The 239,228-nt window shown below is 40.3% G+C and overlaps 5 protein-coding genes and 1 pseudogene across 5 annotated transcripts; 3 read left to right on the top strand and 3 right to left on the bottom strand.

The window, feature by feature from the left end:
- Positions 1 to 9,319: 9,319 nt before the first annotated feature.
- Positions 9,320 to 14,994, bottom strand: Tm2d2 (TM2 domain containing 2). The gene is made up of 4 exons (XM_004668973.2): positions 14,686 to 14,994; positions 13,463 to 13,550; positions 11,539 to 11,654; positions 9,320 to 9,776 (listed from the first exon to the last, which is right to left on the bottom strand). The coding sequence occupies exons 1-4, from the start codon at positions 14,910 to 14,912 to the stop codon at positions 9,563 to 9,565; spliced, it is 645 nt and encodes a 214-aa protein (XP_004669030.1). The 5' UTR covers positions 14,913 to 14,994; the 3' UTR covers positions 9,320 to 9,562.
- A 430-nt stretch (positions 14,995 to 15,424) lies between these two features.
- On the top strand, positions 15,425 to 114,940 carry Adam9 (ADAM metallopeptidase domain 9). Its single transcript, XM_045131546.1, has 22 exons — positions 15,425 to 15,569; positions 27,748 to 27,845; positions 31,693 to 31,751; positions 34,354 to 34,432; positions 39,787 to 39,863; positions 40,725 to 40,920; positions 42,245 to 42,310; positions 44,705 to 44,776; positions 45,504 to 45,673; positions 46,614 to 46,695; positions 47,038 to 47,171; positions 58,499 to 58,670; positions 68,390 to 68,482; positions 70,087 to 70,282; positions 80,499 to 80,604; positions 84,433 to 84,616; positions 92,723 to 92,803; positions 93,062 to 93,167; positions 102,285 to 102,426; positions 103,390 to 103,477; positions 112,175 to 112,242; positions 114,249 to 114,940. Exons 1-22 carry the CDS (start codon positions 15,476 to 15,478, stop codon positions 114,340 to 114,342), a joined length of 2,457 nt encoding a protein of 818 aa, XP_044987481.1. The 5' UTR covers positions 15,425 to 15,475; the 3' UTR covers positions 114,343 to 114,940.
- Positions 87,068 to 87,362, bottom strand: LOC105944817 (small ubiquitin-related modifier 2-like). The gene is made up of 2 exons (XM_012951331.2): positions 87,209 to 87,362; positions 87,068 to 87,144 (listed from the first exon to the last, which is right to left on the bottom strand). The coding sequence occupies exons 1-2, from the start codon at positions 87,360 to 87,362 to the stop codon at positions 87,068 to 87,070; spliced, it is 231 nt and encodes a 76-aa protein (XP_012806785.2).
- A 12,409-nt stretch (positions 114,941 to 127,349) lies between the features above and the next one.
- Positions 127,350 to 128,144, bottom strand: LOC123453780 (annotated as a pseudogene).
- Positions 128,145 to 160,839: 32,695 nt separating this feature from the next.
- Positions 160,840 to 190,568, top strand: LOC101599324 (vomeronasal type-2 receptor 116-like). Its single transcript, XM_045130574.1, has 4 exons — positions 160,840 to 161,649; positions 162,534 to 162,761; positions 163,316 to 163,439; positions 189,664 to 190,568. Exons 1-4 carry the CDS (start codon positions 160,867 to 160,869, stop codon positions 190,566 to 190,568), a joined length of 2,040 nt encoding a protein of 679 aa, XP_044986509.1. The 5' UTR covers positions 160,840 to 160,866.
- Positions 190,569 to 195,595: 5,027 nt separating this feature from the next.
- On the top strand, positions 195,596 to 224,404 carry LOC105943610 (vomeronasal type-2 receptor 116-like). Its single transcript, XM_045130573.1, is given in 8 exon segments — positions 195,596 to 195,840; positions 197,473 to 197,602; positions 197,688 to 197,758; positions 197,942 to 198,788; positions 204,030 to 204,068; positions 206,056 to 206,262; positions 206,866 to 206,989; positions 223,500 to 224,404. Coding segments are annotated over 8 exon segments (2,568 nt in total).
- Positions 224,405 to 239,228: the final 14,824 nt, after the last annotated feature.

Below are 239,228 nucleotides of genomic sequence, written 5' to 3'. Positions count from 1 at the left end.
TTCTCTTGCGAATAAATAAATAAATAATACAGTATTTTTTTTTTTCCTTTTGTTAGAGCCTGCAAATATGTAGCAAGCTTAACAGACTGGCCCTTTTTATGTGAGAGAATGAGAATGGTGGCAAGCACCTATGTGCACATGAGAACTGGTGTCCCAGGACCTCCAACTACTGTAATCAAACTCCAGATGTGTATAGCCTTGTGTGCTTGCATCACTTTGTGTGTCTGACTTATGTGGAATCTGAAGAATTGAAGATGAGTCCTTAGGCTTCGCAGACAAGCACCTTAACTGCTAGGCTCTCTCTCCAGCCCCATAGGGGGATCTTTTTTTTTTTTTTTTTTTTTAAGTGAGATGAAGTATGACTTATGGTTTAAGGAACTATTTTATTCTGGGCAACATTTTAGTTCCAATGTCCCAGACTTTCTTTAGAAGTTTTTATGGTGGGACTGGGTTATTAGGGATTGGACATTGGGATCTGTGCATCCTAGACAAGCCCTCTATTACTCCCAGAATTAAGGTACGGCATTCTTGGAGGGCCTTAAATTCTATGCAAAACTTGGTGTATACAGGCATTTTTGAGAAAGACTAGTTTCTTTATGATCAATTTAAAAACACTGTCTTAGTGCATATATATTATTGAAAGTCTACCTATTATTTCTGTTATAAATAGGGTTCTAACTTGCTTATAACCTCTATGTGGCTCATAACTTATAAACAGAAAAAATAATTTATTTTCTTATATAGTTGCCACCTCTGGTAATGTAGTAACGGTGATCGTATGTGTAAAGATAAAGCAGAAACTTTTACTGTTTGAGTCCTAAAGCTCTATACCCACTCTCCTCTCTCCGTTTCTCCCGTACTACCAGGCCATGCTGAGCCTGGAACTCTGGGATCATCTCATGTGGTAACTGAGGAAACCTCTGGGGTAAGAAAAGGAAAGGCCACCTCCATCCCAGTCCATATCTCTGCACACCACCCAAAGTCTCTCCCTCGCAGGGTAATTTCTTTCCTCTCTCTGTAGCACTCTCTCCATAAAACCCTTTTCCTGGCTCTTTGCTTCAGCTTTCTGCTTCAGGTGGGTGCAACCCACCTTTCATCTCTCTTCCCTTCTTTCCTCTGTCTCTTCCCCTGGTGTGTGTACCCCTTTTCTTTCCTTTCTCTGTGCTTTTGTTTTAAAGATTTATTTTTGTTTATTTATAGAGAGAGGAAGAGAGAGATAAAGAATGAGAATGGGTGTGCCAGGGTCTCTAGCCACTACAAACGAACTCCAGATGCATGTGCCACCATGTGCATCTGACTTCCGTGGGACTTGGAGAATCTGATTTGAGTCCTTAGGTTTCACAGGCATGTGCTTTAACTGCTAAGCCATCTCTCCAACCCTGTGGCTTGTTTTAAAAGAAAAATCCTCATTTATTATTGCTGCAATGGTAGGCAGATATGTGAAGGGTGAACAGAAAACTGCATTTCAGTTCTGCTTTTAAATTGTCTTATATCTGTTAATGAAAATAATTAGTTTCTTTTTTTACAACTTAAATTTTTTTTTAAATTTATTTATTTGCAAGCAGAGAGAGAGAGAAAGAGAGACAGACAGACAGACAGAGAAGAGAGACAGACAGAGAATGAGTGCACCAGGGCCTCCAGCCACTGCAAACAAACTCCAGACACATGTGCCCCTTGTGCATCTGGATTATGTGGGTCCTGGGGAATTGAAACTGGGTCCTTTAGCTTCACAGGCAAACGCCTTAACTGCTAAGTCATCTCTCCAGCCCCACCTTTTTTTTTTACTTATGAAAGACAGAGAGAGAACTGGCCCAGCAGGGCCTTGGCCACGGCAAACAAACTCCAGATGCGTGCACCACCTTGTGTGCATGTGCCGCCCGTGTGCATGTGTCACTGTGCGCATCTGGCTTATGTGGGTTCTGGGGAGTGAACATGGGTCCTTAGGCTTTGCAGGCAAGTGCTTTAACTGCTAAGCCATCTCTCTAGCCCAATTATTTAGTTTCTTATACTTTCTACTTACCTGAGTCAAGTCTTAAAAATTACTTCTTCTTATCCAAATTGAGAATACCTTCTTCCCTTCCTTACCTGCTGCCCATATTAGTTATTATTTTAGTTCCAACCTTAGATATAATTCTCCAACAACTGAATTTACCAATTGTGGAGAGCTAGATGCTATAAGTCAAGAGCCAAAATTATTATGGGCTATAGGGCTATAGTAACTTTTTAAAATAGGCAGGTTAAATCCGGGTGTGGTGGCACATACCTTTAATCCCAGCACTCAGGAGGAAGCAGAGGTAGGAGGACTGCTGTGAGTTTGAGGCCACCCTGAGACTACATAGTGAATTCCAGGGCAGCCTGGGCTAGAGTAAAACCCTACATCAAATAAACCAAAAATAAAAATAAAATAAAATAGGCAAGTTATTATATTTTTCTGTGTATGACTTGGTATCTCTGACCAGCAGAGACACTTATCATTCTGGGTCGTAGTTCTAGACATATTTCCATAAAGCTGGACCTATACATGAGACAGATGGAGAGACAGGTTAAGGGATAGATGGCCAGGGCATAGGTTCAGGAGTTCAGCCAGAAATAAGAGGGAACACTAAGAAAGCAATCCCCTGCTCTGGGAATTACACAGAAACTAAGAAATTACAGAAATTGCATGGTTACGACTGAGGACAGGCTGAGGGTCTGGGAGTCCAGGGTCTGGGGATTTAGGCAGAAAACACTGCAGCTAGGAAAGTTCCGTTACAGTTGGCTGCTTCTAATGCTTCTCTGTGGTTAGTGTGCAGGTCAAGCTCACCTGTTCTTTCAACCCTTATTCTTTCAAGAGTTCTAGGCTGCTGTTACACTTTTAATAGATAATCTGTTTAGTGCACTTTCAATTCTTGATAGGGACAATCCCAACATACTTATATCCCAGGAATTTAGCTCCTCAAGATGAGTTCTCACCTTGGGGATCCCATCCATTCCTGACTAGGTCCTGTCTTGCTGGCTGCTATGTCTGCTTTGCTGTAATTCTGATTCCCATAAAATAAAGCTTGTTACCTTTACTGAGGTTCTTCTAACTTCCAACAGCATGAGTCAATCTGAACGCTTCTGGCCATGGCAATTCTGTCTTTATGTTAGCTTATACAATTCATTTCAGCAGACCCAGTTCCAACACTGTTTCAAAATTTTTCCTGGGAACATCTTGCACCATAACCCCATGACATATACCTCCATCTCCTTATTTTATAAAAGTATCCCTCTGTGGTGGTTTGATTCAGGTGTCCCCCACAAATTTAGGTGTTCTGAAGCTAGGTTCCCAGCTGAACGAAATTTGGGAATTAATGCTTCCTGGAGGCAGCATATTGTTGGGGGCGGGCTTATGGGTGTTATAGCCAGTTTCCTCAAGCCAGTGGTTGGTACACTCTCCTGTTGCTATGGTCCACCTTTTATTGGCCAGGGAATGATGCCCACCCTCTCTGCTCATGCCATCATTTTCCCATGCCATCGTGGACTTCTCCTCGAGTCTATAAGCCAAAATAAAGCTCTTTTTCCCAGAAGCTGCTCTTGGTTGAGTGATTTCTACCAGCAATGCGAACCTGACTACAATAATAAAGTGGTTATCAGGAGTGGGGTTGCTACTAAATACCTGACTCTGTGGCTTTTGCTTTTTGGAGCTGATTTTTAAGAGGAATGTGGAAGGATTTGAAACCTTGGCCTAAGAAATGCCCTGCAGTGCTGTAAGTACAGCTTGATGGACTATTCTGGTCAGAGTTGAAAGACCTGAATGCAGTAAGAACTATGGACTATGCGGTTTGGCTTATGAAGGTGAGAAACAGCTTTGCTTGGACTGGGCAAGTAGTTTGTGTGAAAAATTTGCTGTTATGCCTGTGTCCTGAGAAGTTGTGCAGGGTTGCTCTGAGTAGAAATGAACTGGTGTGAGCAGAGGGATATGGCACAGAAAAAAGTGAAATCTCTGGGCTTAAACTGCTGCCCCTTCACCTGCAAATTGTTTGAGAAATTACAACGTTTGAGATTGGGCCAGCTGACCTGCCCTGGGGCAATAGGAAGAATGTAGACTCTTTTGAAAGGGACCGAGTGCTCAAGGAATGTCTTGTTATTCGATGTCTGCTTTATTCCCCCCTGGATTAACAAACTGGCACCCTACCTGGTATTGTGGAGTATAAGAAATGTAGGAAAGAGAGGGTCATTGGGTTTGCAACATGGTCTTGTGTTTTGGAAATGGCCATGGACAGTGTGAGGCAGGTTTGCTGGTTGCCTGCATGGAGACCCTATGGGGCCATGAGGATGAACTGTGGATTGCAGCGGAGACCTAGTGGAGACCCAGTGGAGATGCCAGGACCATGAGATGGCTGCTAAGGAGAGCTGCTGGCCCTGATGAAGTTTTCCAGGAGTGTGAGTAGCCTCACTGGAAGGGCAGAATTGGAAATCCAGAGACTTGTTGCTGGTTAGAATTATCGGACTTGGAAATTTGTCACTGGCTAGAGTTGTTGGACTTGAAGCTACAGATTTGATGTTTGCCCTAGTTGTTTTAAATCTTGCATTGGTTGAATATTTCTTTGCTATGCCCAATGGCATGTTTTGCAGTATGAATGTTTATTCTGTGCCACTATGGATTTTTTGGGGATTTTTTTTGGTATTATGGCTCAGTTAAAAGACCTTAGACTATAGAGATGTTTGAACAGCATTGCGATTGATAAAAACTATAGGGACTTTTAAAGTTGGACTGAATGCATTGTATTTTACATCATGTATGGATATCAGTTTATGGGGGCCAGGGGCAGAATGTGGTGGAGTCCCCCATAAACTTAGGTGTTCTGAATGCTAGGTCCTCAACTGATGGAGATTTGGGAATTAATGCTTCCTGGAGGCAGAGTATTGTTGGGGGTGGGCTTATGGGTGTTATAGCCAGTGTTCCTTTGCAGTGTTTGGCACACTCTCCTGTTGCTATGGTCCACTTATGTAGGCCAGGGGGTGATGTCCACTCTCTCTGCTCATGCTGTTGTTTTCCCCTGCCATCGTGGAGCTTCCCCTTGAGCCTGTAAGCCAACATAAACCTCTTTTTCCCACATGCTGCTCTTGGTTGGGTGATTTCTACAAGCCATGTGAACTTGACTGTAAAAACCTCTTTCCTTTTCTTTTTTTTTTTTTTTTTAGGCAAGCCCAACAGACTGGCCTCCTTTTTTTTTAAATATTTTTTTTTGTTTTATGTTTATTTATTTATTTGAGAGTGAGAGGGAGAGAGAGAGAGAAGAGAGAGAGAGAGAGAATGGGCATGCCAGGGCTTCCAGCCACTGCAAACGCACTCCAGACACATGCGCCCCCTTGTGCCTCTGGCTAGCGTGGGTCCTGGGGAATTGAGCCTCAAACCAGGGTCCTTAGGCTTCACAGGCAAGCACTTAACCACTAAGCCATCTCTCCAGCCCTGGCCTCCTTTTTTTACGTAAGGCAACAAGAGTGAGAGAGAAAGAGACCTGGCACACTAGGGCCTCCAGCCACTGTAATTGAATTCCAGACATGATCTGAAGAATACAACATGGGTCCTTAGGCTTTGCAGGCAAGTGCCTTAAACACTAAGCCATCTCTCTAGCCCTATTCTTTTTTTTTTACATACACAAAGAGGCTAGAAATGTTAGATTTCAAGAAAAGCTACCTCCTTTGCCTACCCTTTCCCAACAGGTGTGCCTAGGACCAGGTAATCCCATTTACAACTGAGGAAACTGACTGAGCCTTATTGGCCCAGGTTTGGATGCAAAATGAGACCTCCTTCTAGCCACCATCTGTGGCCCTGGGTGGAGATGGGGGCCTAATGCAGTGTCTTAGACCACACTAGGCCACGCTGACTGGGATGTAGCAATCCAAACCTCACTTCCTTGAAGGTTTGTATTGGCACTCCAGAGAATCCTAAAAGACCCAGAAAAGGAATGCCTCCCAATGAAGGAAAAACAGGAGTAAGACAGCTTTTTATAGGTAGTTAGTTAGGGACAAAGCTCAAAGAGAGAACAAGGTTATGCCACTCTGCCCACCCTGGCAAAACTAGAACTCAGTATCCATCTAGTCTCACCCAAGATGACTACAGCAGTTCCTCAGCAACAATGCTCCCTATTTCTTCCCAATCTAGCACACCTGGGTGGGTTGTCCCCTCTGGCTCAACCCCAAGTCTATGAACCAATCAAGTCTCTCCTTACACACATAAGTCTCCTATCAAGACTCACCCTGATTAGATGTCTGACCTCTATAAAGGAGACTAACCACGTGGGCAAGCCCCCTTTCTTCCTGTGACTTCACCGGAACACTAGTGTGCAAGTCTGTCTCTCTCTCCCTTTCTGGGAAGGGGGAACATGTCCTTCTGCCTGGGTCTTTTTCTACTTCTCCATGTGTCTTGCTTTGGGGAGTATTCTTTGATCTTTTAAGTGAAGGGGATCTTTTGGTTCTTATGCCTTGCCTTCCACATGTGGGTGTGTGTGCCTACTCTAAAGTCCTCTTATCTCTGTGATGGAGATTTTGTCTTCTCCCCTCTCCTTTTCCATCTGGACAAGAATTCTCCTCTGGCTTTAACCTAGCCTCCTCTCTGGATGTTAATCACCCCTAAATAAACCTCATAATTCATAATTCTTCCCTAAATAGGTTTAATAATTCATAAATTAGTTCATTTCCTCAGTTCTTTGCTAAGATGGGCAAAAACTCAAAGGCCGGGATTCAGAGGCCTGAAGGACCCTTCCTGAGCCCCAAAATCCTGTATTTCCATCGCACATGCTTGATTTACTTGGAACCACAGGTGCTCAATGCACCTTCCCTTGCAGTGCAGTTCTCCCCTTTCCCTTCCTGAAAACCCTTAAAATCTCCTTCCTCGGGGTTCTGAGGCTTCCCTCTCTTAAGCTTTGAATCCATTGGGTCTCTCCTGGCATTAAACAAAACCTTGGACCCAGGAAACTGTGTGTCTCTGCCCTCTATTGTGAACCTCAAACCTGTATCAATACTGCCTTATTGTATAGAGATTATTGTCATTTCTTTTCTAAGTTCATTTGTCTTTTTTTTGTTTGTTTGTTTTTTGAGGCAAGCCCACAGACTGGCCTTTTTTGTGTGTGAGAGAGAATTTGTAGGCCTTAGACACGTAATTGAACTCTAGATGCTTGCACCACCTGGTGGGCCTGTGCGATCTTGCACTTGCATCACTGTGCGTCTGGCTTACATGGGAGCTGGAGAGTCAAACCTAAGTCCTTGGGCTTTGCAGGCAAGTGCCTTAACAGCTAAGCCATCTCACCAGCTCTTTTCTAAGTTATTCTGTTCTTGGGTGAAAGTCCATGTGGTCATAACTTTTAAACAGAAAAAAAAAACACTTTATTTTAATTTCTTATGCAGTTGCCACCTCTGGGAATATAAGAACAATGATCACGTTCATAAAGATAAAGCAGAAACTTTTAGGAAAAGTGTTACAAAATAGCAGGACATTTTCTGGGAAGTTATTTTACTTGCAATTCTTGGTCTGCAGGGCTATTTTTTCTTTTTTTCTTTTTTCTTTTTTTGGTTTTTCGAGGTAGGGTCTCACTCTGGCTCAGGCTGACCTGGAATTCACTATGTAGTCTCAGGGTGGCCTCGAACTCTCGACGATCCTCCTACCTCTGCCTCCCGAGTGCTGGGATTAAAGGCGTGTGCCACCACGCCTGGCTGCAGGGCTATTTTTATTAAGCTTTGAGCAGTTCTATCCTGTTTGTAGAATATGAAAATCACTCTGATAAACAGGATCATGGTTTGAGTTGTCCATAAAGTCTATTTTTATTTTATATTTACCAATACTTTCCAATGGATGGGAATTGAGTTTTGAAAATCCTTTACCACTCAAAACATTTCCTTTTATTCCCCGTGACTTGGGAATGTAAAAGCTTGATTGTCTTTCTAATTGCTGTGCCCCAGTGTGAGAGCTTTTACTCTCATGCTTTTATTGAATGTTCCTTTTCTTCTTGCTTGCATAAGCCACATCCTAATTCTGCCCTGATATTAGTACCTTTTAAGTAGGAATATGCTTTTCTTTCCAGAGTCTTGGGGCTCCCCATTTAATATCAACCAATTGTGACACGTTTTACAGTTGCTTGTATGAAATCTTATCAGCCTCAAATATGGGCTCTATAAGTGAGTAATTACTAATTTTTTAGGTAGGACAACTTTGTCAAGAGGAATAGCTAAATCCATACATGTCTGCTGTTGTTGGCTTTCAAAATGTACTTGGAATGAAATTCTTGAACTGAACATACTGCCTCAAGAACATAATGGTCCATAGTAAGGCTTATTAATATGGTAGCTATATGAGACTTTGTTTTGCTAGGACCAAATATCTGACAGAAACAACTCAAAGGCAGAAAGATTTCTTCTGACTTACAGTTTTAGAAGATTCTGTCTGCAGTTGCTTGTTCCCATGTGTTTGGGCAAGCACATCATGGTGGTAAGAATGTGTGATGGAGCAGACTTTTCACCTTTCAGTGGACAGGAAGCAAGCAAGAAAGGCTCATAGTAAGGGGATTGTACAAGGCATAGCCTCAAAGACCTTCTCCAACCCCAGTGACACAATTTCAACTCTTCATCTTCATCATCTCCTAATAATGACATATTATGAAGCCATTAAGGGTTTAATCTATTGATCATATTCATATATCCATTGTCAGAGCTCTCAGGATCCAATCACTTCCCAAAAGCCCATCAGCAGCTGAACAAGCCTGAGGCTGCAGCAGACATTTCATATTCAAACCATAACAGTGGTTCACTTAAAAAACCCAGCTTCCAGCAAACATAAATATAATTTTAAGTTTCACTCTCTATACTGAAAATACCCACATTCTAGGCTGGCAACATTTATACTCTAATTTAAATTTAATATATTTATTTATTTGACCAAGAAAGGAGGAGAGAGAGAGACAGAGAGAAAATGGGGGCACCAGGGCCTCCAACCACTGTAAAACAAACTCCAGAACATGTGCGCCCCCTTGTGCATCTGGCTAATGTGGGTCCTGGGGAATCGAATATGGGTCCTTTGGCTTTGCAGGCAAACACTTCAACTGCTAAGCCATCCCTCCAGCCCTGCAACTTAAATTTAAATTTCTAAAGAAAGTCAGAATTTTGATGTGCATTAAAATCTACATTCACATGGACATCCACTGAAAGGTTTCATTGGTTCAGCTTCTGGTCATCTCTGCACTGAGATTCAAGGTCATGAAAGGCTTAAGGATAAGCACATTCACTTGTTTATACTGTTGGGTCCCCTGGTCCACAAGACTAAGACACAGCAATGTACAGAAAAAGAGCCAGGAAAATGATCTGCAGGGCATTAGACACCATCTTTTCTAGTATGCACACAGGAAAAAGTTGGACTCCCACGATACTATTTGCTTGTTTAGTCTGCAAAGCAAGATTTGGGTTGAAAATCCAAAGTCCAAAGAATTTTTTTTTAAAGAAGCACTTTCCTTCCAGATACAACAGCGATGTTCCAAGCATTCTGCCCTCAGTGACTAGCTGAGCAGCCCAGTACTCACTCGCCCCTGGTGTACAACGGTCGCACTGTTTAGTAGAACGTGCACCAGTTGCTGCCGTCACTCGGCATCAGCCCTCCAGTGATGAGCAAAATGAGGTCAACAAACCACCAGATTCCAAGTCCTCCAAGTGTCAGCAGCTTCCCAACGGCTGTGCCAGTATGTCCCAAGCAGAAACGATCGACCCCAAAGCAGCCCAGGAAGAAGGAGTAGAGCAATGTGGTTATGAAGTAGTGTCCCGTGTACCTGCACAAAAGGGAGGAAGATGATACATGAGAACTAAACTCCAGAGATGGATGACAGTGACATGACTATTCTCTGGTACAGCTCAGTGGGCTCTTTCCTGATGGGTCAATCAGGTATTGCCACTAGGGAGACAAAAAAGACCCTCAGGAAAAACAAAACAACATGTTATACTTATGTGTCCTAGCTGGCCTGCAGGGGCACATGGGAAGGAGAAAAGGCTGGAGAGAAAACAATGAGGGGTATGTTCAAGCTGCTGCCTTCACTGGGGTTTCTGTAGGAAAACCACGGCAGGGTAGGTAAGTAAGCAGTTTAGGATTGGCCACTTGAATAATTCAGTGGTTTCTAAGCTATGGGGTGTTCTCTAGTGGCTGGCACCTAGCCCTGGCATGATAGAGGAAAAGGAAGAGCATCCTAAGTGTATGGGCCAGATATAGGAACATAGCTAAGAGTCAGTCTGCAAGTGCTAAGAATTTTCTAGCCTTAAGCCAGACAGTTTATCAACAAGAAAGATTTTTTTTAAATGTAAAAATATTTTAATTTACTTATATGAGAGAGACAGTGAAAGTGAGGGACAGACTAGGCATGTCAGGGCCTCTAGCCACTGCAAATGAACTTCAGATGCATGTGCCACCATGTGCATCTGGCTTGTGTGTGTTGTGGGGAATCAAATATGGGTCCTTAGGCTTTGCAGGCAAGCACCTTAACTGATGAGCCATCTCTCCAGCCCAGAAATATTTTTTAAGATGGCAGATATGTAAGATTTTTAAAAAACTTCTCTTTTTTTTTTTTTTTTTTTTTAGAGAGAGAGGGAGAATGGGTATACCAGGGCTTCAAGCCACTGCAAACAAACTCTAGATACATGCACCACCATGTGTATCTGGCTTACCTGGGTTCTGGGGAATTCAACCTGGGTCCTTAGGCTTCGCAAGCAAGTGCCTTAACTGCTAAGCCATCTCTCCAGCCCCTTAAAAGGTTTTATAATATACTCTCATAACTTCTTCCACCCTCCATTTCTACTTGGTTTGGGGTCTCATGAGTATTTTACTAAGGTACGAAGGGTCTCTAAGAACACCGACTTGGGCAGAAATGGCTAGGACCGGGTCTTATCAAGCACTCTGCATAGAAGCAGCGCCGGAGTCCGGGCTCTGTCCTTGTTGTGCAGCAGCTTCTTCTGCAGTTGGCTGGCTTTCTGTACACCCTTCCTAAGGAAATGCTCCTTCTGGAGGAAGTGCTCCTTCCAGAGGAAGTGCTCTTTCTGGAGGAAGTGCTCTTTCCGAAAGAAGTGCTCCTTCCAGAGGAAGTGCTCCTTCCTAAGGAAGTGCTCTCTTTCAGTAGCCAAGTGATGCATTTTCAAGCACTCTTTCTGAGGCTTCTGTCCCTACACACTGTAAACATATCTAAACCATAGCCAAAGACTATCATTAGCTAATAATGTAAGTAAATTCTGTACCTCTCAGCAGAATTGACAGAAATAATCCTATTCCTTTAAGAGCAAGAGCAAGTAATTGTCAGAATGAGGAACCCCTGTTTCCATTGGAAAGCCCTGTTCCAGAAACACAAAGGCAGTTTTCACAGGATGGCTGCTGGCTAGGAGTTTTGGAGCTATAGCACTAGGTCTAGCACTATCACACCGAGGAAGACGGGCAGGCAGTGCTCAGCTCAGCTTCTAGACCAGGCGGCAGAGTATGTGCTTAGGATGTTTGAGGACCTGGGTTCAAATTCCAGCACCGCTCACACGAACAACAACAAAAGCAACACTTACTTTATACAAGGTTTGTTCTCTCGTAGGAAGGTCCTAGGACCAGCACATTCTATTCCATCTAGGGCTCGGCACTGGACTGCAGTGTGCTCCACATCACGGTAGGCTTGACCCCCAAACTGGAATGGAATGACCACCAACAAAAACCAAAATTACCAAAGTAAGTCACACAAACATGTATGTTTATGTTCATTAACAAAAGCCAACTCTGGCTTAAAATCACTCTTAACAAGACTGAGGTGAAGGAAATTCCAAAGCACAGCATTCCACGATGGTTTTGACTTGGTAAATGTATCGTTCTTAAACTTTTTTCCCTTTTATGACTGGCCTTTTCAATACTGTGATGGTTTGAATGAGATACACCCTATAAGCTCAAGTACTTTCAATGTTTGGTCCCCAGCTGGTGGCAATTTGGGAAGTACAGTCTTGTTGGAGGAGGTGGGTCTAGGAGTGGTGTAGCTCAGATTCCCCTTTGCCAGAGCTCAGCTCACTCTTGCTTTTTGGCACCCACTGTGGCAAGACATGATGCCCAACATCTGCTCTGCCATCCTTTTTTTCCCCCATGATGGAGTTTCCCCTTGAGACTGAAAGCCAAAATAAACTCTGACATTCTACCAGCTGCTTTTGGTCAGATATTTTGTCCCAACAATGTGAAGATAATTATAACATATATATATATTTTTAAAACCCACACTCAATTTAATTGTCTTCTCAAAGATAGACACAATGCTTTAATTATCTTGTATTTACAGGAAAAGGAATATATCTATGTCAGATGTCTGATGAATATCTACTATAAATGAACAGACTTAGGAAATAATTCTGAGTGTGATGTGCCTCTGCACAGGTTATTCAGTGTCACCATCAGGCATCTACAGTCTACTCCAGCATGTTTAAATTCTGACCCTCTGGATACCTCAACACCAGCAGAGAAAGCAGAACTATACATTTTTCACTGGCACCTGGTTGGTGCTTTACTACCATTTTTGTTGGTAGCAGGGGATGGAGAGAGTAAGTGTGCTTTCTCCTCATTCCTCCAGAGTCCTGCCAGTCAGGTGAAGAAGACTGAGTATGGGGACAGGATAAACTCTGTTTTTAATTAAAATATGCAAAGGTGAGATCTCTATGCAAAGCTGAACCAACTTTTATCAATTTCCAACAGAAAAAAAACTTCACTGTATTTAAAATATTTCTCTCTATATAATACAGTTAGAGTTGCCCTTTTGGTCTTCTTACTGTCAAGTTTATTCTTCTGTGTCTAATTTGAAAAAAAAAAGTTTTTCCATAAGCCTTTTAACACCTGGTTATCCTGTATTCTAATTATTACAGTGAGAGTCCACGGTGCAAAGGGAGGTATATGAAGTTTCTTGGGCATGTGCTGGGCATGGTGGCCCACACCTGTAATCTTAGCACTTGGGAAGCAGAGGCAGGAGTATTATGAGTTGTACACTAGCTTGAGGCAAAAGGAAAGGCTATGCACTTTCTAAAAAAAAAAAAAAGTGATGTTGAATTAGGCAGTTTCTAGGCTACATATGCATTTGGAGCAAAGCTCCTCTTGCTGGTGATGTTTATTTTCACCAGGCAAACAGCTTACACCAGGATATGTCAGCAATATCTCTGGAGGGGGTTAAAGCAATGAAGGGCATGCCCTGAAGAACAGCTGACTAAATTTTAGCTTCAAATCTGCCAATCTCAATGATCAAAAGAACCAAATTCAGGTTGGTCATTGCAACTAGCTGGTTTGAGCTCTTTCCTGAGGAAACCCAATGTACTGTTCAGCTACTGACCCTGGTCATGCTGGAAATTTCCAAAATAGTCATCTGGATGGAGTTCTACCAATGTACTTCTGTATACCCTTATGCTCTTCTGCAACAGTCTGCCAGTCTTCTCTAAGGACAGTTTGTGTACACAACGAAATAAGACTCACCTTAAGGCAACCATAACCAAGTTCTTGGAATGCAGTCGCATTTCCCATGTGATCCACAGGCTCCTCACAGTCTATGAACTCATCAGGCCTGCCAACCAGGAAGATTACCATCATCAGCCTTTTCTTTGCAAATTGCTGTTTTCATACACATAATCCATTTTTTCCCCTTCCTGGACCAAGGATTGTACCTAAGGCCTTGTGCATGCCTTGTAATAAACTATATTCCCAGACCTTAACTTTTTTTAAAAAAAAAATTATTTTGAGCCAATTAACCAGGTTGGCTGGCCTTGAATCCATTCTGCAACCCAGGCAGCCCTTGAACTTGAATCACTCTGCCTCATCCTCCCCAGTAGCTAGAATTAAAGGCCTATGCTTCCAGATACAGTTAAAAAAAACAAAACAAAAACATTTCTTTTGGCTGAAGAGATGGCTTAGCAGTTAAGACACATGCCTGTGAAGCCTAAGGACTCAGGTTTGATTCTCCAGGTCCCACATAAGTCAGATGCACATGGTGGCATATGCATCTGGAGTTCCTCAGCAGTGGCTATAGACCCTGGCTTGCCCATTCTCTCTCTAATAAATAAATAAAAATAAATCTTAAAAAAATTATTCAAGTTTTCTGATGCGCAATTTTACTCTGTAGACACTTTTTGAAGCCAAATGGCACTGTTAATTAAAGTCCTGCAGGTTAAGTTGATGACTACCAGAGTGACCCTTTGGTTGAGGAGGTGTTTCTAGTTCAGTGTGTAACACAGGTCTACTTCTGCCCTAGTTTCATCTCTTCCCTAGGGAAAAACCACCATAAGGCTATGGGGCAAAATTTCAACCGAAGGAGTCTCAGGTCTCTGCATTTCCCAGACGCTTTATTTCGTCAAACAGATGTTGAAAATGGTTTAGTTCTGCAGCGGTAATTGGTTCCCCGTTGCAGGGACACGTTATGTTCCCTGTTTGTACCTCAGTGCCTGGGGATTCTCCTTTGGCAAAACGGTGCGGGAGGAAAATGGCTCGAACCTTCCATCGCAGCGTAGGCCACTTTTCCCTAGGGTCCCACAGACACACAGAATTTCCCCTGCGTGGGATTTGTGGGGAACGTGCCATGGCCACCCACCCCCTTCCACCCGGTCTTCACGGGGAAGACAGTCTGTTCCCTTTTCCAGCCTCCCCACAGCACCTCTCCCTGGCCCCATCCCCATTCGGCCTCCTCCCACGACGGGGTGGCTTACAGGTAGGAGCAGAGGATGACCGGAGAGTGGGGGTCGCCATATTCCCAGCTCCAGGTACCTGACGCGCTGTCAGGGTGAGAGGTGCCTGCGGAGGTGAGCTCCAGCTCGGCGGTGGCGTTGTAAGAATGGCTCCGGGAGACACAGTGCAGCAGCAGCAGGTTCCCCAGCAGCAGGGCTGCCTGGCCACAAAGCAGCAGGTAACTCACCGGGCATCCCCCCAGTACCATCTTCCCGGGGGGGCCGAGATGACCCGGCCTCAGATGCTACCCCAGGCCCGGGTCAGTCAGGCCTCTCCGCGGAGCCACGCCCCTTGATGTTACACAGCCAACGGGCGTGCAGCACTACGCTCCGCCTACCGTTCTCACCAATCACAAGCCGCCGTGGGAGGGCGGGGCTGCGCTCTTTTCCTCTTCTAGGTCTCGCGCTCCTCCCGCTTCGTCGCCTGGTGTGTCAGCCAATCAGAATCATTCACCCAGAAGGAGGCGGGGCTGAGGGCGGGGCTTAAGGTGACTGGGCGGGGCCTGTTGGTGGGCTGGCCACGGCGGGAACGAGGTCCCTCTCGCCGGCGGAGACTGGATTTTTTTCTGTTTCCCTACGTCAGCGAGGCGGGAGCAATGTCGGGAGCGAGCCGGGGCCGCGGTCCGGTTGCGTCAGTGCCGCGCGCGCGTGCGCGTGCAGGTCGCGGGCGCGCGCACTCTGGCCGGCTCCGGGGGCCCCCGCAGGGCTGGGAAATGACCGAGGAGGCGGAGGCGACGACGGGGTGCTGAGCGGAACGTGCCGGCTCTGCGCGATGGGGTCGCGCGTGCGCTCCCCTCTGGGGACCCTCGGCGTGCCCTGGCTGCTGCTGTGTGGCCTGCTGGGCCCGGCTCTCGGGGAGTGGTCAGGTGGGTGTCGGGGATGGCTGGTCACTCGGCTGGGACTGCCGCGGTGCCCGGGAAGGAGGACAGCGACCCGAGCCGAGAGCAGCCTGCCCCGGCGGGCGGAGACTCCGCCGAGGATCCGCTCCTCCGCTCTCTCGCGCGGTGCGCGGCACCCATCCCGCCCCCCACCTGCCCCCGGGCACCCGGACTCCCGGGACCACTCCCACGGAGCTGCCCAGGGTCCTCAGCTTCACGTGAGGCTTCGGACGTGGAGCGGCTCCTGCTCCGGGACTTGGTGTCCCTGGGATTCTGGCTGAGATGGAACTTTCGCCGCAGGTTGTCGGATTTGAGATTTTGACGTTCATGTTACGATTGGACTTGAGGTGGTGGGTTAAACAGGGCAGGTTTTCCTTGGGCCTTTTTTTTTTTTTTAATCTTCTTGCTGTTGTGTTAGTAGTAAGAATACTTTTTTGTTGTTGTTGTTTGAAACCAAGTACTACATTTCTATAGCCAGCCTTTTATTTGTATGCATTCTGGGTTTGGATGGTCTTAAATCCGGACAGATAATCCCTGCTGTGTTTAACTCACGTGACTGTTGGCAGGAATAAAATCACTTATGTGAAGTAGTTTTTGAATTGTGAAACTTCCTTAAATATGTATCATATTTATACTGGAAATGTCGAAACAGAGTGGAAACACGTCCATCATCAACATTCTACTTACGGGAAATAAGCTATTTATTTACTTTTAGCTTTTGCATTAAGTTATTGTTAGCAATTCTGTGTTGTCTCTTCCAGGGCTGGGGAATGGAGAATGGAAGGCTTTACTAAATAGTTGCCTTGAGAGTTGTTCAAAAGTGGCGGTGGAAGATTTCAGTGTAGGAACGAATTATTTTTCTTATCTTTGGCTTCTTTTTAAATTAAGCCAATTTACCCCTGTGTGGTGACCTTGGACTTCAAAACACTGATTTTCTTTTTTTATAGGGTGCTGCTAAGTCTTCTGGTTAACACTTCCTTTCCTGTGATGTTCTACATGGCCAACATGTACTAGCATTTAAGGTGAAATAGATTATATTTTGGTAGATTTCATAATCTTCCACTTGGTGCTTGTAAATATAAACCAGGCTCTATTTTTAGGTCATGTTATTGCACATGTGCATATAGATGGATGGAGTATTTCTTTAACTGTGGCTGCAATAGGTTATTGCCAGCTACTCACTTAAGCATGAGTATACACCTTGACAATTTATCACACATTTACCAAACCTTTATTAACACTACCCCTCATGCCTGTGGAGAGGCAAATAGTGACCTCATGTCCTAAGTGTATGTGGGGGATGTTGGGGCAAGTTTTACAGAGGAAGTGACTTTTGAACTGAGCTAAATGTGTGATTTCTTTAAGTAAAAAGGTAGGACTGGAGAAATGGCTTAGTGGTTAAGGCACTTGCCTGCCGAGCCTAAGGGCCCATGTTTTGTTTCCCAGTATCCATGTAAGCCATATGCACAAGGTGGCACATGTGTCTGGAGTTAATTTACAGTGGCTAGAGGCCCTGGCACACCTGTTCTCTCTATCTGTTGCTCTCTCTCAAATAAATAAATGAATAAACAAATAAAACATTTTTTTTAAAAAAGGATGAAAGAGTTTTTTGAGAGAGTATAGAGATGTGTGAGAGTATTTAAGTTGTTGGGAACAGTTGGTAACTTTAGGTAGCATATATGTAAGAGGGAGAGATGGGATAAGACAGCAAAGGTAAAAGCTGCTACCAAAGATAGGCAGGGTCCTGCGCCAAGCTACGGGGTTCTTGGGTAGTGAAAGTTTTTAAGTTGGTGTGTGACTTAATGGAAAAATCTGAAAACACAGTGAGGATTGGGTCTAGGAGGCTGAGAGGAGAGACTGTGAGGCCATTTGGGAGGTGTTGGCAATGAGTGCAGTGAGTCAATTTGTATTTCCTGAGGGGGATGATCTTTCAAAATCAGCTCAGGCTTTGGAATAGAGAATGTTTAAAATATGTACTGAAACATCTTTTGTTATTTTTATGAGGGAGAGAGGCAGGGTGGGGGTGGGTGGAGAAAATGGGAGTGCCAGGGCCTCTAGCCACTGCAAATGAACTCCAGAGGCAGTGCCACCATGTGCATCTGGCTTACATGGGTTCTGGGAAATTGAACCTAGGTCCTTAGGCTTTTCAGGCAAATACCTTAACCACTGAGCATCTCTGTAGTCCACATCTTCTTAAGGAAAGAGAACTCTGAGCCCTCATAAATACAGTCCACACAACAGTTACATTGTAGTTAAGCAGGTTTGGGTAGGATTTTTTTTTACTACAATTTACAACATTGTGTCAATGAGGATATGCAGTCAATTTCTGAGTAGCTGGACCAACAAAAGTAACATTATGAAGTATAACAAAGGCAATCCTGACTTTTCTCTTTGAAGGTAGTAAATAGGATGCACAGATTTATACATTTTCATTTAATAGATATGCTGGTATTATAAACAAAGTGAATTTGAAAGCTTACTCATGGTGAATCATATACGAAGAGCTTGGGTCCATATCAGCCTCATTTTCAGTCAGAAGATTAAAATTTTTTTTAAAAGATTTTATTTTAGTTATTCATTTATTACAGTCAGAGAGAGAGAGAGAGAGAGAGGGAGAGAGAGAGAGAGAAAATGAGAATGAGAATATGGCCACATCAGGGTTGTAAACGAACTCCAGACACATGTGCCACTGAGTGCATCTGGCTTATGTGGGGCCTGGAGAATCAAACCTGGGTCTTTAGGCTTTGCAGGTTAACCCCATCTCTTCAGCCCTGTTTTTCTTTTCTTTTTCTTTTCTTTCTTTTTTTTTTTTTTTTTTAAGAGAGAGCAAGAGAATTGGCACATCAGGGCCTCCACCACTATAATGGAACTCCAGACACTTGTGCCACCTAGTGGGCATGTGTGTCTGGCTAATGTAGATCTGGAGAGTAGAACATGGGTCCTTAGGCACCTTCACTGCTAAGCCAGTTCTCCAGCCCAGTGAGCAGATTTTTAATTAATTTTGTAAATTAGTGCACAAAATAATGGGTTTTGCTATGACATTTTCCTACTGTTTGTCATTGCTCGTATTCACCCTCCTCCATGACCCTCTTGTGTTCTTCTGTTCCCCTCCCACAAGTCCCCTTCCCTCGAAATAGCCGCTGCCTCCTTTTTTTTTTTTATAAAAAAAAGTTATTTATATATTTGAGAGGAAGAGGGAGGGAGGAAAAGGGACAGAGAGAGAATAGTTGCACCAGGTCCTCCAGCCACTGCACACAAACTCCAGATGTATGCACCACCATGTGCATCTGGCTTATGTGGATCCTGAGGAATTGAACCTGGGTCCTTTGGCTTTGCAGTCAAATGCATTAACTGCTAAGCCATCTCTTCAGCCCCACCTCCTACTTTTATGTCATATGTATTTAAATCTTGATTCCACATACGAGAAAAAGCATGTGACATTTGTCTTTCTGGCTTATTTTGCTTAACATGATGATCTCCAGGTCCACTCATTTTTTTGAAAAACTTGTATCTTATTCTTCTTTATGGCTGAATATAACTCCATTGTATATGGATTTTCTTCATTCATCTGTTATGGATATCTTAGCTGATTTCATATGTTAGATGCCAAAAAGTTAAATTTAATATGGCTGTGCTGTGTAGGAGAGTATAATCTTTTAAATTTAAAAGTGGTTTGGTTTTCAGATTTTAAATTTTTCTTAAAACTGTAATCTTTAAAAATATTATTTATTTATTTGCAAACAGAGATAGAAGAGAGACAGAATGGGCTTACCAGGGCCTCTAGGCATTACAAATGAACTCCAATCACATGTGCCACCTTGTGCATCTGGCGTATGTGGGTACTAGGGAATTGAACCTGGGTCCTTAGGCTCTGCAGACAAGCACCTAAAATGCTGAGCCATCTCAGCCCAGTTTTCAGATTTTTAAGTAAATGAATGTTCAAATTGGTTTATGTTCAACTGGTTTATGAGTTTTGAAAACTAGTTTTAAATTTTACTTTGCCAAATTTGGCTATTGATTGTTGTTAGTGGACATTTTGTTTTACTGCAGAAGGAACCAAAAGATTTGGTAAGCTGTGTGTAACTTGAAGCTTTCTCTTGTAATAGTGGCAAACTCTAACGTGATGTAGGTAGCCTCATGATGTTCCTTTTCTTCCTTGACACTTGGTACTGTGTGTGTAGTCTAGAGCCATGGAGTGGCTCTGGGGTGATTCCAGCCACTGAGTCTGTTCTTACACTGCCTCATGAGTGATCTAGCCTCCTTGCTTTCCCAGCCATGAATCCCATAATGTGAATGGGGGCAGTATGGACCCAACTAAAGTTAAATTATACTATGTTGTTTGTATGTTAGAGTTTATTTTCTATCTTTTCAATTTTGTGTGTGCATGCACATTTATATGTATTTGTGCGTGTGTGATTATGGGCACATATGTCCTACAACATGTGCATGAGGGTCAGAGGACAACTTTTGGGTTGGTCCTTGCCTTTCTACCTCATTTGAGGCAGTGTTTCTCTCTCTGGATCTCCTTCTGCTATTGTTCTTTGCTGGGAACTTCCAGGAAATTCTTCTGTCTCTATCTCCCATCTTGACATCTATCAGTCAATCAGTGTGCTGGGATTACAGAAGCCCCACATGGCTTCTGGCTTGCTTTCTTTCTTTCTTTCTTTTTTTTTTTTTTTTTGGTTTTTTGAGGTAAGGCCTCACTCTAGCTCAGGCTGACATGGAATGCATTATGTAGTCTCAGGGTGGCCTTGACCTCACAGTGATCCTTCTACCTTTGCCTCCCAAGTGCTGGGACTAAAGGTGTGCGGCACCACGCCTGCCTGGCTTCTGGCTTTTGAAGTGGACCTAGGGATCAAACCTGGGTACACCAGCCTGAGTGGCAAGAACATTAATTATCAAGCCATCTCCCAGTGCCTATTTTTCATTTTGTAATATTTTGAAATATGATGTTTTAATATGATAAATATTTCCACAGTGATCATGGAAGAAATAATGCTTGAGGGTAGGACCAATACCCTCACAAACCCTTTACTTTGAATATTCTCCTAAAAGTTAATGAAACAGAATGACTAAGTGAACCAGCCTGAGAAAGTAATTTAGTTTGGTCAGTTTTAAACTATGCACTTGTGTTTGAATTTGTTCACCTTTATCTTAACATAAGAATTTCGGTTCTACTAACTCTTATGATGAACATGTACAATGGGGCAAATCTGGTTCCCAATGTGACACATGGTTCTTATGCTGAAATTTTTTACAACTCACTTTAGCATGGTTTTTCCCTTTTCCTTTAGTATTTGGTTAGAACCTCTGGGCAAGGAGATCCTGATTAGTCTGTTGGGCATACTCACATCCATTTGTGAATAATTACCTAAGTCCCATCCCAGTTTAGAGAGGGGAATTTGTCATTGCTGATAAAGTAGCAAGTGTGAGAGCTCTGAGGATTTGTGCAAAAATTGACATGGAGGGCTGGAGAGATGGCTTAGCGGTTAAGCGCTTGCCTGTGAAGCCTAAGGACCCCGGTTCGAGGCTCGGTTCCCCAGGTCCCACGTTAGCCAGATGCACAAGGGGGTGCACGTGTCTGGAGTTCGTTTGCAGAGGCTGGAAGCCCTGGCGCGCCCATTCTCTCTCTCCCTCTATCTGTCTTTCTCTCTGTGTCTGTTGCTCTCAAATAAATAAATAAATAAAATTAAAAAAAAATTGACATGGAGTATATTAACAATAAAGAGGAGGCTCTCTTTAAGTAGTCTCTTATAATTACAACCAAGAAAACTGTGCATACAGCTGTGAATATCAAAAGAGGAAGTTTGTTGAATTTTATTGAATGCTTACTATACATGAGAAGGAAGTTCATGAAGACTAAGATGTTGGCCTGGGATTCAGCAACTTAAACTCCTTACTGGAGGAACTTAAGTTCTTAAAGAGAATTAAGTCTTATAAATGGCCAAAGATTTTCCCAAATGGGACACTTCAAGACAGAAAAGCATTGTTTTTAATTTGAGACAAGGACTCATTATGTAACCCAGGTAAAACATTTTTTTAAAATGTAAAGACAGGCAAATAAAAGAATGAAAATGCCCAACTTTCAAAGTATGCAACTGTACAGAACACAGTAATAGAAGTTGTATTTTAAAGTATGTGTACAAAATGAATGACAGCATAAATCAGTACCATAGAAACCTTCCTCCTAGAAAGCAAACAAAGATATAACCCTTAATAAGAGGTAGGGCGGATCACATGGGCTGAAGGGCCCTGTAGTACATGGAGAAAGCTTAATCCTAAAACCATGGGCACTTGTGGTAAATCCCAGTGTCAGAACTGGGTTACCCCCCACAGTGAACTGTTGGTCAGAGAGACCCAATGAGTTCCCCAAAGCAATGAAGGCCATTGCCAAAACAGTTGGTTACCCATCAGAGCTAGATGGTAAGATCATATTGCTGAAGATAACACAGGCCACCGACACAGAGAAAGTTATACTGGACCTTAGAAGGAAGCCAGCTCCCTGCTGGGTAGCCCTCACGGTGCTGGATAGCGCTATGCAAGCTGTTGGGGAATAATGACTACCAACAGTGTGAACAAGCAGGGGATCCTGCAAGCTATGAAATCAACCAGCCAGACAATATGTACACACCTGTGCAGTATTGGCATACAATCTATGAAGGTAATCAATGGCTCTCTGAATGGATGAGGCCCACTCAGTGGGAGAGAACATCAACTTGGTACTGAGAGCCAAGTCAGAATCCAATGGATAGGAAGGTCATATATTCCAGAGAGAAGATTCCAATGTTCTTTAGCTAAGAAGAGTGGCTATGTACATAAAAAGTCTTTTAAATGATTATATGCTTATCATCTTTAATCCACATGTAATATGTTCATGTGGTAAAGTACACATTTCATTAAATGTATATAAAGGAGGTTATTAGGTAAAGTCAGTTGGGATTGACCTTGTGAATAGAGTGAAAATATGTTATCCCCAATTTTTATGATCTAATTACAATAATTTCTCTTCAAGAAAGACAGAACTATCTTGTCCAACCTGAATGCAGAACCCAGATTTATCTTGCACAGTGAAAGTACTTAAAGGTGGCTATTTGTCTAGATAATAAGTAGGAAGGAAAGAAGAAAGGCTGCGGTGGTTTGGCATTCCCATCTGTCTACCTTACAATTAGCCAGAATTCTTTTACGTCCTTCTACTGTAGTTGTTCCTACTGAAGTGGAGGAGAGGGCAGGAAGCTATTCTTGGACTTCTGCTGCTGAAGTGAGGGATATGATAGGAGCCATGATTGGACTTCTACTACTGAAGAGTGGGGAGAGGACAGGAGCCATGCTTGACTTCCGAGATTGAGGGGGAGGGTGGGGAGCCATGCTTGGTTTCCTAGTTCTGAGCTTGGGGGAAACTGGGCATGGTAATGCATGCCTTTAATCCCAGCACTCAGAAGGCAGAGGTAAGAGGATTGCCATGACTTCAAGAACAGCCTGGGACTACAGAGTGAGTGCCAGGTCAGCTTGGGCTAGAGTGAGACTCTACCTCAAAACAACAACAAAAATCCCCCAAAAATGAGGTTGGGGAAGAGTGTGGCTAATCATGCTTGGACTTCTGCTACTGAGGTGGGGGAGAGGATAGGGGCCATGATTGGACTATTACCACTGAGGTGGGGGAGAGAATAGGGGCCATGATTGGACTATTACTAGTGAGATTGGATAGAGTATGGGGAACCATGCTTGCACTTCTACTTCTGAGGTGGGCATGAGAGTGAGGAATCATGTGCCGAAATATGGTACATAAAAAGTAAGACCTAAGAAGTTATAGGAAGCAAGTGCACCCTGTACCTTTTCATCTTCCTAATTTAGGACCCCAAGTTTCATAGTTTAACTTTAGCTACCTTCAGTCCACATTTTCTAATGATTTGAGTCTCGACATTATGCTTATTCTGTCAAATTCTAACACACTGGTTTGTGTGCCCCACAGCTTGGCAAGGCTTTTTGTCTTCTCATGATTTGGATCTTTTTACTAGTGGTTTTAACTGAAAGCACTTGGAAGACACTCTTTAGTTGGCAGAGCTGGCTGACATTGGCTGAGTGGAGTCAGGGGTTACTAAACACTCTATAATGCATAGGAGGGTTCCACAACAAAGAATTTTCCAGCTCAAAATATCATGTGTGAAAGTTAAACTTTTACACAAATGTTTATACACCTCCTTTGTAGTAACTTGAGAGAAATATTATTTTGGTTCCCATGACAAGGTGGAATTAAGGTAAATGGAATTTGGGGAAAATATATGCAGGTCATAAATAGGAGGTAAGAAAAAAAGCAAACAGAGGGATTTTGGAAAAAAAAATGAGTCGGGAAGTTTCTTCTACAGTGAGCATGCAGTATTTTTTAATTATTATTATTTTTTTTTGTGTGTGTTTGTGTGAGACAAAGTTTTATTGGGTAAAAAAAGATGGAAAAAGAAAGAAACTGGTGCATCCAAAGGTTGGGATTTCAGGATGCAGCCCCGAACTGTTCGGAGTGCCAGCTTTTATTGGAAATAACTACATGATGTTTATACTGTTAAACAAGGGGTCTGTTACAAGAAGTCACAAGGTTACATAGGTCACATAGGTGGAATGGAGTCAAGAAATATTCTATGCTATGTAATCACAAAGATACTTAGAAACAAAGATATACAGGAAGGTCATGGTACATTATACCGAGGGATTATCTCATTGCTTAGGTAACAGTAAACACCTATATTGCACAGAGGGATCATCCCATTCCTTTCACATTTCAATATCCATTTTCCCCTCTGATATGACACTAAGTCAAATCCTTGACTGTGAAGAACATTGTCTAGGTTATTTTCATCTAAGGGGGTGAATTGCATCCACAATATCATGAGTTTAACAGAATTTATTCTATTCTTTATATATCTACTTAGAGCATTAATTCAGGGTCCTATGGTAAGGCCTAAGGGCAGTAGTATCAGGGGGCCAGCAATAGAGGAGATAAGGGTGGTTATTCACAGAAATCAGCTAAACTTAGACTGCAACCAATTATTAGTGGATTGTTTCTGAAGTTCTCTTTGTCTGAGATTTTCTCTAACTAAAGCCAGTGTATTTTGGATTATTCCCAACTGATTGGCATGAAAGCAGCAAGTGTTACCTAAAGCCATACATAGGCCCCCTTGTTTCAGAACAAGTAAGTCTAATCCTCTTCTATTTTGTCCCCTCCACATTCACAGCTGTTGGAGTGGTTAGGATGGCCTGGTGGGGGCCCTTCCAATCTCCCAATATGGTGTCTCTTGATCTGAATTCTGTCACTGGGCTGGAAGGGATGGGGGCAAACAGGGTGTGTCTGAAAAGCAGCCTTGACTGCCAGAACAATGGACTCTTGGACTCTTTGTAAGACTTGGATAGGAAGAAGTCAGTTGTCTGTTCAAGACCCAACCATGGCAGGATGGGGGGTTCCATATATAATTTTAAAAGGAGTAACTCCTTTTACATAAGGGGTACACTGGGCCCTTAACAGGGCAAAGGAAGGAGTCCCACTCATCCTTCGCTGGTCTCTAGGGTTAATTTAGTTAAAGTCTCCTTCAAGGTCCGATTCATCCTTTCTACCTGTCCTGAACTTTGGGGATGATAGGTGCAATGTAATTATCAATTAATCCCCAACATCTTGGTCAATTCCTTAGTGTTTTTTGACAAAGGCAGGCACATTATCTGATCTTATCTTGAGGCACAACCCATGTGTGTGGGGGGGATTATCTTCTCTAACAATTCCTAAGTCACTCACTATTGGGCTGTCAATGATAAATCCTTCCTTGGGATGTTCAAGACCAGGTGTTCAACTCCTAGCATTACCACTGTCACCATCACCAAAGCAACAAAGATGCAAAGGACATAATGCTAGATAATCAGATCTAACATATCTCTTAAAACTGTTTACAGGGCTAGAGAGATTGCTCAGTGGTTAGGTATGCAAGCATGAGGGCCTGAAGGGGCCTGAGACTGTCTGAGTACAAGTCTCTAGATTCCATGTAAATAATTGGGCATGGCCAAGTACACTTGTAACCCCAGTGTGGCGGAAGAGCAGAGACCTGAGAATTGTCAGAGCCCTGGGGGTGGGGTGCCACACCATACCACATTACACACACAAAGAGAAAGAACAAGACAAAGCAAAGCCAAAACAAAAGAAAATAATAAAACAAATCAATAAACTGTTTACACTATTTGTATTGAAGAAACACTATTGTTGTCCTTTTAATTTCAAAGGTAATAAAGGAATGGCAAAGTACATGCTCAAATCCAACAGCACAGAAGTGTAGAAAGTACGCTTCTTGTTTTTGCTATGCTTATGACATTTTATAGTCAGTTTATGATGTATAAGTATAGTTTCCATATTTTATAATTATCTTAATTAGGTTTGTTTACAATGAAACTTTTGGAAGTCATTTTGTCATCTCATACTTTGTAGATAACCATTTAAAACAATTATTTTATTATGGAAGATTTTAAACATACACAGGGATAGAGAAAGGAGTAATGAACGTATGTACTTCCTTGTCCAGTTTCAATCTCATTTTATGTGTACATGCTTCCTAAATGCACTGTGCTGTTTTATGGTATCTAGATATATCATTGCCATTGACTATTCAGAAAAATCACTAAGATTCATCATAAAGCCCCTTTAACCACAGTATGCGTACTTTCATGTAAAAATTTACAATGTCAAAATTTTCCAGATTATCCCATACTTTTGTTGATTTAACTAGAATTGATGAAATTCCCCAGTGTCTCCTTCCTGCTTTGCCGCATGCATTTTGTAGAAGAGACTGAGTAGGACATGTGGCCGTGTGCTTCCTTTGCCGTCCTTCAGCCTCCTCCTACTGAAGGTTGGTGCAGGGGATGTGGAAGGAGTGGATGGTGACCATTTACTCCACCAGATTTCACTAGAAAGGATTGTTACAGTAGCTGTCAAGTGTTCTTGCACACTTTTTTAATCCTATACTTGGAAGGCAAAAGCAAGAGGACCATAAGCCCCAGTCCAGCCTTTTTGCATAGCAAGATGCTGCCTTAAACAAACGAACAACAACACAAAGACCAGTTTGTGCTGGACATATCGAGGGGCTGCATATCCAACTTCTAACACAGGTTGTCTTCCCAAAGGATTTGCATTGGTAGTTTTGATTATTTTTAATGATTAGTGATGACTTTGAAACCCAAGGCCTGCTTCCCTCTGTGATAAACTGAACAGAACTAGAATTGGGAGTATGTAGTCTGCATGACTGCTTGGAATTCTCCACCTCTCTCCCACTCTCTGTGTATGTGTGGTGTGTGTATGTGTACGTGTAAAGATGTGTGTGCCTCATATGCATAGTGCAGAGGCCAGAGGAACATTGAGTACCCTCCTCTTTTGCTCTTTACTTCCTTGAGACAGGGTCTCTCAGTGAGTCTGAAGCGACTGTTCTTTGAGCCGACTGGCTGACCAGTGAGCTCAAGGGATTCTCCTGTCTCTGCTCCTTTCAGGACTAGGGTTACAAGCGTGTGTGACTACTCTGGAGTCTTATGTGAGTGCTGGGGGTTGAACTCAGGTCCTCATGCTTGCAGGGCGAGTGTTCTTACCCACTCAACCATCTCCTAGCCCGAAAGATTCATGGCAACTATTTCACTTGAGACAGTTGGCATATTGTTAAATACACATTTACTAGAGTTAGCCCATCAGATAGTGATGGTACCTTACACTTCTTATCATGCTTGTCTGGTGTTAGGACAGTGCCATCTTGAAATGCCGCTTGTGCTGCACGTGAGAGGTGAACACGTTCATCAAGCGCTAGGCTTCTCTCCCATCTCTCCACTAAAGAGGTTCTTTCCTAATTTTTTCTCTTGTGTTCATAGCAGATCAAAAAAAAAAAAAAAGTTGAGAAAAAAGGTTAGGGTATACAGATAAAAATATTTAAAAATGATTGCTAGGTCTATACTATTTAAATAAAGGTTATGTTCTCATTTTGGGGAAATATTTTCTCCCTCATACGTATGTAGTACATTTTACTATTTCAGTGAAAAATTTTATATCAAACTTTATATTATCAGATGATTTTTTTCAATGATTTGACTCTGATTTCTTGTATTTTAGTACTGGGTAGTTTCTCAGGTTTACTGTGTTATGGTTCTCTGTTTGCTATAGGCTTTCAACAGACATTACATCTCTCTTCTTATGAAATTATAACTCCTTGGAGATTAACTAGAGACAGAAGAGAAGCCCCAAGGCCCTATTCAAAACTGGTGAGTTATCTTTTGGAAATATGACTATAATGAATTTTTCCCTTTTTCTTTTCTTAATGAAAGGTGGTATTGACAGCAGTGATTGGTTCAGGGAATAAATAGATGCTCATTAATTGGAATAGCACCATATGGTACTGGTATCCATGGGACATTATGCCACTATAAGTGACTGAGCTGCAGTATCTTTTTGGTTTTTTGAGGTAGGGTCTTACTCTAGCCCAGGCTGACCTCTGCTTCCTGAGTGCTGCCATTAAAGGCCTGTGTCACCACCACCACGGCTGCCTGGCTTTTTTTTTTTTTTTTTTTTTTTGAGATAGGTCTCACACTAGCCCAGGCTGACTTGGATGGAACTCAGTCTGTCATCTGGCCTCAAAACTCACAGTGATTCTCCTGCTTCTGCCTCCCAAGTGCTGGAATTAAAGGCATGTGCCACCCTGCCTGACTGTTTCTTTTTATTTGTAAGGACAAAATGATCAACTCAGAACACAACAAAATGCAATCTGTGATGGGGCTGGGATGCCAGCTAGACAAATTCCCAGTCCCTAGCTGCCCATTACTGGCCACAGCAGTTTTATTGTGATAATAAGAACTAACCTCCCTCTGATAGTGAGAGAATGTTTCATGTGGCATCTTCAGTGACCCTGGTGAGTAGCAGTGCATTAAGTATCCACATGCCATAGCTTAGACTATTTACTCAAAAAATGAGTTTTATTTTCATGTTGGAAGACCCTACCTGTGTTCATAATGTGGTGATCAATGCACCAAAGCATTCTTAAGCCATTTTTTTAATTGTACAGTTTGTTCAGAAATAATGTATTTAGACTCCAGCTGACTTTGTAGCTACTTCAGTTGTATAGGCATTCATCTAACGTTAATGAGATTTTATATAGTGAAGTGTAAGCCTCTGAACTACTGATGTAGCTGTAAGGTGGCTTGCATATTATTCAAGGACAGAGCATGCAAAAATAACACTGGGCTTAAAATGAGCAGCTTTTAGTTTTAGTCCTTCCCTTGGGATGTAATTGGCTTAGCCATCCAACTTCATTTGCTGATCTATAAGTGAAGAACAAAAGACCAAGATCTTCAATTAGGATAATTTATAATTTTCATTTGCTTTAGGTTTGAACTGGACCATTTGTTTTTGTTTTGTCTTAAGATAGTTCTATTATTTTCTCCCTTTTTTCACTTGGTGGTGTTTTTTTTTTTTTTGTTTTTTTTTGTTTTTTTTTTTTTTTTTTTAGCATGGTACTGTACTTTCTAATTCATTGCATCTGATTGTATCTTCATCGTTATTGCCCATGATGACCCTCTGTGTGACTATAATAACAGCTCATGTGTATGCATTGAAAATAGTTTTAGATGCATTAGAGCACATTGCACTGGATTTTGGCCCTTCAACATATAAGTGTAATTTACTCATTCAGAAAACATTGATTGTCTGTTATGGTTGACATTGCATAGACATTGGGGATATGCAGAGAACAAAGGAGACAATCCATGCCTCTATGGGACTTTCCTTTGTGGTGGGAGAGAAATACTATATACAGATGGATAGATGGTGTGCAATGCTTAGATAGAGAGCTTGGGAGGGCTATCAGTGGTGGTGTAGGGTAATAGTGTGTGTTTTAAGATAGGTTGCCTGGGGATGCCTTAAAGATCAGAGGATCTGGAGTAAACCCCATAGGTTCCTCTGTTAAAGACCTGGTTACAGCCTGTGGTACTATTGGGAGTGGAAGAGCCATTAGGAAGTGGGCCTGTAGAAGGCAGTTGTTACTGGGTGTGCCTCTAAGGAGATACTGGGACCCCAGCCCCTTCCTCTCTGCTTCCTAGCCACCACAAAGGGCAGCTTTGCTCTGAAGTGCTCCCCACCATGTTTTTGTCTCAGTACCCTGCCTCAAATCAGTGGAACTACTGACCTCGGAGTCTGTGAGTCAGAACACACTTTTCTCCTTCAGGTTGACTCAGGTATTTTGTCACAGTGACAGAAACTGGCCCACACAGGAGGGAAGTAAGCAATCTTGGCAGTTGTTTTGAGGCTAAATACTGTATTAACAAGTAATATTCAGATTTTCAGAATTATTCCCAGTGCAGATGACATTGGTAGTTTTACTTTAGCCAAGAACAGATGAGATAAGTGACAGCTGTGAGGATGGAAGGAGCTTGCTGTTAGTGAGGTCTCAATGACAATTGAAGTAGATAGCAGAAATTTTCTGTTCTTACTCAGGATGTGGCAGTCATGTGCTTAGATCCAGAAATTATCTAGTCATTAGAAGACATTGGTTAAGGTTGAAGATATAGATTAGTGCTTTCCCGGAAGCTTAAGTACTGACCATTGGAACCCCAGACCCTATATAAAATCTAGAAGTTATGGAAGGTGTCTATAATACCAGCATACCCACAGTGAGGCAGGCAGCTGAAACAGGACAACTTCCAAGAAGCTCATAGTCCAGCTAGCCTGTGAACACATCATGCTGAATAGCAACAAGAATTAGAGACTGCCTCAAAACTAGGTCTGAGGGCCGAAGAGATGGCTCAGCGGTTAAGGCGGTTGCCTGCAAAGCTTAATGACCCAGGCTCAGTTTCCCAGTACCCACATAAAGCCAGATGCACAAAGTGGCACACGTGTCTGGAGTTAGTTTGCAGTGGCTGGTGGCCCTGGTATACCCATCCTCTCTGTCTGTTTTCTCCTCTATCTTTATTATTACAACTAAATAAACATATTAAAAATTAACCATAACCATATTAAAAGAACAAAAAAATAACTATGTCTGACCCCACAAGGTTGTCCTTTGATTTCTGTAGTGTGACATGGCACATACATGCCAAGACTCACACACACACCCTGGAAAAAAAGAAGTAATTGGTTGATGTCCCCTTAGAGAGGAGATCAAAGAGATCATGATTTTAATTCATTCTGTCACCTGATGTCATTAATCTTATCTAATCATGAATTCACTATGTAGTAGACCTCTTTATTACTATGTAGTGAGATCTTGATCCTCATGCCTCCATCTCCCAAGTGCTGGTATTACAGGTGAGTGTCACCATACCTGAAGACTTTCACTTTTATTAAAGAGTTAAGGCAAAGTTGAACCCCTTGTTCTGGAGCTCACATTATGCATTTCTGGCTAATGAAATGATGATTGTTAGGTGTATTAGTCAGCTTTCTGTCACTGTATTTAAATCCTGGAGATAATGAACTTACAGAGCCTATTTTTAGCTCACAGATTTGGAGGTTCCAGTCCGTGATCCATTGGCCCCATGGCTTAGGGCTTTAATGAGAAGGCATATGGTAGGAATGTAGGGCAGAATATATTATTTATCTTATAAGTAAGGAGAAAGAGAAATGGGGGGGTTTGGCCTCCCACATTCTTGAAGGGTTTCTTCCCAATGACTAGGGACTGCTCATCAGACCACGGCTACTAAACATCATTGTACCTCCAAGGTTCAAATCTTGTCCTTCGGGACCAACCCTCACAGACATAAAGTGTGCTAGTGGGCTTGCCATGTCTATGCACGGTGAGTCCTCAGTCCAGAGATGCCAGCGAGAGCAGGGAGACGTGGCTTTTAGAACTGATGAAATGAGGTGAGCCACATAAAGATAGTCACTAGAGAGTACAGATTTCTTTTGCGTTTTGCCTAACTAGATATTATCTTGAAAGAGAGGGGTAGATTTCATTTATATAAAAGAGCTGCAGGAAACATGATAGTGCTCTTAGAAATCACACTGGGCATACAACTGAGTCAAGAATGGTAGCTCAGGATTGACTTTCCCGCCTCTTCTTCATGATATGTTGAAAAGTAATTAAAAGGTGCTATTTTATTGTCTTCCCTTCTCTGCATTTAGGTGTCTTATGTCATCCAAGCTCAAGGAAAGCAGCATATTATTCATTTGGAAAGAAACACGTAAGAAACTTCATTTACTTTAGCCTTTCAGTAATTTTATTTTTCCCAAGTAGCATATTGATTTTCTAGATAGATATTGTTTAGTAGATTATGAACCCAGAATTAGCTAGATTTAGTTCTTCATGCCACAGCTCTGCATTGGCAGGCCTACCTCTGGGGAAATTCACAGGAGTTTGTGCTATGAGGCTGGATAGACTGACTTCAAAGATGAAAGGGTGGAGAGAAGCCAAGCATCTCTAGTGTGTTCTTTTCACATTTACCTCTAGAGGGAGTGTAGGGTGTGTGTGTGTGTGTGTGTGTGTGTGTGTGTGTGTGTGTGTACTCACAAGAAAGCATACTTGCATGGAGGGAGTGGTAAGGAGGGAAAATGCAGTAACAGAACAGGATTCAAAAATCTTCAAGCTGCCTATCTGCCTGTTCACAAAGATATCTGTACCAGGAACGGACACAGTACTATGAGACAAGGAAAAGCTCAGGTAGTTTTTGAGAGGTCCACATGCTTCCAGACATGGCACTGGGGATCTTTTAATATTTGCAGGGACTGCTTTGCTCCAATTTAGTAGCCTTGACAGGCTTTGGATTTTCAGATGAGCTGAGACACAATTTAATTGAGGATTTTTTTTAACTTTGAAAATACACTTATTGTAACTAATAAATATAACATCTGACAGATAATTTTAAACATTTGAGGATTTTCATACCAGCCTTGCTGGTCATGCAGCTAAGGTCAGGATGGTGAAGGTGGATGAAATCCATCATCCTTTTAACTCTAAATAATATGCACAGTTGGTCCTGGTCTTTCCTGGGGAGTTTGAATGTGGGCACATCTTAAAATATGGATTAGACCTGGGCTTTCAGGCTTGCAAACAAGCACCCTTGACTGCTGAGATATCTCCCAGCTCCAAGACTGACTTTTAATATCTGCGAGACTCTGTTGCTTTCTCCTTGGTTTGCTTATGTTTTGTTTGCTTTCTTTTTCTTTTTTCTTATTAATTAGTCTTTTACTCAGTGAATACAGTCAAGTTGGTACCATTGTTAGGCTGGTCCATGTCCTACCCCCTCGCCCCGCCCCTCCTTGTTGAGGTGTATGCCAAAAGCACAAAGAGGCACATGCATCTGGAGTTTTGTTTGTGGTGGCAAGGCATTCATTCACTCTCTAACCTTCTCCTCTCTTTTTTTTCTCTCAAGTAAATAAGCAAAAATATTTTCAAAAAGTCAGTCTTGAAATTTGTTTCCATAGTTCTATATGATCTATAGAGAAGTTATCTTGCTCCTCAATAATATGCTTATTACATTTAAAAATGGAATAGTATAAGAAGCAGCCATGAGAAGCTATCACATGCAAGCCCCAGTTTTAAGCAATTTCTGAAAAAATATTAAAATAAATCCCCATTTAAATGGCAAAATTTAAAAATATGAATTAGCACATCTCAGGTCTGAAGGCCCGCAGATTAGCTCAGAGTCATTGGCCTTGCTGTGAGAGAGCCAAGCTCTTTGGGTGTGGGAGGAGGCTTTGGGAATTGGGAATCACCATTTTCTTCAACTAGTGATGGCAGAAATTTGTCTTGTACTTAAGGAGGTTAAGGCAGCAAGTGCTTTTTGTTCACACAGCTCCAAAAACCATATCAAAGTGTTTCCTTAAATCTGGCCTACTGTCAAACAAGTTAATTTCTTCTTTTCTTATGAACTATATCATAAAAAATCAGGGACACTGTGTTATGCTTATTGCAACCAGTATATTATGCTACCAGAACAAGTTATATCTTAAAGAATGCACAGTTTTTCAGATTCAAAAATGTTTATGAGCTTTTAGTTTTTTTTTTAAAGACTATGTATTTATTTATTTAATAGACAGAAAGGGTGGGAAGAGAGTATATGGACATTCCTTTGCAGGGCCTCATGCCATTGCTAAAGAATTCTAGATGTGTGCACCACTTTATGCATCTACCTTTACATGGGTACTGGGGACTTTAACAAGGGTCCTTGGGCTTTAAAAAAAACAAGCATCTTTAACCACTGAGCAACTTCTCCACCCCTCTTGAAAAACATCTCTTTAAATTTTTGGTTTTAAGTGGCATAAAGATTGTTTTTATTAAGAACATACTTTGCATGGATATATCATGTGTTGGTTCCATCTTTTCTGTCCTCTCTGCCCCCATTCTTCAGGGGACCTCCTCAGTGGGGTTGCTGGTATTCCCCTTAGGGTTGTGGATTATGCATTGTAGGAGGGAGCAACAGTGAATTACTGTGGGGAGGCAATGTGCATGACACCCCTACTATGGCTCTTAAAATCTTTCTGCCTTATTGAATCAGACTCAATCACCCTTTTTACTTCTATTGGTTTTTTTTGTTTGTTTGTTTTTCAAGGTAGAGTGTTACTCTAGCCCAGGCTGACTTGGAATTCACTCTGTAGTCTCAGGATGAGCTTTCAGTTTTAAGGTAGCACATTCTTTTATAAAAATGGATCAGGTGAAAGTTTTTTTTTTTTTTTTTTTCCTCCCTGCCTTCCTTCCTTTTCCTTCTTGGAATAATGCCTTATGAGTTGTGCCCTTGGATGTTGATACTCAGTACATTTAAATGGCATGTTTTATTCCTCTTTCAGAGACCTTTTGCCTAAAGATTTTGTAGTTTATACCTACGACAAGAAAGGGACTCTGATCTCTGACCATCCCAATGTACAGGTAATACATTTTCTTGTGACATTTAAAATCCTTGTATTTTTGAAGTAAGTTCTAGTCGGACAGTCAGGACTGTCCCACTGTTCCCCTGTGTGATACCTTTGGCATTGTGACACATGGATGGCCCTAGGGAAGTTGGGTTTATTTACATAGACTGATCTATACCTACAGCTCTTCTTACTTAGTAATAAAAATCCTTCCTGATTATGAAGGGGAGAAGTTTGATATGTTCTGAAAATAGAAGTTTGTAATATTTTGGTTGAATGTCAGTATTACTAAAACCACATTTTACTTCCTTTTGTCAGTATTATCTAGCAAAAAGACCACTTGTTTGCTGTTATGATTTTTTTTAATTTTGTTCATTTTTATTTATTTATTTGAATGTGACAGAGAGAAAGACACACACACACACACACACACACACACGGGGGGGGGGGGGCGAGTGAGAGGGAGGGAGGGAGGGAGAATGGGCGCACCAGGGCTTCCAGCCACTGCTAACGAACTCTAGACGTGTGCGCCCCCTTGTGCATCTGGCTAACATGGGTACTGGGGATGCGAGCCTCGAGCTGGGGTCCTTAGGCTTCATAGGCAAGCTCTTAACCACTAAGCCATCTCTCTAGCCCTGCTGTTATGATTCTGATGTTTTGCTGATAACATACTTTCCTGAAGAAGTGTGGTCCTACCCACATTGCTCAACAGAGTCCTCTGGGAAAACAGTAGGCCTGGAATTGTCAAAGTCATCTTGGCCCATGCCACACTTGGTGGTGTGTGTTTTCTTCCGGAGCACAAACTTTTCCAGTTTTGAAGGAAAGCTTTGTGGCCCCTGTTAGTGGTTAGGTATTACCTGTTTTCTCTTCTGTGGTTATGTTCATGAGGAATACTTGCTCCCATTCACTGTGTTCCATTTTCCCTGAACGTGATGCTCTGCTAGATGGAGTTATGCGAGTCATGCACTTTTGTAGCATTCTCCAAATAAATAGAAAGCAGATCTTTAGTTTGTATTATTATACAAAGAAATAAGAAAATGCTGACATTGCTTTTTTGGCCCACTGTCTGCTGCCTTTGCTGAGTGCACTGCTGTTGTGCAGTGTTGAGCAGGAATGGGGTAGAGGAGAGTTCATTTACATTATAGCATAAACAGATACAAGATAGTCCAGCCAACTTTTCATCTACCCAGAGATTGCTATGGCAGCAACCCAGTTGCATTTAATGGGTACCACTTAAACAGTGACCGTAAATGACATTCTTTTCCTTTGCAGAGGGTTTTTTTTGGGGGGAGTCAGGGGAGTGGTTCTTGAGATATCACTATTGAGCTTAAACTCTGGCTCTGTGTTTATTTGCTGATGAAGCTATATCAGCTTGTCCGTGCCATAGTACCCTCACTTTAAGATGGCTTCATGAGGTTGTTTGTGAGGAAGCTTAAATAAGCTGGTACCTGTGAAAGGCTTCTAAGAAGAAAGTCTTACAATTTTCAATCAACATATAATTATTTGTTACTGAAAGAATACATATTTAAAACTGATAAAATAGATTTCAATTTTATAGAAACTTATGTGATGAAAGTTTTATAGAAGTGCAGTGCTTTGAAAAATATCAACTGAGTCACAGTGAAGTATTTCACTTAGTTTTTGATTATTTAATACTGTTCAGAAAGTGAAAATATGATTGTAGAATTGAAATAGAAATTAAAATTTCATACTCTGATTTCTTTGCATGTGACTATATTTCCAAATACAATGGCATATACTTTTGTTCATAATATACAACTGAGTAAACACTTTCCCTTAGGATTCTATTTCTTAAGATCAAACTAACTTATAAACTGTTTTCTGGCATTCATCATTAGTGTCTTTCATGAGTCTATTTTTCATGAGAAAAAAGCTTTAGAAAAATTATTTAACATGAGTTTCTCTATGAAATAAACTCCAAATTATTATGGTATCAGGACTCTGATATCTTGCAGTGTCTTAGAAATTCTTGTAACTGTGTCTCTAGTCAGTGGCTGCTCTTAGTGCCCTCTGAGAACACTCTGCCCATAGCTCCAGTGGGTGTTATGTAACCTGTCTTTGCTTCCACCAGCCCAAGCTTTCACTCCCAGCCTATGTGCTTCACAGTGACGTATGCCAGGGGCACATGTATCACAGTCTTGCAGTGTGTTTTGTTGTATTTTCAGCATTATATTGGTAAAGGGAGAATTTTATTTCCATCCTCTGAAGGTTTGTAGAAATGACTGACACAAACTATATGAGAAAATAAAATACAAATTCATTAGCATACAAAAAGGGGAAATCATGGTATAGAAGAAACCATAGAAATGTGGTTACTCACTAGCCCACCATAGTCCAGAAATCTATGTACCCTTTTCACTCTAGGGGAGGGAGAGGTGGGGAGTTCAGGGGAACATTAAATATTTTTTAGGGGGACTTTATGGGTTTGGAGAACATGAAGATACCTAGGACAAAGTCCATTGGCCCATAGAGCAGATGGTAGCTTGGTGTTGTTTCTCTATGGGACTAAGACTGAGGGCAAGGGTATATGATGAAAATCTGCTCCGGTGTGTTGCCAGATGCCAGTCATTGCTGTGATGAGCTTAGTCTTTTCTGGTTAATGAAGTTTGAGTCAGACTGAAGGCACTGGGTTTTCTTGGCAGTCAGAGTTCTTATCTGGAAAGCTACTGTTAAAAAAAGTTACTTTTTCTTTGTTTTTTGTTTTTTCCAGATAGGGTTTCACTGTAGCCCAGGCTGACCTGGAATTCACTATATAGTCTCAGCATGTCCTTGAACTCATGGCAATCCTCCTACCTCTGCTTCCTGAGTGCTGGGATTAAAGGTGTGCGCCACCATTCCCCCGCTTAAAAGTTACTGTTTTTTTTTTTATGTTAGGGATAGATACTTTGATACTGTGTAAATTCCTATTATACCTCAAATTTTACATCTGAATTTTAGTATTTTCCTGAATCAGCTGTTTCTGTGGTGGTTGTCAACCTGATGCTGTTCTAAGTTCATCACTGCTTCTTGAGTTCCTTGCTGCCTTCTCCTCTGAGGGGGACTTTCCTTTCTTACTTATGCATACCTGCATCTATTCTGAGATTCTTGATATGAGTGAAATCCTTCCATATATATTAGAGCATTTGTAGGCCTCTGGCCCTTTGACCAATTTTATATTGGGATTTTTTGCTTTTTTGACTCAGTATTCAGAAATTCTTAATGTTTAGGGATGTAAGTTACAAATATTTTCTTTTAGTCTTAGATGTCTTTTGAGATTTTCTGGTATTTCCATGTAGAAGCTTGTAGCCCAGATTGGCCTTGAACTTTCCACCCTCCCACTTCAGCCTCCCTAGTGCTGGGATTACAGACGTGTCCTAATGTGCTAGGTTCATCTGGGTTTTGAGTGTCAAGTAGATCTTCTTTCTCTTCAACCATGCTAAAGAGGAATTTACCAGTATCTTCTATGAGATCTTAATAGCTGTCAACTTTTATACTTAGATTTTTGGTCCATTTGACATTTGCTTTTATATATGGTGTGAATTTTATTCTTTTCTATATGTCTGTTAGGTGGTCCAAGCAACATTTATTAAAAAGCATGTGTTTGCCCCAGTGTTTCAGATGCTACTTTTATTGTGTACAGTTCTGCACATACTTTGGTCAGCTGAGAGATGGCCTCTCCTGTCCCTTGTTTACTACATCAGGACTACGCTATTGACTTGTGGTCTGGTGTGTGCCTTCATGTCCATAGGGCTCGGGTTCCCTGCATCTTGACTTTGCAATTGTAATGCTTTAGAAAGTCTCACAGGTACTCAAGAGTTTGGTCTGGCTAAGTGCTACTGTCCTTACATTTTTTTAAAAATTTTGTTTGTTTATTTATTTGAGAGCGACAGACACAGAGAGAAAGAGGCAGATAGAGAGAGAGAATGGGTGCGCCAGGGCCTCCAGCCACTGCAAACGAACTCCAGATGCGTGTGCCCTCTTGTGCATCTGGCTAACGTGGGTCCTGGGGAATCGAGCCTTGAACCAGGGTCCTTAGGCTTCATAGGCAAGCGCGCAACCACTAAGCCATCTCTCCAGCCCCCTGTCCTTACATTTTTTACTAGTTAATGTCTTGCTCAACATTAAACTTAACTTGGCCTGGGGAAATGGCTTAGCAGTTCAGGTGCTTGTCTGTGAATCCTAAGTACTCTGGTTCGATTCCCCAGTACCCATGTAAGCCAGATGCACAAAGGGGCACATGTGTGTCGAGTTTGTTTGTAGTGGCTGGAGGCCCTGGTATGCCCATTCTCCCTCTCTCTCTCTCTTTCTCTCTCTGCCTCTTCCTCTCTCTCTCTCAAGTAAATAAATAAATAAATACAAAAATATGGGCATAAGCTGGCCGTGGTGGTGCATGCCTTTAATCCCAGCACTCGGGAAATAGAAGTAGGAGATCACCGTGAATTCAAGGCCACCCTGAGACTACATAGTGAATTCCAGGTCAGCCTGGGCCAGAGTGAGACCTTACCTCGAAAAACAAAAAACAAACAAACAAAAAATCTGGGCATGATGGCACATGCCTTTATCCTAGCACTTGGGAGGCAGAGGTATGAAGATCACCTTGAGTTTGAGGCCACCCAGAGACAACATAGTGAATTCCAGGTCAGCCCAACCTAGAGTAAGACCTTACCTTGACAGACACCAAAAAATAAAATAAATAAAATTAAACTTAACTCTGAGGGTGGCTTCATATACAACAAATATCTGCCTAGCTGATTTGCCTGTAGAGAGGGAAGAAAATGATTTGATCAAGATGTTTCCACTCATACTGAATTGTCACCTTGCATGGGCCTTCACCATCTCACATGTCAAGTGCTGCTGATGTTGCTTGTGTTGATTGTCATTTAAAATGCTAAATGTAGGCTGGAGAGATGGCTTAGCAGTTAGGTGTTTGCCTGAAAAGCCACAAGACCCAGGTTCAAGTCCCCAGGACCCATGTAAGCCAGATGTACAAGTTGGCACATGTATCTGGAGTTCGTTTGCAGTGGCTGAAGGCTCTGCATGCCTCCCTTTTTTTTTCTCTCGCTCCCTCAAATAAAAATTTAAAAATATTTAAAATATTAAATGTGATATTACACTGTCTGGTTCTCCTTGTGACCTGAAAGGTCACTGGGGCAGAGCTGTCTGTAACTCATATCCTCTAGAATTATACATACTTATTGGGTGAAGGAGATTGTTTTCATGTAGTCTGAAAATACAATGTTTACCAAAAGACACCAATAACATAACACTTTTTAGATTACTGACCATAGGAACTTTTCTTAGCTTTCCAGTTTCTATGGTGATTTTACAGCCATAAAATGGTATTTAAGATAATACATATCTTTTCTTTAGAACCATTGTCATTATCGGGGATATGTGGAAGGAGTTTCTAACTCATCTGTTGCTCTTAGTGACTGTTTTGGACTCAGGTAAGGAATTTTCTGTATCTGTTCTCTTCTCCTTTTTTCCCTTATTTTTCCTATCTTTGTCTCCAAAAATCAAGTGATTTGGGATCTTAACAAGATGTGGTGCTTTAATGTTGCTGAAGGCCCTTATTCTTCAGAGATTCTTGGAATGTTTAGGAAATGTCATAATTGAATTTTCATATCTACTGAAGAAATTTAATTTTTGAGACTTCAAAATAATATATGCTATTTAAAACGAAATACATTTTAAATTTCTCTAGTACTGTTTATAAAGTTTTTACTTGTATTATTTCATTGAAGTCTCATAAGGACTGTAGAAGGGCTTATTATCATCAGAAACACTAAATCACATATCAGCTAAGTTATAAGGTTACAGTTACATGCATTGAAGGTCTTGACAGTGTGACACTATGCTGGTTAGTTGACTGCACTCATAGGTATTTTGATTCTCAAACTAGCTGTTAGAAAATGACTCTTACTACCAGGAAATGTTCTGGGTACTGTGTTAGTAATACATTAAATAATCTAGCTGTCAGACCAATACTATGCAGAACGTATACTGAGGCAGAGTTGCATAGAGTGTCTGGGCTAGTTGAAAAGATATCTGGGGTCCTGACTGGTCCCAGGCCCTGAGCTTATTCAGCTGCAGGGCCGCAGTGCTGTTGAGTGGCTCGCAGAGGTGCGGCTGGGGAGGGCAGAGTTGCCTTTTTGTATTTGTCTGCTGGACTCTAGCCTGTATCATTTCCTGTCTGTGGTTCTGTACCTTCGTATTTGTGTCAGGAAGTAGGACTTGAATTGGGGTTTTCTGACTTTTTACTGTGCATTTTTTTTTAAAAAATGGTGTTTATGTGATATACCATCTAGGGGATTGCTACATTTAGAAAATGGCAGTTTTGGGATTGAACCTCTGCAGAACAGCTCTCACTTTGAGCACATACTGTATCCAATGAATGATGTCCACAAAGAGCCTCTGAAATGTGGAGTTTCTAACAAAGATACAGAGAAGGAAACCACAGAGGATGGCGAGGAGGAGCCTCCCAGCATGACTCAGCTACTACGTGTAAGGAAACAATGCTTGCAGGACTCAGACTCTTCAAAGACCATTTATTTATTCATTAAAGTGGCACTTAGCATTTTTACCCAACTACTGCCTAAATACTATTATTGGGTGGGATCCAGGGCATAAGAAGATGATCAATGTATAGTTCCTGCTACCAAGTTGGGGACTGGTAGAGTGTGGGTTTTGGAAATAGGGCTTAAGTCTAAACAGTAATCCCCTTTAGACTTGTTGCAGAATCACCCATAACACTATTCAGAGAGCAGTGGAGGTTTTACTTAGATACCTCATGAACTCTAGAGTGGTGTGGAGAGAGAGCGAGAGATTTGGATTTTGGACGTTAATTACCTCAGCTGTCTTCCAAGGATACTTCATGTCCCTAGTTTTGAGGCATTTTGAGGATGTCCTGATTCACTTTTAGACAGCGATGGTTCTGGGCTGGTTCCACCCAGCCTATTTTCTTTCTACAGATGGCATGAACCATGTTGGAAGAGGCATTTTTGATTTTTGAGGTTGGGTTTTGCTTCATTACCTAGGGTGGTTTTGAACTCCTGGGCTCCAGGTATGCTCCTGCTTCAGCCTCCCAAGTAGCTGAGACTGACGGCACACATTACAGTGTTGGCTTAAGGCATACTTTAAATTAATTGACAATTGTCTATGGCATTATTTTTACTTTCTCTTCTGTCCCTTACTCTAGATTATTGGAAGAGTATTACATATTTGCTTTTTCTATCTTGCATGAATTTCTTTAAAATGACAAAACTAAGCTATCTCTCCCCCACACCCCTGCAGGTAGGGTCTCACTTCAGCCAGTCTGACGTAGAGCTGACTCTGTAGCCCCAGGATGGCCTTGAACTCATGGTAGTGTCCTATCTCTGCCTCCCAAGTGATGGGGTGAAAGGCATGTGCCACCATGCCCAGCTTAAGCCAGGTTTTGAAGTAATAATCCTGTTCCAACTTCTGCTTTTAGATTTTAGTGGACTTTTTTTCTCCCTGTAACACAATAATAATGGGGCTTTCATTTGAATTATGTTTTAAATTGTGTTTTAATTAAAAAATTAGTAATTCCACTACTTTGCAAACGTAAATTAGCCATTTATCTTTAAATAGAAATTTTCTCTGGTCAATACAGTTAGCAATGAAAACTTGTTTTTGAAAACATTTTTTTTTTTTTTTTGGCTTTATTGACCTAGGGCATGCTAAGTAAAGTAATTCATGATGTTTTTAGCAGGCATGAAATTACATATGAGGTATGATTGTTACACACACACAGTATGAATAGTCTTATAACCTGTTTTGGTCTTTAAGATATTTTTGTTTTTAACAGAGAAGAAGAGCTGTCCTACCACAAACCCGATATGTGGAGCTGTTCATCGTTGTAGACAAGGAAAGGGTAGGAATTTATGGCATTTTTTTCTTCTTTTTCGTGAAAAGCAGATGAGAATTTAGCAGTTTATGAAGAAAATATGAAATATGATAAGTGCTTGTATATTTGTATTGAGTTTTCTTTCTTAGGTGATATTTTAAAAACTAAAATGGTGCTGGCCTGCTGGCTTTTTTGAATTTAATGTAATTGTATCTTCTGAGACCGGATCTGGGTTGATCCTCCTGCTTCAGCCTTCTGAGTGCTTGGATTACCCAATTGTGCTATCATGCTCAACAGACTTTTTCCTATAAACCTTAATGAAACAGAATATCCCTTATTCTTTTTTTTGGCAGGGTGTGTTTTTTTGAGGTAGGGTCTCACTTTAGTCCAGGCTGACCTGCAATTCGCTAGGTATTCACTCAGACTAGCCTCCTGAGTGCTGGGTTAAAGGTGGGCATCCCCACACCCTGCTTACCTCTCATTCTTTCTGGTGATTATCTTCTGCTGAACTTCTCAAAAGAACCTGTTTACCGATCTCCATGTCACTTAGCATCTTGAGATGACTTTAAGGGCTGTGACTATAAGCCAAGGCAATCAGGTGTTGCCTAGTTGCCTAATGAGGTTTATCTGCCCTGTGAACTTTAGCTGATCTATATTTCCTTTTAAGAGACAGAAGACTTCAGGTCCCAACGTGCTTTAGAAACAGTAGTAGTAATTTCAGGGTACAGGATGACACCAGGACATTTTCTCCTTTTATATGTAAGAGCCCAAGCTGGTTCTTTGCATAACTGAGAGAAGCCCCGTGTGCTTTTCAGTGTACAGCGCCAGCAGCTTTCAGTAGAGCTGCTATATAATGTAAAATACAGATTATAAGCAATGCTTTGTCTGACTTTTACTTCTTTCTTGTTTATATTAAAAGTTATTTGTAGAAACAATATAATTGGCAGTTCTGTTTTTGTAAGCTGTAGAGAACTTTGGAGGATTTTCAGGTTAAGTTCTAGTTATTGAGAGATAGAAATGTACTCAGATTTATTCAGTATCCTCTGTTGGTTGAAGGAAAAGCAAAGGGGATGTGCAAGTGTGATTGTAGCCAGCCATCAACGGTGGCAGGAAAGTTTCTGTATAATATTTTGGGCAAGGGACAGAAATGGAGATTTAAAATGGATTCCTTTTGTTCTCTATTGATAGATATGTTATATTCATGTAAAAAATGGTTCAAATATCAAAGTAGTTTCATTTCCATCAAGCTTTGTCAAATGTATTAAAAGTTTTTTTTTTTTTTTCTTGCTTGGGAGAATCATAATAAGATGCTTGATTGAATATAAGGTACAATCACACATTCTATTCATAAGGCCCTTATCAGAGAGCAAAGTCATGCATTCTAATATTTTCTTTTTGATAGCAAGTTGGTCATTTAAAATATGTTAAAATAGATATTCAAATTCGTCTGAGTCTCCAAAAAGGGTCATATCAATCCTTTGGCTTAATATGATTTTTATTTATCTCTGTTTCTAGGCACACATAACTTTTGAGAATCTCTAGTTACTACTTTAGCCCAGGTTTAGGCATGGTTTATTGGTAATGTCATTAGCCCAGGAGGTAAAAGGATCAAGAAATCATTAGATTGTCTCTTATTCCTTTAAGCATTTCTTTTGGTTATTTGAAACAGTTCTCTTGTGGAATTGTGAAATATTTTTCATAAGAAGAATGTCTTAGTTACACCCATTCCAAGAGAGCGAGCACTTCTTTCTGTGCATTCAGCATTATTCCTTGTTCTTGTTCAAATTCATCACCACGATGCATCCTCTAGATTTGTCCATGTGAAATCCTAGTAAATGTCTAGATGGCTCAATTTTCAGTTCAGAGAAAATCCTTGGAACTTTTAACTTCAATGTAAGAGATTATAAATGTTTTTATCCTTTTTTCTCTCCTTTTATTTTTGTAGTCAGTGAATACAATCAAATTGGTACTATTGTTAGCTTCCTCCCTGTCCTCTCCCCCTCCATAGGGACCTTCCTTGTTGGGGAATACAGGTCATACATTGTGGGGTTAGCCTTAAGTTTTTTGGATAGGAGGAAATATCTCTGTGTATCATGACCCAACGTGTGGCTCTGACATTCTTTCCTCCCCCTCTTCCCCAAATTTCCCTGTGCCATGTTGGGTTTATATTAGGTCTGCTTCAGTGATGAGATCTTGGGAGCCTCTGTGTCTCTGGATATCTGGTTTGGTAGGGGTTGATTGTTCTCTGTGTCTATCTCCTTCACCCTTGTGCTGGTTCCGGTTCGCCAAGAAAACAGCACTCTCGCATGTTTCCTCAATTATTCTTAGTTTCAGCTGGGGCCCTCTTGAGGTGTGATGGGGTGGTCATTTTTATTTTTAAATCACTTTGACGGTAATGATTTTCCTTTGTTCATTTTCCAGTATGACATGATGGGAAGAAATCAGACCGCTGTTAGAGAAGAGATGATTCGCTTAGCAAACTATTTGGATAGTGTAAGTTGTATTTCTGTCAGGTGGGATTATTGTTTCCTATGCTTTCACAGACTCAGAGCAGAAGTTAAAATTTAAAATTTTTGGCATTTTGAGCTCTAGTCATCTTAGGCTAAATAGCTTGGTTTTTTCAGAGATTTCCTTTCCATATTTTTCTGTAACTTTTTTTAATATTTAAACAGAAAGTGTAAGTGTAGAAAGACTTAGAGGAGACCATGAGATTTCATATTAACTATGTTGTTTGTGAAGAGATTTTTGAATTTTTATTGACTCTTACTTTGAGTATGTCTGCCTCTTCTCCTGAAACTGTGATGTCAACAATGGGGTCTCACTAGCCCAGGTTGACCTGGAATTTACTCTGTAGCCTCAGGCTGGCCTCAAACTCACAGTGATCCTCCTACCTCTGCCTCCTGAGTGCTGGGATTAAAGGTGTATGCCACCATGCCTTGCTGAAAGTGATACTTTTTAAAGAAAGATTTTATTTTTAGAGGAGGGGAGTCCTGATTTTAGTTTTACATTACTTCATGTTTTTTCTCACTGGGTATGTAAATGTATGCTTATAATCCTAATACCTGGGAGGCTGAGGCAGGAGGATCAGGAGTTTAGAGTCATCCACAGTGACCAGATTTTAGGCCAGCTTGGGTTACATGAGACATTGTCTCAAAAAAGTAATAATTTATATCATAGTCTTCAATATATTTCAGGTATTTTATTTCTGTTTTCTCCCCAGATGTATATTATGCTAAATATTCGAATTGTCCTTGTTGGGCTAGAGATCTGGACAGATAGAAACATGATCAACATCATTGGAGGTGCTGGTGATGTGTTGGGGAATTTTGTACAGTGGCGGGAAAAGTTCCTTATAGCACGTCGGAGGCACGACAGTGCACAGTTAGTTTTGTGAGTAATTTTTACAAAAAGTGCTATGAATGAAGTGACCAGAAAAATAATGTTTGCTAATTTTCTTGTAATAGAATTATATTCTCTTAAGTTTGTGGAGATTTATTTATTTGCTTTTTTTTGGTGTGCACGTGTATGTGTATGTAAAGTTGTGTGTGTGTGATGTGATGTGTTTCTGCTGTATGCATGTGTATTGGTGCATGTATGTGTGGGTAGATATGCATGCCTGTGTGTATCTTTGTGGAAATCAGAGGAGAATGTCAGATATTCTTTTACTTTTCTCATCTGCTTTTTTGATACCATTGGGATAAGATGTATTTGACTTATTTCCTTATCTTAGTATAGCAGGTTTTATAGTTGCTTTTGTGAAAGGATATATGGAAAGGAAAGCATTAGGTCTCTGCTTTACAGTTTTGGAATAGAATCCAAAAGTCCTTCACTTTGAGCACTGATTATCCTAACTCCCTCCCTTTGAGGTGTGCTTTTTAGTATACCTTGTAACTTTCTCTGGCTATTTGGGTATAACAGTTCTAGACATGAAATCTTTGTGTTTTGAAGCCTCTTCCTTGTGAATGTATTTATTGGGTTTGGCATGTCTTATCACTAATATTTGTTGAATAGGTAAACACAATATATTTTTGGGGAGGTTTTGCCCAAAAGATAGCCCTTGCCCTTCAAAATCAATCCCAAATTTGGCTTGGTATCTAAAGGTAACATCATATGTCTGGAAAAACTTAAAAAGATACACTTGTAATATTAACCCTGTACTCTGATCAGAAAAAAGGAGTCAAAATAGAGAGTTGGATTCTGACTTTAAAGTATTATTTATCTTTGGCAGTCTTTGTAAGTTATGTCATGAGGTTAAGATTACTTATAGAAATATAGTTAATATTCTCCTTTTTTCCTCCAGTACATTTTATAACTTTATCTTTTTGTTTAGGAAGAAAGGCTTTGGTGGGACTGCAGGAATGGCATTTGTGGGAACAGTGTGTTCAAGGAGCCACGCTGGTGGGATTAATGTGGTATGTTGTTCATTTAAATTCATTTTGGGGCCTTTGCATTACCCTTTTGTGTGTGGGTGCATGTGGGTGTATACATGTGATTGAGGCCAGAGATGGATGCTGGTGTCTTCCTTGATTGCTTGATCTGGCTTCATAAATAGAATATGAGTTATACCAGTTTCTTACTAGACTGGAATATATGAATGGTACTTGGATGTTTGCTTCATGCAGACGACTGTCAACATTGTAGTAGCAGTTGATATGTTTTTTTTTTTTTTTTTTTTTTGAGGAAAAGATAATCTGACAAAGAGAACATTTTCTTTTTGTTTAGAAGCTAATCAGTTCCTTCCTGTGTTTGCACAGTTTGGGCAAATCACTGTGGAGACATTCGCATCCATTGTTGCTCATGAGTTGGGTCATAATCTTGGAATGAATCATGATGATGGGAGAGAGTGTTTCTGTGGAGCAAAGAGCTGCATCATGAACTCAGGAGCATCGTGAGTAACAGTCCTTCAGAGATCAGCATGACAGAGGGCCAAGGGTAGTTGGGCTTTCTCCTTCTTCCCTCCGTCCCTCCCTCCCTCCCTCCCTTCCTTCATTTCTTTTGACATGCATATATGGTGTGTGTGTATGTATGGTGTATGTATGTGGGTGCATGTAGATGTTTGGACCCAGAGATTGCTTTCCTCTTTATTTCCTGAGGCAGGGTTTCTCACTTTGATCCAGAGCTTACCAATTCAGTTAGTTTAGCTAGCTAGCTTGCCCAGGGATCCCTATCTCTGCCTCCTGAGTGCTGACATCACAGGCAGGCCACCATGCCTACACAGCATTTATGTAAGTTCTGGGGTTCTGACTCTGCTTCTCATGCTTGCATTGCAAGCACTTTATCCACTGAATTATCTCCCCAGCATCAAACTTGAATGCCTTCTTTGTTTTGCACATGCACATGCATGTGTGTGTGTGTGTGTGTGTGTGTGTGTGTGTGTGTGGTGTTTGTGTATGTGTGTATGGAGAAGCCAGAGGTTAGCTTCTTGTGTCTTTCCTCAGTTACGCTTCTCTTTTGTACTGAGGCAAGGTCTTTTACCTAAGTCTAGAGCTCTGCCTGTATAGCTAGTCTAGCTAGCCTGCTCACCCAAGGGATCTCCTAACTGCTGGGTTTACACGTAGTTCCCATCCCCAGCTCCATTTACATGTATGCTGATAGTCTGCACTTTGGTCCTCCTGCTCGTGGGGCTAAGCATCTCCCCAGCCCCGTTGGGCTTCTTTTTGGTGCAGCTCACTGTCATGCATCTGTCCCAACATTGTCCTTCTAACAGTAGACCTGAACAGGTGAACAGAGCCATGGCACACTTGTAGAGTAGAAGTTGAGACTGAATGTAAGTTAGATGTAAGAGATGGGCCACTTGAACAAATACAGATGAAGTTTTATATGGGTGATCTGGGCATGGTAATCCTAGCATTTGGGAGGTTGAGGTAAGAGAATCTGATTTTGAGACCAGCCTGGGCTGTGTGTTAGTAAGATTGTCTCAAAAAAAAAATTCCATGTGGCAAATATCTAGCCTTCAGTCCTTTAATCCTTTTTCACTTCCCTCAGCCTCCTGAAGCACAAATAAAAATAAATATTAAAAAGAAAACCCTGCCACTCAGCCACTTAGCTGAAGATTTGAGAGTCCAGTTCTACTCATATACTGGTGGTAGAAAGGAAGACTGAAGCAGAATTCACTCTTATTTTTCAGCAAATACTGTATAGGGAAGAATTAGAATAGTGCTTTTGGAGGGCTTTTATTAAACACTGTATATATGAGAAAAGCCATGTTTGTAAAAGAGTTCCTGTGGGAAAGGGAAGCAAACACAGCACTTTCTATCACGGCAATGGGACTAAAGAGATGTGGGTTTAGGGAAATGAGAATTGAGATAAGACAAGGTGAAAGTCATTATTTTTTTAAGAATAGTTTATTCATTTACAAGGGGAGAGAGAGAGGGGGGGGAGGGAGGGAGGAACAGAAAGGAGAGAAGGGAGGGCAGGTACTCCAGGATCTCTTACTGCAAATGAACTCCAGATGCATGCACTACTCTGCATCTGGCTTTATGTGGGCACTGGGAAATTGAACCCCAGCCATCAAGTAAGCGCTTTTAACTGCTGAGCCATTCCTCCAGCCGAAAGTGATTATTGATGAAGGTATGCCACACTACATTGCCATCCTGAGCTTTAGAGATGAGGAGGGAATGGGCCAGTCCAGCCCTTCCCTTATCAGGTACTGGTAGAGTGCTATTGGGGTAGCTTTTGTTTGTGCTTCTCCAAATGGCTAAGAGTTAGACAGACACTTACCCTGCCAGGGTTGGCATGTAGTGGGGGAAGGCAAACTGTCAATGAAATAAATTCATTCTAGAATGTTAAAAGATATGGTGTGCTTTTTCCTGGGGAGATATGAACAAACATCTGTTCACTCAAGGCACTCCTGGTAGACAAAGGATATGATTCCATCCAAGTTTAATTTAGGGAAGTAGTGAGTTTATTGGGGTAAGGGTTACTTACAGGAGCATGGATGAGAGGTTACACAGAGGAGCACAGATGGCTTGAAGGCAGCTGTGTCACAGAAAAGCCCACCACAGCATGGGCGATGACTCTTACAAGCTGTAACCCTGAAGTCCCCTGTACAACTTGCAGCCAGTTGCTGCTCAGTCTTCTCCCCTCAGTCATGGTTGCTGCTTGTAGGAGCTTTCTGCCTTGTATGTTTCCTTTTCTTCCTGGGACGTGTGTACTCCCTTTACTCCCTCAGTCTGAGGAGCCTCCCTCTCTCTCTTCCAGAGGGAATGTTTCCATTTGAAGGAAGTAGCTAGCTATGTAACAGAAGGTGGTAAGAGCATGGGAAAAAAACTAGAAGATACTCTGGTTTCTCTTCAAATCGAATAAATCTTTCGCCTTTTACTAAAACAAAACAAAACAAAACAAAAAAACTAGAAGAGGCTCTGGAGCTTGGGAGGGCTGAGGATTGTGGTGGTGGTGGAAAAGCAAAACTGTGAATTAACACTGTGAAAAAGTATCAGTAGTGGAAACCCCTAAATGAATTGGTAAATACTCTCTTAGGTAAATTTCTTTTCCAGAGACTGAAGGTAAAACTAAAGTATCCCAAAGAGAATGGTATTGTTAATCGTACTGCATATCAAATAACAGTATCCTGGTGGTGTAGTTGATGAATAGGAGGGAACTGTTTCTGCATCTTGGAGAAGGTAGCTGTCACCATATAAGAGTCCAACACAGTCATGAGCACAGGCCCGTGAGGCTACCTGATGGAGAATGGAGAGGGACCCAGGGGAGTTAAGCTTTGTTCTTCTGATTGTTGTTGCTGGTCACTCTTAGCCACATTTAATTGGATGTAGTCTATATAGAGCAACCATGAGCATATCCAATGGAGAGGGATAAACGGTAGGATTTAGAGGGAGAAAACAAGATACCCAGCACACGCAATACCCATAATCAGTACATTTGCAAATTGTTCACCCCTATTCTAAGTATCTAGAATTCAAAATGTTCTGAAATCCAAAGCTTATTTTTTTTTTCTCTCATTTCTAGGATCAAACTCAGGACCTTACACATGTTGAAGATTAGGGATAGATGTAGAAGAGGGAATAATTGGGAGACAGTGACACAATGCAGTCTTAGAGTTTGTAACTGAATGACCTCAGAGGGTGAACTTGAACTGGAGAAGCACACAGCTGAAAGGGAAGCTCATTTTTACTTATTTATTTATTTTTGAGAGAGAGGAGAGATGGGGGGGTTGGGGAGGGGAGGTTGGGGAGGGAATGAATTGGCACGCCAGGGCTTCAGCCACTGCAATCAAACTCCATGTGCTTGCACCACCTTGTGGCCTGTGTGACCTTGTGCTTGCTTCACCTTTGTGCATCTGGCTAATGTGGGATCTGGAGAGTAGAACATGGTTCTTTAGGCTTTGCAGGCAAGCATCTTGACTACTAAGCCGTATCTCCAGGCCAGAAGCCCACTTTTTACTAGAGGGCAAAGTACAGCTTGTCTTTTGTCAAGGTTAGAGGTAAAAAGTTCAATTAGAGGTAACTGATTAAGGAACTTAAAGAGAACACACCTGGGGGTTGTTTATAAACACTAATTATCAAAGAATTTTAGATTTAAAAGAGTATTAAACTGAATGCTGTCTAGGAAAAGAGCAGAGAGTAGAGGTGCCAACTCTACTTGCAGAGGTGGCAGAGATGGTGGCTGAGGTCTCAGCTTTTTAAACAGAACAGAATGGCTGAGGATATGTAAATGCAGCGTATATAAGATCAGTGAAATGTATCTACTGCTGGCGGTTAGCATCGTGCCAGCAGGGCAGGAGTAGAATGGGATAAAAAATTCAACTTTGAATCTCAACACACATAATAGATAAGTGTTCTACCACTGAGCTACATCCCAGGGTCCCTTGGGCTTGTCACATAGCCCAGGTTGGCCTTAAATTAGTGATTCTCTTGATTCTGACCCCCAGTTGCTAGGATTGCCAGCACGTGCTATTGTTCCCAGCTGAAACTTTTTGAGTATCAACATGACAGTCAAGCAGTTTTGAATTTTGCATTTCAGATTTTTGGATTACGGATGTTTACATGGTAGAGTCTAGGCCAGTATTCTAAAATTTAACAAATTCTGAAATCTGTAACAGTTCTAGTCCCAAGTATTTTGGATTAGGTGCACTTTGGCCCGAGCTTTGTTTTGTTTTGAAAGTTCTATCTAATGCAATGAATAAAGAATATGTTTAGTAACAAGTATTTGAAAAGAGCAGCTGTTTACAGGTGATACTGTTATTTTAAAAATAAAGGAATTAGCTGGATGTGATGGCTCATAACTGTAATTCCAGCATTTGGGAGGCTGGGGCACAAAGATCATCATGAGGACCAGGCTAGCCTAGCCTACCTAGTAGTCAGTTCTAGGTCAGCCTGGGCTAGTGATTGAGACCCTATCACAGAAAAGTAAGGGGGTTAATGAAAAGTATTTAGACATATGGCTGTCAATCATACATATAAAAATGAAGTCCTGGACTTCTGGTTAAGATGGTAAAATAGGAGTCATGCCTAATAAACCTGGGGGCCAAGGAGGCAAGAAAATATACAATACATTCTTCTACCAAGAAGTGAAGGTGTGAAGGAATTATTAGTCTAGGGGAGACTGCAGTAGAGAAGCAGGAGGGAACAAGGAGCTTCCAGCAACCCCATAATCAGTTAGGATTCAGCTACACCTGGCCGCAGAAGTGAGTGCTTCTATTTACTTGACTGACCCTGCCACCAACAGCAGAACTATGGGGAGGGGATTTTTCTAACCACACCAGCTTGCAAAATCAAAAATCGAACACACACCACCACCACCACCAACAACAACAGAAAAAACTGAAGGAGAGCAAAAGTGGAGGGCAACAGGACCCTGGCTTTAGCCTCTAGGAGGACCCCAGAGCAGAGCTGAACTCAAAGTCCCAGGTACCACTACAGCCCACTGGAGAGCTCCTTCCACTTCCAAGTGGGAACGTGCCACTCCCACTTTATTTATTTACTTTTTGGTTTTTCAAGGTAGGGTCTCACTCTAGTCCAGGCTGACCTGGAATTCACTATGCCATCTCAGGATGGCCTTGAAGTCACAGCAATCCTCCTACCTCTGCCTCTCGAGTGCTGGGATTAAAGGCATGTGCCACCATGCCTGGGTGCAAGTCCCACTTTAAAGCACCAGGCAGTGAGTAGAGCTGGGTGTTCAAGCCCAGATGAGGTTCCTCCCCTATGTATACCCTGCCCACCATTTGCAAGGATGATTTAATATATGGAAATCAATAAATGTAAAATATCACATAAATAGACTTAAAGACAGTAATCATGAACATTTCAATAAATGCTGAAAAAACCTTTGAAAATACAACATTCCTTCATGATTAAAGCACTGGAGAGAATAGGAATGGAAGGATTACATCTCAGCATAATAAGGGACATATATAACAGACATAAGGTCCATACCCCACTACATGGGGATAATCTTGAAGCATTCCCATAATGTCTGGAACTAGACAGCATTGCCCATTCTCACCACTGTTTTTCAACATAGTTTGTGTTGTCTTAGCTCAAGCAATAAGACAAGAAAGAAATAAAGTGGATATAGATTGGAAAGGAAGAAGTCAAACTAGCTCCATTTTCAGATAACATGATTCTATACATAAGTGACTCAAAAAACAGCACCAAAAACCTCCCTAGAGGTGATACATTTAGTAAAGTGGCAGGTTATAAAATCAGTACACAAAAATTGTTAGTCTTCATAAATACTAATGACACATGTATAGAAAAATAAATCAGAGCCGGGCGTGGTGGCCCATGCCTTTAATCCTAGCACTCGGGAGGCAGAGGTAGGAGGATTGCCATGAGTTCAAGGCCACCCTGAGAAGACAGAGTTAATTCCAGGTCAGCCTGGACCAGAGCGAGACCCTACCTCGAAAAACCAAAAATAAATAAATAAATAAATAAATAAATAAATAAATAAATAAAATAAATCAGGGAAGCAGCTCCATTTACAATAGCCACAAAAATTAAATATCTTTGAATATCTCTAACCAAGGAAGTGAAAGACCTATGTAATGAACACATAAAGTACTGTAGAAAGAAATGAAGAAAGATATGAGAAAATGGAATGAGCTTCCTTGCTCATGTATCAAAATAATGTAATGAAAATTTCCTCCTACTAACAGTAATATACAGATTCAGTGCAATTCCAATAAAATTCTAGCAACATTTATCATAAGGTTAAAAAAAAAAGGTCTTGGGCTAGAGGGATGGCTTAGTGGTTAAGGCACTTGTCTGTAAATCCTAAGGATCCAGGTTGCATTCTCCAGCACCCACATAAGCCAGATGTATAAGGTGGCACATGCATCTGAAGTTCACTTGCAGTGGCTAGAGGCCCTGGCATGCCCATTCTCTCCCTCTCTTCTATTCTTCCTCCTTTCTTCCCTCACTTTGTTTTCCTTTCCTCCTTCTCGAATATAAATAAATAAATAACATTAAACAATTTTTTAAAAAGACTCAAAATTCATATGGTAGCATAAAAGGCCTCAGATATCCAAAAAATATCTTCAACAAAAGAAATGGCTCCAGTGGTATCACCATATCTGATTTTAATATATACTATAAACCCATAGTAATAAAAACAACATGGCACTGGCACAAAAACAGGCACACATAGATCAGTAGAATAGAATATAAGATCCAGGTACAAGTGCTAGTAAATACAGCAACATCTTTGACAAAGGGGCCAAAAATGCACGCTGGAGAAAGATAGCCTTTTGAACAAATGGTGCGAGTGAAGTTGGATAGCCACATGGAGAAGAATAAATTTGGACTCTCTTCTCTCACTTCGTACAACAGTCAACTCCAAATGGATCAAGGGCCTTAATATTAGACCTGAAACTAAAAAATGATTAAGAAAAAAATAGGGGCTGGGTGTGGTGGCTCACACCTATAATCCTAGCACTTGGGAGTCTGAGGTAGGAGGATTGTCATGAGTTCAAGGCCACCGTGAGACTACATAGTGAATTCCGGGTCAGCCTGGGCTAGAGTGAGACCCTACCTTGAAAAACAAAAACAAACAAACAAAGAAAGAAAAAAAAAATAAGGAGAACACTCCAAGATATAGATGTACAGAAAGACTTTCTGAATAAGACCCCTGTAGCCTAGGGAATGAGAAAAATGCCCAGCCATTGGGATCCCATGAAATTAAAAAGTTATTGTACAGATAAATAAACCATCAACAGTTAATAGACAACCTCATGAGAGAAAATCTTCTCCAGCTATACGTTATCTGACAGAGGTTTAATAGCTAGAATTTTCAAAGATCTTAGAAAACTAACCAATAAAACAAATCAAGCAACCCCTCAAAAATGGGGAAGAGAATTGAACAGAAAGCTTTCAAAGGAAAAATTACAAATGGCTGATAGAGTTGAACAACCTAAAGAGTTGTTCAACATCATTAGCCATCAGTGAAATGTAAATTAAAATGACTTTGAGATTCCATTTCATGCCAGTGAGAATGACAATTGTCAAAACATTAAATGACAACACATGCTGGCAAGGGTAGAGGAGCCCTTTTCTGCTTCTGGTGGGAGTGCCAACTTGTACAGCCATGATGGAATCAATGTGGAGACTCCTCCAGCAACTGAAAGTAGGCCTGCCATTTGACCCAGCTATATCTTAACTCCTGGACACATATACACTAAAGATTTTTCTCTTTACTAGCAATACTTAGTCATGGTAGCCACTGCTCTATTTACAAAGCTAGGAATTAGCCCAAGTACCAATCAGTGGATGAGTGGATAATGAAGATATACATATGCACAATGGAATTCTTTTCAGTGGTCAAGAAAAATGAAATAACAAAATTTGCAAGAAAATGGGCAGACTTAGAAAATATCAAACTCAGTGAATCACAAACTAAGACAAATGCTACATGTTCTCTCTTGTATGTAATTTCTAACTGGTAATAGCTTAAGTTGATTGTAAGTAGTATTAAGTATAAGCATTGGTGTGGAACTACAATGAAGCTAGGAGACACTGGAAATATGGAAGGAGGAGAAGAGGTGATACTTGACAGGTATGTCGAGGGAGAGAACACTGGGAATGGAAGGACTTTAGGAGGGATAAGTAAGAAGGGAGGGTGTATGGGGGAGAAATACACAAAACTAATGACAGCATGTTGTAGTTACCTTCTTGTTGCTTGGACAAAACACCTGACCAAAAGCAGCTTATGGGAGGAAAGTTGTTTATTTTGGCTTACAATCTCAAGGGGGAAAACTCCATGATGGCAGGTCTTAGCAGGTGGAAATAGCACCAGAACAGTAAGTCAAACTAACACTGGAAACCAGGGCTAATAAACCATCAAGGTCCACCCCTAGCGACATACCTCCTCCAGTAAGGCTCCACCTGCTAAACTGCCATCAGCTGGCTATCAAGCATTCTGAACACATGAGTTTATTGTGGGGGGGGGACTTAATTCACACCACCATGTAGAATGAAACAGTACAATAGAAACCTTTCTTCTGGATAGCAAACTAAAAGATATAACTCTGAATAAGAAGGTGTTGGCAGAAGAGCCCTGTAGAGGGTAGAGAAAGCTTAATTCTAAAACTATGAGTACTAGCTGGTAAGTCCCAATGCCAGAACTGGGTTACCCCTACAGGAAGCTGTTGGTTAGGGAGACCCATGAGGTCCCCAAAACAATGCAGGCCATTGTCAAAACACTGGGTTGCCTGCCACAGCCTGATGGTAAGACACGATTGCTGAAGAAACCACAGGCCGTGGACATAGGGTACTGAGAGGTCTCTCCTGCTCCTGGAGGTAGTCAGTACCCTTCTCGCTCACCTTTATAGTGCTGGAAAGTGCTATATGAGCTTCTGGGGATAATTGGCCATCAACAGCATGAACAAGAAGAGAATCCTGCAAACTGAAATCAACCAGCTGGACAAAGTGGACACACTTGGTCAATAGTGGCAGACAAGTCTATGCAGGTATTCCATGGCTCTGTGATTGGACATAAGGCCCACACAGTGGGATAAAACTCATATCTGGTACTGAGAAACAAGGCATAACACTGGATAGGAAGGTCATAGACTGCAGAAAGAAGCTCTCATTGGCCTTTAGCTAAGAAGATCCATTGGAAGTCTCTTAAAATAAGTATTCATATCCCCTTTAATCTATGCTACTCTTCCTGTAGGTAAGAGAATTTTTTTCTTAAAGATGGCAGTGAAAACTGGAGGATCAAGATCCATCAATAGGGCAGGAAAAGTTAGCCAACTACCTAGCAGGAGACCAGTCACTTCTATCACATTTGCCAGGGCCCAGGAGACATTACGGAGAAAGGGGCCATTTAAACATGAATACTACTGTCACTGCTAGCCTGACACCCAGCTCCAGGGAGATGGCATTAGACACTGAGAATACTCAAAACCCATCAAAGCAGAAATTCAGAGGTTATAGAGAGCTAAACACTAAAGTATGCTTTTATAACACACCCACCAAGGCTCAGGGGACATTGTGAAAGAGACACAGGGTAGAAAGGAGTATCCTGAGGCATTGAGTCCCCTCCAGTCCCACCGCCATAGAGACTGACTGATGCATTCGTGACCACACAGTGAAACCCACTGAGGAGAGACTTCAGTTGAATGGGGTTGGAGGAAAGGAGATATGAGTATAACCTGATGGGAATATGAAAAACATGTGATTTGTTCATAAAGTTCATAATTATTAAAAAAATAGAGTCCCTGTAAGTCATTTATCACCATATTGAAAAGTGAGTATTAGAAACTTGTTTATAGTTGCAAAAATATTCTAGGTATCTTGGAATCAATTTAATGGGGGATCTGTAGAACTTGAGAGGAAAGTTTAGTGAAGGTCATAACTGATAGGGCAGTGGTGTTTATTGAGACAACTAGATGTTGGAAATATGACTATATTCATTAAATTATTACTTTAGTGTAATTCCGGTCAAGTTCCTGACACTTATTACTCTCATTTTGGGTCATGAAAAATTTATTAAAAGTTAATTTAAAAGAATAATTGTGTGATCAAAGCCAAGAAATGTTGAGATAGAAGGCCCTTAGGAAAGACCAGCAGTGCTAGATATTACCATGGTTTAGAAAAGTACAACATAGTAAGTAAATAAATAGAGTCATAATAAAACAGAAATCATAAAATTTCTGTTCAAAATGTTTTGTTGTATGAATGTGGGATTCCCTTTCTCTGGTTTCTAGGTGTATAATGCAGTGTTGCACAGGATACCTTTTAGATTTTGGTGTGTCCGGCATGCTGAAGTTTTATCTTTTCCTTTCTGCATCTATCACATATTTGTTCTTTGTTTCCATGAACTTGATAAATGTAGACACCTCATTTAAGTCTTACCATGTAGCAGTTTTCCTCCCATGACTGTTTTATTACACTTAGCATTATATCCTCAAAGTTCATCCATGTTGTTTTAAATGCCAGAATGTCCTTCCTTTTTCATGCTGAATAGTATTTTACCCTGTACATCACACAATCTCTTATTCATTCACTAATTAGTGAACATCCAGGAGGAAGAAGCAGGGTGGGAGAAAGAAATGGGAAAGAAAAAGTAATGGGATTAATATGAGAAATACATTAGATACTGATATAAAATTACCAAAACTTTAAATAAGTTAAAAAAGAAAAAACCATGTCAGATATAACATACCAAAACAGTATATCAAAATTATATTTATATAATGAGTTTTCCTGTATACTGCCCAAGTTGGATAGTTTCTTAAAGCCCAGCTAGCCTTCAAAATAATAGTCATTGTTCTCAGGAATTATCACAATAGCTATTAAAAGCTCACACTGAGTAGTTGAAATCCTGTAGTATGTGGCAGTCTGAATGACTGCAGAGTATCTGCTGGAGTGACCCCTCCATGCTGTGTCCACAGGCTCCCCATGAGTGGTGGGACAGGGGAGCGTGTCCTGCACAGTAACAAAGGCTGAGGGAAAGCACAGCAAGCTCCCAGTATTCTAACTTTGACTGTGTTAGGTAAAATACAACTCAGTTCTACATAGGCCTATGGATCATTAGAGTATGATCCTTGTGTTTCAAAGTGAGCAATATGTTTGGAAGATATTTTCATGGAGGTACAGTATATAGTAACAGCTGTGATCTGTATTTATGACAACTAGATATGGGTTCTTATTTTTGCTTGCTTTTGTTATTTTCTGCCATTGTCTGTGGTTTAAGACATGACATAGAAATCTCAAAATGAGTGAGCACTATGAGATATTTTCTTCATATTTATTATAGAGGTTCCAGAAACTTCAGCAGTTGCAGTGCAGAGGACTTTGAGAAATTAACTTTAAATAAAGGAGGAACCTGCCTACTGAACATCCCAAAGCCTGATGAAGCTTACAGTGCACCCTTCTGTGGGAATAAGCTGGTGGACCCCGGGGAAGAATGTGACTGTGGAACCCCAAAGGTCAGTAAGATTTTTCAGTTTTGCTTTGTGGAATTTCCCCAAGATTTTAAAAAAACACAATGACTGTTTTTGTGTACCTCTGGCATATGAGCTAAGATAAACTTGAGTGATCAAGTGATAATGTTATTTTGTCTATGTGGACACATTCTTGTGATTTGAACATCTCCTGAGAATATAACCAATGTTCCCATTACTCCAGGAAAGTACCATGAGTACCCTTCTATTTTTATTTGATGTTAGATGTCTTTTATTTCTACCATGGTTATTGGCTTGCTTCCTTTAAAAAGTTGGTATTTTTTTGAAACTTGGCTCTTATATGCATTCAACATTTTGGTACTGCTATTTCAGAAGTATTTGTTTAGTTGAACTCCTTTAAAAAATGAATTTCATGGATGGAGAGATGGGTCAGCTGTTAAAGGTACTTGCCTACGAAACATGATGGGCCCAGGTTTGATTTCCTAGTATTCACATAAAGCCAGATCCACAAAGTGGTGCATGCATCTGGAGTTTGTTTGCAGTGGCAAGAGGTCCTGGCACACCCATTCTGTCTGTCTGTCTGTCTGTTTCTCTCTCTCTCTTTCCCTCTCTGCTTATGAATAAAAAAAAAAATTAAAAAAAGAATTACAGCCAGTCCATCATTATCAAACATTTTCCCACTCAGAGCAGCCTCTTTGTGCACCATAGCTTCCCTGTTGATCACTGGCTCTGTCCAGCCTGTCACCATGTGCAAGGCCATGTGGCTGCACCACTGTCATGTGACTGCTTTCAGCCACCTGCCTCTCAGGGTGGCCCCTCACACTCGTGCTTCTTAGGCTGGTGTTAGGTTTTGAACATACTTGTTCATGTGTGTTGAAAACCAACTATGGTCTTGGTCTCTCCTTTATAATCTTATTGTGTGGTCCCACTTGTCTGGGAAAGAGGAGTGTTTTCTTCTTCTCTGGCCACACTGGTCTGTCCCAAGACCACCCACTTCCAAGGAAGTCTGTGTGTGCCATTCTGTTCTTATACCACTGATGTATATTATGGACTTCTGTTAAGTATTGAATACGCTACCTACAACCACCCTATCTATGTTGGCATTTTAAGTATTTTCATTTTTAAACAAAAGAGTATGGGATCTAAGGAAGTTATTTTTAATATTCATTCATTAAATTCATTTTTTTGTCAGTTTGGAGATTGAACTTAGGGTCTCATATATCCACAGCTTGTGCTTTACTACTGGACTGTGTCCCAGGCCTAATTCTTAGATTAAGATGCTATCAGGGTGCTTCAGACCTTCCTCCTGCCAGGCATTCTTAGATCTTTTTGCTGGAATACTGTTATTCCTACTGTCTCCCAAGTGTTCACTACCAGAGTTATTGAAGTTGTCATCAGTGTTTGCTTCTTGGACTTTCTCATTACAAAGTTACTCTTTCAAAAATCACTTCCTGACTCTCAAATGTCACAGTCTTTTAAAAAACTTGACAGAATAGTTTCAAACAGTATGAAAAAAATGTCTCATATACTTTGACATTTTACTTTGTTTTATAGAAAGCATAACTCTAATATATCTAGTATATTTCTTTTTAGACTTCATACATTTATATAGGATATGTGCATTTGCAAGTATTGGTTTTATTTTTAGGGTTTATTTTTTTTTAAAGAGAATTATATTGTGATAAGAACACTTAGCTTGAGAAGGAGGACCATGATAGAGAGATTTGGAGAGCATCCAGTATCCTGTGTCCAGTACTCAGTAGGCACCAGTCTGCATAGTACTTCTGTAGGACTTTCTCACTGATACACACTTCCCCATCACACCTGTCCTCCGTTCCCCACAGGTACTATCTGTTCATTGCTATTATCATTTTATCTGGTTTACGTGCCTGCTATAAGTGGAATAATACATATTTGTTCTTTGTGACTGGTTTGTTTCAATAGCCTAGTGTTTACAAGGTTTATCTATGTTATTGAAAATGGCATAATCTCCCTTTCAAAAGCCAAAAGTATTTTTCATCTAATAATACCAATCTTAATAAGAATGAAGTTATATTTCATCTTGTTATGATTTTGGTTGTAATAATCATGATATTTAGTGATATTGGATATCTTCCCATATACCTGTTGGCCATATGTATGTCTTCTATGGATACATGTCTATTAAGGCTTTAGCCCATTTCAAAATCAGCTTACTAGTTTTAATTATTACTATTGAGTTAGAGTTTATTTTTTGGAAATTAACCTTTTATTAGATACATAATCTGAAAATAATTTTCCTGTTTCCATCTTCTGATTTTTCAGTCTGTAAATTGACCCTTTGTCAAGCAGAAGTGTGCTGGCTGACTGTCGTCCTTTGTCATGTAGAAGTGTGCTGCATGTCTGTAGTCCTTTGTCATGCAGAAGTGTGCTGATGTCTGTAGTCCTTTGTCATGTAGAAGTGTGCTGATGTCTGTAGTCCTTTGTCATGTAGAAGTGTGCTGATGTCTGTAGTCCTTTGTCATGTAGAAGTGTGCTGGATTTCTGTAGTCCTTTGTCATGTAGAAGTGTGCTGATGTCTGCAGTCCTTTGTCATGTAGAAGCGTGCTGATGTTTGTAGTCCTTTGTCATGTAGAAGTGTGCTGATGTCTGTAGTCCTTTGTCATGTAGAAGTGTGCTGGATTTCTGTAGTCCTTTGTCATGTAGAAGTGTGCTGATGTCTGCAGTCCTTTGTCATGTAGAAGTGTGCTGATGTTTGTAGTCCTTTGTCATGTAGAAGTGTGCTGATGTCTGTAGTCCTTTGTCATGTAGAAGTGTGCTAATGTCTGTAGTCCTTTGTCATGCAGAAGTGTGCTGATGTCTGCAGTCCTTTGTCATGCAGAAGTGTGCTGATGTCTGTAGTCCTTTGTCATGCAGAAGTGTGCTGATGTCTGTAGTCCTTTGTCATGCAGAAGTGTGCTGATGTCTGTAGTCCTTGGTCATGCAGAAGTGTGCTGATGTCTGTAGTCCTTTGTCATGCAGAAGTGTGCTGCATGTCTGTAATCCTTGGTCATGTAGAAGTGTGCTGCATGTCTGTAGTCCTTTGTCATGTAGAAGTGTGCTGATGTCTGTAGTCCTTTGTCATGTAGAAGTGTGCTGATGTCTGTAGTCCTTTGTCATGTAGAAGTGTGCTGATTTCTGTAGTCCTTTGTCATGCAGAAGTGTGCTGATGTCTGCAGTCCTTTGTCATGCAGAAGTGTGCTGATGTCTGTAGTCCTTTGTCATGTAGAAGTGTGCTGATGTTTGTAGTCCTTTGTCATGTAGAAGTGTGCTGCATGTCTGTAGTCCTTTGTCATGTAGAAGTGTGCTGATGTCTGTAGTCCTTTGTCATGCAGAAGTGTGTTGGATGTCTGTAGTCCTTTGTCATGCAGAAGTGTGCTGCATGTCTGTAGTCCTTTGTCATGGGAGGGGATGCCTCAGCAGAGTGCAGTGTGTGTTTTCTGAAGTTACTGTGTTTGTCTTCATGTGCCTGTTTGTTGTTGTGCATATTATGGTGATGGAAGTCCACGATTCCCATTTAAAAAACTGTGTTGTTAATGAGTTCTCAGACTACTTTATGGATCATAGGTATATCCTTTGTCAGAAATTTGATTTGTAAATATTTTCTACTAGTTATACTTTGCCTTTACTATCTTAACAATATTTTTTGAAGATCAGAGCTTTTCTATTCTGCTAAAATCCATTTTGTTTCTTTGGAATTTAATGGCTAGTGCTTTTGGTAGTATGTCAACATGTGCTTTGCCTACTGCAGGCTTCATCATGCTTTCTCCTTGAAGCATCAGACTTCCTGTGATCTATCTGTGCTTGTTTGTTTATTTTATAATTTTTATTATGAGACAGGAATGCTAATTCTCCTAATTCGATCACTATACATTCATTCTCTCATAGATATTTACAATTAGTATATGTTAATTGAAAAGAAAAATTGGGTCTGGCGGGGAATAGTTTAGTGGATAAATTACTTGCTGTACAAGCAAAAGGACCCGAGTTTCATCCCTAGTACCCACATGACAATGCCGGGCCTGGTTGTAAGCGCCTGTAACTCCCGCACTGGGAAGGTAGAGACAGGGGGTTTTGGTATTCAGTGACAAGCCAGTGTAGCCCAATTAGTAAGCTCCAAGCCGAGGAGATTCTTTCTTTAAGAAAGTGAACACATTCCTGAGGATGACACACATACTCGTTACTTTCCTCCCCACATGCACTTGCCCACATACCAATACTTGTGTATGTGCACACACATTAAAAAATTAAAATTAAATTAGCAAAATTTATACTTTGAAATAATTGTAGGCAGACTGTGAGCACCCAGCACCCAGTGTACCCAGTGTACACTTCTGCCAGCTTACCCTGGTGGTGACAGGTTACCAGGTTAGTATAACATGAAAACCGGGACATGAAATTGCTATAGTAACACAAGAGAGAAGTGTCACTGTGGTGGCCCAAAGTACGATGAGAGAAACCAAGCAAAACACTGCTTTGTTTGGAACATGTGGATTGAGTGTGAAGGGCTCTGGGTTCAATCCTTATCTCCCTCAAAAGGAATAAAAACTTAGAGTGTATACCTAGGGCCAAGAATCTCCCAGTGAGTAGTCAGAAGAGAATATGCAGAGAAATATGTCCATGGATGTATGTATCTCTGCCCTCATTAACCACACCATGACAGAGGGAATATTTGTGTCTGCTTAAAGTACATGTTTAAGATGTAACTGTCAGTGCAATTGTATTTGATAACAGAGGTTCTGAGGAATGATGAAGGTTAATTAGGATGCTGTCCTGAGAAGAGACAGTCGTCTTCTCTGTAGACTTCTCTTAGCTTATGCACTGAGGAAAGGCAACATATGCTCACGGCAAGAAGGCCTCATGTGCCAGCCAGTAAGAGAGTTTTCCCTGATCTCAATTTGGACTTTTGTCTGTCTAGACTGTGAGACTTTGAGAACATGTTTCAGCCCCTCAGTCTGTGGTATCCAGTTGTGCTCCCAGCAGTCTCGGACACATAATCTGTCACTTCAAAAAATTTTAAAATATTTTATTTTATTATTTTTTTATTTTAGAGAGGGAAAGAGAGGGGGAGAGAGAAAGAGAGACAGAGAGAGAATGGGCATGCCAGGGCTTCTAGTCCTTGTAAATGAACTCCAGACATGTGTGCCACCTTGTGCGTCTGATTTATGTGGGTCATGGGGAATTGAACTGAGGTACATTAGCTTTGCAGGCAAGTGCCTTAGCCACTAAGCAATCTCTCCAGCCCTCACTTCAATTTTGAAATATGTTGAGATCCAAGCTCTTAGAGCTAAAAAGGCTGATCACTACAGAAGCACAGTTGGGGACTGTTTAAGTTTTAGGTTAGAATGACATGGATTTCAGAACGTAAGGAGAACTTTGCTAATGACCATGGGTGCCAGTGATGCCTCTTCTATTTTATTTTATTTTATTTTATTTTATTTTATTTTATTTTATTTTATTTTATTTTATTTTATTTTATTTTTTAAATTTTTTATTGACAACTTCTATATTTAAGACAATAAACCATGGTAATTCCCTTCCCTCCCCCACTTTCTCTTTCACACCTCCACTCTCCATCATATCTCCACCTTCTCTCAATTAGTCTGTCTTTTATTTTGATGTCATTGTCTTTTCTCCTAGGGTTACCTCACTTAGTGTAATCCTTTCCAGATCCATCCATTTCCCTGCAAATTTCATTTTTCTTTACCATTGAATAGAACTCCATTGTGTAAATGTACCACATCTTTATTATTCATTCATCTGTGGAGGGACATCTAGGCTGGTTCCATTTCCTAGCTATTGTGAACAGAGCAGCAATAAACATAGTTGTGAAAGCATCTCTAAGGTAGTGAGAAGAGTCATTTGGATATATACCTAGGAGTGCTATAGCTGGATAATATGATAAATCTATTTTTAGATGTCTCAAGAACCTCCACACTGACTTCCACAATGGTTGTACCAGATTACATTCCCACCAACAGTGTAGAAGGATTCCCCTTTTACTGCATCCTCGCCAACATTTATTGTCATTTGTTCTCTTGATGGTAGCCATTCTGACAGGAGTGAGATGGAATCTCAAAGTAGTTTTAATTTGCACTTCCCTGATGGCTAAGGATGTAGAACACATTTTAGATGTTTATATTCTATCTGTATTTCTTCCTTTGAGAACTCTCTGTTTAGTTCCCTAGCCCATTTTTTAGTTAGATTGTTTGATTTCTTATTATTTTGTTTTTTGAGTCTTTTGTTTATTCTGTATATTAATCCTCTGTCTGATGTATAGCTGGGAAAGATACTCTCCCATTCTGTAAGTTGTCTGTTTGCTTTTTTCACAGTGTCCTTTGCGGTACAAAAGCTTGAGAATTTAGGGTCCTTTATGTATAGAACTATATCATCTGCAAATAATGATAATTTGATCTCTTCCTTTCCACTTCGTATCCCTTTTATGAGTGTCTCTTGCTTTATTGCTATAGATAAGACATCCAGTACTACAGTAAGTAAAAGGGGGACAGTGGACACCTTTGTCTTGTTCCTGAATTTAGTGTAAAAGCTTCAAGTTTTTCCCCATTTACTATTATGTTGGCTGTAGGCTTGTCATAAATAGCTTTTGTTATGTTCCTTCTATTCCTAGTTTCTGTAATACTTTTACCATGAAGGGATGTTGGATTTTGTCGAATTCCTTTTCTGCACCTATTAAGATGATCATGTGGTTTTTGTCCTTCATTCATTTTATATAATGTATTATATTTATTGCTTTGCATATGTTGAACCATCCCTGCATCTCTGGGATAAAGCCTACTTGGTCAGGTTGAATAATCTTTCTGATATATTCTTATATTCTGTGTGCAGTATTTTGTTGAGGCTTTTTGCATCTATGTTCATGAGGGAGATTGTTCTGTAATTTTTTGTTTTTGTTCTGTCTTTGGTTTTGGTATCAGGGTGATGCTGGCTTCATAGAAGGAGTTTGATAGAATTCCTTCCATTTCCATTTTATGAAAAAGTTTGAGAATCATTGGTGCTAGTTCTTCTATGAAGATCTCACCATATTCACTCTTTGTTTCATTGTGTTTTTTTTTTGGATATTTTTGTTTCTTTTGCATTAATCTCTGCTCTCATCTTTATTATTTATTCCTGTGTACTGATTTTTGGTTGGCCTTGTTCTTCTTTTTCCAAGGCCTTAAGGTGAAGCATTAAATTGTTTACTTGTGAACTCTCTAATTTCTTAATAATAGGCACTTAGAGCTATAAGTTTCCCTCTTAAGAATGCCTTCCTTGTGTCCTAAAGATTTGGTATGTTGTATTCTCACCAACATCTGATTCTATGATTTTATTAATTTCCGTTTTGATTTCTCCAATAGTGTACTGTTTAGTCTCCATGAATTCCTGTATGCTCTGTAGTTTTTCTTGCTGCCGATTAGTAGTTTAATCCCATTTTGGTCAGATAGAATACAAGGGATTATTTCAGTTTTCCTTTGTTTGTTAAGATTTGCCTGTGTCCTAACACATGGTCTATTTTGGATAATGTTCCATGTTCTGCTGAGAAAAAAGTGTATATTCTGCAGCATTTGGATGGAATGTTCTATAGATATCTGTTAGGTCCATTTGTTCCATGACATCATTTAATCCAGATGTCTCTCTGCTTAGTTTTTGCTGGGATTACCTGTCAATTGATGAGAGTGGGGTATTGAAGTCTCCTACTACAATTGTGTTTGGTATTATCATTGACCTTAAGTCTAATACTGTTTGTTTGATGAGATTGGGAGCACCCTTGTTAGGTACATGTACATTTAAGATTGTACTATATTCCTGCACTCCAACAGTATAAAGTGACCTTCTTTATCTTTCCTCACTAATGTTGGTTTGAACTCTAACCTGTCAGATATTAGGATAGCAATCCCTGTTTGTTTCCTAGGCCTGTTTGCTTGAAATACCATTTTCCATCCTTTCACCCTAAGACAGTGTCTATCTTTTATTGAGAGATGAGCTTCCTGGAGCCAACAAATAGCAGGATACTGTCTTTTAATCCAGTCTGCAAGCCTGTGTCTTTTGGTGGGGGCACTGAGGCCATTGATATTAAGAACTATTGTTGAAAGTTATGTATTTATTCTCACCATTCTTCTGTTTCTAATTATCTGACATGCTTTTAGATTTAGAAATCCAACTTTATGTACTTTCAGAATATGAGTTTAATGTGCCAAGTTTAGCTCTTGTATTCCAATCCAATCACAGAAGTAATCCTAGGTATTAGAGTTTGTCTACTATTCAAGTATTCTAGTGGGCTGAGTGGCACATTTTACTGGCAAATTCTAAAGTTCATCTGAGCAATATACACATTCAATATGAACCAGCGCGAACTACGTAAGTGTGGGGATGAAACAGACAGATAACCTTGTACAGCCCAAATCCCTAAGGGTGTGTGTTGCTCTACACCCTTAATCCTGTCAGCTGGGAGGTTAATTTCTATTCTGGAATGGGTTCCAGGTCAGCCTGGGTCTGAATCACCCCCAATAATGACAGAAGCAAAAGACAAAGGCCTTATGAATATGAAAACATCAAAGGCAAGAATTGTCCTCCCCCAAATATAGCTTAATTGAGAATGGTAAAGACAACCAAGAATATGTAACCCATAACCTGCCCTGACATGAGAAGAGAGAGTAGCTCTTCCAGTGTAGGCCTGTGTACCTGGTTTTTTGTCAGTTGGCCTCGTTACCTTTTGGTATGGCTTCAGATGCCACCAGTGCTGAGTGCACCTCAATACCTTTATGTTGTACTGTGATTCTGGTGTTCTGATCAGCTGTGCTCAGTGCCCTGCCACTGGGCGCTGAATGAATTCTCCAATGTCACAGTGCTGTTGTTTGGGTGATGGGAGAGTGCAGGAAGCCTAGAGCCGGTGTACTGGGACTGCTCAGCTAGTCCTGCCTATGTCCCCTTCAGCAGCCCCTCATCTTATTTCTATGCCCCCTTCAGCAGCCCCTCATCTTATTTCTATGCCCCCTTCAGCAGCCCCTCATCTTATTTCTATGCCCCCTTCAGCAGCCCCTCATCTTATTTCTATGTCCCCTTCAGCAGCCCCTCATCTTATTTCTATGCCCCCTTCAGCAGCCCCTCATCTTATTTCTATGCCCCCTTCAGCAGCCCCTCATCTTATTTCTATGTCCCCTTCAGCAGCCCCTCATCTTATTTCTATGTCCCCTTCAGCAGCCCCTCATCTTATTTCTATGTCCCCTTCAGCAGCCCCTCATCTTATTTCTATGCCCCCTTCAGCAGCCCCTCATCTTATTTCTATGTCCCCTTCAGCAGCCCCTCATCTTATTTCTATGTCCCCTTCAGCAGCCCCTCATCTTATTTCTGCTGTCTACTCTACAGATTTCTTGGCTTTGTAAGGCTGATGAGGTTGGAAAAATCCCTTTGGTCTCTGCTTCTGTAGCTGGGCGCCAGGCAGGCGCGTGGATATGCTTGGTTCCGCGCAGGTTGGGTCTGGGTCCACAAATCTCTTGGTGGGATTCTGGCCGGTTTCCTCCTTTCTGATAGATCTTAGTCTCTCCTGCTTCTCCACTGTGGCTGATAAAAACCTATACACCTTCACGTTTTAGATGAAGAGTGTGTTTTGCTGTGGTTTTGCTGAAATCCCTCCCTAGGCTGGATTGGTGTGACTCCTGTGCAGCAATCTTACCGGAGAGCCCTCCCAGCAGCACCTCTTCTTACCGGGGGTCATTCTCTGCTTGCAGGAATGTGAGACGGACCCGTGCTGTGAAGGAAGAACTTGTAAGCTTAAGTCATCTGCTGAATGTGCATATGGCGACTGTTGTAAAGACTGCCAGGTAAAAAAATCAACGCCTATTAGTAACAAAATTGGAAGAATAAAAATTGACACATTGAAATTTGTCTTCTGAGATCTTGAGGTGCCATTTTTATTATATGATCATAGGAAAAATATTTTATTTCACTTTTTTATTTTTTGAGAGGGAGGTAGAGGGAGAGAGAGAAAGGGAGAGAATGGGCATGTCAGGTCCTTTCAGCCACTGTGAATGAACTCCAGACATGTGTGCCCGTTTGTGGGCATGCATAGCATTGCATACTTGTGTCACTGTTGTTTCTACCTATACACGGGATCTGGAGCAGGAGTTCTTAGACTTTGCAGACAAGTTCCTTAACTGCTAAGCCATATCTCCAGCACAGAATAATATTAAAAAAATATAATATATTTTTGTTATGAGAGAGAGAGAGGGAGAGAGGGAGGGAGGGAGGGAGAGAGGGAGAGAGAATGGGCATGCCAGGGCCTCCAGCCATTGAAAACAAATTCCAAATGCATGTGCCACCTTGCACATCTGGCTTATGTGGGTACTGAGGAACTGAACCTGGGTACTTAGGCTTTGCATGTGCCTTAACTGCTAAGCCATCTCTGCAGCCCAGGAAAAAAATTTTAATTCCATTTATGTGCATTTTAAAGCCTTTTGTTTTTTAAAAATAGTTTAGATTATATTTACCTATTTATTTACTTATTGGCGGTACTAGGGGTTGAACCCTGGGCCTCATGCATGCTGTCCAAATCCTTTACCTCTGAGCCATATCCCTAGCTCAGCATTCTACTGAGTTTGTTTAGTTTGGTTTTGATAATGGGGATTAAACCTAGGACTTTGCATTTGCTAGGCAAGTACTGTGCCTCTGAGCTATATCCCTAGCTTCCTCCCTGATTTTTGAGGTGATGTATATTTGTTAGAGTTAATTCTATAAGGCCAAAGCATAGAATGTTCAAAATTAAATATTATTATATAATTCTTCTGGTGCCATTGTTGATAATTTGCTGGCAACTTAGTCACATTTTTCTGCACAAATGTGAGGGAGTGGCTGTGTGCTTATGTGTCAGTAGATAAACACAGATATGCACACCTTATTGCATGTTCTTTCCAATAGGATGCTATGCACTTTCCCCCAATCATACAGTTCTACAAGCTTACATCCTTTCATCTGGCTCCATTTCTTCATCTAGTTAATTAGTGGTGAACATTTAGACTGCTTCCAGTTGTTTAAAAGACAAATAAATCACTGGGCCAGAATATACATATAAAAAATATTTTATGTGTCTTCCACAAAGCCGCTAATCTGCTCTTCAGTCAACAGTGTCACAAGCTTTCCACATGTGTATACTGGTATCAGCAAGCAGCACAGTTCTGCTAAGTCCACTAGCTCCAAAGTACTCTCATATCTTTTACTTAATTTGTATTTCTTTTGGTTGCCAATGAGGTTGAATTTTCACACGTAATAGTTAAGAATCATCCACTATTGATCTTCATTCACTTTCTTATTGGGCTATTTAATATTATGTTGCTGTTAGAACCATTATACAGGTAATATGGCTTCAAATTTGACTGATTAGTGGAGATTGTCCTGAAATTCTTATATAATTTGAATTTTATTACCATAGTTTCTTCCAGAAGGTTCTTTGTGCCGAGGAAAAAATAATGAATGTGATCTTCCTGAGTACTGCAATGGCTCTTCTCAGTTCTGTCAGCCGGATGTTTTTATTCAGAATGGATACCCATGCCAGAACAACAAGGCCTACTGTTACAATGGCCTGTGCCAGTACTACGATGCTCAGTGCCAAGTCATCTTTGGTTCAAGTAAGACATGTATGATTGATGGCTTTGGTGTATATCTGGTTTGCATTTAAAAAAAATTATTAATTTCTTTTGACATTTTCATGGTTCAGATTTGTTTATTTATTTGAATTAATTTTATTTTATTTGTTTATTTATTTAAATTAATTAATTAATTTGAGAGAGAGAGAGAATGGGTGTGCTAGGGGTCTCCAGCCACTGCAAACAAACTCCAGACACATGTTCCATCTTGTGCATCTGGTTTACGTGGGTCCTGGGGAATTGAACCTGAGTCCTTTGGCTTTGCAGGCAAGCGCCTTACCACTAAGCTATCCCTCCAGTCATGGCATAGATTTTAAAAACTTATTTATTGTTTGCATGTGTGTGTCTATGCACAGGCAATTCAAGGTCTCTTGCTGTTGCAAACAAGTGTCCATCCAGCATTATATTTGTGTTGGGAAATTGAATCCTAGTTGGCAGGCTTTGAAAGCAAGTGCCTTTAACTGCTATCTACCTCCCCAGCTCCCATGGTTTGGATCTTTTAAGAAAAGAAATCAACCATTACTGATGAAGTTCTCATTTCCCCATCTTCTGTTGTCTTCCTTCTTCCCTAGTAGTAATCATGGCTAGGAATTTCATGGGTCCAATTCAGTTGATTTTTTTGTATGCCTCTCTCTTCCTCTTCACTTTGTATATGAAACAAGTATACGTTGTATCATTTCAGCTTTTCTCTTCTTTTGTTCATTTATTTATTTATTTTTTATTTGAGAGTGACAGAGAGAGAGAGAGAGAGAGAGAGAGAGAGAGAATGAATGGGGACGCCAGGGCCTCGAGCCACTGCAAACGAATGCCAGACATGTGTGCCTCCTTCTGCATCTGGCTAATGTGGGTCCTGGGGAATCGAATTTCAAACTGGGGTCCTTAGGCTTCACTGGCAAGGGCTTAACCACTAAGCCATCTCTCCAGCCCTTTTCTCTTCTTTTCTTTCCTTTCGTTTTGTTGTTTTGAGGATTGAGCTCAGAGCCTCACACATGTTAGGCAAATGTTCTGTTGTTCAACTATATCACCAGTTTTCATTTTTCTAGTTAATATTATGTTTCTGCATACCTGGGGCTTCTATTTGCGGTCACTTTTAAATATTCTTGTGATGCATCTATATTAACACATTTACATTATAATACAGTAGTATTCTGTTAGTTAAATGGACCTTTGCTTAGTTTTCTATTTTTATAGTTTTCATTTTCCTCAGAGATGTAACCACAGATTAAAAAGCTAAATTGGGCCAGGTGTGGTGGTGCACGCCTTTAATCCCAGCACTAGGGAGGCAGAAGTAGGAGGATCTTCATGAGTTTGAGGCCACCCTGAGACTACATAGTGAATTCTAGGTCAGCCTGGGCTAGAATGAGACCCTACCTCAAAAAACAAAACAAGGGCTGGAGAGATGGCTTAGCGGTTAAGCGCTTGCCTGTGAAGCCTACGGACCCCGGTTCGAGGCTCGGTTCCCCAGGTCCCACGTTAGCCAGATGCACAAGGGGGCGCACGCGTCTGGAGTTCGTTTGCAGAGGCTGGAAGCCCTGGCGCGCCCATTCTCTCTCTCTCCCTCTATCTGTCTTTCTCTCTGTGTCTGTCGCTCTCAAATAAATAAATAAAAAATTAAAAAAAAAAAAAAAAAAAAAAACAAAAAAAGCTAAGTTGTTATATGATACTTATTTTGAAAATTAAAGCCTATTTCTGTGGGTCCCTGCATCCTCAGGGCTGCAGTTCCCCAAAGGCAACTGTGGAAAGCAGAGTTTTGAGGGCCTGGGAAACAACTTCAGATAGTAGTTCTGTTTATACAATAGAGAAATGGGTTTATAAGCTGTTGAGAGTGGGAAGAGGGTCCTAAAGGGATTGGTGGGTTCAAATGTTGCTAGCCGATTCCTAGGGATGTTCATTCCAGCATGTAGGGAGAGTCAGGTGATCTACATGGTGGCAGGAAGAGGGTCACATGGGGTTGGGCTGTGTGAAGGCTGCTGGCTGATACCATATAAGGAGTTTCCTAGACAACTGGCTAAAGGTCACAGGGCTATGGACGAAGCCTAAGTCCAGGGTTGCCCAGCTTGGAGAGGGAGTGGCATCCTGTAGCCCAGGGAAGGGGGGATTCTTAGCTGTGCTTGGCAGCTGAGGCCCATTTCCTGAAGGCTCCAGCCTATTCCTGGCAGTGCCCGACATATTTCCACTCAGCAGAGGAGAAAAACTTTTACTTTTTTTATTTTAGTTTGTGTGTGTGTGTGCGTGTGTGTGTTACTTGCTGTAGGTATATGTTGCAGTTCTTTCTCACATTCTCAGTGCTGGGATAATACCCAACCAAAACCAGCTTATGGAAGGAAAGGGTTTCATTCAGTTTATAATCTCAAGCAGAAGTTTCCTTGTGACAGGAAGCATGACAGAGCAGAGGCTGGGCATCACGTATCCAGTGGAAACAGCCTCAGCTCTGGGCTGGAGCTGGGCTAGTAAATCTCAGCAGCTGCCCAGTGACACGCCTCCTCCAGCAAGGCTCCGCCTCCCAAATTTCCACTAGCTGAGGATTGAGAATGAGGCTTTATCACAAACCCATGAGTTTCTCATCCAAACTACCATAGTATGTATGCATTTACTTACTTATTTATTTTGAGGCAGTGTCTTGCTTATGTACCTTAGGTTGCCCTTGAATTCATGAGTTGCTGTCTCACCATACCCGATAGCTCTGTCTTTAGACAATATCTTGGCAAAGCTTCTTTTTGACATTAAAAAAAATATTTTTGGCATATATGTTTATACTACCTTTCAACCATATGTACCACATATTACCAACTCTCTTGGTTTTTGATTTTTACACAGAAAAATTTTCCTTTTTTTTTCATTTTCTTTTTCTTTACATCTCTCAATTCCCATTCATCCATATGCTCATATTCCACTCTCCTTCCTTCCAGTATAAGGGCTAAGAGCTGTTGTATGGGATCTTCTGTATCCTGGCCTGCTCACCTTACCTGGGTTGGTACAGTCATGGATGACTCATTCAGCTAGTAGTTAACGCCTGTCTTTGTCCATTAGTTCAGAAGCATGAGGAGCCCAGCCTGACTGGGTGCACAGCTTACATTCCAATTGAATGAAATCATTGTTGTGGCTTCTGGTGTAAGAATTTCTCCTTTTTACACTCAGACTTCTAGATTATCAGTGCATAACACATGGAAATAGGAAGCACATTTTTATATTGCCTTCACTCTCATTTCTACCCCCAGTACCTGTATACTGACTCCTCATTGTGGAAATAGCAGTATTAACATCATTTGTTGGATCTAAGTCAGGGCATATGTAGTCATTTGGAGGACCTTGCTTCAAGCCCTTTAGAGGATTGGCATCTAGCTGGTATATAACTGAATCTCCTGAAAGCATCTGTATCATTCTGACAAGCCATTCTAACACTGAGCTGAGCCTGGCTGTGTGCTTTCTGTAATCCCATCTTTTGGGGAGGCTGACACAGGAGGATTGGAAGCCTCAGTTATAGAGTAAGTTTTAGTAAACCCTTCAAATAAAGATTACAGCCATATATGTAGACATGCATCTTTAATCCCAGTACTTGGAGGTTGAGGTAGGAAAAGCCAGCCTGGGATACAGAGGGAGTTCCAAGTCAGCCTGAGCTATAGAGAAACCCTGCCTCAAAAGTAAATAGCTAGATAAATAAATAAATAAATAGATAAACAAATAAAATACAAAGAGGGATGGGGATATAGCTCAGTGGCAGAACACTTAACCTAGCATGATTGAGGCCCTAGGTTTAATACCCAAAGCCAAGGAAGAGTCCCTTCAGTGATAGAAAGGGAACAGTGCAGTCACTCTGCCAACAGGAGGCTAGTTGATCATCCAGGAAAGAGTGCCATATTAGAGACTTAGTCTTGGTCTCTGCTGCTGGCAGACTAGGGACTCTGCCATGCCTTAGCCTGTTCAGTTGTTTGTGAGCCTATGAATACCTTCACGGCCTGGCCCCAAAGGTGCTTTGTTTATGAGCCCTTTGGGATGTTGCCTGCAGCTCACAGAATGGGCCATCATTGCTTCTTGATTGTTGAAGCCATTGACCCTACCCATCAGTTGGTATGTGTGCTCATCTCTCCTTTTCCAAGCAAAGTGGACAGCTGGCTACACTGCAGAGATGAAACTAAAAGGGTCTGTGTACTTTGGGTGGTGCCGGAATATTGCTCACAGCCATCTGTAAAATACCTCATTCTTTTGTATCACCACTTGGTAGAGAATTCTCCATGAGATAATAGGTGCTGGCTAGGCGAGAGGATATTTTGGGTCAAGAACGGGACTGGACCACGTCTTTGTGACTGACTTAATTGAAAGGAATGCCTGGACCTAGTCACATAGAAGCATTCCACTTCTAAAGTTGTATGTGCTGAATGTATTGGCTTGGTGGGTCAGAAACACTCAGTTTATAATGAGCAGCATGGACTGAATATTAATTGTTGGCTCACTGCTAAGTGATCAGTCTCCACTTAAGGCCCAGAGCTCTTTCTGAAGAAGAGAGTAGTTATTCATAGAGCTTTGCTCCAAATTATAATGACCTGGGCTGAGACTCCCTGTAGAATTGTTGAAGGCTCTCAGTATTCTTTCTGCTGCAGCAGCTTTAATACTGTTTGTACTGAGTCAAGTGGCCTAGGTGACACTGTGTGGACCCATTGCAGAGCCTTCTCCTAGTTTAGGTCCTTCTTAAAGTTATCAGTTTCTTATTTAGGTATTAGTTAGGTAACTATTATGTGGTTCAGAGTGACATATGAGGATCATGGTCATGTGCTGCTTACTGAAGGCTGCATTCTGAGAAATGTGTTGTTAGGTGAGTGCGTCATTGTATGTAGCGTGCACTTAAACCACAACTGCTATGACATCACTGGTCGTATAATCTTGTGAGACAATTATTATGTATATGACCTGTTGTTAACTGAGATATGTTGTGTGATATAATCTTAAGGGATCATCACTGTGCATGTAGGCTGTTGTTCCTGAGATATCATTATGTGCTACATGTTGCTCTGTTGTCTTCCACATCCACTGAGAGTCACGAGGCCTCATCACCCTTGCCTCCAGGCAGCTGGTGTGGCCTGTAGTGGAGTAGACTAGCACAAGCTCATCTTTTACTTCAGGAGGAAGGCAGAGCTTGACATATCCCACACCCTAGAAATGTCACTGAGAAAGAAGACCTCTGAACTTCTGTTGTATTTCTTTTGTACTTTGTCAAAGATGTCTTGCCAATGCTTAGAGTTCAGTGAGCATGTTTTCAGTTTAATGGGCTGGCATAAAATTTTTTGGAAGGGAAAATCAGTCAAGAGGCCTTAAGGTAATTACATTGGGCTGAAGAGTTGAAGTAAGGCAGTGGCATATCTCATATATTCTTCTCACCAGCCACATAGACAAGTGTGAGGAAAAAGGGATTTTTCCAGATCATAGCTGCAGACCATATAGCAGGGGACATATAAATTTGCTCAAGCAATGGACCATGTCTGGTACAGCAGCTGCAGTTGCAGTCAGTACTTGGTTCAGCTTATGTAATACACTTTATTCTCCAAGAACCATCTGTCTTCTGCAAATATTAGGCAAGTCAAATGGAAATGTGATGAGAGACACTGCCCATGTGTCTTCCAAGTCCTCCATGGTGACAGTAATCTGCAGTCTCCCCAAGAATGTGGTTCTCCTTTTGGTCTACTGGTTTGCAAGGGAGGGGCATTGTAGTATTTTCTACCCAGACTTTCCCACCATAACTCCTCTCATTTTACTGATCAGGGATCGTGGGATTGGGGAAGGGATGTGTCTGCTGCTTCTGTTGTCTGTCTATTCCAGTTATGCTTTCTAGAACTATAAAGAAAAAAAAAAAAAAGAAACATGATGGGTGCAATGACATACTGGGCCTACTATGAGATGGACCTGAGCTAAAACTCCATTGATCATCTGATCTCAAATCCCACTCTAATTGATTACTTTTTGGGTCTGCTAGAATCCATGTCTGTTCAGATACAGTGCCAGAAAGTCTGATTATTTCTTTTTATCTAAGACACAGCATTTATTTTTATTTATTTACTAGCAAGAGAAAGATAGAGGCAGACAGAGAGAGAATAGGCATTCCAGGGCCTCCAGCCTCTGCAAACAAACTCCAGACACATACATCACCTTGTACATCTGGCTTTATGGGTACCGGGGGATCAAAATTGAGTCCTTTGGCATTGCCAGGAAGTACTTTAACTGCTAAGCCATCTCTCCAGCCCAAGACATAGCATTACATAGAATTACAGGTGTGTACCACTGTTCTCAGCTCTGTTTGTTTTTCATTTCTTTAACAATATACAAGAATCTAGGTAATTTATAAAGAATGGACATTTCTTGGCTTTCCATTCTGGAGGCTGAAAGGTTTAAGATCAAGGTGTTAGCATGTGGTAAGGCCTGTTTACTCTATCATCATGTAGTGGAGGGCAGAAGAGCATGAGGTAAATGCACCAAACTCACCATTTATAATCTCTTCAATCCCTTCATGTGGACAAAACTCTCATGGCCTAGTCAGCTCTTAAAGATATCACCCTTTAATGCTTTACAGTGACAATTAAGTTTCAGTATAAGGAAGGGATAAACATTCAGACTATTGGAAGTTACTATACAAGATATCATAGGCTGGTTGGCTTTTTGTAACAGACAGTTATTTCACATTTCAGGAGGTTGGGAAGTGCTGAGGAAGGTGTCTGCTGGTTTGGTTCCAGGGGAAAGCTCTCCTGCTGGCTTACAGATGGTCACCTACCTGTGTTTTCACATGGTACTGGAAAAAAGAGATCTGTCTCTCCTTACAGTAAGACCACTAATCTTATAATGAGGGACTTGTTTTCTTGTCAACACTTAACTTTATCTCCCCAAAGGCTCATCCATTGGTCCTAGAGCATCAGCATGTAAATTTTGGACTACACAGCCCTCCTCCATACATAATACTTTGTTATCCTGGCATCCATTCTTAGAAGAGTTCTGGGTGTTTCCTGAAGAGACTGGCCTTCCCCTAGTTCCTGCCTCTCTCCTTCTGTAAGCCAGCTCATTGGGCTTCACTCTTTTGCTTTCTCCTTGCTACATTTCCTTCTGTTCCATGTTTCAGTTCACCAAGCAGAGGATTAGCAGAGCCCTGCTTGTCCCCTACCAGCACTGTCAAATACAGAAGCTGTGCTTTGAGGGCCCCTGTCAATAACTTCAACAAGTTCCATTATCTTTCACATAAGATTCATTCCTGCACATGTCCTGTGCATGTCCCTGTATAAAACTAGGAAACTCAGGCAACCTTGGTAGAGGGGCATGAATGTCCTCGCAGGACGTATTTTGGCTCCACTTCAGGGCTTTGCTTGGACCTGGGTCTAGCTGTAGGTCTAGAAGCAGCAGTGTCTTTCATGGCAGCCAGCTGCCTCACTGGGTTCCTTGGTTTCCTCAAGCAGATCATTGTTAATACCTTCTCAGGCATAGTGACATCTTCTATAAGAAGTAAAGGGCCATTCCATTGGCAAAATGAGTTTTGAATTTCAGATGAATAGTTTTGTTCCCTAAATAATGGAGAACCTTAGATTTTAAGTGTGGAAATGCCATGGCTTGATTGCTTTTGGAGTTTCGTTGGCAGAAGACTTGGGGAGCAGAGAAGGGATTTCAGGTAGTAGTTTTGCTGTTGTGGGTCTGGGAGGAGATGTGGAGAGTTGACATGGAGGCATAGGGTTTTTAGAAAGCTTCATTTTGATTACCCATAGTCCTAGTGTGTTCCCATGGAGACTGCCTTGTGCTGCATTTGTGTTTCTGCATTGGCTACAAGTGGTGGGGATGGTCCCACAGGATTGTTTTTCAGTATACCTAGCTTGTGCTGTTTGATAATTGGAACCAAAACCTTCCTGGAATGTTGTTTTCCCATCACCTTCCCCTTTTGTCTTGAGTCACCAGGAAAGCAATCACATTTCAATTTAATGGAATGAGGGTGCCATAGGTTGGATGGAGTTTATCTTTAAGAAAAGAGAGCAGCCGGGCGTGGTGGCGCATGCCTTTAATCCCAGCACTCGGGAGGCAGAGGTAGGAGGATTGCCATGAGTTCAAGGCCACCCTGAAATGACAGAGTTAATTCCAGGTCAGCCTGGACCAGAGTGAGACCCTACCTCCAAAAACCAAAAAAAAAAAAGAAAGAAAGAAAGAAAAGAGAACAGTTAGAATAGAGGTATAGCAGTTACCTTCTCATTGCTAGGACAAAATATCTGACCAAAAACAGTTTATGGAAGGAAAGGAGTTTATTATTATTATTATTATTATTATTATTATTATTATTATTTTGGCTTATTGTCACAAGGGGAAGTTTTACCATGGTGGGGAAATCATGACAGAGCAGAGACTTGAGCATCTAGCCACATCAGCTGGAAGGCAGTAGCAAGAGTGAGCCAGTTTTGGCAAGGGAAAGCTGGGCCATAAAAACCTCAAGGTTTGACCCCCGCGACACACCTCCTCCAGCAAGAAAAGCTCTACTTGCCAAAGACTCCACCAGCTAGGGGTTAAGTATGAGGCATAATCACAAGCACATGAGGCCATGGGGGACTTTGCATATTCAAGCCACCACAGGGGAGATTTCTGCTTTCTTTCAGAGAGTTACTGGTAAACTATGTCCATTACCTATCAAGGTGTTTGTCACTTAGTTGGTAGTTAATATATATACTTAATGAGTGGATAGAAGAGTGAAGAAAGGAGAGAGAAAGGAAATGTGGAAGGAAGATAGGAAGGTAGGTTGATTGCATCCTTACTTTGTTTATTCTGTTTTTATTTCTAGTTTTGATTCTGTTATTCAGTTAAGCATATGGGTTATGGATATGGTGACTCTGTGAAGCTAGAATTGTTGATTTTGGTGAGATTTCCACTGTCTTTAGTTTCTTTTTTTGTTGTTGTTCATTTTTATTTATTTCTTTGAGAGTGACAGACAGAGAAAGAGGCAGAGAGAGAAAGAGAGAGAGGGAGAAAGAATGGGTGTGCCTCGGCCTCCAGCCACTGCAAACGAACTCCAGATGCGTGCGCCCCCTTGCGCATCTGGCTAACGTGGGTCCTGGGGAATCAAGCCTCGAACCGGGGTCCTTAGGCTTCACAGGCAAGCACTTAACCACTAAGCCATCTCTCCAGCCCTTTAGTTTCTTTTAAATGCCCCTTCTGGGGTCAGATAGCAACTGAAGGGAGAAAACTACCAAAGACAAATGGGACTTAAGGCCATGTGTGGTGGTGCATGCCTATAATCCCAGCATTGGAGAGGCTGAGACAGGAGGATCATGATTTTGTAGCCAGCATGGGCTACATAGCAAGAATTTATTTAATAAAAACCCAGAAAATAAAAAAAGAGAAAGTAAAAGGAATGACTAGGACATATGTCAGTCAGGTTGGGGAACAGAGTGAAGAGATCTATAAGCAGAGAGCACAGCTTCTCTATACCCTTAACCAAAAAGTGGTCCTCCTCTTTTGGGGAAGGTGGTCCTCTTCAACCAAACACCAGCTTCTGAAAGGACACACAGGAAGTGGTGGGGGAGGAAGGATACATCCACCTAACCAGCCAGATCAGCCCTAGGGGTCCACAGGAAGACAGGGTCACAGCTAGATCACCCTCACATCTGTGGATACAGTAAGAAGACAAAGCAGCTGCGGTACTTTCGTCAGCCCCCAGCAGGAGAGCGGTGCCAGGGACTGTGTGTGACGGCAGGGCAATGAGTGAACTGCAGTGGCTTAGTGCTCTGTGCTCTCATTCCCTGTGTGTAGCTGTGACCAAGCAAACTAGTTCCCAGGGACACATGCTGGTGATCTGCTTCCCTCACTATGCCTTACTTCCTGCTTACCCCACCTCCCAATAATTCTGTCACATTATGAATCAATGATCTAATACACCCATTAGGTCAGAACCCTCATAATCTAATCATCTCTGGGCAGATTCCCACATATACTGAGTGGCAGGCTTTCCTAATCTTTGTTCTCAGTACAACTAAGGTGGCAAGCAGAATTTACCATCATACTGTACATAGAGTGTCTTCATGATTAGCCATTTAGTAACATTTGTTAGAGGACCTGAGTACCCGAGTTTAAGCTTGATGTACAATATAAGCTTTAAATTTATATTTCCTAGTTATGCATGAAATGTAGATAAGTGTTCCATGTGTAAGGTCTGAAACTTCATAACCTTTTCTCTTAATGTTTAATGTTATAGAAGCCAAGGCTGCTCCGAGAGATTGTTTCATTGATGTGAATTCTAAAGGTGACAGATTCGGCAACTGTGGTTTCTCTGGCAGTGAATATAAGAAGTGTGCTACCGGGTAAGTGAAGGTGAGGGTGCAGAGGACAAAGTTACAAGGCCAGCCATGTCTTGTATCTTTGTAGCTGATCCTGTGACTGCTGCCTTTCTCCTCCTTCAAATCCCTGACTGATCACACTTACACTGTAATACCCTTTGAATCTGTGGTGATAATAAGACTCCTGAATCAATTCCCTTTTTTTTTAAAGGAATAGCTTTTTATTAATTGACATGTAAATAGAAGTTGACTACAGATGTTAGAACATTTTTTAAAATTATTTATTTATTTATTTGAGAGCGACAGACACAGAGAGAAAGACAGAGGGAGAGAGAGAGAATGGGCGCACCAGGGCTTCCAGCCTCTGCAAACGAACTCCAGACGCGTGCGCCCCTTGTGCATCTGGCTAACGTGGGACCTGCGGAACCGAGCCTCGAACCGGGGTCCTTAGGCTTCACAGGCAAGCGCTTAACCGCTAAGCCATCTCTCCAGCCCTCAATTCCCTTTTTATCATCTTTTTAGTAAAAGATTATATTCCTAAATCCAAAATAAAGGATACCTTCAGAATTAACTTGGACTTTCATGAATTTTCTTCAAGAATTAGATTTTTTTTAAGGTATTTTATTTATTTATTTATCTGAGAGAGAGGAGGGAGGGAGGTAGAAAGAGTGTAAGAGACAGAGAGAGAATGGAGCACCAGGACCTCCAGCCACTGCAAATGAATTCCAGATGCATGTGCCACCTTTGTGCATCTGACTTATGTGGATACTTGGGAATCGAACCTGGGTCCTTAGGTTTTGCAGGCAACTAAGCCATCTCCCCATCCCCCTTACAATGTTCTTATAGTTAGCATTGCTTATTATAACAAGCTAATATAAACATTTTGGGCTGGAGAGATGGTTTAGCAGTTAAGGCACTGGCCTGCAAAGCCAAAAGACCTCAGTTCAATTCCCCAGGACACATGTAAGCCAGGTGCCCAAGGGAGTGCATGTGTCTGGAGTTTGTTTGCAGTGGCTGGCATGCCCAGTCTGTCTCTCTCTCTCTTTCTACCTCTTGCTTTATATCAAATAAGTAAATAAATAAATACAAATATTTTAAAAATTTAAGTGAGACCAAATAACTTCACTAGTTTCAGTGTATTTCTGTTTTTGTGCTGGGCACATGCTCACAGTTTCATGCAGTGGAATAACTGTGTAACATTTGTCAGTGGCTGTCTTGCCCTGTTGCCCCTCCTGAGATACCAGTTAAGCTAAGCAGCTTTCAGGACTGCTGGCTCAGAGGACAGCAATGGTGACTGTTGTGTCACAGGCCCAGACACTCTTTTTTTGGTTTTTCAAGGTAGGGTCTCACTCTAGCTCAGGTCACTCTAGCTCAGGCTGACCTGGAATTCACTATGGAGTCTCAGGGTGGCCTTGAACTCACAGTAATCCTCCTACCTCTGCCTTCTAAGTGCTGGGATTAAAGGTGTGCGTCACCATGCCTGGCCGTTTCCTCTTTCTTGAAGACCTGGCTTCCTGAACCATATGTGGAATGTCCTTCTTGGTCAACTGTCTTTCTCTCCTTTCCCACATGTGGTTTTATTTCTGTACCTTTGTAACCACTTTTGGATCTAGCCATACTTGGCCACACGTTGCCCTCTGCATTCCACAAGGCCTTGCTCATTTCATTACTTCTTTGGTTAATTTTGATCATTGTCCAAACCTCAGTTCCAATGTGACCTCCCAAAGAAAGACTTCCTCACATTCTCGACATGGCCAGGACTCTGTACAGGGCTGCTTATGCCATGCTCCTCTTTCTCATGAAATTGATACGTATTGTCTTTGTTACTGTGCAGTTCATCATATTTGATAATTTACAGCTTGACTTGTCCTTTGGCTCATGATTATTGAAAGTATCTTGCTTAATCTCAAAATAGTTGTTAGATTCTGGATGTCTGATTTTGCCTTCTAGTTTAATCCCGTTAAGAGCATGCTCTGCATGACTTCAAGTTTTTGAGACTGGCTGTTCTGTGCAGTGTTGTGCAGAGGTGGTTAATTTGGGAGAATGCTTTGTGTAGAACTGAAAGACAAAGACAAAGGATACTCCTCAGTTGTGTGTGCCACTCTATGCTGTGTCTTCTGTGCCTGTGTGATCATTTCTAAGACATGCAGAAGATGCTCTAATGGTGGCTATGAATTGTTTTCTTTTAAGCCTTGTAATTTCCTTTTTTTCCTTTGAGGAAGGGTCTTGCTCTAGTCCAGGCTGACTTGCAATTCACTATGTAGTCCCAGGCTGGCCTTGAACTCACAGCTATCCTCCTATCCTCCTACCTCAGCCTCCTGGGTGCTGGGGTTAAAGGCATGTGCCACCATGCCTGATTCTAAATTTTTTTGCTGTATGTTTTGAATTTGCCATCAGCTAATACACATTCTAACATGATTTTTGTCTTCTTGATGAGTGGCTTATTTTCTCCTGCCAAATCTCCTTCATTATGTCTGGAATATTTTCTGTGATATTCTTCATTGTGTCTGGAAAATTCTGTTATTATATTGTCACACTGTCCCTTCTTGTTTACCTGCCCATCTACTTTATTCCTTACTGGCCTGTAAAGTCCAAAGCACATTTAATCTGTTAGCATAACACTTGGAACAGAGTGTCTTAAGTGTTTCTTGAATTAATAAATGAAGGGCCAGGTGGTATGAGAGAAGGGTAGATGGGTAATGGGTAGAGAATTAGCAATTAACATAAGTGATGGAGTAAACAAAAATAGGACTTCACGAGTGGGTTAATGCAGACTTGAAGGCAGCTAGACAGATGTATTTTTTTCTTGAGGCATGGTCTTGCTTTGCAGCCGGGAAGCTCAGGCTTGTCCAGACTCTGGATCCTTCTGTCCAAGGTTCCTGAGTGCTGAGATTACAAGCATGTGCTGCAGTGCCACTCATATCCTTGTTTTCAGCCCTGTTTTGTTTCATCGTCTCACAATTTTCTTGTTGAAAACACAGAAACTATATGTGTCCAACATAAAAATTCCTGGGGAGCTCTTTTGAGACCTCTCACAGTACCCTCATGATGGAGAATACACATTTTAAGTCAGACTTCATGGGTACTTCTTAGATTTGAATCCTGATTCAACCACTTAACAGATCTGAGAGTCTGGGCAAAAATCTTTATCTACATGTGTAACTATTTTCCTCTATGAAGTGGAGATAGGTACTGCTTAAAGACTGCATGAGCTGATGGGCGTTAGTGGTGAACACTGCTGCTGTTTGAGCACAGTGTTCTCACCAGCTCATGTTCTTACTGTCATCCTTCTAACAGAATGTGCACAAGAATTAGAAATGTCTGAAGGAAGTAATGATGCATGGTCTTTAATGTTTTCCTTCTCATGTATATACATATTCCCAAGCATGAGACCGGTGGTTATTTTCCCCATGTTCTTTTTCCCAGTAAAGGGCTGACTGTCTTCTCTTTCAGTACACAGACAATATTCTTGTAAGATTTTAGTTATTTATAATGTAATCAGTTCTTCTCTATTACTTCCTGTTTAATCCCATTTATAAAAACATACAATATTTGTCAGCCACTTAAGTAATTAGACCCATTAGAGCCCTAGGTAGACAGTGAAGTAGAGGGGTCAGGGTGGGAAAAGACACTTGGCACCACCTGATACCCTATGTGATAAGTTGCATTCTATCATACACTCATCTCCTCTGTGCTGTATTTAAGGAGAGTTACTTTGACCTCTGTTGCTCTCATACAGTTTCAGTATCTCCTTCAGCCAAATAATAGCAAATACGGTCTACATGTAAGCCTTGGCACTTCTGCTTGTATACTGGACACATTCAATGTTTGCATCATTCCTCTCCTTTATAGGAATGCCTTGTGTGGAAAGCTTCAGTGTGAGAATGTACAGGAGATGCCCGTGTTTGGAATAGTACCTGCTATTATTCAGACACCCAGTCGAGGCACCAAATGCTGGGGTGTAGATTTCCAGCTGGGGTCCGATGTTCCAGATCCAGGGATGGTGAATGAAGGTACAAAATGTGATGATGGAAAGGTAACCTAAACATTTCCTGTTTACAAGGGGAAAAATAATTGTGTGCAAAGTATGTGGCTATCTTCTGGATGTGAAAGGAAATCTTTATTAATTCTACAAATTCTAGGAAGTCCAAAGTGACTAGGAAGAAAATTGAGATCTGTAACTGTGCCACCTGTCCTTCCTCACTGGGAATCTGACACACTCTACATGTTTCTTTTACCTGTGAATGGACCATGATTGATTAGCCAGAATGTTGCTTATTGGGAGACGTGGGTAACTTCCATGAGCCAGGAGATGGGTGCACAGGTGACTTCCATGAGCCAGGGGATGGGTGCTCAGGTGACTTCCATGAGCCAGGAGATGGGTGCTCAGGTGACTTCCATGAGCCAGGGGATGGGTGCTCAGGTGACTTCCAGGATACATGGGATAGACACTCAGGGGGCTTCTCAGGTTCTGTGTTATTATGTCACAGTGCTAGCCTTACCCTTTTTCCTTGAATCTAACATGAGCCTAGGGCTAGCCAGCCTATGACGTATTATCCGGGGTTTCATATGAGGATGACCTGGGCCAAATTCCTTTTGCAAAAAATACATGTGTCATTGAAAAAGTAAAGAGTGAGAGCAAATATTTAGAATTTTTTGAGCAATGACACAGAGCTGGGCTAGAAAGGCAGTGGACAGCTTCAGCTGTGTATAAGAGATGTGAGAGGCAGATGGTGGCACATGCCTTCAATCCCAACACTCAGGACGCTGAAGTAGGAGGATCTTTGTGAGTTCAAGGCCAGCCTGGGCTAAAATGAGACCCTGCCTCAAAACAAAAATGAAACAAAACAAAAATATGAGGAATCAGGATGGTTGATGAATTAATGAATTGAAACCAACTCACCTAAAGGAATGTGGTGGGTGTAGAGGGAGGGAAACAGACTGAGCGAGGTTGGAAGTGATGAACTGTATAGCCTATTAAAGAGAAAAGGGGGCTTGAGGAATGGCTTAGCTGCTAAGGTGCTTGCCTACAAAGCCAAAGGACCCAGGTTTGATTTCCCAAGACCCATGTAAGCCAGATGCACAAGGTGGCACATGCATCTGGAGTTCATTAGCAGTGGCTAGAGCCCCTGGCATGCCCATTCTCTCTCTCTGCCTCTCTTTTTCTTTCTCTCTCTGTCTCCATCTCTGTCTCCCTCTGAAATAAATAAATAAGTAAAGTTAAAAAAAAATAAAAAGAAAGGCACATGTGTGGGCATTGAAGTTATCTAACTTTTATTTGTCTCCTATGTCTGTTCTTTATTTCTGATCAACCCCCCCGCAACATACCACAAAAAAATGCACACATTTTGATACCTGTTTTTGCAGCTAAACTTGATTGCTTTGGTTATAAATAATGATTTTCCTCCCAGAATATTTTTCTCCTGTTCACTCAGGTTAAAGTGCTATGATGGTGTGTATGCTTTTAAGGTTTTAGACATAATTTGTAAATTTTGATTTGGGAAAGATTTTATTTTTTATTTTTATTTTTTAGTTTTCAAAGTAGGGTCTCACTCTAGCCCAGGCTGACCTGGAATTCACTCTATTTTCTCAGGGTGGCCTTGAACTTACAATGATCCTCCTACCTCTGCATTTGGAGTGCTGGGATTAAAGGCGTGCACCATCATGCCTGGCTTGGCTGCCAGGTATGTGTATGTGTTTTAAAGTATCCACACTGTAGTAAATATCAGCAATTTTAATTTTAAAGATTTCAATGGTCATTTCCTTTGCCTTTTTACCTTTTTATTTATTTATTTATTTATTGGTTTTTTGAGGTAGGGTCTCACTCTCGCTCAGACTGACCTGGAAATCATTATGTAGTCTCAGGGTGGCATCAAACTCATGGTGATCCTCCTACCTCTGCCTCCTAAGTGCTGGGATTAAAGGCATGTGCCACCACACCCGGCTACCTTTTCATTGTTTATATTTACTTATTTATTTTTGAGGAAGGGTTTCCCTCTAGCCCAGGCTGACCTGGGACTTACTATTTAGTCTCAGGGTGGCTTCAAACTTTGGAGATCCTCCTACCTCTGCCTCCGAATGCTGGGATTACAGATGTGCACCACCACGCCTAGCCTATTTTTAATTTTTTTAGGTAGCATCTCACTCCAGCCCAGGCTGGCCTTGAATTCACAATGATCCTCTTGAGTGCTGGGATTATAGGTATGGGCTACCATCCCCTGCTTTTACTTTTCCCCATATCATCTCCATTTGATGTCAACCAAAACATTGGCCATTTAATTTAGAAAGAAAAAGAAAAGTACACTATGCTTGTGCACATATACCAGTTACTTTATGTACAAGAAAGGAATGGGGAAGGGGTAATGAAAGAATAGACAAAACTCTACTGTAGTAGTCAGGATGTGGTGGAACCAAATTGCAATTTTCTAATTGGGAATGTATTCTTAGTCTATAACAAAATCCTGGAGTAAAGTAGTAGGTTCCCTTTTTAGTATACATCTCCTGTCTGTTGCTTGAATACATCAATTGTATCTTCATCTTCCATTTCCAACTGTGCAAGTGTGTCTATTTCATATTTCATTGATAGGCTGCCCATCAAATTGGAATCTGATCTGCCTCATTGACAAACCCTGTCGATCACAATAGGCTTTCATGAGTTTACTAAGTGGTGTATGCCGCTTAATCTTAAACTGCACCTCAAAACCATCCTGCCCAGCAACATTCAAATTAATATGATCTTTGTTCTCAGTCTTGACTCCTTCCTTGAGTTTCTTGTTGGCCATGGTAAGCACTGGGGTCTCCTCAGCAGCCGCTTCACAAAAGAGGTACCAGGTCCATACGGAAGGAACACACAAGCAACACCAGCAGTGGCCTGCCTTGTGTTTTTGAGACAGGGTGTCTGGCTGAACCTGGAGCTCACAGTTTCTTTGGCTAGACTAGCCAACTATTGAGCCCCAATGATCAGTCTGTCTCCATGCCACTCAGTGAATAATTAGATTTCATTTCATGTACCGATCTAAGGTTTCTACCTTTGTAATGTATTTTTTGTATAAGAATATCATGTTTGAATTCATAAGACTATTAGACAGTGGGGCTGGGGAAATGGCTTAGCAAGTAAGAGAGGGCCTCAGACAGCCCAAGTTTGATCCCCAGTCCCTAAGTAAATCTTGGGCACAGTCACACATACCTCTTATCTCCAGACCTGTGGGGTGCGTAGACAGAATTGCTGGGGCCCACTGGTGAGCCTGTCTGAAAATGGAAGCTTCAGATTCAGTGAGAGACTCCATGTCAAGGAAACACATGGAAGAGTGACAGAGGAAGGAGGGCCTATGTTCTTATCTGATCTCTGTGTGCATGTGTATGTGGCGTGCACACTGCACACACATGCATGCATAAATCATACACACATACCATGCCACACATACTACACAGAAATATTGAGTGAAACAAAAAGAGAATTCTTCCTAGCAGTAGTCTATAACAAAACTATTTTGTATATCTGTGCTTTTGTATATACACATGTATATATACAAAATATATGTATATATATTCTGTAGCACCCCCCACACATTGACCAAAACAAAAATGACTTAGACATTCAATAAAGTTGTGAAATGTTTTTACTCAGCAATACGGTACAGAGGTCCCTCAGGTCATTATTTAAAATTTTATTTCACTATAGATATAACAGTTATTTACCACAGAGCAGACATTTTTGAGTTTATTTAACCAGTGCTGGATATTTATCTGATTTATCTGCATTTAATCTCATCTAGATTCCTAAGCATTTTTGTTTAGATTAAGGAATATTTATGTTTACTTATTTTGTAAACTTACATTTAAATTTATTTGTATACGTGTAGAGTATATTGGTGTGGTATATTATATGTGGTATGTGTGTAGCATTGTGATGGTGTATTATGGTTGGTGTGAGTGCATATATGTGCACAACCCACACATGTGTGCAAAGGACAGAACAGAACTTCAGGTACACTTTTCTATTGTACATCCACATACTTCCTTGTGACTCTCCCTCTGTCTAGAGCAGGCATTTTATTGGTAAGCTAGTCCCAGAAAGTTCCCAGTCTTTGCCACATGCATGCTACACACAGCTTTTTGTGTGGATTTGGAAGATTCTAACTAAGGTAGACTCAGGTCCTCCTAGGCTGTCTTGCTTAACCAGCAAGCACTCTTACCACAGAACCATCTTCCCAGCCCTATTCATTTAAATTTTGATAGAAACTACCAATTTACCTTTTAAAAAATTACTTGAGAGAGAGGAAGAGAGGGAGAGGGAAAGAGAGAGAAAATGAGTCTACCAGGGCCTCTGTCACTGCAGAATGAACTCCAGACACATGTACCAGTTTGTGCATCTGACTTTATGTAGGTACTGGGGAGTCAAACCCTGGTATTCAGACTTTGCAAGCAAGCTCCTTTAATCACTAAGCCATCTCTTCAGCTCCAAATTTACCTTTTAATAGGGTGGTTACAATTTATATTCCATTAATTGTTTATGAGGGTGTCTTAGTTTACACCTACTTTCTTGCAAACATGAGTCTTTAATTCTTTGCATCCTGAAGAGACAGGAATCCTCATTTTGCTCAAGTGTATTTCCGTATCCTTCTTAGGTCCATGTATCTGTGCTTCCTTCCATACTCATACCATCTCCTTAGGCCTTCCTTCCCCAGAGTCGGTATTCACACCATGTTCTTAGGTCTGTGCCTCTTTCTTTCCTGCGAGTCTGTGTTTGGATCTTTTGTTTGTGTTATCATTTTTAGGCCTTCTCCTTTATAAAGGGTATAGTCAAATGTATCTCCTATGAATAAGATCTGTATTTGTCATTAGTGTTTTATCATAGACATATTTAATTTATTTTTTGGTGTGTGTATGCTTGCAGTAAGTTAAGTGGGTTGTGTACAAGAGTGTTGGCCACAGGAAGCTACTGGATGCTCTTCTCTGTCACTCTTCTGCCTTATTTCCCAGAGACAGAGACTCACTGAATGTGGAGCTCTGTTTTTACATGAGTGCTGGCAGTCAAACTCAGGTCCCCATGCTTGTGCATCAAGTGCTTTTACCCACTGGGCCATCTCCCCACACTCCTATGGACAGAGTCTAAGCTGTGGCCTTGCTCTCCTCTGGCAGCCATCCACCAGTATTCATTCCAGTTTGGTTCAGTGCATTCTACGGTTCATGTGCATTCCAGCTGTCCATGAAAACCCTTTGCTGTGGGACACTGTGCCAGCTATGGCATCTAATTTCCATGATCCTATTTAATGTTTCAAGTGTGTACTGAGATCAATTACTGACAGGAAATTCTCTTTTTAACCAAATAAACTGTTAAACATCTGAAGAAGGGTTTTTTTGTTGTTTGTTTGTTTGTTTGTTTTTGTTGTTGTTTTGAGGTATGGTCCCACTCTAGCTCAGGCTGACCTGGAATTCACTCTGTAGTCTCAGGCTGGCCTTGAACTCACAGTGATCCTCCTATCTCTGCCTCCCCAGTGCTGGGATTAAAAGCGTGAGCCACCACACCCGGTTGAAGAAGTATGTTGAAACCTTTATCTAAGAGTTCTGGTGGATAGAAAATGGGTGTGGAATGAACTTTATAGAAATTCCAGTACTTGAATTTTGAATCATAAGAATATATTTGAACGTTAATTGCAAACTATTAGAGGAAATATTATTTGGAGATCCTGTTAGTCTACGTGAAGCATTATTCTTCTAGCTAGCTTTTTCATGTAGTTTTTCATGTAATTTAGCATGATAAAGAGCAAGAAAGTTTAGTAGCAGGAGTGGAGACAAGCAGTTTCTACTTCCATTTTTCTTTTTTCTTTTTTTTTGAGGTAGGGTCTCACTCTAGCTCAGAGTGACCTGGAGTTCACTATATAGTCTCAGGGTGGCCTCGAATTCACAGTGATCCTCCTACCTCTACCTCCCAAGTGCTGTAATTAAAGACATGCATCACCACACCTGGCCCTGCTTCCATTTTTCTCCATTTCAAACAACTTCTCAAATGCTAGAGCTTATATACTTTTTATAGAAAAGCAAAAGGAACATTATTTTTTGATATTTTACTATGTAAATGTACATTTTTAAATTGTTCTTTTGGACTAGAGAGGTAGCTTAGCAGTTAAAAGTGCTTGCTTGCAAATTGTTATTTCATTAGTACGTTTAAACGTTCTTGTCTCATGTAGGTGGTTATCTATGCAATTTTTAATAGTACTCAACAATAGAAAAGACTGGTGTACTTTCTTCTAACATCACCAAAAAGTGGTTTTCACCAAGAGGTCAGTTTTCCAGAAAACTGATAATTTTCTACTAAGTTTTTAGCTGATTCCTTTCAGTCTTCAATATTTTTCAAAGTTAATAACTTTTAATCTCTTCTTTAATATTTAGGTCTTTCATTGTACTAGAATTTCTATAACCATATAAGATAATTTATTTCCTTTTTGTCATAGACATACCTTTATTATTTCATCACTAATCATGATACTAGAAGATAGCTTTTATATTTTAAACAAATTTTTCATTTAATCTTTTTTATTATTGACAACTTCTATAATTCTAGATAAGAAACCATGATAATTCCCTCTATCCCCCTTACTTTTCCCTCCATAATTGTAGTCTTTATCATATCCCCTCACCTCTCCATCAGTCTGTCTTTTAGTTTGATGTCATCATCCTTTCCTCCTATTATAATGGTCTTGTGTAGGTAGTGCCAGGCACTGCAAGGTAATGGATATCCAGGACATTTTGTGCCTGGAAGAGTGCATTGTAGGCATTCCTACCCTTCCTTTGGCTTTTACATTCTTTCTGCTACCTCTTCTGCAATGGACCCTGAGCCTTGGAAGGTATGATAGAGATTTTCAGTACTGAGCACTCCTGTCACTTCTTCTCAGCACTGTGGTGCCTTCTGAGTCACCCAGAGTGACCCAGAGGTCACCCCCATCTGAAAAGAGAAGCTTCTCTAACCAAAAGAAAGAAAATCATTAATGTATAGGTGTGAACATTAAGAGAAGTGCTTACTCGGAAGTTTGGTGAGCATAATACATGCATTTAACCAGACAGCAGCAGATGTTACACCCCTAAGGTTCATGACTTACCTACCCTGTCATAGGATTTCAGTATCAGGCTTGTAGCCCCTCCCCTGGAACAGGCCTCCAGTCCAATTGGAGAGTGGTTGTTTTTCCCCATAAGAGACATGCCACTATTGTACTCATTGGCTCATTTGACCTGGCTGGCCAAACTTAAGGCTTGTAGTGTCTACTGTTGTTTATCTCTACTGATGACTTCTGTCTCCCTTTGGCCTTCATACGGTATAGTTTTTTTCTAGCTTTCTGACACTTGGTCTACATGGAGGAATTTTTCAGCTCAGCTTCATCAAGATTTCTTAGTTCCCTTGCAGCCCCAGCATGTGGAGTATTAACAACGGTTGAATCTTCCCTACATTCCCCTCCTCTCTCACCCCTCCTCTCCCTCCTCCTCACCCAATTGGGTGATTTCTTTTGATTTAAGAAAGGCCATTTGTGAATATTTACCCAATATATTAATTTCTATATTCATGTAAGAGAAAAAATATATAATTTTAAATTTGTTTTTTGGCCTTTATGTCATCTCTATTTTTTTTTTTTTTTTGAGGTAGGGTCTCACTCTAGCCCAAGTTGACCTGGAACTCACTTTATAGTCTCAGGCTGGCCTGGAACTCATAGCAGTCCTCCTATCTCAGCCTCTTGAGTGATGGGATTCAAGGTATGTGCTGTCACTCCCAGCTTTTTCTTTTTTGAGCATTAGTTCTATGCCAATCGGATTCACTTATTTTTCTACATTTTCTTAAAATATTTTATTTATTTATGTATTTTTATTTATTTATTTATTTATGTATTTATTTGAAAGAGAGGGAGAGAGAAATAAGTAGATAGGGAAAGAGAGAGAACGGATGTGCCAGGGCCTCCAGCTCCTGCATACAAACCCCAGATACATGTGTCACCTTGTGCTTTACATTTTCAAAAATACAATTTTGGAGTCAACTGTTTCTGGAAAGTATGGGAAGAATTCCCCAGTGGAATAATCTGTGTGTGGGACCTTTTTATAGCTCTTTATCACTTGTTTCATTTCCTTTACTTGACTTAGTTCTTTGTCTTTTCAGATTTGTAGGAATTTCCAGTGTGTGAATGCGTCTGTCCTGAATTATGACTGTGATATTCAGGAAAAGTGCCACAGCCACGGGGTGAGCAGTGTTCCCTTTGAAGGTAGTGTTGAGGATCGACACTTCCCTCTGAGGGTCTGATGAGAATTCCCAAGATTTCTGGATGTTTAGATGTCAGAGAATTTGTTGATACTAATAAATTTTTTTATGCTTAAAAAGAGTATATATTTGAGTTTATATGAATTTGGTCCTTTCTCTGCTTTCCATCTTGAACAATAATCATAGTTAGTGAAGTGGTGCCCTGATCACAGTTAACATGCTGTTCTGATTATTTTAAAGGTGTGTAACAGCAATAAGAACTGTCACTGTGAACAAGGCTGGGCTCCCCCAAACTGTGAGGCCAAAGGATATGGAGGAAGTGTGGACAGTGGACCGACATATAATGGCAAGTAACATTGATGAAGATTAATGTGATCTTCCAGCAGCCCAGCACATAAGCTGGAATCTTAGCACCACATTTAAATTGTGTTCTTTGGTTGCCTTATTACTTGCAAATATTTCTACTGTTTAGCCCATATCTATAAGAGTTTTATTTGTTTATTTTTGCCTGGCCTTACATAGGAGCCTTTTACCTACTTCCATTTCCTACCTTGCTTCTCATGGTCCATGGCCATATTATAGAGTTGTGGTGTTTCCTTCCAGTACTAATTCTAGATTTCAGTGCCTTGCTCTCAGACATGCCCTTCTCAGTGCTACTAGTATGAAGTCCATAAATTCTTAACCTGGAGTAAATGTCCTGGGTGTAATGTGTCCCAGAGTGGCTTCCCACCTTACTCTACTGGGCCAGGCACGATGTTACTCTGAGATCTCCTCTAAGCTTTTATCTGTAGCTATGCTTTCTTTTACTTTTGAGCCTTCAAAATTGTTTTTTATTTTTATATCTTTGGAACTTGGCTAGTTGCCTCCTACACTTTAGTTTATACTTTATTTCCTAATAGAAAGTTTCTCTGAGTCTGCTCTTCCTTTACTCTCCTAGTACTGTTAGCTAGCACAATCCCATACTATTGTAATTCTTAGAAAACTTTATTTTTGAGGCAAGCCTAACAGACTGGCTTTTTTTTGTGTGTGTGTATGTGTGTGTGTGAGAGAGAGAATTGGCATGTCAGGGCCTCCAACCACCACAATCTAACTCCAGACATGTGTGCGCCCTTGTGCGCATGCGTGACCTTGCATGTTTGCATCACTGTGCATCTTGCTTATGTGGGATCCGGAGAGTCGAACATGAGTCCTTAGGCTTTGCAGGCAAGTACCTTAATTGCTAAGTCATCTCTCCAGCCTGAAAACTTATTATTTATTACCTGATGGAATATGAACTCCTTATTTGCAATCTTCCTGGTGAGAACATATAGATTCTTTTATTTCTTCTCAAACACTTAGCATAGTGACTGACTCATAATTTAGCTTTTTTTTTTTTTTTTAAATTACGAGTTGCCAAATCATTCTCAAAGTGGCTGCTGTAGCCCTGTCCTGTTTGCATTTTCACATTCTGTGATTTCAGTTATTCATGGTCAACCCCAGTCTAGAAAAATCATTATGGCTCAATAATTCAGCTGAGGGGGACAGTCTTACCTCAGGCCAATAGTGCATCATTACACCACCATGCCAAGGCCATTTGCCTTTCTTTTCTCAGCACATAAACACTATCATCTCTGTCATTATACGAAGCAGAGTGAGCATAGTCCAGTAAGGCATTTTGCAAAGACAGAAACTTGATATTTATTTATTGTAGTATGTTATAATGATTCTATTTTATTATTAGATATGATTATCTCTTACCATACCAAATTTATACATTTAACTTCATCATAGGTTTATGATAAAATAGGCAAAAGCAAAGTAGATACTGTGTGCTGCCTGTGGTTTCAGGTATTCACTGGGCTCTTCGATTGTATTTCTGTGGATCAGAGGGATCACTGTTTATCAGTTTGTATCTTACTATCAGTGTAGGAAGGTTCTAATCTCTCCCTGTCCTAACACTAGGTCATATTAGTAGCTGCATAGTGATATTCTGTTATTTTAATTTGCATTTCATAATTACTAGGCCAATGATCATCTTCTCATGAACATACTAGCTGTGAGCATACCTGCTTTCTTGATGGGTCTGTTCATATGTTTCAACTATTTAGTTGGGTTGCTTATTTTCTTGAATTTAACAGTTCTGTATGTATTATGGATACCAGTCCTTTATCAAATATGTGCTTTGTATAGGCATATATTTTTAAAGTTTTAGATGTATATTTATTTACTGTTAATATATAGTAATTGTACTAATGTGTTTCATTATGAAATTTCCATACACATGTGTCAGGCTTTGTTTGTATCTATATTCCCAATACCCTTTCAGTCCAAGCTCTCTTTCTCTCCTTCCCCCACTTCCTTCCCTTTCTGCTTTCAGGTCACCATCATTTTTAAGTAATAGCCCATTGTCCACATATGTGGTAAACATGTGAAACTGGTCTTTCTGGTTTTGTCTTATTTTGCTTAACATAATGATCTCTAATTCTGTCTTAATACAAATGACATCATTTCCTTTTACTTTATGGCTGAATAATAAATACTACATGTGCATATGTACTCCATTTTATTTATCAGTCAGCTGATGAGCACCTAAGTTGATTCTATATCTTAGCTATTATGAATAGTGCTGCAATGAAAACGGATATGCAGGTATCTGTTATGACCTTGAACCCTTTGGGTATGTGCTTGAGAGTGCTATATAGCTCGATCATCTGGTAGTTTTATTTTTAGTTTATTTATTTGTTTATTTAGTAACTGCAATAATTTGCATTTCTACTAACAATATATAAGGATTTCTCTTTAGTCTTCAGCCTCAGTAGTATTTCTTTAAAAAAATATTTTATTTATTTTCAAGGGCAGAGGGAGGGAGGGAGAGCTGATTGTACATGCCAGAGCCTCTGACTACTGCAAACGAGCTCCAGATGCATTGCTACTCTGTATCTGGCTTCATGTGGGTACTGGGGAATATAACCCGGGTCATTAGACTTTTTAGGCAAGCTCCCTGACTACTGAGCCATCTCTCCAGCTCCTAGATTTCCTGATTTATTGTCTGCTTGCTAGTAACTATTCTGACCAGGTGAGGTAGACTTTAGAGAATATGTTTTCATATATTTCATATATTTCTTGGTCATATAAATTCATTTCTTGAAAATGATTTATTTTAGTTCACATGTCCATTTATGTGTATAGGATTGTTGATTCTTTTTGTGCTTGACTTTTTGAATTCTTCATGTATTATGGATATACATATTCATATTTATATATTGTCTTCTATTCTGAAGGTTATATCATGAGTTTGTAGATTTTTTTTTTTTTTTTTTTTGCTATGTAGAAGCTTTTTAATTGGTTACAGTCCTCAACATCAAGTTTAGTTTTATTTCCTGAACTATAGAATCCCAATTAGGAAATCTTTATTTGTGCCAATATCTTGAAGTGTTTCCCTGTATTTTCCTCTAGTAATTTTAATGTGTCAGGTGCATTAAGGTCTTTGTTACACTTTGAGTTGATTTTATACAGGTAAGGAATAATGATGTCTTTTCAGTCTTCTATTGGCATGTCCAACCTGTGACCACAGACCACATGTGTCCTAGGACAGCTGTGAATGTAGCACAAGGCATTTTTAGATTACGGTATCAAGTTGCAGCATGCTACATGCTGATATCCACTTTCCCCACCTCATTTGCTTAAGAGTCTGGACTTTTAACCAAAAGTAATAAAAAGAGATAAAGAAGGTGACTTCATACTCATTATAGAGGAACAATTCAACAAAAAGATACTATAACCATAAACTTACTTTCACCAAATGCAGGATACCTAATTTTATAAAGCAAACTTTACTAGACAATAAAACAGATTAAAATCAGTTATAGAAACTCCTGCTTGTTTCTTTTTTCTGTTTGCTTGGAATATCTTTTTTTCTGTCCTTTCACCTTAAGGTGGTTTCTATCTTTAATTATAAGGTAGGTTTCTTGTAGACAGCAAATGGATGTATCCAGCCTATTATCCTATGCTTTTTGATCAAGAAGTTGAGTCCATTAATGTTCAGAGTTATAATAGTGAGATGTGAGTTAATCCCTGTCATATTTTTTGAAGATTTTGTGGAGATTGGTGTTTTATTGGTCTTAGCATGCTTTATGTTCATTCTAGTTTTGATTGTTTTCCCTCCACATGTACATATTGGTTCATCTCCTGAACATGGAGTATACCATGCAGGGTATAGGGCTGGCTTGATGCTCATGTAAATATAAAGCTGTTTTTTTTTTTTCTTTCAACTTCTATTATGTGGGATAATTTTGCTGGGTATGTTCGTTTGGGTTGGCAGCCATGATCTTTTAGCATTTGAAATACTCCCTTCTAAGCTCTTCCAGCTTTTAAGTTTCCATTGAAATACTTGAGGTAATGCTAAAGGGCTTACCTCTTTGTGTCATGAGCTGTTTTTCTCTAACAGCTTTTATGACTCTTTGTTTTCCTGTGTTTAGTGTTTTGATTATTATGTGTCATGGAGTGTCTGTTCTCTGGTCCTGTCTATTTAGTGTTTTGTGTGCCTCTTGTACCTTGATCATTCTCTCTTTTGTAAGTTTGGGAATTTTTTCTTCAATAATTTTATTGAAGATATTCTCTATGCCTCTGTTCTTTATTTCATCCCTTTTATGTATGCCTATGATCCAAATACTTGGTCTTTTTAACATGTCCCAAATTTACTTCATTTTCTACTCACACATTTTTTGGACTTGACAGTATTTTTAGAATCCCAATCTATTTCTTCTGTCTTGTTCTCGAGTTCTAGAATTCTTTCCTTCATGTGGTATATTCTGTTTGTGAGGCTATCTTGGGAGCCTTTTAAGGTAGGGTTATTGTACTTCTATTTTGTGTTATGTTTTCTTGAGCATTTCCAACTCTTGCTTGAATTCCATCTTTCCTACCTTCCTGCCTTGCTTGTTCCTTTCTTTGTCCTTGCATTTTTTTTCAAAGTAGGGTTTCAGTCTATCCCAGACTGACCTGGAATTCACTATGTAGTCTCAGGCTGACCTTGAACTCACAGTGATCCTACTACCTCAGCCTCCCAAGTGCTGGGATTAAAAATGTACACCACTGGGCTGGAGGGATTGCTTAGTGGTTAAGGCATTTGCCTGCAAAGCCAAAGGACCCAGATTTGATTCCCCAGGACCCACATAAGCCAGTTGCACAAAGTGCTGCATGTGTCTGGAGTTTATTTTCAGTGGCTGGAGGCCCTGGCATGCCCATTCTCTGTCTGTCTGTTTCTCTCCCTGACCCTCTCAAATAAATAAATAAATAAATAACTTTTTTTTTTTTTTAAAGTGTGCACCACCACACGTAGCTATTTTCATTTCTTTTTTTTTTTTTTTTTTTTTTTTTGGTTTTTCGAGGTAGGGTCTCACTCTGGTCCAGGCTGACCTGGAATTAACTCTGTAGTCTCAGGGTGGCCTTGAACTCACGGCGATCCTCCTACCTCTGCCTCCCGAGTGCTGGGATTAAAGGCATGCGCCACCATACCTGGCTTATTTTCATTTCTTGATTTGACCTTTATATTGTCTCTTGGAGTTAATTCCTGTATTTATATATTTCTTCATTGAGCTTGCTCCATTTGCCTATGAGCTCATTTATTTGTTGATTCTCCTCAAATTCCTTTAGCCTTCTGGTGATCTCATTTTTTCCTATTTTTACTTTTGAGAGAGAAAAAGAGGGGGGGAGAGACAAGAGAGAGAAAGAGAGAGAATGGGCACAGCAGGGGTTTTACACTCAAGATGTATGCACCCCCCCTTGTGTGCATATGTGACATTGCACACTTGCATCACTTTGTGTCTGGCTTTATGGGTCCTGGAGATTTGAACATGCATTCTTAGACTTCTCAGGCAAGTGCATAATCTCTAAGCCATCTCTCCAGCCTTGATCTCATTTTGATTGGCTTCAATTTCATTTAGTTTTCTATGGAGTACTGTTTCCTGATTTTCTTCAGTTCCATTCAGCTATTGATTATCTTTCAGTTCCTTCATCAATACCTTGAGTTCTTTTTGTTACATTCTTCCAATTCATTCAGCTATCCTTTAATTTTAATTTGGATTCCTTTGGCCAATATTCTTCATTTTCCTTGAAGCCATTCTTGAAGTTCCTATTTAATTACTCTTTGTCCAGTTTCTTCCCATTCAACCAGCTGTTTGTTTATGTTCTCACTCAGTTTGATGAAGATGCTTGTAAATATTTCTTTTGGGCTTTGTGATGGTTTGATTCAGGTGTCCCCCTTAAACTTAGGTGTTCTGAATGCTTGGTTCCCAGTTGATGGAGATTTGGGAATTAATGCCTCTTGTAGGCAGTGTATTGTTGGGGGTGGGCTTATGGGTATTATAGCCGGTTTCCTCTTGCCAGTGTTTGGCACATTCCCCTGTTGCTGTTGTTCACCTTTTGTTGGCCAGGAGGTTGATGTCTACCCTCTGCTCATGCCATCATTTTCCCCTGCCATCATGGAGCCTTGAGTCTGTAAGTTAAAATAAACACTTTTATTTTCCAAAAGCTGCTGATGGTCAGGTGATTTCTGCCAACATTGTGAACCTGACTACAACAGGCTTCTATGTCTTGGGTCTCTTCAATGCTTTCATTGGAGGCTCCCATTGCAGGAATAGTTTGTCTTTGTGGGATTCTTCTGCTAGGGTTTGTGTGTTGTTTGCTTTGTGTTGTGGTCTGGTCATGTCGAGATCAGTTGTCTCACTGAGGATGCAGAACAGCAGCTCCTGTAGTCTGTTTTGGGTGGCCTTGTCTAAGTTGATCATGGTGGATATGGGATTAAAGATGATCCACCGGTTTGGGGTGGGCGTATTTGAGCCTGAGTAGGGTCTACTTTGTGAGTGCCACCTCACCGAACATCTAGGTAAGACCTCCTGATGTCCAAGCTGGATTCTGTCCCTCCAGCCCTACTTGCTGTCTGACTTTTTGGACTGAGATCAGCTCCAAGCTTCTCCTGGGGGCTGGAGCCAGTACACAGTTGCCCTCTTCTTCAGATAATTTTTTTTTTTTTGGTAGGGAAGGCTTACAAGGTGGGCATGAGAAGTAGAATCCAAGTTGGTTGCTAGAGAGGAGGCTTAGCGGTTAAGTGCTTGCCTGTGAAGCCTAAGGACCCCAATTCAAGGCTCGATTCTCCAGGACCCACGTTAGCCAGATGCACAAGGGGGCGCAAGCGTCTGGAGTTCATTTGTAGTGGCTGCAGGCCCTGGCACGCCCATTCTCTCTCTCTCTCTCTCTCCCTCCCTCCCACCCTCCCTCCCTCCCTCCCTCTTTCTCTCTCTGTCACTCTCAAATAAATAAAAATAAAAACTATTTAAAAAATCCAAGTTGGTCAGCTGCTCACCACTGATCTTCCCTGACATGTTCCCTCTGAGTTGTCTAACTCTGTCCCACATCCCCAGTGTTCAGCTCAGTCTCAGAATGGTGCACAGCCCTGCTCTCCAGTGGCCTTCCACTGGCTCGTTCCTTTGCAGGCAGGTGCCCTGGTATGGCCTCTAGTTCTGATGGACTGTCACTTCTTTTCATCACTTTGATGAGCTTTGAGTCTCCCTGGTAGTCACCACCATCTGAAAAGAGAAGCTTCTCTAACCAAAAGTGAGAGTAGCATTAATATATGTACATAAATAATTAGAGGGAATTTTGGTGAGTATATTATATCCATTTAGCCAAACAACAGAAGGAGCGTTCTCCCTTAAGGTTTATGACCATCCCAGCCACAGGCTTTTGACTAGGTTTCCAGTACCAGTCATGATTTCCCTCCTGTGGAGTGGGTCTCAAGTCCAATTAGAGACCAGTTGGTTTCCTTCATTACAGACATGCCACCATTGCACTAGCTGGCACATTGTGCTTGGCTTGCCAGCTGTGTAGCTCGAAGGGTCCACTGCTGGTTAAGAGCCTTGGTGACATTTCTCCTCTAGCAGGCTGCATACCACTTTGCAGCACTATGACAGCTAGTCAACAGGGAGGAGGATTATAGATAAGCTCCTGATTTCTGTAGCCAAAGCACATAATATCTTCCTTCAGAAAGGGAGCATTGGGCTGGAGAGATGACTTAGTAGTTAAGGCACTTGCCAACAAAGCCTAAGGATCCAGGTTCACTTCCCAATGCCCTCATAAGCTAGATGCATAAGGTGGCACATGCATCTGGAGCTCATTTGCAGTGACAGGAGGCCCTGGCACACCCATTCCCTTCTCCCTATCTTCCTCTCGTTCTCTCAAAATGAAAAAAGTAATAAAATTTATGTTCATGAGGGAAATTGGTCTGTAATTTTGTTTTGTTGTGTCTGTATCTGGTTTTGGTAGGAGGGTAATGCTGGCTTTCATAGAATGAGTTTGGTAGTGTTCCTTCCTGTTCTATTTTATGGGATGAGTGGGAAGCATTGGTGTTAATTCTTCTGTGATGGTCTGATAAAATTCTCCAATGAATCCATTTGAGTAACTGCTTTGATCTCACTGCTTGTTATAGGTCTGTTTTTCCAATTTAGTTAAATATATGATTTTATGAGTTCCATTGGAGTCTGTAATGGTGCCCTTTTCATCTCTAGTTTTATTAATGTGGTTCTTCTTTCTCATTTGGTCAGTTTTGTTAATCTTTTTTATCCCTTCAAAGAACAAATTCGGTTTCATTGATTCTTCCTAATGTCTGGTTTCTGTCTCATCAATTTCTGCCCTGATCCTTCATTATTTAAACATAGAAAAGTTCTCTATTTATCATATAAAATGTAATTTAAAGTTACATAAGATTCCAATTTTTACCAACCATGTGGCAAAAATTCAGAATTTTGGCTTTGAAGATTAGGCTGTAGGATGTTCTTCTGTGTTGCATAGAAGTATGCCAATTTGTTTTACAATACTTTACAATACCATTTAGAAATTATTATTTTCCTTTTGATTGAACAAATCTGCTTTGGGGAAATTATTCTGTAATCATACTTGCATCCTTATGGTACAACCTATATACAAGATTATTCCTTATAGAATTTTGTTAATGTTGTTTTTCAAGGTAGGACCTCATTTTAGCCTAGGTTAACCTGGGATTCACTATGTTGTCTTCGGCTGGCCTTAAACTCACAGTGATCCTCCTACCTCTGTCTCCTGAGTGCTGGGATTAAAGACATGCACCACCACACCCAGCTTTAAAGCGTTTTTTAATAATGAGATCCTGAACAAAGTACTTGTCCTAACAATCTTCCCAATAGTGTTTTGTGTACCTGTATTGAAAGTAAGAATGCCTCCTATGCATAGTTTAGAAATATATAAGATATATAGACAAATGAGAAAAGTGATCTACTCCATAGTGTTTATTGTATGCCATCCTTTTGTAAAGGATAAACAATTAAAAAAAACCCACATTTTGTTCTTGGTTGTATTTATATGAAGAAATGTTATAAAATTAAATAAGGAAAACATGTGAAACAGGCATAATTACTTAATTTGGTGGTGGTTAGTATGACTTTCATCTCCCTAGGAAAGAGTGTGGCGCTGAGGAATGGACTGCTGGTGGTGTTCTTCCTCATTCTCCCCCTTGCTGCATTAGCTGCCTTCCTCTTTATCAAGAGACACGACCTACGGAAAAGCTTCTTCAGAAAGAAGAGATCACAAACATATGAGTAATTTAACTTTTTATATTTATTGAATCACTTAATATAATCACTAATGATATACCATAGAGGTTGACAATTCTTTAGGGTTCTGGGACATTTTGGGCTTTTTTAATGTAAAAAATATGGAACTGGAGAGATGGCTTAGCGGTTAAGGCTTTTGCCTGCAAAGACAAGGGACCAAGGTTCCATTCCCCAGGACCCACGTTAGCCAGATGTATAAGAGGTCGCACGTGTCTGGAGTTCATTTGCAGTGGCTAGAGGGCCTGGTGTGCCTATTCTCTCTTTTACTTTCCCTCTTTCTCCATCTCTCCCCCTCTTTCTCTGTCAAATAAATAAATAAATAAATAAAAATAAAATATTTTTTAAAATATGGGATAAAAGGTGGTGGCATATGTTTGTGGTCCAAATGTTTGGAAGGAAGAGGCAGAGGGATACTGAGTTCAAAGTTAGCCTGTGATGCCCTATTCCTAACAGGCATAGAGAGAGGGGAGAAGTATATAGGAGGAAGAAAGGGAAGGGAAGGGGGAAAGGAAAGAAAGAGAGGGAAGGAAAGAGGAATGATGTGGCTAAGCCACCTCTTATACTGGGAAGGGAAGGTATTATAGTGACTAGCCTATATGTTGCTAAAAAACAATCCTTGGGCTGGAGAGATGGCTTAGCAGTTAAGCGCTTGCCTGTGAAGCCTAAGGACCCCGGTTTGTGGCTCGGTTCCCCAGGTCCCACGTTAGCCAGATGCACCAGGGGGCGCATGCGTCTGGAGTTCGTTTGCAGAGGCTGGAAGCCCTGGCGCACCCATTCTCTCTCTCTCCCTCTATCTGTCTTTCTCTCTGTGTCTGTCGCTCTCAAATAAATAAATAAAAATAAAAAATTAAAAATTAAAAAAAACAAGAAAAACAATCCTTATAGTGGGTTTATGTTATGTAATATAAACTGTTCTAAATATTAAATTTAAAAATACTCATCTTTCAGATCAGATGTCAAGAATCAAGCAAGTGTTTCTAGACCTCCAGTGAATGCTCCTCGGCATGTTTCTCCATTGAGGCCTACTAGAGAAGCTGTAAGTTTTCAGTTAAAAAGACTCTTCTTGCCCTACTGGGTTAAAGTATTGCATATTTCAAGGGACAAAAATGGAGCTGGAATGTACTTCAGTGGTTGTGTGCTTGCCTAGCATGAATGACTCTGGGTTTGATGTTTAGTACCACACACAGAGAAGCATGATTAAAAAGCTTATGTATATATAAACACACACAACTTTCTTAGGACTTTGGGAATACTGTAGGAAATCTTCACGTTAAAGAATATCCACAAAATCTGTGCTTAGAGGACTTGAGGAAAGGCATCTAGACATCAGCATTTCTTGCCTTGAAATGAAGATTGAGAAATGACATGGTACCTATTTTTATTATCTGCTGTCTTTCTCTTTTTAATATCTGGCTTCTTAAGACCTGGTGCTGAGTTCTGGGATGGGCCTTATTGATTAGCCCTCATCACTTCTCCTTCCAAGACCTGGTGCTGAGCTCCAGGATGGGCCTGGTTGGTTCAGAGTAGGACCTCCCACCACCACTCCTCTAGTACATCACAGAGCTCTGTTACTTTGATAGTGGATGTCCTACTTACTACGTGACTTTCTGTGGTGTTTTTTTGTTTGTTTGTTTGTTTCTTGAGGTAGGGTTTCACGGTAATCTAGGCTGGTCTGGAATACACTCTGAATTCTCAGGGTGGCCTCAAATTCATGGCGATCCTCCTACCTCTGCCTCCTGAGTGCTGGGATTAAAGGTGTGCACCACCACGCCTGGCACTCACTGTGGTTTTTGCTTGCATTTTCCTGATGACTAGTGATATTGAGGACTTTTTCATCTTTTCATTCGTTTGGACTTTGAGTTTCCATTCTTTTTTAACTTTTTAGATTTTTATTTAGTTAATTATCTGAGAGAGAGAGAAAGAGGCAGGTAGAGAAAGAGAGTGAGAGAAAGAGAGAAAGTGTCACCTTGCGCATTTGGCTTACGTGGGTCCTAGGGAATTGAACCTGGTTCCTTAGGCTTCATAGGAAGCACCTTAACCTCTAAGCCATCTTTCTAGCCCTCTTTACATTCTTTTTTAAATAAAAATTATTTATTTATGACAGAGAGAAGGAGGGAAAGAGGGATCTAGAGAGAATGGGTGTACCTGGGCCTCGAGCCAGTGCCAACAGATTCCAGATGCATGTACCACTTTGTGTGTCTGGCTTATATAGGACCTGGAGAATTGAACCTGGGTCCTTAGGCTTCACAGGCCAAGTGCTTTAACTGCTAAGCCATCTCTCCAGCCTTGCTTACATTCTTAATATAGTTTCAGTATTAAGTTCTTACAGATATATGGTTTGCAAATATTTTCTCTCATTTTGTTGATTATCTTAATTCTGTTGATGGCTTTGTTTTGGAGAAGTATGCAGTGCCTTGCCTGCTTATTCTTTTGCTCCATGTGTTTCCGAGGTCAGATCCAGAAAGTTTTCCAAAGCTCATGTGAAGAAACTTTTTCTCTTTACTTTCTTCTAGGAGTTTTCCAGTATCAGATCCTATGCTTAAGGACACGTGTTGAGTTGGGTTTTTTTATACCTGGTATGAGATAAAATCTGATTGTATTTTTTCAGCATGTGGATATCCAGTTTTCCTAGTAATATTTATTGAAGAGAGGACTCCTCATTGTTTTCTGGGCACCTTTGTGAATAGTTCGCTGACCATAAGTGTATGGCTTTGAGGCTCTCTCTTCTGTTCTACTAGTCTATACATCTGTTTTTATGCAGATGTAATACTATTTTAACTAGTATAGCCTTGTAGTATATTTGGAAATATCACAGTATGACACCTCCATCTTAGTTCTTTTGGCTCAAAATTGCTTTTATTATTTGATGTTCTGTGGTTTCACAAAGCTTTAGAGTTTTTTTGTTTCTCTGAAATAGTCATTGTTTTTTCAGTGAAGTTTGTTTTTAATTGCTGTGTAAAAACATAGAAATTATGCTGGGCGTGGTGGCGCACACCTTTAATCCCAGCACTCGGGAGGCAGAAGTAGGAGGATCGCTGAGAGTTAAGAGGCCACCCTGAGAATACATAGTGAATTCTAGGTAAGCCTGAGCTAGAGTGAGACCCTACCTTAGAAAACCAACCAAACAAACAAACAAAAAAAACATAGACATTATATATATTAGTGGGATTATATGTGATTTTTTTATACATGTATAAACCAAGGCATGCATACCTATCTTATCAAATATGTATCATTTCTTTATGGCAAAAACTTTTCAAATCCTTTCCTCTAGCTCGCCCTCCCACATTTGTGGTACTATGGAATTGAACTTAGGGCCCTTTGTATATTAGGTGAGCACAATGCTACAGAGACATCTATCCCTGGCCCTCTTTGTACTTTGTACTTTGAGACGGGGTCTTACCAAGTTGCCCAGGCTGGCCTTGAACATGCAATCCTTCTGCTTCAGCCTCTGAGTATCTGGGATTACAGGCTGTGCCATAGGCTCAGCCTTCTCTAGCATTTTGGAATGTACAGTACATTACTATAATCTAGTCATGCCATTGTGCAGCTTCCTGCTTCTGTGGAAGATAACTTAGTAATCAGTCCTCCTAACCACTCCCTTCCCTCCCTGCTCCTGTCCTGAGTCAGAGGCTGAGAATCCCACAATTCTACTTTCAATGTTGATGAGATCAACATTTCTCTGTTCCTGGCTTATTTCATGTAACATAATGATCTCCAGTCTCATCCATGTTGTCATAAATGGAAAGATTTCATCTTTCTTTATGGTGCGGTCATATTCTGAAGTACACATGTTCCACATTTTATCCATTCTGATATGTCATTTTCTTTATCTTTTCACCAGTTGATGGGCGCTTAGGTTGTTTCCACTTCTTGACTGCGTGACTAGTGCTACAGTGGACGTGGGGTGTCGTTGCCCCTTCCACACACTGACTTCATTTCCTCTGGATAGAGAAGCAGGAGCGGGTTGGCTGGATCATGTAGTGATTCTGTTTTTCCATATTGGCTGTCCCTATGATTCAGGATTTGGGGGTTTAGGATGGGCCCATCAAATTTATGGACTCCAATTTTGGGTGCTTTAACTAAGAATTGATAAAGATGGGCTCCAAGAAGGATAAATTATGAATTATCAAGTCTATTTAGCGAGGATTCACAATTTGTGGGGCTTACTTAAGGGAAATTGGGATCTATGAAGAGGCTAGAGCACAGTCATAAAGACATGGAAGGTAGGAAAGACACACTCATGTGCAAAACCCAGCATAGTCTGTGAGATTCACTGAAGAAAAATGGCTGGGCTAGAGCCATAAATACATGGAACCTGGGAGCCTGTGTAGGGATATTTAGAAGGAACTCACATAGCATCTGCCTTGAGCTTCCCCATGGAAGAAAGTTAAGAGGGCAAATGGTGGTGGCTTAAGGAAGAATAACAGAGAGAAAATATCAAAGCAGAGACCAATAAATTTATAGGAGGAATGAGTAGTACTGAGAGTTACAGTCATGGTTTCCCCGGGTTTAGAGAAATTCCACAGGTAGCAGGTCTAGAGTTAGAGAAACACCCATGTGGTAGATCTGGAGTGTAAGGGAAATATGTACATGGTAGATTTAGAGGCCAGAGGAAATTCATACATGAAATTAAAATGAGAAGTTACCCCAAAGTATGAGGCAGAAGCAAGTAGAAAAAGTACTCAGAGCAAAAAGCAGTACTGTGTTCTGGGAAGCCAGACACCTGTATCCTAGCAGAGATCACAGAGCAGAGTGAGGGGATGCAGAGAGAGGGCCAAGAAAGGCCAAAAGCAGCCTTTATAGTCAATTGAAGAATGTATTCTTTCACCAAGTCCAGGTATGTAACGGTATGTACAGACCTGGTTAGTGTGTAGTTTTGAAGGGGCAGGCTTCAGGTCCAGCCAACCTGGTGGTGAAGACTTCCTATCCATTTAGTGTGCTAGACTGTGGGCAGCAGTGAGCACCGTAGCTGTTGTGGATCAGACACGAGTTCCATTCCTGCCAAGAGTTCCATTGGTGCCAGGGCAAGGTGGCATCAGTTTTATCTGGGCTTCAGTTCCTAACTGAAACTGCCTAAAGGAACCTAGTTTTGTCCTATTTCTCCTTGACTTACTGACATTCTCACCAGCAGTCTGCTTGGGTTCCCTTCTCTCCACACCTCACAGGACCATGTTCTCTTTGGGCATTGTGATAATAGACCTTGCTGGGGGAGGTGATACTCATCGTGACTTGAATGTTCCTGATGACTAGTATTGTTGGACATTTTTCATATTCCCATTGACCATTTATATTTCTTATTTTTAGAAATGCCTATTCTCAGGTTATTCATGTGGTTTATTATTATTATTATTATTGCTATTGAGTTTTTAGAGAAAACTCAATTTATTGTTTTCTGTATACCAACCCCTGGTCGTATGTATGGTTCACAACTATTTTCCCCCATTCTCTTCTCTCTGTTGATTGTTTTCTTTGCTGTGTAGAAGCTTTAGCATTTGATGTAATCCTACTTCTTTTTACTTTTCTGCTTTTGTTTTCTGTGCTTTTGTGCTCTGGCATGCCCTCAACCCCTGCCCAAGCCCTGGCCATGAGCATTTCAGTGTTTTACTTACGTTTAAGTCTTTAATCTATGTTTAGTTAATTTTTGTGTATAGTGAGGAAAAGGGGTCTAATTTCTTGCATGTGGATATCCGGTTTTCCTAGCATCGTGTGTTGTAAAGTCTGTGTGTGTTCTAAGCATTTTTGTCAAAAGTCAGTTGGAGGCTGTGGAGGTTGCTCAGTGGGTAGAGCACGTGCCATGTAAGCATTGAGGACCTGAGCTCAGGTCACCATTGCCCACATAAAATGCTGATTTGGTAGGACATGTCTGTAATTTCAGCACTGGGGTAGCAGAGATAAAAAATATCCCCACAGATTGATTGTCTGGCTCCATTGGTCATGAATGACCCTGTCTCAAACAGTAAGGTGAAGAACAACTGAGTAAGACTCCTGACATTGACCTCTGACCTCTGCATGCACATGTTCCCACACACAGCTGTGCACCGAACATGCATCCACATATTCACACCACACACATGCACATAAAAAGTAGTTGGCTATAGGTGTAATGATTTACTTAGCCTTGTCCTGAATAGGAATGCATTGATTGCAGTAATAGGGTTGCATTGGCTCTATAGATTGTTTTGGGTACTGTCAGCATTTAACAATTTTAATTCTTCAAACCATGCATGTGGGTTTCTTTCCATTTATTTGTGTCTTCTGCAGTTTATTTCATAGTGTTTTATAGTTTTCAATGTGTACGTATTTCTCTCTTGGTGTGTTTGTTATTTATTGATTCTTTATGCTAATCTGAATAGATTATTTCCTTCAGATTGTTTTTAGTGTGTAAAGGTATAATTACTTTTGATGTTTGTTGATTTTGTATTTTACAACTTTATTATTAGTGTTATGGAGTTTTCTATATATAAAGCATGATATCTTCAATCAGATACAATTTTATTAATTTTCTCGCCTAACTGCCCTGCCTAAAATTTCCCATACTTCATTGGATGAAAGTGACAGAGTGGACTTCCTTGTCATTCTTCATCCTCTTAGAAGGATGTGTTCCATCTTTTGTCACTGAGAATGAAGTTATCTGTAGGCTCATGATATACACACCTTATCACTTCAAGATTTATTCACTCTATAACTAGTTGCTGAGACGCATTATCATGAAAAGATTGGGTTGCAGTTGTCAGGTGTTTTCTTTTCTTTTTTTTTAAATCTTTTATACATCTCTTGCAATGTTTGTATGGTCTCTGCCCATTATGTTGTTCATGTGTTTGTGGTTGACAACCTGCATTGATTCCCACTTGATCCTAGTGAACTAGTTTTGTAATGTACTGCTGAGTTTGCTAGAATTCTTGTTAATGATTTTATTTTATTTTATTTTTTGGTTTTTTGAGGTAGGGTCTCACTCTAGCCCAGGCTGACCTGCAATTCACTATGGAGTCTCAGGGTGGCCTCGAACTCACAGCAGTCCTCCCACCTCTGCCTCCCGAGTGCTGGGATTAAAGGTGTGTGCCACCACGCCCAGCTTTGTTGAGGATCTTTAAATCTATGTTGAATCATGGCTATTGGCCTGAAATATTTCTTGCAATGTCTTTTTAGTTTGTATGCACATACATGTATGTTTGTGTAAAGCATACATATGGTATGGCATGGTGTGGTGTGCATGGTGTGTGGTGTATGCAGTTATCATGCAGATGGTGTGCTACATTGCACATGTCTGCAGAAGCCAAAGGAGATGTCCTTCTGCTCATCAGCATATTGCTTGAGATGATGTCTCCTTCAACCTGGAATTACTGTCCATCAGTGAGCTACAATGATTCGTTGGTCTCCAACTCCTACAGACTGGGGTTACAGACATGAGTTTTTTGGCCATGCCCAACTTTTTACATAGGTTCTGGGGAGTCTTTGTCTTAAGAGGTTCTCATGATTGAGTAGCAAGAGTTCTTAACTGCTGAGCCATCTCCGCAGCCTCTTTGTTTTTATATCAATATAATGCCGGCCTCATTTAATGTTTGGAAGCATTACCACTCCAACATTTTTGGAAAAGTATGAGAACGCTTGCTTCTAGTTCGCAGTTCCTGCTTTTTAAAATTTAATATTGTCCATTCAAATCTCCTTACTTGTTAATGATATGTTTACATTTTCTAATTTGTCATGATTTAGTTTTGATAGGTTGTATGTTCTTAGGAATTTATTCACTTTTATACAGTTAGTTAGCCTATAATTGTTCATGGTAATCATATAGGATCTTTTGTACGGTTGTGGTTTCAGTTGTAATGTTGCTACTTTCATTTCTGAATTTTTTTTCTCCCCCTCCCCTTAGTGTAGCTGACATTATTTTGGGTCCTTTCAAAAATTCAATTCTTAATTTCATTGACCTTTTCCATTTTTCAATTTCCAATCTGATTTTTGCATTTTCCTTTCTTCTACTAATTTTGCTACTCTATAATGACCTTTAACTCCTCTGCTTAAAAACTATTATATATTTGCAAGGAGAGAGAGAGAATAGAGGTATGCCAGGGCCTATTGCCACTGCAAATGAACTCCAGATGCATGTACCATTTTGTGCGTCTGGCTTTACAAGGTTTCTGAGGAATCAAACCCAGGTCACCAGGCTTTGAAAACAAGTGCCTTTAACCACTGAGCCATCTCTCCAACAATCTTCTAATTTTTTTAAGGCTTAGTTTATCCTCATTTGTCTAGTTTTTGATGTGGAATATTAGGCTAATTGTTTGATAGGCTTCTCCTTTTTAAACAGCATTACATACTTTTAAATATTTTTTTATTTATTTAGGTATTGGGAGAGGAAGAGAAAGAGAAAGAGAGAAGGGGGATGGGCATGCCAGGGCCTCCAGCCACTGCAGATGAACTCCAGATGCATGTACCACACTGTGCATATTGCTTACTGGGTCCTTAGGCTTTACTGGCAAGCACTTTAATGGCTAAGTCATCTCTCCAGCCCACTTCCTACTTTTAATACAGGCATTTAGTTATATAAATATGCTGAAAGCATGTCGTTGAACTGCCTCTGGTGCATCCTATATATTCTGTTGATTTTATTTATGTCTTAAGATGTTTGTATATCCCTTTTTGTATATGTCTTACAATATGTTTACATATCCTTTTGATTTCTTCTTTACCCAAAGTATATGTTGTTGTATCTCTATGTGTTTGTGAATTTTCTCAGATTCTTCTTTTTTTTTTTTTTTGATTTTTTGAATTTTTTTGAGATAGGGTCTCGCTCTAGCCCAGGCTGACCTGGAATTCACTATGGAGTCTCAGGGTGGCCTCGAACTCTCGGCGATCCTCCTACCTCTGCCTCCCAAGTGCTGGGATTAAAGGCGTGTGCCACCACGCCCGGAGATTCTTCTTATATTGATTTCTAGTCATACGATTGTGCTCAGGATACTTTACATGATCTCAAGTGTTCATGTATTTGTTAAGACTTGACTCCATGGGTGAACAAACACCCTCTCTTAGAAAGTTTCTGTGTGCTGGCATAAAGTTCTTTGTGTGTCTGTCTGTTGGAGTTACTTGCTTAGATGTAAGTCTAATGTGTTCTTAATTTCTATCTGCAAAATTGGACAGAACTTGCAGTGGTATATTGCTGTACCCTATTGTGTGTGGATTGCTGTCCATCACTACTGTAGAGTAATTAAATTTTTCTGTTTGTCAACTACACTATCAAGGAATAATATCATAAATTCCAAAGTTAAGGATAGTAGATTAGTGATATTTACAGTACCAGTTAGGTACTTTTTTAGGTTTGTAGCAAATTCTCTGAAGATATTAAGATATAGTGACATAATTCAGTTAATCTGACCCAATATTGCTGTTCATCAATATTATTGAATTTATTAATATAACTGTTAAAAATAAAGTATTATATATTCAGTGGTAAAAATAATTTGACCAAACATTTTTTTTTTCTTGTTGCTGTGCTGGACATCAATCCTCAGGCCTTGTGCATGCTGGGAAAGCACCCTTCCACTGAGTATCTCCCCTAGTCCATTTAAACAAAGACTCTTGAACTGTCAGCATTGCAAGTGATCTGCTAAGTATATCAATTACGGTTTTGCAGGAATAACATTGTGCCTAACAGATATTTGTGGTATAGTGTGTGTTGAGAAACTTGTGGTGTAGTGTGGTGATAAACTTGTGGTTTTTTTCTTCTTCTCTTCAGCCTGTGCATCCCAACAGAGTTCCAGTACCAGCCTATGCAGCCAGGCAGCCTCCACAGTTTCCATCAAGGTCAGAAGGGGATGCACTTAGATGAGTTGACCACATTAAATCCATGGGTTAATGCTTTACAGTTTCTCTTGTATTTAAATTTGATTTAGGACAAGATATGTCAATTTAATTTAGAACGAATTTAGATAAAACAAAATTAATAGAAAATCTTCTCAAGAATTTTGTTGGCGCATCATCAGAAGGACATTTTAAATAAGACTGAGCAAGACTTAGAAATGAACTGCTGTACAGCCCGAGTCTGCACAGGGTTCAAAAAAAGCACGGGCCTTATGTCACCAGCAGGGGGAGCCAGATGAATCATGCCTGCCTTCCCCTGGAGAACAGCTAGAGGAGCTATGAAATAGGAGAACGTTGTTTGGAGGTAACAGTAGGGAAGTGTGAAGCAAGGGTCATGAGGAGGAGGAAGTGCAGAGAGTATCCAGCTTCAGGAACCACCTTGCTATTACAGATGCGTTGGCCCTTTCTGTGAGGGACAGGTGGGACACTAAGAAGCTGAGGAGAAAGTCCTTAATAGTCAGAGGGTAGAGGTGCCAGAAATTAGAGATCTGCCCAGGAAGAGGCCCCTTGACAAACATCCCAGGGTTTGTTTTGGGACCTGGGGGCAAGGATGTTTTATACCCTTAATGATTTTTATAGGGCTTTTGCTTGTTTCCCAGTCAAAACAGCTGGACATACAAGGAAAGAGACTGTGACAAGTGAAGCAGTATGCCACAAGAATGCACTCAGGAAGCTTCCATCCATACTCATGAAGTTTAGCATGACTAGGAGTGTGGCTGGGAACATGGATCAATGGGTAAAGGCGTTTGCTTGCAAAGCCTTTCAGCCTGGGTTTGATTACTTAGCACCCACGTAAAACAGGTTGGCAGTTCCTTTGCAGCGGAAAGAGACCCTGTGTCAAAGGTGGAACACAGATACTTCGAAGTTGTCCTCTGACCTCCACATGCCTAGAGTGGCACGTGAATCTGCCCATGCATGCACATACACAGAGACACAAATAAAAGTTAACTAAGAATATTTATGGGGTGCAGAGATGGCTTAGCAGTAAGGCACTTGCTTGCAAAGCTTAAGGACCCAGTTTCAGTTCCCCAGTAGCCACATAAGCCAGATGCACAAGGGGGAGTTCATTTTTAGTGGTTAGTGGCTCTGGTACACCTATCCTCATTCTTTTTCTCTCTCATAAATACATATTTATGATCAAGATTGAGAATTTTCATTAAAAAGATTGAGTATTTTAGCACAGAACAAGAAACTTAAAACAAATAAAATTCTAGAACTTAAAAACACTAGAACTGAAATTAAAAATTCAGTAGATGGATGAAACCAGTGGAATCAGATGGATAGGACCTTGCCACCCCCAAGTTCTTGAGATTCCAACTGCATTGCAGGACTGAGGAGTGTCTTCGTGCATGACTCTAGCATTCAGGAAGTGACTGAGATCTGACCAAGAACGGAGAGAAGAACCTACCAGCTAACAGGCAGATGCTCCCCAGTGTTCTTGTGCAGCACTGGAGTAAGGGTAGAAGAGGTTAAGGAAGGGGTCTGCAGGGGGAAGCTGAGGGTTGAGATGGGTAGGTGTAGACATGATGGACATTTAATTGTCAGAACTAGATATTGTTTGAGGAGGCTGGGTTGTCAGCTCTGTGGATGTAAACACAGGCTAAATGTCCATAAATTTTCACAGCACAGCAGAAGTGCTTCATCTGCTTACTGCTTTTGTTTTTGCAACTTAAGTTGATAATTTCATGGGCTACTTTAAAATATAAACTAGAATATTTATATCTCATTGATAGTGGAGTAATATTAATACGAGGTAGTGACTCCATTGTAGATTCTAATCAGAGCCCCTTCCCCATCGAATACCATATTAACAATAATTCTCAGAATATAAAATGCCCGTACCTATTGTCAAAGAGGTTGAGAATAATGTTAATTTGGGCTTATCATGAGTCCAGTATTGTTTTATTCAGTCCATACACACTATCAATGTTTCTTTTCTCTTGTTACAGGCCGCCTCCACCACAACCAAAGGTATCATCTCAGGGAAATTTAATTCCTGCTCGTCCAGCTCCTGCACCGCCATTATATAGCTCCGTCACCTGAGTCCAGAACCTTCTTTTTTAAATGTCTTTCTTCAGGGAACTGAGCTAATTTTTTTTTTTTTCGTAATGTTCTCTTGAAAAGCCTTTCTCTTGCAACTATGAATGAAAATGTGCTGCCACAGAGCAGACTTGACTGATACAGAAACACATGGAGTTAGGAGTGGGAAGTCCGTGGAAATGCAGCCAAGCCAGGGGTTTACTGGAAAATTTCCATTTCCATCAATAAGTACTCTTCTTTGGTCAGTTGTGAGCTTAATTCACTTAACATGGACTAAGTTTCTCAATTTACTGTATCTGTGTAACTTTTGTCAATAGTGCTTAAATGTAATCCTGAACTCTTGACCTTAGTTTTGAAATTTATGTAGTTTCTTGTTGAACATATACTCTAATGCATATGAAAACTATTAATTAACTGCCAATAATGTTTGATATTTTCATCTTGCATGGATTAATAACTGTTGTAGTCTAGAATCTTCTGTTATTCATCACATGAAAGCAAATATTCTGCATTCATCACAGAATGGACAGGAATCACAATTACAGCATCATAATATTATGTTGAAAGTACAAAATACACTAAAAGTGTGTGCATTCAGTTACTGGTTTTCATTTTTATGGCTGTTTAACTATGATGACTATTAGGAAAGTTAACTTAATATTAGAATTTCTATTCTGTACCATGTTAAAGCATGGCATCACTTTACAACAGACTTAGTTCAATGAAAGTGTAAGCTTTAAGGTACGAAGCACTACCAGATCTAATCAGATAGACAGTTTATTGTGGCTGTAATAAAGTAGGTGCAATTCTAATATTTTCACCCACTTGAACTATTTAAGACTACTTGAGGATTCATGAGCTTTAACTTTAAGTCAAAAATCTGAATTTTCAAAGTGTGACTCTAAGTCATTTAGAATGTTTACATTTACTAAGGTGTGCTGGATCATGTCTCTTCAATAATATTTTCATAAACATTATGCTACAGAAAGGAAGAAAAGGTTTTCTTATGTAGCTACAAGGTGGCATGGGATCTGTGAATTATTATCTCAGTTGTATTAAAATGAATTTTCACTATGAAAGAAATTACATGGATGCTAAAATTTTAGCACTTAAAAATTTTCATAACCTTTCATAAAGAAGTTAAATATTAGGTTTATTAACTGAATTTCATTAGTTTTTTAAATAACTTTTGCTTTGTATATATATGATATACATATATATATATATACACACACACACACATAAACAAATAAAACATTTACAATAATTACAATACTTGAAATTTCCTTTTTTTAGTAACTACTAGATACACCACTATTTGTAATTTTATTAATTTAAATGTGTGACTTTAGATGAAATCTAAGTGAATCTTTTTCCAAATTGTGTAGTTTCTTTTTTTTTCCCCTAAGGAAAACAGATTTGTTTTTAAAGAAGATAGAAACTCATTTTTCTCAGGATGACACAGTAACAGTCACACACATTTTAAACTGTGAGTGATCCCAGCTGACGGTTCTTTGTTTCAGTGTAAGTCTGTGGTTGTAGGAGCTAAAAACTGTGCCATTCACTCGAATACCTTCAAAATTTGTAGCTGTGATGCATGTCACTTGAAAACTTGCAGTTAATATATTAGCTATAAATTTAATGCTGTCTTTGGAATTAATTACTTGGAAGTTTTTTTCTGAACTTCATTAACTTATTTTCTCTAAAGTTGATATGCTTCTCACTCAGTTCTAATGTAGCATACAGAAATGAAGACCCCTTATGTTTTCATGCTTGTGGCCTTCATGAAATTCTACAATGTTTGTATAATTAAGGAGAAATGACCTACAAATTTGATGTCACTGACTGTAGGTCACAGATTGACTGTATTTAGAGCATAGCATTCAATATCTTGATAGCCTGGGTCTCTGTATAGTTCAGCACTATGTAGGGTTTCTAAGAAGAAATGAGATCTTACTAACTGTCATATACTGGCATGTACTTTGCTAGGTCCTGTGGTGGATGAAAGTTCAGCATGGAACATGTTTCCTGCCAGTTTGAAGTATAATGTCTGTTATGGAGAGAGCCCTACCCAAAAGGAAGAGTAACACAAAGTCTGTTGGGTATTTTTGTTTTTTGTACATATCCCAGACTTCCCTCAAACTCAGATGCTCCTGCTTCTGCCTCCTGAATGCTGGGGTTACAGGAGGGTGCACCATGCAGTATGAACCCTGCCTTATTAAAGATATAAATTTTAAAAGGTGAGGGGAGAGGAAGCAGTGAGAAAGAAGGAGAGATTCTTGTTGGACACTTTGACAGGTGCAAGCATTGGCCAGCATTGTTCTTACTTCTGTGAAGGAGGTTGAAGGCAGCTGTGGCTGTACTGGCCTAAAAGCAGTTCTGGTCTGGCGCTGGCCAATGCTCTGGGAGACGAGCTCAGGCTGTGCTGTTGCTTGTTTTGGTTTATACTGTTCCTTTGCATGCTTAGTGCCCTGTTGCCATCTCCTGCATCCATCAAGCCACCTCTCAGCTGCCACTATGTGTTCTTGCTCCTTCCCACAGGGTTTTTGCATATTGCCTCCTAGCTTGTAATTAGTATGAGAAACTAAGTCATTGCTTGATATTTGGAAAGAATTTAGTGGTAATGACTGAACAGAGATGGACACTGGGGAGTCTCTGGGGTCCAAGGAGATAAGGCATTATATAGGGAAGTCAGAGAGGCATCAAGATGGGAGAAAATAGGTGGCAACTGGGTCTGAGATGAGAAAAATATCAAATACTATTTTGAGGTGTCTGGCTAGATGCTGTATTACGTCTAGAATCTTCTCCCACTACATAAACAAATGCTTGTTCCTTGCATTCAGTAGTTTTTGAAGAGAATGGCATTACATGAATTTTATCCATCCTTGTGGAGAACCAAGAAGAAAAGCCTGGCTGCAATGCAGTCCATACAAACAGTGTGAGAGGAAAAAAACCGTAGCAGTCTCTCTGTCCAGAAATGACATCATTTCGGTGGCCCACGCCTTTAATCCCAGCATTTGGGAGGCAGAGGTAGGAGGATCGCCGTGAGTTCGAGGCCACCCTGAGATGTCATAGTGAATTTCAGGTCAGTAAGACCCTACTCGAAAAACCAAAAAAAATAAAACAAATAAAATAATGTTAGCCTGGAAGCTCTTTGAATCTTAGCACATGAGTGCGCGCATGCGAACTTTTGTTCTGTCTTTGCGGGCCTTGCGCCAGCCTCAGGCGTGATCTGCACGGAGCAGCACCCGCCCCTGGCGCCGCAGCTCCTCTTTACTCAGGACCCCATCGGGGCTCCTTTCTCCAGTGAGGAGGGAGCGGAGCGCCGAGGACAGCGGCCCAGGGCCAGGGTGGGGCCCGCCCGGCAACGGCCGCACCTCACAGCCCCGCCCCCGGCAACGGCCGCACCTCACAGCCCCGCCCCCGGCAACGCCCGCACCTGACAGCCCCGCCCCCGGCAACGGCCGCACCTGACAGCCCCGCCCCCGGCAACGCCCGCACCTCACAGCCCCGCCCCCGGCACCGCCCGCTCCTGACAGCCCCGCCCCCGGCAACGCCCGCACCTCACAGCCCCGCCCCCGGCAACGCCCGCACCTCACAGCCCCGCCCCCGGCAACGCCCGCACCTCACAGCCCCGCCCCCGGCAACGCCCGCACCTCACAGCCCCGCCCCCGGCAACGCCCGCACCTCACAGCCCCGCCCCCGGCAACGCCCGCACTGACAGCCCCGCCCCCGGCAACGCCCGCACCTCACAGCCCCGCCCCCGGCCGCGCCACACCCATTGGACACGCCCCCCATCCCCGCCCCGCAGAGTTCCCCCCCACCCAACGTCCGCGAGCCGGCGGGCGGTGCTGCTGCGACCCTGGAGCCGCGCCATGTTCCGCCCTGTGCTGCTCCTCGCCGGGCTGGGCGGCGTGCTGGCGTCGGGATTCGTTGAGCCGGCGGGCGCGGCGGGGCGGGGCGGGGCGGGGCGGGGCGCGGGGGGGCGGGGCGGGGCGGGGCGGGGCGGGGCGGGCGGGTCCTCGGGCGCCCCCTGGCGGCGGACCGCTCGCCCGCGGCTCCAGCTGCGCAGGAAGAAAACCCCAGGTGCGTGTGCGCGCTCGCCCAAGCCCGAGCCCGGAGCAGAGGGTGGGAAGCGGCGCAGGCTGGACCTCGGCGCGAGTGTCTGCGGAAAGCCGGCTCTCGAAGGTCTGAGCGTGTGCGGCTTGTGCTTAAGGTCCCTCAACAAAACCCCACAAGTCGCACTCCAGACACCTCAGAAACTTCTTAACTCTCACCCAAACTCCACAACCTGGCTTGCCCCAGTGATCTGTGGGGCCCAGCGTAACTTGCGCGTGCAACAGTAAGCAAATAACAACAAGACGATAAAACAAAACCCCACCAGAATCAGGTAGATGCAGAGGTTGTGTGGCCAGGTAGGGGAAGGAGGACTCATGTGAAAAGATGCCTCCCTTGCTCGGGGTCATTCTCTGCCTCTTTCCAGGCTGTTCTGATCTTGCCATTCCGTCCTTGTCAGGACTTGACATGCTTGACATGCCTTTCCTGCCGGCTCTGTAATGTTCCATTACTTGGAAGTAACCACAAATTATTTAGCTATACACAGCTATCGCTGTAAGAAGCTTCTCAGGGAGGCTTTCCGAGCTGCTGTTAGCGATAATACCCAGTTCTGAAAGAACAGTGGGAATACGAACCTTGACTCTCAGCTTCACTTCTTGATCTTTTCCCAGTGCTTTCATTGGCTGGCCCCATCTGTTATCCAAAGGGCCCAGGAGCCTGCACCGTGCAGTCTACGACTGAGATTCCTGCTTAAAAGTAGCTCACGGCAGGGCAGAGAGAAGCAGGGAGTTGTACTAGGATAAGTGTTGCCCAAGATGCATTTATCGTCTCCTGGACTCTATGATCTACGACCAACTAGAAACTTAGAGATATAGAAACAGGGGATATGTCTTTTTTAATGAAAATATAAAGATTCGTTTTATTTCTACTGAGGGAATAAGAGGGAGCCTTGTCCTATAGGAGCATGGAGTCAGACAAGATGGCTCAACTGTAATGTGTCAGTATCAACTGTTCTTACACATTTTATTTTGGAGATGAAGTATAGATTAGGTACAGAATATTATATTACAAAAGTCATTGGAGCTTTGAATACAGTTAACATTTCTATTTTATCCTATATTTAATTTTACTTTATATTCATATTTTGATATTTATTTTACACTTTAGTCACAGACTGAAAATTTTAATATTTATTTAGAAAAATTTAAATTTAGGAACATTTCTTTGTTCAGGTTACTATCCAGATATAATATTTTTTTTTTTTTTTCGAGGCAGGGTCTAACTCTAGTCCAGGCTGACCTGGAATTCACTGTGTAGACTCAGGGTGGCCTTGAACTCACGGCAATCCTCCTACTTCTGTTTATTAAGTGCTGGATTTAAGGGTATGTGCCACCATGTCTGGCTCCATAGTTAAGTGTGTGTGTATGTGTATGTATGTGTGTGTGTATATATATATATATATACACATATATATGTATGTATATATGTATGTATGTATGTATATATACACATACACACATATACATATATATGTATGTATATATATACATATATGTATGTATGTATATATGCATGTATGTATATATATACACATACATACATATACATATATATACATACATACATATATGTGTATGTGTATGTATGTATATGTATATGTTAGAGAGAGAGAGAATGGGTGTACCAGAGCATCTAGCTACTGCAAATGAACTCTGGATGCATGTGCTATCATATGCATCTGGCTTGTGTGAGGTCAGGAGAATCAAACCTGGATCCTTAGGCTTCACAAGCAAGTGCCTAAACCACTAAGCCATATCTCCAGCCTCCTCTTTTTATACACATTTTTTCCTTATCCTTATTTACTGGTTTTTCACTTTTTAAGATTGCTTTTGTGAATTGGATCCTTTTCTTAAAAATTATCATTGTTTTTGTAAATTATTGCATTATTATCTGTATGAACTATCAGATGTGTCCTTTTCCCTTAGAATTTGAACCTTCTTCATCTATGTACAGAGAAGCTGAGCCCTATCTGTACATAGGAGGAGGTCTAGAGCCTGCCTTCAATGGTAATGCTCCTAAAATCTTGTCATCAAATAGATGTTCATTGGAGGGTTCATATAAATCAGACTTTTAAAATTTACAGACATATAATTACTTAACAAATCAAGCTGAGCAAAAATTGTACAGTTTTCATTCCAGAATCCAAATTCTCAACCAGTGAGGTATTGAAATACTGTTCTGTGACTACAAGAGTCAACACATTCCAGAAAATATCCAAACTTTAAACAATCACACCCATTCTGATTGCATAACCACAAGATAAATCATGGCCCAGCAATGCAGAAGACCCAGATGTTTCTACCAATATATGTGCCGTAAGGACAGATGGTCATGTTGGCCGCCATCCCACATGGCTCACATTGCATCTAGGTCTTCTAGGACTGTCACAGACTCCCACTGTAATTGATATACTCTAGTATGTGCGTTATTTAGTTTCCAACCTCTACTAGAGGGAAGCAGGGTAGAAAGAGTGTGAGTGATGGGTCGGTGTGTGCCTCCCATAGTGTGGCTCTAGCTGGGCAGCTTGACATCCATATTTGCTCTTCTTAACATTATTTAACCTTGAGGAAACAGCACACAACATGGCACTTGTTACTGGATCTAAGCTTCTTGCTCACTGCCAATCCAGGACAGTCTCACCACCTGATTATTTTAGTTTAAGTGCACTTACCAAAACCTCATTTTGAAATAAGATTCTGTTTATAGACTCTTGGTGGTTATAACCTTTGGAGGAGGGCATTATTCTGCCTACTCGATATACCAGTGGGAACATGTCTTTGCTTCAAAAGTGATAGGGACCTTTTCTGTGATTCTCTTAAAGAGATTGAACACAGATTCTATTCACCATAGGCTCTTCCTGTTGTTTCTCCTGGCAATAAAGGAAACTTCAGGGATGTTTACCCAGAAGCCTGGGTCACCAGAGAAAGCTTATGTTTCCATGACATCTCATAATGTTGGCAGCCTGTGGTTTGCTCAGTTAGAAGTCAAAGCACCAGAGTCATATGCTGTATAGGTTGCCTTCAGAACCTGTAGTAGTCTGCCAAGTGCACCTCTTGTCATTTATCATGTAGGAGGATATTTTCCATGTACACTGGAATACCAAACCAGTAAACGTTGAATTTTCTTGAATACAGTATATGTGTGTGTTTAATCATGATTCCAGACGTTCTACTCCTTATCAAGGCCTTGAATACACCTACTACTTTCTACAGGTTTACAGGCATGCTATCAAGATCATATCTTCCTTAATGGTATTTAAGTCTCCTCTTGATGGTACAGAAAGCTAGCCTTAAGACTTAGTGATTTTAAATAGTTTGAACTTTTTATTTGTATTTCTGTTGGTCTTAAGTCCAAAATGTTACATTCAAATCAAGGTTTATTGTATATTGTGCTCTTCTTGAGGTTCAAGCAGACCATTTGTTTCCTTGGCTTTTCCAGTTTCTAGTGGCGATCTATATATCTTAGGTTGTGGCCCCTTCCTGTATCTTCAAAGCCAAGAGCATTGTCCTGAGTACTTTTCACACTGGCAGTTCTCTGGCTGTCTCTTCTGTTTCTTTCTTTCTTTCTTTTTTTTTTTTAATATTTTTTTTTTGCTCTTTTTTTTTTTTCTTTATTTGAGAGCAACAGACACAGAGAGAAAGACAGATAGAGGGAAAGGGAGAGAATGGGCGCACCAGGGCCTCCAGCCACTGCAAACGAACTCCAGACACGTGTGCCCCCTTGTGCATCTGGCTAACGTGGGACCTGGGGAATCGAGCCTCGAACCGGGGTCCTTAGGCTTCACAGGCAAGTGCTTAACCGCTAAGCCATCTCTCCAGCCCTCTTCTGTTTCTTTATTTAAAAACCTATTATGGCCAGGCGTGGTGGAGAACACCTTTAATCCCAGCATTCGTAGGCAGAAGTAGGAGGATCGCCATGAGTTCGAAGCCACCCTGAGACTACATAGTGAATTCCCGGTCAGCCTGAGCTAGAGTGAAACCCTACCTTGAAAAACAAAACAAAACAAACAAACAAATAAACAAACAAAAACTATATGCCCTTAAAGATAAACCAGGATAATTCCCCTATTGTAAGAGTAGCTGACAACCAACCTTATGTCTGCTTTGCCACTGTTAGAAGAGAGTCCAGGGTCTAAGAATAATCCACACAATCGAAAGCATTTTGGCAAGGCAATCATAGCTTTTTAAAAGAGGTAAGAAAATCTACTGGAGTTTTTACATTCTAGGTCTTGGCTTTTACTCTGAGTCAGAGCTTGGCCTCACAACCTCATGTGATTAGCTAAACTTTAAATACAGCAGAGTTTCTAGGGGAAACCTAGAGAAATGGAAGCTGTTTAGGGACCTTTTACCAGATACAAACATAGAATCTTTGCTTTCAAGGATTGTTGATTCAGTTTCAAGCACAGCTGACTCAAGAAGCGGGACTTCACACAGAATGGCATCCTTCCAGAGATGAGTTTTTCTATCTTTTTAACCTGTAGACAGAAAAGATAGCATCTCTCTCTCTCCCTCTCCCTCTCTCCCTCCCTTTCTCTTTCTCTCTCTCTCTCTCTCTCTCTCTCTCTCTCTCTCTCTCTCTCTCTCTCTCTCTCTCTGTCTCGATACCATGTAGTCTAACACATTCACAGTCAGAACCTGTATGTCTTTGAAGGTCATTGTTCCATTTACCACAGATGATGAAATGGGAAGAGTCCTTGGTAGACTGGGCAGCAGAGTCTGGGATTTGATGAGGACCTGTATTGAGATAGTGAAGGTGTAACTGTCATCTCTGCCAAGAAATAATACAAACGTGCTTCTGGCATTGTTGGCTCACTGGGGTAGAGCACACAGCATCTGTTTCTATTCGTGTTTGCTTATAGGTGCCAGTGCCAGGGCTGATTTGCTTCAGCAAAGACACTGTTTGGAGTGATACCTGTGCTGTAGTTATCATGTAATTAAACATGTTTGGTCGTTGTCATTCTGTATCACTTGTCTATCATTTGCACAGACCAAGCAGGTCAAAGGGAGGATGTAACAAGAGTCATCACCCTTGCTTATTTTAGTTCTCTCAATGGTGGGGCGCATTTATTTTCCAGAATATTTTTGTTTAATGTTTTGGTGGCGATGACAGGCAGAGGCTTCCATTTGGCCCTTATTGTCAACAATCCTCAACATGCCACACAGGAGGCAATGTGAATTCCATGAGTTACTACCCATATCTTTATACAGCATATTCCCTGATTAGGGAACTATGGTAGGATAGATTTGTAGGCCCAAGAGAACAGATGTATTTTATTAACCTAAGCTCTATCATCGCCCGACTTCTTCTAAGTAATAATTTTTCCTAGGTATTTTAGGTCTTAAAAAATTCAGGACTGGAGAGATGGCTTAGCGGTTAAAGTGCATGCAGGTCCCACGTAAACCAGATGTACAAGGTGGCCCATGTGTCTGGAGTTTGCAGTGGCTAGAGGCCCTGGCACGCCCATTCTCTCTCTCTCTCCCCCTCTGTCTCAAATAAATAAATAAAAATATATCTTTTTAAAATATCAGGGAAGGACCGTTATTTAGCATTAGGCAGAATATCTGACTAATTGAGTCTTGAGTATGTATATCCAACCTGAAGAGTTACTTTGAGTTTAACACATCACCCTTCCTGCATGAACTCACCACAGGGTGTTTGCGAAGCCACAAAGGACATATTCCTCTGGTGTATCCCTTTGTAACTTGATCTCTCCAGCCCATGCTTCTGATTTCTTATTGTAACTGTGTACTTAAACAAAATAAACAATATAATTTCACAGTCACTGCCAAATTTTGGTTTTATAAATAAAATTACTGGTGTCTTTTTTATTATAAAAGCCATGTAGTCATTTTTACAATGTACAGCCAATCAGAGAGAAATTCATCAAGATTTCAGCTTATTATTTCTTTTAGTAGTCAATGATTTGTAAGTCACTGTAATGCTGTGTTCCCAGGAACCAGACAGGTAGGTTCTACTACCTTTTTAATGAAATGGAAGGCTGATTTTATGGATTATGGAAGTCATTTCCTCTTTTAGTGTTGTCTCTAAGACAATTTAGAATAAAAGAATGGACTGAAAACATTCTCTATCTTTACTATTTTTTCTTTAAGATTTTGTCAGTTTCATAATATCAATTTGATTAAAAGCACCTAAGATTCTATCCTTAATTCTGCAGAGGAACACTTGAATTTGAAAATGTTTCTTATGGAATCCAGCTTTTGGAATCTTCCATTAATTTTCAGCATATCATTTGTAAATCAGGGAATGAAAACAATGAACTTGAAAGTTTTGACAAAACAGCAGAAGCTTAGAAAACCATCAAATGGACTCTGAAAGTTTTGTAAATGAAAAAGTAAGTTTTTTATTTTATTTTTTACCTTCAAAGCAGTTATTCTAGTTTACTAAAGATTAAGACATTAGCCTAGGGGGCTGCTTCCGGTGTGGAGAATTAAATCCTCTCAGAAGTGTATTGTCCAACTAAAGGCAATGGGTCATCTGAGATTGTTTGGCCTACTGATAAGCCCAGGAAAAGATTAGAGATCACTACTCAAGCAGAAGTTTCCTAAGACTGTCACAAAGATGCTTGACATAAAGGGTGGGCTGAGTATGTCGTGGAATGGGCTGCAAGAGACCCATATGGCTTCCTTACAACAGTCATTCCGGCCCTCACTCCACTCTTCCTAGCAAGCTCTGTCCTGTCCTGGAAATTGGCCAAGATGACTGAGGCCAAGGAGAAAGAGCAAAAGAAGCAGCAAAAACATCAAGAAAATATTGCCAAAGCTAAGAGACTAAAAAAAGATTAAAGGAATGGAGAGGTTGTGTAACTGGAGAAAAACCATTTGGAAATCGTGCAGCTTTGGAAGGACTCACTAAGGTTTCATTCATGTTCACGGAAGTATTACTTAATAAATTACATCTGACCATATAGGAGAATCATGTTCTGACCTCGATACTGTACTAACTTTTAGGCTGGTATAGAAGTTTGTTGGTTTCTCATATGACCCAGCTATAGCATTCCTAGGCATATATCCTAAGGACTCATCTCATTTCCTTAGAAGTACGTGCTCAACCATGTTTATTGCTGCTCAATTTATAATAGCTGGGAAATGGAACCAGCCTAGATGTCCCTCAACTGATGAGTGGATAATGAAGATGTGGCACATTTATACAATGGAGTTCTACTCAGTGGTAAAGAAAAATGAAGTTATGAAATTTGCAGAAAAATGGATGGACCTGGAAAGGATTATACTAAGTGAGGTAACCCAGGTCCAGAAAGCCAAACGTCACATGTTCTCTCTCATATGTGGATCCTAGCTACAGATGACTGGGCTTACGCGTGAGAATGAAAATACTTAGTAGCAGAGGCCAGTAAGTTAAAAAGGAGACATAAAGGGAAGAGAAAGGAAGGGAGGAGGGTACTTAATAAGTTGATATTGTATATATGTAAGTACAATGATTGTTATGGGGAGGTAATATGATGGAGAATAGAATTTCAAAGGAGAAAGTGGGGAAGGAGGGATGGAATTAACATGGGATTTTTTTATAATCATGAAAAATGCTAATAAAAATTTAAAAGATAAAAAAATAAAATTAAAAAAAAAGAAGTTTGTTGGTTTCTGCTGAAAGTTACTATGAATTGGCATTTACCATACCATCCAAACCCCTCTCAAATCTGAAACGTGCAGACATGATGCTGCAAGTAGCAGGTTCCACACCTGAACTTGTGAAGGGCTGCAGCTAAAATACAAGAGCACTGAAAATAAAATTCTCTTCAGGTTAAATGAGATGGAGATGAACTTTGATTAGACTTGGATCCCATCAGCAAGGTGTTATGCAAATACTCTTAAGGTCTGAAAAACTAAAATATTACTGGTCAGTATTTCTGTTGAGGGATGCTCAACTTGTAGTTCTTTATTACTGACAGCTGGGTGCCATTTTGCAGCTTATGTTTTCAAGTGAAAACACTGTATGAAGAAAAATGGCTTTAGGACTATGAACTTGATTCAAATACTGGTTTAAAATGAGGTTCTATTCTGGAAGTGAAAAGTTTATGTTGGCTTGAAAGACATACAGTATATTAATCACAGTTTTAGAATCATTATTTCTTATTTTTTGGAATAGATGCATTGCTGACTTTTTCTCAAAGGGAAATGATATTAATGTGTATGTCTATATTTTTTTTGCATTTTTCTCACATTGACCTTTGAGGTGGTAATTATCAAGACATTTTTGCATTTTTAATGTAATTTTGTAAAGAATTCTCTTACTGGCCATGTAGAGGACCACCTGCTGGAAATAATAATTTTTGTATTTCTGAGCACTGCCATTTTCCTAGATGAGTTGCTGAGAACAGAAACACTGGTGTAAAGCTTGCAGACAAAATGCCAAGTGCTGTTGTACTTGGGCATCAGTGTTGCCTTGTGCTTATGACAGCTGTGAGACAGCTAACATGTCTTATCTGATAATTTGCTGATTATATGGATAGGACTTGTTTTTATTTTATTTTTTAAGATTTTTATTTATTTGAGAGTGATAGAGAGAGAAAGAGGCAGATAGAGAGTGAGAGAGAGAATGGGAGCGCCAGGGCTTCCGGCTACTGCAAACGAACTCCAGACGTGTGTACCCCCTTGTGCATCTGGCTAACGTGGGTCCTGGGGAATCCAGCCTCCAACCGGGGTCCTTAGGCTTCATAGGCAAGAGCTTAACCGCTATGCCATCTCTCCAGCCCAGGACTTGTTTTTATTGCATTCTGTTTTAAACTCGTGTGGTAGTGGTGTCAATTTTTTTTTTTTTTTTACAAAACATTTATTTAATGTATATTGCAAGGGCTCAAGTAGACTTAATTTAAAAAAACAACAAAAATAACACCACAGATGAAGACACAGAATCCATACAGAAATCAAGGAAAAGGACAGACCACCTAAAAATACAAAGACGACACAAAGAGAGGCTGGACAGCTGGGGTCAGGGCTCTTGGCTGGAAATCTGCTTTGAATAGGTTTCTTGCAGGTCCTTTTTTTTTTTTTTTTTTTTTTTTTTGGTTTTTCGAGGTAGGGTCTCACTCTGGCTCAGGCTGACCTGGAATTCACTATGGAGTCTCAGGGTGGCCTCGAACTCACGGTGATCCTCCTACCTCTGCCTCCCAAGTGCTGGGATTAAAGGCGTGTGCCACCACGCCTGGCTCTCTTGCAGGTACTTCTTAAAAGGTGTGGGGTTTTCCCAGAACTGGGTAGCCTGTGTGTTCAAAGGGCTGTCGATGTTGGGTTCTCCTAGCAGGCTCTGGATGCACAGCAAGATGGTCCTGACGTCATACAGGGCTGACCCCTTATCCTTGAGGATGTCCAAGCAGATGTTACCCTGGGTGTCCACGTTGGGGTGGTAACAGGGTGTCAGGAACTTCACTGTGGGTGTGTTGTAAGGGTAACCAGTGGGGAACTCCAGGGAGAGTTTATACCTCAGATCTTCATACACTGTGCCAGCTGCTCCATGGATGGTCCCTATCCATTTGAAAAGGTTGTCTGACTCAGGGAGGGCAGAAATTCCTTTGTCACCAGACATCATGAGGGTCATCAGCTCCTACTGTAGCCTGTTGCCCACAGGGTCCCGGGCGGCGCCCCCGCTAGGCTTGGCTCCTTTCCGGGGGTGGTGGTGACGCTGGCAGCGGCTGGGTCGAGGTTCTGGGAGGCCATCCCGGTGGCGCTGGCAAGAAGACAGGAGCTCGAACACCTCGGCAACTGCCTAATTATTATTTTTTTAAATCAAACAGGATCAAGGTGAAAATTAAAATTTCAATATTCTGATGGAGAATCGAATTTCAAAGGGGAAAGTGCAGGGGGTGAGGGTATTACCCTTGGGTATTTTTTGTAATCATGGAAAATGTTAATAAAAATTGTGAAAAGATAAAAAAAGAAAGAAAATTTCAATCTTCTCTAAAAAATAAATAAACAGTTAAATCCTACTTCCTAAGTGGCAGAGAAAGGCTTAAAATTTAAATTTAAAAAATTTTGAACAGCATAGTAGTGATTGCACAAACTAGATAAATTATATTGAAATGAGAATGGAACGTGCTATAATTACAAGTACAGAGCAAAAACCTAGTAAAACTGGAACTTTCAAATACTAAACATGGTTTTTCTAAATGCATGGTCTAGTAACTTTGTCACTGTAGTATTTAATATCTTATTAATGTTTTTTGCACCTCTGATAATGAATATTAAGTTACTATAATTGATCATTAATCCTAATTTTAATAATTAAATGAGATATTGAAATAAATTTGATACTTTTTTTATAAAGAAAAAAAGACATTAGCCTATTGTAAAATTACAGTAAGTATCCTTTTCTGTTGATCACTCTAATCTTATTAACCCAATAGTTTCCTTGAAATCACACACTACCTTTTTTCCTTCTTACCACACTTTATTATTTACATCTTATCACTCATTTCAGTTCTTATCTGTATTCATTAATTTATATAAATAAATGGTCACACACAGAATTACCAGATATACCCATATGAACTGCCCTGTTTACATCCTGTAAAAGTGCATAGCTTTGTAAGTACATTTATGAAAGAGACTGTTAGGTCCAGGCACAGCTGACATAAATAAATACGTATAGCTCACACAGAAGTGTGTTGCAGTGTTCATTGTTCCCAGTGTTTGTTCTCTCTGGCTTGTATCAGTTTAACAAAATCTCATAATTTAGCTTGGCATTAAAAAGAAACAAATTCCCATATTTCTCGATGTTCCTTGCATCTATCTTGCAAAAATAAGATAAGTAACATGGGAGCAGACATAATGTGTCAGCTTGGGACTGAGTTCTAAAGGAAGTGGTCTTATATTCTCCTTCTTTTCCCTTCCTGCTGGTTACAGTGTATATGATAAAAAAGTATGTGTATGTGTGTGTATATATGTATGTATGTATATATATATGTATATGTGTATGTATGTGTATATGTATATGTATATGTATATGTATATGTATATGTATATGTATATGTATATGTATATGTAGTCTCTGTTATAACCACCAATGTGTCCTAAATAACAGTGCACCAAATGGACTACAAGATATACAAGACTTAGCTTGCCCTGACTTTGGCACACGGTTGGGCTACGCTCAGATGCAGGAAGGAGGAACACTCACTCTTTGTCGTGTATTGTTTTTCAGTTCCCAGAAGTGCAAGAAGCATAAGTCCTGGACACTGAGGTTTCTGAGGCTTCTGTGGGATGGCCATGTACCAGTGCTGTGCTGGCTAGACCTCAGTCCTTTGCCACCAGTCAGGGCAATCCTGAGGCATAACTGACACTCCAAGAGTTTGGGGTTTGTATTGAGACAACTCTAATCTTTATATTTACTACTTTTATTTGGGCTGCATCAATTATTATTTTGTTGTACAAATTGTGGTGCACAATATTCAGTGGTACACTAGTGAGTCTTCTGCTCCTAATCCCTTCCCCATTCCTTAGCTAGTCTGTCCTGGGAGCATCCCCTTGATAATTCAGTTATGCATGACTTCTGTCTCAGATCCATCTTTGGGGAGTCACACAGTTTTCAGATTTTGACATGTGATGAATTCAGATTTGATCACCTACATCTTCAAAATTGCATTTGTTTTGTTTAAAAAATAGCATGAGCAGGTAAATAAGTAGGGAGGCTTTGGTTTTTTAGGGTCTTGACTTTTCAGAGTGTTGGACATAAACAAATGGTAGACAAAGCAACAAATGGAATATTCCTCTTAGATTATCTTGATTACTTCTTTTATTTATTTATTTTTTTAATATTTTATTTTTATTTATTTATTTGAGAGATAGGTACAGAAATTCCTCAAACTAGTAGAGAATGGGATGACAGATTTAAAGAACAAAGGAAAAATATTGCCAACTAAGATCTTCCTTGCCAGCAGAGCTCTACAGTAGACATGAAGACAGTATGATTGAGGTGGGGGCGGGGTTGAAGGGAAGGGAAGAGAGAAAATGTTTTTGCTCAAATGAAAGCTCACGGAGTTCATTGGAGGCAGATGCCTCACCATCAAGTCATGGTAGAGTGTGACGCCCAGCCTCTGCTCATGCCACACTTCCCTCTGCCATCATGAAGCTTCCCTTAGGGACTATAAGCCAAAATTGAAGTTCAAGGTCTCTTAACTGTGAGCCTGTTAAACCAAAAACCCATGATGTTTACACAGAGTAAACATTCAAACTGCAAAACATAACACTGAGCATAGCAGGCAAAATTGAACCAATTCAAGAACTACAACAAATGGAAAATACCAAATCCAACATCTCGATGTGTGGCATGTAGGACTCACAACAAATTCTCTGGGGTTCCAGTTTTGCCCGTTCAAGCTGGGCTTCCCTCAACCAGGACAAGACTTCATCCTGAGGAGGCAGATCTTCTTGGAAGCCATCCCAAAGTCCTGGTATCCCCCAAATTCTGGTTTCTTCACTGCAACCCACAGTTCATCCTCATGGCTGCATGTCCTTCCACAGGACTCCAACAAGCCTAACTCACATTACTCAGTGGCCATTTTCAAAACCCTGCATTGAAAATTCAGTGAGCCCCTCTTTTCTGCATTTGTTATACTTCCATAGTACCAGTTGGGCTACCAAATTTGTAGTTAAAGGTATTTGCTTGTAAAGTCTGCTCGCCTGCGTGTAATTCCCCAGTACCCACATAATGACAGGTGTGCAAAGTGGCACATGAATCTGGAGTTTATTTGCAGTGGCAGTAAACCCTTGACATGCCCACTCTCCTTCTCTCTCTCTTAAATAAATAAAATAACTTTTAAAAATGATTCAACTTCTCAAATATTATATTTAAAAATCTTATGGGTATTTAAATATTTAAGTATTTATAAAGGAATTGTACTAAAAATAGTAAAATTGTATGCACTGAGATCATATAGCTCTCTGAGCTATACTTTATAAGTCAAGTATGTATTTAAAAAGTTAACCATGGGCTGGAGAAATGGCTTAGCAGTTAAGACGTTTGCTTGTGAAGCCAAAGGACCCAGTTTTAATTCCCAGGACCTACATAAGCCAGATGCATGGGCCAGCAGATGCATCTGGTGTTCGTTTGCAGTGGCTACAGGCCCTGGCATGCCCATTCTCTCTCTCTCTCTCTCTCTCTCTCTCTCTCTCCTATCTTTGTATCTCTCTGCTTGAAAATAAATAAATAAAATTAAAGGAAAAGTTAACCATGTCAAATTTGTTATGTACATTCAGGGAAATTTAAGGAACATATAATATTCTTTGAGAATTTCTTTTTTAATTTTTTAAAAGATTTTTATTTATTTATTAGAGACACAGAGAGAGGGAGAGAATGGACACACCAGGGCCTCTAGCCACTGCATATGAGCTCCACATGCATGCGCCACCACGTGCATCCGGCTTACGTGGGACCTGGAGAATTGAACCTGGGTCCTTAGGCTTCACAAGCAAGCTCCTTAACCTCCAAGCCATCTCTCAAGCCCTCTTTGAGAATTTTCTGCTATTAATAAATCTTTCCAAGATTCTGACAAATCTACCAAATTTTTATTTAACTGCCCATGAATCTACACTCTCAGGCCACCTCTTGTTTTAAGCCACATGAACAAGGAAAGGTGCTACTGTAAAGAGGGAAAAATGTTTCTTTACATTTCTTTATACCTAGCCTAGAGAAATATAGAAGTCACTTCCTTATAGGAAGCAAATGACAGGTAAACAGGAAGCTCTGCTGGTCTGAACAGCATTCTCTGGGACCTGCATTGTTAAGAGATAAGCTGGGAGACTCCTGGTGACAGATCTACCTCACACCCCCAAGAAGCCTCCTGTAACTGACAAACAGAGCCCCTCACAAGTCCCTTTTTCTTTCTTCCCTATAATCTTCTAAGATGCATCAAATTCCTCAATATGTTTAAAATTATTTTTATGGCTGTAACTGTCACATGTGAATTGCGATTTATGATTTAACTCCCATCCTGTTTTTGTGATAAACATTTTGTAGTTCTTTTTTTTTTCAATAAAAGCTGACACTCCAAGCAGTTTGGGGTTGCTCTCAAAGATTCCACACTCTGATGTGCAGCCTCAGCTTGTTGGTTCACTCCCAGCACTTTGCCCAATCTGGCCTTGAACTTGACATCCTGCCATATCCTCCTACCTAGCTGGAGTTACAGAGTCCAGGCATTTGCCACCACATCTAGCATCCACTTGGCCTTCAACAAGGCTGTGATGTTCCCTTATGGTTGCTGCTAGCACATCTTGCTGATCCAGTCATAGATAAAGCTCATGAGTCTTCCTGTCTTAGTAACAGTTGTCTACTCACTGTCTGAAGAGAAATTGAGTTGTGGGAGAGACAGCAGATTGATGGTGTAAGTATTCTTTTTAAATTGATGTTTCTGTGAACATCCAGCTTTATGGTTTGTGGATCAGGCTATGTATACTTCGTGATGAGATATAATTACTTCATGCCTCATTGTCATGTTTTTGTCATTTGCAGGGACAAGTATCAATCTAGGCACTCTTTATGGAGTAAATTTTTTCTGAGCACCTTATTCAAATAAGTCCTATGTTGTTGCTAATATACAAATAAGGACATCAAACATATAATTCCCATTTTGTCACACACTGGTATGTAACATCAGAAAGAGTGTCCTGACACGCTCAACTACAGTGCCCCTAAGAACTTCTCTACTCTACATTACTGAAGGTCACTGAGTGTTGCCGAATTTATCTACTACTTTCCAGCGCCCCATACCTTACTACTAAATACTTGGTGATACTTGCTACTTGCTGCATGTTATCACCAAGACAGTGGGGCCAGAATGGTGTTTTGTGGGCTGTAAGGATAAGAAAGGTCACTCTGGACTCGATTAGCACAGACAGCAGCAGAGCCACAGACAAGGCAAGGTGATGATGTGTGCCCTGGTTGCCTTCCAGTAAAGGCAGACTGCTTCTGATTGTGCTTGCTGCTGTTGGATTAAACAAAGGGAGCTGTACCAGTTGCCAGAAACTATGTTGACTCACCCCAGTGAAGCAATTTTGCTAGTATATCTGTTCCAAACCATCCCGGAAATGGAAAGTGATGCTGGAATGTCTCTGGTGTTCTATCGGGTTCACAGTAGATGCATCTGTAACAAGGTCCTGATAACTACATGGTCCCCATTGGCCTGTGATTTTTAAGTTGACTGCATAATCTTCATTAGCCCTGGTAATAAAATATCTTTATCTTTCGTACAACTTTGCATCCATGGCCACCTTATCCATGCTTTGGTGATTATCTAAGAATTTATGGTGCTACTGCTTATTATGAATTACTATTTCCTCTTTCTTCTTAGCAGAAAGTTAGCTATTCACTAGCTCATTACATGACCAGCTTATCTATAGACATCCAGAGAGTTTGTCTTTTCCTGGTACCAGTTGCTTTGTCAATAGTGGGTCCAGCAGGAAGCAGACAGCAAACTGCTGAATAGTGTTCTGTAGCCACTTTATGAGCTGGAAGAAGACCACATAAAGTCTATTAAATGGATATCAGAGCTACTGATAGGAAATTTGGTGTTGGGGGCACTGGAGAGATGACTCAGTGGCTAAGGTATTTACCTGCAAACCTTAACTTGACTTGGATTTTATTACCCAGTACCCACATAAAGCCAAATAAACAAAGTGGTGTATGTGTTTGAAGTTTATTTGCAGCAGCTGGAGGCCCTGGTATACCCATTCTCTCTGTCTATCTCTCTCTGCTTGCAATGAATCAATAAAAATATTCAAAACAGGGCTAAAGAAATGGCTTAGTGGCTAAGGCATTTGCCTGCAAAGCCAAAGGACCCCGGTTTGATTCTCCAGGACCCACATAAGCCAGATGCACAAGGGGGCACATTCATCTGGAGTTTGTTGCAGTGACTGGAGGCCCTGGCGCACCCATTCTCTCCCCCACCTCTTTCTCTTTCTCAAATAAATAAATAAAAATAAAAAAATATAGTAAAGTGTTTAAAACAGAGAAGTTGGGTGAATTGAAGACTATAGTTCATGGAGCCAGAAGTCTAACGAAAACTTTCTTCATCAACAGTTTTTGGGATGGGGGTGTCAGGTTCATCAATGCTGAAGCCATGAGTATGTTGCTCATTCCACAGTAAATAACCTTCAATCTGTAATCATGTAGGCAACCCTAATTTACCTTAGTGGGCAAAAAAAAAAGGCACAAAAGGAAGACAGGGACTAGTGGGTACAAAGAAGGGTATTAGTGAGAGGGGAAATGGGTAAGAGAGAGCAATTGGGGTAATATGATCGAACATATTAAACACATGTATACAGGGTTAAGAAATGAAAAAGAAACTAAATTTGAAAATACAAAAATATAGCTCCTTTGTGTAGCAAGCTAACAGTCGTGTTAGGTGTTCAGTGAATAAATTGTGATCAAGCTTGGCTTGACTTGCTTAATGTGCTTTTATTTTAGTAAACTTCCCTAAGAAGAGCTTCAGCTTCCAGGGTTCTATCCCGGGAACCATGTTTCTCTGTTCTCAAGGGTTTGATATCAAAATTTAAAAAAAAAATCACAATTAGAAAAACCTTTTCCCACCATTCAATGAAATGCCTTTCCTTTGGCATTTCTTTTTTTTTGTGGTAGTTTCCCAAGGGCTTGACTTTGGAGAACTTTTCAGTTATTGTTACCCAAATGCTGAGCCACAGTCTGGTTATATCATATGATGACCCAGTGACATGTCACTACCCTGAAGCCATCTGTATAATGAATGCTGTTAGGTTAGGACAGGCTCCCAAAAATGGAGTCACCAAGGACAGCAGGATGGCTACAGCGACTTATCCACATTTCTCAAGAAACCACCCAGCCATTATCCCTTCCTTACCTAACAATGCCGCCCCCCAAGTCATGATCTCCTGCCCCCCTTATCTTGCCTGGTGTCACACCCTGGCTATCTTAGATCTCCCCAAAAGAAACCTTTTCCCTGCAAATGTTCCCTTCCTAACTTTCCCCCAACTGAAGAGCCCTATAAAACCCACTATCTATGGAATCTCAGGTTGACTATACTCCACTCTTGAGAGTCAGTCCTGGAAGCTTGTGTTTTTCCCAAATAAAACCTTCCATCTTTACCTCAGAGTGGTTTCCATGGTCTTAGTCACTCCCAAACATTACAAATACAAAGGCTATGCAAGTTAAAAAAATTCATTCATTTGTTATGTTTTTATTTTGGTTTTAAATATTGTATTTCCTTATAGCACAGATGAGCTTTTATAAAGGGACCAAGTTCATAACAGAATGTAAACCTGTGGTTTTCAGTATAAGAGCCATGTGGCTATCCCATTCAGGACTCCAGCAACCATTAACAGCTCCTCATGAGCCCCTTCCCATCCATGATGGAATGGCAATGAGCCCAATTTTGTGCAGGTAATTACAGCTGCTTTGAGTACATAGTTCCCCACCACATTATTCTCAGAAGACAGCATTCCATAACAGTCGACCCCTCTTTACACACCATCTTCCACAATGTTCTCTGACCTTGAATGTGTTGAAACAGTTGTCTTTTTAGGTCTGAGCACTGAGAAGTTACGTCTTTTTAGCACTTTGACCAGTTATGAGTCTCTGCAGTAACCACTACTCATTGTAAAAAGCAGCTTCTCTGACCAAAGCAGAGAACAGAACTCATCTACAGGCATAAATATATAAATGGCAAATTGATGGGCACATCATGTCCATTTATCAAAATGACAGTAATAACTTTCTTCTTAGGGCTTTTGACCCAGGCTTACAGGACTAGGTGTGAATTTCCTCCTGTGGAAGGACCACACATCCAATCAGAAAGCACAAAAAACCTCGAATAGCCAAAACAATTTTGAGCAACACAAATAAGGCTGGTGGTATCACCATACCCAATTTTAAGCAACATTACAAAGCCATAGTAACATAAACAACATGGTATTGGCACAAAGACAGACATGTAGATGGAACAGAATAGAGGACCCAGATGTTAATCCAGGCAGCTACAGCCATCTGATTTTTGACAAAAATGCCAAAAATATTCATTGGAGAAAAGGTAGCCTCTTCAACAAGTGGTGCTGGGAAAACTGGATATCTATATGTAGAAAGATGAAAATAGATCCTTGTTTTCCCCCATGCACAAGAATCAAATCCAAGTGGATCAGGGACCTTACTATCAGACGTGAAACTCTGAAATTGCTACAGGAAAAGGTAGGAGAAACCCTTCAACATATTGGCAAAGGTAATGACTTTCTAAATATAACCCCAATTGCTCAGATAAAGTCTTAAAAGCATAGCATTGTATATATGTAAGTAGAAGAACAAATTACAGGGAGGGGAAAAGCCTGAGTGAGGTCAGGGAAGAGATTGTATAAAAGAAAATGAGGAAGAGGGTTAATCAAAATTCAAGATATTCTGAATAAGATATATGAAAATCTATTTCTTGAATAATGGCACATCCAGAAGCCATAGATTGCTACTAGAAAATTTTCAGTGCCTGGGATGGGATACCACCCAGTGAGTCATTGGCCAGAGAGTTCTGTGTTGCCTCCAAAACATTACAGGCTATTGCCAAGGATCTTGGTTATCCATGAGAAAGAGATGGTAAGACACTAAGGCTGAAGATGTCACATGCCTGAGTGGCAAAGTCACTGAGAAATCAAGGTGGTGCTGAGCAAAAAACCTTCTCCCTGTAGCCCAGCTAACTGAACGCTGGAAAAAGCTGTACTACATAGTCTTATGGGAAACAGAAGTTATCAGCAGCAAAAACAGTGGACACTGGAAACCTCAAGTTTGGCCCTACATGCCAAATGTCTGAAAGAGTGCAATAGTGGCATCTCTGCTCTGGGGGAAACCAACTGCTCTCTAATTGGGCTGAAGGTCCACTCTATGGGAGGGAATACATGCCTGGTACTGATAACCTAATCAAAAGCCTATTGCAGGAGGGGTCATGAGCCTTAGGGGTATTAAACCTTCTCTTGTGTGGATAAATGCATATATTACCCTCACCAAATTGCCCTGAAATCACTACACTTAATGTTTATACTCATATATTAATGTTACTCTCATTTCTGATTAGAGAAGCTTCTCTTTTCAGATAGCAATGACCACTTGGATAGCCCACAAGGCAACCTAGTGCTGAGAAGAAGGGACAGAGGAGTGTCCAGAACTGAAACATCTCACACACTCAAGGCTCAGGGTCCATTGCGGCAGAGGTGGCAGAAAGAATGTAAGAGCCAAAGGAAGGGTACCACTCCCTAACTACAACTGTCCAGACAGGATTTGGCCTCGATATCCAAGACCTCACAGTGCCTAGAAATACCAACACAAGACCCTCATAAAAGGAGAAAAAGATGATGCCATCAAATTAAAAGAGAGACTAATGGACAGAGGGAGGGGATTTGATGGAGAGCAGAGTTATGCAGGAGAATGTTGGAGAGAGGAGAGGAAGGGAGGGAAATACCACAGTTTGTTGTCTGTAAGTATAGAAGTTTCCAATAAAAAGTGTATATATATATATATATATATATATATATATATATATATATATATATATATATATATTTTATACACACACACATACACACACACACACACACATATATATATATTACAATTTTTTTTATTTATTTCACATTCTCACAAGAATTCCTATATCTACTGAGCTCAGTCATGGTTGTGATTGTTCTGTCCCTTATCAATGTAATGGTTGCTGTCTTTGTGATAAAATGATATATATAGGTCAGGAGTGCAGTATTAATTGATACACCGGTGTATTTTTATTTGTCTATATTTTGCTAAAAATAATCACTTTAATTGCTAAAATGTAAGCAGAATAGAAATGAATATATAGTAGATTTTAATATTGTTGCAGGATTATCATTCTAAGTGAAAAGACAACTTTGACTGCTTACTGCTCTAAAATGAAACATGCTTGCACTTAGACACACCAGTTCCAAGTCCATTGTGCATTTCTGTCTTTTAATTTAAAGTCCATTGGTCTAGTGGTCCATGTAGAGCAGGAGCAGGCAACAACAGAATCTGGTTTCCAACACCATGGAGAGAAGAAAAGCAAGTGAGTTTCACTTTTGACCTGTGGAAAAACATACATCGTCAGAAAGCTCTAAATAGAAGCTGTGTATCTTAAAGGAATTCAAAGGATTCACCCCCAAAGCAAAACATTATAAAGTATGGAGGAATCAGTTCAGAAGATCTTTAATACTGGACTTATACATAATGTTTTGGTAAAAATAGAATCTTGGTTTTGTGATACTTTTGCAAAAGGGAATTTTTTGAAATACAGATGGAGATAACTCTGCTTTTGATGACAGTTTGAATTGTTCATGCAACAAAAATATGTGAAATCTTCACAATGATACTTTAAGGTGGGACAAGGGAGATAAAAGGTAGAACACCTGCCCTCAAACAGTTCTTGTTTTAGTTGAAAAAGATCATACAAGTCCCTAAAAGTGAAGCTACTTAGAGCCAGTGGGTGATTCAGGTGAATTCTTGAGAGAACTGGAGTCCATGTGTTGATACTAGGCAGGGGCAGCGCATGTCCCAGCGCAGGAGGAGCCTGTGTGCAGGAGCAGCTCATATAGGAGGAAGAGAGGGACCTGTTTAGTCACTCTATACACTCCTCATTGTGTTCAAGACCTCTTTCACAATATTTACAGTTCAATAGAGAAATATGTAATTTTGTAAGTTGTAAATTATCTTTTATTTATTTATTTGCCTGTTTATTGATTTATTATTTTTGTAGGAAGCTTCACACCATACCTCCTCACCCTACAGGAAAACAAAGACCTTATAGCAGAATTTTTGGAAGACATGGGCACAGATATACATGCAGAGGAGCTGCTGGATAGGTATGGTTCCCTCTTTGTCACCTCTGTGCTGTCCTGAGTGGTGGCATTCACACTAGTCAGGAGTAACAAGCTGGCAGGAGGAAGACTGACTCATTTCTCAGGAATACAGGGGAAGCAATACAAAGAAGGCTTAGCAAGAAGAGCTACTGCTCAGATGAAGTGACAAGACATCTGTAGAAGGTTCCTCTCCCTGCTCACCCTACTGACTTGGGGTCTTTGTGCTCTGCTTTGTTGGTTACAGAGCTGAGACTCAGAGCAGGTCATGTTCCTTTAGCTCACAGGAATCTATTTCCTTCTGTGTGCTTCTCTCTGCTTGTGACCCTTTCCCCTTCATTATTTCTCTAAGTACAAGCTGAATACAAATTGCAGCTCCCAGAATTTCAAAGCACCTGGGAGATATTTTCCATAGCATCACCATTAGGTTGTGAAATACTCAAAGTACACGGTGCTGAGCACAGAGTTGAGATCAGTCAACTCTGAGAATGCTGAGAGCCAGAGACAAACGGAAGCCGAGCTCAGGACTCTCAGCTTTGCTGGAGACCAGGTGAGTGATGGCCCTTTGGTCATGGCTCTCCAGAGCAGGATCGCAGCCCTCTCAAATTTCCATCCTAGTGGTGAAGCCCAAAGTGGAATCTAGGAACAGCCAAGAGAGGGGAGCATTCGTGGGGCGTGCAGCCCTCCTGGGAGTTCTGGCAAGGGTGTATGCTGTAAGAACTCAGCATGACAGAGACACGGTGGTTGAGCGTAGACATAGTGAGGTTATAGTTTCAACATCCACTCACCAATTTCCTGTTAAGAAACATCTTTAAAATGACCAAAATGTGGTATGTTGTGAGAGTGCTGGCAGGTGATGCTTACAGGCAGAAATTCATCTCATCATCTCCCCCACCAACTGTGTGGGAAGCAGGCTCAGACTGCCAGAAATACCAAGGCCGTGGCCATGGTATGGTGTGGTTCTGTCAGAACCTGGGATGATCCTTAGTTCCTTCTGAGTAATGAGAAGTACATAGAACTGTGTAAATAGGGAACTCTCAGGCTGGCCGAGCGGTCTAAGGCGCTGGATTAAGGGAACTCACAGTCCCCTCAGCGGCGAAAAGAAAATGCACGGAGAAGCAACCAGCCAGGAACACTGATAGCAAGAGTGTGACCACGGGCAGTGAGTGTGCTTCAGATCAATCTCCCTTTCCTCTGTGTGTGTGTGGTGTGTGTGTTGGTGTTTCTGTCTATGTATGTCTCCCTGTATGTAAGTGTCATGTGTGTGTGGTTTTATGTTTTAATCAATGGATAAACTCTATTCCTTTCTTAGACCTAAGAAGAGAAACTAAGGAAAGCCATCATAAGTTATAACTAATTCACAAAAGACACATTATCAGTTTTTTAAATAATTGCATCAAAGTAACTATCATTTTTAAGAAAACACCTCAAGATATACCACAGAAAGATGTGTAAGCATACACCACAATGATGTCCAGGTAAGACTGTTTTGTTTTTCCCCATACTGCAGGTAGACATAGGGCCTCACTTTTATGAGGCACTTGTTCTACCATTGACCCACACCCCCAGCTCTGGGGAAGAATTTTGATATTGATTTACTCCTGGTGCTCTGAATATACATAGGAAAACAAGTATCTATTGTCATTATACATTGTGTTCATTTCTTTACCAAGTGACTGGAGGTTCAAAGTGAGCTAAGAAATTCTTCCCAGAGAAACAAAAATCATATATTTCTTGGTTGTTTTTTGATTCGTGAAAACAAACTTACATACATAGATAAAATCTGTTATAAATATGAGAAAGATGTTAAGCAGTACATTTTGAGTTCCTTTTGCCATTATTACAAGGTGAAAAGGGTATAAATGTATTTAAACCCACACTTATAATAGATACATTTATTTTATATCTGATTATTATTGCAGTAAAGTCACGATTTATCTGTGTAGTGGTTTCTCTGCAGTTGTACAAAGAATTATAATGATTGCATGTGTAAAATACTACTTGATGCTATAGTGAAGCCATAAGTACCTTCAAATGTGGTCTGTGCCATACAGTAAGACATATGAAACATTTTATTAATTTATTGATTGTTCCTGAAATTACAGTTATATTGTGTAATTTTAACCTCTCAGTTTGCACAGACTATACAATATTCCATTCTGTGTTCTTTCTGTCACATATTAAGTTGACTATGCCTGGCTGTAATACATTGTAATAGTCGCACTGAATATCTCTTTTAAAAATCCCTGCTACATTTTTTTGTCACCGCAACCAATTGAGCTCAGGGTCTTCTGAGCACTCTAGGCACTGTGCTCTCTTCCTGAGCTGTACCTCCAGATCCTTTTTGACCTTGCCTTTTTGTGGACTAAATTAGAATATGGTGTGTGTGTGTGTGTGTTGTGTGGTGTATGGTATGTAGGTTATATGTATGTATGTGTGTGTGTCTGAAGCTCATGTCATGTGTGCATTGAAGCCAGAGAGAACATCAAGCTTCCTGTATTTTTTAAAATATATTTTATTTATTTATTTATTTGAGAGAGTGAGAGAATGGATGCACCAGGGCCTCTAGCCACTGCAAATGAACTCCAGACACCTGCGCCTCCTTGTACATCTGGCTTACATGAGTCTTAGAAAGTCACACCAGGGTCCTTTGGCTTTGCAGGCAAATACCTTAACTGCTAAGCCATCTTCTCCAGCCCCAGCTTCCTGCTTTTATAGCACATCCATTTATGACCTTCCTTGAGACCCTGTTTCTCATTTAAACCTGAAGCTGTTGTCTGTTAATAACCTTCGGCAATTCTCTAGTGTCTGCCTGCTACAGACCAGGGCTGCAGATGTGAATGACTATGCCCAGCTTTTCATGTGGGATTGGGGGTTTGAAATTCACTGTCTCTGTCAGGAGTGGCCCTAATGCTTAAATAACAAACATTCTTAACCACCGACTCATCTCCACAGCACAGGAGTAGAATGTTACAGCTATAAATGTGAAATGTGGAAGGCCTCTCCAGAATTCCATGCTTATGCCCCAGCAGATCCACGAGGCCTCTTGTGGGTGCATACTGCTTCATGCATTTCTAGAATCACTTTAATTTATTATAAAATAAATTATAAAAATACAATGTAAAAGGCAATGTAGAAAAGGGATTAACCAGGTGCAGGAAGGAAATGGTTCCTTCAGTTCCTGAAGCCCTCAAGTTACCTTCACTAAGTTGAGCTCTGAAATGTGAAATTGGGGTCATAGTGGAAGAAGTTGCATTTTGTCCTGTTAATACCTTTAGTCTTATCCCACTACACAAAAACTGACCATGTTAGGTGACATGGACACAGCGCAAGAAGATGCAAAATGAAGCGTGTCCTTTGTTGAGACTCCTGAAACACTCTGGTTCTTTCACTAGAGTAGAAATGAAGCAATATTTATAAAAATAATCGATGAATTAATATGATAAAAATCAATGTAAGACACAAAAATATGTTGTAGGGTTGGAGAGATGGCTTAGCAGTTAAGGCACTTGCCTACAAAGCCAAAGGACCCAGGTTCAATTCCTCAGGACCCACGTAAGCCAGATGTTCAAGGTGGCACATGCATCTGGGGTTTGTTTGCAGTGTGAGGAGACCCTAGTGCACCCATACTCTATGAATATCTGCCTCTTGCTTTTTGTCTCTCTCAAGTAGATAAAATTTTTAAAAAAATTTTTTGACTATAATTAAGTCAAAGAAAGTAATTGACAAGTGATAAAAGTACTGAATGATGCTAGGCTTGGTGGCACACACCTTTAATACCAGCACTCAGGAGGCAGAGGTAGGAAGATCACCATGAGTTTAAGGCCACCCTGAGACTACATAGTGAATTCCAGGTCAGCTGGAGCTATAGAGGGACCCTACATTGAATAAAAACAAAAACAAAAAAGAAAACAAAAACTAAGGAAAGCTGTAAAATTTCTTTTCAGTGAAAATAACACAACTGAAACTTTCATCAAAGGTTGAAAGAGTGGGGAAGAAAAACACACAGAAGGTACTGAAAGGCTCAAAAAAGTTACACTGTAGACCTGTAGCTACTGCTTCTGCTGCTGCTGTTGCCAGCCCTGCTGCCGCTGGTTCTGGTACTGCAGCTCCTGCCCCTCCTGCTTCTGTTGTGGGGCCTGCTTCTCCTGCCTCTCCTGACCATCCTGCTTCTCCTGATCTACCTCCTACTCCTGCTCCTTCTCCCTCTACTAGTCCTGATAGTGATCCATTTGAATCTCATGTCCCTTCTACTCCTGATACTCCCAATGGTCCTGATACTTCTGATCATCATGATACTCCTGATGGTCCCAATACTCCTGATTGTCCGGATGATCCTGGTACTCTTGATGGTCTCAGTGTCTTGATGGTCCCAATACTCCTGATGATTGCAATACTCTTGATGGTCCTGATACTCCTGATGGTCCCAATAATCTCTTGATAGTCCTGATACTCTGGATGGTTCTGATGTTCTTGATTGTCCTAGTACTGCTGATGGTCCTGATTCTCTGGATGGTTGTAATGCTCTAGATGGTCCCAATACTCATGATGGTGCTGATGGTCCCGATACTCCTGATGGTCCCAATACTACTGATGGTTCCAATACTCTTGATGGTGCTAATACTGCTGATGGTCCTGATGGCCCCAAGACTGCTGATGGGCTTGATAGACTCAATATTACTGATGGGTCCAAAATTCTATATGGTTCTGATACTCCTGATGGTCCTGCTGGCCCTGATACTGCTGGTGGTCCTGATGGTCTCAACATTTCTTATGGTCCCAATACTCCTGATGGTCTTGATACTCCTGATGGTTGTGATACTCTTGATGTTTCTGACACTCCCAATGTTCCTGATGTTCCTAATACTCCTGATGCTCAGGATTCTGTTGGTGGTCCCAATACTCCCAATGGCAGTAATATTCTTGATGGTCCTGATACTCCTGCCAATTCTTCTTGCTCCTGCTGATCATGCTTATCATGCTCCTTTTCCCCCCTATTTTTCCAAACCTTTTCTTCCTCCTCCTCTTGCTTCTTGCACTGTTTGTGCTCTTTTTTTTTTCTCTCCTGCTGTTCCTACTGGTCCTGGTAATTGCTGTTTCCCAATCCTCCTCATGTACTTCTTGCCTTTTCTATTCCTAATACCACTGATGATCCTGATGGTCCTGATACTCCTGATTTCCCTGATACTCATGATGGTATCTATACTCCTTATAATACTGATGGTTCCAATACTCCCTATGGTCCCAGTAATCCTGATACTCATGGTGGTCCTGCTACTCAGAGTGGTCCCAATACTCTGATTGGTCCTGATACATCTGATGATCATGAAGGTCCTGATACTCCTGATGGTTGCAATGGTCCTGATACTCTGGATGGTCCTGATTCTCCTGATGGTCACAATATTCTGGATAGTCCCAATACTTCTAATGGTTCTGATGGTGCTGATGCTGCAGATGGTCTTGAAATTCCAGGTGGTCCTGATACTTGTGCTGATACTCCTGCTCCTGGTGATTATTTTTTATCCTGCTCCTTATTATTCTCCTGTGTGTCTGCACCTTCTCCTCTTGCTTATCACATTTTTCCTGTCCCTCCTAATCTTCCTGCCCCTGCTGCTCATGCTAAGCCTGATTATCCTGTCTCCTGATCTTCCTCATGATCCTGCTACTTGTGCTTCTACAATTGCTCTTGATTCTGCTAGTCCTGCTAATCCTACTCTTACAGCTTCTTGCAATGCTCTTGTTATCTCAGGTCCTGCTATTCCTGGTACTCCTGATGGTCCTGATACTCCTGATGGTAGTGATACTCCTGTTCCTCCTAGTTCTTCTTCTCCTAATGCTGTTGCTGACTATTATGATGATGAATGAGCTCTACAAACTATTAAAAAGTTCCTGTTTAAGGCGAAATATGATAAGATGTTGGTAATAATTTAGGCTACTTAATTATTGTTTTCCAAAAAAAACCCTCATTCTAATTTGGCTGATTTTCATGAAAAACTAATAACCTTTTAGGAATATTCATACAGGCATGGTTTCAGTAAAAGATATTGAAAAGTATGTTATAAGATAAAAATGGTGTTTGCAATGGCAAGGAAAAATCTGCTTGCACTTTTATTAATGAAGTGGGCAAATGAATATAGTGAGAATTAAGTAAAATGATATCATTCATCTTCTCCAATTTAAGTACCTCCAATACTTTTCATAGTACCTGCCCCAATACCAAGCTCTTGGTTTTATTTTTTGTTTGTTTTTCAAAGTAGGATTTTGCTCTAGCCCTGACAGACCTGGAATGCATCATGTGGTCTCAGGGTGGACTCAAACTCATGTCATTCTTTCTACCTCTGCCTTACAAGTGCTGGGATTAAAGGATGTGCCTTGAAGTCCAGCTCCATGATATATTGAACATAATTTATATTGAATATTTTTACATTTGAAAACAAAACCAAATGACAGCATGAATCTCTGATCCACCACTCACATCACTGAGTCATTTATTATAGTCAGTGAGGTTGAGCCTGTGAGAGTAAAATTCACAAGTAATAGGACATCATTTCTAGTTATATCTATATGTTTTCCACTTTTCAATTTAAGTTTCTAAAAAACATGGGCACCATGTGTCAAGTGTCCTTTATCTCAATGGGTTGGTGTTCCTTTTTGTTTAGCCCTTTACTATATTGTTCTCCTTGGTAAAGACCCTTGTGTTCAGTTACAACTTCTCACACAAGACTTGTATACCACATTGTATCATATTTGGACCTTTGTCCATTTTATGATCAGAAAATATATCTTTCCTTGCCATTCCCTGGTAATTCTCATTTTTAAAATTAATCAAATATGTAGGGCTGGTGAGATGGCTATGCTGTTAAGGCAGTTGCCTGAAAACACAAAGGACACAGATACCATTCCCTAGGATCCATGCGAGCCAGCTGCACAAGGTAGCACCTGCATCTGAAGATCATGTTCAGTGGCTAGAGGCCCTGCCGTGACCATTCTGTCTCTATATGCCTCATTCTCTATTTCTCTTGAACAAATAAAAAGTGGCTAAAAAGTAGTACATGGATTAATGGGGGTGAAAAGGCCCAAGTGAGGTCAGGGGAAGAGATGAGCAAAGGGAAGGTGGAGGGTGGGCTAATCAAAATCTAAGAGGCTACAAATAAATCATAATGGAAACCTACTTTTTTGAACAATGGAACATTCAGGAGCCATAGATTGTTGCTAGAAAATTTTCGGTACCAAGGATGGGATACCTTCCAGTGAGTTGCTGGCCAGGGAGGACCCTGATGTCCCCAAAACATCACAGGCCATTGCCAATGTCCTTGGTTTCCCACCAGGAATAGATGGTAAGACCCTCTTGCTGAAGATGCCACATACTTGGGCTGCAAGGCCACTGAGAAATCCTGCTGGAACTAAGCAGATAACCTCCTCCATGTAGACCAGATGACAGAAACCTGGAAGAAGCCACTCTGCATTCAGTTCAGTGGGAGAGAGAGAAATCACCAGTGAAGATACTCATCAGTGGACACTGCAAGCCTTGTATTTGGCCAGCCAGGCCAAATGAGCCAATGGGTGCAATAGTGGCATATCTGTCATGGTGGAAATCACCATGGTGGAAGTTAGGGTACTATTCGTTTCCACAGATTATAGAGTCTGTTGAGGAGGCTCTTCTAGTTATGGAGAATTGAGAGGAGGGATAAGAAGCCAAAGTGGAAAAAAGGTTGGAAAAAGAAGAAAATTTAAAACTCATTCATGAGAAGAATAACAGAAAGAATCTAATAGTATGTTGGATGGAGAAAAATCCAGAACTAACCTAAAATCCAAATGAGTAATATGCAAACAAACAAAGCTAGCATGTAATGCTTATACTTCAGTGAGGGTTAAACAGTAAAACTCACAAAACCAAAGGCCCTAAACTGGGCTTGCATGGTGGCTGGCTGGGTGGTGGATATGGTGGGCCAAGTCCTTAATTCTGGCAAATGTGAAGTGAAATTCCTGGGCTGAATGACTTCCAGGTCATCCTTGGCTGAAAGAAGTCCCTGCATCCATGAAAGAAAGGGCCACAAAGGCTCTGTAACTTTAGAAATATTAAAAGAAATATTAAATATTAATATTAAAGACAGGCATTGTAGTCTGAACACATCTGATATAACACATTAGCATTTTTGTCTTAGTGGGCTAGGCTTCAAATTCTTTTCCTCCCTAGGATTCTCTTCATTACCACCCTGACCTGATATGGAGGATGAAGTTAGCACTGCCAATGCAAGCTTATTGCCCTAGTGAAAGTCTTTTTTTCTTTATTGTTTTTCAGTTATGTACACAGTGTGTATAAAGTCACATTGGTACCATCATTAGCCTTCTCCCTCCACAGAGACCCTCCATGTTGGGGAATATGGGTCGTGTATTGTGGGGTTAGCCATCAGTTATGGAAAAAGGCAATGTCTCTGTGTATAATAACACAACGTGTGGTTCTAACATTCTTTCCGCCCCTCTTCTGCAAATTTCCGTCAGCCATGTTGGGTTTATTTTAGGTCTGCTTCAGTGATGAGGTCTTGTGAGCCTCTGTGTCTCTGGATATCTGGTTTGGTAGGAGTGGACTGAAATGACTTTCTCACCTACATTAAGTATGAAGCTAGTTCCCTCTATAGCACACTGTGAGTAGGTTCAGCTGCTTATATCAGTCAGCAGTTCAGATCCACTGTGCTGGATACTGTGTGTGTGTGTGTGAGGCTAGAATCCCATGGTGTCCTGGGATCTCCATTGGTGTTTCCAGTTCAGGCATATGGGGGAGAGGAAGTTGTGGAAAGCTGTCTGATGTTATTCTACAGCTGTTCAGCTGGTCATGGTAGTCCTCTCCTACACACACACACACACACACACACACACACACACATACATACATATTTTTGGAAAGGCATATGTAACTTGAGAATCTTTTCCCAGGAGCTCTGCTCTTGCTTGCTGTGAATAGAAGTACTTTCCAGTGACCACTAAATGGAACCTGATACTGACTGTGTGGTTTCTGTAGCAATATAGCTCCCTCCTGCTTCTTTGAGGGTCTCACCTGGGTTAATCATCATTCTGCACATGTCTTGAGAATGACAGTTCCAACATGAGATGATAGAAGATTCATCATCTTCTAAGGGCCTGCTGTCTTCTGCATGGATGGAAGTCTTTCATATAGGTCCTATAGATTCCTATACTTTAAAAACATCACCACCGTCATGATTATTAAAAATATTTATTGGTACTCTATGACCTGATGCTTTCACGCTCTCAAATCAGGGGCAATACGTTCAGCACATGAATTTAGGAATCAAACATAAGTTAGTAAATTTCATCTACTGGATTTAAAGATTATCATGTTTAGATATGCATTGCTAATTTCTACTATATTCTCACTTCAGTTTGCCAGCTGAAAAATATGAATTTGGCTTGGCATTAGAGTATGAAATTGATGAGATCAACAAGAACCCTAGTCTTTTGCCTAACATTTCCCTAGGACTTTACTTATTTTCTCAAATGTGTGATTTAAAACATTTTTTCACAGAAGTTTATCTTTAGGCACAGAAAATTATTTTCTTCAGTATCTTAACTATGTGTGTACCAGTATTTTATGTGAAATAACAATTTCAGGCAAAATGTGGTCAACATCTTCAAGATTGGGCCCAAGATTTTGAATGGACTATACTCCACAGGGGAGGTTGAGTGGGAATGTTTCTTATGCTGCCCTGCTTATGAGTCTTGGAAAAGAGAAAGGAGAGGGAATTTAAGCATGGGCTCTCCTGTGTGTCTTAAAAGGTTACTTACCAGAGACAACGTAGCATCAAACTACTGACATAATTCCAGTGTTAAACTGAGTTGCATGTCACTCCTGTCCTCACATTGCTTCATTTTTTCTGTGTCCTGTAGCTTATCTATGGACCATTTCAACCTGTGCTGAGTGACCACGAAAAGTTTCTCTATCTATATCATATGGCTGCCAAGGATACTTCTCTGACCCTTGCATTGGTCTCTTTGGTTTCATTTCAGCTGGAAGTGGGTGGGACTCAGGTGATGACCAAGGCCTGCAATTTCTATTAGACTTCAGAAAAGAAATGCAAACAAATGGAATCTGCTGTGCTTTTGTGAATGTAGTCTCTGTAACCAATGACTTATACTTGACAAGAACTGTAGTATGGTATAAGCAAATAATGACATCATCAGTCAATAATGTTATCATAAGCAAATGCAATTATCACTTATGGTGTCATTCCTTCCATTCTAGGAGAAACCAGTAGAACATGGCAATATTTGGGAACAGGGAAAATCTGGGTCACCACCACACAGTGGGACGCTATCTCAAGCAAGACAGCTTTACACCTTGACCTGTTCCACAGGACTTTAACTCTTTCTCAACACCATGCTGGTGTTTATGGTTTTCAAAAATTTATCCAAACACTGAAATTATAATAGTATGCAGGAGATATTTCTTTGGAAAAGTTGGGGTTGTTGTACTTTAATTGTTCACTGTCAGAGTGTAAATGGAAAAGCTTATGTAGTTTTTCATCCAGCATATCATTTGAATTGTTCACACAGCACACTTTTGATGTGGCCATGAGTGAGGAGGGTTACCATGTATGCAATGCTGCCTATGCAGTGGCCTGTTGCCTCCATGATCTGCTGCTTCAACAAGTAGATATCCCACATATGCTTATTGACAACAGACCTCAGAGTAAATGTGGGAAGGAAAAGTATCCTTCAAGGTTGATATGTAGTGACTTCACTATGGTTATTTATAGATTATCCCAGAGCTGGTCAATCCAAATTGTCAAGAAACCTTTCTTCAAATATAAGAATTTATGTATTTTAAAATCTTAGTATGTTAGATGTGGGTTTTCTCATAAAAAATAGTGTAATTAAGGACAACAGTATGAAATGTGTATCAATGATAATTGTGACAGAAGACATTAACATACCCACTTGTTTTTGATATGTATAATATTTACAATCAAGTCCCATGGATACTCAGTAGTGAACAGAGAGAACAGAGAGAACTTCTCTTTCTTTAAGTAGAAAAATATATACATCAATATGATGTCTACCATTTATAAGTCTTTTTTTTTTTTTTTTGATGTAGGGTCTCACTATGGTCCATGCTGACCTGGAATTAACTATGTAGTCTCAGGGTGGCCTTGAACTCATGGCGATCCTCCTACCTCTGCCTCCCAAGTGCTGGGATTAAAGGCATGTGCCACCCATCCTGGCTTCCATTTATAAGTTTTTAAGTACTTCAAAACAGATTAAATGTATTCATGTCCTTCCACCCCTACAGAATGCTGCTTCACAAATTATATCCTCTTTCTCTCTTATTAAGAGAGTTAGGCCTTTTAATTAGCTAACCAAAAGAAATGTTTCTATGGTACTGATTCATGACACAATTAGTTTTGTGTATCTCTGCTATTCTCTTCCTCCCCTACCACAGGCCCCTGCAAACCTTTCCACCCTGTTGATTCATTCCCTCCACTTGCCTGGTGAGTATCCCCTCCTCTGATCCATCCAAGCTTCATCTCTCTCCAAGCATTGGTTTAGATTTTTACAGTATTTCTGGTGTTTACAACAACTTATTAACAGATAAGTAGCCTATGTAGGATCTCAGGCTGGAGAGAACATTCTTCTGTGTGAGCCTGTGTACATCTCTTAGTGTGCATTTGTCACATCTGTCTATTTCCCTGGAAATTTCATGGTTTCATTTCTCCTTATAGCTGAGTAGAATTCCACTGATTATATTTGGCATCTTCATCATCCATTTATAAATTTATGGGCATCTGACATAATTTCATATCCTATATACATCAGCTATTGTGAAAAGAGCAGCAAAAACCATGGATGAACAATGTCTCTACTGTAAAGAGTCAAGTCTGTTGGGTCTTTCAGGCATATGCCCACAAGAGGAATAGTTGGTTCGAATGATAGATATACTCTTAGATTTTTTTTTCTTTATTTTTGAGGTAAGGTCTCAGTCTAGCACAGGCTGACCTGAAACTCACTATGTAGTTTCAGGTTATCCTTTAATAAACACTCGGTGATTCTCCTACCTAAGCCTCCAAGTGCTGTAATTAAAGGTGAGTTCAACCATGCACAGCAGAGAGAGATTGAGGATGGAGATAGAATGGGTACACCAGGGCCTCTGGCCACTGCAAATGAACTCCAGACCCATGTGTCACTTTGTGCATCTGGGTTTATGAGGGTGCTGGGAAATGGCTTACAGGCAAATGCCTTAAATACTGAGAAATCTCTACTCCAGTCTTTTTTGTTTCTTAAAATGGGAAATCATCTCACATTTAATTGTGTCATTTTAAAATTGTACATTTTTCTGATATCAGTCCTCCTCTCTGTGATTTAGTTTTGTGAAAATGACAGGGGAAACATCACCTATCAGATGTTAATGGGTTTAGTAAGTTTATGTCTTCAGTTCCTTTTGCATCACTGAAAATGTCTTTGAAATACCCATCAGATCTGGCAGTGGTGAAGAGTAAATTTATTTATTGAATTAAACATAGGGACTCTTAGTATTGATACAAGATGAATTGGTACTATCCTTTCCTTCATCCTGGCCCTCCAACCACTGAGAGCCTTCCTTAGTGGGGTTGTAGGTATTCCCCTTGGGATTGTAGGTTATGTTGTGGGAGAAGCAATCAGTTTATTGGGGGTAGGCAATGCCTCTGGGCATGATGTCCCAACTGCTGGCTCTTACAATCTTCCCATCCCCTCTTTTGTAGAACTCTCTTAGCCATGTTGGGTATATTTTAAGTCTACTTCAGTGATGAGCTTTTAGGAGCCTCTGGATCTTGCCTTCGTAGGTGTTGAGTACCCTCAGGGTCTGTCTTTCACACTGGCACTGATTGTCAGGCTCATCATGGAAGCTGTTTTCTTGCTCATCTTCCCCATTCCTCTGTGGTTTCAGCTGGGGCTTGACTGAAGCATGAGGGGTAGTTTATCTTCTCAGATCTCACTACTGTCTGAAAAAGAAAAACAGATTCTCCAAATGAGAGTGAAGTCACCACAGGTTAAATGGGATAAGCCTTTCTAATTTAGAGAGAATTTGGAGGATGTATACCCTTTTAGCCAAAGACTAGAGGGAGTTTGACAACGGGGAGCATACTCTTTGTCTCCATAGTTCCTACTTCTAGATGTGGGTTCTTTTCCACTTGAGCAGATCCCTTAGCCAATAAGAAAATTACTGGTTACCCACCATGGTTGTGTGCCACTAATGTACTTGTGTGTACATCTTGCCAGGGTGTTCCCTTCGGAGTAGCTTAGACCCCTGGTTGCTGGGACTGGAGTTGGCCACTTTCTCCACGTGGCTCATGCAGCACTTTCCAGCACTAGAGGAGCTGTGTGGGTCTGGCTCCCTTCTGGGTTCCTGCCAGGTCACTCTGTGTTCTGTGCTGGTAGCATGTGCTGCCTTCAGCAATAGGGTCTTACCTTTTACCTCAGGCAGGTAATCAAGTGCTTTGACAGAGTGGTTGCCAAGACTTCCTTGCGGGGCATTGGTGGTATTCGTGGTGAGTATAGCCATCTTTCAACAGCTAATTTCCATCCCCCCTCATTGAAAAGTTCAGATTCTCTAAGAATTCTTTCTTCAGAATTGGTGTATCACATGTGTGTTTTTGGCTACTTCCTTAAAGATTACATAGCAGTGCTTTCTAGAACTTATCTGTGCAACTTCTATTCTGTTCCATTGACCTGTGTTTCTTTTTCTTTTCTTTTCTAACCAGTACTGTGCTGGTATTTTATTTTTACTATGGTTTTATATTATTTTTTGAAATATATTTTGTTATATCGCCAATAGTACATTCCGAGGTGAGGATATTTTGTCTGTCCAAGGGCTTTCTGTGCTTCCACATAATTTAAAATTCTATCTTTTTATTTCTGTGAAGATGGGCCCAGAACTTTGATTGGAATTGCATTGAATTTGTACATTTTCTTTCGTGTGGTGAACACTTTCAGGATATTAAAATCTGATCCATGAACATGGGCCATCATTTTGTTCAACTTCTTTTCTTTTTGGTATAAGTGTGTGTGTGTGTGTGTGTGTGTGTGTGTGTGTGTGTGTATGTTATTTTGTTTTCCTTTCATAGGTCTTTCACTTTTTTGGTTAAGATTATTCCAAGATATTTATTTCTGGTATTGTAAATGGGGCTGCTTTGCCGATTTCTTTCTTCATATGTTTATTTTGGTATATGCAAAGCTACTGATTTTGCATGTGGATTGGGTGCTCTGTCACTTTTCTGAAAGCATTTAGGAGCTCTAGGAATTTTGGGGTGGATTATTTTGGCTTAATAAGTATAGAATCATGCCATTCTCAATTAAGGCTGGTTTCACTTTTTCTTTCCAATTTGTATCCCTTTTATTTATTTCTCTGTCTCTGTCTCTCTCTTTTTTTTATTATTCCTCAAGCTAAGCCTTCAGGTAGTCTGCTCAATACCAATTAGGAGAGTGGACATCCTTGTCTTGTTCCAGACCATCGTGGGAATTCTTCAAGTTTTTCCTTATTTAGTTTGGGATAGGATTCAGGTCTGTTCTATGTAGCCATTGTTACATTGAGATATAACTCCCCAATTCCAAATCTGTCCTGTGATTAAACCATAAAGGTCTAATATATTTTTTCACATCCTTTTCTGCATCAATTGCAAAGATCATGTGATTTCAATCCTTAAGTGTAATGTATTATGTTTATTACTTTCTGTGTATTGAACCATCCCTACATCCATGAGTTGAAACCTACTGTTCGAGATGGATGATAGCTATTATGTTTTGGGATTTGATTTTCAGAAATTGTATTGTGAATTTTTGTTTCTATATTCATCAGGGATATTTGTCTATTGTTTTCTTTTCTTGTGTCTGTGTCCTATTTTGGTATTGGTATAATAGGATTTCATAAAAAGAATAAAGGGGTATTTCTTCCTGTAAAATTTTATGAAATAACTCTACAAGCAGTGGTTCTGTTCTTCTATAAATGCTTAGTAAAGTTTGGTAGTGAAAACATGTGGGCTTGGACTTTTTTTGGGTTGGTAGCTTTTAAGTAATATTACAATTTCATACGATGTTATTGCTTTCCTTAGATAATTTATATCTTCTCTTCTTAGTCTTGAGAGGTTATATATGCCAAGTAATTCTTTCATTCCTTGATGATTTTCTAATTTTGTATAATATAGCCTTGGGAAATTTATTCTAATAACTCCACCAATTTCATGGGTATGTGTAGGAACATCTCCTTATTAAACTGTAAACTTTTTTTTTCCTTTGTGCACTTTTTATTACATAGAAGTGTGACCTAATTCCTAAGTACAATCTAGCTGGGAAGATTCAGTCGAGAACAAAAACTAAACTTGTAATTTAAACTTAAGAAACTGTGTAGTGAACAATGGTGCTAGAAAAAGTTCTAATGTGTTATTTCTTTATTCACTGAAGGAGTTCTATACACGATGGTAAAGACAATGGCCAAACAAAACCATAAACTTTTTTATTAGAATCTTCTTTTTTCCTTTTGATCAACTTACTAAGGGTTTATAATCTTCTTTATTTTTTTAAAATTATTTTTATTTTGAGAGTGGGTGAGAGAGAGAGACAACAAATTGGTGCACCAGGATCTCAGCCACTTCAATTGAACTCCAGATGCTTGTGTCACCTAGTGGACATGTGCGACCCTGTCCTTGCCTTACTCTTGTGTGTCTGTTCTACCTCGGATCTGGAAAGAAGAAGATGGGTCCTTAGGCTTAGTAGGCAAGCACCTTAACTGCTAAACCATCTCTCCAGCCCCACCTTTTTTGGCATTTTTTTATCGACAACTTTTATACTTACAAATAATAAGACATATTTCCTTCCTCTCCCCCACTTTCCTCTTCACAAATCCACTCTCCATCTTATCCCCTTCTCTCTGTTAGCTTCTCTTTTATTTTGATGTAATCATCATTTCTTCCTTATTATGAGGATCTTATGAATTTAGTACTATGCACTGTGAGGTCATGGATATGAAGGCCATTTACTGTCTAGACAATTGCATTGGAATCAGTCTTACCTTCCTTGGCTTTTACATTCTTTCTACCACCTCTTCCAACCTGGACCCTTAGCCTTGGAGGGTGTGATGGAAATGTTTCAGTGCTGAACACTACTCTATTCCTTTTTCTAAGCACTATGGTGCTATTTGGGTCATCCCAATGGTCACCACCATCTGAAAGAAAAGCTTCTCTAACCAAAAGTGAGGATAGCACTAATATATGGGTATGAATATTAGTTAAAGTGTTCACAAGACAGTTTAGTGAGCATAATATATGCATTTAGCCAGACAAGAGCAGGCATTATACTCCTAATGTTCATGACCTCCTCCACTATATGCTTTTGATAAGGTTTTCGGTACCTGGCATGTATTCTCTCCCATAGAGCGGGCCTCCACTCCAAGTAAAGAGCAGTTGATTTTCCTGTTAACAGAAATGACACTACTGCACCTGTCTGGTTTTTTGGCTATTTGGCCAAGCTTGAAGCTTGTAGTGTCCATTGTTTTCACTGCTGCTGATTTCTGTTTCCCATATTGAACATGAAGTACAGCTTTGTCAGGCTTTCAGCTGGTCTACAGGGAGGAAGTGTTCAGCTCAACCCCAGATTAATTTCTCAGTGACCTTGTAGCCCAGGCATATGGTTTTCAGCAATAGGATCTTATCATCTATTTCTGGTGGGAAATCTTTAGAACCAGTTCTTCATTCCATTATGCTAAAATAGACTTGTGATGATCCAAGATGCTGCACTCATCTCCAATTCTATGATTTGTCACTCATCTCTCCAAATGAATAACCCTAACTTAGAGTTTTCTCTGTAGTCCACATGATGGATATCTTCATACTAACTCCAGTTAAAGAAGCTAATTTTAAGATGAATTTTAGCATGCAGCAAAAAGATATCTTTCTGAATGTGCAATAATAATTTTACATGCAAAACATAAAACTGATTTTGAGCTACCATCCTTTCATTAGCAATAATGAAAAACAATACGATAGATGAAAAATGATTCATCACTGGATACTGATCCATGGATACTGAATAATAAGGAGGTAGACTCCATTCCAAGAAAAATATGAGGATTATTGTCTTCAGTGTTATTGAGTAACTGACCATGTGGTATTAGATTCATTATAATTTTGGGAGTATAAGGCTTTTGAGTGATTATTTTTCCTGGTAATAGTAAACACACGGAGATTTGGGGGATTTTGCACGTGTGACTAATATGAAGTACTGAATGGATGTCATAGCAAATGATGTTTCTGACTGCAAGTGACACTGCTTCATGTCAGAAACCACAGGGACATAATACCCCAATATTCCATGTTTCTATAGAAGTTAAAGGTGGCATGGCCCTTCTTTTTCCATTTACCTTCACATATTAATTGGGATTCTATGCTGAAATCACCTTACATGATTTCAAATTATGTTCATGCCAACAGCTTGTTTATACATGATGGGGAACAAAACTACATGAACTCCTCCCTGAGATGTGTTTACCATAGACTGATGACATCATCACCCCTAGTTCAGAAGATAGTCTTTACAACATGTTTTTAGCTAGTGTTTTTCACCTGGATGTGGACCTCAGATGCAGAGCCCCAGGGCAATATGATACATATTCCTCTAGAGAGGGTGGTATTAGCATAACAGACAAGAATTGAGGGAGATCAGTGGCTTCTTAAGTCAACCATAGTAATAAAAACAGACACATATGCACATAGGAACATGTGATATATATTCATCTGCATGACACTGTGTTTCAGCTCTGTTCATGCTGTTAGCTGGAAGGCATGGAAAAGATGCTCTCTTTGATTTTTGTCTTCTTTCTCCTAAAACTTCCCCTCATCTTGTGCAGTTTAAAGGACAACAGCTGTCTTTGGAAAAGAAAACAGCACAGAGTTTATGGTGAAGATACACAAACCGAATGTGTTTTCTTACTTTATGTGAAACCCTTGCAGGGAAAGAGGAGGCTCAACATTCCTGAGTCACAGTAAGTGCTTTTCCATGTTGTTATTATTGCTTCATTATTATCATGGATAAAGCCTAAGAGGCTGTGGGTGGTTGACCAACATGCTGCAGATTCTGGTTCATGATATGACAATGATCACTTCCTTCCACTTTACTGTCAGTGGTATAATCATTTCTTTCTGATGCTTCAACAAAAGTGGATTATACATAAGTTGTGGGGATGAACATCTGGTATGGTTCCAATTTATGACTTTCATGAATGTGATACTAGTGATACAGGTTTTTGAGTTTCTCTGAGATAAGTTGGCATTAATTCATTGGAAGTGGCATGGCTGGATCATATAGTGGTCCTAATTTTAGACTTAAAGGGACATTCTCCATCCTGATGTCTACAAAAGCTTATATCCCTACCAAAAAAGTATACATGTTCAAATTTCCCTACAATCAGAACAGCATAGTGCCTTGCTTATGACTATGGACAAGATATTAATGTGTTTCTTTAAAATTTTCCTGGTATCTATGTATGTTTGTGATTTACCATATGCTAATTGGTAATTTGCTCCTATTTAGATAAATCTCTTTTAGCATGTTTTCCTATGTATTGACAGGATTATCTGATTTTAGTACTAAATTTTGCATTCCTTATGTCCTTGATACTAATTAGAAGTTGTATTTATAGCTACAATATGTTCTTGTATTATACAGCCTAAGTCTTTGATCCATTCTTTGTTCCTTCTGCTATGCAGAAACTTGTGGGTTTACTGAATTCAATTCATCAAGTCTGGTGATAATTTCCTGAGCCTTCCCTCATCTATCCCCTTTCCTGAACTCACATAGTCCTTTTAACTCAATTTTTTTTGTGCCCTTTATTACATAATTCCAACATAAATTTCCAATTTCCCCTTAAGTCTTTCCTTCTTGTCCCTTGCTAGCTGCTTGGACTCTACTGGCTTTTATTCTACCTCACATGCCAATGTGAGGAATTGCAGCTCGTATCCCGTGTGAGAGAGAACACTCGTCATTAAACCTTTTGAACCTGTGTTGCCTTACCTAGTATATTTCTCAGGTCTATCCAGTTTCATTCACATGTTATAATTTCAATTTTTCTTTATATTTCAATAAAACTACACTGAATAAATGTAAGCACTTTAATGTTTTAATTTGCCACTTCTGGGACATCTAGGGTGGTTCTACTTCCTATCCATTGTGAATAGAATGATAATAGACCATGAACAATGATCTTTACAGTAACTTATAGTCTTTTAATCAAGAAGAGATACAGATTCACTGTAGGGTAACTGTTTTGGTTGATTCAGGAAACTCCACACTGATTTCCATGATGGTTGTACAGTATACATCCCCACAAACAATGTATAAGTGTTCCTCATTACTCACAACCTTTCCAGCATTAATTGTCATTTGGTTTCTTGGTTATAGTTATTCTGACAGGAATGAAATGGAAGCTCGGAGTCCAATTTATTTTCATCTTTCTGAATGCTAAGAATGCAAAACCTGGGCTGGAGAGATGGCTTAGCAGTTTAGCGCTTGCCTGTGAAGCCTAAGGACCCTGGTTCGAGGCTTGACTCTCCAGGACCCATGTTAGCCAGATGCACAAGGGGGCACACACATCTGGAGTTCGTATGCAGTGGCTGGAAGCCTTGGCATGCCCATTCTCTTTCTCTCTCTCTCTCTATGTGACTCTCAATGAAGAAAGAAAGAAAGAAAGAATGCAAAACTTTTTTACATATTTATTGAACATTTGTTTTCTTCTCTAGAGAGCTCTTAATCCAGATGTATAGTCAAATTTTCACAGTGTTGTTTAATTTTTTTATTTTCAATTTCATGTGGTCCAAATTGCTGATTAGTGGTTATACTTCCTGAGTGACTGGTGTTCCACTCAGAGTCTTACCTTATGCATATATATTTTCTGTAGCGCTGCCTTAATGATCATGTGTTTCTTTAGACTGCTTTGTCACAGAATGTTCTTCTTCTCCTTCAATTATAATAGTTAACTTTGGTAGATATAATGCTCTGGGCCAGAAGTTGTCTTTCAGAACAAAGCATATATCATTCTCAGCTTTTCTAGATTTTAAAAATCATATTGAGAAATTGCAGTACTCCCTGTAGCCTGGTCTTTATAGGGACTAGGTGTTTCTTCATTGTTTGAATATATTATCTTTGTTCTGTGTGTTAATAGTCTAATTACCATATGGTGAGGAGAGATTCTTTTATAGTATTACCTGTTTGGTATACTAAATACATCCTATATCTGTATTGCTAACTATTTCCCAATTTTGTGGAAGTTGTCTTCTATTATTTGGTTGAAAATACTTAGTATGCATCTAGGTTGAAATTCTTCTTCTTTCATGCTTTGAGTTGTTATGTTTGATCTATTAACAGAGTCACAGACATATTGACATTCCCACTCATACATCTTATTAGTTTGTCTTTATTTTTGCTGAAATAGTCTAGACTTGTCATCCTGTCTTCTAGTCAGATATTGTTTTATCCTGGATCCATTCTATTGGTGAGACCATCTAATTTGGTGTTGTTTATCTTACTGCACTTTTAACTTCTAGAGTTTCACATCTTACTGACAAAGGGCTGAAGTCTTATCCTTGTTGACTGTGTGAATGCTGAAGGATGATAAGTCCCTCTTCCTTTTCTATGTTGTATCACCTGAGTTAATAATCTTTGTTTACATGTCTTAGGAATGACCGTTCCACCATAAGAAGACTGCAAGATTCTTTTTGTCTTCTAAGGGACTGCCTAAAATTGCAGGGATGACATATAGTCTTTTCAATAGATCATATATGGATTCTTATACTTTCCAAAATTACAACCTTATAAAACTCACCTTCTTTAATTTTAAAACTCTTTATTTGTACTCAATCATCTCATGATTTCTCAATTCCAATTCAGTGAGACAGATTCAGCATATAAAATTAGGAATCAAATCTAATTTTACTAAAATGTTTGCCTTTGGATTTGAAGAGTATCATGTTTAGATATTCACTGCTAATGACTACTGTAATCTCTTTTCAGTTTACCACCTGAAAAATATGAATTTGGCTTGCCATTGGAGTATGCACTTGATGAGATCAACAAGAACCCCAGTCTTTTACCTAACATGACTCTAGGATATTACTTATTTACAGAAATGTGTGATTTAAAAACAATTTATGATGCTCTATCTTCAGCCACAACACAGCTCTCCTCTTGGTTTCCTAACTATAGGTGTGGCTTGGATTTATGTCATGCAGCAATTTCAGGACAAAAATGGGCAACATCTTCAAGGGGGGGACCATCCATCCAACTTGAAAATGGCCCACGGGTAAGATTGTTCAGAAGTGGGGAGTAGGAATATTTTTATGTTGGCCTTTTTATGAGCCTGGGAAAATAGAAAGGAGGATACTGAGTTTATGTATGTGTTCATCTGTGTATCTCAAAGCATTAATCAGAGACATGATAGCATCACTCAACATGGTTCAGATGTTAAATTGTGTTTCATATCAGTTCTGTTCTCATAATGCTTCAATTGTTTTGTCTCCTCTAGCTTATCTATGGACCATTTGTACCTATGTTGAGGGACCATGACAAATTTCCTTATATATATCAGATGGGCACCAAGGATACGTCCCTGACCCTTGCCATGGTCTCTTTGATGGTTCATTATACCTGGAACTGGGTGGGACTGGTCATCTCAGATGATGACCAAGGTATTCAATTTCTGTCAGACTTGAGAGAAGAGATGCAAAGAAATGGACTCTGCTCTGCTTTTGTGAATGTTGTCCCAGTGAACAACCAGATGTACTTGAGAAGACATGGAATATATGATAAGCCTATTATGACATCATCAGCAAATGTTATCATCATGTATGGTGACACTACCTCTACTCTAGATGAAACCATCAGAATGTGGCAATATTTAGGCACAGGAAAAATCTGGGTCACCACCACACAATGGTATGATATCTCAAGTAAGAGATACATAAGCCTTGACTCATTCCATAGGACTTTCACTCTTTCTCAACACCATGGTGATATTTATGGATTTAAGAAATTTATTCAAACACTGAAATCTTCCAATTACTTAGAAGACATTTCTTTGGAAAATTTGGGGTGGATGTATTTTAATTGTTCTGTATCAGAATCTAAATGGAAAACCTTGTATAATTTTTCATCCAACACTTCACTGGAATTGTTCACACAGCACACTTTTGATGTGGCCATGAGTGAGGAGAGTTACCATATATACAATGCTGCATATGTGGTGGCTTACTCCCTCCATGAGCTGCTGCTTCAACAAGTAGATATCGTACATATGCTTATTGACAACAGACCTCAGAGTGACTGTGGGAAGGTAAATTGTCCTTTATGATTGATGTCTAGTGTCATCACAATGATTATTTATAGATTATACCAGAGCTGATAAATCCTAATTGTCAAGAAACTTTTCTCCAAATATAAGTATTTACACATTTTTTAAAAAAAAATTATTTTCATTTATCTATTGGGGGAGAGAGAGAAATTGGGTGCTTCAGGGCTTCCTGCCACTACAAACAAATTCCAGATGCATATGCCACTTTGTGAATCTGACTTATGTGGGTCCTGGAGAATTAAACCTGGGGTTTGGATTTGCATGCAAGTGCCTTACCTGCTCAGCCATCTCTCCAGCCTGGATTTCTACATATTTTACCTTAGTATGTTAGATGTGTGTTTTCTCATTAAAAAAGTGTAATTAAAGATAAACATATGGAATGTGTATCAATGATGATTGTGACAGAAGAGATTAACATGCCCAATTGTTTTCAATATTTATAATATTCACCAATCAGTCCTATAGACACTCAATGAATAGAAAGAACCTTTCTTTCTTAAAGTAAAAAGTTTATGTATCAACATGGTGTCTATCAGTTGTTTTTCAATTAATTTAGAACAAATTAAAAACATTCATATCCTCAATTTCTTATAGTCTTGAATGTAATCATATAATTAAATACTCTTAAAATTTATCTCAATCTCATCTGTATTACTGGAAAGATTTGCTTGTGTCATTTTTTGTAAGAGACACTTATTTAAAACTTCATGGCGACACTAATTAGATAATAAATTTATAATAATATCTGTTTTACACAAATAACCCTTTGAGAGTGACAGTTTAAAGAATTTGTGAGGTAGTCCTCACTTTTCGTTTGCTGTCTTAGGGTGGCCATGTTTATTTACCAAATGACACATCTCTTTCAGCTGAACCATTTACTGAAGAACATACAATTTACCAACCCTGTTGGAGACCTAGTGGATATGAATCAGAAAAGGAAATTAGACCCCGAGTGTGACATCTTCAACTTATGGGATTGTCAAGAAAGTTGGCAGGTTAAGGTGAAAACAGGACAGTTTTCCCCTTATCGTCCACAAGGACAACAACTGCAATTACTGGACGACATGGTAGAGTGGATCCCAGGAAGTGGACAGGTGAGATGAATGTAATAGTATATTTACATGGACATAAACAAATCAAATTTAATAAGATGTCATATCTAACTGCATGAATTTTATAGGTGCAAGATACTATCATTTGTGGACTTACTTTACACTTTTTAATTTTTTTTTATTTTTATTTATTTGACAGAAAAAGAAAGAGTGAGAGAGAATGGCTGCACCAGGGCCTCCAGCCACTGCAAATGTACTCCAGATGCATGTGCCATCTAGTGTCTCTGGCTAATGTGGGACTTGGGAATTGAACTGGAGTCTTTTGGCTTTGCCGGCAAATGCCTTAACCACTAAGCCATCCCTCCTGCCTACTTTGTACTTTTTAGATTGTCTTATTTGTTTTTTATTAGAAGAGAACAGATTTTTCCTACATATTTGTGCATGTAATATGCATTATACAAATGGTTTGTGTCCATTCTATTCAATTGTAGGTTATGGAAAATAGATTTATGAATGGCTTAATATGCTAAGGCATTGTTGCTATGAAAGGAGTAGTTAAAATCTGTATGTACTACTGATCATTTGATGTTCTTCAGATTCTTCCCTCGGTGTGTAGTGTAACTTGCATCCCTGGATTCAGGAAATCCCGCCAGGAGGGGAAGCCTCCCTGCTGTTTTGATTGCATTCCTTGCCCAGAGAATGAGATTTCCAATGACACAGGTAAGTTTAGACATTAGGAGAAATTCTACAAAATGTTTATTTTCTCTCTCAAGCTGACTGGATCCTTGGAAGGACCTGGAGAACATCTGAAGAGATTAAAAAAAAAAGTCTTCCTTTATCTAATAATGACATTTAAATGGTCATAAATATTTCAAATATAAATGGCACCCCCCTTTCTGATACCATTATATATAATACTTCTCCCATTAAAATCTTGTGAGGACAAAATATTACTACAAATTTACCCCCTTTGTTCTGTTTCACATAAGGTATTACCTGTATAGAGGTTATCTTCATGAACTGGGTTAGGTTTCCAATGAAAGTAATGAACCTAGCTTGGTGTGGTGATTTAAGACATTAATCATAGCCGGGCGTGGTGGTGCACGCCTTTAATCCCAGCACTCGGGAGGCAGAGGTAGGAGGATCACCGTGAGTTCAAGGCCACCTTGAGACTACAGAGTTAATTCCAGGTCAGCCTGGACCAGAGTGAGACCCTACCTCGAAAAAACCAAAAAAAAAAAAAAAAAAAGACATTAATCACAATATTCAGAATGAGGTAAGAGGGCCTGTGAGTTCAAAGCCAGCCAAAGACTGCAGAGTATGTTTCATGTCATACTAGGCTAGAGTCAGACCATACCTCCAAAGAAAATAAATATGACACACAGAGCATGAATCTTCCAAGCCCTTACCTGACTAGTACCCAGAAAAGTTGCTGACTCAGATCAAATGGGCAAGGAGTGATTGTTTTTCCTTAACAAATACATGATTACAGACAGAAGTGTTTGCCTATACATTTAATTCCAAAACATCTGATAAGAAGGTAGAAAAATCTCCATGAGTTTGAGGCCAGTGTAACTACAGAGAGAATTCTAGGTCATCTTGCACTATATTGACTCCCAGCTCAAGAATATCAGTAAAAAAATAAATAAAATAGACATAAAGGAACAAAAAGATAGGAAGAAAGAAGGAAAGGCAGACAAAGAGATAGGTATTTTTTATGGAGTTAAATAGGCTATGGTACAAATTACTCATAGTGTACGCTGGATTTTGTATTTTTCTGTACTTTACAAGTGAATAGAAAACTACTATATAGAAATGTGAATTCTGTGTGTTCCTATAAGCTTGTACTATATGAATCCCATAGACCTATGGGATGATATAATATTGATGGATAAGGGCTGGAGAGATGGCTTAGCAGTTAAGTGCTCGCCTGTGAAGCCTAAGGACCCCGGTTCGAGGCTCGGTTCTCCAAGTCCCACGTTAGCCAGATGCACAAGGGGGCGCACGCGTCTGGAGTTCGTTTGCAGAGACTGGAAGCCCTGGCGCGCCCATTCTCTCTCTCTCCTTCTATCTGTCTTTCTCTTTGTGTCTGTTTCTCTCAATTAAATAAATTTAAAAAATGAGCAAAAATATTTTTAAAAAAAATATTGACGGATAAACCTTCGAGGTAATCTTAGGACTACTTTGGAGAGTGTTTTTTTTAATAATTGAGGAATTTGTTATATGAACATATTGCACATAGGTTGTGCTCCCTTTGGGTCATGCTCTTATTCTCCCTTTCCTCCCCACCTCCTTCCTGAAGAGGTTCTTCTCATTGAAAATATTGGTATCAGTGTAGAGTGATGACTTCACCAGTCCGGGTCTGTGCGTGGGCACAATGATCAAAATTTACCCTTTTATCCTATGGCTCTAACTTCCTTCCCATCCCCTCTTCTGCTATTAAACCTGGTCCTAGAGAGTATGTTATGTCTCCTTTACTTTTCTCCTCTCAGCAACCTCTGATAGTTCCCTTGGCGAGTGCTGAGTCTCCTCCACCAGCTCCCTGGGAAATCTCTTAGTCTAGCAGTGTGAGAAGCACTCATATTTAATTCCAAGCTTCCTCCATAATTTTTCCTGGGCCCTGGCAGATGTGGTAGAGATGACATGTCTGCTGCTAGTCAGTTGACTTTCTTGCTTGTTATACTAATGGATTCTGGGTCTAATATGTACTTGCTGCTATCTGGCAAAAATATATTCTTTAACTAACACTGAGTGCCCTTTATCCAACTGGATAAGCATAGACATTTAGAAGACTTCTGGACACACATATCTTTACAGAAAAAAAAAAAAAAACCTTGGAAACTTCCTCCTGGGGTCTATGAATTCCAGGTTATAAGCTTTCTGTTTGGTACTAAGTACCAGGTACAAATTTCTTCCATCCTCCTAAGTAGGCATGATATCAACTTAGAGAGAAATTAATTCTGCCCATATCCTCTGTACCATTAATGTACCAGTGTATACATCTTGCCTAATAGGTTGATTTTTAAGTTTTTAGGATCCACTGCTTGGTCATACTCTTGGTGGCCATTATATCCAAGCAACACCTCATATAGCAATTTTCAGCATTTTGAGATTTAGCTGGGAGAAATATGGCTTCTGTGTCACATCTAGCATGATATCTCCATGTCCTGCAAACACAGCCTCTGGTGTTATCAGGAGCAGGATGTTGCAATTTAGATCTGGTGTATCCTCCAGTTTGTCTCCCATATTATGCATTATTTGGGGGACGTTGGGGCCTTTGTGAGTATGGGGAAAACTCCATTATGGCATTGGTATTTACCAGAAATAGCACCTTGTTTTAAGTTCAAAGTTCTTCTACTCTCATAGGACACTGATGCCCAAAATAATCCTTCCTCTCTCTTATTAAGACAGTTATATTGTTTAATTGGTAACCAAAAAGTTTCTAAGATGCTGACTTATGCTACCATTACTTTTGTGTATCTCTGCTGTTCCCTTCCTCCCGTATCCCAGCCCCTGCCAACACTTTCACCTTGTTTATTCATTTCTTCTACTTGACTGGTGACTATCTCCTCCTCTAATGCATCCAAGATTCTCCTTTCTCTAAGCTTTCCTACAACACTACTGATGCTTAACTGTACTTTATGAACAATTATAAGTATTCCAAGTTAGGATCTCCATGGGAGAGAACTCGATTCGTTCTTCTGTCGTATCCTGTGTAACTCACTTAATATGCTTTTATCCACATCCATCCATTTTCCTGGAAATTTCCTGATTTCATTACTTCTCTCACATGTGTAGAATTACATTGATTATATGTAGCATTTTCATTTTCCATTCATCAGTTGATGGGCATCTGGCTTACTTACTACCCTAGCTATTGAGAACATAGCAAGAAGAAACATGGTTGAGCATTATCTCTACTGTTAAGACTAGAGTCTTTCACGTATATGCCCACAAGTGGAATAGCTGTATGAAATTATAAATCTACGTTTACCTTTTTTTCCTTTCTTTTGAGGTAGGGTGTTCCTCTAGCCCAACCTGACCTAGAATTCACTATGTAATCTCAGGTTACTCTCCAACTCTCAGTGACCTAACATTCTGAGTGCTGGGATAGAGATGGGTTCCACTACCCACAAGAGGAGAATAGAGTGAGAAGGGTACACCAGGGCCCGTAGCCACTGGAAACGAACTCCAGATCCATATGTCACTTTGTGAATCTTGCTTTACAGGCAAGCACATTAACTGCTGATCCATCTCTTCAGTCTTGAGATCTTTTTCATTTTAATTATTAACAATATTTTGTATGGATATATCTTGTGTTAGTACTCTCTTTACATCATCTGTGACCCCATTCCTACAGGGACCCTCCTCAGTGAGGTTGCAAGTATTCCCTGTAGAGTAATGGTTTATGCATTGTGGGAGCAGCAGCCAGTTATTTTGGGGGTGGGGTGAGGGAGGGAATGCCTCTGGGCATGATGTCTCAAGCTATGGCTCTTACAATCTTCTGTCCCCTCTTCTGCAAATTTTCTGAGCTGTGGTGGGTGAGTTTTACATCTGCTTCAATGATGAGCCCTTATGAGCCTCTGGATCTCTGCTTTGGTAGGTGATGAGTATCCTCATTGTCTGTCTCCTTCACCCTGGCAGTAAGTATCAGGTTCAACATGGAAGCAGCACTCATGCTCATCTCCCCAATTCCTTTGTGGTTTCAGCTGTGGCTTGGCTGAAGTTCAAGGGTTAGTTTATCTTTTTGGGTCTTGCTAACTTCTGATGAAGAACAGATTCTCTAATGGAGATTGAAGTCAGAGTACTTTAAATGGAAAAAGCATTATTAAGTTAGGGAAAATGTGCTGTATATAACCTCTATTTTAGCAAAAGACTAGGGAAAATTTGACACTGGATGGCATAATCTTTGTCTCCATAGGATTGTGATCTAGTTTGTAATTCCAGATTGGGTTCCTTTACACTTAGCCAATCTCTTAACCAATCAGAAAGCTATTGGTTACCTACCAAGGCTATGTGCCACTATTGTACTGGCATGTACATCCTGTCAGTGTGTTTACTTCTGAGTAGTGTAGAACTTCGGTTGCCCAGATTGTTGATGGCCACTTTTCCCCAGTGGCTCATGTAGAGCTTTCAGCACTACATAGGCTAACTGTGTGAGAACAGGATGTCCTCCAGATTCCAGCCAGGTCTCTCCATGCTCTGTGTTGGCAACATATGGTGTCTTCAGCAATAGGGTCTAACCTTTTGCCTCAGGTAGGTAATCATGTCTTTCCTAGAAAGCTATCTTGATTTGGAGACTTTGTAGATCCCTCCAATCAACAACTCAATGTAGGTAGTGACCAATTCCTGGAGATGGGTGTTACAGGCCAGAGTCAAAAAAAAAAAAATCTTTTAAGCTTAGGCTTCATCCCACCCTCTTCAGGGACCTACTTTTCAGGTGCTCCTCCCTTCCTCCTTTTGAGGGTCATACCTTTTAGTCTATCACCAAGGATAAATGTTTCTATGGTACCAGTTCATTTTGGACTTAGTTTGTGTTTGTTTTTCCTCCCTGCCTTTCCCCTCCCCCCAAAACCCTTCAATCTCTATTGTCTGGGCCTTAAGTTGCCTATCATGTATGTCTGCAACGTGAGTAGGTCCAGCCCAGACAAATGAAACCATGAGCTGTTTGTCTTTCTGTGATTGTGTGAGTTCACTCAGTATGGTCTGTTCCAAGTCTCTGCAATTTTCTACAAATTTCATTGTATCATTTTTTTCTTACTGCAGAGTAGAATTCCATTGGGTAAACGTACCTCAACTTTGTTATTTTTTCATCCAATGATGGGAACTTGGTTGATTCCAGTACTTAGTTATGTCTTGAGCAGCTAGAAAACATCGTTGAACAAATATCTCTGTAGTGATGCATTGAACACTTAGGATAAATTCCCAGTAAGAAAATAACTGGGTCTGCTGTTAGCTCTATGTTCTTTTATTTCAGGAATCTCCATATCGATTTCCAGAGTGTTTGTACAAGTCTACATTCCCACCAACAGTGGATGAGGTTTCCCCTTCCCCTACATCCTTACCAATATTTGTTGTTGTTAGATTTTTGTTTTTTAATAATTGTCATCCTTAATAGAATAAGGTAGAATCTCATAGTTGTTTTAATGTGGGTAATGGTTGGGGATATTGAACATGCTCTTAAGTGTAAGTTCTACTTAGAACTCCCTATTCATTTCCCTCTCTGCCACAATTTTGGAGTGGGTTGTTTATTTTGGGGGGGTTCTTGGTAGATTATTGATATTAGGCTGCTGTCAGTGGTATAGCTCACCCAAATTTTCTCTTATTCAATGGGTATCCTATTGGCCCTGGTATGTTTGTCTGTTTAAAAGCTTTTTAGCTTCATGATATCCCATTGGTTGAGTGATCGTTTAATTGCCTGAGCTACTGGGTTTTGTTCAGGAAGTCTTTCTCCATTCCCATACAGTGGAGAGTTCTTCCTGTTTTTAATTCCAGCAGGGGAAGGTTTTCAGGTCTTGTATTGAGGTCTTCAATCCACTTCAATTTCATTTTTGGGTATAGAGAGATAAGTGCTTCTAGTGTCTTGTTGCTACATATAGATATCCAGTTTGTCCAACATCATTTGTTGAAGATGCAGTCTTTTGTCCAGTCTACATTATTATCAAAAACTTATAATTGCTTGACCTAAGGTCCAGGTCTTCAATTCTGTTCCATTGGTTTATGTTTCTGTTTTTATGCCAGTACCATGCTGTTTTGGTTACTATGACTTTGTAATATAGGTTCAGATAAGGTATGGTTATACCTACAGAGATGTTTTTTTTTTTTTTTCCCCTGAGAATATGTTTGTATATCTGAGGCCTGCCACCATTTCATTTGATGTTGTGATCAGATTTTTATGTCTCTCTGAAGAATGATGCTGGAATTTTTATTGGCATGGCATTAAATCTACATGTTACTTTTGGTAGAATTTCAATTTTCACAATATTAATTCTACCTCTCCAAGAGCATGGGTTGTACTTCCATCTTCTCAAGTCCTCCTCAATTATGTCCTTGAGTGTTTTAATGTTTTCCTTATATAGGTCTTTCACATAATTGGCTAGTGTTATTACAAAATATTTAGTTATTCTTTGCTATTGAAAATGGAAAAACCTTGATATTTTTTTCTCTGTATATTTATCCTTTTCATATAGAAATGCTACTTACTTTTGTGCATTGATTTTGCATATTGTCATTTTATTGAAGGAATTAATCACCATTACATGTTTGGAGATGGAGACTTTAGGGTCACTTATGTATAGGGTCATGTCATCTGTAAGTAGTGTTATCCTGACTTCTTCCTTTCCTATTTGTATTCTATTTCTTTCTTTCTCTTGTCTTATTGATTGGGTTAGTACTCCTAGTACTTTGTTGAAGGGCACTGGTGAGAGTGAGCGCCCTTGTCTTTTTCCCGAATTCAGTGGGAACTCCTTGAGTTTCTTTTCCCACTAAATCTTATTTGGGCTTTATGTGCTTTATACATAGCCTTTGCTGTGTTGCAATATAAACCCTCTATACCTAGTCTTCCCAGCATTTTATACGTAGCCTTTGCTGTGTTCTGATATGAACCCTCTAGTCTTCCCAGCATTTTGATGACTTATTGGTGTTTTATTTTGTCAAAGACCTTCTCTATATCAATTGAGATGATTGTGTGGTTCTTATGGGTAAGTTCATTTATGTGGTGTTTACATTGACTGCTTTCCATATGTTGAACCATTCCAGCATCCCCAGGAGGGAGCCTTCTTGGTCAAAGGGGATAATGCATTTGCTGTGCTGTTGAATTCAATTTGTGAGGATTTTGTTTAGGATCTTTGTATCTAAATTCATCAGGGATATAGGCTTATAGTTTTATATGCTTGTTGTACCTTGTCTGGTTTTGGTATTTGTTAAGTTGGAGAGGATTCCCTGTTCTCCAATTATGTGAAACAATTTGAGACAAATTGGCTTGCGTTCTTTAATGAATGCCTGATAAGATTCAGTTGAGAAGTTATTCAGTCCTGGACTTTTCTTTGGGGGAGGTTTTTGATTAGGTTTTCAATCTCCATGGATGTAAAAGGGTGGTTTCAGTGATTAATCTGTTCTGATTTTAGTTTTGTAAGTGGTATGTGACTAGGAATTCACCCATTTCTTCCAGATTAAACAGTATGTGAAGTAGAGGTTTTTGAAGTATGCCCTGATGATTCTTTCAATTTTATTGACGTCTGATGTGATCGCTCCATTTTTATTCTGATTTTGTTAATATGCATCTTTCCTTGTTTCTGCTTGATCAAATTGTACAGGGGTTTATTAATCTTCTTTATTTTATCAAAGAATCAGTTCTTTGTTTCATTGATATCTTAAATTTGTTCTTAGTTACCAATTCATTAATTCATCCTCTGATCTTCATTATTTCATTACATCTGGAGCTTTAGGATTGAATTCTTGTTTTCCAGTGCCTTTAGATGGACATTTAGTTTGATAATTTGTAATCTCTCTTTTGTCATCATTCAAAAGTTCAAATTCTGTTAAAACTCTTCAGAATTGGTATCTTCCATAGTGGGAAAAGTTTATATGTGTCCGTGAAAAGACCGTTTTTTGCTTTAATTTGAGATATAAAATTATTCCGTATAATCAAGAAAATCTACCTATGAAATCTATACTATACTATGTCTTCAGATTTTTTCTTTCTTTTGTGGGTGGTTGTAGAACAAGAGATTTCAAAACCTAACCAGAATTACAAGATAACATAAAATGATGGCTAAACAGAGAGAGAGAGAGAGAGAGAGAGAGAGAGAGAGAGAGAGAGGTTGAGAAATTGAGAGAATCCCTCACTATGCTTCACAAAGAAACAGTTACAAAAAATTCATAAAATATAGCAGTGAGAATTATAAAACCTATTCATTTGAGGGTGCTGGAACGCAGGATAAAAAAGTGAGAGGGTAACTGTAATGTGATATCATGCAGGAAATTATGTCGATCTTCCTAAACATATGGAAGCAGGCTTTATGCCCCACTATATGATCTGCTTTAGAATAGGTTCCATTGGCTGCTGAGAAAAATGTGTAGTCTGTGGACTTCTATAGAGAGTCCTGTAGATGTCCATTACGTCTAATTTATCTATGGTGTTATCGACTTCTGTTACTTCCCCATTAACTTTCTCTTGGAATGATCATCTACTGCTGATAGTAGAGTATTGCGGTCTCTGACGTTGGTGGTGATTTCTGTTTGTTGTCAACTAGGTTTTGTTCATGAATTGTGATGCACCTGAACTTGGTACATAAACGTTGATGGTTGTGATATCCTCTTGCTAGAACTTTCCCTTGCTGAATAAGAAGTGTCTTGTTTTGTATTTTTTGATAACTTTGGATTTGAAATTTGTTTAATCCTATATACTAACAGAGGATAGCTATACTAATAGCTATGCCTGCTTGTTTCTTGTTTCCATGTGTTTGGAATATCATTTTCCACACTTCTACCCTGAATAGGTGTCTCTTTTTAGTGGTGAGGTAGATTTCTTGAAAACAACAGATTGGTGGGTCTAATTTTCAGATCCATCTTATTAGCTTATGTTCCTTGATGTGTGAATTAATGCCATTAATATTTAGGGTAATAACTATGAGGTTTGATTTAATCGTTGTCATATTGTGGTGGATTATGTGGTCTGGAGTTTTCTTGGACTTTGTAGTTTTTTGGGCCTTCTCTGAGCTTGATTATTAGGATCTGTTTCTTGTTGGTACATGAGGTTGGTTATTTGACTCTTCTCTGTGGAGAATTCTCTGAAGTACTCTCTGTGGTTTTGGCTTTGTGTTCATATCGTTTTAAAGCTGACTTTTATCATGGAAGGTTTTCCTTTTGCCATCTACTATGAGAGATACTTTTGCTGGGTAGAGTAGTTTGGGTTGGAATCCATAAGTTCTTAGACTTTGCAGTGTTCCACTCCAGGCCCTTCTGGCTTACAGGCTTTCCACTGAGAAGTCTGAAATAATACTGATGGGGTTACCTTTATCTGTAATGTATTGTTTTCCATAGCTGATTTTAGGACTTTCTCTTTTTTATTGATATTTAGAGTCTTAGGGATATGTCTTAGAGAATTTCTGCTTTGGTCTAGTGAGTTTGGATTTCTGTTAGCTTTTTTGTACCTTGATGGTACTTTCTTTTGAGAGGGTGGGAAAGTTTTCTTCTATGGTTTTGTTGAATAATTTCTTCATGCCTTTGATATGAATTTATTCACCTTCTGGTAGTCCCATGATCTGAATGTTGGGTCGTTTAAATGTATCCCACTGTTCTTCCTGTTCTGTTCACAAACATATTTTCAGTTATTGCAACTTATGGACTCATGAGCTGTTTCTTTGTGTTTTGTCTTCAAATCCTGAGTTTCTATCCTCTAATTTGTGAGAGATTCTATTCAGTATTGGGCTTGTTCAATTGGGTTTTTGTTTTCTACTGTCTTTTTGTGTATAATTTCCATCCCTCGGTCAAGTTCCCTTTTTGGATCATTTTCTGATTTTCTTAATGCTTCTTAGATTTCATCCTTTTATTCATTTATATCTATATGGAGCTTAGCCAGCTAATTCTTTAGGCCTTTCTTTGTTTCTTTCTTTATTTCTTTTTCTACAGATCATTTCACTGTCTTTGGAAACCTTCCTGGTTCTTTTCTATTAGGTTTAATCCAGAGATGACAGCATTTATACAATTATTGGACCTTTGTTGATTTTCTGCAAGTTCTACTATTTGAGTGGCAAGGGTTGTATAGCTTGTATCTTCATTTTTGGCTTCTAATCCTATTGTCTCTTCTGTTTTGTTTAGTGACGTCCATTGTGGGACTGGGCAATCTTGTTGGTTTTAATTGCATTTGATGTTTCATGTTATTATTTTTGTGCTGTGGTCTGCTCATCACAGAGTACAAATCTTATTTATTTTAGGAGGAAGCTGTAGTTTACCCTGGGGGTCCTAGGTAAGAGGAAAGCCTAGGGCAGGGGGAACACTAGCCAGCTGACCTGGGTTTGCACACAGAGGGGCTGTTGGTATGATGGCAGTCATGCAGAATGCCTAAGGTCTGGAGAACTCTAGTGTATTACTCAGGGTTCTCTAGAGGGACAGAACTGATAGAATGAATTGTTTTAAATGGGAATTTATTGGATTAGTTACAACAGTCCAATAATAGCATATTACAGGCTTGAGAGTGAAGGAATTTGGTAGCTGCATAGTCCCTAGCCTGGATGCCCCAACAGTCCCTATATGGCACTGAAGGCCTGGAGGTGTCCTGGAGAGAGGCTGCTCTTCAGTCCACACTGGTCTTCAGTCCACACTGGAAAGCAGCAAGCAGCACCTGGGAGGAGAATGTTTTTATTTATTTATTTGAGAGTGACAGACAGAGAGAGAATGGGTGTTCCAGGGCTTCCAGCCACTGCAGATGAATTCCAGATGCGTGCACTCCCTTGTGTTTCTGACTAGTTTGGGTCCTGAGGAATCCAGCCTTGAACCAGGCTCCTTAAGTTTCAAAGGCAAGAGCTTAACCACTAAGCCATCTCTCCAGCCCTATTTTCTGTCTTTTTGACACAAAAGTCTCTCTTTTATATGACCATACTCTGAATACTTGGTCTTTTTAAGCTATCTTAAATTTTCCAAATGTTCTGCCCATAATTTTTTTGTGTATTTTCTGTGTCTCCTTTACTTGCTGATTTCATTGTGTTACTGAAATTTGCCTCCTGATCTGCTTTTTCTGTCTTGTCCTCAAGCCTTTGTAGTCTGTCCTCTTCATTATCTATTCTGTTCATGGGACTTTATTTGGAGACTTTAGATTTTGTTAGTTCATTTATTTTTAATATTTGTTCTAATGTTATTTGTTTTGCATTGGGGTTTGTCCATCTTGAGAAATCCCTTTGTGTTATAGGAATGCAGCAACACTGGCTTTATTTGGGCCTGTGTTAAGGGGCCTGGTCAGCTATGATACAGTGGTCCTGGACATACCTTCTATTTTCAGGTCTGGATTGGAAATTTTGAAGCTGAGCAGCCTAAACTCTGGGAGGATAATCTCCACAGGGGTTTGGCTAGGTGTCCTGTCCTGTGTGACCCTTGCAAGGAGGACCTTTTTTAGGCTTCCCTATGTAGGGAGCACAGTGCCAGGTGGCTTGAATGTGACATTGCTTAATGTGTCTGATACCCTATAATTCCTCATCTGGGTCCATGATGGGGCTATATTGGTGGCATGACTGAACAGGCACAGAACGTGCATGATTACCACTCTTCTGGGAAGCCTACTGAGTGCCTTCCAGTCACCCTAAGGATATGGTGTAGGTAATGTGGCCAATTGTAGGTCTCTCATCAGTTTGACACTCCTGGAGAGGCTGGAGAGTGAAGTCTGTGCTCAATAGACCTGATCTTCAATCCACAAGTGTTCAGGCCTAGAATTTACCCACATAACTGTTTGATTGCTTGGGGATGGTCTCTGGACTTATAGACAGCCTTCAGAGTGCCAGGTAGTGCCTACATACATCTAGGCTGCCTAGTGTAAGGACCTCAGGTATCATATTCAACTACTGAGCACATTTGAAAAGATATTTTTAAAATAATTTTTTATTTACATCTTCCATGATTGTAAACAATATCCCATGGTAATTCTCTCCCTCCCTCTGCTTTCCCCTTTGAAACTCCACAATGTATCATATCCCCTCCCCCTCTCAATCAGTCTTTCTTTTATTTTGATGTCATGATCTTTATTATTTGAAATTGGAGTATTTAGGATTGTTTGAAGTATCATGATGTCTAAAATGGTCAAAGAATCAATACTTAGGTTAATTTTTTAAAATGTGGTTCCTACTTAAATACAATAGAATGCTTCCAAGTCAGCTGACCTAGAGTGAGACCCTACCTGGATAAACCAAAATAAAGCAATAAATAATAGAATGAAATGGTAAATATATTTTTACAGTGGAAATTGATAATTTAATTGTGATTATATAGATGACCTGTTTGTATAACATACTAAGTAAAACAATCAGTTGATAGTATGCAGACATTAGTGGTTTGTAACTTCCATGTTATGAGTCTGATTATCCTCTGTATTCAATGATAGCCATGTTGTATATGATGTAGAATGTTTAAAGTATGGCATATATGGGCTGCAGAGATGACTTAGTGTTTAAGACCTGTTGCAGTCAGGTCGAATTGCTGGCAGAAATCACCCAGGCAAGAGCAGGTTTTGGCTTATTTTGGTTTACAGCTCCATGATAGCATGGAAAAACTATGGCATGAGCAGAAGGTGGACATCACCCTTGACCATCAAAAAGTCAACAATAGCTCTAGGAGAATGTGCCAAACATTGGCAAGAGGAAACTGCCTATAATACCCATAAATTTGCCCACAACAATACACTGCAACCAGGAGGTGTTAATTCTCTAAACTCCATCAGCTGGGAAGCTAGCATTCAGAATACCTATGTTTATGGAGGCCACCTGAACCAAATCATCACAATCTTCCTCTGGCCCCCGTAAATTTATAACCACCCATGACATAGAATTCAATGCATTCATTCAAACTTTAAAAGTCCCTATAGTTTTTATAAATCCTAAGGATATTCAAACATCCCCTTAACCCATGGTATTTTTTAAAAATGTATATTTTATTTATTAATTAATTTATTTTATACAGAGAAAGAGGTAGAGAGAGAGAGAAAGACATGAAGAGAGAGGGAGATCGAATGGGCAAGCCAGAGACTTCAGCCACTGTAAACAAACTCCAGATGTGTGTGCCCCTCCCACCCTTCTGCATCTGTCTTACATGAGTCCTGGCAAATTGAACTGAGGTTATTTCAATTGCAGGCAAATGTCTTAACTGCTAAGCCATCTCTCCAGCCCAACCCAAGGTCTTTTAACCAAACCATAATACCAAAACATCCTCCCCCAAATCCATAATGGCACAGAATAAACACTCACAATGCAAAAGATGACATTGGGTGTAGCAAAGAAAAAATGCTCAAATAGAAGCCTTAAACAGGGTAAACATCAAACTCTGTAGCTTAAAGTCCAACAACTCTAGCCAATGACAAGTCTCCAAGCCTGATAATTCTAATCAGCAGCAAGTCTCTGAAACTCCAGTACCACCCCTCCAGCTAGCTACTCCAAGTAGTGGAAAACTTCATCCTTTCCTTAGCAGCCATCTCATGGTCCCAGCATCTCTACTGGGTATCCTATTCAGTCCACGGTCCATGCTCATGTCTCCATCAGGGCTCCATGCAGGCATCCAGAAAACCTGCTTAACAGTGCCCATGTCTGTTTCCAAAACTTAAGACCGTGTTGCAAACTCAATGACCATCTCTTTCCTGCATTCCTTATACTAAATTGTACCAGATAAGGTGGCAATTTGTTAATCCAGGGGTAATAAAGGAGACCTTGAAAAACAGGACACTCCTTCAGCATTCAGTACCCTTCAAAAAGCTCTGCATTCTTTCTGTTGTCCCAATGCAGGTCAGGTGGCCCAATATCAATGAATGTAATCTATCATACAATTGCATGTGAAGGGGCAGAAGTTTCAGCCCAAAGATTCATGTCTGTGCCATATCCCTCTGTTCACATTAGTCCATTTCTATGCAAAGCAATCCTGTGTAGATTCTCAGGACAGGGACATAACAGCAAGCCTCTCACACAAACTGCTTCTATCCAAGTCCAAATCTCCTTTTCACCCTCATAAACCAAACCTCACAGTCCATAGTTTTTACTGTACTCAAATCTTGCAGCTCTGACCAGAATATTCAATCAAGCTCTAGTTACAGCACTGGAAAATATCTCTTAGGCCAAGGTTGCAATTCCTTCCACATTCATCTTGAAAATCAGCTCTAAAAGGTCAACGCCATATAGTCAGTTGTCTAGCAGCAATCTCACTCCTCATACCCAGCCTTACTGTTTCAGTCAGATTTGCATTCCTGGCAAAAATCACCTAACCAAGAACAGGTTTTTGGTAAAAGGGTCTTATTTTGGCTTAAAGCCTTGAGGCGAAGCTCTATGGTGGCACGAACAGAGGGTAAACATCACTACCTGTCCAACATAGAGTGGCCAACAGCAACAGGAGGGCTTGTCAAACACTGCCAAGGGGAAAGTGGCTATAATACCCATAAGTACACCCCCAACAATATACTGCCTACCGGAGGTGTTACTTTCCAAATATCCATCAGGTGAGAACCTCACAATCAGAACACCTACGTTTATGTGGGACACTTGAATCAAACCACCATAAGGCCCATGCCTGCAAAGCCAAAATGCCCAGGTTTGATTTCCAGTACCCACATAAAACCAGATGCATGCAGTGGTTTATGCAGCTATAGTTAATTTGCAGTAGCTAGAGTCTCTGAATCTCAATTTTGACTTGGTATCTGCCTGTATTGCTGTCTCTCTCAAATAAGTAAATAAATATAAAACATTTTTAAAGATTGTATTATAAAATAAATTTATATAACTAAAAATTTACCAGAATGTTATATCTACCCACAAATTTCTCTAACACAATTTAGAAAATAGTAAGAGTAGACCTGTGTAAGTACATATTTATGGGTAGAAAGACTCAATATTGAAATAAATATTATTATTATGCTTATTAATTTTATATGCAATGCAACTCCATTATTTTATTTTTTGTTCACTTTTATTTATTTATTTGAGAGTGACAGAGAGAGAAAGAATCAGAGAGATAGATAGAAGGATAGATATATATATAGAGAGAGAAAGAATGAGCATGCCAGGGCCTCCAGAAACTGCAAATGAACTCTAGACGCATATGCTCCCTTGTGCATCTGGCTAACATGGGTCTTGGGGGATGGAGCCTCGAATCTGGGTCCTTAGGTTTCACTGGCAAGCGCTTAACTGATAAGACATCTCTCCAGCCCAACTCCATTATTTTAGTATATGTCATGATGTCATATGTGTGTACTCAAATATGAGGAAGTTGAAAAGGGATCATGCTTAATGTATATGTAATTGAACATAGATCTTTGAATTTATTGATATGGACTTTGGCATGTAGAACCAGAATTTAGTGAAATAAGTGTAATTCCAAAATTTGTTTGTTAAAACATAAACACTAAGGAGATGGAATTACAAGATTGGGCTGAGCTGGGTACTTGAGTTTAAGACAATTTTTCATCTGATTTAAATTACAGTGGATTTGTAGGTGTCTCTTGTTTTCTGAGTACACAAGCCTAAGAAATATTTAAAGTAAAGACACAGATGTGAACAGACATTCAGTTGTCATGGTAAACATGAACTCCCAGACCACAGAACAGTGAGTAATAAATTTAAGCTTGTATAAATTGTCCAGTCTAAAATAATTTTTTTGTGACACATGCCTTTTTAAAAATTAGTTTTGTACTCAGTGAATACAGTCAAGTAGGTACCATTGCTTGCCTCCTCCCTGTCTTTCTCCCTCTACAGGGATCCCCTCTTGTTGGTGTATATGGGTCTTGCATTGTGGCATTAGCCATAAGTTATGGGAAGGAAGAAATATCTCTCTGTGTATCATGACTCAACGTGTGGCTCTGACATTCTTTCCTCCCCCTGTTTTGTAAATTTCCCTGAGCCATGTTGTTTTAAATTTTAGGTCTGCTTCAGTGATGGGGTCTTGGGAGCTTCTGTGTATCTGGATATCTGATTTGTAGGAGTTGATTGTTCTGTGTGTCTATCTCCTTCACTCTTGTGTGGGTACCAGTTTGCAAAGAAAACCGAACTCTTGCTTGCTTCCCAATTCTTAGTGTCCTCTGGGGCCCTTTTTGAGATATGATGGGGATAGTTCTCTGCTTAGGATCTGCATCTATCTAAAAAAGAAAAGCAGATTTTCCAATGGAGAATAAAGTAAGTACCAGATAAATAGGATAACAATTATTTTTTGAGAGAATTTAATAGCTGTAGGCCCACTTGTAGCCCACAATTGGTGGGCGCTTGATAAGGGAGAGTGGGCTCATTTTTGGATATGGTTCTAAATTGTTTGCTAGCTCCAGCTATGGTTTCCCTTCCACTGAATAGATCAGTTAGCCAAATCAAGAGCAGTTGGTTTCCCACCATGGCTGCGTGCCACTATTGTACTTATGTAAGCATTATGTCAGGTTGTTTGCTACTAAGTAGGTTAGACCACAAATTGCTTGGACAGATATTGGTAGTCTCCCCCCATTTGCTCATGTAGCACCTTATGGCACTAGACATGCTAACCGAGGACTGACTCTTCAGCAGGCAATATTTTATTTATTTATTTATGTATGAGAGAGAAATAGGCAGGGAGATAGATAGATAGATAGATAGATAGATAGATAGATAGATAGATAGATAGATAGATAGAAAGAAAGAAAGAGAGAATAGGTGTGCCAGGGCCTCCAGCCACTGCAAACAAACTCCAGATGTGTGTGCCCCCTTGTGCACCTGGCTTATGTGGGTCCTGGGGAATTGAACCTAAGTCCTTTGGCTTTGGAGGCAAGCACTTGAACCTTTAAGCCACCTCTCCAGCTGCTGACTCTCTTCTAGTTTTCAGCCATGTCACTCCATTTTATACACCAATAGCCTATGGTGTCTTCAGCAGTAGGGTCTTATCACTAACCTTTGTTGGGTCATCAAGTACTCTGACAGAAATCTGTCTTCTTTGGGGAAACCTTGTAGGTCACTCTGATTGAAAGCTCATTGTGGATGATAGCCACATGCTGGTACTGGGAGTTACAGGTCAGTGGACAAGAAGAGAAGGGTGAAAAAAAAGATAAGCAATATAGAAGAGATAGAGGGGATGAGAAGAGAGCGAGAGAAACAGAGACAGAGACAGGAGAGGATTAAGGTTAGTTTTCATTGTACCCTCTCCTGTGCCTTATGGTTCAGGTGTTCCCTCTAAGGGTCTGGTGAAGATTCAGCCATTTGTTCTGTCCTTTATAATGTAGAGTTTTAGGATACCTTTGCCGTTTGGGTCCAGTTTTTTATCCCCCATCTCCTCCCTTGCCCTCCTCTCCTTCCAAACTCACCTTGTTGTCTGGTCCTCAAGATGTGTGGTAGGTATGTTGGCATCTTGGGTAGACTCAGTTTAGGAGCTGTAGATGAGTGAGGCTATGCGGTAATTATCTTTTTGTGATTAAGTGAGTTTGTGGAGAAAGATGTGTTCCAGGTCAATCATTTTTCTTCAAATTTCAATGTAATATTTTTCCTTGCTACTGTGTAGAATTCTGTCCTGTAGATATGCCATATCTTAGTTATTCATCTTGATTTCATCTCTCAGCTATTACAAATTAAGTAGCTATAAACATGGTTGAGCAAATCTCTCTGAACTGAGGCATGGAGCTTTTAGGGTACATGCCCAGTAAGGAAATAATTGGCATGATTGGAAACTCTATCATCAGCTTTTTTATGTGTCTCCATATTGCTTTCCAACGTTGTTGTGCCATCTTACATTGCCAATAACAGTGGATGAGAGTTCCTATTTCTCCACATCCTCACCAGTATGTATTTTTATTTGGTTTTTTAAGGTTTGCTGTTCTTACTGGGGTTAAGTAGAATTTCATAGTTGTTTTAATTTGCCTTTGTCTGATGATTAGGGATAATGAACATTTTCTTAAGTGCGTGTTTGCCATTTGTATTTCTTTCTCTGAGAACTACCTGTCCAATTCTTTTGCCCTATTTTTGTAAGTAGGTTGTTTGACTTTTTGATGCTTATGTTTTTGAATTCTTTATAGATTCTAGAGATTAGGCCTCTGTCAGTTGGATATTCAGCAAATATTTTCTTTCATTCTGTGGGTGATATATTGGCTCTGCTTATTGTATATTTGTCTGTGAAGAAACTTTTCAGCTTCATGTGATGCTTGGCTATCTGAGGCCTTCTGCCTTTCCATATGAATTTTGAGATCATTTTTTTCTATCTCTGTGAAGAATGATATTGGGATTTTGACTGGAATTGCATTACATCTATTTATTGCCTTTGGTAGGAATACCATTTTCACAGTGTTAATTCTGCCTATGCAGGAGCATGGGAGGTCGTTCGATTTCCTCAAGTCCTACTTAGTTTCTTTTTTGAGTCTTTTTATTTATAGATCTTTCACTTTCTTGGTTAATTTTATTCCAAGCTATTTTATTTCTTTCTTGTTGTTGTTGTTCCTATTGGAAATTGGACAATGTCCCCTATTTCTTTCTCTGTACCTTTGTCATGTGCATATGTAAAGGCTACTGATTTTGGGGCATAGATTTTGTATCTTGCTTCTTTTTGTATCCTGCTAAGGGGGTTAATCACTTTTAAGAGTTTTAGGATGTAGACTCTTGGCTCTGCTATGTATAGCATCATGTCATCTGAAAATAGAGCTAACTAAATTTCTTCATTTACAAATAGTATCCCCTTCATTTCTTTCTCCTGTCTTATTGCTTGAGCTAGGACTTCTAGTACTATATTAAAGACCAGAGATGAGATTGAGCAAGACTGTCTTGTTCCTGATCTCAATGGGAATTCCTTCAGTCTCTCTCCATTGAGTGTTATTTAGGATTTAGGGGCTTTATATATCCTTTATTATGGTAAGATATAACCCAACCATACCAATTCTCTCCAATGTTTGGATCATGAAGTAATGTTATATTTTGTGAAAGGCCTTTTCTGCATCTATCAAAATGATCATGGGGTTTTTGTGTTTAACATTGTTTATGTGGTGTATTACATTGACAGATTTCCATATGTTGACCCACCCCTGTGTTACTGGGATGAATCACACTTGATCAAAGTGGATAATGCATTTGATGTGTTGTTGGATTTGGTTTGCAAGGATTTTTTTCAGGATCTTTGTGTCTAAGTTCATCAGGGAAATAGGCCTGTAGTTTTCTTTTCTTATGGTATTTCAGCCTGGTTTTGGTATTAGGGAGATATTAACTATAGATATAGTTGGGGAACTTTCCCTGTTCTCAAATTGTGTGGCACAGTTTGAGAAAGATTGGTTTCAGTTCTTCCATGAAGGTTTGATAGAATTTAGCTGAGAAGCAATCTGAACTCTTCTTTTTGGGGAGGTTTTTTATTACCTTTTCCATCTTGATGAGTGTGATGGGTTTGTTTAGGAGACTAATCCGCTCTGACTTTAGCTTTGATAGATAGTATTGGTCCAGGAATTTATTCATTCATTCCTATTTTTCAGTTTTGTGAGTAGAGGTTTTTGAAGTAAGAGCTGATGATTCTTCCATTTTACTTGTGTCTATTGTAATCTCTCCTTTTTCATTTCTAATTTTGTTAATTTGATGCATCTCTTTTTTCCACTTGATCACATTGGCCAGGGGTTTGTCAATCTTGTTTATTTTTTCAAAGAAACAGCTCTTTGTTCACCAATTTTTTTGTTTTATTAGTTTCATTTCATTAATTGATGCTCTGATCTTAATTATTTCTTTACATGTGGAGCTTTTTGGGTGGGATACTTCTTGCTTTTCCAGTGCCTTTAGGTGGATGGTTATGTTATTGATTTGGGATCTTTCTGTCTTTTTTATAAAGACATTTAGTACTATGAATTTTCTCCTGAGGACTGCCTTCATTGTGTCCCACAAGCTTTAGTATGATTTGTTCTCATTGTCATTCATTTCTAGAAATTTTGCACTTTCATTTTTTATTTAGTCCACTCCCATTTATTGTTTAAAAGTGAGCTGTTCAATTTCCAGTAGCCAATGGGATTCTTGGTGGGTCTTTTGTTGTTAATTTCTAGCAATTAGAATTGTTATCTGATAACATTCAGGGAATTATGTCAATCTTCTCATGTATATGGAGGCATGCTTTGTGACTCAGTATATGATCTATTTTAAAGAAAGTTGTATGGGCTACTGATAAGAATGTATAGTGTATAGTGTATAGTTTGTGGACTTAGGGTGGAATGTCCTTTAGATATCCATTGGTCTAATTGTTGTCTGGTTTTGTTGAGCTTTCTCACTTCCCTGTTGAGTTTCTGTTTGGATGATGTATCTATTACTGATAATGGTGTATTGAAATCCCAAACTATGATAGTTTGGGTGGTTATTTCTGTTTTATTTTGAGTCGGTTTTGTTTTGTGAATTATGGTGCACCTGTGTTTGGTACCTAAAGATTGATGATTGTGATATCCTCTTAATGGATCATTCCCATGATAAGTAGGAAGTGATTCAAATGTGAGGGTATTTAAGGTTATCCCACAATTCCCTCATGTTCACTTCACAGAAATTTTTGAACTTACTGAAACTTTTGAACTCTCAAGCAGTTTGTTTTGTTTTGTCTTCTAGATCTGAGTTTCTATCCTCAGCATGGTTGACTCTATTTTTCAGAGCTTCTAGAGAGTTTTGGGCTTGTTCAATTAGGTTTGCATTTTCTACTACTTTTCTATGTGTGGTTTCCATCCCTCTGTCAACTTTTTTTGACATCACTTTATGATTTTCTTGATGTTTCCTGGAATTCATCCTTGCATTTATTTATGTCTTCATTAAGCATAGCCAGCTAGTTATTTAGCTCCTCTTTTTTTTTCACTCATCTACATATGCTTGAACTGTATTTGGACCCCTTCCATTTACTTATCCATTAGGTCTAGTCTAGTGATGGCAGCATCCACACAATTATTGGTCCTTTGTTGCTTTTCTTCAAGTTCTACCAATAGCTTGGTCAGGGTTGCATTGCTCAAACCTTCATTTTGGGGTTCTCATTCTAATGTTCTATGTTTTGATGAGAGACATCGATTGTAGGACTGGGTGATCTTATTGGATTTACTTGCATCTGATTTTTCATATTACTTCTTTTGCATTGGGGTTTTCCCATTACACTGTAGGGGCAGGGAGAGTTCGACTATGGTCTTGATGGTTGGAGGAAGTGGTGCCACTTGTGTGTGTGGGGTTCTGATTCCATGTGGGGGTTGGAGCAGAGAGGGTCTGAGGTCGTGCAGGGATGGGTAGGGGGTCTGAGGTCACACGGGGCAGAGTGTAGCAGGTCTGAGATCACACAGGAGTGGGGCAGAGAGCAGTGGGTCTGAGATGCACAGCGTTGGGGTGGAGTGGAGTGGGTCTGAGGTCACACGGGCAGGGAATCCAGGCAATCACCCGTGCGCAGTGATGCAGGTGGAACTATGTTGGCTTGGGTCCCCTTGAGGCTGGGACTATGGCTACGATGGCTGATTGAGGGGGTTGGGAGCCTGGTGGGCTACCTGAGAGGGTGGCAATCTGCCAATTCCCTTTTGTGCCCCTGATAACCTATTAGACACCAGTGAACCCTTAATGTCTTGCTTTCCTTCCCCAGGGAGGTGCAGCAGGGTTAGGCAGATGCCAACTTGACTAGAAGTCCCAGTCTGAAATATTTTATTGTAGTATGCTAAATTTAGTAAGACATGACATAGTTTCCGTACTTGTAATATAATTTAAAAACCATGAGTGATAATCATAAATGAAAAATATCTATTTAGTTTCATTCATCATGAACAGAAAAGTGAATAAATATTAAGAACTTTTGCTACATCATAAATTGTTGGACCTAGCTTTACATGGCTGGCAGAAAACACCCAACCAAGAGAAGCATAAGGGACTTAGAGACTTATAGACTTGCTGGAGAGGGAAACAATGGCATGATCAGAGGGTAGAAATAACTGCCTGACCAACATCAGGTGGACAACAGCAGCAGGAGAGTGTACCAAGCACTGGCAAGGGAACAATACACTTCCTCCAGTAGACTTGAATTCCCAAGTTGCCACAGCTGAGCACTTAGCCTTCAAATACATAGGCTTATAAGGGACACATGAATAAGGACACCACATTCTAACCCTGGCCCCTATAAACTGATAACCATCCCTGAATAAATTCAGTTCATAATTAAAGTCCCCATAGTTTTTGTCAATCCCAATGATGTTCAAACATCCCTGAGTCCACATTCTTTTAACTGAGCTAGTATACAAAAAAATAAAATTACAAAACATAGTAGCACAGTTTGATATTCACACTGCAAAAGATGGCATTAGCCATAGCATAGAAATACTCAACGATACAATATTAAAAATAAACAGGGCAAACATTAAATTCTGTAGCTCCAAGTGTAACAATTCTCATCAGTGACAAGTCCCAAAGTCCCATAAATCTAACTAGTGACAATTCTCAGGGGTTCCAATTCTCCCACTTAAGCTAAGCTACTTACAGACAAATCATCATCTGGGGCCAGCAGTTCTCATTGGCAGCCACCTCATAGTCCTGCCAACTCCACTGGGTCTTCACTGCAATGCATATTTTATCCTCTTGTCTCCATTGGGTCTCAACCCCAATTTCTCAATATGGAAACCAAGAAGCCTGCTTCAAACTATCCATGGACATTTCCAAAAAGAAAACCATGTTGCAAATTCTATAACTCTTTCATTACTGCATTTGTTAATTCCATAGTACCATGTGGGCAACCAACTTGTTAATCTGGGGTGGGGGGCGTGATAAAGCAGACTTTGTAGAATAGGACATTCCTTCAGCATTCAAACCCCTTAAAAAGCTTCTGTGTTCTTTTTCTTCCTCCTTTTTATTGACAGCCTCCATACTTACGGAAAATAAACCGTGATAATTCCCTCCCCTCCCTCACATTCCACTTCACAAAATTACACTCTTCATACCCCACTTCAATTAGTTTCTCTTTCATCCTCTTTTACTCCTATTATGAGGGTCTTGGGGAGAAAGTGCTAGGCGGTGTGGGTCATGTATATTAAGGCCAATTTCTGTCTGTTCAATTGCATTGTAAGTGGTCCTGTCTTTCCTTCAGCACTTACATTCCTTCTGCCACTTCATCCACAATGGACCCTGAGCTTTGGAAAGTGTAATGGAGATGTTTTAGTGCTGAACATTTCTTCATCACATCTTCTCACCACTATTGTGCCTTTTGGGTCATCCCAGTGGTCACCGCCATCTAAAAAGAGAATCTCCCCTAAATAAAAGTGAACATAGCATTAATATACGGGTATGGATATTAAGTAAAGTGCTTAGAGGACAACTTCGTGAGAAAATATATGCATTTAGTCAGACAAGAGCAGTCATTACACTCCTAATGCTCATGACCTCTCCCACCATAGACTTTTGTTAAGGTTTTCAGTACCAGGCATGTGTCCCCTCCCATAAAGTGGGTCTCCAGTCCAATTAGAGAGCATAATAGACATGCCATTATTGCACCTATTGGCTCATTTGGCCTAGCTGGCTAAAATTGAGGCTTGCATTGTCTACTGCTTTCACCACTGATGGCTTCTTTTTCTTTCTTGTATTATGATCTTTTGTGTTTCTTGTATTATATTGTAGCAACTTTTGTATCCTGAGTTGATTTGATGCTTGGGGTTTCTACTTACCTTTAGTGTTCTTAGATGTGGAGCTCCAACTTTATATACCTTCAGGGTATGAGTTTAAGGTGTCAAGTGTAGCTCTTGTACCCCAATCCAACCACAGAAATAGTCCTTGGTTCTGGGTTTGCCTGCTGTTAAGTATTCCTGGGGGCTTGGTGGAACAATTGTCTGGTGAATTCCAAACTTCAACTGAGCAATATACATATTCAATATAAACCAGCACAGAGGATGGAATTGTGCAGATTGAAACAGATAGCCTTAGAAAGCTAAATCCCTAAGGATATGTACTGCTCTACACCCTTAATCCCATTTCTAAGAGGTTGAGAATTCTGTTCTGAAATGGGTTCCAGATCAGATTCCTGGATCTGAATAAGACCCTGCCCCCAATACTGGCAGAAGCAAAAGACAAAGGCCCTATAAATCTGAAAGCTTTAAAGGCAACAATAGCCAAACCCCACCCCCAAAATTACAATTTAGTTGGGAAAGGTAAAGCCAACCTAGAATATGTAAGCCATTGCATGCCCTGATTTGGAAATAGAGATTATCACTTCCTGAACTATGTAACTGCTTTTCTCTTTTTATAATTTTTTATTTTTTTTATTAATAACTTATAAAAAATACCCCATGGTAATACCCTCTCTCCCCCCCCCACTTGCCTCTTTTAAATGCTACTCTCCATCATACCCCCTCCCCATCTCAATCAGTCTGTCTTTTACTTTGGATATTTGATCTTTTCCTCCTCTTATGATGGTCTTATGCAGGTAGTGTCAGGTACTGTGAGGCCATGGATATCCAGGCCATTTTGTGTCTGGAGGGGGCATGTTATGGAGAACTGCCCTTCCTTTGGCTCTTACATACTTTCTGCCACCTCTTCCGCATTAGACCCTGAGCCTTGGAAGGTGTGATACAGATATTGCAGTACTGAGCACTGTGTGTACCACTTTTTTTTTGTCAGTTGGCCTCATTACCTTTTGTAGTGGCTTCCAATGTCACCAATGCTGAGTGCCCACTTTGGTACCTCTGTGTTGTGCAATGTTGCCTGGTATTCTGGTTAGGTGTGCTGGGTGCCTTGCAGCCAGGGGCTGAACCAGTTATCTGGAGGTTAGTGGTTCTTATATTTGGGGAAATGGAAAGTGCAGGAGGCCTGGAGATTTACTGAAGCTGCTTAGCTGGTCGCACCCGTATCCCTTTCAGCAGCTCTGTAGCTGATTTCAGCTGTCTTCCCTTCACATTTCTTGACTTTGCAAGGAGGCTGATGAGGCTGGAAAATCCCCTTGTTTGGTCTCCACTCCTGCAGCTCAATGCCTGGGCCAGGTGGGTGTGCAATCCATGCTTATTGGGCCGCAAGTGACTGGGTGGGTTCTGGCCAGTTTCCTCCTTTATGATAGATCTTGGTCTCTCTTGCTTCTCTTCTGTGCCTAATAAAAACCTATGCACCTTCACTTTCCAGAACAAGTGTGTATTTTGCTTTGGTTTTGCTTAAATCCCTCCCTTGGCTGTTTGGTGTGACTCCTCTATCTTATGCGGAAGTCTTTTTTTTTTTTTTTTTTTTTTGGTTTTTTAAGGTAAGGTGTCACTCTAGCCCAGGCTTGACCTGGGATTCATTATGTAGTTTTAGGATGACTTTGAAGTTATGGAAATCTACCCACTCTGTCTACCAAGTTCTGTGCTTAAAGCTACGTGCCAACATGCCCTACTGACTCTGCATTATTCCTGTCATCCCAATGCAGGTCAGCTGGCCCAATCTCAATCACTGTAATCTCTCAGTCAACTGGAGCTGCATAGGAGCAGTTTGAGCCCATAGATTTCATTGTTTTTCCTCTCTGTCTTGTCCTTCTGCTCACAGCAGTCCATTTTATGTAGTAAAACACTGTACAACTTCTTAGGACATGGGCCTATCACCAAGCCGGTTACATAAACTGTTCCTAGCTCAGTCCATGCAAAGCTTTCTCACCTTCATAACTTAAACCTCACAGTCCATAGTTCTTACTGCATTCAGGTCTTTCACCTCTGAACAGAATAGTCCATCAATCTATACTTAAAACACTGTAAGACAGGGCTTAGTCCAAGTTTCAAATATTTCCACATTACTACCTCAGATTTGTTTCAAATAACCAAAGACACAAAGTCAGTTTTCTAGCAGGAAGATCCCTCTTCTCAGCACCAGTTCTACTGTAATATTCAGCTTCAGCTTGCTAAAGAAAACTCCCCAGTAACAGTAGGCTATGGGAGGGAGGGTTTTCTCTCTCTTTGTTTCTTTTTTTTCTTCTTAAATACATGAGGGGAAGATCCATGATGGCAGAGGAATCCAATGGCATGAGGAAAATGTGGACATCACCACCTGGCCAACATCAGGTGGACAACAGGAGCAGGGGACTATACCAAAGACTGGAAAGAAGAAGGTGGCTATAATACACACGAGCCCACCCCACTGCCTGCAGGAGGCTTCAATTCTGAATTTGCTACCAGCTAAGGACCTATAAATCAGAACGCATAAGTTTAGGGGGACACATGAGGCAAACCACCACATTAATGAATTGTCCAAATAAAAAGGAAAGCACTTTTTGTAAGTTTCTTTAGCAAGTCTATTTAAGGTAATCTGTGTATAGAAGAGAAAGCTGACTTGATGATATTTGCCTTCTACAACAGATATGGAACAGTGTGTGATGTGTCCAGAAGATCAGTATGCCAACACAGAACAGACCCACTGCCTCCAAAGAGCTATAACATTTCTTGCATATGAAGAACCCCTAGGGATGGCTCTTGCCTGCATGGCCCTGTGTTTCTTCACACTGACTTGTCTAGTTTTGGGGGTATTTGTGAAGCACCATGACACTCCCATTGTGAGGGCCAACAACCATGCTCTCAGCTACATCCTGCTCATCTCCCTGATCTTCTGTTTCCTCTGCTCCCTGCTCTTCCTGGGTCATCCAAACACAGCCACATGCATCCTGCAGCAGACCACATCTGGAGTGGTTTTCACTGTGGCTATTTCCACCATCTTAGCTAAAACAATCACTGTGGTTCTGGCCTTCAAGCTCACGACTCCAAGAATAAGGATGAGGTGGTTGCTGGTATCAGGAGCACCAAACTTCATCATCCCCATCTGCATACTGATCCAACTCATCCTCTGTGGAGTCTGGCTGGGAACATCTCCTCCCTTTATTGAAACAGATTCACATTCTGAACATGGGCGCATCATCATTGTGTGCAACAAAGGCTCAGTCTCTGCCTTCTACTGTGTCCTGGGATTCCTTGGCTCCCTTGCCCTGGGGAGCTTCACTATAGCTTTCTTTGCCAGAAAGCTGCCCGACAAGTACAATGAAGCGAAGTTCCTAACCTTTAGCATGCTCATGTTTTGCAGTGTGTGGGTCACGTTCCTGCCAGTCTACCACAGCACAAAGGGGAAGGTCATGGTGGCTGTGGAGGTCTTCTCCATGCTGGCTTCCAGTGCAGGGCTGCTTGGGTGCATCTTTGTCCCTAAATGCTATATTATTTTCTTAAGACCACATAGGGATTCTATTCCAAAATACAGTGATCGAATGATTTCTTGAACCTGTAGATCTTTAAAAATGCTAACTGATATATGTATGTATCTATATTAAAATATATGTACAACTTTATAACCATTGTGCTCATCAATTACATATGCATTCACATGAATGTACATATGTTGACATCCTTGACAATTGTAACCATGAAATCAGAAAGTAACAGGTTCCCATGAGAAATTTGTTTCACACCTATGTGACTTGAATATTTTTCCTGAAAAATTATACTATTCTCTTATTAAAACTATTAGAAGTCAATATATTCATATATTAATCTTCAATTTATCAGTTAGCTATGAGATAGCTTATAAAGGATATTAATAGATAGGTAAAAGTATTTCTTTTCTAAAATGCAATAGAATCATAATAAATACTTACTTTTTACTGCAACATGTTTGGAAATGTGGGAAATAGAGTTCATGTGTGAAGAAACATTCAGGATGAAGTATGACAATAGAAATCCCCTCCCTTTGTCTTTAAAATGATATTCTAGCATTGAGGGGAACAGGATCCTGAGGGGAGAGAGTATCAGAACAGGATATGAGAGTGAAGGCAAGTTCTGAGGGAGGAAGGAAGTTTGAGGAGAAGATCTGAAGTAACCGGAAAAAAGCAGGACCAAAGGAAGGAGTGAGGACAGATTGAAAGACAGAGAAGTCTACAGGACGTAAGAAGCAAAAGGAGTCCTTCCTTCTGGAATGTTGACACAGTTTCTCACAAGTTTAGATACCTGTATTCCAAAACTATTAGCAAATTTTTCTGGAATGCTGACTACACTATACAATATTTATTTCATATATAGATATCTCAAATGGTATTAAAGTTGCCATGAACCTTGCTTAAGACCTGAGCATATTTGTTCATCTAGTATAGTCTTACCTCATGCCAGATATTAAAATGACAGTAGGAATGTTGATTGAGGACCAAAGTGTGTAGAGATGAAAAGAGAGACATTCATCAGCACATGGTGGAGGAAAGATCAAGGAATGAAATGGAAGCCAAGAGTCAACCCTCTTCTGCAGCTGTCTGATTGTCTGGAACATTCCGTGGCTCAAGAAAAGCCCAGCTCCCACACAGCCATCTTCCTGCGCCAGAAATAGAGGTTGAAAATCCCGATTGACCAGTGCCCCCTAAATTTCCCCCGGTATTCTCATTCCATAAGTACACATGTCTATGTCCTTTCCCCGCTGGTTCAGGAACTTTCTGGACCAGTACTCACGATAGAGTCAATTTCCATTTTAATGTTTGCCTAACTATTCTGATTTACATCAGCTAATGTAATCTTTAACTCTCAACTGATTAATTTTTAATGTTTTAATTTTTTAATAATTTATTTATTTATTTGAGAGTGACAGAGAGAGAGAGAGTGAGAGAGAATGGTCTTGCCAGGGCTTCCAGCCATTGCAAACGAATTCCAGATGCGTGCGCCATCTCGTGCATCTGGCTAACGTGGGTCGTGGGGAATTGAGCCTCGAACCAAGTCCTTAAGCTTCACAGGCAAGTGCTTAACCGCTAAACCATCTCTCCAGCCCTTAGTTATTTGTTTGAGAGCAAGAAAGAGGGACAGGGGAAGACAGAAAGAGAGAATGAATGTGCCAGAGCTGAAGGTTCTATTTTAACTACTTCTGTGAAAATAACCTAGGTGCCTAAAACAGCACGACACAGAAACACATTTCTTGCAACTTTATTCAGAATATCCAAGATGTAGAATAAGCACTGGTGTCAATTACGAGATGAATTCCAATAAAAGTGCCTAGTGAAACCTTATTCATCCTTAAACTATAAAGAAGTTAAGTCATTCACAGAAAAGTGGATAAAAGGAGAACATCATATTAGGTGAAACAATGGAGGCTTAGAGAAACAAACATGTTTTCTTTCCTATATAAAACCTAGAATTCAGGTAAAGTATCAATATGATTTAAGGGGAAGTGGGCCTATTTTGTGGAAGATGTGATATATGTGGAGAAAAACAGACACAAAAGTAAACTCAAAATGAACTGGTACCATAGAAACCTTTACACTTGCAGAAAGAGAAGTGCCCTAGAGAGGGTGGAATGAAGCCTAACTGTATTTTATTTTAGTCTCTGGCCAATAACTTACAGTACCAGAAGTCCATTGCTAGTCAAATGAGGTGTTGATTAAAGAGACCTTTGAGGTCACCAATACAAGGCATGTTTCTGTCAAGGCACTTGATTACCTGCCTCAGGCAAAAGGCAAGACCCTGTTGCTGAGGACACCAAATGCAGCTGACACAGAGCATGGAGAGACCTGGAATCCAGAAGAGAGCCAGTCCCCAAACAGTTAGGCCATCTAGTGCTGAAAAGCTCTACATGAGCTACTTGGAAAAAGTTGCCAACAAGGGTCTGAGCAACCAGAGGTCTGAGCTGCTCAAAAGCAAACACCCTGACAGGATGTACGCTTCAGTGCAATAGTGGTACTGCCTTGGTAACCAATAACTTTCTGATTGGATAAGAGATGTGTTCAGTGCAAAGGACCCGTATCTGGAAGTGACAACTTGATCATAATCCTATGGAGACAAAGATTATGCTCCCCAGTGTCAAGATCTTGGTCTTTGTCTTAGTCTTTGGCTAAAAAAGGGGCTACATACATCAAATTCTCCCTAAATTATTAAGACTTATACCATTTAAACTGTGCTAACTTCACTTTCTGTTGGAGAATCTGTTCTTCCATTTCAAAAGGCAGGAAAACCTGAGGCACTAAACTACCCTCTCACACTTCACCCAAGCCACAGCTGAAACCACAGAGGAAACGGGGAGACAAGCAAGAATGCTGCTTCCATGATGAACCTAACAATAAGCAGTGGGGAGAAACACTGAGGATAGTCAACACTTATCAAAGCAGAGATCCAGAGGTGCCGGAGAGCTCATCACTGAAGCAGACTTAAAACTCACTCACCACAGCTCAGGGAGTTTTGTGCAAGGGGAGGGGGGCGGGAAGATTTTAAGAGCCACAGTAGTGTCATGATGCCGACAGGCATTTTCCCCCACAATAAATCTGAATGCTGCTTCACAATGCATACTCCACCACCATGGGGAATCCCATTGAGAAAGGCCCCCAGAAGAATTGGGGCAGGGATGAGAGAAAAGAGGGTACCAACTCACAAACTATCCATGCAAACTATGTTGTTACTTATAATGCAAAGAAAATTGAAAAAATCATATCATCTGCAAATAATGATAATTTGATCTCTTCCTTTTCAATTTGTATACCTTGTATGTGTGTCTCTTGCTTTATTTGTATAGCTAAGACTTTCAAGTACTACATTTATAAAAAATTGGAACAGTGGGGAAAAAAGAAATATCCATGGGAGCATGTGAGTAATGGGAAGGAAAAGAAAGAAATGTTTTTACATATACTTAACATATTAGTATACACATACAAGCTCTATGTCAACTACAAAAGGAGTAATAATAATAACAGCACACCTACCACTAAGCTACATGCTCAGCCTATACACTCTGTTTTATTTAGTATTTGAAGGAGGGTTTTCTTCGTGTTTCCATATCTAATTCCTTCATTACAGTATTCTGTTTATTATTCTTGCCACCCTACAAGAGAATTCAACATAGATTGGAACTTTCATGGACGTCACCTAAAGATTTCAATATACTAAAATAGATTTGTGATGACCTAAGATGCTTAAATTTATATGGTGGCTTGATTCTGGTGTCCCCCATAAACTTAGGTGTTGTGAATGCTAGGTTCCCCGATCCTGGAGATTTGGGGATTAATGCCTCCTGGAGGCAGTTTGTTTTGGGGGGGCATGCTTATGAATGTTATAGCCAGAGTCATCTTGTCAGGGTTTGGCACACTCTCCTGTTCCTATTGACCACCTGATGTTGGACAGGGGGTGATGTTCACCCTCTGCTCATGACATCGTTTTTCTTGCCATCATGGAGTGTCCCCCTTGAGCCTGTAAGCCAAAATAAACCTCTTTTTTCCCCATAAGCTACTCTTGTTTGGGTGATTTCTTCCAGCAATGTGAACCTGACTGCAACACATCTCAAGTTCTATAACTTCTCACACTTCTCTATAAATGAAAAAACCTTAACTTATAGAGTTTTATCTGTAGCCCACAACAAGATGATGAATATCTTTATACTACATTCATTTATAGAAGCTAATTGGCAACATGTATGTTAGCATGTTACAAAAATGATGTCTTTTCTGAACATGCAATTAATAATTTTACATGCAAAATAAAAACTGATTTTTAGCTACTGTCCTTTAATTAGCAATAATGAAACACGGTGCCATAGAAGAAAAAAAGACTCATCACAAGATAGTGATCCATGGCTACTGGATACTAAGGAGGTAGATTACAGACTAGAAAAAAATATGAGCATTATTTTCTGCGGTGTTCTTGAGTAACTGACCACATGATATTGGATTCATGATAATTTTGGAGTATAAGGATTTTGAATAATTGTTTCTCCAGGTAATAGTAAACACATGAAGATTTGGGGGATTTTGCACATGGGACTAATATGAAGCACTGAATGGATGTCATAGAACATGAGCTTTTATGACTGTAAGTGACACTGCTTTATGTCGGAAACCACAGGGACATCATATCTCAATATTCTACATTTCTATACAAGCTCAGGCTGGCAAGGGCCCTCTATTTCCAGTTACCTTCACATATTACTTTGGATTCTGTGCTGAAATAATCTTACATGATTTCAAATTATGTTCATGCAAACAGCTTGTTTATACATAATGGGGAACACAACTACATGAGCTCATCCCTGATACATGTTTACCATAGACATGAGGACATAATGGCCCCTGGGGCAGAAGATGATCCTCACAACATGTTTTTAGCAAATATTTTTCACATGAATGTGGACCTCAGATGCAGAGCCCTGGGCAATATGATGCATATTCCTCTAGAGAGGGTAGTTCAAGCAGAACAGATAAGAATTGGGGAATATCAGTGGATTCCTTGGCTAACCATAGTAATAAAAGCAGACACATATGCATACAAGGACATATGATATGTATTCGTCTGCATGACACTGTGTTCCACCTATGTTCATGCTGTTAGCTTGGAAGGCATGGAAAAGATGCTCTCTTTGAGTTTTGTCTTCTTGCTCCTGAAACTTCCTCTCATCTTGTTCAGTTTAAAGGACAACAGCTGCCTGTGGAAAAGAAAACACCATAGAGTTCATGGTGAAGATACACAAACTGAATGTGTTTTCTTACTTTATGTGACATCCTTGCAGAGAAATAATCGGGTCAACATCCCTGGTTCACAGTAAGTGCTTGTCATGTTTATATTATTATATATTACATATATATAATATATTATATTATTATATTTCATGTTTATATTATTTTAATATTATATTATTCCACATTTTCTTCTGCTAATCTTGTGGGGGCAAACATTAAGTATAGTTCCATTTTATGACTTTCGTGAATAGAATACTAGGGATATAGGTTTTCAAGTTTCTCTGAGATAAGTTGTCATTGATTGTATGGAAGTGTTATGTCTGGATCATACAGGGGTCCTAATTTTAGACTTAAAGAAACATTCTCCATCCTGATGTCTACAAAACTTATATCCCTACCAAAGGTATAAATGTTTCAATTTCCTGCAATCAGAACAGTATAGTGCACTGCTCATGACTGTGGATAACATACTAATGTAGTTTCTCTTAAGATTTTCTGATTTCTATGTATGTTTATTATTTATCATATGTTAATTGGTAATTTGTTCATTATAGGTAAATCTTTTTTAGCATGTTTTCTTATGTATTGACTGGATTATCTGCTTTTAGTATTAAATTTTGTATTCCTTATATCCTTGAAACTCATCAGTGCTCAGACTTATAGCTCCAATATGTTCTTACATTATACAGGTAACTCTTTGCTCTATTAATTGTTGTTTCTGCTGTCCAATCAAAGAGCACTTGTATTTCCCATAGCAAACATGTCACAATTAAAGCAGTTGGTATTTTAACCTGGCTGTACAGTTGTAGATCTGGCATGATCCATTGGTGATATTTGTCATCCAACAAATATCTGGCTGGATAATGCTTGTCAGCATTCTGGCAGCTAGTTAACAGGGAGAAGACTTCTGTTTCAGCTAGAGCTTGATTTCTCAGGACCTTCAGCCTAAACATCAAGAGAAATAGGGTATTACCATCTGGACACAGTAATCAAGCAAATGCCTGCTCAACATTGTGCTGTGTTTTGGTGGTACCAGGTGCCTCCCAGTGCAAGAACTTGCTTGCTCTAAAATTTTCTTGTAACCATACATGATTTTTGGGCATAGATTATTCACTGCCACTAGGTACCTCTGCCCAAACTCTCTACTTTTTACACATGCAATACTTAGCAAGCAGGAAGTAGATATCCATATAGCTTACTCATAAAAATCTTTGATTTGGGGCCCAAATCATAGCTTGCAAGGCCCAGTGGCCAAGATTTAATGAACATTCTTCTCCTTCAACTATAATAGATAGCTTTGGTAGATACAATGCTCTGCATCAGCAGTTGTCTTTCAAAACACCATCCTCAGCTTTTTAGATTATAAAGATCATATTGGGAAATCTGCAGTTACCCCTGTAGCCTGGCCTTTACTCTTTTTGGTCTTCTAATGGCCTGCTTATCATTGCAGGGATGACAAACAGTTGTTTCAGTAGATCACATATGGATTTTTATGCTTTCAAAAGTCACAGCAACAAAGGACTCAACTTCTTTAACTTCAAAATTCTTTGTTAGTAGTCAATTACCTCATGATCTCTCACTCCCAATCCAGTGAGACAGATTCAGCATTGACATTAGGAATCAAATGTAATTTCAGTAAAATGTGTCCCTTTTCTATTTGAAGAGCATCATGTTTAGATATACACTGCTAATGACTTCTATAATTTCTTTTTAGTTTACCACCTGAAAAATACGAGTTTGGCTTGGCATTGGAGTATGCAATTGATGAGATCAACAAGAACTCCAGTCTTTTACCTAACATGACTCTGGGATTTTACTTATTTACAGAACTGTGCAATTTTAAAGTAATTTATGATGTTCAATATACAGCCACAAATGTCTCCTCTTGGTTTCCTAACTATAGGTGTGGCTTGTTTTTATGTCATGTAGCAATCTCAGGACAAAAATGGGCAACAACTGCAATTGGGGGACGATCCATCCAACTTGAACATGGTCCACAGGTGAGATTGTTCAGAAGGGGAGAGTGGGGATATTTTTTATATTGGCCTTTTGATGAGCATGGAGAAAAAGAAAGGAGGATACTGAGTTTGTGTATGTGTTCTTTTGTGTATCTCAAAGCATTAATCAGAGACACTATGCTATCACTCAACATGATTCAGATGTTAAATTGTGATTTGTATCAGTCCTGTCCTCATAACATATTATTTGTTTTCTCTCCTATAGCTTATCTATGGACCATTTCAACCTATGTTGAGTGACCATGACAAGTTTCCTTATATATATCAGATGGCCACCAAGGATACTTCCCTGACCCTTGCCATGGTCTCTTTGATGGTTCATTATACCTGGAACTGGGTGGGACTGGTCATCTCAGATGATGACCAAGGTATTCAATTTCTGGCAGACTTGAGAGAAGAGATGCAAAGAAATGGACTCTGCTCTGCTTTTGTGAATGTTGTCCCAGTGAACAACCAGCTGTACTTGAGAAGACATGGAATATATGATAAGCATATTATGACATCATCAGCAAATGTTATCATCATGTATGGTGACACTAGCTCTACTCTCGATGAAACCATCAGAATGTGGCAATATTTAGGCACAGGAAAAATCTGGGTCACAACCACACAATGGTATGACATCTCAAGTAAGAGACACTTAAGCCTTGACCCATTCCGTAGGATTTTCACTCTTTCTCCACACCATGGTGATATTTATGGATTTAAGAAATTTATCCAAACACTGAAATCTTCCAAGTACTTAGAAGACATTTCTTTGGAAAAGTTGGGGTGGATGTATTTTAATTGTTCTGTGTCAGAGTCTAAATGGAAAACCTTGCATAATTTTTCATCAAACATATCATTGGAATTGTTCACACAGCACACTTTTGATGTGGCCATGAGTGAGGAGAGTTACCATATATACAATGCTGCATATGTGGTGGCCTACTCCCTCCATGAGCTGCTGCTTCAACAAGTAGATATTGTATATATGCTTATTGACAACAGACCTCAGAGTGACTGTGGGAAGGTAAAATGTCTTTTACGATTTATATCTAGTGTCATCACAATGATAATTTGTAGATTATACCAAAGCTGGTAAATCCAAATTGTTAAGAAACTTTTCTCCAAATATAAGGATTTATACATTTAAAAATTATTTTCATTTATTTATTTGAGAGAGAGAGAAAGAGAGAGAGAGAGAGAGAGAGAGAGAGAGAGAGAGAGAATGAATGGGTGCAGCAGGGCATCCTGCCACTGCAAGTCAATTCCAGGTGCATGTGCCACCTGGTGCCTCTGGCTTTCATGGGTCCAGGGGAATCGAAGCTGGGTCTTTTGGCTTTGCAGGCAAGTTCCTTAACTACTAAGCAATCTCTCCAGCCTGGATTTCTACATTTTTAAATCTCAGTATGTTAGATGTGCTTTTTTTCATAAAAAATAGTGTAATTAAAGATAATAATATAAGATGTGTATCAATGATTTTTTAATTTTTTCTTTCTATATATTTTTTCTCAAATTTATTAACATTTTCCATGATTATAAAAAATATACCATGGTAATACCCTCCCTTCCCCCACTTTCCCCTTTGAAATTCTATTTTCCATCATATCCCTTCCCCATCTCAATCAGTCTCTCTCTCTCTCTCTCTCTCTTTTTAGTTTTCTATTCAGTATTCTATTCTATTTCTATTCTAAATACAGGCTGTTTGGTACCATTATTAGGCTCATCCGTGACCTACCTCTCCCCATTGGACCCTGTTTGTTTAGGCAAATGGGTCGTGCATTTTGGATTTAGCCCACAGTTATTGGTACAATAAATGTCTCTGCATATCATGACCCAACATGTGGCTCTGATATTCTTTCCACCCCCTCTTCCACAAAATTTCCCTGAGCCATGTTGGGTTCATTTTTGGTCTGCTTCAGTGATGAGGTGTTTCGGGCCTCTGGGGCTTTGGCTCTCTGGTTTGGTAGGAGTTGATTTTTCTCTGTGTTGGCCTCCTTCCCCCTTGTGTTGGTATCTGGTTCATCAGGAAAACAGCACCCTTGCTTGTTTTGCCAATTTTCCTTAGTTTCAGCCGGGGCCCTTTTGAGGTATGATGGGGTGGCTCTCTCCTTAGGATCTGCATCTATCTGATAAAGAGAAGCAGATTCTCCAATGTAGAGTAAGTTAGCACCAGGTCAAATGAGATAACTCTTCCTTTTTTTTTTTTTTAGAGAGTTTAATATGTGTAGGCCCTCTTGTAGCCCATGATTGATGGTAGCTTGATATTGGAGAGTGGGCTTATGTTTGGATATGGTTCTGACTTATTTCCCAGCTCCAGCTATGGGTCCCATACCACTGAGGGGATCAGTTAGCCAAATCAAGAGCAGTTGGTTCCCCACCATGGCTGTGTGCCACTATGGCACTTGTGTGTGCATCACAACAGGTTATTTGCTTCTAAGTAGGTTGGACCATGAATTGCTTGGACAGATATTGGTCGTTTCCCCCAGCCGCCGTGTAGCACCTTCTGGCACTAGACACGCTGACTGTCTGGGGACTGACTCTCTCCTGGCTTCCAGCCATGCCGTTCCATTTTATGTGTCAGTTGCATATGGTGTCTTTAGCAATAGGGTCTTACCACTAAACTTTGGTGGGTCATCAAGTACTCTGACCGAAATCTGTCATTCTTTTAGGAAACCTTGTAGGTTTCTCTGATCAAAAGCTCATTGTGGGTGATAGCCCCATGCTGCTACTTGGAGTTACAGGTCAGTGCCCACCAAGAAAATGAGGAAAAGGAGAACTAATATACAAGAGTTAGAGAGGAGAGAGAGGGAGGGAAGATGTAGAAGATTTAAGTTAGACTTGATCCTACCCTCTCCCTTGCCTTGTGGTTCAGGTGTTTCCTGTAAGGGCCTGGTGAAGGTTTAGCCATTTAGTCTGCCTTTTAGGAAGTAGAATTTTATGGTACCATTGCCGTTTGTGTCTAGATTAGTGTTTCCCACCCCTTAGATGCCCTCTCCCCCTCCCCATCCTTCCTAGTGTCTAGTCCATGAGATGCTTGCTGGGTATGTAAGGTATCTTGGGTAGATTCAGGTTAGGTGCTGTAGATGAGTGAGACTATGTGGCGATTTTTTTTTTTTTCTTTCTGTGTTTGGATAAGTTCACTGAGAATGATCTGTTCTAGGTTCAACCATTTTTCCTCAAATTTCTTTGTGTCAGTTTTTCTTACTGCTGTATAGAATTCCATTGTGTAGACATACCAAATCTTAGTTATCCATTCTTCTAGTGATGAGCATCTGGATTGATTCCAGCTCTTAGGTATTACTAACTGAGCTGCTACAAACATGGTTGAGCAAAACTCTCTGGTTTATGTTAAGGTATGTACCAACCATGCCAATTCTCTCCAATGTTTTGATCATGAAGTGATGTTGTATCTTGTCAAAGGCCTTTTCTGCATCTATCGAAATGATCATATGGTTTTTATGTTTAACCTTGATTATGTGGTGTATTACATTGACAGATTTCCATATGTTGAATCACCCCTGTGTTCCTGGGATGAATCCCACTTGGTCAAGTTGGGTAATGCTTTTGATGTGTTGTTGGTTTTGGTTTGTGAGGATTTTGCTCAGGATTTTTGCATCTAAGTTCATTAGGGAAATAGGTGGGTAGTTATCCCTTCTTGTGGCATCTCTGCCTGGTTTTGGAATTAGGGTGATACTAGCTTCATAAAAGGAGTTGGGTAGCTTTCCCTTTTCTCCAATTTTGTGGCACAGTTTAAGGAAGATTGGTTTGAGTTCTTCCATGAAGGTTTGGTAGAATTCAGCTGAGAAGCCATCTGGTCCTGGACTCTTCTTTTTGGGGAGGTTTTTTATTACTTTTTCAATCTCCATGAGTGTGATGGGTTCATTGAGGTGTTTAATCTGCTCTGAGTTTAGCTTTGATAGATGGTATGCATCCAGGAATTTATCCATCTCCTCCACATTATCCACTTTTGTGGAGTAGAGGTTTTTGAAATAAGTCCTGATGACTCTCCCAATTTCACTTATGTCTGTTGTGATCTCTCCTTTTTCATTTTGAAGTTTGTTAATTTGAAGCTTATCCTTTTTTTGCTTGATCAGATTGGCCAGGGGTTTGTCAATCTTGTTTATTTTTTCAAAGAACCAGCTGTTTGTTTTGTCAATTGTCTTAATTGTTTCCTTGGTTTCCAATTCATTAATTTCTGCTCTGATTTTAATTATTTATTTCCTTCTGGAGCTCTCTGGGTTGGATTTTTCTTGTTTTTCCAGTGCCTTTAGGTGGATGGTTAGGCTATTGATTTGGGATCTTTCTGTCTTTTTTAAGAAGATATTGAGTGCTATGAATTTGACCCTAAGGACAGCCTTCATTGTCTCCCATAAGTTTTGGTATGATGTGCTCTCATTTTCATTCAATTCCAGGAATTTTGCAATTTTATTTTTTATTTCATTTACTATCCATTTATTGCTTAAAAGTGTGCTCTTCTGTTTCCAGGTGCCATTGAGATTCTTGGTGGGTCTTTTGTTGTTGATTTCTAGCAATACAGCATTGTGTTCTGATATCATACAGGGAATTGTGTCAATTTTCCTAAATATGTGGAGGCAGTCTTTGGGACCCAGTATATGGTCTATTTTAGAGAATATTCCATGGGCTGCTGAGAAGAATGTGTAGTCTGTGGGTTTGGGGTGGAAAGTTCTGTAGATGGCCGTTAGGTCTAAGTGATCAGTGGATTTGTTGAGCTCTTTTACTTCCCTGTTGAGTTTCTGTTTGGATGATCTGTCTATTACTGATAATGGTGTATTGAAATCCCCAGCTATGATGGTGTTGGTGGTTATTTCTGTTTTATTGTCAAGTAGGTTTTGTTTTATGAACTGTGGTGCCCCTGTGTTTGGTGCATACAGATTTATGATTGTAATATCCTCTTGATGGATTGTTCCCTTTATAAGTAGGACGTAGCCTTCTTTGTCTTTTTTGATTGTTTTTGGTTTGAAGTCAATTTTATCCAATATTAATATAGCTACGCCTGCTTGTTTCTCATTCCCATTTGCTTGGAATATTGTTTTCCACCCTTTCACCCTGAAGAGGTTTCTGTCTTTAGTGGTAAGGTGGGTTTCTTGAAGGCAACAGATTGATGGGTCTAATTTTTTGATCCACCCTATTAGCTTGTGTCTCTTGATGGGTGAATTAAGGCCATTAATATTTAGGGTAATGACTGTGAGATTTGATTTGATCCTTGCCATATTGTGATGGTAGATGTGTGTTGGTATTTTTATGGACTTTGAAGTTTTTTGTGCCTACTCTGAGTTTGGTTATTGTGATCTGATTCTTGTAGGCATTTGAGTTTGGTTATTGGTTTCTTCTCTGTGGAGAATTTCCGGAAATCCTCTCTGTAGGTTTGGTTTTGTGTTCATATAATTTTAAAGCTGGGTTTTGTCATGGAAAGTTCCTTTCACCATCTATTATGAGGGATACTTTTGCTGGGTAGAGTAATTTGGGTTGATAGCCATAGGTTCTTAGACTTTGGAGTGTTTCTTTCCAGGCCCTTCTAGCTTTTAGGGTTTCCATTGAGAAGTCTGAAGTAATTCTGATGGGGTTACTTTTAAAAGTGGTGTGCTGTTTTTCCCTAGCTGCTTTCAGGATTTTCTCTTTGGTGTCAGAGTCTTAATGATAATATGTCTTGGAGAGTTTCTCCTTTGGTCCAGTCTGTTTGGAGTTCTATTGGCTTCTTGAATCTTGATGGGCCTTTCTTTTAAGAGACTGGGGAAGTTTTTTTCAATTATTTTGTTAAATAAGTTCTCCATGCCTTTGGTCTGAAATTCTTCTCCTTCTGGTATTCCAATGATTCTGATATTAGGACTTTTAAGTGTATCCCACAATTCCCTCATGTTCTGTTCACAGGAACATTTGAACTTACTGAAATTTTTGAGCTTTTGAACTGTTTCTTCCATCTTGTCTTCCAGATCAGAGTTTCTATCCTCCACTTGGCTGATTCTATTCTTGAGAGCCTCTAGTGAGTTTTGGACTTGTTCAATTAAGTTTGCATTTTCTACTACTTTTCTATGTATAATTTCCATCCCTCTGTCAAGCTCCCTTTCCACACCATTTTCTGATTTTCTTGATGATTCTTGGAATTCATTCTTGCATTTCTTTATGTCTTCATTTACTATGGCCAAGTGTTTTTTAAGGTCTTCTTTTTGTTCACTCTCCCTCAAAGCTCTTAACTATCTTTTAACTCCTTCTAATCTCTTATCAATTTGTCCTATCTTAGTGATGGTAGCATCCACACGATTGTCGGTCCTTTGTTGCTTTCCTACAAGTTCTAACAGTAGGTTGTCCAGGGTTGCATTGATCATAGCTTCAATTTGATGTTCTGATCCTAATGACTCTTCTATGTTTTGGTTAGATGTATTATTCATTGTAGGACTGGGTGATCTGACTGGATTTTCTTGCATTTGATTTTTCATGTTATTTCTTTTGCACTGTGGTCTGCCCATGACAGTGTACAAGCACGTAGGTGGGTGGACCAGCCTGGGCTCTAGCGCAATGGGAATCTGAGGCAGCCTGGGGAATTTGGCAAGCAGCCTGAGCTTTGGCTCCCACTTGCCAAAGCCCCCTATCTACTTCCTGACAGGGGTGTCATAGTTGCCTGATTCTCAAGTGGTAATGCGCCAAAGCTGCCTGCGTTCAAGCTTGGAGGGGACTGAGGTACCAAGCCCTGAAGCAGCCCATACTCTGGCTGGGAACACTGGGACCCAGAAACAGTCTGCGCTCCCCCACCACAGGAGAATAGGGGATGGCACCTGAGTTGGTGCAAGCGAGAGACACAGTCTGGGCTTGTGTGTCAGTTGCTCTGGGATTGGACTCACTGAACATGCAGCGGCGGGAGCAGTAATGTGGGCAATTGTGCAGAGCAATTTAAGCTTCCGCCCATAGGGATTGATAGGCATGTGATCGGCAAGCTATCGGAGTGCGGTGGCAGTGGCAGTGGCCCGGAGGCTGCAGTGGCAGGGCCTATCAGTGGGGTGTGGGGCGAGGTGCAGCAGCGGGGTGCAGCAGCTATTTGATGGGAGGGGTGGTCCACCGGCCCACGAGGATATCCGCAATTCCCTGTTCCCCCCCGCAGCCCTCCCACTGACAAGAAGACCCAGAAAACCCTTAATGTATTGCCTTTCTTTCCTGTGGATTTGCATCACAGCTAGGCTGTCACCAGCTTGGCTGGAAGTCTCAATGATGATTTTGACAGAAGACATTAATATCCCTATTTGTTTTCAATATTTATAATGTTCACCATTCAGTCGCATGGACACTCAATTATGAATAGAGAGAACTTCTCTTTCTTAAAGTAGGAAAATGTATGCATCAACATAATGTCTATCAAGTGTACATGTTTTAATTCAATTAGGAACATAAGGCAACTAGATCCTTACGGCTTGGTTTTCAAGTTTCTGTGTGTACACAAACATGATTTGATCTGTGTAAATAGCCTAATAGGTAATTTCCTAGTTTGTTTGCAAGGAAAATCTGAATTTGTTTGTAAAGCAGGTTTAAGTTACAGTTTTAAAGTTGCTCCGGAGAAATCAGCAATCATTATGAATTTAGGGGAAACGACAGACCCCCTGTGTGACTGGGACCACCATTCTGGAGATGTGGTCCACAGCCTAGAATCTCTGTCACCTCACAGAGGATAGCAGACAAAGGTGAATGAAATCTTTACCTTCTCATGACTTTGTAATCATTGTCAAGTTATTTAAATCCTTGTCTTTATCCTAGACCAATTGGTTAGCTTGAACATGCTATGACATTGCTTTTTAAGAATATAAATATACTGCTTTATGGTTTGATCACCATATTTAAACCAATTCAGTGAGAAAGAAAATTTGGGTATACTATTCCTCACTTCTCTCTTTTGCTCAAAAGTATTCCAAAAGTATAAAATGTTTAATTCCAGAATGATAAAAATTTATTTCAGAACAAATTAAATGCATTCATATCCTCATTTTCTTAATGATGGTCTTGAATATAAGCATATAATTAAATAGTGTTAAAATTTATCTCAATCTTATATCTATTATTGAAAAGATTTGTTTGGGACATTTTTACTAAGACACACCAATTTAAAACTTAATAATATTAATTAGTTATTAAATTTATAATAATAGCTATTTTACACAAATAACCCTTTGAGAGTGAGAGATTAGAGAAATTTTGAGGAGGTCAGGTCCTCACTTCTCATTTCCTGTCTTAATGTGGACATGTTTAATTTCAAAATGATACATCTCTTTCAGCTGAACCATTTGCTAAAGGACATGCAATTTACCAACCCTGTTGGAGACCTAGTGGATATGAATCCGAAAAGGAAATTAGACCCAGAGTGTGATATTTTCAACTTATGGGATTTTCAAGAAAGTTTTCAGGTAAAAGTGAAAACAGGACAGTTTTCTCCATATCGTCCACAAGGACAACTGCAATTATTGGATGACATGATAGAGTGGACCACAGGAAGTAGACAGGTGAGATGGATCCAATAGTATATTTACATGGCCATAAATAAATCAAACTTAATAAGATATTGTATATGAGTGCATGAATTTTATAGGTACAAGATGCTATCATTTGTGGACTCACTTTACACTTTTATTTTATTTTATTTTTTATTTATTTGACAGAGAATGAAAGAGGGAGAGAGGGAGGGGGGAGGGAGAGAGAGAGAGACAGAGAGAATGAGTGGGTGTGCTATGGCCTCCAGCTACTGCAAATGAACTCTGGAAGCATGGGCCACCTTGTACATCTGGCTAATGTAGGTCTTGGGAATCAAACCTGGGTCCTTTGGCTTTGCAGGCAAATGCCTGAACCACTAAGCAATCCATCCAGCCCACTTTAAACTTTTTGATTATCTTATTTTTTTATTAGAAAAGAAGCAGAAATATGCTTTAATTTTTTTTCCTAAATATTTATACATATTATATGCATTGTACAAATGGTATGTGTCCATTCTACTCAATTGTAGGTAAATGGAAAATAGATTTACTACGTGTATAATATGTTACAGCATTGTTGATATGAAAGGAGTAGTTAAAATCTCTATGTTCTACTGATCATTAGATTTTCCTCAGATTCCTCCCTCTGTGTGTAGTGTAACTTGCATCCCTGGATACAGGAATTCCCATCAGGAGGGAAAGGCTCCCTGCTGTTTTGATTGCGTTCCCTGCCCAGAGAATGAGATTTCCAATGACACAGGTAAGTTTAGACATTAGGAGAAATTCTACAGAATATTTATTTCCTCTCTCAAACTGACTGGGACCTTGGGAGGACCTGGAAAATGTCTGAAGAGATAAAAATGCCTCCATTTATTTAATAATGACATTTACATTTACATGATCATAAATATTTCAAATATAAATTATGCTCACCCCTTGTGTTTCACATATGGAATTACCTGTACATACAGGTGATCTTAATGACTCGACATAGGTTTCCAAGGAAAGCCATGAATCTAGCCTTCCATGGTCATTCTAACTTTAATCACAATACTCAGGAGAATGAGGTAGGAGGATCTGTGAGTTTAAAGCCAGCCTAAGGCTGCAGAGTGTGTCTCACATCAGACTAGGCTAAAGTGAGACCATACCTCTGAAGGAAAAGAAATATGAAATGCAGAGCATGAATCTTCCAAAGACGTATCTTCCCAGAACCCAGCAAAGTTACTGACATAGATCAAAAGGGCAGAAAATGATTTTTTCTTAATAAATATATGATTAGAGCCAAATGTGATTGCTTATAAATTTATTTCCAATACTCCCTCTAAGAAGGTAGAATGATCTGCATGAGGTTGGAGTCAGTGGAACTACAGTGAGAATTCTAGGTTATCTTCCACTGTATGGATACCCAGCCTCAAGAGTATCTGTAATAAAATAAATTAGAAAAAAATAAAGTAACAAAGAAAGAATGAATGAAGGAGAGAAAATGGAAAGGAAGAAAGAGAAAGGAAGGAAGAAAGGAGAGAAAAAGATACATAGGTATTATTTATGGAGTCAAGCATGCTATGCTACAACATACACTTATTGTGTATGTTGGAATTTGTATTCTGTATTTTACAAGTGAATTGAAAAATACTATATAGAAATGTGAATTTTATGTGTTTCTATAAGCATGCACTAAATGAATTCCATGCTGATGGATAAACCTTTGAGATAATCTGAGGATTACTTTGGAGAGTGATTTTTTTAATAATTGAGGAATTTGTTGTATGACCGTATTGCACATTGGTCACACTCCCTTTGGGTCATGCTCTTATTCTCCCTTTTCCCCCACCTCCTTTGCAAAGAGGTTCTTCCTCATTTTAGGTACTGGTATCAATGTGGGGTGATGACTGCACCAGTCAGTGTCTGTGGGTGGGCACAATGTGTCACAATATACCTTTCCATTCTATGGCTCTAACTTCCTTCCCTTCCCCTCTTCTGTTATGAACCCTAGTGGTAGAGAGTACACTATGTCTCCTTTACTGTTGCACTCCCAGAAGCCTCCGATATTTCCTTTGGGAAATTCTGAGTCCACCATCTCCCTGGGAAGTCTCTTAGTCTATCAGTGGGAGAAGCCCTCATATTTAATTCCAAGCTTCCTCCCTAATGTTTCCTGGGCCCTGGAAGATGTGGTAGAGATGACTGGTCTACTGCTAGTCTGTTGACTTCTTTGCTTGTCATACTAATGGATTCTGGGACTTAAAAGTAGTTGCTGCTATCTTTAAAAAGCAGATTCTTTAAGTAACAGCGTGGACTGTATCAACCTGTATAAGCATAGATAATGAGAATACTTTTGGTCAGGCATATCTTTATAGCAAAAAAAAAAAAAAAAAAAACACCTTTGGAAACTTCGTTCTGGGGTCTATTAATTCAAGGTCATAGGCTTCCTATTTGGTATTTATACCAGGTACAAATTACTTCCATCCTCCTAAGTAGGCATGATATCAAATTAGAGAGAAATTAATTATGTCCATTTCCTCTGTACCATTAATGTCCCATTGTGTACATCTTGCCTTGTAGGTTGATTTTGAAGTGTAGGATCCACTGCTTGTTCATACTATTGGAGGCCATTAACCCCAATCAGCACCTCATATAGCAATTGTCGACATTATGAGTTTTACCCAGCAGAAATATGGCTTCTACCTCACTTCCAGCATGATATCTCCATGTGCTGTGACCACAGACTGTACTGTTATCAGGAACATTACCTACTGAACCATCTTTTCAGTCTTCATATTTCTCTCCCTCTATTTTATCAAGTAATTATTAACAACATATTTCATATGGATGCATCTTGTGTTGGTACCCTTTTTACCTCATTTGTTTTCCCATTCCTATGGGCACCCTCCTCAGTGGTGTTGCAGGTATTACCTATGGAGTTATGGTTTATGCATTGTGGGAGTAGCAGTCAGGTAATGTTTTAGTGGGTAATTTTTTAGTTATCAGGAGCAGGGTATTGCAATTTAGATCTGGTGTAAGCCCCAGTATATCTACCATATTATGCATTGTTTGGGGGAATTTATGGGCCTCTGTGACAAGCGGGGTAACTCAATTAGGGCACGGTATTTAACAGCAACAGCCCATTGTCTTAGGTTCAAACCTCTTCCACCCTTATAAGATACTTCTGCCCAGACAATGCCCCTCTCTCTTATTAAGACAGTTATATCATTTAATTTGCTAAACTAAAAAGTTTCTATGATGCTGACTTATGCCACCATTACTTTTGTGTATCTCTTCTGTTCCCTTCTTCCGTTACCCCACACCCCTGCCAACACTTTCACCTTGTTTATTCTTTTCCTTGACTTCACTGGTGACTATCCTCTCCTCTAATGCATCCAAGCTGATCCTCTCTCCAAGCTTTCTTACAACATTACCTATGCTTACTGCAGTTTATAAAAAAAATATAGTGTCTACTGTAAAGTCTAGAGTCTTTCAGGTGCATGCCCACAAGAATAGCTGTGTGAAATTGTAAATCTACTTTTAGATTTCTTTTTTTTTTTTTCTTTCTCTCTCCATCTTTTAGTTAGGGACTCGCTCTAACCCAAGCTGACCTAGAATTCAGTATGTAATCTCAGGCTAGGCTTCAACTCTCAGTGATCTTTGTATATACATTCTGTGTGCTGGGATTAAGGATGGGTTCCACTACCCACAGCAGAGAGAGAATAAAGCAAGAATGGGAACATCAGAGTCTATAACCACTGCAAATAAACTCCAGATTCATATGTCACTTTGTGAATCTGGCATTATGTGGGTACTGGGGAATCAAACTCCTGGTTGTTAGACTTTACAGGCAAACACATTACCTGCTGAACCATCTCTTCCTCCCTCTTTTTAATTGAGTAATTATAAACAACATATTTCATATGGATGCATCTTGTGTTGGTACCCTTTATACCTCATTTGTGTCCCCATTCCTATGGGGACCCTCCTCAGTGGTGTTGCAGATATTACCTATGGAGTTATGGTTTATGCATTGTGGGAGTAGCAGTCAGGTAATTTTTTAGTGGGCAGGGAATGCCTCTGGCATGAAGTCTCAACCTGTGGCTCTTACAATCTTTCTGCTCCCTCTTCAAATTCCCTGAGCTGTTGTGGATGAGTTTTAAGTCTACTTTAGTGATGAGCCCTTATGAGGCTCTGAATCTCTGCTTTGGTAGATGATGAGTATCCTGAGGGTCTGTCTCCTTCTTCCTGGTGCTGAGTATCAGGTTTAGCATGAGAAGCAGCACTCATGCTCATTTCCACAGTTTCTCTGTGGTATCATTAGTAGCTTGGCTGAAGTGCAAGGGATAGTTTATCAGAAGCTCTAAAGGAGATTGAAGCCAGAATACTTTAAATGGAAAAAATAGTATTAATTTAGAGAAAATGTGATGTATATAACACCTCTTTTAGCCAAAGACTAGTGAGAACTGGACACTGGAGAGCATAATCTTTGTCTCCATAGGATTCTGATCTGGTATGAAATTCCAGATATGGGTTCCTTTACACTGAGCCAATCACTTTACCAATTAGAAAGCTATGGATTACATACCAAGGCTATGTGCCACCATTGTACTGGCATGTACATCCTGTCAGGGTGTTTACTTCTGAGTAACTTAGACTTCTGGTTGCCCTGATTGTTGTTGGCCAGTGGCTCATTTAGCTCCTTTTAGCACTACATAGGCTGACTCTGTGAGGACTGAATTTCTTCCAGTTTCCAGCCAGGTCTCTCCATGCTCTGTGTTGGCAACATATGGTGTCTTCAGCAATAGTGTCTTACCTTTTACCTCAGGCAGGTAATCATGTCTTTGCCAGAAAGCTATCTTGATTTGGAGACTTCATATATCTCTCCAATCAACAACTCAAGGTGTGTTATGACCAATTTCTGGAGATGGGTGTTGCAGCCAGAGGCAAAAAATAAAATTCTTTTAAGCTTAGGCTTCATCCCACCCTCTTCAGGGACCTACTTTTCAGGTGCTCCTCCCTTACTCCTTTTGAGGCTCATACCTTTTAGTCTATCTCCAAGGATAAATGTTTCTTTGGTACCAGTTCATTTTAGACTTAGTTTGTGTTTGTTTTTCCTCCCTGCCTCTCCCCTCCTTGAAAACCTTTCATCCCTATTGTCTGTGTCTTAAGTTGCCTATCATGTATGTCTGCAACTTGAGCAGTTCCAGTCCGGATAAATGAGACCATGCACTCTTTGTCTTTCTGTGATTGTGTGAGTTCACTGAATATGGTCAGTTCCAAGTCTGTCCAATTTTCTACAAATTTCATTGTATCATTGTTTTCTTACTGCTGAGTAGAATTCCACTGTGTAATTGTATCTCAACTTTGTTATCTATTAATCCAATTATGGGCATTTGTTTGATTCCATTTCTTCGTTATGACGTTGGCAGCTAGAAAACATCATTGAGCAAATAGCTCTGTAGTGATGCATTGAACATTTAGAATAAATTCCCAGTGAGAGAATACCTGGGTCTGTTGGTAGCTCTATGTCCTCTACGGGGACCTGGGCCAGTGGCTCTCATTAATCTTTATCAACTGCGTATTGATATACCTTGTTAACTTGTTTCTTTATATGGGAGAGATAATAGCAATGATATTTGACATTGTAACTGTGAGGTTCGATTTAATCCCTGACATGATGGTGGGCTTAATGGGGTGTGGTGCTTTCTAGTGTTTTGTACTTTTTTGAGCCTGGTCTAGTTTTGATGATTGTGATCTTCATGTGTGCTCTTGATATTTGTTGTTTGACTCTTCTGTATGGAGTATTCCAGAATTCTCTGTCAGTTTGGTTTTGTGTACATGTAATTATATAGTTGGCTTTTTTCATAGAAAGTTTTCCTTGCTCCATCTATTATGAGGGATACTTTTGCTGGGCATAGTAGTTTGGCTTGGATGCCCTTGTGTTTTATACTTTGAAGCATTCCATTCTAGGCCCTCCTGGCTTTCAGGGTTTCCACTGAGAAATCTGAAGCAATTCTGATGGGCTTGCCTTTGCATGTAGTGAGTTGTTTCTTGCTGCTTTTAGCACTCTCTCTTTGCTTTCATTGTTGAGTTTTAACTATGTTGTGTCTTGGAGAGGTTTTCTTTTTTCTTTGATCCTGTCTGTTTGGTGTTCTGTGGGCTTCTTGTTTATGGATAGGCCTCTTTTTTGAGAGTTTGGGAAAGTTTTCTTCAATAGTTTTGTTGACTATGTTCTCCATCACTCTAGTGGATTTCCTCTCCTCCTGGTATGCCCATGACCTTGATGTTTTGTCACTTTGGGGTATCCCACAGTTCCCTTGTACATATGACTTTTTGAACTTAGCAATGTTGCTTGCCTCTTGATCAATTTCTTCTCTTTTATCTTCCAGGTCAGAGGTTCTGTCTTCCACATGAGTTACTGTGTTACTGAGGGGTTCTAGAGAGGTTTTTATAGAGTCTATTTTATTTTCATGTTCTGTTGTGGTATTTTGCATTACGTTCATCTTTTTTGAGGTATGATTTCATTTGAGTTTTGCTTTTCCTGATGCTTTCTGGAATTCCTTCTTGCATTTGATCAAGTCTTTATTAAGCTTAATCAATTGGTTGTTGAGATCTTCCATTTGATGCCTCACCTTCAATTTTATTTATATCTCTTTTAAAGCCTCTAATGTTTTCTCCAATTAAGTGAAGCATCTTGTCAAAAGCTGAGTGCTCTAAGAGGCAATTCTGCTCAATTTCTTTGATGCAATTATTGATATTTTGATGGTTTGCTTACAGTCTAGGAATTCTTTTGATCAGGGAAACATTGGTTGCCGTGTTTTTCATTTTGGGATTGAATTTCTGTTGATTTCGTTGGATTCCATTCTGGGATTAGGCATGCTTGGGGAAGGTCTCTCAGCTTTTTGACTTTCATTTTCATTGTTTTTTTTTTTTTTCTTTTTTGCACCGTGGTGTACAATCTTGAGGAAAGCATTTTATTCTACCGAGGGAGAAGCAAGTGCTTGTCCTTGTAGTCCTCAGAGGGCGTTCTGCTCTCAGTGTGACCAGATTGCTGTGTGATCAGGTTGTAATGATTGCCACTGCAGACATGCAGACTGCAGGTACATTTAAGGTCCTGGGGAGCTGGGAGGTGGGGAACTGAGAGCTCTGGCATAATAACTGCACCTGCATGAACTCTTTAGCACATGAGGATCAGGTATTGGGAAACCAAGAGCTGGGAAGTTGGAGTTGTAAAGGCAAGAGTACAGCTCCTATAGTAGCTGATGTACCCTGTGACTCAGGAGAATAGGGATTTAGGTACACAGGGGCAGTCAATCAGGAAACCAGAGCAAAAGGCCTATTGTTGCAGCCCACACACAGGGACCTGGCCACCCCAAGGCAGAGCAGGAGTACCTGGACCAGGGACGTGCTAGGTGGGAAACCAACCAGGAGCTCTGGCTTACTCACTGCACATGTGCAAACTCTGGAGAAGGGGATCCAGAAGTTGGGGACTCAGGGGCCATTCAATCAGGAACGTGGAGCAAGGGGCCTGCTTCAGCAGCAAGTGCACAGGGTCCAGGCAGCCCTAGGCCAGCAGGAAGGGAACCAACCAGCTCCAGGGAATCACTTAAGAGCAGGGTATCTGGGAATTGGGGCCCAAGGGCACTTAAATCAGGAAGGCAGAGCAAGGGGTCTGCTTTCACAGCAAGCTCATGGGGTCCAGGCAGCCCCAAAGGAGCATCAGGGCCACAGGGACTAGAAACTGGGAGGGGCAGGAACAGGGAGATCTGTCCTACTCATTCTGCACACCCCCACAAAGCCTGTCTCTTATTTTTAAGTGGGAAAAAACTTATATTTAATTGTATTATATAATACTTTTAAATTGCACCCACTTCTGACTTCAGCCCTCCCATATTTCATTTAGGCTTTTAAAAATTATTTTTATTTATTTATTTGAGAGTGACAGACAGAGAGAGAAAGAGGCAGAGAGAGAGAGAGAGAGAGACAGGGAATGGATGCACCAGGGCTTCCAGCCTCTGCAAACGAACTCCAGATGTGTGCGCTTCCCTGTGCATCTGGCTAATGTGGGTCCTGGGGAATTGAGCCTTGAACCGGGGTCCTTTGGCTTCTCAGGCAAGTGCTTAACCGCTACGCCATCTCTCCAGCCCTCATTTAGGCTTTTGAATATGACAGGCAAACATCACCTATCAGAGATTAATGTTTTAATAAGTTTACCTCTTCAGTTCGTATTTGCATCACTGAAAATTTCTTTGAAATACCAATCAGACATGGCATTGGCAACAGTAAATTTTCATCTTGCATCATTGAAAAGTTCAGATTCTCTTAACACTATCTCCTCAGTTTGGTATCTCCCCTAGTGGGGAAAGTTTGTATGTACTGGTGAAAATACCTTTTTATGCTTCAATATGAGATATAAAATTATTCGTTAGAATCAAGAACATCTGCCTGTGAAGTCCATACTATCCTATCTCTTCAAATATTAGTTTTCTTTTGGGGAGGGAATAGAGCAAGAGATTTCAAAACCTAACTAAAATTACCACAAAGCATACAGTGATGGCTAAACACAAACACACACACACGCACACACAGACAGAGAGAGAGAGAGATAAAATTGAGAGATTCTCTCACTTGCCACATCCAATGTATGCCCTTCACAGGAAAACAAATTTACAAATTACCGCAGGATGAATTACAACACCCATTCGCTTGAGGGTGCTGGAAGGCATGATGAAAAGGTAAAAGGGTTATGGCAAGTTAAGAATACCCGGTATTCTAATCATTCCATTTATAACACCTGGCAAATGCTAGAAACAGCTGGAAAATCTGTGGTCCTTTCAGACCCATAGTGGGGTTAAAACTGCACAGCCTGGTGTGGAGAAAATTCTGTCTTTTGTGTATTAAGGATAAAGATTCCAAAGACTCTAAGAGCAGGTAATGTGATTAGGGCCTTTGGCACTTGGTCCTTTATTCACTGCCATGGGGAAAAAAAAAAGCTGAACCTGTCTCCATCCCATCACATCCATCCCCTTTTGACCTCAGAGGACTCAGCCCCTCTTAGAAACCTTTAGTTTGGCAGGAGATGGATGTGGTGAAGGGAACTTATCTACAGAGTTTCAGCTGCACAGGGCTCAGTGCACATACACTGTCTTGTGGAATGATCTGTTGCACAAGAAGACCACCGAGGGGAAGAGGCACAACTGGAAAATCATCCTTTCCCAGGAGTCTTTGCTTCACTGAAGCTGATAATGAATACATGAACTTGGGTAGAGAAGAGGCAGCAACTGGTAATGTAGGAGGACTGCATTCTGTGAAGTAAGCCAACAGCAAGCCCAATCCAAAGCAGTAAGATCACTGCCTTCCTGTGTTTAACATTCGCTGGTACATTTCAATTCCTTTATTGAACCAATAAAGTGTATAAAAATAGTGACATGTGCAGTAGGAATAACCAGTTGACCAATGAAACAGATGGGAAAGAGATTCTCAAACATCATCTGGCCAAGGAACAGAGCCTATAACAAAGGGTTAAAGAACATGTTAGCCATTATGTTGCTCAGCAAGGGAATGGATGAGACTTCCTCCTCCATACCATAGGATGTCACAGAAACTCTATTGTGAAACCAAATGGCACTCAAAACTTTGCTAAGAACAAACAGGGGAACACCGAAAGAACTATGGAAATGGAAAAATGGAGAATCCAAGCCACAGCCAGAGATCTCCATGGAGCAATGTGTCACCACTGATCCTGGCTGTTCCTGACAGAAACACAGGAAAACAAGAGGAAACTGAGAATATGGTGTCATTCCAAGCACCACTTTAGAAAATACATCTCACATTGTGGGACTCACAATTCTGCTTTTTCTCTATGCTTGGCTGCCCTCATGCAGGGCTTATCTTCTCTGCTTTGCTGGATTCCAGCATCCAGCTGTGAGATGGTGCAACTGCCCAGGTAGAGTCTTTGACTGCCCTATAAAGTCCTGGAGAAAGATTCTGACATTGTCAGCTGCCTCTTCACTACCAAGACTATGAGTTCTACAGAGAGGGAAATACTCCAAAATTTCTCATCATGAAAAGCCTTGGGTCACATGGAGAGCTGAAGGCAGCCTTACTACAGCTGGAGAAATGTCTTCCTGTTCAGTGACCTGACTGCTACTTACCCCCTTGTGTCAGGAGTCCTTCCTCATAGCCTTGCCAGGAATCCTGTGGACCCATTGCAGGCAAGCCTGCCCGCACAGGCCTGGTTGGCAATCTGCCCAGGACTGGCTGATGAATGGCCATTCACCTCTGTGCCAGCTGTCCTTCCTATCCAGTGGCTCCCAGGCCAGGGCTGCACCAGCACTGGGCATACCCTTGACTCAGGTAATGCTGGGATGTGGGAGGGGCACCAACATGGGTGTCTAGCAGCAGCCCATTTCAACACTTCTATGAGGTTGTTGAACCATCTGGAGTTGATTTTCAAGGAGGATGAAAGGATAGGGTCCAGATTCAGTCCCCCTAAAGGCAGTATCTAGTTTCTCCAGCATCATTTGTTGAAAATGATGTCTTTTCTCCCATGTGTGTTTCTAACCGATTTTTTTTGTTTGTTTGTTTTGTTTTGTTTTTCGAGGTAAGGTCTCCCTCTAGCCCGTGCTGACCTGGATTTGACTATGGAGTCTCAGGTTGGCCTCGAACTCACGGCAATCCTCCTACCTCTGCCTCCCAAGTGCTGGGATTAGAGGTGTGCGCCACCATGCCTGGCTCTAACCTCTTTCTTAAAGATTAGGTAAATGTACATTCTAGAACTTTGTTGTACAACTCTGTTTCATTGACCTATGCTCATTTATTTTTGCCAGTACTCTGCTGTTATTTATTTTACTATGGTTCTATATTTCTTGAAGTCAGTTTTGATGTACTGCACATATTCTGAGGTGAGGATAATTTTGTCTATCCAAGACCTTTTTGTGCTTCCACATATATGATAATGTCATCTTTTCTATCTCTATGAAGCATGGTGTCAGAAGTTTGACTGGAATTGCATTGAATGTGTATCCTGCTTTTGGTGTGATGGACACCTTTCAGAATACTAAAATCCGATCCATGAATGCGGGCCATTATTTGTGTGTGTGTACATTTTCTTCAGGTTGTGTTTTGAGTTGTTCCATGTTTTCATTTTATAGTTAGTTCCTTCACCTCCTTGGTCAAGCATATTCCATGTCATTTAGTTTTCTGTCTATTGTAAACGGGACTGCTTTACTGATTTCTTTCGTCATGGGTTGTTATTGGTACACATGAAGACTGCTGATTTTTCCATGCTGTTTTTTTTTTTTTTCCTGCAATATTGCTTAAGAGTTTATCAACCCTAGAAGATTTTGGGTGGATTATTTTGGCTTAATGATTATAGAATCAAGTCATTCTCAAATGAGGCTGATTTTACTTTTTCCTCTCCAGTTTGTATCCCTTATAGTTCTTTCTGGTTTTTCAGTACTCACGCTAAGCCTTTAGGTACTATATTCAATAGCAGTGGGAAGTGGACATCATTGCCTTATTCCAGACCTTAGTAGAAATTCAAGATATTCCTTATTTAGTATGGTACAGGATTTAGATTTGTTCTAGATAATCACTGTTATATTGAGACATGATACCTCCCCACCAATTCCTAACTTGTCCTGTGATTTAACCATGAAGGTGTATTGATATTTTTTCACAATCTTTTCTACATCTATTGCAAAGATCATTTGATTTCAGTCCTTAAGTGTAATGTATTATGTTTATCACTTTCTGTGTATAGAACCATACCTACATCCCTGAGCTGAAAGCTATTGTTCAAGATGGGTGGTATTTTCTCGTCTATAATTTAATGAAATAACTACTTGCAGTGCTTTTGTTCTTCTATAAGTGCTTTTGCATGTTTGGTAGTGAAAACATGTGAGTTTGGACTTTTTCTGGTTGAGAGGATTTTAATTAGCTTTTAAATTTTATTATATGTTATTGCTCTCCCTAGATAATTTATATCTTCTGGATTGAGAAATCATATATGCCAAAATTGTTTACGTATTCTGGATATTCTAGTTTTGTCTAACAAAACCATGACAAATATGTCTTAATGATTCTACAGATCTCATAGTTCCCTATTGGAACATCTACTTTATTTTATTAGAGAGAGAGACAGACAGCGGGGGGTGGGGGAGTTTAGGTGTTCCAGGGCCCCTAGCCACTGCCAACTAACTCCAGAAATATGTACCACCTTGTGCATCTGGCTTACGTGGGTTCTGGAGAATCAAAGCAGAATCCTTTGGTTTTGTAGGCAAATGCCTTAACCATTCAGCCATCTCTCCAACCCAGAACATTTCTTTTTTACTGTAATCTTTTTTCCCATTCTTCTTTATTTTACTTTTCATCGGCTTAGCCAAAGGTTTATCAAGCTTCTATCCTTACTTTCTTTTTTTTCAGAACCACATCTTTTTTTTCCCACAAGTAGAGCTTCACTCTATTCCAGGCTGACCGAAAATTCACTACATAGAATCAGGGTGTCTTCAAATTCATGGTGAACCTCCACCTCTGCCTCCTGAGTGCTGGGATTAAAGGCGTGCACCACCATGCCTAGCTAAGAGCCACCTCTTTATGTCATTGGCTTGTTAAATTGTATTTTTCATCTCCAATTTATTGATGTCTGGCCTGATCTTGATTCTGTCTTTCAGTGTTGCATACTCAGGCAGGGGGTGTCATGTTGATCCCTGCCTTCATATGGATCACTTCATTATTTACTTTTTTCACATATCTGTCCTTTCATAATGCAAAAGTCACTTAGAGGTACAAACTTCCATCTTAGGACCGTTATCATTGTGTCCCATAAGATTGTTGTTTTATGTTTTCTTTTTCATAAAGTTCTAGGAATTTTTTCATTGTTGATCTATTCATTGACTGATTAATAACTCAATACAGTGTTTTTCAATCACTTAGATTTTGTGTATTTTCTGTGTCTTCTTTTCTTTCTGATTTATTGCATCATTGCATTATAGTCAGATATAAGACAGGATGTTATGTCCAATCTATTGAATTTGTGGAGACATGCTATATGTCCTAATATATGACCTATTTTGAGAAAATTTCATGACTTTTTGAGAAGGATATGCCTTCTGTCAAGTTTCAATAAAATAGTAAGTGCTCATATATGTTAAATCATTTTATATATGGCATTGTTTTGTTATATGGTTTTTGGGTTTTCTGTTTAGATGAACTACATATTGACTATGGTGGGGAGTTAAAAGCCCCCACTATTATGGGGTTGGGATTAATTTCATATTTGTTATTTAATATATGTTGCTTCAAAAATTTGTTGTACCTCTGTTTGGTGCATCTGTGTTTATGAATGAAATTATCCTCTTTTTGAATTGTTTTTTAGATGAATTGTTTCTGGTTTTGAGCAGCATACTCTGTGGGTAGACAATCTCCTCAGGGGTGTGGGTTGGTGTTCTGTGTGACCAGTACAGGGAGGACCTTTTCTAATCTTTCCTATGCAGGGAACACACTGGCAGGTGTCTTGAGAGTGTGGTCATCACCTAAAGTGCCTGACAACCAATAATTCCTCACCTGGGCATGCACAGTCTGGGTCTATAATGGAGGTATGACTGAATGGAAGTAAAAGGCATGAGGCCACCATGATTCTGGGAAGCCTCCTGAGTGCCTTCCTGCCTCCCTGAGGGTCTTTTGTGGGTAATGTGACCCATTTTAATATCCCTCATCAGCTTAACATATCTGGACATGCCGAGGCATAAAATCAGTACCACATGGACCTGATGTTTAATCCATAATTACACAGGTCTTTATTTTATGCACATAAATATTTTGGTGCTTGGGGATGGACCTCTAGACTACAGACAGCCTTAAGACTGCCATGTAGTACCCACATGCATCAGGCTGTCAAATGAAAGGAACTCAGATATTCCATTCATGGTGGCACAGATGGGCAGGAAACAGGTGAGATAAGTGCATCTACTGAGCACATTTCAAAAGAGATTAAGGTTATTTGAACTTGAAGAATTTGTGGTTAGTTGAAGAAAAATGATGGGTATAATGGGCAAAAAAATTATATTTATTTTTTAATGTGTATCCTAATGAAAAATAATGGAATAAAATGGTAAATATATTGTTGCATTGGAAAGTAATAATTCAATTGTAGTTGTTTAGATGACATGTTCATACAACATACAAATTAATAGAATGGATTAGTGGTATACAAACAGTAGTGTTTTGTGACTCAAATCATACCCTTTATTAAATGATAGGTATGTTACATGTGAAAAATAATGTTTAAAAATGGTTTTATGGGCTGAAGTGATTGCTTAGTAGTTCAGACCCTTGCTTGCAAATCAAAGGGCCCATGTTTGATTCTCCAGTACCCACGTAAAGCCAGACCTGCAAGCCAGCACATGCATGTATACGTCATCTACAGTGTCTGGTGGCTCTGGTGTGCCCAATCTCTCTCTGTTTCTATCTGCCTATTTTGCTGTTTCTTTCAAATAAATAAATATAAATTAAAGACTTTTAAAGATGTTGTTTACCTAATAAAATTAATGAAAAGATCAAAAATTTACCAATATGTTTTATCTATATGTAAATGTAGATAACACAATTTAGAATATAATAAGAGTTGATCTGTGTAATTAAATATTTATGGATAGAAAGACTCAATAACGGTAAAATGCTATTATTATAGAAATTAATATGCAATACAACTCCTATACTTCAATATAAGTCATAATGTCATGTGTGTGCACTCAAACATGAGGAAGTTGAAAAGGTATCTTGCTCAACATACATGTAAGTGAACATACATCCTTGAATTCATTATCATGGACTCTAGCTTGTAGAGGCAGTGTTTCAGTCAGGTTCACATTGCTGGCAGAAATCACCCAACCAAGAGCAGCTTTCCAGAAAAAATGGTTTATTGTGCTTTGCAGACTCAAGTGGAAGCTCCATGATGACAGGGAAAATGATGGCATGAGCAGAGGGTGGACATCATTCCCCTGGCCAACATAAGAAATACAATACTAACAGAAGAATCCACCAAACACTGGCAAGGTGAAACTTACTATAATACCCAAAAGATGGCTCCTAATAACACAATGACTCCAAGAGGTGTTAATTCCCAAATCTCTATCAGCTGGGAACCTAACATTTACAACATCTAAGTATATAGGGGACACTTGAATAAAATCACCACAATCCACCCCCGACCCCCATAAACTGATCACCATACATGATATAAAACACAATGCACTCATCCAACTTTAAAATTCCCCATGATTTTCACCAGTCTTTATCATGTTCGAACATTCCCATAGAACAAGACATTTTAACTGATCCATAATACCAAAAAATCCCGCCCAAACCCGTAATGTCAGAGAATAAAAATGCACCCTGGAAAAGATGGCATTAGGCACAGCAAAGAAATATTCAACCAATACAAGATTTAAAACAACCAGGGCAAACATCAAACTCTGTAGCTCCAAGTCAGACAACTCTAGTCAATGACAAGGCTCCAAGTCCAGTAATTCTGATGACCAGCAAGCCTCTGGATTTCCATTTCCACCCCTCCAGGTAGGCTACTCACAGTCCTGAAAAACTTCATCAGCTCCGGCAGCTTTCCTTAGAAGCCATCTTGTTGTCCTGGCATTTCCACTGGGTCTCCACTGCAATTCACAGTTCATCTTCATGGCTCTACTGGGTCTCCTTGCATCCCTCAAACTTGCTTCACACTGTCCATGGCCATTTCCAAAACACAAGACTGCTTTGCAAATTTAATGACCCTTTCTTTCTTGCATTTCTTACATTCCACAATACCAAGTACTATGCTGATTTGTTAATCTAGGAAGGAATAAAGCAGACTTTGAAGAACAGGACACTTATTGAGCACTCAGCCCCTTTGAAAAGAGTCTACTTTCTTATTGTTTCCCCAGTGCAGGTCAGCTGGCCCAATCTCAAATGTTATGATCTCATATAATTGCAGCCTAAAGGGCAGAAGTTTCAGACCAGAGATTCCACTTCTGTGCCATATCCCTCTGCTCACACCAGTGGATTTCTACATAAAGCAACCCTGCTCAATTTCTCAGGACAGTGGCATAACAGCAAGTCTCTCACACAAACTGCTCCTAGCCCAGTCCAAGCAAGATCATTTCTCATCTTCACAAACCAACCAAGTCTCAAAGTCCATAATTCTTACTGTATTGCGGTCTTCCAGTTATGACCAGAATAATCTATCACGCTGGATTGCAAGGTGCCTCTTAGGCCAAGGTTTCATATTATTCCACATTCCTCTTGAAAATCAGGTCCAAAAGGCTAAAGTCCCACAGGCAGGAGTTTTGCAGTAAATGACACCACTCCTTGGTACCAATATTACTGTTGCAGTCAGGTTCACATTGCTGGCAGAAATCACCCAACCAATAAAAGATTGGGGGGAAAAAAACGGGTTCTTTTTGACTTATAGACTCAGTGGAAAGCCCCATGATGGCAGGGGGAAATGATGGCATGAGCAGACAGTGGAGATCACCCTATGGACAACATAAGGAGGACAATAGCAACAAGAGATTGTGCCAAACACTGGCAAGGGGAAACTAGCTATACCACCCTTAAACCTGCCCATAATAACACATTGCTTCTAAGAGGCATTAATTCCTAAATCACCATGAGCTGGGATCATAGCAAACACCTAGATTTATGGGGGATACTTGAATCAAAGTACCACAGGCAGAATGTATTGAAATGTGTCTTTCCAAAATTCGTCTACTAAAATAAAAATCCTAAGGAGATGGCATTTAGAGGTTAGCATGAGTTGTATTCTCCAGATCAGAATAATTTTCTACCTCCTTTAAATTATATAGGATTTGTATGTGTCTCCTGTTGTCTGAAGACACAAATGGGAGGAAAAAGTTTATTATGGGTTACAAACTAGAAGGGAAGGTCCATGATTACAGGTGAAAATTGGTATGAGCCTAAGGTGGGCATCATCTCCTGGGAAACATCAGGCAGGCAACAGCAGTAGGAGGTGTGCCAAACACTGGCAAGGGGAAGTGGCTATAATACAATACACTGCTACCAGGAAGCTTCAATTCCTAAATTGTTACCAGCTGAACATCTACCATTCTGAATGCATAGGTTTATGGGGAACACCTGAATCAAACAACCACACTATTCAACTGCCTATATAAATAGTGTACATATTATAAGCTTATCTATGAAATTGGTTTGAAGTGGCCTGTGTATAGAAGAGAAATACTAAAGTAGACTTGGTGACACTTTGCCTCCTACAATAGATACTGAGAAGTGTTTGAAGTGCCCAGAAGATCAGTATGCCAACACAGAACAGAACCACTGCCTCCAAAGAATTATAACATTTCTTGCATTTGGAGAACCCCTGGGGATGGCTCTGGCCTGCATGGCCCTGTGTTTTTGTGCACTGACCTCTCTAGTTTTGGGGGTATTTGTGAAGCACCATGACACTCCCATTGTGAGGGCCAACAACCGTACTCTCAGCTACATCCTTCTCATCTCCCTGGACTTCTGTTTCCTATGCTCCCTGCTCTTCCTGGGTCGTCCAAACACAGCCACCTGCATCCTGCAGCAGACCACATTTGGAGTGGTTTTCACTGTGGCTATTTCTGCCATCTTAACTAAAACAATCACTGTGGTTCTGGCCTTCAAGCTCAGAACTCCAACAAAAAGGATGAGGTGGTTGCTGGTAAACGGAGCACCGAACTTCATCATCCCCATCTGCATAGTAATCCAACTCATCCTCTGTGGAGTCTGGCTGGGAACATCTCCTCCCTTTATTGAGACAGATTCACATTCTGAACATGGGCGCATCATCATTGTGTGCAACAAAGGCTCAGTCTCTGCCTTCTACTGTGTCCTGGGATTCCTTGGCTCCCTTGCCCTGGGGAGCTTCACTATAGCTTTCTTTGCCAGAAAGCTACCTGACAAGTACAATGAAGCGAAGCTCCTAACCTTCAGCATGCTCGTGTTTTGCAGTGTGTGGGTCACGTTCCTGCCAGTGTACCACAGCACAAAGGGGAAGGTCATGGTGGCTGTGGAGGTCTTCTCCATCCTGGCATCCAGTGCAGGGTTATTAGTGTGCATCTTTGTTCCTAAATGTTATGTTATTTTCTTAAGGCCAGAGAGGAATTCTCTTCCAAAGTTCAGAGATAGAACTCTTGCTTAAATCTATAGATCTTTTGAAATACTTAATGATATATAGGTATGTACATATATATGTACAAGTTTATCAATATGGTGTTCATAGCACACACATATTAACATGACTGTATATGCTAACATAGTTGACAATTGTAACCATCAAATCAGAAAGTAATAGGTTACCATGAGACATTCGTTTCACACATAAGTGACTTGAATATTTTCTTAAAAATGATACCATACTATTATTAAGGCCATTAGGATTATAAATATTTTATATATTAATCTTCTGTTTATCAATTAGTTATGAGACAGTTTGTCGATTATATTAGCAGGTAGTAGAAAGCTTTTCTTCCCTAAAGTGCAATAGAATCATACTAAATGCTTGGTATTTTTCTGAAAAAAATTTTAAATGTGTTGTAAAACAGCTCACGTCTTAAGGAACATTTGGGATGCGTGGTAAGAAGAGAAATCCCCTTCCTCTACCTTTTAAATAATTTTCTACCCAAGTGAAATTTCTTCTCTCTATGTACAAGGAATCACAACAATTTTGATCCTGGTTGTGGGAGTGCTGAGCTGCTCTATCCACTCACAGATACCCAGGTGGTGTTTTTCACTTTCCTCCATTTTCTCTGCATTTCTTCCATAATCTTGGCTTACCAATCACATGTGCATTCTCACACATGGAAGGATATTCATCTTGACATGCATCATTTAGGAAACTTTGCCAAAGACCATGAAATTCCACTTAAGCTCATCTGGTGTGTACACGTAAGCTTAAAAGCCAAGATGACATAAAGTAGATTGCAGAAATATGAGGGAAATTTAATCATTCCAATTAGCAAGGAGCTCAAAGCCTGGAAGCTGGGAACAGGACATAGTGTTTTCTTCCAATTAGAAATTAGAAGTAAAGTGTTATGCTGATTTTCTTACTATTGGTACAAAGCACCCAACAGTTGATATCAGGAAGGGGTTTCTTTTATTATTCTGCTTAGAGGTTCAAGGGAGAGAGGAAGCTATCTGACAGCGCGGCAGGTTATAACATGGCACGAGCAGAGTAGACATTACCTCATCAACACCAGTTGAAAAATGCCATCAATAGAGTGAGATGAACCCCGGAAATGTGAGTCTGGCTACAAAACCCTAAAGCTCACCCCAAGCCCCCAGAAAGAAGCTCCTTTCTCAAGGCTCTACCTCCCAAATTGCCACCAGATAGACAGCAAGCATGCAAAGCACAGGAATTGATGGTTGACATCTGCTTAAAACCAGCACAAGTCTCCACATTTTGTCTTTCAAGGTCATGAAGGGAGCTTCCTTGAACCTAGAACTAGGTTGATGTCATAAAGATATAAAATTTTAACTTAAATATTTTATTTATTTATTTATTTATTTATTTGAGAGACAGGGAAGAGGCAGGGACAATGGTTGCATTAGGGCCTCTAGCCATCACAGACAAACTCTAGATGCATATACCAACTTGTGCTTCTGCCTTACATGGCTACGGAGGAATCCATCCTGTGTTTTTATGCTTTGCAGGCAAGCATCTTAAGTGCTAAGGAATCTTTCCAGCCCAAGAAATTTAATTTTACTTAAATTTATATTTTGCAGTTTTCTATTGCAACATTTGGAGGTTCATAGAATACCTGTTTTCTTTTTATACATTGAGAATGTATTTTTGAACTTCCCTTAGCATTCTTTCCTTCCTAACACTTTCAAAGTTAATTTCCCTTTTCTCAGTGAGTGAGAAATCTATAGATATTATAACTGTAGTATATCTGCCCTGTTGTCCATAGAATGTCTCCTTCATTGTCGAACAATTTCAACTGTCTTTTCTTGAGCCAAGTGGGGGAACAAATCTTGCTTCTCTTATATACATACTTATGGGTAGTTTTCACTTTAGCCCTGACAGCAGCCCTCATATTTCATCTTCCACTTTCACTCTAACGTTGCATAGGCCATGGCAGACGTGATGGTGATGACTTACTGAATGCTTCACAGTCAGCAGTTTTATTCTTGCTGTAGTGATGGGTCTTGGGAGTCTTAGGTATGTACAGCCATCTGGAGAAAGAAGATTCTCTAGCCAAAAGTGAGAGCAGCATGGATCAAAGGGGATCAATGGACACATAAATACTTTTTGAGTGGTAACAGTTCTCAATATACACTAAGAATAGTGGAAGCTTCCCTCTAGAAGTCTATGACCTTGTAAGCCATAGGCTTCTGACTTGGTCACAGTACCAAGTATGAATTCCATCCCACTGAGCAGGCTCATACACACTCATAGAGCATTTGATTACCCATACAGCCTGTGTGCCACTATTGCACCAGTGTGTCCTTCTTGCCTGGGTGGTTGATTTTCTAACTTTCAAAATGTACTGCTTCTTCACCCTGCCAGTGCACTTTATAACCCATCAGCTCACATAGCACTCTTGAGTACTTAGAGATGTAGCCAGAAGGAAGCTGTTCTCCATTTCAATTCCACCATTATCTCTCTATGTCCCATGACTGCAATTGTGCTGTTATAGCAATGGAGCTTTACCATTTAGACATGATGGTAACCAACTGCTTAGGGAATGGCCACTTATAGTTTACAATCCCACCAACAGCCAATACAAATTCCTCTTCCCTTACATCTTCATCAACATTTGTTGGCTTTTTTCTTAATGGGATAAGATGACTGGGGTGCAATAGTGCCTCAGAGTTGTTTTGACTTGCATTTCCCTAGTAACGAGGAAGGGTAGACAGGACAATTTCTAGAGTACATGTTGTCCATTTCTGTTTATTCTTTCGTGAACTACCTGTTCTGTCTATTAGACCAACTGGTAATTGGCTAGGTATTTAATATTCCAGTCCTTAGTAAACTGGAGCTAGTAGCTCCAAGTCTGAAATATAAGTTGCATGAATTTTCTTCCAATTCTGCAGGCTGCCTTCTCTCATGATAGTTTATTTTCCTGTGGAAAAAAACACTTTTAAATTCCATGTAGTCCCATTTGTTGATTCTTGGGCCTATCTCCTGTGCTACTGGATCCTCTTCATAATGTTCCATTGAGAAATCTAATGCAATTCCATCAGAATTTCCTTTGTATGAGTTGTTTCTCTCTTGCTGATTTTAGCACTGCCTCTTTGTTTTCATTGTTAAGAGTTTTAACTATGATGTGCCTTGGAGAGTTTCTTCTTTGGTCCTGTCAGTTTGGTGTTCCATGAGCTTCTTGTATGTGAAAGGGCCTTTCTTTTGTGAGATTCATGAAATTTTCTTCAAGTGTTTTGTTGAGTATATTGTCTATGCCTATGGCTGGGATTTCCTCTCCTTCTGGTATATACTCATGATCTGGATGTTTGGTTGTTTTAGGTTGTTCCACAGTTACTCATATTCTGTTCACATGATTTTTTGAACTTAGCAGTTTTTGGATTACCAATAAATTCCTTCTCTCTTTTCTTCCAGTTCAGAGGTTAGGTCTTCTACATGAATGACTCTGTTAGTTAGGGTATCTAGGGAAGTTTGTAAAGGCTCTGATCTTTTTTAACGGGTTTGTATTGGGATATATTTTATAATCACGGAAAATGTTAATAAAAATAAAAAAATATTTATTTATTTGCGAGAAGAGAGAGAGAGAGAGAGAAGAGAAATACACAGAGCGAGAATGGGCACACAGGGATTGTAGCCACTGCAAATGAACTACAGATGCATGTGGCCCTTGTGCATCTGGCTTATGTGGGTCCTGGGGAATCAAACCTGGGTCCTTTGGCTTTGCAGGCAAATGCATTGACTACTAAGCTATCTCTCCAGCCCTGTATTTTTTTTAATGTTCTGGTATTTTTTCCACTGTGTCCATCTCTTTTTTGAGATGCAATTTAAGTTTAAGGTCTGATTTCTTAATTCTCCCTGGAATTCGTTCTTACATTTGTTCATGCTTTCATTAAGCATGATCAGTTGGTTATTGAGATCCTCTATTTATTGACTCATTCTCAACTTCTGAATCTGCTGGAAGACATCCATTCAAACACCCACCTTATGCCTCTCTTCACAATAGATTCATAAGCATCTCATGGTGTAAATTGTATTCATTTCAATTTCAAAGATCCCCATAATCTTTACCAAATTAAGAGAGCTCCAAAGTCCCAAGTCTCATCTGAGTTTTAAGACTGTCTCTTCCTAGGAGTCCTGTAAAATCAAAACATTAAATACGTTTTTATTAGTTACAGACATACTTGGTATGTAAACATCACATGTTGGTACCTTCCTTAACCTCATCCCTGTCTGCCCCCGCAAAGGGACCCTCCTCATTGTGGATGCCAGTTATCCCCATGGGGATTGTGGGTCAGAAAGTAACAAATTGTGGGGGTAGCCATCAGTTATGGGGTAGAGGCAATGTCTATGTGAGTAATGTCACAACTTGTTACTCTAACAATCTTTCTGCCCCCTCCTCTATGAATTTCCCTGAGCTATGTTGGGTTCATTTTAGGTCTACTTCAGTGATGGGCTCTTGAGAACCTCTGTGTCTCTGGATCTCTGATTTGGTAAAAGTTGGTTGAGTGTTCTCTGTGTCTATCTCCTTCACCCTTGTACTGATATAAGGTTCTCAAAAAAGCAGTATTCTTAATAATTTCCCCAATTCCTCTATGGATTCAGGTGGGGCCCTGGTGAAATGTGATGGGCTTAATCTCTCCTCAGGTCCTGGGTCTATCTGAATATGAGAAGCGGATTCTCCAGTAGACAGTGATGTCAGAACTTGTTAAATTGTATAAACATTGTTAGTTTAGAGAGAATTTAATAGGCATAGGCCCTCTTGTAGATCAAGATTGGTGGGAGATTGCTATTGAAGAGTGAACTCATTATTTAGATGTGATTCTGGCTTGGGTCCCAGTTCCAGCTATGGGATCCTTTCCACTGAGTGGAACTGCTAGCCAATCCAAGAGCAGTTGGTTACCTGCCATGGCTGTGTGCCACTATTGCACTTGGGTGAAAACCACATCAGGTTGTTTGCTGCTGAGTAGCTTAGCCTCAAGTTCCTTGAACAAGCGTTGGCCATTTTCTCCCAGTAGCTCATGTGTCACCTGCTGGCATTAGAGAAGCTAAGTGTCTGGAGACTGGCTCCCTTCCAGTGTCCAGCCATGTCTCTCCGTGTTCTGTATGGACAGTATATGGTGTCTTCAGCAGTAGCATCTTACCATTAACTTTTGGTGAGTAATTAAGTGCTCTGACAGAAGTATATCTTCTTTTGGGAAAACCTGTAGGTTTCTCTGATCAACAGCCCATTGTGGATGTTAAACACATTCTGGTACTGGGAGTTATAGGTCAGTGCCAAGGGAAATGAAGTAAGAAAAAGACAGGTAGTATAAGAGAGACAGGAAAAAGAGAGAGAGAGAGAAACAGGAGAAAATTAATATTAGGCTTCATCTTAGTCTCTCTAATGCCATTTGATTCAGGTGTCCTGTCTAAGATCCTGATGATGGTTCAATATTTTAGTCTGACTTACAGTATATAGGGTTTTATGGTACTACTTTCATTTAGGTCCAGTTTTGTTTTCCCCTGCCCTTACCCTTCCCACCAGCCCCATCTTCCCTATTGTCTGATCCTCCAGATGCCTATTAGTTATGTCGGCATCATGGGCTGATCCAGTTAGGAACAATAGATAAGTGAGACCATGTGACAATTATCTTTGTGTGATTGGGTAAGTTCACTTAGTGTGATCTGTTCCTGGTTTGACCATTTTTTTTCTACAGATTTCATTGTGTCATTTTATTCTAACTGCTGAGTAGAATCCCATTATGCAGATATTCCACATCTTGGTTATCTATTTGTCCAATGCTGGACATCTGGATAAATTTTAGTTCTTACATATTATGAATTGAGCAGCTATAAACATGGTTAAGAAAATATCGCAGAACTGAGGCATGGAACTTTTAGGGTAACTGCCCAGTAAGGGAATGACTGTGTCTGTTGGTAAATTCTATAGTCACCATTTTAGAAGCCTCCATATTGTTTTACATAGTGGCTAGACCATCTTACATTCCCAACAGTGAATGAGGCTTTCAATTTCTCCACATCCTTACCAGTATTTGTTTTCATTTGATTTTTTTTTTAAATATTTGCTATCCTTACTGGTGTAAGGTGGAATCTCATAGTTGTTTAACTTGCATTTCCCTGATGGTTAGGTTTAAGTGTGTGTTTGCCATTTGTATTTCTTCCTCTGAGAACTCTCTATCCATTCTGTGGCCCATTTTGTGAATGGGTTGTTTGATTTTTTTTTTGCTATTAATTTTATGAGTTCTTTGTAGATTCTAGAAATTAGGCCTCTGTCAGTTGTATAGCTGGCAAAAGTTTTCTCCCATTTTCTGGATATTCTATTTTTTCTGCTTATTATACGTTTGTCAGTAAAAAATTTTAGCTTTATGAGATCCACATGGTTGAGTGATTGTTTAAGTCCTGTACTGGTGGGTTGTTTTCAGGAAGTCTTTTTGTACTGCTATATCATGGAAAGTTCCTCCAACTTTTTATTCCAAGTAGCACAGTTTCTGTGTTATATTGAGGTCTTTGATCCATTTGGACTTGATTTTTTTGCATGGCAAGATGTGTGGTCTAGTTTCATTTTCCTGTGTATGGTAATCCAGTTTGTCCAGCACTATTTGCTGAAGATGCTGTCTTTTTTCCGGTCTACATTGTTAGGCACTTTGTCAAATATCAAGTAGCTGTAGTTACCTGAGCTAAGTTGATCTACTATTCTGTTCCTTTGGTCTATAATCCTGTTTTTATGCCATCACCATGCTGGTTTGGCTGCTATCAGTTTGTATTGTAGCTTTAGATCAGGTATGATGATGCCTCCGGTGGTGTTTCTTTTGCTGAGGATATGCTTCGATATCCAAGGCCCTCTACCATTCCATATAAATTTTGATTTTTTTTATATGTGATGAAAATTGTGGGATTTTTATTGATATTGTATTAAGTCTGTATATTGCTTTTGGTAAGACTGCCATTTTCACAATGTTAACTCTGCCTATCAAAGATCATGGGAGGTCTTTCCATATTCTTAAGTCTTCCTCAGTTTTTTTCTTGAGTGTTTTTATGTTTTCATTATGTAAGTCTTTAAAATCTTTGGTTAGTGTTTTACCAAGGTAATTTTTTTCTTGGTTTTGAAAATTAGATAAACTCTCTAATTTCTTTCTCTGTATCTTTGTCCTTTGCATATAGAAAGTCTACTGATTTTTGTGTGTTTATTTTGTATCCTGCTACTTTGGAGAAGGAATTAATCATCTTGAAGAGTTTTGAGATGGAGGTTCTCAGGTCACTTATGTATGAAATCATGTTATCTGGGAATAGGGCTAAGTTGATTTATTCCTTTCCAATTTATATGCCTTTTATTTCTTTCTCCTGTCTTATTGCTTGGACAGGACTTCTAGTACTATGTTGAAGAACAGAGGCAAGTGTGGGGAACTCTCTCTTGCTCCTTATCTCAATGGGAATTCCTTAATTCTCTCCCCATGAAGTATTATTTGAGTTTTAGGTGTTTCATAGATACCCTTTATTGTGTTCAGATATAAATCATCCATGAATAGGATGTATCTGTCTTTTAGTGATGATGGGGGTTTCTTGAAAACATCAAATTGACAGGTCTGTTTTTCTGATCCACCCTGTTTGCTTATGTCTCTCTCTCTCTCTCTCTTTTTTTTTTTTCTTTTACAAGGTAGGGTCTCACTCTGGTCCAGGCTGACCTGGAATTAACTCTGTAGTCTCAGGGTGGCCTTGAGCTCACGGCGATCCTCCTACCTCTGCCTCTCGAGTGCTGGGATTAAAGGCGTGCACCACCACACCTGGCGTTGCTTATGTCTCTTGATGGGTGATTTAAGGTCATTAATGTTTAGGGTAATAATTATGAGGTTTGATTTAAGCCCTGCCATATTGTGGTGGTTTATGTGGTTTGGTGTTTTCTTGGACTTTGTAGGTTTTTTTTGAGCCTCCTCTGAGTTTGGTTTCTGAAATCTGCTTCTTGTAAGCACTTGAGGTTGGCTGTTTGACTCTCCTGTAGGGAGAATTCCTTGAAGTGCTCTATAGGTTTGGCTTTATGTTCATATATCTGTAGAGCTGACTTTTATGATGGAAAGGTTTTCTTTCACCATCTATTATAAGGGATATTTTTGCTGGGTACTGTAGTTTGTGTTGGAAGCTATGGATTCTTAGACTGTCCAGAATTCTATTCCAGGCCTTTCTGGCTTTCAGGGTTTCCATTTGGAAGTCCAAAGTAATTTGTAATGTGTTGTTTCTCTCTAGCTGCTTTTAGGACTTTCTCTTTGTTATTGATGTTTAGAGTCTTAATGATAATATGTCTTGGAGAATTTCTCCTTTTGTGTAGTCTGTTTGGAGTTCAGTTAGTTCTTTGTATCTTGATAGGACTCTCTTTAGAGAGGGTGGGGAAGTTTTCCTCAATAATTTTGTTGATGAAATTCTCCATGCCTTTGGTCTAAATTTCTTCCCCTTTTGGTATACCCATGACCCGAATGGTGGGGCATGTAAGGATATCCGACAATTCCCTCATGTTCTGTTCAGAAAAACTTTGAACTTATTCAAATTTTTGGCTCATGACCTCTTCTGTCTTGCCTTTAAAATCAGAGGTTTTGTCTTCCACATGACTGACTCTGTTCCTGAGAGCTTCTGTAGAGGTATGAACTTGTTCAATTTGGTTTGTATTTTCTATTGCCAGTTTATGGATAGTATCCATCCCTTTATTGAGTTCCCTTTTCATGTCATTTTCTGATTTTCTTAATTCTGCTTAGAATTCATCTTTGCATTTACTATGGCTTCATTAACCTTAGCCAGCTGATATTGAGGTCCTCTTTTTCTTCCCCACTGTCCTTCAGATTTCTTAACTGCCTTTGGAAGACTTCCTGTTTTTTACCTATGAGGTCTAATTTTACAAGTACAGCATTTGTACCAGTTTTGGACCTTTGTTGATTTTCTGAAAGTTCTGCTAATAGCTTGGCCAGGGTTGCATAGCTTGTGTCTTCATTATGGGGTTCTGATCCTGTTGGCTCCTCTATGTTTTGATTAGAGACTTCCATTGTGGGACTGGGCAACCTTGTTGGATTTACTTCCATTTGGGTCTTCATGGTGTTCCTTTTTGCACTATGGTCTGCACATCTCGGTGTGGGAATCTTACTTAATTCAGGAAAAGCTGCAAGTTACACTTGAAGTGTCATCAGTGTTTATTCCCTCTTATGTGTGACTTGAATAGGCTTCTGATGGCAAGGGGTCCTGATTGCTCAGGTAGAAGTAGTCCACATGACTCTGGTAAAGACCCAAAGCCCTTGCAGAGGGACTCATTGGTCAGTGGTTGGAGTATGGAACTGTGTGTTCAGGTGTCCCGGGGGGGCAGAGGAGGAGGGAATGGGGCAATGCAGTTTGTTGTTGCGGTGGGGCGTGGGAGGGAGGAGAGTGGAACCGTGAGGGCCTGGGATGCAGCTCGGTGAGAGGATGCGACTGTGTAGTGCACTGGTGCAGAAGAGCAGGAGGGGGAGGGGACTGCAGGGTCCAGGAATTGAACAAAGTCGGGGGGGGGGGATGTACCTTCTGCGGTGTCCACGGGCATGGTGAAGGAGAGAGGAATGGAACTTCAGGGTCCAGGGACTGGATGAAGTGGGAGGGTTATAGAACTTCTGCAGGGTCCACTGGCATGGTCAAGGGGGAGGGGAATGGGAATGTGGGGCCAATGATGCAGCAAAACAGCGGGGATTGGATTGCAGGATCCAGTTATGTAGCAAAGCAGCAGGGGGATGGGACTGTGGGGTCCAGTGATGTGGCCATGCGGGGTGCTGGAGGGGATGGTATAGGAGGAGGGGATGGTAGTTGCAGTTGAGGATAAAGGGTGGAAAACCATGAGAGGGAGGGGAGGAGGGATGTGAGCCTGATGGCCTGGATCCACAGAGCCTGCAGGTAGTGCAGGAGCAAACCAGTTCTGTGACGCACTGGCTTGCGTGTCAGTTGGGACAGCTGCTTGAGTGGTTTTGTGGACTGGTGGGCTACCTAAGAGAATGGGAATCAGCAGATCCTCTACTTTGTCCTCCATGCCCACCCACTGGAGATCCTCTAGAACCTGCAGACCCTAAAGGTCCCACCAATCTTGCCTTCCCTTTCCCACAAGGGGAACTATGATTGGGTGGATGCCATCTTCATCAGAACTCCTTGAAAAAATTAAGTACTTTTTATATATAATGGAACAGAGTAAACATTTCCAACTGCTGTACGGCAGAAAAAGAAGAGATTGGACCAATACAAACTCAACAACCCTTAGACAAACATCAAACATCTGCATTTTAAGTCTGATGTAATAATCAGTGATTAAAAGTCTTAAGATTTTCCAATACTGACCCTCCAGCTAGGCTGAGTAAGCAGGAAAATATTTCATCCTGAGCCACCCATGCACCCTGGTAGCACTTGCATTGTTATGGTATATCTCAACATTCTACTGCAAAAATAGTCCATGTGTCAATGGACTATGATGGTGTTGGTGCTAATTTCTGTTTCATTGTTGAGTAGATTTTGTTTTGTAAACTGTGGTGTGTGGTGCCCCTATGTTTGGGGCATATATATATGATTGTGATGTGCTCATGTTGGTTCATTCCCTTGATGAGTAAGAAGTAGCCTTCTTTTTCCTTTTTGATTTACTTTTTGTTTGAATTCTATTTTATCAGATATTAATGTACCAACACCCGCTTGTTTTTTTTTTTTATTTCTGTTTGCTTAGTATATCAGTTTCCTACCTTTAACCCTGAGGAGATATCTATCTTTAGTGGTGAGGTGGGTTTCTTGAAGATATAGAAAGGTCCAGTTATTTTGTTAATCCTGACAGCCTGTGTCTTTAATGGGTGAGTTAAGTCCATTAATATTTGAGGTTATTACTGTGAGTTTTTGTAGGGAGCCAATGCAGACGCCATTACAAAATGGCGCTGGCTTCCTGCCAGTCTTGAGGTAAACAATTCCACTGCAGGGGGCTAATGCAGACGCCATTACAAAATGGCGCTAGCTTCCTGCCAGTCTTGAGGTAAACAATTCCTTATTTGGGCAGCACCTTGTCCTGAGCCTATCCCGTGGCTCCTGTTGGGCGGGTGAGCCTATGGCAGCCAATATGCAGGCGCCCCATAGTATTCTGCCCTATAAAAGCAGCTACACTCCTGCGCCCCTAGCCCCTCGCCATCAGCTTTCCTGTTAACCAAGAGGCTCTCCAATAAAGTGTGATCAAGAAGGATCTTCGTTTGCTGGTCATTCTTCTCCTGCTGGTCAGGGGGTTCGCCGCAAAGTGGTGCCGAAACCCGGGACGCCGGGTGCTTTGTGGTCACCGGGCAAGGGGCCGAAGAGGATCCAGAACTTGACACACGGAGAGGAAGACGTTGGTAAGGAAGACGTCGGTAAGTCATCCCCAGTCATAATGTTTTTTCACTTAGATCCCTACCTGATCCTTCTTATTTTCATTCCTGTGTGGTTTATTGTCCTTGTCGTTTGCTGTGAGCGCAACATGGGCAATTCTCAAGAAAACCACATGGAACTTATTAGAAGGGGACGAGAAATTCTCGCAAGACATCAGGATAGCCTTTCTGAGTCAGATTCAAAGGGGGAGTCAAAAACTAGGCCTAGAAAAAGAAAAAAAATAAAAAAGAAGGGATTAAACAAAGAAAAAGGTTTACAAGATGAGCTCAGAGAAACAGGTGAAATCTATAATTGCCCCCCCCCTGAGGGGGAAAGAGGAGCCTTTAACAGGCTCTATCCTCCCATTGAGGAGCTTACACATTTAAATGTACTTGACACAGATGAGGAGGCTAGCTCCGATTCTGCAGAGGAGGAAGAAAAAAAATTATTTAAAGGGGAAGAGGAAAGACAAAAGGAGGCCACCACCTGTTATAAAAGGGAACAATATAGGTCCCCGCCTAGGCGCCCTCTGCTAACAAAGGGGCCTCAAGGCCAAGGGTGTGGTCCTTTACAGTCGATAGAGCCTTCTGCACCCCCACCCCATAACTCCCCTGGGGACACATGCCACTTCATTAAAACAAAAACCTGGTCGCGGCTGGCCTCTGCTAGGAGGTGCTTCTATTATGGCTTCAAGAGAAAGAAAAAAAAAAAAAAAGGAAAAAAACTCCTTGGGACCCACACTCTCCAATATTTTCCACAGCTGGTAGCCCGACAGGCTTGTTTGGGGCTTAAATATTGATTAATACACTTTGCAAAGTTGCCTGACAAGCTTATCATTCCTTATACTAAAGAACAAGTAGAGGTCTTGTCTGGCACTGTGGATGATTGGAGCATTCTCATGTGCGCTTTCCCAAATGTCATAGATAATCATTACCCAAAGAGCCCTATTTTGTCTTTTGTTAAAAATAATTTGGTGTATTTTCCTAAAATCACTGCTCAAGAGCCTATTACATCAGCCCCTGCCATCTTTACTGATGGTTCAAAGTCTGGTCGTGGGGCCTACTTGGTACAGGGCTCGGAGCCTATTGTAAGAATGTTTAAGACCTGATTCCCCACAAATTGTTGAATGCCTAATTGTTTTGGAGGTCTTTCGGACATTCTCTACTTCTTTTAACTTGTTCACAGATTCCCTATATGTAGCTAATGCGGTTGCTGGCCTAGAGATTGCCGCTTCGGTTCGCTCTGTTAGTCTAGTGTCTAATATTCTTTTACAACTTCAGTCTTTAATTTTGCAGCGAACTTGCCCTTTTTATGTAACTCATATTCGGGCGCATTCATTACTGCCTGGCCCCTTATCACAGGCTAATGACCTCGTGGACCTGGCCCCTAGGCTCGCCATGATTTCTCTGGAAGATACAAAAGCTTCAGCTACTGAATTTCATAGACTATATCATGTTCCTGCAAACACCTTGAGAAAAAAAATTTTCTATTTCCAGAAATGAAGCCCGAGACATTGTAAAATCTTGTCAGTCTTGTGTCACCTTTCTACCCTCCCCACATGTGGGCGTTAACCCCCAGGGCCTACGTCCTGGAGACCTTTGGCAAGTGGATGTAACACATCTTCCAGAGTTTGGGAAAGTAAAATACCTACATGTCTCAGTGGACACGTGCTCAGGTATTATTTTTGCCTCACCATTGGCAGGTGAGAAGGTCTCTCATGTCAAAACTCACTGCCTAGAGGCCTGGGCTGCTTGGGGAAAGCCACACCACCTAAAAACTGATAATGGCCCAGCGTACTCATCTGGTGGCTTTTGAGCCTTCTGTGCCCAAATACAGGTTGCTCATACCACTGGCCTTCCTTACAACCCACAAGGTCAAGGTATAGTAGAAAGAGCCAATAAAAGTCTAAAAGCTCTTTTATTTAAACAAAAAGGGGGTATAGCGGAAAATGCAACTCCCAAGGAAAGAGTGTCTTTAGCCCTTTTTACCCTTAATTTTTTAATCTTGGATAATAATAATAAATCTGCAGCTGACAGGCACAGTCAACATGTGATTCAATCATCCAGTGAGATGGTGATGTGGAAGGATGTCTTAGATAATAAATGGAAAGGACCGGATCTTGTTGTAATAAGATCCAGGGGAGCTGTTTGTGTTTTTCCACAGGAACAGGATTCCCCTCATTGGGTTCCAGCCCGGCTGGTGAGGACAGTCAAGCGATCTCCGGAGGAGGGTCCAGGAGACAGTGATGTCCATCAGGGCGGAGATGATGAAGGTCTTGTGGATAATCTTCCTCCTGTGCCTGGAATCCATTGAAGGAGAGCCACGTTGGGGTATTCTGTCAACCTTTCCCAAACCTATGCCGGTGCTCCATTCTGCCACGGTCTTCCCTCGCTTCTTTACAACTCCATTTTCAAAGTGGATTTTGTGTGGGAAAAATGACAGCTGCACGGACTTTACACCCTTTGTACTGTTACAAGGAGGACTTGTAGCTTGCAATAATGTGTCTGGGACCCTCCATACGGAGAATCAAGTGGAAGAGAAAAAAACACAAGATAAAGGGACATCTTGGAAGCGCCTCAATACATCTGGGGGTGTTAATGACATTGGACATGGCTGTGGGAGGAATACTTCCTTTGCCCCTGCGCCGGTGTGTGTTCATCCACCGTTTCTGTTCGTTCTTAGTAACTTCTCTTTTAGTAATTACACCAATGCTTCCTGCTATCTGTCATTTTAAGGAAGGGGTAGGAGTGGGAATGTTCCTAGTGTGCTGCCTGGGAGGATGCGTACTTTGCTTCTGGTTGATTTGCTGCCTGCGAACCCAGACCAAGAGAGACAAGATGGTCATTTCTCAAGCACTCGCTGCCTTGGAAAGTGGTTCCTCCCCCCAAATTTGGCTGTCAGCTTTAAAAGGCAAATAGCTCCCCTGGCCCTTGCACCCTCAGGGTCTCAGAGTACCCATTGCACGAGGATGGGCAGGGATCTGGTAGCTTTCGTTTGACCGCCGCCTTTGCACTCTCAGGGGATCTGTCCCATTGCACTGAGGAAGGGGAGGTTGAACTTCTTCCCTTGATCGGTCAACACATCATGAGGTGCGGACCTGATCGGGAAGATGGCTATTTTTCTGAGCTATGCCATAAGTTAATAAAAAAGGGGGATCTGTAGGGAGCCAATGCAGACGCCATTACAAAATGGCTCTGGCTTCCTGCCAGTCTTGAGGTAAACAATTCCACTGCAGGGGGCTAATGCAGACGCCATTACAAAATGGCGCTAGCTTCCTGCCAGTCTTGAGGTAAACAATTCCTTATTTGGGCGGCACCTTGTCCTGAGCCTATCCCGTGGCTCCTGTTGGGCGGGTGAGCCTATGGCAGCCAATCAGCAGGCGCCCCATAGTATTCTGCCCTATAAAAGCAGCTATACTCCTGCGCCCCTCGCCCCTCGCCATCAGCTTTCCTGTTAA

Source organism: Jaculus jaculus, chromosome 12 (genome assembly GCF_020740685.1).
Source record: "Jaculus jaculus isolate mJacJac1 chromosome 12, mJacJac1.mat.Y.cur, whole genome shotgun sequence".
NCBI lineage: Eukaryota > Metazoa > Chordata > Mammalia > Rodentia > Dipodidae > Jaculus > Jaculus jaculus.
This window is presented reverse-complemented; position numbering and strand designations above follow the sequence as displayed.

Excerpts from the sequence above, each read along its gene's own strand:
- Tm2d2 (XM_004668973.2), bottom strand. The coding sequence starts at position 14,912 with ATGGTACTGGGGGGATGCCCGGTGAGTTACCTGCTGCTTTGTGGCCAG. Across the intron at positions 13,551-14,685 it reads GTCATCCTCTGCTCCTACCT|GCCTGATGAGTTCATAGACT; the intron begins GTAAGCCACCCC and ends CCTGGTTGGCAG. Across the intron at positions 9,777-11,538 it reads GAGAACAAACCTTGTATAAA|GTACACGGGACACTACTTCA; the intron begins GTAAGTGTTGCT and ends CCTTTTGTGCAG.
- LOC105944817 (XM_012951331.2), bottom strand. The coding sequence starts at position 87,362 with ATGGCCAACAAGAAACTCAAGGAAGGAGTCAAGACTGAGAACAAAGAT. Across the intron at positions 87,145-87,208 it reads AGCCTATTGTGATCGACAGG|ACACACTTGCACAGTTGGAA; the intron begins GTTTGTCAATGA and ends AATATGAAATAG.
- Adam9 (XM_045131546.1), top strand. The coding sequence starts at position 15,476 with ATGGGGTCGCGCGTGCGCTCCCCTCTGGGGACCCTCGGCGTGCCCTGG. Across the intron at positions 42,311-44,704 it reads TCGTTGTAGACAAGGAAAGG|TATGACATGATGGGAAGAAA; the intron begins GTAGGAATTTAT and ends TTCATTTTCCAG. Across the intron at positions 84,617-92,722 it reads CAAAATGTGATGATGGAAAG|ATTTGTAGGAATTTCCAGTG; the intron begins GTAACCTAAACA and ends TTGTCTTTTCAG.
- LOC101599324 (XM_045130574.1), top strand. The coding sequence starts at position 160,867 with ATGTTGAGGGACCATGACAAATTTCCTTATATATATCAGATGGGCACC. Across the intron at positions 161,650-162,533 it reads CTCAGAGTGACTGTGGGAAG|CTGAACCATTTACTGAAGAA; the intron begins GTAAATTGTCCT and ends CATCTCTTTCAG. Across the intron at positions 162,762-163,315 it reads GGATCCCAGGAAGTGGACAG|ATTCTTCCCTCGGTGTGTAG; the intron begins GTGAGATGAATG and ends GATGTTCTTCAG.